The sequence below is a fragment of the Rousettus aegyptiacus genome, unplaced genomic scaffold (assembly GCF_014176215.1).
Source record: "Rousettus aegyptiacus isolate mRouAeg1 unplaced genomic scaffold, mRouAeg1.p scaffold_m13_p_13, whole genome shotgun sequence".
Classification (NCBI taxonomy): Eukaryota; Metazoa; Chordata; class Mammalia; order Chiroptera; family Pteropodidae; genus Rousettus; species Rousettus aegyptiacus.
This window is the reverse complement of record NW_023416288.1, coordinates 72,207,585-72,495,942: the sequence shown is the minus strand read 5'-3', so window position 1 is coordinate 72,495,942 and position 288,358 is coordinate 72,207,585. Positions and strand designations below refer to the sequence as shown.

At 33.1% G+C, this 288,358-nt stretch overlaps 1 protein-coding gene across 9 annotated transcripts; it reads right to left on the bottom strand.

Moving 5' to 3' along the window:
• Positions 1-75,876: 75,876 nt before the first annotated feature.
• TFEC (transcription factor EC) lies at positions 75,877-261,600 on the bottom strand. Of its 9 annotated transcripts, none has more exons than XM_036231013.1 (10): positions 261,500-261,597; positions 220,427-220,473; positions 219,252-219,498; positions 134,209-134,460; positions 119,216-119,302; positions 95,671-95,785; positions 93,541-93,597; positions 90,381-90,456; positions 78,481-78,628; positions 75,877-77,592 (listed from the first exon to the last, which is right to left on the bottom strand). In XM_036231013.1, the coding sequence occupies exons 3-10, from the start codon at positions 219,447-219,449 to the stop codon at positions 77,212-77,214; spliced, it is 1,314 nt and encodes a 437-aa protein (XP_036086906.1). In that variant the 5' UTR covers positions 219,450-219,498; positions 220,427-220,473; positions 261,500-261,597; the 3' UTR covers positions 75,877-77,211. The 9 variants fall into 9 exon arrangements, with proteins under 9 accessions (XP_036086906.1, XP_036086908.1, XP_036086907.1 ...); XM_036231015.1 differs by having other exon boundaries at positions 219,252-219,470; XM_036231014.1 differs by lacking the exon at positions 261,500-261,597 and adding an exon at positions 246,398-246,478.
• Positions 261,601-288,358: the final 26,758 nt, after the last annotated feature.

Below are 288,358 nucleotides of genomic sequence, written 5' to 3'. Positions count from 1 at the left end.
CAATTTCTTTGTAAAAAAAAATTGGTCACTACACTTTGAGCAGTATTAATATACTTGGAAATTCACTATAGAGGTCAAGTAAAAAACCTAAATCCACTTTAAAAAAAAGTATTTATTTAAATTAGTTTCAAGTATACCATATATTGGTTAGACATCTATGTATTTCATAAAATGATCCCCACCCCCAGTTGCTCCATCCCTCCCCTGGCCCTCCACCTAGCCATCATATTAATGCTAACTATATCCTCTGTGCCATGCTCCCCATCTCTGTCACCAACTATCAACTACAAATTTGTACTCCTTTAACCCTTCACCCCATTCTACCAGCCCCAAGTTCTGGTGATAATTGAGGAAACTTGGAGTTTAGACCAGCTATCCTGAAGGGACTCTTGTAGTTCAGAAATAGTGTGACTCACTACATAGTCCTATTTTTCATTTTGATTAATTAGCTAACTTGCGGTGCTGTCAAATCTTCTATAGCCTAACCTATGCTGTATTTCAATATTCTCTTTAAATATAATTTCTACCAAAATATTCAACTCATCATTTGATTACTTAGAGTTATGTACTGTCGCATAATGCCAAATCCAAGTAAGGACACTTTGGTTGCTCTTTCGGCTATGCAGCTAAAAGAGCAATCAAAATTAGCAGGTGCACAGGTATAGAGCTACAAACAAACTTAGGTAATGTTCTAACAACAAAGAGACTAATTTTTCTACTTCAACATTTTGTTTCTTTTAAGTAAATATCCTAGGAACACAATAAAATGTTTTTAAACATTTCTTAGAATTAATTTGCAAATATACACCATCGCACATGTAAATTAAGAGATGTAATGATATTTAGAAATATATTCTAATATTGTTTATGTAAAACAACACACTCAAATGGATTCTTCCAATTGAGTTGGGATGAAGAGGCACGTTTTAGGATTAGAGCTTTGCCCGATTATATGGATTTACACAGAAATCATATAACAAAAAATTAGGTATGGCAGGAACTATCTTCCTTTAACAAGACATAATCTTTGGCAAACCTAAATGTTTTCACAAGAATATTTTTTCTTACTCAGATTTTTTAAAAATAACATTTACTTTGTACTTATAATTGACAGAACTTTGTTGAATACCCACTTCTTCGACATTTACTATTTCTAAGGACAATGCTGCATTTTTCTAATTGTTTCTCAGAGTGTTCAGAGTTTAGGGAAGCAGACCTACAAAGGTTTTACTTGAGTACTGTTGCATCACTACTCTGGATTAGAGAAGACATATTTAGATGGGATGAGATCTTTACTTGTACATGACATATGCATGCTGTAAAACAGTATGCCGTGTCACACTAGTAGCCTCATACATCTCATGTGTACTTCATCTCTTGATTGCATCATTTCTGTTGTGCTCGTTTAATCTCATGCCATTTTATAAATTTAGTGTAGCTTAAGTTGACAGAGTTTATAAAGTCTACAATAACATATAGTAATGTCCTAGGCCTTCACATTCACCCACCACTCACTCACTGACCCACCCAGAGCAACTTCCAGTTCTGCAAGCTCCATTTATGGTAACTATCCTATACAGGGACACTATTTTTTTATATTTTATGCCATATTTTTACTGTGGCTTTTCTATGTTTACATATCTTTAGATATACAAGAACTTACCATTATGTGAAAATTCTCTACAATATTCATAATAGTAACATGCTGTACGGGCTTATAGTCTAGGAGCAATAGGCTATACCTATTATACGTATGACGTTTGCACAAAGACAAAATTACCTAACAATGCATTTATAAGAACATAACACCATCATAAAACAGCACATGACTGCAGTCATTTCAGAGTGTCCACCATATTTTTTGTACCTAGATAATGAGCATGCAGGGGCTGAAAGCTCTGTTGACTAGAAAGAATTTAACAGTAGTAGATCTTTTATGTACTTAAAGATATCTGTGTATACTTCTCTTCCTTAATTTAGCTCTGCTGTCCAATACAGTAGCCCATAGCCATTTGTGGCTACTAAACACTTGAAATATGCTTAGCCTGAATTGGGATGTGCTGTAAATGTTAAGTACACACCAGATTTTGAAGACTTGGTATATTATAAAAAATGTAAATTGTACCATTAACAACTTTTACATTGATCATATTTGAAAATCATAAATTTTAGATAAATTAGGTTAAATAAAATATGTTATTAGTCATTTGCTTCTTTTTGCTTTTTTTTAAATGTGGCTCTTAAATGGTTCAAATTATATTTGTGTCTCAAATTATATTTCTGTAATAAAGTGTTGATCTAGATTCAGACTTAATTGTCTTTGACAACTATTTTTCATCATTAGTATGTATATGTGCGGTTTGATGCAACCATTACCTGCCCGCTGATTAGGAATACCATATGGCTCTGTGTTCACCCAGACTAGGAGGGGTCAAATCTCCCCTGGACTGTCTTACTGAAAACCTCTGTCCCTTGCATCTTACTTCAACACAATCCCCTTCCCCAGCTCAAGTCACCATAGTAATATTTAAATTTAATAATTTAGATTTTTGGAAATTATACTATGTATCACATCTAACACCATGTGCCAGGTGTAATTCTCAACCCTTAACAACTACTAATTCATTTAATTATCATAAAAATTATATGAAGTAGGTTTTTATACAATCCTCATTTTACAGATGAGAAAACTGAGGTCCAAAAAAGATAATAACTTGTCCAAAAGTAACAGAGCTAATAAAAACTGAAAACGAAGCAGTCTGAAGTCTTAGTATAAACATATTTTTCACTCTGTCATTGTCATTGACCAGTATCTCACAGATTCTACCCTCTTCCCCCACTCCAGTAGCTGGGTTCTCTAGGCTTCAGTTATTCCTAGGTCTCACTCTTCCTTCCAGAAATGCAAAAGCTTTACTTCATCATGCACAGCAATGTAGCTAGCATTTTTGGCCCCACTTCACGGAATCCTGGCCTTCCTATACATGTCCTGATTCTCATCTTTTTACAGCCAAATGGCGAAAGGGAAAAAATTTTGAGGGGAAAATAAATCTAACCCCTTAGAAGACGGCAGCTTCTGTAGACATTTATGAATTTAAATAGCATTTTGTTTCTCTCTATTACACTAATAAAAACTTTGTATGAGAAACATTTTTATCATTATGCAAATTAGGAAACTGAGTCACAGGTCATAAATAACATTCCATGATTGCACAGCCATCAAGGAACAGAAAAGAGAATCTTGCCAGGTAGTCTTTAACTCACCTTCTAGTCCTGCTTCATATTCATATACATTGTCTGAAGTTCTTTTGGGTGCTCTGTCCTGGGGCTTCACATTAGCCAGAGTTCATACATCAACCAATTAGATGGCCACAGCTCTGCCTACCATACTTGAGATATCAGCGCACTGCTACCAGGTGCCTGAGCTACACGGCATTGTATTGTCCAATAACTTTGAGAACACCCCTCCCCCACATCTGTGTCATTGTCTTTCTCCAGGTTATAGGAAAGAAATCTATGGTCACATTTTATTGTGAGCACAAATGGTGTCTTTGGCCAAAAATCTATATATCTTAGAAAAATAAAGCTCCTTAGTCTATAATTGTTATCACTACATAGATGAAGGAAAGATGAAGGTCAAGGAGTGCTATTTTCTCTCTGCTAAATAAGGAAATAATAAATGCCCTCCAGACATAGGACGATGGAAAAATTGAGGCTATTAGAAAAGAAATTATTAGTGGGTCAAAAATAGTTAAAAGAAATGTGAATGTTCAGAACTTGACTGGAGAGCAAACTAATCAGCCAATGAAACGTTTTTGAGTTAATAATAAATGTCTCATCTCAACTTGAAACAAATCTGTCTGCTCTATTGGAAACATATAATATCAAAGGAGAGGAAAGCTGTCCCATAAAGGCATAGTAGCATTTGCACATCAATTTGATAGGTAGTGTAATTTTCTTACTAAGGACCGTGAATATCATATTGAAGCCTAGTACAGAAATACTACTCGAATTCCCCACATAAGTCATCTGAATAGGAAAAGTTTAAGCAGAAGTCAGAGAAGATATAGGAAAAAAGGCTGAGGCTGATGAATTTCACTTATGACCAAAAAACCATGACCTTGACTTATTTCCATTTAATACTAATCTATTATCTCTAAACCAGGAACAAGTGAAACTGAAATCAGTCAGAAGCCAGAGTTATTTCTGCTCTGGATTTACTCTAAGTAGTGCTATGTCATCTGAATACATTTGTATGACGTGACAAGACTCAGAGAATGTTCAGTTCTGATCTGTGCTTTTTCCACTATTTTAAGAACCAGGGAAAGATGATAGTGATTTGAACCCCCGTGTTTCCAGCATACAGCACATAAAACACGTGAAGATGATGAAAAAAACATTTTATTAATCTTTCAGTTTTATCTTGTATAATATTTTCAGAAGGTAGTGTTTTATTACCCGTATGTGAAAAAGTTTTGAGAAATGTCAAATTAAACCTTTAATTGGTTTAAAATATGTTTTTTTCCCAGGCATCCCAAAAATCCATCACTGTGCAGAGTGTGAGAAAGTTTCAATTAGTTATGTCTTTCCATTTCAGTGTGATTTACCAAATAGAGGAAACATAACAGAAACTATGATCACTTCCCTAGCCCCTGCCCCCAATGGCCTCTAGACTTAGGTTTGGTTACAGCCAAGTCATCATACAAATTTCTTTAAATATTTTCTGTTGGCCTCCAAATATTAGATAAACTTTATTCTGGTAAGACTAACATATAAATGTACTATATGAAACTAAAAAACATATTAACTTTCACATGCAATTAGATAGACTTTACAAGTTCACAAAGAGAACCATTTAGTACTCAAGTCACAAACTAGGGCTGTAGTTTATTTATTAAGTAATGTGTTTTGTTTCAAGAGCTTATAATTTAAAATTAGATTTTATATTGAAATCTGAATCTGCACCCTCTTTTAAAAAAGTTGAGGATATCATAACTTAGAACTCAGACTTCTCATGGAAATAATTTGCAGGATCCAAATATCTGAAGCCCCTTTAAATCTCCAGTTATTCACAGTCTCATCCCTCTCAGGCAGCAAATAGGCTAAACGTCTCTAATTTTTGTTACCTAACAAACTCCTATAAACATTCTGTATTATGAGCTTGACCTAAATAATCTAGATCCATGAAAATCCCCCAACAGAGAAAATCTGATAAAATACAGCCTTCATGAATATATTCTCTGCTCTTGCTCCCACAATGCCAAACATTGCTGCTTCTAGAAAACGACAGTAATGAAAATTGGTACTACTCTTAACTTTATAGTTTTCCCCCTCCACAAGGTCCAGCAATGATTTTACCTTCTCTGGAAAAGCCCTTTTCACACTTTCTAGAAAGCCTATTTCCCAGGTGATTTAATAATTAGTAAATAAGCACAGTGACTGGCTAAGGAATGTCTTTTCCTTTATGGTGCTACCGACCTTCTCTGTGCTTGCCTCAGAGGATGGAGCTATTTGATTCCATCACCTTGACACTTTCTAAATTTTCTTTCCTAAATAATTTTTATCTTGTTTAATCTGTCACCTCTTGAACTCCTGAAGTATTGGTCATCCACAAGATTTTGTCTTTGTTTCTTTTCTAATCTGATTCTACCCATTTTCCCAAGATTTTCGCAGCCATCCGCGTATATGCTAAACTGCTTCCTGTATGCTGCTGTTTCCATGTCTGTGTACTTAACTTTTTTTCATACCTTGATCATAGGATTCTCACACTCCCATTCATCCTATACTTTACTTCTGAAGTAATATTCCTCATAGCAAAATTGATCCTGTCAAAATAAAAAAATCTCTTTTAGTTTTGGGCTAATCTATACAAAGGTCTTTATATATAGGCACACAGCCCATTTTCTGCATTATTTCTTCCCTGTTTTTAATTTTTTTTTAACTTTGTGACTTTCACATGTTGTTCATTTATCCTGGTATATAATTTCTCCTCCTATAAATATGCTCATTCTTTTTAAGATCTAGATCAACATGTACCCCTTTATGAAGACTTATTCATCTTTACAATTAATGTTCAGGTTTCTGGCTTCCTCAACTTTATTTACATCACTATACTGCCCCTTTTTTCTCCCACACCTAAAATACATGGACCTACACACTAAATTTTGAGATTTGTTAAGGGTAGAAATGGTGTTTCATATGTGAATTTTAAAGCCCTAGTACAGTACCTGTTATATGGTAGGATCTAGATAATGATAACTTAGCTCAAAGAGATTTTATTTTATCTTGACTTTACTGTGTTACTCCTCTCAATACCCATAACAGCCATATGAGTTAGAAATTATTAATTAAAGTAGAAAAAAATGAAGTTCAGTGAGGTACTAGATAGAAGTAGGATATCAAACTCCAAATCTCATGTTTTAATTGATAAATAAAACACCTTATAGTTTCTTCAATAAATGTTCATTGAATTAGTGAATGATTTAATAAGCAAATGTCAGGTAAATCTTTGCCAAGTTTTACACAGTTAATTCTTAGAATAGTGAGGCTTATAATACTCTTTAAATGTTTGAGATATTTTAGCATTCATTCACTTATTATACCTAATTAAATTTATTATACCTTATTCTGCCAAATTAAATAACGTCCCAAATATTACTTTTCCAAAAAATATCTGAAGCTTACTGATTGAACAACACTTGTTTTTTCAATAACACAAAGTTTCATATGTACATGTTTTAATATATTATGAATCTAAATAAATAATCCAATTTACAAATTAATGCCAAGTAAAGCAAAAGTTTTTGATTGTTATTCTACATGTCTCTTAAGGTTATTGTTATAAGCTTAATTTAAATTTTAATTATTTTCTTATAAATCAGGGTGACTGAAAACACAAGCAATTATTAAAAACAATTAATGGGGATCGCTTTTAATGAGAGAAACTTCACTAGTGCACTATGTAGTATCACACATGTTTTTGATAATTATTTCATATTTTACTTAGCTAAAAACATTTCATTTTTAGCAGCATTATGAAAAGCTAATAACAATACTATTAATTAGTAATACATATTCATTGAAATTTAGGGACTTAAAGACCTAGCTAGCTAGCTTCATATTTATATTGTGTTTTGGGTCGTAGATTCCAGATCTAACTTCAAATCCAGATATAGTGAGAATAAGGTCGTCTTTCTTGCCTAACGTTTTTATAACAAAAAAATAATGCACAAAAAGTACTTCCATCCTTTGTTCAACATGACCAAACCAGGAGGATGAGCAGGGACTAGAACTAAGTCTTCAGACTTTTAACCCAGTAAATATGTTTTCTACCACAATTAAATCTGGCTATGTTCAAAAATGAAAGGATAGACCAAATTTTGATAAAGACAATTTACTCTATCCTAGATAAGGAATATATACTATAGTCTTGTTTTCTTTTCTAAAGTTTCTTACTAGACTTTACTATGCTACTGCCATATGTGTATCCATTGTTTAGACAAATCTTAAGCAATTTGCCATATAATTAGTCTGACTAATTATATGACTAAATTATTGGTTCACAAGAATGGCTTCTAAACTCATGTTAAAATAACTAATCAAAACTATTTGCTTATAAATAAACACATTCACTGGTTGAGAGGATACTGTATTCTTCATTCTATTGATTTGCTACAGATTCAGCTGAACGAGGCTGCAATCAATTGTTAAGGATTCTGTAATAAACTTGAGACAATTTTTTTTACATGGTATCAAATAAGCACTTTGACTTAATTTTCATCTTTTTCCTAGTAAGTCTGGAATAATGTTCCAAAGAGGACAATATGTTATAGATTTCCTTTGTTCACTTCTGGAAGTCATCATGAAGAAGGAAAGTGGTACTGTTTACCACCTGGGAACTCAGGGCTAGAGGAGACAAAGGGAAATTGGGGTAATAGCTCACCTGGAAAAGACAAAATACAGATACAAAAAAATGTGAGAGAAAAAACCAAGAGAATTTGGTGAATGTGAAGTATCATCATTATATACTTTTAATAAAGATCTCACTTATTTACACTGCTTTGCCCCAAAGCTTAGAAACAATTTCAACAACTAGAAGAGAATTTTGTTCCTATTTAAATGTTGATCTAATCTTATCCGTGTTAAGAGTGGCTATCATATGAAGAAGTTAATGCCAAAGCAAAGATATGTGTTACAGAAATGAAACTAGCTTCCAGCTTGTGTTTTACTGCTGAAAAAATGCTCAGAAATTGTTATTAGTGAGTAGTCAATTCTCTATGCTCCTCTAAGGTACTGAAGCGCCCTCATTTTATTTCAAATGCTCATTTCTCTGGAGATTATGTGACAAATGAGGTTTGGGTGGGTAAGAAGTGATTTAGCCACCTCTAAAGATTATTTTCTCTGGTGCATCCAAATTGTCTAAAATAATTTTTTTCCTAGGAAATAGATGTGGGTTTATTTTATACAGAGAAGAAAGTTCTAAAAAAAAAAAGAAAGAAAAAGGAAGCGCATGTCAAAAGATAAAATAGTGCGGCATAAGGATTCATTGCCTAGGTAACTTTTTTCTTCTCTCATTTTACTTTGCGATAAGTTCTCAATGGACAGATTCATTTAAGCTATGATTTTTATTCATATTTTTAAGCTGTTGGGCCTGATGTTGAAATCTCCCTTGTCACCAGTTAGACTTACTAGTTTTAATGATTTGGGTTTTAAATGAAGGTCATTATATAATATCCTGCATTGCATGCAGATTATAAAGTTCCTGCCAGCTTTGCCTTTTAATTAAATTATTCTTTCAAGTGGAATATAGGAGTAGAAAAGTCCATCTTCTTTTTATATTGAAGAGACTCTATAGCCAAACTTTCCTGCTTTATTACTAATGAATATTTAAAATAATATTCTTGAATAAATGTTGATTGGGCCTAAAAGAATTATTTGTTTAATAAATCTTTTCCCCCACTCCCATCTAATTCAATTACCCACATTCTGGAGATAACTACTCTAATATGTCTTTCTTGTGCTATCTATCTATCTATCTATCTATCTATCTATCATCTATCTATCATCTATCTATCATCTATCTATTATCTATCTATCTATCTATCTATCTATCTATCTATCTATCTATCTATCTATCTATCTATCTCTATCTATCTCATGATACCAGGAATAATCCATCCAGGAAGTCACATTTCAGGGATGAGGAGTTAAAAACCATTCTAAATAGATCCATCATCTTAGAAAAATTGAAGAAAAGCTAAATGGAAAATTGGAAAAGTGAATTTCTGGTGGACAAAAGCTAAGCAGGAAAGATTGGCCTTTTTTTCCTTATCTATTGCCTCTTTATATTGTGTATACATCGTGAACAGAAATGTCAGTAGGTAACATGTAAATGCTTTTAAAATCTTTCATTCCTGAAGGTTAGAGCTCTAACCTATCTAGATGGTCTCAGCTATCTGAAATAATAAACAGTTGTTGGGTGGCACCGACAAGTCAGTGGCCCAATTAGACTATCATCTTGCAATGCCCTGCAACCCTTTTAACTAACACTATCTGCTGAACTATAGGACTGACAATCTGAGTTTCAGTCTAGTAATTGGGTACCTCTGCAACCACTTGATGACTAATGATGCACGGCCCCCTGTTTATTTGCTTTCTCTGAAATCCAATCCTGTTTTCCAGCACCCCTTTCTAGGTCTGATATAGAACTAATTGTTGGCAGATGTGGCAAGTACTGTGAGCCAAGATATAGTATTTGTTTGCACTGTCTGAGTTTTCAGCCTTAACCAGTCTCAGGTCACTACAGCTGGTTTCTATCAAGGCCCTGAATACCACAGACCATCCACCTGACAAAACAAGATTTGCTCCTGTGACCTTCATTTGAAAGCCTCGAATATGGGAATTCCACCAAAGTAATAGGGAAGTTTTGTTGGAAATTCCTAATCAAATGAATCAACGGCTTAATTTAATTTTTATTTATCTGTAAATGACTGTCTTGTAATACATAGGTGAAATGTGTCCTTTTAAAATATATTCACTAAGATTTATGGTTTTAGCTCATCATGAATTTTAATTTAGGCTTAAAAATTATATTAAATTCTTATCCTCTATGTAGGTATCACACTTAAAACAAAGCTTACAAACCACTTTTTAGCCTTAGTGATAAAGAATGATTTTACAGTCAAAACTACAGTAAACATTATAAGTTGGATCCTGCACACTGATTTCGTATTAACATTCCTTTCTTTACTGGCAAGGCTTTCAGTTTTCCCTTACATGCCAGAATCAGTATGGTGAATTATTTTCATGACTTGCCTCGTTGTTTTAAATAAATAAAAGATTAGCATTTCAGCCACCCTGTTTACATTAAACTATAAATTCCATAAGCCACAGTAGTGTTTGTGTTTTCAACTTGCATATATTTTTTTTCCATGAGTGCATGAGTTCATTTGATTTGCTTCAACTATCCAAAATATTTTAAGAGCACTGCACTGTGGAGAAGTATTTATTTGAAGAAGCTGTGGATAATTTGCAAACTCTATGATAATATGGTGGTCTTTACTAATGAAACAGAAAGGCTTTTTATTCTGTAGTCCCTCTGACACTGCAGGAAATAAAATTTCAAAGAGCTCTAAGCTTTTATTAAAATGATTTTAGTTTTGGATTATATCTACTCCTTAGGTTGTAAAACAGTATGCAGTTTTCTCAAAAAAAAAAAAATTAAATAGAATTACTACATGACCCAGTAATTCCACTTCTGGATATTTATCTGAAGACATCTAAAATACTAATTTGAAAAGATACATGCACCTCTTTGTTCATTGCAGCATTATTTACAATAGCCAAGATGTGGAAGCAACCTGAGTGCCTATCAATAAATGATTGGATAAAGAAGAGGTGGTACATATATACAATGGAATATTAGTCACAAAAAAAAGGATGAAATCTTTTTTTGCATGACAACATGGATGTGCCTAGAATGTATTATGTTAAGTGAAATAAGTCAGAGAGAGAAAGACAAATACCATATGATTTCACTTACATGTGGAACCTAAAAAACAAAATAAATGAACAAACAAAACAGAAACAAACTCATAAATATGGGGAACAAACTGATGATTGCCAGATGGGAGGGAGTTTGGGAGGATTGTAAAAAAGGTGAAGAAATTAAGATGTACAAATTTCCAGTTATAAAAACAGTAAAGAGAATGTAATGCACAGCATACGGAATATAGTCAATAATGTTGTAATAACTATGTTTGGTGTCAGATAGGTACTAACCCTATCAGGGTGATCACTTTGTAAAGTACGGAAATGTCTGATCACTAGTTTCATACCTGAAACTAATATTGTATGTCAACTTTAATTTAAAAAATTAAACAAAAAATACATACATACATACGTACATACATACATACATGCATACATACAAGGTGGTCATGAAATAAGGCAACTCTTCACTTTTTCAATGAGAAAATCCAATTAAAAATTTTTGTCAATTTGAACATACAGGTACTTAAGGATGCAGGTGGGTTATTTAAATGTCTATATATAATATTTAAAATAATTATCTTACTTGCACATGTTTAAAACTCTATAGTACATAACATAATGGAGTAATTATAAATATTGCTTTATTTTACTCTATTTTCACATTTATTTTTCCTAATTCTTCACATACATCTTTGACCTCAGTCTCTTGGTCATTACTAGAGAAAGTTTTAAAGCTTTTAAACAAATTTTTTTAGAGAATATAATTTTTATATTCACCTACAATTGTTTGTAATACAGCACTTTTTTCATTCTTATGTGAATTGTCCCTGGAAAGCATGTCCCAATGACCAAGAATCCCTGAGCTTAACCTTAGGACATAACTATTATTGTTTTGATCCTAACCATAAAGTACATTATATTTTTAAGTGAATCCAGCATCTAATAAGAAATAAAAATCTGTTAAATTTGTTTCTTCTATTATAACAATCCCATCAGTTAACTCTAAGGCTATGCAAAGCTGCCACTGATCCTAAAATTAATTCATCAACATGCCAGACAAAACATTAATGTTCAAAATAAGGCAACTAGGAGAGCATCTATAATGTGAGATATTTGGTAAGCGGTCAAATGTAAATCAACTAATTTTCTCTTTTTAAAAGATAATGGGGAGATGGGAATCATGTCTTATGTTCAGGCATGCACAGTGCATTCTCCCTCTAAATCATTTAATTTACCAAGTATTATTTTAACTTCCTAACTGCTTTCGAGATGAGTTACTTCAAATTTTATTTAAGTACATATCTATTAATTACACAACACATTCTTATATTTAATATTCTAAAGTCATTGAATATATGTAATAGGAAGTCTCCCTCTTATTCCATCTGCCCCTTATCCAGTTCCCTGTCCTGAAAGCAGCTAACATTTGTGCATATATAAATCAATATGTATGCATATTATTTTCTGTTCTTTTAAATATTAATTGTCACAGTCTGTGTGTATTCATCTATATCTTATTTTTTTACTTAACATTGTATTTTGGAAATAACTCTACTTTACAGGTTGTTTCTAATATTTCGCTCTTACAAATGATACTGCAGCTAAAAATAAGGGACACCATTCTTTTACATATGTCATTTTTCAGATACGTGTATACCTGTAGCATAAATTCTTGGAGGTGGATATTCTGTGCTGGAAGGTAAAAACATTTGAAAATTTGATAAAAACTGCCATAATTCCTTTCCAATAAAGACTTTTCCCAATAAACATTCCCATCAACAATTTTAATGTCTCTTCTCTCTCTCTAGTAATTAATTTATTTAAAGATTAAATGGTAGCAGCTATATTATTAATTAAACTAAATACAGTTAAATCACAGAGGTGAAATTTGAATAAAGTAGTCAGAAGAAAAACCACTTCTCTGAATATTTAATAGTTATGAAACAGCTAGAAATTCTAAGACAGCCATGGGATAGTCAAGGGATGCACTGAGCATTGGCCAATAAGCATTTGGTCAATAGTTTACATATTGGGAGAAATAATTTTTTGAAAATATTAGTCAGAAAGTGACTGAGGTATCAGGGGCAGATAACCAGTGTTGCTCAGACTTCAAATTTTACTTAATCATTTGGTATAATTTTAGAGTTTTCACATAGGGGCCATCATGTTTTATCATTCCTTACCAAAGCAATACCTAAGTGAGTAAAAATTCCAATTGCCTAATAGAATAAAAAGGTTGGAAACATCTGAGTACTATTTACAGCAACATTTTGACTGTTATAATTCCTACTGTTAATGGTTTGAATTTCTACAAGTATTTTGAGTTTTTTTTTAATATTATAGTTTAATAGCACAGCTCATATATTATTATACAATGATAACTATAATCAAGTAATAGAAAATTACACAACTACTTACTGTTTTGTTTTCTTTTCAAGAAAAATATAATTTAAATTCTAAACAACTAATTTTCTAATAATTCTTCCTGCTGTATTATTTTAGCTCCATGTCAAACAATAACATTTATACACGTATTTTATTCATATTTTTGACTCAATGAATAAATTTAAATCAGTTGTTTGTCATCATATACAAAGTACTTATAATAGTTTACTTTTAGATATTTCTCTAGTGAAAATGGTTTATATGTATGGAGAAAATGAATGAAAGGGAGTAAGGATCCTGTTCAGATGCTAAAAAAATAATTAGTTAACTAACTGGCTTATTCGTCCTTTCTCTATTTAGTGTAATAAAGGTACTGTTTCAAAACACATAGACTTTGGAATCAGATCTTCTTATTACAAAAGTAATAAATACTCACTTCAGATATTTAAAAAACACAGACATAAACAAAGAAAGTATAAATCTCATGCAATCCCACCCAACACATGCACTGCTGAGTCTGCGATCACCATGGAATTATATCTAGTCCTCCACTGTTTACTTGGATAAGAGAGACTTTTGTCCTGCTCCTGGTCTGCTAAGTAAATGCTGCATCAAGGTCTCTGATAAGTGAAATGAAACTTCAAACTCACCAGCTTCCACTCCCATCTGCCATGGCTCTGCCTTAGCTCTCAGCAACACAGACTTGCTACCTGAAAGCTCAAACTGCATCCTATCTTTTCCAGGTGCCCTGCTCTGAAACTGGTAGTTCCTTTCCACTAGTGAGAGGTATCCAAACTTGTGTCCAGAACTTCTAAGTTGACTGAAGGCTGAATCTTTCTTTCTGGTCAAAGACTGATGGTGGATGGTCCTCCAGACCTAGTCTCTGATTCTGACTCTATTCTAATTGTCTGTTGGAGCTGTAGCTTCTTCAACCGGCCCTCTGGCCCTTACTAGTTTCTTTAAGTTCTGAGTCTGGACCCCATCTTTGAAATCCTTCACATAACCTTTTTTGTTCTGTGACTTGTTTGTTCAACTAATATTAAGACTTTCTGCCACTAACCCATCAATCTTGGGTTTGCAAGACTCTCTAATGTTAGGCAAGTTTGGGCTTGAAATTTTCTGTATTGATTTTGTCTTGTGCTTTGAACAGACCCAACTCTTTCTGTCTGTTGGATTTTCCCAATCCTTGGTCTTAAAAGTCTCAGGCAATTTCCCTTTGAAGGGGGCTTTTAAGAAACTTGGTGACCATAGCAGCTAAAACTACTAATTGACATCATGGTCTCTGCCTAGATACAGCCATGGCCCATAGACTTCTACACTGACTAGACATGGAATACAATCTATCTTAGAAATTAAACATTGCATATATGTATCTCAGTTAATGCCAGAAGCCAGTAACTCTAATTTCTGGGTTGCTGAAAAGGGTTTCTATATAGTACAAATGTCTACTTTCTGGAGCTATATCCCAAGGGACAAGTTCAGAGTTCGAGAATTTTGCCACCAAGGAAGTTACTTGTTTGCAGAGGGAATGAAATGACGTCTGGAGATAGAGACAGAATGCTCTATCATAACAAACCTCTTTGAGAACAGAATGGACAAATTCTAAAGGACAGTTGATGAACTCTTAAAGGAATTCCTCACCTATCTTGCTAAGGATGACATTAGGCAAAAAGCCTCCGTTAGCATAGCTAGCCCATTGGGAATTGACTTAGCCTTTGTTCTAAGCTCAATCCTTTACCTTTATTTCTTTATTCTTCTGAGATATCATCCTCAGTCAGATCGACATCCCTGCTCTCTTTATTCTATCCTTGATTTTCTATTTTACCTCTTTTATATAAATTCTGCTTATTAAATTTTTCTTTTGCCTAACCGTACATAGCTAAAATTGCAGTTTTGACCTCTGATTGCCTGGCTAAGTCTCAACTTAACCCACTGCTTCTTACTGTGTAGTTGTAACACCTCCAATTGATCAGGGCTAAATTCTGACTTGGACAAAACTTTCTGAACATTTAGAGTAATAGGGATGCCCTAATAGTCCTGGTTATCTGTATTTGGAGGTTATTTAACCAACTGATAGCAATAAGAATATTGGAGAGAAACTAATATTCTGTCAAAATATTAGTTGTTTTAAACCAGTATTTTGTTCAGAAGATTCTTTAGTTCAAATTGTTACAAATTAATTATTTTCTTAGCCAACCATATTAATTTAGTGCAGCAGAAGTTATAGCTGTTAGGGTATAGAATAGTTATATGAAACTACGTTCTGCAGAGAAATCAAATATTTTGAATATTTTTATAAATATGCAGAGAACGTGAGGCTCAGACTTTAAAAAACAAAATATAGAGATGTTTTTATAGCAATCAATTGAAATTAAGAATTCTCAACCCTTGTCTTTCTTCTTCTCTTTGATGAAATTCTGTTAGGTGAGAGTTCCACTATGAATAAGAAGACATTCTGGGCATTCAGGGGACTGACCTACTAGATAAATTTTCTCTTTGCTGTTTTGGTCCAGGGTACATAAAAAATTGATGTTCGCTCCTCAGGTAACATGCTTATTTTTTATCTACATGAAACTCATTGATCTCCTTCCAATTTGGTGTTAGCCTCTTCATTCCACTACCGTTCCCGAGGTAACGAATGATATTTTCATAGGCATGGCTAGTAATCAATATAGACAAGCTCTGCTCATTGATCTGAAGAAGACCTTTGATCTGGAAAATCACCAATTATGGCTATTTAAAGTAGATTCAATTGGATTAGGTAGAACAAAAAAACTGGTATTCTACAATAGTTTTAAAACCTGGAAAGACACAAAGTTAAATACAAGGTCTCTTAAAAAATAAGGGTTAATTTTCATTCTTTCAATTTTAAATGAAGATTTTCCTGCACATTCTACTTTATTTCTGAATTTTTTATGGCTGTTTAATATGATAGTCTTATAAGGGACATCTCAGTTACAAGGTAATTGACGATTTGCAGTGAGTTTCTGACACCCTTCAAATCCTAATTAATAAAAATAGATTCAGCTTAAATATTGATATGCTAAGCATTAGTCTTATTTTAACTGAAAAATGGTGGGCTCCTGGTCTGAGAAAATTAAGTCTTTAATGGTATGCGAGCTACCTGGTTGGTTGATCTATTATATTTTCAAGTGAAATTTCTAGTTACTATTATTTTCAGGCTGTAACCAAATTTGAATTAGAAATGAGAAAGTGGGTAGTTTCTTGCCTACATGAGACTATTCCACAGAGTACAATCTATCCGACTTAATGTACGATGGTCTCTACTGCTTGAAGATTGTGACTCATGAAATATACTGAAGGAAAAAAGGTAGAGAGTCCAACTGTGTTTTTCATTCTATCTCATCTATACATCCAGAGAATCCTGAATTCTGGCAGAAGATCTATAGTTCTAAAAGCTGTTTAGTTTGTGGTTTACAGCACAGGTTACAGAATAGAGAGATCTGGATATAGATCCCAACTCAACTCGACTCGGTTTGCTATCTCTGTAAACTGAAAGATTGTTTAATCTTTTTCTATAGTTTCCTTGTGCATAATAATAGTATTCACTTCATAGGTTGTGAGGCTCAAAAAGATTAATATGTAATAACAATAATACTTAATACTTATAATTCTATATTCAGGAATTACTATATAAATAATATCCTAAACACTTGAAGTTATTTAATCCTATCAACAATCCTGATTTATGTACTTTTTCAATCCCCATTTTATAGATAAGGAAATTACCATAGAGGGTTTAAAGTTTTCTGCGAAAAGTCATAAGCTAGTAAATTGTCAAATGAGTACTAAAATATAAATAGTTTAATTTCAGAACCTACCCTCCTAATCATTTCTAGACTCATGCAAAACATTTAGCATAGAAACTAACATATCGTAAGCTCTTAATAAATAATACTGAATGACAACATATGTAAATAATAAATTCCCCAAATTCCAGAAACTATATTAATTTTTAGATGTGAAGAAAAATAATTTAATACCTAACCTTAAAACAATAGCTTATTTGTGTAGGAAAGAAAAGTCCTTCAGAAAAGTCCAAAGGCTTCTCTCCTTTCAATGTTTACTGTGGGCCAATTTGTGAGGTAAGTACTTTGCCTTTGATGCTCTTGCCCAGCTCCATCAGCATCTACTTCCTCCCTCCTGGATTCTTTCTCCCCTAAATATTTACCTTCTTTCTAATCATTGTCTTTGGCTAGAGGCCAGGTAATTTTTGATATCTATTTATTTTTATCCCTAGCATTTATTCATCATTTATATTCCAGAAACCTTAACCAAACTTCTTTCTGAGAGAATATCTGTTCACCTGTCTTAGCTTCTAGGCTTCTCCAGTTGGGTTGACTGCCCTCCAGACTCTAGGGGTGATTATGTGACATGTCAGAGCAGACACATTACCAAGGTCAATGAGAAGTTCAAATATGGGCATGTGAGTTAATCACAGCCAATGAGACTGTGTTGGAATACCCAGAAATAAATCCATTTTTCTCTTTTATTGGCCTTGAAGTTGTAAGGATGTAAAATCTGGAGTTGGCACACCATATGTAATTATCCGAGAAATGCCTTTCTGTGACTAGAGTCAATGAAGAAGTAGAGTTCTATAAACTGGGTTCTGGTGACATAATTTAAGCCCCTGCCTCAAGCTGCGCTTACAGTCAGTTCTCTTATATGTGTTTTCATTATGTGATTCAGTCAGTTTTCCTTGTGCTTAAACCAGTTGGTTTAAGCTTTCTTTCACTTACATACAAGTGAGTTTTAATTAATACAGTTCATTTATGTTATAATAAAAATTATTTAATACTCAAAAGGTGACGTTATAATATTGATACATTAGTAGTGAGTTTGTATGGTTTTGGAAGGATACATTTTTGAGCCTTGTAGTTAATTGTAGAGGTAGCAATAATAATAAAATTATTGATCCCTTTCTCCATCTTCCATTTGGCCAAAATCCTATTTAAGAATTTCTTAATAAGTAGTCCTAGAAGCTCCTGCAGGCTTCTTGTTATTTTTTCCTGGGGTTCAAGTGGTGGTAAAAGAAGCACAACTTTATCCTTGGAGATTTTACGTCCTGCTCACTCCCAGGGCTGACGCTTTTAAGTGAATATCTTTCAAGTATATCAAATGTCTCTTTTGATACTGCAGGCTACCCATTATCTGGAAAACTTCATACCTTTAAAACCAGACAGTTTTCTTCCTGGCTATATTCCTTAGGCCCGTAACATGGAGAGATTAAGAAATTCTATGACTGCTTTAGGACACATATGGGCAGATGTAGAAAGATAATCATCATCATCATAATCATCATCATCATCATTATCATCCCAGTGAAGACCAAAAGCCAACTTACTAAGGACTGCAGAAGGAAGAGATGGAAAGAATCTAGGTTCTCACTGACAACACTGGGCTAATGAATTATCAATCTAAAACTGTTCAACTGTTGGATTTTTGATCTTGTGGGCCAATTTAACTATTCAACATTCAATCTCCTTTCAATGCTAGGACATCTTTATCTTTATTAAGTAGAGCCAACCTTACATTATAAAACTAAAGTTGTCAGATGTTTACTTTCCTATTTTCCCTTGTAGTTTAGGCATGGGAACACAAGCTAGACCGTGCCCTAATTTTAATAGGAGTCAATGATATGAAAGACCGTGAATTGTGAGAAAGCACTTTGAGTGAGGGTAGTGGAACCAACAATAGATAATCACTTTCAGAAGTTGCTAGTGAGTATTGCTAGCAGCAGTATCCCAAGTTCAGGTTTGGTAGTGTTTTCACCTATACTGTCCATACCTAGGGGTGATGACAGTGGTATCTTCATGGGACAAATGTTACAAGATAATTTCAGTTTGTCCTGGGGTACATAACCTTAACACTTATTTCTCTGATCATCCCAGAGATTTGGAGATCCATCCATTTACGATTTGAGTCAACTAGAGGTGATTTCTATCACCCCAACTCAGAACCTTCTGTAACACAGAGAGGTAATACATTTATTAGTGTTCTTTTAAATTGTTTTTATTATTGTTAAGCAGTTTGCTTTCTTTTGTTTTTGCAGCTAAATAAACTTTCCAAATTTATCAACTAATATCTCAATAACCAACCATGAGTCTCTAATAACTACAAAGCACATGTTATTGCAGTTACCAAGAATCAAAGATAAAATTCCTGATAAGAAAGCTTTCCAGTTTGAGTAGCAAAAATAAACAAATGATGATAGATGGATAGATGATAGGTAGATGATAGATAGATATAGATAGATAGATAGATAGATAGATAGATAGATGATTGATTGATAGATAGATGAGAGAGAGAGAGAGATGATAGACTATTAATTTCTTCATATACATGGTCACCAGCTCTATTTTCATGATGGTATCTTAGGCAGAAATCCTAACATATTTCTTGATACAATGGAAGAGTTATTTATTATCACTTTCTTTCAAAGTCTTATCTAACTAAGACTAAATGCTCCTAGTTATAACATGTCCTTAATGAGTTCTTTTATTTTATTCTAATTTTGAAACACTACACTCCCTGTCTTAACCTAGGGCTAAAATTGAGTACTGAAATCCCACTGTGGTTTCTGGTTCATCAGAAAACACATTGAGCTCCCCTCAAAGGCTTATTTCTCTATGTTTATAACAGAAGTGAGTGAATCCAGGATAAGTAATGCATTCTGGTCTCTTTTAATTATTAGAAGACAACGCCTAGATTTGACAATGACACTGCATAGCTGATGCAATACCAGAGGTCTAAGGGCAAGAACTTATGCAGACGTGAAAGACACTTGCCACACTCTCACACTTCAGTTACACTGCTCTTTGTTCTGAGCCTCACAATTCAAGCTCAAACTCTTGTTAACATACCATTTCTTGACACAGAACTGCTCTCTTCATCTTATCTTGTTCTTTTTTTTTTATATTGTAACTCACTTGCCTTGGTCATGTGGCTTAGAAGTCAAGTGATATAGTCACTTTTCAGACACCTTTCTGTCTGCTATTATATGACAAAAGATTCCACTGGATAACTCAGTTCTTTTTCTGTCCTCCACTGGATTCAGCTCATTGTTTGTGCTATAAAAATAATCTTCTAGACTATTTCCCCAAATTCAAAGCTATATTTTTATAAAATATTTTTATTAAAATATAACTAACATAAAATATTATATTAGTTTCAGGTGTATACCATAGTTATCCAACATTTGTATACCTAAAGACGTGGTCACCATGATAAGTCCAGAAACATCTGACACAGCACAATGCTATCACAATATGATTGACTATATTCTCTATATTGTATACCACATCCCCATGATTTATTTGTTTTATATCTGGAAATCTGAAACTCTTATTCCCCTTCAACTCCCCCCGTCCTTTTTTGATTTTTCAATTGTAGTTAACATTCAATATTATTTTATGTTAGTTTCAGGTATACAGAGTAGTGGTTAGACATTTATATAATTTACAAAGTGATCATTTTTGCAAATGGGAAACTCCTTTTGAAATTTGAAAGAGCCTTGTATCTGTACAAGAAATACTACTTGGGACCATCTTGCCCTATTTTTTCCCTTTGTAGATTACTACAATTTAAGAAGTTTTACTTAGAGTTGTAAATCAGGATGTTTATTAATTTACACAGAAAAACTATAATTTCTTCTCAAATACCTGTTATAATTATTAACATAATTACTATTATTATGAAACTGGGGTTCAGAATTTCCTCTTTCATTATAACTCTTCTCAAGTAAGTTATTTTATTATTTTTACCTAAGAAAAGCCCCCAGATGAATACAGTAATGTGAAATGAAGAAAAGAGCTTGCTTTTTCTTAGAGCCACATTGATTTAAAATGTGTCATTGACAATATCACCATCATTCAAACTACTATACTTTATTCAAGTGGCAGGTACTATTCACAAATGCAGAGCTCATCAGCGAGGGCTTCGCTCCCTTTCTTTCAGTTTCACAAAACTCTTCTATTCCATTAAAACAATAAATAAGAAAAATCATGAAAAACAGCCTGAAGCTGCCTATTTTGTTCTTTAACCTAAAGTACATTTATTGAGGGTTTCAAGTTGTATTTACTCAGATGTGTGACATAGGGGATTAGACTACCTTCACTTTGGAAAGCAATGCATTTTTCATTACTTTTCTGCCCATATTTCTGAATGCTTTTACTGGTACATTGCTTAGGCTGTATTGGATAATATTTGATCAAAATAGTTCTAATTTATAACTTTGGTTTCTTTTTTGATATTAAGCTTGGTTTTGGGATGAGCTACGTATTCATTCTAGGCCATTCCTTTTAAGGTAAAATAAAAGATTTTTACCTCTCTTTGTGCTGTTTATTTCTATAAATTCAATAAAAATAAAAGATAGAGAGATGAGTTCCTTGAAATAAAATAGTTATAATATTAGAAAGCTTACATTTATAAAATATTTCTTTTGATTCTGAAAAAATTATTTATAATAGTTTAAATATATAGTTTATACATATAAACAACACACATGGATAATAAAGGTATAAGAATTATGTATCAAATACTAACCTCAGAGAAGAAACAAAATAATGCATCCTCATTTAACATTTTTAGTGCAAAAGACAAAAGAGAAAGCTATTACTTTGTTATACAAAAATACTATTATCTAGTACAGGGGTTGACAAACTAAGGCCCATAGGCTTGTTACCTGTTTTTGTAAATGCAGTTTTATTGGAACACAGCCATGCCTATTTATGTATTGTCGATAGCTATATTCCCCTATAATGGCAGAATTGAGTAATTGCAAAGGAGAACATAAAGCCCACAAACCCTAAAATATTTACTATCTGGCCACTTACAGAAAAAGCTTGCTGACCTCTGATCTAGCACATATATTGGTAAACCGATATTCCCCAAAATTTATAAGTTGAATGTGGTAGCTGTCACATTTTCTTGGGGTAAGTCATAAATATATTTTATTTTCAGATAACCAGGCATGAGACTCAGGAACTAGAGCCAATGTGTAAAAGAAAGGAACATTATATCTCAAAATGCACAAGGGCTGTAGTATAAACCTCTACCACTTGAGATGTACTGTAGGAAATTTTCTATAAGGCACTAAAGGAGCTATTCATCATCCCTACAAAAGACCTAACTTCATACAGCAGAGAGCACAAAGTGTCAGCCATTACACCAAGAACCTTATTCTAATGTAAAAAAGCAACAAGACCTGTACAAGCTAATGGGAGGTCTACAGACTGCTCTTTCATGAAACCGTTGTTCCCTGAAGGAATGAGAACCAGGGGAAAGTGAGGACATTTTTCAGTTAGCCTGCTTTTTGCTTTCGTACCTTACTTTGGTTCTGTATTCTTAACATAATGTTATATTTGTTTTTTAATTCATCGAGAGTTGTACACATCATCATTAAAATAATCTTTTAGTATTTAGCTTTCCTGCAAATAATGACCTAATCCTTTAGAAAACCAGCTCCATTAACTATGATTTTACATTCGCTTTTCTATCACTGATCATTGAAATATAATCACTCATTAATTCCATTCCTTTATGTGCAGTGTTTTGGACTTCATTGTTTGGAATTGTTCAGATACATGTTTTTCCTAATAGTCACTGATCTCCATAGGCTACTTAATAGCTATTAAAGAACACAGTTGTTCTTTAAAAAAGAAATGCTCCTTAGCCATCTATGTTTCCAATGAGAGCATAAAATTTGCAAAAATATGGCATTGCTATTTTCAACATGTAACAGTCTGCCATGGTTAAAGATCTAATCTCTATGTTTCTTTGACCTCATAACCTTTTACCTCAACTTTGAGTCTGTGTTCCATTTAAAAATGTAAATATTATTAGTGCATATAGGAAAGATCATCTCTGTTTGAAAATTGCATATAAATAACTCCAGAGGACTGGAAAGAAGCCTAGGCTAAAATCATTGCATAAGGATTAGATCTGTATTACATTAACTGCAGAAAGAAGGAATTTCATATATTAACATATAGAGAACTAGTAAGGAGGTTTGAGCAAAAATTTATAAATACAGACATGAGCCAGTCAATGAAGCTCATGTTGAAAGATCTTTTCTTCACTACTGTCTCTCTGAATTTTAAGTATCATGCTAGTTATTAAGTATCAATATAGTCAAGTGATTAAAACAAAATGAAGTTTCTGCTTCTGCTCTGGAATACTGAGAAAGCTGATAACTTGAGTCCAGAGGTCTAATTTCTATCCTGTTATATGTCTCCTGAAATGACCAAAGAAATATAAAAATAGACACTAATCTGCATCAGTTAAAGGATAAGAGAAGGGTTATCATTTCCATTGTCAGAAATAGCCACAGATTTCTGCTAGATTTAGTGCAGTGGAAATGACAAGACACCGAAGGCTGGCTCAAAATTCCCCTCTGGAGAAAGCTGTTAAGACTCTCAGGAAGTAATCAGAGGATGGGGAGGATGGGCTGGCAGACCCTCACACATTTTTGATTGAAAGCATAAACACTGGAGGTGAGGAACATTTATGGGGCAGATGGGAGTTTTAAATTTGTGCTCACTTTTATTGTTTCAAGTAAAGAGTTTTTCTAATCAGTTGTTTAAGGGAAACTGCAGTATTTCCTTGTTTTTCCAACAGAAAATAATGATAATAATAATACTTAATATTTATAGAATGTTTACTATGTGCCAGGTACTTTTCTAAATACTTAACATGAATTACCACATTTAATGTCCTTATTGACGTTAGAAGTAGGTACAGTTATTAGATCAATTTTATAGGTAAGTAAAGTGAGGCACAGAAAGCTTAAGTAACTTATCTAAGTTCAAATAATAAATGAAGAAACCAAGATTTACATTTTGCAATCTGACTCGAGATGATGCCCTTAAGTATCATTCTATCTGGCTCCTTAGAAAGTCAACAGTGCCATCACCTATCTGGATGTGTTATAGCTAGGTTTGCCAGATGTAGCAAACAAAAATATGGAACATCCACAAACATTTGTATTTCAGATGAACAATGAAAAAAATTTTACTTCAATAAAATTAAAGTGTTTAGTTTAAGTTCCCATGAACTTTGGGAACTTAAACTAAACACTTAAACTAAAAATGTATTTGTTGTTTTACCTGAAATTAAAATTTTATAATAAAACATATTTTAGTTCTTTAAAAATTATAAATACATACATACATACATACATACATACATTCATCTATGCTGTTAAAAAAGAAATTCACTGGGCATTCCATATTTTATCTGTCAACCTTAGGCATGACTCCTTCCTTACAAGGAGGCAACCATGCCGGGAGGAGGCACAGTATCCCCCTCATGATGTACCTGGCCCTGGATGTTGGGCAAAAAGAACAGAGCACTTTATCCTGGTGCACCAGCTTCATCAAATGAAGAAAAAAATTGCACAAAGGACTACTTCCTCTGACAGAAAATTCTGTATTTGAGCCTGCTCTCTGCTCTCAGAAAACTCATTTTCTACACTGCTAATGTATATTTGCATTTACCAGCCCTCCAGACAAATATTTCAAAGCAGAAGTTAGGAACGACCAAGAAAGTAATGTGGGGATCCCAAAGAAGCTGTGTTTGTGGGCAGACTTCCAGCTGGATTTATCTCTCTTCTCTTAAGAATGAGTTATAAGTAAAAAACCAAGTAAACGTTCTCAAGAGATTCTGCCATATGAAAGAAAACATCCATTAGAAACTATCTTATTTATTTTGGGGGATCTAAAGAAAGTAAAAGTAAATGTTTAACAGGGTCTACTTTGAACTATCGAAAATTCAATAAAACCAAGCATTTGTTTATCTATGGGTGTGACATACTCTGGTGACACAAACTAAAAGAAAGATCCTGCCATCCCCATCCCCTCCCCCCAAAAAATCTTTGTAAAATAACTTTTAGTAAAATAAATAGAAAGTCAAGTACTGACAAGTGTTGTGGAATGAATGAATAAGTGAATGAATGAATGAATTACTCAACTAATATAGCCAAGAGAAAGGCAAAAGAGTGACTACATAGAAAGAGTAAATTGGTATTCTGTATTCATTCCAAACTCCTCTACTGTGCCTGGAAAGCTGAAAACAACATTTTCCAGACTCTTTTGCAGCTTAAATTCTGAACATGATTTAAGCTTCTGAACATGATTTAAGCAATTGAATGACATTGGGCAAGATTTAAAGGCAAAAATGTGACAGTTGCCTCAATTCTAGTGCAGGCAAGTCCATGATAGATATACTTGTTTTTTTTTAAACAACAGTATGAGTAGACAACACTTACTGTCTAGACAATATCTTTGTGTATATTGAGAGGCAGGGTGTGGTGCCATTATTTTCTTCAGGCCTTCCAACAGTTCTGTAAGCCACTTGAGACCCTATAATAAGTCCTTGTGGCTTTAACTACCTGGAGTGCTATTCCATTCGCCACACTATTCTATGAGGAATGCGGTCACTGGAACAGGAAACACTCTCAGAAAATGGGAATGTAGGATTGGTTTCCATTTGAATGCAGCAATTATCTTGTAAACCTTAGAAGGTGGACACATAGTGGCAGAGCTACTTAAATCATCACTATCATCAAGGTATGGTTGTGGGCATTCATCAATCTACACAATCCTGCTAGGATGGCTCAACCAGCAACTGGGACAGATTGATTACATTGTTTCTCTATGGGATTTACCTATATACAGTACTTGCTTATTTTGGATATGGAATTGCCTTTACTGCCTACTTTGTAAGACAACAATTTTGGACTTGCTAAATAGTTTATTTTATTTATTTTACCATGGTATTACCACACACCACAATTCCTGACTGACCATGAAACTCATTATATAGATGTAATAGGAGAAAAAGTGAGCTGACTCCCAAGGGATTTACTTTTCTTAGCATGTATGTTGAAATAATGGGCCTTTTATGAAGATAGGATAGACTGTTGAACACTGTAAGTCAATACCTGACCAAAATAGGATGTTTTCCTACAAGATATATATGCTTTCAGCTAGCAAATGATGTATAATTCTTCTTCTCTCATAGTTGGAACACACTGCTCGAGCCACTAAGGTGCGGAAGTACTAATGGCACACTGTTTTAGTACCTTTAATGACTCCCAGTATTTTTGTTTCTCATTTCTGTGACTTTGCTTCTGCTGGCTTATGGGGTCTTGGTACTCAAGAGATAAATGATTCCACCAGTAATACGTCAGAGGTTCTTTAAACTGAAAGCTGAAATTTCTACTTTGCAATATTGAGCTACTCATACCATTGGCCCGACATATAGAAAGAGGATTATTGTGTTTTCTGAAGTGATAAGCCTGATAATTAAGGGAAAATAGGGTTGCTGCTTCAATGTGGGACATGAAGAAGAATATCTACTACTCAGGCAATCCTCTAGAACACATCTGCCATGTCTAATTAAAAAAAATAATGGGGTAACACACAGCATAAGACTCAGACACCACAGATATGAAGGTTTGAATTACTACACCAGGTAAAAATCCCAGTTCATTTTACATGTTGCCCAAGGAGAAAGAGACCTGAGGAAGGATTCGGGAAGGAAGTTCCAAATAATAATTATGACTTCATGATTAATTACAGATATAAGGACTAAAATAGCTACTCATATTCTCTTCCCTGTGTGCTTATATCTATGGCATTTTTTTTTTTTTTTTTTTGCTAAACAATTTAATTCTACTCATCATTTTCTCCTATCATTGTAATATGGTATGTTGGTGTTACTTTACCTCGCAATTCTGTTCGTAAGTTAAAGAATATCAAGGTAGGGCTATAATTGAACATAAGGAGAAATGAATATCATCAACTTGTGGATGTAGTAACTAATCGGATTTTAGGCCACCTTTTTTAGAGAGAAGATGATAGCATTTTTATTTATACATTGAAAGCCGCATTATTGCTTTATTATTGAAAGATGCATATTGCTGTTCTATTACTCTCATCTGAAAAGGTAAGATTAGAAAGAGGGACTTGTACGAAGTTCAGTATCCAAACAATGGATTGAAGTAGATATGGTGACTTAGTACTCAACAACCATCTAGATTCCTCTCAAAGTGGATCCAATATTACAGGTACTAAAAAATGAACGAACAACAATAACAAAAAAAAAAAATCCACATTTTTTCCAGACCCCACTACAGCTAAGTTTCCTAATGTGAATAAATTTCCACCATTCAGATATACTCTAATGAGATTTGGAAAGTGAAAGTGAAACAAAAGATTTTTCTATTTTTACTAGCAATCATGGTCAAAGAGGCATATGATTTCTTTTCTCTGGCGCCATTAGCAGAGATCTCAGTGTGAGATCGCTATATTCATGGCTGTGAAGGAAGGCTGTATGGCATATATTCTGTTGTAGAGACTGTGTAATAGGCATAATATTTGGTTTAGATCTGGTAACAAAATGATTTTCTGATGGTGGTACCTTATTAATGGACCACAGTAGTTTCTGGATTATTATAGTGGTGGAATGGTTCTTGGGGCCTAATGTTTTATATTAGAAGATGGTTTTCTAATCAAAGAAGAAGTGTTATTGCCCATGGTGACCATGTCTCACAGTATGGCTATAGGACTCATTTCTGAAATCTCAACTCACAATTTGCTTCTTCAGATATCCTGGCAATTCTATAAGCCATGCACCCTATAATACCTCTATTTCAACTTAAGCTAGGTAAAGTGAATTTTATTTTCTATGTCAGCAGCCTGAATGTACAAAAGTCTTGACCAGGGATATCGAGATGAGAAATAAGGAGTCATAAGAACAGTCTGAAAAAAGACCTATAGAGGAAATTAGGATTACAGGGTAAAAAAGTGAAATTTAAATAGTAAATTGACATTAAAGAGAACTGAATAGGGATGTGAGAGACTAACTTGAGAAAACCTCCCGAAAACAGGAAAAAGAGCAAGACATTAAAACAACAAAACAATGTAGTAGATACACATGTCAGGACACAGTAAATAAGTGAATATTAGGTGTTACATAAAGAGACATCAGAGCTAAAAAGAGGCAGTAATTGTATAACTGCGGTAGTGGTAAACAAACAAAAAAAAGCAAACAATTGAGAAAACTATAGTACTGGGTGTATAAAACAAAAGGTCTCCAGAGGTTCAGGTAAAATTTCCTAATAACATGTTTCAATTTAAAGATATATAAACATTATGCAAACATTCAAGCTCAAACAAAAATAATCCCCCAAATAGCCCAAAAGAAATAAATGCCAGTTTTTATGAGAAGACAAAAAGTTCTTTTGTTCTTCATATAACATGCAGTAACAATGCATGAAGGAATAATGTGTACAAAACTCTGAGGAAAAATATTTAGAGCTGAGAATTATAAACCTAGCCAAACTGTGTGAATTCAATAAAAGGTTGTGATATTTAAGAACTCAGAAAGTATGGCACACACAAATCCTTCCTGATATCAATTAGTTGAAAGTCAATGGTAATCAACCAAGATGAATCGAAGTAAGTAAATGAAAAGTATGGTCGGTATAATATTAAAGGATGGGGTAGTGAGCATTAAAACCCTGGTTAAAAAATAGAAATTAAAGTTGTAAAGGCTTATCAAAAGTAAAAATAATTAAATCATATAAAATTAGAATTTAATTTTGACAAATTTTGTTTTTATGTGTGCATAGAGTGTTTGTTATAGAATTATATAATAGGTCATAGAATTTGGTTCATGTGTTCTAGAAAACATCCTTCATTAGACCACACTAAAATAAATTAAAAACTAACGACTTTGACATGAAAAGGAGGGAAAGGTCATAAATAACCAGTACAGAAAGAGAATTAAAACTTCAATTATGTAATAGTCAAAAGAAATAAAAACACTGTGAACTAAAATATATGTGGCCAATAATATGAGTAGAAGCAAATTCATCACTTTAAAAGTATTAATTATTTAGCAAGAAAAATAAAATGAACATTTGTTTTCCAGAGGTTAAATGAAGCTAAAGAAAACAGAGGAATTGAGTTAAAGAGTATAAAAGCAAAAATTAAAAGTTCACGAATAACAAAAAACAGTGGAATTAATATTCACAAGTTGGCTCTAAAAATAATACAGATACAATAAAATATGTTTATTGTTATAAAAGAAGAAGATGACACAATAGAAGAACAGAAATATTTAACCCACACATCTAGACATTGTAAAAATAAAAACCTAAGATAATACAAAGTATAATCCTATTCTAACAATTGTGGAAATTTCTAAATTAACAATTTTCAAGAAAAGAAAGTTCAAAAATCAATATAAAAATACCTAATCAATAAGTAGCTCTAAAAAGAAAAAAATTAAAACTTCTAGAAATGTTGACATAAAATTATGTGGCTGAATTTTCTGTAATTTTCAGAGGATTAACAACAACTTTCAGAACTGTATTAATTATTCTTTAAAAATGTAAGTTTTAGACAGTTTTTTATACATGTTTGGATGCAAGTTTTATGAGATACATGATTTACAAATATATTCTCTCATTCTGTGGGGTTTCTTCTTATTTTTTTGTTGATATCATTTGCGGCACAAAAGTTTTTATTTTAATGAGATACTATTTATTTTTCATTTATATTTTAGATGTCACATTTAAGAAATCTTGTCTATTAATATAGCGCATTACATGAATTGATTTCCAGATGTTAGACCAATTGTGCATTCATGATATAAATCCTATATAATCATGGGATATTATTTCTTTTTATAGATTGCTGATTCAATCTACTACTATGTTGTTTTTTTAAAAATCTATATTAATATGATGTGTCGTTCTCTAGTTTTATTTTCTTGTAATGTCCTTGTACTATTTTGGTATCAGAGTAATATGGTCTTCATAGAATGATTTGGTAAGTCTCTTCTATTTCATTTTTTAGAATAGTTGAAGAATGATTGGTATTAACTCTTTAAATAGTTGATTAAAAAAAAAAAAAAGCCCTCTGGATATGGGTTTTCTTTGTGAGAACTTTCAAAATTACCAGTTCAATCCCCATTACTTGTTTTAAGTAATTCTGATTTTCCTATTTTTTTTTTTTAGTCAGTTTTGGTAGTGTGTGTGTGTCTTTCTAGAAATACGTTCATTTTATCTAATATGACTCATTTGGAGGACCACATTTTTTTTTATTGTATTTCCTTAAAATGTGTGTGTATGTTTTTTTAAATTTCTGTAAAGATAATAATGATGACTCATGTCTCTTTCATTTCTAAATTTAATAATTCGGGTCTTCTAACATTCTTGGTCAGTCTAGGGGAAGATTTGCCATTTTGTTAATCTTTTTAAAGAACCAACTCTTGGTTTATTGTTTTTTTATTGCACATTTCATTTATTTTTGCTCTAAAGTTATTGCTTCAAGTTTAGTTTAATCTCTTTCTGTTTTGTTCTTTTTCTTAAGGTAGAAGGTAAGATATTTGATTTGGGATCTTTCCTCTTAAGTATACATTTTTATAGTTTTAAATTTCCTTCTAAGCATGACTTTATCTGCATCCCATATGTTTTGGTATGATGTGCTTTCATTTCATTTAGCTCAAAATGTTGGCTATTTTCCCTTTCGATCTCTTCTTTGACTGGCCAATGATTTAGGAGCACGTTGTTTAATTTCCACATATTTGTGAAATTTCCAATTTTCCTTGTGTAATTGATTTCTAGTTTAATTTTTTGTGTTCTGAAAACATACATTTTATTATTTTAATCTTTTAAAACTGATTAAGGCTTTTATATGGCCTAATATATGGTCTATTCTAAGTAATACTCTATATATACTTGAGAAGAATGTGTATTTTACTGTGCTTGAGTGGAATGTTTAACAGATGTCTGTTAGGTCTAGTTGGTTGATAATATTCTTCATATATTCTATATTCTTGTTCACCTTCTATTTGTTCTGTCTATAATTAAAAGTGGGGATTTGAAATATCCAATTATTACTGTTTAGTTGTCTATTTTTCCTTTTAGTCTTTGCTTCATGTATTTTGGGACATGTCAGATACATATTTGTAACTGTTACAGTTTCTTGATAAATTGAGACTTTTCTATTTTTAAATCTCCCTCTTTATCGCTAGTAATAACTTTTTTAAAGTTTATTTTGTCTGGTATTAGTGTAGCCACTTTAACTCTATTAAGGTTATTGTTTGCATGTTATCATTTTATATTGTATTTTTTAATGTAAACTGCATCCTCTGTAGATAGCATATCATTGAATCTCATTTGTGTTTTTTTTAATATAATCTGATAACCTCTGCTTTTTGATTGTATTGTTTAATCCATTTAATGTTAATGGTATTATTAATATGATTGATCTTATTTCTGGCATTTTTTAAATTTGTTTTCTTTCTGTCTCAAGTCTTTTTAGTTCCTTTGTTTATCCTTTTTAATCTTCTTTTGTGTTAATTGAATATTTTTCTGTGTAATATTTTAATTTCTTTAGCAATTTTTTAAACTATATGTTTTTAGTTATTAGTGGCTCCTCTAGGGTTTAAAACATACTCTTAGAATCTTCTTCATATTTACACTGACTTTATTCCAGTGCACTGTAGAAATATTACTTTACTATTGTTCTATTCCCTCTCTTTTTTATGTTATTACTGTTATACATTTTACATTTATGCATATTACAAACACAACAAACATTGTGATATTTATTACTTTATGTAAACTTTTGTCTATTAAAAAAAGAAAGGAACACTAGTATATACTTATAGAATTTGGCATATTAGCTTTCTGATTCTCTACATTTGTTTCTGCAGATTCGAGTTATTATTTGGTATTATTTTCTTATTCCATTACAACTTTATTCCTACAAACTTTTTTTGCACTATTATTATAAAATATATTGCATTTCTATGCTTTAGGTTTGCTAATAAAATTATATAAATATATAAGTATTGTTTTATGTAGTTTCGAATCATCGAAAGAAGAAATATGTGTATTTTTAATTACCTAAATATTAACCTTCATTGGTGCTCTTTTTGTATGTGTGAACCTAATATATTATTTTTTATTATTTTTTTTCCTCTCTTTAATTCTCCCCCCGGCCATTTCCACCCCTGACCTATGGATGTTGCCGTCTCCCCTTAAGAACTAGATCACTAAAGATGGGGGTGTCTCCTCCCACACGCTCACAGTATCCCCAGGGCCTGGCACCCCCAGGGCCGGGGCCTGGCATACCTGGGGTGTGGTCCATGACTCCACCTGGAACATGAACCCAGGACCTTCTGTGTGTAAAGCAGACATGCTAATCACTACACTGTGGAGTCACCCCCTTAATATATTATTAAATGAGAAATTATCACAATATATGAAATACACGCCAGTTTGTACTTATAAATAAGAAAATTTAGACGAAAATATGTCAATTGTTATTTCTGATTTGCACCAATTTCAAGTTTTTTCATCATCTTTATTTATACTTTAATGTATTTTCTAATTTCTGTATTATTTTAACTCCATGTTGAACAATAATATTTATACACATATTTTATTCATTTTTTGACTCAATGAATAAATTTAAATCAGTTGTTTGTCATCATATACAAAGTACTTATAACAGTTTACTTTTAGATATTTCTCTAGTAAAATGGTTTATATGTATAGAGAAAGTGAATGAAAGGGAGTAAGAATCCTGTTAAGATGCTAAAAAATAATCAGTTAGCTAACTGGCTTATTATCCTTTCTCTAGTTAGTATAATAAAAATACTCTTTCAAAACACATAGACTTTAGAATCGGATCTTCTTATTACAATAGTAATAAATGCTCACTTCAGGTACTTAAAACACATACATAAACAAAGTGTAAATCCCATGCAATCCCACCTAACTAACACATGCACTAATGAGCAGTCTGTGCATATCATGGAATTATCTCTAGTCTTTCCCTGTTTTCTTGTCTGAGAGAGACTTTTGTCCTGCTCCTGGTCTGCTAAGTAAATGCTGCATCAAGGTCTCTGATAAGTGCAATGGAACTTTAAACTCACCAGCTTCCACTCCCATCTGCCATGGCTCTGTCTTAACTCTCAGCAACACAGACTGTCTCTCAGATATAGTGTAGTGTTCACAGGACACCACAAAAATTTTATCACTTACAATCATCCCCCTCGAAGAATTTACTTTCTTCAAAAAAAATTTTGGCATGTCAAGAAGAAACCATTCTCCAAAGAACATGAAAATGAGAGAACGAGAGAACAATTTAAATTGGGATAAGGAAGCCTCTCATATAAAAAGAATCTTGAAAAATTTCCCTTCTCATTCTTGACTTTTTAGCCATAAAGAAGACTTATTTATCTTAAACAAAAATCAAACAGGTTAAATTATTGTGGCAGTTGAGCTGGCATTTCCATCAATAAATGCATAAAATGATGCCAAGAAAACTGACCACTTCATTATACCACAATTTGAGACTCACTCTCTTTTCATCCTAGGAAGATAAATTGCAACTGAATATCATGTCCTAAAAGAGGATGGACATCATCTAACCTATCTAGGTCCAATTAATTTTTTTCCAATGAATTTCTATCTGTAACTTTTTGATGTACTCCCAGGGCTTTTAAATAGGTCTTATTTGCGGACAAACTTTTTAAACTAGATGTATTTTCATTTATTTCTTAAATATATCACTGTGGTTGTATTTCAACAAAAGCAGGTTAATAATAATTAAATGCCTCGATTATATTGTTTCACTTTTTTTTGGTTTTAATATGCAACATTACTTAAATAATAAGCTAACCATGATACTTAGACCTCAAAATGAGAACACTATTAATTAGAGGCTACATATGGTATAGTAACAATGGCGGAACTATTTAAGTTGACATAAGTATATGCCCAATTACAGGCTTTAGTTTTAAGGAAAAAGACATTGGTAGATGAAAAACCAAAATCTCTCTTCAGACATCAAAGAAAATTAGGCAACTTTAAAAATACAGTAAATGGAGTGAAAGTGAAGTATTTTGCTTTTCAAAATATTAATTTAGTAATAAGTAATAACTTCATTGCTCCCTGATTATTGGCAAAGGCTAGATGTGCATGTTCTCCTTTTGAACACTGTATTAATGAAATTGAAGGTTGTGTGCTTTATACAATGCATGTTCTGCAACATTTTGAAAGCTTAGCTGGGAATCCCTGTGGTGCCGAAGGAAAAAAGGAAGCAAAGTCTTCTCCAGTTTTTAAAAATCAGAAGTATTTTCCAGAAGTCAGGTATGAAATAAACTGCTTATGAGAAAATGACTGTAATGCTGCCTCAGTTTTTAGTGATAGAGGGATCTGTTTAAAACACTCTGACATAAAAAATAAATCAGCTTTGACTTCAATTATTAAGTGCTAAAGTAACATTCTTTGATAGAAAGGGGTGGGTTTCTGGCATTTCAATGATAAATATGTATGAAAAGAGTTGTGTCACCATGGAAACCAAAACCTCACCACATTTTTTTTTTTTTTTAGACATGGCAAATAATATAGTAGAAACTAGAAATCTCTAAAAACAATGTTGAAAACTAATCATTGTTATGGCATGTTTATGTATTTTTAAGTTTTAGCATTCTTTAGTTTTTAGCATTTGTTTAAAGTTCTGAAGAATACTTTGAGGTTTTCATCAAGTCATTTTTGAAATTTCAAGTATTTTAATGAATATTTCTAAATAAGCATTAAGGCAACTATCTACATGGTTGCATTATTATTAACTAATGTGTATTTTACAAACTTTGAACAGCATCTCTCTGAAGGGATCAGATGTTTATTGCTTCAGTGTAATAGACTCTTTTATAGGCAGTTAGGCAAGTATCTTTTATTTTTCTTCAGTTTTTGTTTCCTATGAGTGAATTCTAGACTAGCAGTATATAGATAGTATCTGAATCTAGTGATGTTTTTCCTGTTACAAATTTTACAAATACTTTCTGGCATTCCTAACAGAGTGTCCACTGGCTCTTTTAGTTGGAACTGGCCCATTTCATAACCCCTCTTTCCCTAAAAGTACGAGTTCAATTACTTTTAATGACTTAATTTTAAATATATGTATATTTAAATGAAAGCTAACATAGGCAACTTAAATATACCTTCCAATGTAAGAGGCAGTATTGGCAACAGAAAGAAGCACTGGTCCAAGATATCCAAATGTCTAATCCTCATTCTATTTTTTTTAGTAGCAATTTGGCCTTGGAAAAGTTATTTCATCTCTTTGAGCTCTGATTTTCATGTTTATAAAATGGGACTCATTATATATGCACGTGACCAGAATTATGTTGAGAATCATTGTTTATCTGAAAGTCTTTTTAAAAATGTAAATTACATTTCAAATATAAGATGAAAATAAGTTTTATTGCAGCTAAAAAGACACCAAGGCTAAATATTGCATAATACTAACATATGATAAATTAAGTTTATAGCTCACAAAATATATCTAGGATCAAAATATCTTGTTCAAAAGTGAACATTCATATAGAGTATATTTTCAAATAAAATTTCATCTGCTTACTTGCTCTCTGTATTTATTTTGTCAGCCATCAGAATTATTAGTGATTATGTAGTTATCACTGAGAAGTTCAATAGACACTTTCAAAATTAAAATTACTGTGGTAAATTCCTACCACAAGAGACAGCATCAGCTTTGATATGTTTACCTGACTGATAACTACTTCAGTGAGCAATGAGAAATATTTGGTATAACAGGACACTGAATTTTTTCAACACATAAATTTTATATATATATATATAAGTGACAATGAACAACAAAAAATATTTCAATCTTGTGCAGCATCACTCTGCCAATGGGTTTCTTCTAAAGGGTTTCTACCTCTAAAATTCCATAGTCCTAGGCCGCTGCATGCACAGCAACCCAGTCAAAGCTCCCAACACAGGTGCTACATATTTAGAGCCATGGCCAGTGTTGCTTTGTAAGATTTACCTAACTGCTCCTGTAGAGATTAAAGCTTCTCTCTCTTCTCTAGGTGAGTCCTTACAGTCAGAAGTAACATGCCACGGTCTTCTGCACTCCCACAGTGCAAAGAAACACTGTCATACTTCCATACTTAAAGGCATATTAAAACACAGCACCAGGAAATGTGTTGCTTACCCTATTATAGCAATTTATCTTTCTGTATGAAGAACTTTTTCCCTATATAATAATTTCCTACAAAATAATTCTTTTATTATCCTAGTACCAAATCTGACTATTTGAAAAGTCTCAGAGTTTTAACATGTCAAGAAAGACTAAGTAGGTCTAATTCACAATCTCAGTGACCACTGATAGAAACTTGTAGAACAGATGGTGACAAGAAATATGCCCATCTCCATGTGGAATAACTAATCTTATAATATTCACTTTTCATTTACTCTTATTTATTTCAATGAGCAGTACATATTTAGTAATTTCATTTTATTTGACACATTTATATCTTTTTAAGTTCCTTACATCTTTAAATATGTCACCAAATTTCAAGATTTCTAGATATCCTCACATACTTTCTGAAAAATGAATGTTTATTTTCAAAATAAGTTTTTCTCTATGTTTACTAAGATCAGCACCTATTATAATAAGTAAAGCTGTGTATTATTAGGAATACTTGAAAACAACTGACATAGTAGCTTTCCTATTGAAAAAATATATTGAGTTATAAAAATATGTATCTATAACTCTGCATTTGTATTTTTAAATGTCCTTTTTTATTACAAACATTTAAATCCATCATTTTTAATGGCAAAAAATAAGAAACTGTTTGGGCGCATTTTTACTATAACAGACCGAAATGTTATTGTTAATATATACACAAAAGTATATATTTAGATAAAACAAAAGCAAATCAAAATTATTCTTAAATCCAGATTATTTTCTACACAATGACTAACATCTTGAAATTTCTAATTATCCGGATTTTTTTCCTTACTAATACCAGCAAATATCATATAGATATAGCAGTCTCTTAGTAATTTCCTACAAAGAGTATTGCTATCCAATATTGCTTCCCACACTTCTATAAATTAATTTCCTACTGGGCAAGGAAGAAATCTATTTCTGCTTTTTTCCTACAAGTACAAATTTTCAGGCTTTCTTTAAAAGTTACATTAAAAATCATTGGAGTTTCATATTCTTGTGGACAAAAAAAAAGAATTAATGTTTCTTATCAAGTTTTATCAATATGTTTTCAAGCTAAGTTCTAATGATGATTTTATAGTGATTTTGTAGCATTGATTTATTTAAGAAAACATATTAGCTTTTAACAAATTGAAATATCAGAAGTTAAGAAAGAGCAAACAGCCAAAGTAAATTTAAAGACATTTATATAGACCTATTTTATCATCTTTTTCAGGTGATGACAATTAAGTAGTGTGGGACTTATAAAAGAGCAAGCCTTAAAAAAAAATACTTTTAGATATCTGTAATGCTAAAAAGAAAACCTCATGCACATGTAATTAATAACCAGGAATCTATTTTACCACAAAATATCCTTGTCCTTGCCTCTTCTATCTAGTTGTGTCTACTGTGTGCGCAATTTATAACAAGAGGTGAAAGATACGAGAATACTGACTCAGTAAAATCTATCACGAGTGAAAATCTTCTAAGAAGTAAAGACACTCAAAATATACTACAATATTTTGGTACCTAAGTATATCAAATATCTTTAGATATTAATAGGAGAAAAAGTAATTCGAACTCTAATTATTAAATTATTACTTATTAGTAATTAGCCATTTCTTTCAAAGTTTCATTTTAAGAATGCCATGCTACTTATCATTATTATTAAGAAACATAGTATTATTAAATTACTTAAATAGAGATTTAGCTTTTTATACTGAATTTATTTGAAGAAAAACCCCACCCACAAATGTATGCAAAGTTAGAGCAAAGTTGGGTAATATACAAGTAAAAATAATGTGTGGTATGAATTTAGGGACATGAGGTAGGTAAAAGTTTTCTAAAATATCAATGATACATCTTTGTGCCATTTTATTTAACAATTTGATATTCATTAAAATTCTTTGAGAACATGGTAGAAAGAGTGATCTGGATAGGTGATAAGTAAAGAGGGAAAGAAAGCCTAGGAATTCTTGGGATTTGAAGTTGAAAGAGTACCGAAGTTCTTGATAATATATTTTGGTCATTTCAAGCTCTTCCTTGACTTGACCATCTCCTTTCTTCTTCAGAAACACCTATACCCTTCTGTACATTGCACGTGTTGGTTTACCTTTAATAAACATGGTTTATCTCAGCATACAAGGAACACACAACCACAGTTATACTCTATTACATGGGTAAAGCCATCAGCCAATCAGATATTTTGGTATTTTGAGTTGAGAATTAAAAAGAGAAGACCAACCAAAAAAATTTTCTGATGCCAGATCCACAGAGAATCGGGTGTGGAGGATCAGTATGAACAAGCAATTTTAATGAAAACTTTTTAAAATTGGAGTTGAGCTTTAAAACTTTGACTATTTGATAAAATCTATTAAATACAATGTTACAATTTTTAATTCAATTTTTAAATTATTTGTGTATTCGAGCCAACACATTGCTTTCCATTTTTTTTTTTCAGATATCTTTTTCTTCATTTATGAAACTTTCCAGAATATAAAAAACAACTGGTAAATAATTCTTGCTTGGCAAATTCTCGTATGCACTCACAGACTACATACTGTTCTGATTAGGCACACAAAACATGCTACTCAATACTAGACATGTTTCAACTCACAATGACAGCTGATGTATGATTCACTAAGCTGACTGCTCAAGGCATTTGTGTCGGTTCAATATTCATATTTATTTATGTCAAAGTTTTATTGTAAACAAAGCAATTGAAATGATGTATCAGATGGCTACTGACAAAGTTTTTTTAACTACTCACTTGTACTTTAAAGGAAAAAAAATCACATAAATATGTCAAAGTCCTATGAAAATAAAGTAGTTCTTTTTAAAAGTAAACTAAAGCCAGTAACATTCCATTGTATATTTCCTATGCCATTTTAGTTATCTGCCAAACCGAAAGGATTGTTAACAAGATAGTTTGAACATTTGCTTCAGAAAAATAATTTTCCCCATTAAGAAAAAGTCCCTTAAAGAAAGAAAAGCCAAATTCTTTTCTTAATTCACCCAAGCCAGAGCTAAATCCAAATGCCTGTTGCTCATCCATGCACAAACTTCTGCATGAATTAACCAGTGGACAGTCATGGCACAGGCAAGAAAACAACTACTTAATCTTAACCAGTTGTAAATCACTCCAAGGGAAACACTTGTTAAAAGCTTAATGATCAGAGGAAGAAAAAATGCAAATCACACACACACACACACACACACACACACACACACACACAACTGGCCACACAAGAAGGTTCAGGTTATTGCTTAAGCAATAAACCCAATCTTTTCAGTGGAGGAAGAACCCATTGTTGATCCATATCTTCTTGGCATTTTTAACTCTTATCAGAGATTACTACGACCTACAATTTAATACTGGGAGAGGCATACCTGAATAGTTCTACTTCCATGGTGAACAAAAAAAAGAAAAAAAAATCTATATATACATATGAATTAAGAATTATATCCTTTAAAAATCACTAAGAAGAATTTACACTGTCTTCCAAATGGTTTTCATTGACCTCATGAAACTCATCCTGGATTTAAAATGGAAGTAGTAACAAAAGTTAGGCAAATAACTTACTAAAATGTCACAAGAGAATGAAAGACAGAGATTTTTTTTTAAAAGATTAAAAGACAGAGAAATAATGAAAAGGAGGAAGGAAATGAGAACAATGAAATTTTGAGGATTCGAGATTGTTTTTCCCCATTCCAAAATATCAAAAGTAATTATTAAAATTACATAGATGTCTGAACCATCTGATTCAAATCAATTGTATCTCTTTATAATTTTCTGGTAACTAATAGAATAAACATGATTTTTACCTTATATGACTTTTTAAAGTTCAGAAATTGCTTTTAATACTTTTTTTCCCTCCATAATACATTCAACATCAGAATGTTAATAATTTATCTGAATAAAAGTGATTTGATAAACACATAGAAATTTTATCAACTATCTTGCTTATGTAGATATGAAGAATAAAGATGCAATCTCATATTCTTTCCAAGGAAAAAGCCAGCTTTGTACCTTCACTTTTCATTTCTCTTTAGAAATTTTTAGCTTCTGTATATTAATAACAATTTATTTTACTGTCGATTTCTCAAAATTGTACTTTTTTAATGATAATACCAAGCTGCTGTTTGTTTGCTCGGTTTTAAACAATTGGGCCTTTCTCTCAACTATCAGAATAATCCAGTCATTTAGGGATCCTACAGTAGTCTTTTAACCTCTTTGAACAGTCTCTTCAACTGCAAAAAAAAAAAAAAAAAAGTCTCTAAACTTCTTTCTTAACTAGAATTTCACAAATCTGTCATGTCTATGTTATTATTTCAGCCGTCTGAAGAGCCAAACAAATCCCCTGCATTTGCTTTTATTGGAGAGGACAGGACTGTCAACAACACAAAGAGATCGAAACTTTGTAGAAAATCTGTTTAACCTAGTTACTCCAGTTTAAAAATGTGCCAGTCAGTCAATCTCATATTTATTTCATTGACTTGTGTTGTTGTTGTTGTTGTTAATTGACCAGTAATTCAGTTAAAGTAGTTGAAACAGCACATGTGTAGATTTAGCTTTAATCACTAGATATACTGATAGGTCTGAGTTGGTTTTGAAAGAAAATATATATTTAACTGCTTAATAAATTACAATTGGAGGAAGAAGAATATCGGGTAAACTCTTTGTGTAACAGAATAAAATTTCAATAATATAAATACTGTATTATCCATTCTCTGCTTCCAATATAGTATAGCTTCTGATTCTCAAAACTGTTGTCTGACAGTTCTGTGTTCTCCTGCCCAGGTGATGGTACATTTTTGAGCCCTTTTTCATTCTACAGTATTACTCTGTGCTTAGCCACTGTATCCGTTCATGAAGACACAATCTACCTTCAGTTTAACACCAAAATTGATTTGCTAGGTGCTCCTTTGCTTCTTTACATTTCACATCTTTCCATTGAATTTCTTGTGTCAGGAGCACAGCACTGTCTTTCCAATTCTATTCTCGGAAATTTGAACATTCTTTGGGTTTTCTAACTATTTAAATGACTTTGTGACCAATGTCAGTGTGTTTCAGTCTATATTATTTTGTTGAATGCAATTTTGTATTACTCTCTGAGAGTATTCAGTGCTTGTTTTCATAGTGGATTCTTTCTGTTTTAACATTATTGAAACTTATTGGTCTTTTCACATAAGTTAATACCAGGAGACTTTTTTCTTTTATTTTCTGTGTGTAAAAAACAAAGTTGCTAATTAGTACTTCCCCCAGAAAACATATATTAAAAAAGAAAACTCCATGATATAGTATGGTTTTGTTTGAAGTTAAAAGTTTATTTTTTATAAAAGGAATATACAAGGAAACCACAATAACTAACCCTCACACAAGTGAGAAAATATGCTTCCCTTTCTTGCAAAAGTAGAAGAGATGAGTGTAAAATGGTTCAGGTTTGCAATTATATGATCTAAGTTGGCACTAGATTTTGGATCTCCTCAGGAGAATTTGAAGCCTGACCACTTAGTGCTCAATGATAAGACGTATTTATGGAAGCATATTGTTCTAAGTGGTCAAATTTGGAGACTTTGGGAAGTGTAGGTGAAAGTTCAAATTTCTTTACTAAAATGTAATAAAATATTCAAGATGATCCATTCAGTCAACCTAATATCTACTCATCAAGCAGCAGAACAAGTTAAGGAGGTATTATATCTTTCTCTAGCATAACATGTTAAGTGCAGTATTCCAATCTAAAAAGTAGAATTGTTCCTTTGAGTAAAATAATTAATGATCCCAACAAAAGGAAAGCTGTTACGAGAGAGACCTCTAGTGGAAGAAAATGCAAGTGCCTTGGCAAGGAATTTTATTGTTTATGCTTCATCTCAAAAAACAGAATTTGCATATGCTCTTTAAGAAAGAATCCACAAAATGACAAACTAAATTCCCCTTTAATGCTTAGTACATACATTTTGTTTAGCAAATAATACTTTTCAGAGCGGAGCTGATTAAGGGCTTAAGGGAGACAACTTCTTAGACTTTAGATTTTAGAAAACAAGTTATAGGTATCAAAAAAGAAAGACAAAAAGATTTGTAAAAGAGGGCAACTAGAATTTGGAGTCACTTCATATCTAGAAGCTATTGCCTCATTAGTTTCTTGAATCAATCCTTTAATCGTAGGTAATTTTTTTGACATATAAAAATATCAAAGCAATTTTTCATGTATGGAGGGTGAGGCAGACATTTTGGGGGATTTTCCAGTTTTTCACAAATCATAACATTCAATAATAAAACATTAAAATATTAACTCAAAATGGTTTTTTAAGAAAAACATCAAAGGTTGGTAATATGCAGAGTAAAGTGGCACCTAAGTACAAGTTATTTAAAGAAAATAGTTGCCTCTGGATTGCAGAGTATCTCATTCAACTAATGTTCCTTAGTTTTAAGATTATTCTCTGTTCTCCAAACAATTACAATTCACTGTATGATCTGTAACTAATTTTAACTACTTATTAAAATTTTCTCCTTTAAAAACATTGATGACAAATATGAAACTCAGGATATGTTTTCTGGTTAGGTATCTAGTGCTAAATCCCAGAGAAATCTGAGTCTACTCACTGTATTTACCAACTAAGTATTAACACAACTTGTAATTTAAATTATGACACATGCTTTAGTTCACAGAAACTCTGTGACCCAGAGCTACATAATTTAAGAAAGTGCTCCAGGCATAGAGAAGAAAATTAGAGAATTGATAATCCAAAAGTATAACATTAACTCAGCACTGAAATATGCTTACAATTTCTAAGAAAAGTATTATAGCTAAGGAAACCAGTTGCTTACAGTAACAATTTCTGAAATTTTCTTCTACAATAACAATTGCCACATACATCTTTAAAAAAAAAAACACAACAGAACTTTAGTTTTTGTTATTGTTCATTTGTATCATACAAATGTAGAAAAGAAGTATTTTGTGAGACTAATTTTATTTTCAGTGTTGGCCCCCAGTTTTTTCACTCATTTTTAATTCTGTCTATTGTTTTTGGTAAAACCCTCTTTAATTTCTCCTCAGGATGATGAAAGTTTAAAGCCTATTTGCAAGGCAGGTTATTCACAGTCCTTATGTTCTCATATTAATATGTATCATTTAACGATGAAAAGGATCTATCATCCATTCTTACCAAAGTCTGAACATCCCACAAGACAGGACATCATAATTTTGAGGAAGTGTGGTTCATGAATCTCTTCAAATTTGGGCTGGTGGCTGGCAGCCAGTTAAATGAGAATTCATAGAGATGTGTGTGGGTGTATGTGTGGGGGTTGCTGCTGAAGAGTGTAACACAAATTTTAGTTTTCTAGCTTTGTTTCCAGTTTAGAATGGAGCATCTTTAGAGAAAGAAAAATAGCTTCAAATTATAGAGTCTTAATGAGATTTTTTGTTTATATTTAAAAATAAGTATAATGGCTGAAGAAAAGTATCCAAAGGTAGAAAAGCATAAAGCAACATGTTTATCTGGCCTCCTTTCTCATTCTTTCTTTTTAAAAAGAAAACTCATTACATTCCTAGATTGTCATGTGTTCTATAAATAAAACTACTCATTTGATTATCACAATTTCCTTAACAATGTTGAACCCAGTCTCTACCAGCATGCATAATAACTCTTGAATGGTTTCCTTGCACTCTTTTTTATTTTAATAAGTCTCCCAATACATGTTGCACAAAAAAAAAAAAATTAATTTCCACAAGCATCTTAGGACCTGAGAAAGAGTAAAAGTAGAAACATAAGTCTTCAGATTTGGCCAGAATTCTCATTGGAAAAGGAAGTCTCTATTTGGTCTGGCTAAGGGACTAAAATGCAAAGGCTCCCCACTTACTACATTGTGCTCTAAGGGCCTCATTCTTCTCTTTTCCATATTCTCTCTCTCTCTCTCTCTCTCTCTCTCTCTCTCTCTCTCTCTCTCTCTCTCTCTCTCTCTCTCTCTCTCTCTCTCTCTCTCTCTCTCTCACACACACACACACACACACACACACACCAGGAAAGAACTCTGCAAATACAATTTTATTTTTCTTTTAGTTATGTTGCAGATCCCTGTCTTAATTGTTAATGTTTATACACTTCTATTGCCCTTCTTGCTTCTCTTTTAGGGAAAAAAACAATGAGAAAGGGATAAAGACAGGATGGAAGGGACAGAATCTCCTTTCTGCACTAAACGCATGCATTATTTATGATTTCACTTTTTTAGTTTGAAACTATATTTTTATATACTTTTCTTTTAGGCTGCAACAAATTACTTCAGGATTTATCATTTCCCACCATTCAATGTCATCCTCACTCTTATTCACATTCCAACATCATGAACCAGCAAAATTACACAAGATATGTAATCACTAAGCATTCTAGTGAAAAACAAACATCACTTGAATGATGTTCGGTTGACCAGAGCATTCTCATTTCTGCAGCAGTGCCAGTAAATAAGTCACCTTTGGAAGTCCCTAACTATTCTGTGCTTTGATTTCTCTATCTGCAATATGAAGATATCATTATTTCCCCTATCTGAATGTCGAATGTTGATGTAAAGGTAAAGTGCTTCTAAGATATACAAAGTAGCATTATGCATCTGAAAATGAAGACAGTAGCTGTGGGATACTGTTAGAATTCCTCTGCTTAATAGAATTAATGGCCATACTTGAAGCCCTCCTAGCTTAAATCTGTGTCCATTGCTTCGGAACCTTACTATAGTCACACTAATGACTGACACTGAATTGTGGGTGAGGCTGATTTGAACTTTGCATTGACTTATGCATATTTCCTTCCCCTTGCCAATAAAACAGCTGTGACCAATTATTGTTCAACCCTATCTTCCACCCAATAAATGATTACATGTTCCAGATGCAATTGCATCAGATGGCTAGGTGTCTAACCTTCAATTATTCTAGGCTTTTCATCTTCAAGGAATTTCAGAGGGAAAAAGGACTTATAAAGTTATCTGACTCATTCATACAACCAGAATTATTTAAGCACTTTACTAAGCAGAGCTTTCTCTGGTTTGTCAACAAGAACATTTCCAGTAAGAAATATGCTTGTGATATAAGTTATTATAATTGACATCTCAATCAATTCGAGATTTTTTTCACTAGAGCTAAACATTAGGCTTACTTTTCCTTTCTCATGAGAAATCACAAAGGTCAGTCAGTATGGATTTTCTAGAAAACCATTGTTCCTACATCAAATATAGGGAAATAGGAAAGGTGGTCATTCACTTATCTTCTGTAAAAGAACATCTACACAATAGATGTTACCTAAAATATCTCTTTCAACACTAAAAGCTATGATTTTATTTTTCTTTGTTCATATAGTAAAATTCATAAGAATTAAAAAATAACACATATTAGTGTGAGCTTGAATTTGTATTTGCATATTACCAGTTAGTGGCTAATATAACATTGTTGAGGTTGTGCAGTTATGATTTTAAATTGTGTTATAGTATATTGTACAGATACTCATATCTTCTACTAGATTATGAGTTACCTGAGGGCAAAAATCATATAATCTTTGTAACTCTAATATCCTTAATTTATTCATTTGTGCATTTATTCAACACTTATTGAATACCTGCTATGTAACAGGAATAGTCTTATGTGTAGAGATTTTTACAAATATGAATATAACATGATCCTTGTCCTAAAAGAACTCACAGTCTAATGAAAATAAAATAATATTGTATTACATACTTTTAGCAACTATACAGTTTGAAAAGCACATTTACTTTCATGATAGTTTTGAAACTTAACAACCATATGAGGTTAGTATAATTAGCCCCATTTTTACAGATGAGAAAGGTGAGTTTCACAAAGGTTAATTATATTGCTTCAGGTCATTCGGCTAATCAATGGCAGATCATGGACCCCAGGCTTTTCACTTCAAATCCTGTGGGAGCTTAACAAATACTAATTCAACAATATAAGAGTGGATTGTTGGATTATTAATACTGATGGATTATTGGTTGTCTTGCTTCTTCTTCTGATCAAATGAAAATATTTATAAAACCTCTTCTTAAACATCTGTCTTAAATTCATTCCATAAATAAATTACATGAAATCAAAACTGAAACTCCTGATCGACCAGATGAATTGTGAACATAGAATCTTTCAAAATAAATTAAAATATTCACATACCCTAAAAAATTTAGCACTACAAATCTGACGCAGTCCATTTCAACAGCCAAAAAAAATCTGCTTTTGTGCATAAGACATTGCATGAAATAGAAGAATACGTTAGTACTTGCCCTCATGGTTCCAGTTCAAAGAATTACTGTGCCAGAAGTTGTTTCCTCTGTTACGAGTCCAGGAAAATCTGATTCTTGTTAGTATCACTTCCTATACACAGGAAAAGTAGTAGAACGCTGCTTTAATTCAATCCAGTCTACATATAGTACTGTGCCTGCCAGGCTGTATCTGTATAAAAAGAGAGAAAAGAATATTATGGTACTCAAAAGCTTCTGTGTTGTGACCAGAGGTGTGGTGTGGCAGGGTAGTAGGGTAATGATGACATCTTGTGTGTACTAAAAAAATACTATAAAGAATCATTTAAGACAAACTGTACGATATGCATGTTAATTAGGGTGAACAGTAGATCAAACCAGATAAAAATTACATATACAATAATCAATTGAGGAATTATTTAAACAAAGTACTAGATGTTTAAAAGTCACTATGACAGATATTGATTGTAATAGATATAGAAAGTACTATAGATCTCATCTTGACTTTGAGTCTTTTTTATTCCCAAGTATACCTACTTTATAAGCAGGGTCATCTCTGGCCCATATTTAAATCATGAGGTTCCTCTTCTTTTTTCTTTTAAATTTCTCCAAACCAAGGTTTGGCATAAAATAATGTTTAAGATGATTGAAAATACTATGTCGTTGAAGTTTTTGAGTATTTCAAATTGAAGACAGAAAGCTGTAGATCACAAATCAAGTATAATTCTGCCACAATGTATCCTGTTCATTCATTCATTCATTCATTCATTCTAGAAATTTTTATTGAACATTTACCCAGGGTCATAAAAATGATAGAGTATAACTCTTTCCCTACATCCACCCAGAATCCACAATTTAATAAGTTAAGAAAAAAAATGCAACTATCTCTTTCAGTAAAACTATATCAATTAATATTGAAGATAAGAGTCAAAATTAGGATGAAGAAGGCCAAGTCATTCGATGAGTATAATGCTGAAATGATTAACAGGCCTTTAAAAAAGGAGGCACTGAATAGTTTATCCTTATCCCTGCAGTACCTGGGGGAGATGCTGATACATAGGAGAGAGATATTGAGTGAATGAATGAATAAATGAGGGAGTAAAATGAGCATTCCTGGTCAAATTCTTAGAGAATCAAAAAAAAGTCAGTTTTCTTGGCTTCAGTGAATAAATAAATATTAAACTACTGAATGAAATAAAAACTATAGGTCTGATGCTCAAAATACCTAGAAAATGCCAGTTTTCTTAGCTCATTAGCTTGACCCCATGCTGCATTGGTGTTTTCACCCAACCACCTAATCGTTTCATGAGATGGACTGAGTGAGAAATGAAAGTTGACCATGTGACAGATAAGATGTGCCCTGGTCTTCAGAAGGGCCTACCCTACCTGTAACAGTCCACCTAGGCTTAATCATGTTTTGTTTTGGAGGAACTGGTTTTAGGGCTTCTAGTAAGCTTTGAGTTGTTTTCTTGTTTGTTTCTTGTAGTTCTTTTGTTTTGTTTTTACTTAAATACTGAAAACACTTCTAGTGTTCTCCATATGACATCACTCTGACATACTATAAACATGATAGCATATTTTATGGTACTTGGGGGAAAAAAGCAAAAAAAAAAATATAGCCTTCTTCCATACTTTGATCAAATATATTTTATAGTTAACTAAACTTAGCACACATGCAGTATTCAAAAATGAACTTTCTACTTTGAGCAAATTTGATCTAATGAATCCAACTATTCACAGAAAAACAGAAATTCCTTGAAAATGTATTATTTCCTGTTTCCAAGATGTATTACGTCCTCCACAAAGAAGTCTTTACTATAATTTTAGTTCTAGGTCATTAATATTGAAAGGCTTATGAATCAACTTCAAGATCTCAGAATGCAAATAAAGGAATGAAATCTGAAGTGTTCAATTCATTTTAAGGTTTCCACCCCCACACTAACACACCTAGCAGAATCACAGCCATGGCTCAATCTCTTTTTTACTAAACCATCACCAAGAAGAGAAATAAAAATAAAATGGAAGGGATTAATTAAAGTAGAGGACAATTAAAAAACAACAAAAAAAAAGAGGAATAGAATGTAACAGAACCAAAGCATTGAAAACGGGTCTGCTGTAAACTGCTTCTGCAGAAGATCATGCTGAGTCTCCAAGCTCTTGGTATTGTCCTGACGATTACAGAGGCAGGACTTATATTTGGTTTTTGAAAGTACAACAAGAGATGTTGGTTTATCACGTAGGTCATTCAAAATTATACAAAAAAAAAAGTAATAATGTCATTTTTAAGGTATTATGCAAAAGATCAGATTATAGTGTTCTAGTTTTGCCTCAAATTTTTTCCTGATTTTTATTTTTCCTGAAAACAAGCAGTTGAAAACATCTGTTGATACAGATTGCTTAAATACATAGCCCAACTTATTCAGTTACTTTAAGTCACTTCAGCAGTAAAGATTATGTATGAAAATAGTTTCTCATTAGGTTTTAATTTGTGATTCATCTTAGGTATGTTAATAGGATAAGGCATTGGTTGATTAGTTTCTTATAAGTTAAGGATAAAAATATATAAAATTAAAAATTATTAAAGATTTAAAAAATCAAGTTCACATGCTTACATGTAAAAAAAAGGACATAACAGAAAAAAATTCTACTGCCTGGAAAAAACAAAGCATAATTGCTTTGCTATCTGTCTTCAAGCTGACCCACACAGAGGAATTCTGTTTCATTATCTTCATGAAGTAAACTGCTCTTATAATATTGAGTTTTCCTTATTTTTTGTTCCAGAATTTCCTAAGGATGTTTAAAATAATCTTGAGCTACTTCAGCAGCTATTTATTGCGCGTTTTATGCCTTTTGTTAGCTATAATCTTAGTCATTTTAGTACGTCGAGCCCTAATCTTCAAGTCTGTCAGTCCCATTTTGCATTACAAATCATTCGTAGTTTTATAACTGTCATTTCCAAGGACATCTGGAAAAGATGGATTTATGAAAGGTTACCATGCATTCTAAGAAGGCCGAGAATTAGCATGACTTTGTAAAGGTTCTCATAAATTGAGCAGCAGCCATCATTGGCAATAAGGTGTTTTTTTGCTTTTGTCAAGTATCTTTATTTAAATATTAAGGATGAGATATGACCTTTAGTCTTGGAGAGCCCTGTGACATGGCAATGGCCCAATGTATTAGCTGTCAATGGAGTGCTGTGGCCTGACTCTCTCAAGACCCCTATTTGTGGACAGTGTTATAATAACCCTTCCATTAGGCATCCCCAAGGCAAATAACCTCAGCTTTAACAGAGTCAGTTTAAAATTCCTTAGAGTAACATTAAGAGACTATCTGGTTTGTGTCAGTTTAAGATCAACTACTCCCTGCATAGGTTCAGTTTTGTAAATTTTAAGTAGCCACAGTTATTTTAGAATTATTTCACGTAAGCCTGCCGGTAAACATTAGTTACATAAAATATAGAAACAACTTCATTTAATTTCTTAACCAGCCTCTTTAGAGATAAACTAAATCCAAATGGGCTTGAGAATTTCTTTTTTTAAATGACTTTTTATCATCTGTATACATATCTTTTTTTGATAGAAATTACACATAGTTGCTGCTTAGAACAGGATTTGGAGACATAAAATCACAAATGGAAAAGACAATATTCATTAGGAAGCAGGCATACTTCCTTATACATGTACTAGGAGTAAGTAATGGTTACAGTATCAAAAGTAGTTAGTTTTTTTTCTGCCTTTCACCTTAATTTTATCTGCCTCATGTACTGTTTACCCCCAGGTGAGTAAATCTTGTTAGGTTCATGAAATATTTGCATTTGAATAAAAAATGATCCTTTCTTTTATCTCTATTTAGGATTATTGCTAAACTCAGACTCCGTGAGGAAATTTGAAGTCAAAAACCATCTTTATTCTGCAAAAAATCATGGTCAAACAACCCAAAACTATAGTTGTCATGCTAAGTCTTGTTAAAAAATATGATCCAAATTAAAGAATAAACAAATTTATTGGTGCTTGTAGATCACCTCTCAAGTGCAATTATAATTGTTTCATTTTCTTAGTTAAATATAACTTAATAAATTAGTTTTGTTTGGAATTTTCACTTTTAAAACTAATGGTAAAGTCAACAAATGTTTATAAAGAGCCTACAATTTACATATAATTTGGGATAAGTATATACATCTTTCAATGTCCTTTCAATTCTTACAGTAAAAATCCAGGCAATTTTTAAAATAAAAGACTATTTTTTAGAAAAATAAATATGTTTGGTATTTTTATCTTTAGGTACTTATTGAGGCCAAACATATTACAGTATAAATATTTTTTATTAAATTAAGTTTTGTCCCACATTAGGTTAATTGCAATAAGAAAAATAAAAGTAAAAGATATCATGTGCTAAAACCCCAGTTCTCATAAACAACACTTAGCTTTTGATTTATGGCGAAATCACAATTCTCCATTTCTTGTTCCCTCTGTCACTGACATTGCATGCAAGACCATAAGGCAATACATGCCCTACAACATAATAGAGGATGTAATTTAAAGGGTTCTATTGATGTTGTAAATCATAAGTAGTTCTGCTGAGGCAGTTTATGAATGGCAGTAAAACACTAAGACTGGATTATATCACTGGAATTGTGTACCACGTGCAGATATTATTATTTGTAATTGTGGATAAATTATTACAAAACACACATATGGAAATGTCTTTTTTTTGTATTTTCAGGCTTTTTGTACTCAAAAAGATGTGTTTGTGGATAAAATAAGACATCCAGGGTTGTGGAATATCTGTCATTCTTGAGAAAGCATTTGTGTGCTCTGATAGTAGACTATTATAGTTAGAATGTATTCTGACAAATTATATATAACCCAATTGCTAGAAGCACAAAAGATTATCTGCATATGGGCTACCAGCAAACTTGATAAGGTTAAGTAGTACACAATCAAAGAAATATAACACCACAATGACTATGATAATATCATACTCTAAAAATTAGCCGAAGAGTATAAAAGATCAATCAACCTGGTAGTGCTCTCTACAAGAAAATTATAACTATGATGGACTTATTTTTCCAATGAACTGACTGGTTCTAGTAGACATATAGCCTTTATGAACCTCTGAGAAATAATCTGTATTTGCAAGTTTCTTTTCTGGGAAGAAAAAATGACAATGGCAGTTCTTCAACTATTCTGGGCACATTTTGGTAATGAAGAAAAATTCTTTTCTTCTAGTCTATTTAGCTGTACCCTTCTGTTATTATGAGTAAATTGTCCCGATGTATGTGTTCATGTGACTAAAACAGATGGTACGGATTGATGCCGAACAGTTTTTCTATCTGTTATTTTAATTTTTTTTCTCAAAGAAACTAAAATAAGATACAGTGAGATATCAAAAGTAATTTTAGAATACTCTCGGTAGGTTTTTGGATTCTTCACATTAATTTCCACAAATAAGGTCAATCTCAAGCAATATTCTAAAAATACGTTAAAACTGGAGCATCTCCTATCTTTCTCTCCCAGGCAATGACTAGCAATGGCCATCAACCACCAAGCTTACTCCTAGTTTCCCCAAGAATCAAATAAGACATTTTAGAATTATTCATTCATTATCATTTTCGGCTTCTTGCTGACATATTTCCCATTTCACAGAAACAAATTTATTCTAATCTTATTCCTATATACACATATAGATAGATCGATATTGACACTCACACATGTATACATACCAACCAACATACAATATAAATATAAATGTGCATATATATGCAATTCATCCATATACCTTAATTCCATTCAGATGAAAGAATTTTCATTGATTACCAGAGGTATACAACATTTCAGAAGACCCAAGGAAAACTTATAAAACTGTAATATGATTAAGAGCAAGATTTCATGAATTAGACTACCTGTGTTCCAAGCCTTGCTAACTATGTGACTTTGGTCAAGTTACTTAACTTTTCCTGTCTAAATTTCCTCATTAGAAAATGGAAAAGATTAGTAATTTAAATCATATGAAGGATCCAAAACAAAGACTAATAATAGAAAAGCATCACATGTATATATGTCATTAAGATAATAAATCATTCTTTCAGGAAGACAGAGCTTATTTAGCCAATATCCCAAAATATGTAAACGAACTTTTACAAAAGTAAATTCTAAATTGTTACAATATTGTTTTTCTTAGCCTCTTTTTATAAATTTATTAATTCAACTGTACTTTGACATTGATATGCTATGCACCAAGATAAATGCTATGAAATATATGCAAAAATGTTTTAAAAATTAATTTTTCTCAATGAACTTAAATTCTATTACCCATTGAATCCTAAAATCTACATTAGTAGTTATAATCCAAGATAAAAAGTGGTAAGACCATAAAGAAGGTAGAGATGAGGTTCTATGATAATTTAGACATACTAAAAGTAATTTCCAGCTAGAGGTTCTATGGAGAGCTTTTTGAAGAGGAAGAAATTTGAATTGAACCATGAGATTAGTCAGCTTACAGAGATAAAAATGATGACCATTGTGGAGGAGCTTAATTAAGGCATGAGGGCAAGAAAGTAAAAAATTCTGAGTGTGTGAAAAAGAGAAGTATGAGATACTCTATAACTGTGAGCATGTTGAGAAATACAGAACCGTATATACAAGAATATAATAATTTTGAATTAGAGTCTTGAAGGCAAAAAAATATTAATATTGTTATATGTTTTTAGTTGTGTCATTTATCTTTTTCTATATATTTTTTCCTTCTTATTTATTTATTTTATTAAATTCATTGGGGCAACACTGATTAATAAAATTATTTAACTTGCAAGTGTACAATTCACCAAGTGTATTGTGTGTTTGCCACCCAAAGTTAAATTTCCGTCCATCACCATACATTTGGCCCCTTTACCTTTATCTACCTTACCCCTCACTCCCTTCCCTCTGGTAACTACTAAACTGTTGTCCATGTTCATGAGTCTCTGTTTATCTTGTTTGTTGCTTTCACATATGAATGAAATCATATGGCTCTTAACTTTTTCTGCCTGAGTTATTAAGCTTAGCATGATAATCTCAAGATCCATCCATGTTGTCGCAAACAGCAGTATTTCATCTTTTCTTATGGCTGAATGATATTCCATTGTATGTACGTACTACACATTCTTTAACCCATCATCTATCATAGGACACGTCAGTTGTTTCCGTGTCTTGACCACCGTGAATAATGCCACAATGAACATCAGGTTGCATATATCTTTACAGATAAATGTTTTCAAAATTTTGGGGTAGATACCCAGAAGAGGGATTGCTGAGTCCTAAGGTAATTCTATTCTTAATTTTTTGAGGACCTCTAGCCTGTTTTCCACAAGGTCTATAACAATTTACATTCCTACCAGCCGTGTACAAGGATTCCTTTTCCCCACAACTTCTCCAATACTTATTATTATTTGTCTTGTTGATGATAGCCATTCTAACGGGTGTGAGGTGGTATCGCATTGTGGTTTTGATTTGCACTTCCCTAATAGCTAGTGAAACTGAGCATTTTTCATGTGTCTGTTGGCCATTTGTATGTCTTCCAAGAGTGTCTGTTCAGGTGCCCTACCCATTTTTTAATTGTATTGTCTGTTTTTTTATTGTTGATTTGTATGAGTTCCTGTACATTTTGGCTATTAGCCCTTTATCAGAGGTGATGTTTGCAAACATCTTCTCCCATTTAGTTGGTTGCCTCTTTGTCTTGTCAATGGTTTCTTTTGCTGTACAGAAGGTTTTTAGTTCAATATAGTCCCATTCATTTATATTTGCTTTTATTTCCCTTGCCTTTGAGGTCAAATTCATAAAATCCTCTCTAGATACAAAGTCCATGAGTTTAGTACCTATGTTTTCTTCTATGCGATTTATTGTTTCAGGTCTTGTATTTAGGTCTTTGATCCATTTTGAGTTATTTTTGGTGTAGGGTGACAGATAGCAGTCTAGTTTCATTCTTTTGCATGTGGCTTTCCAGTTTTCCCAGCACCATTTATCGAAGAGGCTTTTCTTTCTCTGTTGTATGTGTTTGTCTCTTTTGTCAAAAATTATTTGCCCATATTATGCGGGAATTTATTTCTGGACTCTCAATTCTGTTCCATTGTTCTGTGTGTCTGTTTTTCTGCCAATACCATGCTGTTTTGATTATTGTCACTTTGTAGAATAATTTGAACTTGTTTTATACATATAATTTTTAAAAAATAAATGAGAGTATGCAGTATATATAATATTATGAAGATATACATATACACATGTGTATATGTATAAATCATACACATATATACTTACATATATTTTATTTTAAAATAATTAGATAAATATTTGATTGCTTAATTAACTTTATAGTTATTGTATGTTTTCCTTGCATTTTGCTATTTGTTAATAAGGTTAGAATAAACACACTTACATGTAAATCTTTGCTGTGTTTGAAATTGTTTTCTTAATATACATATAATCCTAGAAATGAAATTAATGTCAAATATGTTAAAGATTACAAAGTTTCTGATATAATGCCATACTGCTTGAGTATATATAATTTAAAAACAAGTAATAATGAGTGTTATCCTAATGCCTATTTTCATCTTTTTTAATTTGATAGGCATTAAATTATATTTTATTTATTTTTAAATTTGAAATGTCAACAAGAATAACATATTATTTAACTTTGCTGATGGTGTTCTTCCCTTTTATTTCCTGACACTGATATTAATTACTCTTACAAAAGTCATTCATTTATCTATGAGGATGTTAACACAGAATTAGAAAAAGAAACAAAAGTTTTTAATGGTGTTCTATATCTAAAGTACATATTTTTTTGGAGGTAAAAATATTTGGAAAGTTGTTATTTTTGAAGTCATTTTTCTGCTAAATCCTGGATTGGTTCTTATTGACTTAAGGAAAATCTCTTGTTATCAGTAACTTTTTTTCTGCTTCTTCATACGTTTAAAAGTATTGGATTATATTCCAAGCATTATAAAGATATAGTAGCAAAAGTCTGGATTATGTTATTTTTCTCTGGAGAGTGCAAAATTTTCTTGGATGAATTACAATTGCCAAGACTTGGTTTAAGCTTTGTTAAAGTGAGTATAGTTCAGCTTTGTTATTACTCCAAGGGAAGATCCATAATTCTTAGGAGTAAGGGCATAATCCTTACTCATAAGGAATGGACTTTCTCAGCTAAACACCTAAGACATTTTACCAAGAAATCTCTACTTTAACTGAGTCCAAACTTTAAGCTCTGTTGGCACTCTCAGCTTCAGAAACAGATTGGAAAAAAACCTATTCATCACAGAATTAGTGTAAAGAAATCAGGAAGATCTTGCCTCAATGGGGAATATTTAGCCCTAAATTGAGCACTGTTCCAGAATCTCCAAAACTGTAAAGTAAGACTCAAAAGAATAAAACTATTGCAAAATTATTCAACTACATTTCATAGCAACATCCAAAAGAATGAACTAGTAAGTGACTATTTCTCATTGAACCTAAATATGACTAAAGCCTCTGAAGAGATTCAAAGTCCAAAAATACTGCTAAGTCATGTCTGGATTCTTCATCCATAGAAACTGTGGGACCATAAATGTTGTTTTTTTATGTAATAATCACTAGCTAATACAGAAGGGAACTTCCATAACCTGAAAAAAAGTATTTATGAAACAAGGCCTCCAGCCTTGTTCAGTTTTCTCAGGATGGCTTTGGTAATTTGGGGTCTTTTGTTTTTCTATACTAATCTGATGAGATTTTTTGTTCTATATCTTTAAAAAATGCTTATGGGATTTTGATGGAGATTTTATTAAATCTGTACAATACTTTAGGTAATAAGGATACTTTAATTATGTTGATTCTTCAAATCCGAGAACACAAAGTATTTTTCCCTTTCTTTGTATCTTCCATTTCTTTTAATGGTCTTATAGTTTTCATCATATAGGTCCTTCACATGTTTTATTAAATTTATTCCTAGGTGTTGTATTCTTTTTGTTGCAATTGCAAAAGGAATTAATTTTTCTGCTTCATTATTAGAGTATAGAACAATATAGATTTTTGAAAGTTTATTTTGTGTCCAGAAACTTTACTATATTTGTGTATTGTTTCTAGTAGTGTTTTGTGCAGTCTTTAAGGTCTTCTACATAGAGAATCATGTCATCTGCAAGCAGTGACAGTTTGACTTCTTCATTTCCTATGTGGATGCCTTGTATATTTTTCTCTTGCCTGATTATACTCACTTCCAATGTTATATTGAATAATAGTGGCGATAGTGGACAGCCTTGCCTTGTTCCTGATCTTAGAGGGGAGGTGTTTTAGTTTTTTAACATTAAGTATAATGTTGACTGAAGGTTTGTCATAGATGGCCTTTATTACATTAAGGTTCTTTCCTTCTATACTTATTTTGTTAAGTGTTTTGATCATAAATGGATATACCGTACTTGTTGAAGGCATCTATTGATATGATCATATGATTCTTATTTTTTAATTTGTTTATGTGGTGTGTCACATTAATTGATTTGCATATGTTGAACCATTTCTGTGCCTCTGGGATGAAACCCATTCGATTATGGTATATAATCTTTTTAATATATGTTGCCGTATTTGGTTTGCTAGTTTCTTATTTAGGATTTTTGCACCTGTGGTCATGAGAGATATTGGCTGTAATTTTCTTTTTTGTGTATTATCATTACCATGTTTTGTTGTCAGAGTAATATTGGCCTCATAAAATGAGTTGGGAAGTATTGCTTCCTATTCAATTTTTTGGAAGAATTCGAGGAGAATAGGTATTAAATCTTCTTTGAGTGTTTAATAAAAGTCACTGATGAAGCCATCTGGTCCTGGACTTTTACTTTTTGGTAGGTTTTTGATGATCGTTTCAATTTCCATACTGCTGATCAATCTATTTAAATTTTCCAGTTTTTCTTGGTTCAGTCTAGAAAGGTTATATCTTTCTAAGTACAGGTCCAGTTCTTCTAGGTTATTAAATTTGGTGTTGTACAACTTTTCATAGTATTCTTGTATGATCCTTTGTATTTCTGTGATGACTGTCATAATTTCCCCCTCTTTCATCCTTGATTTTGTTTATTTGTGTTTTTCTCTTTTTATTTAGTGAGTTTAACCAGGGATTAGTCAATTTTATTAGCCTTCTCAAAGAACCAGCTCTTTGTTGCATCTATTTTTTCTATTGTTTTTGTTGTTGTTGTTTTCAATTTCATTTAATTGTGCTTTAATTTTGATTATTTCTTTCCTTCTGCTGACCTTAGGCTTCATTTGTTCTTCCTCTTCTAGTTTTTCAAGATGAAATGTTAGGTTATTTATTTGGGTTTATTCTTTATTTTGGAGATGGCCTGTAATGATATGAACTTTCCTCTTATGACCACTTTTCCATGTCCCAAAAGTTTTGATGTGTTACATTATCATCATCATTCATTTCTATATATTTCTTGATCTCTGTTTTTATGTCTTATCTGAGCCAGTTATTCTTCAATAGTATACTATTTAATCTCCACTTATCTGTGGTTCATAATTTCTTTCTGCAGTTGATCTCCAGCTTCAAAGCATTATTATAAGAGAATATTTTTAGTATGATTTCAATCGTCTTATATTTGTTGAGGCTACCTCTGTGTCCCAGAATGAGGTCAATCCTTGAAAATGTTCTATGTCCACTAAAGAATGTATAAGCAGCTGTTTTGGAATGAAAGGCTTTGTAAATGTCAATTATGTCTAGTTGGTCTAATATATCATTTAAGGATGTTGTTTCCTTACTGATATTATGTTTGGATGATCTGTCTATATCCGATAGTGTGGATATCTGTCTTCAATATCACTGATCCTTTTCTCTATTTGGTCAACTCTATTTCCCAGGCTTGCTATTTCATTTTTCATCTTTTTCAGTGTGCTCTTTATTTCCAGAAGTTTTATTTGGTTCTTTTTGAGGGTTTCAATCTCCTTGCTAGAGAACTCATTCTACTGATCTAGTTGTTTTTTCAGTTCCTGAAACTGTTGATATGAATTGTTTTGGATCTCACTGAGTTTTTTCAGAAGTACCATCCTGAATAATCTGTCATTTAAGTCGCATATTTCTATGTCTGTAAGCTTACTTTCTGGAGGTTTTTCTCTTTCTATCTAGATGCCTTGTCACCTTGGTTGTTCATTATATTTACTGGACTATTTCTCTGACCATGCATTAATGGAAATGTATTCTGGCTTTTTTTTCACAGAAAGATTTATTATATAAAGGTCTTTCTTAAGCCTGTTCCAAAGAAGGAGCTTTTCTTTTGGTTTCTAGTAGGTGCCATCTAAGCTTCTTGATCCCTGCTTTATATAAAGTCTTAATAATGCCTTTTTTTTTTCTTATAGATATTCAATCACGCTAACTGCTCTCAGTCTCAGTCCCTGTCAGTGTTAACAACAGTTTTGGCAATGTTCGCTCAGATTCCCCTAGAGCTCCGTGGTGCTTAGTCTTGGAGGATGATGGGGAAGGCCTTCCTGGTTGTGATATTATGGGCTGCAGCTCAGCCTCCCGTTTTGCAACCACAGCTTGTAATAATCAACTGTTGCTTATCTGTCACCCCTACTTCTCTGTCTTTCTCCTTCTCTGCTTTCTGCCCTGATCCCTGCATACTGCTGCTGTGTGGAGCTCATAGCTCTCCCAGGCAGGTCTGTTCATGGAAGTCGCCACACCTTCTCCCCTCCCCTTCCTCCTACAGGGAGCTCTGGAGGCTGTTAGAGGTAGCTTCTTTATTACTCCCAGTCCACCACCTGACATCCGGTATTCTGACCTGTGGTATCTCTTATGCGCAGATTCCATGCTAAGATGTACTGGTGTGCACGTTAGGCGTCTTTTGTTGAGTTTTAGATGTTCAGCTTATTGTTATTTCATGGGAAGAGATCTGGGGACATCTCTCACTCTGCCAGTTGCTGAGAAATTCAAAGTTCAAAGTGAAGCTGTCTCAAACATTCAAGAAAACACAGACTCCGATTGTACAAAGGAGAACAAAGAGGAAGAAGTTGATGAAACAGGTGTGGAAGTTAAGGACATAGAATTGGTCATGTCACAAATAAATGTGTCAAGTGCAAAGGCAGTCTGAGCCCTGAAGAACAAAGGTAATAATATTATAAATGATATTATGGAATTAACAATGCAACTATCTAAAAAGAAGGACTTTTTTTTTTTTTTTTGGTGTTTCAAAGAAGTAAGTGCATCTTGGTTTGAAATTTGTACTGTTCTTATCATTAATAAAGTTATGGCTTCTTGTGGCATAAAAAAAAAGGTATAAAACACAACTCAGAAAGGATGATTGAAAAATCTGACTACATCAAATTTAAAATTTGTTTCAAATCGAAGTACCATCAACAAAGCTAAAAAAAAAAAACCTACCAACAACAAAACTTATCTACAAAGTTATAACTAATAAAGTAGGCATCTAGAATATATTTAGAATCCTTCTAATCCATTAAAAATAGCTTCGGATTACAAACAACACAACAGAAAGAGAAGCAAAGAATAGAAAGAGAATGAACACTCACAAAATAAAGCAAAATGGCAAAAATGTATTTTTAAAATTTATTCTTAGTAATAGTGAAATGTAAAATAAAGCAAAATAATAATATTTTAACCTATTAATTTCATAGTGGCCACAGGGATGATCAAGTGCTTCAACTAGGGATATAAAATAATATACCTACTTCGGGGAGCATTATTCAATATTCTAGTTATTAACTTTCCAGATATATAACCTAGAGGAAAAGTTTTATATACATACTAAGACACACACACACATAGATTCTTTAGTCTTCTCTAAAAGTGAAAAGTCGAGACAAGATTGGGCACATTCAGGGTGGTATGGCAGTAGAAGTCACTGAGGGAAAAAGAAAAAGAAAAAGTACAAATAAAATCAGAAATGAAGAAAAGAAGTCATGACAGTTACCACTGAAATATAAGTATCATACAAGAATACCGTGAGAGATTACATGTCACCAGATTCAATAACTCAGAAGAAATGGACAAGTTCTTAGAAATATACAACCTTCCTAGATTGGATAACAAAGAACTGGCAAGTCAAAATATATCAATCAACAGAAAGGAAATTAAAACTATCATCATAAACCTCTTAAATGGTATAAGTCCAGGACCAGATAACTTCACTAGTGAATTCTACCAAACATTCAAAGATGATTTAATACCTGTTCTCAAACATTTACCCAAAATTCAAGAAGAGGCAATGCTACCTAACTCATTTTATAAGGTCAACATTATCCTGATAGCAAAACCTGGTAAAGATAACACAAAAAAAGAAAGCTATAGAACAATATTTATAAGAAATTCAGTAAATATAGATGCAAAAATCCTAAACAAAATACTAGCAAATCAAATACAATAATACATGAAAAAGATTATACATTATGATCAAGTGCGTTTCGTTCCAGGGATACAAGGATGGTTTAACATATGCAAAGAAATTAATGTGATACACCACTTAAACAAAATAAAGGATAAAAATCATATAATTATATCAAATAGATACAGAAAACACATTTGACTAGATACAGCACCCATTTGTAATTAAAACACTTAACAAAATGGGTATAGAAGGAAAATACCTCAACATAATAAAGTACAATATGACAAACCCTCAGCTAATATCATACTTAAAGGTGAAAAACTAAAAATCTTCCCCCTAAGATTTGGAAGAAGACAAGGCTGTTTGCTGTAATCATTCTTATTCAATATGGTCTTAGAAGTCTTAGCTAGAGCAAACAGGAAGGAGAAAGAAGTAAAAGGTATCCAAATTGGAAATGAAGAAGTCAAATTGTCACTTTTTGCAGATGACATGATTCTTTATGTAGAAAACTCTTAAGACTTCACTAAAAATTATTAGAAACAATAAAGAAATAGAGTAAAGTTTCAGGAATACAAAATAAGTGTACAAAAATTCAATTGTTGTATTGTTCCTATACACTAACAATACATTTTCAGAAAAAGAAATGAACAATTTCTTTGAAAATTCAACAAAAAGAATAAAATGTCTAGGAATAAACCTAACAAAGCATGTGAAAGGCCTATACACTGAAAACTATAAGACATTATTAAAAGAAATTGAAGAAATCACAAAGAAATGCAAAGATATTCTTTCATGGATTGAACAAATCAACATAGTTTAAGAGACTTTATTACCCAAAGCATTTCTTAGAGAAATAGAAGAAAAATCATCAGATTGATATGGAATCATAAAAGACCCCAGGTAGTCAAAGCCATCCTGAGAAAAAAGAACAAGGCTGATGGTATCACACTGGCTGACATCAAATTATACTACAAAGTGACAATAATCAAAACAGCATGGTATTGGCAGAAAAACAGACACACAGAACAATGGAACAGAATTGAGAGTCCAGAAATAAATTCCCGCATAATATGGGCAAATAATTTTTGACAAAAGAGACAAAACACATAAAACAGAGAAAGAAAAGCCTCTTCGATAAATGGTGCTGGGAAAACTGGAAAGCCACATGCAAAAGAATGAAACTAGACTGCTATCTGTCACCTTACGCCAAAAATAACTCAAAATGGATCAAAGACCTAAATACAAGACCTGAAACAATAAATCGCACAGAAGAAAACATAGGTACTAAACTCATGGACTTTGCATCTAGAGAGGATTTTATGAATTTGACCTCAAAGGCAAGGGAAATAAAAGCAAATATAAATGAATGGGACTATATTGAACTAAAAACCTTCTGTACAGCAAAAGAAACCATTGACAAGACAAAGAGGCAACCAACTAAATGGGAGAAGATGTTTACAAACATCACCTCTGATAAAGGGCTAATAGCCAAAATGTACAGGAACTCATACAAATCAGCAATAAAAAAACAGACAATACAATTAAAAAATGGGTAGGGCACCTGAACAGACACTCTTGGAAGACATACAAATGGCCAACAGACACATGAAAAATGCTCAGTTTCACTAGCTATTAGGGAAGTGCAAATCAAAACCACAATGCGATACCACCTCACACCCGTTAGAATGGCTATCATCAACAAGACAAATAATAATAAGTATTGGAGAAGTTGTGGGGAAAAGGAATCCTTGTACACGGCTGGTAGGAATGTAAATTGTTATAGACCTTGTGGAAAACAGGCTAGAGGTCCTCAAAAAATTAAGAATAGAATTACCTTAGGACTCAGCAATCCCTCTTCTGGGTATCTACCCCAAAATTTTGAAAACATTTATCTGTAAAGATATATGCAACCTGATGTTCATTGTGGCATTATTCACGGTGGTCAAGACACGGAAACAACTGACGTGTCCTATGATAGATGATGGGTTAAAGAATGTGTAGTACGTACATACAATGGAATATCATTCAGCCATAAGAAAAGATGAAATACTGCTGTTTGCGACAACATGGATGGATCTTGAGATTATCATGCTAAGCTTAATAACTCAGGCAGAAAAAGTTAAGAGCCATATGATTTCATTCATATGTGAAAGCAACAAACAAGACAAACAGAGACTCATGAACATGGACAACAGTTTAGTAGTTACCAGAGGGAAGGGAGTGAGGGGTAAGGTAGATAAAGGTAAAGGGGCCAAATGTATGGTGACGGACGGAAATTTAACTTTGGGTGGCAAACACACAGTGCAATATGCATATTACATATTGTTGAATTATACACATAAAACCTAAGTAATTTTATTAACTAATGTCACCCTAGTAAATGTAATAAAACTTTTTTAAAAAAAATACACAAATTATATAAGTGAAAAGTTGTAGTCTATCAATAGGGGATGGTTAAATCAAATTAGTTACGTCTCATAATGTAATCTTATGAAGCCACTGTAACAATGTAGAAGACTATTCTATGAAAACAAAAATATGTCTAACATAGTAAGTTTAAAATGTAAATTATAATACAGTCTTATTTTTACAAAAACTATTGCATTCATGTTATGTACAGTTACACATTACTCACATTCATATACATGTACAAGCACACATACACACATAAACAGATTGATTAAAGTAAGATAAAATATCAATAAAATTTTTTTTTTACATGGAAGGAATGAGTTTTTATATCTAAATTTTATTTTTTATATTTTGACTAATAAATCATATTTGCTAGTACCTTAGAAGTTTGTACTAATATATAATTTTATATTTCTCTTCATATATCATATTATTTATATTTTTATATATATTTAGCTATCAACCCTTTCTTTTTATAAAAAAGCCAAATATTAATTTACCTAAAAAAGAAAATAAATAAATAATTTACTAAAAAATTTAAGAAACCTGCTTACGGTGACTTGGAATAACAGCACTCAGCACAGACCCAAGGCAGAGCCACTTTTCTCACTTTTCTCTCATGGTCTTCTATGTCTGAATTACTTAGGCATTTCATGTGATGCCTGTGCTTTATTATGGGTCTGCTAGTTCCTATTCTCCACTGATGAGTTCTTTACAGATGGGAACTGAGGAAATCTTGTTTCTGTCAAACACTGAAAGAATATAAATATCGGACACCTGACAGGAAATTGTGAGATGTTTGATAAATGGACAAATGGATAAATGAAGGTGCTACATTTTCACAGTGACCCTGTCCATTTTTCATTCAGAATTACTTGAATTTCTGTTAATTTCAAGTGAGAAACTTTTTAAATGATATAAGCCATTTTCACCAATAGGAGAAAGAATCTATTCACATTAAGGGGGACTCAATAAGAAGTGTGACCAAGTTCTGCTTTGTTTGAAAAGCAAAAAAGAGCTGTCTCTCCAACACCTAAATTTCCTCATGCACAGAGCTCAAGCTGAAGAAACTCAGTACATTTGTTGTGAGTCCCTAAGACATGGAAACAGGGGGTTTCAGTATGTTAATAATTCTGCAATGTCCGCAAAGTGCTCAGATGGAGAATCCCTTGATCTCTTGCTCCTGTCTTAAACATCAACACACGGCAATCATGCTTCATGCTTTGCTGCTCTGCAGGTGATTGTGTCTTAATCACAAGGCCAAGTCTGCCAGAAGATTAGTTCCCTCAGTTCTGGTGTATCTATTAGCATGTTTTCAACTGCCAGTAACAGAAATTCCCACCCAAACTGGTTGAAACATTAAAGGACACTTTTATTTTTTAACCACAGAACTTAAAAAGATATGTGATAGGGCAGGATTTAGGTGGGATTTATTTAGCACTCAGGTCGTGTTTCTCTGGAATTCTCAAAGCTCCTCCCTCTCCACATATGTCAGCTTTGTCCTTAGACTGACTTTCTCACCAGATGATAAGATAGCTGCCAGCATTAACTGGTTCCACATGCTGCCCTGTTCACAAACATGGAGAGACAGCAAGCAAATCACTTTGAAAAACTATGAAACAAAAGGTCTGAACTTCCTGAACTTTACCATCCTTGAACCAATTATGTTGCCAAGGTAAAGCCATGAGCCAGTTGTGTGCTTAAATTACCAGAGTCAATCCTGACTGCGATCCTACACTTGAAACTCAGGATGGAATCAGTTCTACCAAACAACACAGCTACTTTGCATGGGGGAAGGGCTGGAACTGTACTGTTGAAGAAGGCCCTTAAGGATTCTGCCAACTTTCAAATGTTTTAGAGTATCCTTTTGACATATTGTAGAAAATGCCTTCTTATACTCTCGAGTCATCTCTATCTGCAAGATATTTGGCAAAGATATTCAATATAGACAAATGACTGATTCTTGTCCCATGTCTATAATAATGCCTAATAAAGTACCAGCATTACCTTTTGTGGTGAAAATGCAAATAGAGTGAGAAGCTGTGATCTTGGTTATGTGGTCTAAGGCAAGTCATTCATCACGTTTACAATGAGATTTTAGATACTTACAATGTATGAATGAGCCAGTGTATGGGAAAGCACCTTGAAAATTAGGAAATCCTGTGTACTTTAAATTCTTTCTGTAATAAGGAAGTTGTTTTATGGATGAATAAATGGATAAACAGATAGACAGGAAGAAATGCTGGAATGTGTAAGTAAAACAAACTATGATAATGATATATCATCAAGTAGCTTACCTAAAAATTAAACAAATATCTATTAGGAAACAGCAATAGAGAGAAGCGCCTCAACTATACTGCTAGTTGCCCTAGCTATTACACAGAGGGTGCTAACTAAACATATGTAAGGGATTGTGCTAAATTCATTATGCACTTTCTCATTTAATCCCCGCTAACAATATGGTGCTTATTAAATTTGTTCCCATTTTCCACATGAGGAAATTGATGCACAGAGAGGTTAAGTGAATCTTCAAGGTTATGCAGCCCTTAAACTGCAGAGCAGAGACTTGAACTTACTTGTCTGATGACAAGTACTGTGGGGTGCGCTCAGATATTACAAATACCTCAAATGTTAGATGTTTTCTTAGAATCTAATCTGAAAGTCTCTAAGACCTTTTGCATTCTCTTATCTGCTAAGTGAATATGATCTGTCTGGATAAATACCTAAAGTGAGTGGGGTTACTTCAAAAGAGTTGCTGATTAAAAAAAAAAAAAGTATTTGCTGATAATAGGATCTAGAGTGAAGAATACAATTCGAAAAGCAAAAGTCATGTCTCCTTACCGTTTATGAATAGCCAAAAAAAAAAAAAAGATAGGCTTTTTTCATTGAAGTTGTTCATCTCTTCTTCTTCATCCTGTTTTTTCTGTGCCACCTTTTCATCTTCTTTCATTTTATTCTTTCTACTTCTACTCATTTTATTCTTAACCACTTTATCTTTTTTTGTGTGTTTTGTCTTTTCTAAGGCAAAAACTTTTCATAGTTTTGAATACCAAATCTGCTATGACCAGGTTCCATCTCCTTGATGCCTTCTTTTGTGATCTACAAGAACTACCATTATACTGTACCTTCTAATAAACTGGATATTTTAGCCTTACCCTAAATTGGTTGTTTTCAAAGCCCCAGCCTATACAGATATTATGATTCTTTTCATCTTTAAGGTATAAAATCTCAAACTAATTATTTATTGCATACTCCTTCATCTACTGACAAATTCTACGGGCTAGTCACACAATAAAACTTTACAACGAAATAATTGTATTGCAAGCACTATATTAGCTGCTTCTGTAGCTGGAAAGGGGTCCTACAATCTTGGTAACAGCACTCTAGTCTGAAACCAGTTGACCTGGGATTCTAATCCTGGGTCTAGTTCTATGATGGTGACAAGTCACACAGTTTCTCCTGTCTCCTGGGTATCTTGAACCGTAAAGTCACAAATCCTTTTGACAACAGCTGGGAAAATTTCTCTCTCTTGAAGGATCCATGTGATTCAATTGAGCCCACACAGATTATCTCTCATTTTAAGATCCTTAATTTAACCACATTTGCAAAGTCTCATTTGCCATGTAAGGTACTCCCAGGCTCCAGAGATTAGGATGTAGACTCCTTGGGGGCCATTATTTTGCCTACCACAGGGCTCTTAAAGCTAATGTTTGTATTAGAGTGGAGATCTACTTATTTCTAAGAATCCTCAGAAAAAAATAATGCAAAAAGAATTCATTTCTATTTTGTCTTTCTGCCTTTTTCGGTTTTCAAACAAGAAATTTAGAACTGTCACTGGCTGAAGGCACTTGAAAGCCGAGATTGTAGAAAGAATTTTGGGTGAAAGAAGAGCATAGAAAAAGAAAGTTGGAGCAATAAACCATTAATACATAGCCCCCCACCCTTTGTGCTGAGGATAAGTTAGTTCCAAGATCCCCAGTGGACATCTGAAACCACGAATTGTACCAAATCCTAGATATACTATATTTTTTTCCTATGATAAAATTTAATTTACAAGTCAAGCACTGTAAGAGATTAATAACAATATCTAAAAAAGAACAATTATAACAATATACTGTAATAGTTATGTTAATGTGGTCTCTCTCTCTCTAAATATTGTATTGTATGCACTCTTCTTGTGATAATGTGAAATGATAAAATGCCTTATTAAGTTGAGAACCTTAAATTTTTCACTTAAAGAAAGCACTTTATGGCTTCTCTTTGGCATATCTGAATTGCCAGGATTACTACTCTTGAACTTTGAGGCCATTATAAGTAAAATAAGGATTACTTGAACACAATTACTGTGATACTGCAACAGGTGATCTGATAACTGAGATGGCTACTAAGTGATTAACTGATGGGAGTTTATACAACATGGAGATGCGGGACAAAGGGATGATTCATTTCTCGGCGAGACGGAGCTAGTTGATGTGAGATTCATCACATATTCAGAACAATGTGCCATTTAAAACTTCATTTCTGAAATTTTTTATTTAATACTTTTGGACTATAATGACATACAAATAAAACTGCAAAAAAGGAAACATTTGTAAATAAGGGGGGACTGCTGTATAAATTTATCATGCATTTTAATTTTTTTCTTTGAATAAATAACACATTTATATGTTTCAAAATTTTTTAAAAGAATAAAAAGATATTTAGTGAAAATATTCTCATATCTGCTTCCTCTTTTAAAGTTATTAGATTTCTGTATATCTGTCAATAGTTTATTTTTGCATATATAAGAAGTATATATTTCTATTTTTCCTTATCATTCAAAAGAGACCTTCATATATATATACATATACAAGTCAATTCCATATATTACTAAGTAAAACACTCTTCACGGAGAACTTTCCATATCAGAACAGAGTTCTTTTTTCCTTCATTTTTAATTTCAGGGATATAGTATTCCATTTTATAGATGTCCCATAATTCTCATATAGATGGACATTCAGTATACTTCCAACACCATTTATAAGATAGTCTCTTTTTTATCGATTTGTAATACTTTCCCTTATGTTTAATTCTAATATGTGTTTAGGTTTATTTTTGTCCTTTGAACTATGTTTATTCAGGTCCCTACATTGCAGAGTTTTAATTAGTGAGACTTTAAAATATGTTTTAATCCAATAGCCCTTGTCTTCTCTACGTGGTCTTCTTTTTCAGATGTTTCTTTTTTTATTTGTTTATCTCTTCTTACAAAGTTTAATATCAACTTACCTGATTTACAAAAACTTATTGGTTTTTGATACATTAATGTATCAATACATGGTATTGATACATTAATTTAGAGAGAATCAAAACCTTTATTATATCATCTTCCCATTCAAGAATAGAATATACCTTTTTACTTATGCAGTTTCCTTTTCACACTAGGTTTCTTAAATAATATGTGTAGAATAATAATGGAAAGAAGTCAAGTGTTATTGGGTACTGTTGCACATTCATAGTTTGGAAAAGGTCTTTGAAAGGGGAAACTGCTAGCTATAGGCATAGGGCTTACTATGTGCTTCATACTAATAAGAAAAAAAAAAAAATTGTATCCCCTGTCTGAAAAGGAAAGGTGCATAGCGTTTGAGCTATTTGAGAACAGTACCTTGATTCACAATGTCAGATTACTTCTCCTCCACCTCCCTCTCCTCTTCCTACTCTTTCTACACACACACTGAAATACATGCTTTCTTATTCTGGGCATAGGAAAGAAAGTGAGGCAAAGTTCCTCTGACCAAATGCCGGAATAACCTGGGTTTTGTGTGATGAATGAGAAGATTTTAAGACTAATTACTCCAAATAGATTTAAATTTTCTGACCCCACAAAGTTATATTCCACTTACCAAAAGCATTGATGAGTCTTCTGAATTAGTAATAGTAATCTGACTGTCTCTGCATAAAAAACCCTCCCTTCTCTTTCTCACCTTCACATCATACACCAGTCTAGCCCCCACTCTGCTTTAGGTCTCAGTTTCCCTGAGACTTGGCCAGAGGCCCTGATTTGTGCTTTCATACCACCTTTAATTCTTCCAGCATGGCACTTAGCGCATTTTATTCTGAGCACGACAGGCATTGTTCTTTGGGGAATGCTTATTAACAAAACAGTGAACAAGGTAATGGTTGAATTCTAGAGTAGAAAATTTCTTTACAAATGGTATTCCAACATTCGATACTATTTTAATTAAATAAGCCAAAAGAAGATACAAATATTTATCTCATGGCAAATGAAAGAACCGAAAAAAACTGAGAGATTCATTTCAATGAATGGTCATAGCCTTGAGTGAGCAACATTTTATTATCTGAAAAATTTGCCACTTCACACTTCCCTTACCTACAAATTAACTATCACTTAATCATTTATTAAGGAAATAGCATGTTAAGCAGGACACTGTGTTAAGTAATGTGGAATATGAAGAAAGCTAAGGTATAATTTTAGCTTCCAATGCCAATCCATCTAGTAAGGAAGGTAATCTATCCATTGTTATAAAAAAAAAAACAGCATTATGAAGATGGAATTTAAGAAGCAGTTAGCTGCTATAGCCAGAGGGAACCATGATGATAGTAACCATTGACTAGGGTGGTAAGGAAAAGCCTTAAAATAGGAAAATCTTGAAGTAGCTTTTTTAGATTAAAGAAGAAAAGGCCATAGTAAGATAGAAATTGCAAGGACTGACCTATCTTTATTGATTTGGGGACCTGTGTAGAAAAGATAATTCATCTATATCTCAAATCTACTTTTTATATTTACCAATGAATAAGTAGAAATTTATTAGAATGAATAAAGTCTCTGGTGTTCCCCTTTTAATGTCCTCAGGAATACCAAAATGGATATTATACAGCTATGTACTGCTTTCAACATAGAGTGATTGCAAAGTCTTGAAGGACTGAGAGAACTAGTCGTTCTATGTATTTATAAAAACAAGTATTTTTGAAGAGATAACCATATAACTCAAAGAATATTTTTCTACACAGATATACACAGCATCACCTTTCACCTGCGTAAGCAAATAAATATAATTTTGGCTATAGTATTGTTTGCAGCAATTTAATTTTTTCTGAACATAGTTCTTATTCTATTATTACGCTTGAGTAATTCACATGCAATGTTTCCAATCCACTTTTCCTGGCTTGTGAAACTTTTTAAGAAAATGTTAGCATTTGTAGGCACCAGATGTTTTGACATAAGGAGAAGCAATATGTAAATTTTAAGCCATGCTAGGAACAATAGCCTGCAGGCACCTTTTTCTTATTACGTGAATTATATACTTAACCACAATGTAGTCGATTCTATCAAAATCATCACCACCTAGAATGTTGTACTCTTGTCTTATGGCACCAATTAATGAAATTGATATATATTTAACTTGATGGTTATCCATTACTTAACATTATTGTATTTTACCACTTAACTATCCCATTGCTAGAACTCTGCAGATTATATTGCTAACAACAGTTTGGGGATGGGTTTTAATATTCCTTCTAATGGTCAATAAAATCAATCCTTGTGTTATATCTAAGTGGTTTATAGCTGTGTGTGGCATTTATTTTAACAAAAATATTAAAACCTGTAACAATTTTGTTCTTTTTCATGTTTTTTACTAAATTCAGAATAAGGTGTGTATGTGTGTGTGTGTGTGTGTGTTTCTAATAGAAGAAATTAAAGATAGCTTCAGATGTTCCCTAGACATAGGTTCAAATAAAGAATAACAAAATAATAATAATATGTTTTTATGTGTAGAGATCTTTCTAATATCAAGAGATTAGAAAATGTTTTTATAAGCTCTCACATGACCACACATGTCTTTATCTAAATACACCATGCATGTGAATACAATAATCAAGCGTAAAATCCATTCATTCATCTATCTTTTCAGTCTAAATAGTGTCAAAAACTCATCCTGACTTATTTTACCTGTATTAGATTGGTTATTCCTTTCCACATAGAAGTTATTATATTTATTAGTATTTTTGGCACTGATAATGCTTTAAGAAAAATACGTACAACTTTCTTTAAAAAGCAACGAACCTATATTTGAACACAGAATACCATGTTTTATAGTAAACTCAGAGCTGTCCTGTTTTATTAATTTTGAAGCCAGTATGTCAAAAAAAATGTATAAACATGGTATTAAATATTAGAAAGTCTTAACATTTAACTGAAATCCTTAATTTCGTTATCATGGGATACATCTAGTCAATACCAATTAGCAGCTTTAAAATGTTTTACATATTAAAATACATTATTCTATTTATCCTAGATTGTCTGGGGACCATCTAGTATATTAAAAGATTTTGCAGAGTTTCTTAGTGATTTCACTGCTACAATTATGCCTGTTAGCAATTTTGCAACATTTTAATAAATATTTTCTATAAATCAAAACCATAACAGCATGAAGAAGCAGATGGCAGGAGACTTTATTATAGAATGTAACAATTATTTTCATTAATAGGGAAATAGTGGATCATCGTTTTCAGTATGGACTATGTAGTGAGCAGTTGTCAACTGTAAAGTCTCATGGCTGTTAACTATCTTTTCAGATGACAGTTAACCCATATTTTGTATTTTCCAGTATAGTCTATACACAAAAGCAGAATAAAAAGTATATTAAAACATTAAATAATTCTATGCTTTACTTTAATATAAGCAAAGAAAACATTGGCACATTTTTAAAAGTATGTGTACAGAGACTCATGTATTAGAGTACACCAGTGTTCTTCATTTTCTTAGAAAATAAGACACATTATTTTGTTATTAAAAATGAAAAATAGCAATAATTATAAATTTTATAGTCTTATTTCACTAACAACATTTTCTTGATCTAACCAATGTTAGATTAAAATTACAGAAATATTACTTCAGCTATTCATATATATAAAATGCTATTAAAGTCAAAGATTTTAAACTACATTGTTATTATTAAGATTAAATAGTTAAATTAATTTTAGCCTTGTATGCCATAACCAACAGCAATGCTATTAGACCCTTGATTTTAGTTAGCTTTTAAACTTCAGTAGTCATGTATTAAAGAATAATATAATATGTAACTTCCTGATTATACATAATTCTTTCAACAAAGTAACAGTACCCCATTTCCTTTACATATTTTCTATTTCGTTTGTTATACATAACCACTAGCTTTAAATAACAAAAATAAAATTTATTTCATGGGGAAAAAATACAGAATTTTCAGAATAAAATGGTAGTGCAGTAATGGGAGAAGTAACATTGCAAACACAAAAGTCTTTATTTTTTAATTCTTGAAGTCTACTGGACAAATGTAGAAAAAAGACATTTTACTGAGGATTTAATCAATGAAAAAAAAACAAGAAAAATCATTTGCATGTATAGAAATACATATACAATAAGACAAAAGGTTCTCTTTTATGTATAAAGCAGCAGATAATAGTATTACATCATTAGAATAGTTGAATCTAGTAGAAGCTTTTTTAAATCAAAATAACTATTTATCGATAATCTCTTATATGCTCATATTTTCTATGAACCTCACAGAAAAAAAATGTAGAACAGAGAAAACTTTTAAAACTATTTTTATCATTTTTGAAGTTTCTTTGTTTACAAAGTAAAAATCATACAAATGATAAAATATTGGTATATGAATGGATAATAATTACAGAAAGGTAATATGACACTTAATATCAGCAACACTAAATGTACTTAGTATTTATTAAGTAAATATAATAAAATCTTTGTATAACTTACACTAACTCAAATCAACATCTTATACTTATTAACATGCAGGGCACTGGAGGGGCAAATGATGTAATTCCACATAGCATATATAGGCTGTGCCATTATCAATACTAAAGCAAAATTCAATCCTTCAGGTGTTTTTAAGAACCCAGATGGTTGATCTAGTGCTGATAACACAAAAATGGTTAATTGATTCCAGTTTTTATCTGCATTTTAGAAAGCATAAGGTTAGTATCTCAAAGCCTAGACACATTGTAAAAACATTATGTCATTTATTTATTTAAATATTGAAATTCCACAATGTTAAAACAGCAAATACTGTTACAACAGTATTTTCATAATACCTTGAAGTACAAGAAAATGCCAATATGACTCTATCAAGACAAAGAAAGAACATATTCTTTTTTACACTGTAAAACCTAAATTCTCCCTGACATAAAGGTAAGTGAACATAACAAATTAAGACTCGTCATATCTAATTTTTTTCAAGTAATAGCTATTTAATATTTTTACAGTCATGTAAATGGATAAAAAGGAATTTAAAAAGGAGGAGGAATGCTGTTTCTCAATGTCCTCAGCTCATCTAGCTATTTATTATTTAGCGCTTTTGTACTGACATAAAGCTAGAGTCACTGATATCACATTAATAAACTGAGGAAATATGGTCTGTTTATATATTCTTCAGTTATGAGAAAAGTTTGAGAAGAAATAATACTAGAAAAAATTATTGAAGAGATAACTAAAAACAATAGAAACATGTTCTCTTATTTTTCACAAAGTTTTTAGCTTTGTAACTATGAATTAATTTTTGAATGAACAGGCTTGGTTAATTATATATTAACAGTCTGGTGATAGTTAATGCTTTTTGTGACAAAGTTGTTGGATAAATATGCCTCCTTTACTGCTATGAGAAGCCCGATTGTTGCAAAAATATTCTAGACAATCAATTTTCCCAAGATTTACTTCTGATTCTTAATCAAATAATTTTGCTTTTGAATTTATAATATTTTTACTTCAATATTTATTTGTGTTGATTTAAAATGTTATTGTCAGATGTTTACAACATCAAATAGTCATAGAGAAACTGATCTATAAATATGTTACATAAATATATAGCAGAAGGCATATAGATATGATGGAGTGTTTAAAAGAGGACTATTTTATAAATGGATTTCCTTAGCAAATAGTCTAGTGTTTGGTACACTTTCACTTTCCTATGAAACCTCACCTAACTATTGGTGTAAAGATAATGATATTCTGATAACTAGGGCTCCCTCCTCCATCATTATATGTAACATTAACTATGCACTTCGTTCTTGATAGATACATCACTACCATGCTATCTATTAAAGTAACAGACCTGTTAACAATAATTCTTCACTTGGAACCCAAGGAGATAATCAGAAGTTTCCTAAAACCTCTTGGTGCATGCGAATTTTTGACATTATTCACAATTCTGTATTTTTCTGGTGAAAGGGTCTATAACTTTTGTGACACAACACCACTCTTCACTCAGTCTTTAAAAATCCATTACTCATTTTATAATTTCCTAATTGTTATTATAATCTGAGAGTAGCAACAGATATTAACTCCCTTTCCAGATGGCTTTTGTCCAGACTTTACCATACTGTGTCAAGTTCTTAAAATTAGCTAAGACTATAAGTAGTATTTTAACAGAATGGAAAATGATGATGAAATAATGACATCAGAGTAAGTCTTCTCAGAACAGGAAGAGAATAATAGATAATATGAGAAAAGAAATTAGCCTCTATCTAGAATGATGTTTTCCATGGACCCAAAAATATATTCCTTCTCTAACATTTGCAATGTTAAATTAAATTACTAACTCTTTAGTGAAGTGGAATTTTGTTATAAAGTTAAAAGTATATAATGTTCTGAAAATTCTTACAGAAGTGTATCTTATTGCTCTCTTTTATGTATCATATTACAGGTGAATTTATCTATCTGGCTTTAATAACTGTTCCTGTAATTTGAGAATTATTTTTTCCATGTCAAACAATGCACACTATTTTAATTCTCCAAACTCCAAGCTAATGCTGTAAGCTAAACCTGAGATAATTATTATACCATTAAAATTGAATATTTTCTCACTTTCATTAGCATTAATTTCAAGTTTTGTGATGGTATATTTTCCATGTTAGCAATACCTAAAACCCTGAAAAATGTATCACCAAGTTAATATTCATGAAAAATTACATCTTAATCATGTTAGTAATATATACAAATATCTTAATTTTTAGGCATCTCCCTTCTAACAAAAATTCTATTTTTATTATGTCATGTCATCATAAGTTTTCAGACTTTAACAACCTGTTGCCAAGATTATTTTCTAGAATTCTCCAAAAGGAATCTTCTAGGTGGCCAGGTGAATGTTCTATTTCTAATGAATGTACCATTAAGATACTTCCCCAGCTTATTCTCATTTTTATCGTCTGGTTGATATTATTCCTCTGTCTTTTCTCCCCTTCACTCATTTTATGCTTTTAAGAGAAGTTAAATCCTGCTCTTCTCATAGACTTTTGTGGTTCTTCAAACTTCATTCATTTTCATTTTCTCTGACCTCTGTATTTATATCTTATGCTGCTCCATGTAGTCTTTAATTCTACATGTTTATCTTTTGTTGTTGTTACTCACGTAGCCTTGTTAACTCCCCAAGGAATAAGACCACATCTGGCTTATCTGTTTCACATTTTCACAGAACCTACTAAAGTTATGTATATTCCTCCAAAAATACTCATTGATTAAATGACCACTCGTGGAGGGACAGCACAGAGCAACATACTTGGTAAGTCAGTTCTCAATCTTCAAACAAGTTCAAGAGAGAAAATTTGAGGAGCACATCATAAATATAAATATTCTTAATAAATGCTAGGAAAGCTAGCAAAAATCATAGGGTACTCTAAGTACTTATGAGAATAGAACTTTAACTCAAAGTTGAATGTAATAACAGTTTTTATTTTACAAATTATTTTCAGTTGGTAATCTGACTTTAAATATTTTGTCATTTTTGAGCAAAACTATATCAGCAACTAATTGATTTACATCCAATATTGGACATAGTAATAAGTTTAAATACCTGACAAATTGTCCTAGTAGCAGGATATTTATACTTCATTTGCTGAAATTGTTTACCCAACATCTCTTTTTGATGAAGAAAAGAGAATTTGGAATGTGATTTGTGATGTAGAATAGAAAATCAAAAGAAGGAAGGGGAAAAAAAGAATACATTCTACTTGCATCGTGTGCATGTGTGTGGAGGTATGTTTGTGTGAAGGGATGAAATTCTAGTCCATATTCTTGAGGAAAGTATTTAATGTATTCCTTTTTCTGAATAGAGCATGTCTCCATAAATATACAAAGATGCTTTTAGAATTTGTGTAATTAGACTAAAGAAATTAGGATCTAATTTTAGAAATCAAAGTTTTTATGTATTTTACGTATTTTATTGTGGAAAATGCTAATGTTTATTGTCGATTTACTTTTCACTTACAAGTGATAGGTAATCTGTCTTTTAATTATTTCCCCATTTAAGGTTGAACATTAGACAACATGGTTACCAGGCAGTGGAGAAATGCAATGAACCACTGAATCTGTTGATCTTGATTCTTGAAAATAATGTTTAGTAGTTGAATGAAATGGAGATGGAAGTGAATAACTAAGAAAGGATTTGTATATTTCATTAGGTTTACTCTTCCCAGTCTGTCAGTTCCAATAGTACATCATCAAGTAGAGAGCTATTTCTTACATTGTATCTCTTTCTGGGAAAAAAAATTTAAGTAGACTTGGACTTTGTAGTCAAAGAGGAAAAATCATTTTAGACCTTGATGATTCATCAAAACTATACTTTTCTTCCTGCAAATTCATTCTTCTGTGGTTTTTAAATCAATCAGTTGTTCACAAACAATACATTCCTTTCAGAAAAATAAAGCCAAAGCAACACATGAAACATATAACATAATTGTATAGCACCAGCATAAAATTGTTTTCTACTTGATGAATTGAGCATGTTTATTTTTTATAATTCATCACCATCACCTGAGCTAAAACTACTTCTCCTACTGCTCTCTTTGGAAACTGCAGGGGAAGTGGCCGATAGCAGAGGATCTGTTCCAAAAGGAGATATTGTGTCATCCAGTAGCATGTCATTCAACTTTTGTTCCTCTTTCAAAGCAGCACTAAATGATAAATCTGTGAAGTGTGACAAAGGATCAGAGAAGGCCATTGCTTGATCACAGAGCTCAGGGCTTGCTCCCTGAGACAGAGTCAGGTGTTGGCAATAGTCTACTGAATTCTGCTCAAGATGAGTCTGTTGTTTGGTGACATGAGCACCTAAATCAATTGTGCCAAGTGAAGCCAAGGTTGGTAGACCATGAGCATGAGCCTGTATTTCTAGTTCCTGAAATTTCAAAAAAAAAAAAAAAAAAAAAAAATTAAATAATGACTGAAAAAAGAATATCTCTGGATAATAAATCAGAAGTATAACCAAAATTTTAACAAGTATTCAAAATAAAAAGCAATACAAATTATAAATATTATTGTGAATAATGGAATCTGTTATATTTCTATTGCCTGAAAAATAACGCTTAGGAAGAAGATTTTAAAGATTCTCCTCCCATTGTTCTTTAAAGAAATACATGAGATTTAATGGTCCCCTAGTGACTCAGACTACAATACAGCCATCTGGAGATACTGGAAAATCTTTCATTTATTTTCCTAGATTAATTTCTCACTATAAGACGATTTCGTGGAAACAAAGTAAGTGCTTTACCTACCAATAAGTATGCTTACATAAAAAAAAAAAACTTGAGAATAATGAAAACTCATATTTTGATATTTTGTGTCACATGAACAGATGAGGAGTGACAATATAAAACAGCACTATATGCCTTGAGGCAATGAAATACATAATAATCTTACTGAAGAAATAAAAGGGGAAGGGGAGACTTTAGTGTCCAATATTATCTACAGAAACAAATGTTTTACTTTATTATTTTTCTTTAGGCTGAAATAATATTGTGTGTTTTTATAAAAAGTTCTATTTTCTGTATTTTACAATTAGTTGCTGTCATTCATTATATATTTGTAAAGTCATCTTGATCTTAAATTTCTAATGAAAACCAAATTGAAATAACCTAATTCATGAACTTTTAAAAGGCAATAAAATTATTTTTCAGAAAGAAAAATCATTGTTCATAAGAAAAAATTAAATGAGACCAGTGAATAAAACTGATAATGGGTTAGTCATGTTTAAGCTATATGGTTTGTGGCAACATTCTTATAAAACCTGAATCCGGAGTAGAAGCCGCCTGTTAGCCTGCTCTAATTTCTTCTGTCTGTGTTCTAAGTCTCGGGCTCTCTGTTGTTCTTTTTGTAGCCACTTGATGTACTCCACTGATGCTTTTAGAATGGTTCCTTTGTTCCAGCGCATATCACTATAGAACGGAGAGATAACCTTTTCACAATTGTGCATGTCAGCAGAATTCATAAGAACTTACGAAATCTTTTACATTAATATGAAATAATGATTTACATGACTATTATTCACTTTTAGATATTATTGCTTCTGAATAGAAATTTTAATAGAATAGTTAAGAAGCCCTTATATAGTAAAATTAATCCCAGAATGAAAATAAGTGTCAAAAGAAAGTAATAAAGTGACTTTTTGTGGGAGAGCTAAATGCAATATCATGATTCTACCATTACAGTTTTTATATTTTTAGTGAAAATTGCTTTTATTATTAACTCCAAGATTAAAATCTATGTGCGGTATTTCTGCATTAATGAACAAGGAAATGTACATTACTGAAGACTTAAGCCTAAATTTTTTAAGATCATTTCAAATGTACCAATCTTTTAGCCTACTTTCTAATAAGGTTGCTTTTATGCTCCTAAGGAAAAAAATAAGGTCCCTCCTGAATGGTGATCCTGAGTGATTGTGAAAGAAATCAGAGTTTGGCAACATCACTTTATGCAATAGAGCAAAACCTTCTAAAATTATTAGGCAAATTTTTCTGTATGAAAAAAATCAATACTTTTTTAAAAAGCCATATTCCTATTTTTAAATAAGCTTAATGTAAGTCATACAATTCAACATTACCAGTTAATGTTGAACCTTTTAGGCTTTAGCTTAGAAAAAATTATTAAAACTTATTTTTGAGACAAGGGAATGATAAATCTGGAATTACAGAACAGGCTACTGATTTTAATATCTGGAAACATACATCAATGAATTTAATACTATGTGAGAATTGATAATATGTGTAGAGTATGAGGCCAAACTAATCACTAAGTTAACCTGAGCTATTAGAAAACCTTAATGAATTTTCAACTTAGAGTCATGAGGTGTTTTAAATGCAACATAAAGTAAACATGTAGGGAAATTTTTTTAAAGATATTATACTGCATATATTTTTAGTTTATATGATCTTATGAACTTCATATATATTTATTAAATGACCTGAAGTAGAAAAATACACTTTTAGAAAAAATCTGGCTTGCATGTGCCTCTTTGGCAGTTCTTATTAAATGACAATTCCTTGAGCTGTAACAAATTAAAGGGAGCTCCATTTTACTACCAACAGGTGAAAAAGTTTATTAGGGCCTGAATAAGCCATCTTCTACTGAAATGCAACAAACCATTTGGTGTTTGTTTTAAGTTTGAAAATGCTTTGTCAGTTCTCTAGGGTCATAATAGATGCTGGTCTCATTCTTCTCGCAGTGATTTATCTGGTGGTAGAAAAGCTATGAAAAAAGAAGCTACTTTTGTCATTAAACCAAGAAGGTATCTGTAGTTGAAAAGTGTAGTGAACTTCTGAATTAAAACTCAAGCAGTAGCAGAAGCCATATGGTCCCAATTTTGTTTCATTTCTTCTCATGGGAAGAAAATCTTAAGGAATAGAAGAACTAAGATGAAAATGATAACCTTAGCCAACTTTGAAGTTTAAAGTAGTTTATTTAGATCTAAAATAAACCTTCAAAATGGTGGTAGAAACTGCACAGTAGATCTTTCAATTTCTTCCTGATGTCATTTGCACTAAATTTTTAAAAGTTCACACTGTTGTAAAGCCATTTTTTATATATGAGGTTTCTTCTTAAAATATTTTGTTTTCCTTACTAATTAAGGAGATGTGTGCCTCTCTCCCAAGACAATATCAAGCAGCTAAGCATTAAAAACATTCTATGTGACAGTAACAATAACACATATAAAGGCATGCCTAAGAAATAAATGTAGGTACAGGCTATTCATTTTCTTTTTTCTTTGATAATATTTTTTAACTTTATAAATACAGTTGGCATACAATATTATTTTCGTTTCAGGTGTACAACATAATGATTAGACATTTCTGTAACTTACAAAGTAATCTAGTACTCATCTGACACTGTACATAGTGATTACAATATTATTGACTATATATTTTTTGTGCTACACTTTACTTCCCCATGACTATTTTGTAACTCCCAATTTGTACTTCTTATTATCTTCTCCTTTTTCAACTTGACCCCTCAACCTTCCTCCCCTATGGCAACCATCAAAATGTTCTCCATATTTATGAGTTTGTTTCTGTTTTGTTTGTTTGTCTATTTTGTTCTTTAGATTCCACATTTAAGTGAAATCATATGACATTTGTCTTTATCTGACTTACTCCAGTCAGCACAATATCCTCTAGGTCCATCCATGTTAATGAAGATGGCAAGATTTGGTTTTGTTTTTATGGCTGAGAAATATTCGATTGTATATATGTGCCACCCCTTTATCCTTTCATCCATTGATGAACATCTAGGTTGCCTCCATATCATGACTATTGTAAATAATGCTTCAATGAACATATGGATTCACATATCCTTTCGAAGTAGTGTTTTTGGTTTCTTAAGGTAAATACCCAGAAGTGAAATTACTGGGTCCTTCTTTGTCTCTTGTTATAGCCTTCGTTTTAAAGTCTACTTTGTCTGGTATGAGTATTGGAACCCCATCTTTTTTGTTTGTTTCCATTTTCATGAAATACCTTTTTCCATCTCTACTTTCAGTCTTTGTGTTTTGATCTAAAGTGAGTCTCTTGTAGGTAGCATATGTAAGGGTCTTGTTTTCTTATCCATTCAGCTACCTAATCTTTTGACTGGAACATTTAATGCATTTACATTTAAAGTGTTGATAGATATGTAGTTGTTGCCATTTTATTATTCATATTTTTAATCTTTTAACTTTCTTCTTCTTCTTCTTTAAGAAGTTCCTCTAACATTTCTTGCAATACTGGCTTGGTGGTGATGAACTCCTTTAGCTTTTTCATCTCTAGGAAGCTCTTTATCCTTCAATTCTAAAGGATAGCTTTGCTAGATAGTGTGATATTGGTTGTCAATTCTTGCTTTTCATCACTTTGAATAGTTCATGCCAGTGCCTTCTTGCCTATAAAGTTTCTCTTCAAAAATCAGCTCACAGTCTTATGGGAGGTCTCTTGTAGATAACTAACTGCTTTTAAGATTCTTACTGCTTTTAAGACTCTGTCTTTACGTTCAGCATTTTAATTATGGTGTGTCTTGGTGTGGGCCTTTTTGGATTCTTCTTGTTTGGGACTCTCTGCATGTCCTGGGCTTGTGTGTCTATTTCCTTTGCCAGGTTAGAGAAGTTTTCTGTCATTTCTTCAAGTAGGTTCTCATTTTCTTGCTCTCTCTCTTTTCTTTCTGGTATTCCTATGATCTGAATGTTGTCCCAGAGGCTCCTTTAACTATCCTCATTTTCTTGTATTTTTTTTTCTGTTGCTGTTCTGATTTGGTGTTTTCTACTAACTTATCTTCTATGTCTCTGATTCATTCCTCTGTTTCTTCTAATCTACTGTTGATTCTCTTTAATGCAGGGGTCCCCAAATCCCAGGATATGTACTTGTACAGGTCTGTGGCCTGTTGGGAACCAGACTACACAACAGGAGGTGAGCAGTGGGCAAGCAAGTGAAGCTTCATCTGTATTCTCAGCCTCTCCCTAGTGCTAGCATCACTGCCTCAGATAATTAGGCATTAGATTGTCATGGGAGCACCAATCCCTGGTGACAAAAAGGTTGCCACCACTGCTCTAATGTATTCTTCATTTCAGTTATTATATTCTTTATTTCTGACTGGTTCTTTTTTATGTTTTCTATCTCCCTTTTTATGTTTTTTAACTCCTTATTAAAGTTTTCACTGAGTTCATCTACTCTTCCCCTAGGTTCATTGAGTATCCTTATAAACCACTGTTTTGAACTCTGCATCTGGTAGATACAAAGCTTACCTCCACTTTGTTTAGTTTTTTTTCTCTCTCTCTCTCTTTGTTCTGTTCTTTAATTTGGGTCATGTCTTTGTCTCTCCATTTCGGTTGCCTCATTGTGTTTGTTTAGTAGGGCTACTATTAGGTAGGGCTAATATGTCTCCCGGTCTGAGTAGAGTGACCAATGTAGTAGGTGTTCTATGGGGCCCAGTGACTCAGTCTCTCTGGTTACCTGAGTCAGGTGCTCCAGGTGTGTCCTTTGTATGAGATGCGTGTGCCCTCCCGTTGCAGTTGAGCTTCGGTTGCTGTTCACAAATCAATGAGAGGGATTGATCCTTGGGTTCATTGGCTGTGGGGACTGGCTTGTGACTACAGTAGAGAAGCTGATGTGCAAGGGTTGACCCCATGAAGCAGGATTTGCTTTAGCAGGGCTCTGGTGCCTTTAATATGCCTTTTGGTTGTATCACTCTGGGATATAGCCCTAGCTGGTGCTCTGGCTTAGTCCAAATCCAGCCAAAGGGTGTGCTGGCCCTGAGGTCTCCTGGGAGGGGCCCCATCAAAGGCCACATTCAGCAGCATCCTGAGCCCTGCCTGGGGCCACTTGGCATGAGCAACCAAGCAATACACAAATGGATGGCACCCATGGTGGGCTTAGAAGTTTTTCAAAAAGCCAACCCACAAATTGAGGCTGGCTACCACTTGTGAGGCTCTTGGGGGTACTCAGCAGGAGGTATGGGGGCATGCCAAGGCCAGATGCTGCTTGTTTGGGGTTTGTGAACCTTTGAAAGATTTTGAAAAAATTCACAGCATGAATATGTATGGAAAAGGCCATTTGTATGGAAAAGCCACTGGAAGTAGTTTGGGTGGGCCTGCAAGTTGGGTGGAACAGGGTCTTAGGGGATCTCCAGAGAGGAGCAAACTGTTAGCCAGGTTGATAGAGACTCAAATATGGTGGCTGCCTGCATCTGTACACCAAGAGGTGAGGAGGGCTCAAGAAAAAAATAGTGACCTTCACCAGCACTTATGCCTGGGAGAAAGCTGCCCCTGAAATCCTTGCCCTGAAGTCAGACAATTCAGTTCTTCCATGTATGTCTCTGGTGCTGTGAGCTCCTGTCCTAGGGACAGAGTCCAGAGCAAGTGAGTCCATCAATAAATAAGTCCATGTGCAGGTCCTTAAGAGGAATGCCTGGGACTCTCATAGCCCTCTGTCTCACTTATCATAATATCTACTGATTTTAAAATCTAGATTTTTCTGATGACTTTTCGTCCTGGTACTGGAATCCTGCACTTGGTGGCTCGGCATGGGGCTGAGATACTTGCTGCTCCTGGGAACCTCCAAAGCCTAGATATCTTTCTGAATTTTCAAGTGTCAGACACAGTTGCGAAAACAGCTTGTTTTGTAACTCCACCCCTCCAACTAATCTTGAAATGGCTTCTTCTGTATGTCCTTATTTGTAAGACTTCTGTTCAGCTAGAGCTCACATGATTTCCAGTGATGGTTGTTCTGTAGTTTAGTTGTAATTTTGATGTGGTATCAAGAAGAGGCAAGGACAGCATTTACCTACTCTGCCATCTTGACCATAAATAACTTTTCATTTTTCTACAAAAAAAAATTCTTTTAAGAATTTAAAACTTTTGAGGAGTTTGAATGCACTTAGAGTTAAAGCAAATAATAGAAATATACACACTAGAGTAGAAGTGTGGCCAGGCAAAACTATGGAAAATGCACAATCTGTTGTCATCTTAGGAGTGCCCATCCACTTAAAAGCATTGAAACATAAAAAAGAAAGAAAGAAGACACCATGACAGATTTATTTTTTTCTTGCATAAATCAACATTATAACTTCTAAATTAGAAAGTCTTATTAGTCTTATTTACTACCTCAACTATCATTCTTGCATAAAAGCAGGAGAAATTTCTGACCATATGGAAAAAAAAGTTCAATTTAGTAAAAAGAAAACTATAATCTGTTTTATAAATAAAGAAGTAGAAAAACAAAAGTAATTTGATAACACCAATAGAATAATTCATGGTCCGATATTTTATATTTCTAGTATGATTTTTTTTATAAATATGACTCATAAAAAGCACATATAAAGAGATTACTACCATACATCTGTAGAAGTTCTTCACTTTTTGTGTTTGCTAGTTTAGGTTTTTTTTGTTTGTTTGTTTGTTTTTACCATTGGTCAGGCGGTTATCATTATCTAGTAGTTTCGGTTTTTTTTCCCTCGACCTAGGTATCTCAACTATAGCTATTCACTACATTATTGTTATTTTTCAATTTATTTATTTTAATCAGTTTCAAGTATGTAGTACATTGGTTACACATTTATATAGTTTGTAAAACACCCCCCCAAATTGCTCCCTCCCTCCCCTGACCCTCCACCTAGCCAATGTATTAATGCTAACTACATTCCCTATGCTGTGCTCCCCATCCCTGTGACCATCTACTGGCTACTAATTTTTACTTCTTTAACCCTTCACCTCATTCTTCCAGCCCCCCCAACCTCCATCCCCTCCGTCCACTATATTCGTGAGTCTGTTTTTGATTAGTTTTTTTTTTTTAATTATTTCTTTGATTCTGTATATAAGTGAAATCATATAGTATTTATTTTTTCTGTCTGACTTAAATACCTTCTAGGTCCATCAAAGTAATATCTTCTTCCATCCCCTTCCTTTTAGTCTGTGTGTGTCTTTTACAGGCAACACGTAGGGGTCTTGTTTTCCTTTCCATTCATCCGCTCTATCTTTTGGTTAGAGCACTTAATTCTTTTTCATCTGAGGTATTTATTGAAAGGAACGTAGCTGTTAACATTCTTTATTCCTGTTTTTGATACATGTTTTTTCTTCTTAAAGAAGTCCCTCCAACATTTCCTGTAATACTGGCTTGGTGGTGATAAATTCCTTTAGCTTATTTTTGTCTTGGAAACTCTTTATCTGTCCTTCGACTCTAAATGATAGATTTGCTGGATAAATTATTCTTAGTTATTGATCCTGGTTTTTTATCATGTTGAACATTTTTTGCCAAGCCCTTCTGTCTTGCATAGTTTCTTTTGAGAAATCAGTTCTCTTATAAGTAATTAGCTGATTTTCTCTTGTTGCTTTTAATATTCTTTCTTTGTATTTAACCTTTGGTATTTTAATTACGATGTGTTTTGGTGTGGGTTTCTTTGGATACCTTGTTTTGGGGATTCTCTGAGCTTCCTGGAGTGTGATGTCTATTTGCTTCACCAGGTTAGGGAAGTTTTCCATCATTATTTCTTCAAACAGCTGTTTAATATCTTGTTTTCCTTCAGGTACACTAATTAGATGGATATTTTGACCCTTAATAGTGTCCCACATGCTCCTTAAATTATTTTTATAATCTTGACATCTTTCTTCTTGCCATTCTGATCGAGAGTATCCTTGGCTTTCCCATCCTCTAGACAGGTTATTTGATCTTTTTCTTTATGCACTTTGTTTACTCTTTTGTTTATTCCATTTAATATACTTCTCATCTCAGATAATGTGCTCTTCATTTCAGACTAGTTTCCTTTTTTAATTTCCATTTCCATTTTAATTTTTTATCTCCTGGTTAAAATTCTCACTGAATTTATCCACACTTCCCAAAGTTTATTGAGCATCTTTATAAGCAGTGTTTTAAACCCTGCATCTGTTAGATTACTTGACTCCATTTTTCTGGATCTCTGTTCCATTCTCTCATATGATTTCTGCTTCTTTGTCTTTCCATTTTGGCTACCTTTCCTTATTTGCTTCTAAGTACTAAGCAAAACTCCTAAATCTCCCAGTCTTAGTGTGGATTTGTGAAGTAGGTGTCTAGTGTCACAGTCCTGAGATGGGTCCAGCTGCAGGCCAAATTTAGCCCTAGACTCTGCTTCTCTGAGGCCACCTGTTAAGATACAGGAAGTAAACGACAGATGCTATGCTTATAGTTATCTCAAAAAGCCACAGCAGAAAATAAGGCCAGCTCCCTCCAGTGTGAGTCTAGACACTGCTCAGCAAAGAGCACCTGACTTGCTGAGGATACACCTGCATGTGGCTTGGGCGGGGCCATGAGTTGGGGGAGGTGGGTTTTCAGGGAATCCTCTGGGCAGAGCGACCTCTATTATCCAGTTTGAAGACATCTCAGCTATGGAGACAATGGATACTGCCAACACTTCTGTACCTGGGGGGGTCTCACCTTGGCCCTCACTCCAACAATATCTCCCTGTAGGTCCCTGGTACCCCCTGCACGCAGCCAAAGCAGCACTGATGCTCAGAGCGAGCAAGTCCATCACTGCAAAACTTCACTCACAGATGCAGCCCCTTTAAGAGGTGTCTGCCACTGCCACTGCCTCTGTCTCACTCAGCAGCTCAAGACTGGGCAGCCCTGCATTTTTGCCCCGTTCTACCTTCTGCCATTGCAGCATGCTTTCTTGGATCTCTCCCTAGTTTTATGGCTTGTTCATCTAGATCCTACGAGATTTTTCCTTGCTACTGTTACTTGTTTCCATCATAGCTTTGATTTGGTTGTCAGAGGGATGAACAGAGCCTCTATCATCTACACCATTTTAGTTGCCCTCCCACTGTATTATCTTTCCTTCTGACCTTATGATTCTGACATAGTAAAGAAATACAAATTTCTGAATATTTTTGATAAATATAAATGGCAACTTTATATAATTTAAAATGTCTTCAGGTATTAGTTTTGATTTTTTTCCTAAGCCAATCCCTAAGTTTGTTCTAATTATGAGCTAGAAAGGTCCTTAGAGGTCAACCACTCCAAGGTTCCTGCTATTTTCAGGTCATGTTTAGAAAAAGAAACTCAGGTCTCCTCTGTCAATTAAGTAATCTTTCTGAAAATCTTTGGCTCTCCCACTTTTTCAAGTGCATGTGCCATAAGAAATATATTTTTTTATTGTGACTCAGTAAATTCTTAGGTCATAAAATTACAACAAAGTTTTCACAAGTTTTTACTATCCTTAAGCATTATATTATATTATATTAAGCATTATAATATATTAAGCATTATATTAATATATAATATTTTTTTAAATGCTAATCTTCCTTCTTTGTTTAAAAATGCTGGATCTGTCTCATTTGATTGATTTCATGATCATTAATAGATTATGGTACAATTTGAAAAATTCCATACTAGACAATTTTACAATCTGGTATATTTTCTTAATTTTTAAAAGAGAAACTAATCTTATGTGTTTTAATGGTTGTTGTCACCTACTCAACAAATCAGTCTGAAACTTGTTAAACTCAAACTGAAATCATGTTTGATTTTTTTTAATGTGTTTTAACTTTATTATTGCTGTAACATGGTAATAACATTTCTTCAATGTAAAACTTACTTCCTTTATTTTATCCCCACACTGTTTTACAATTAATTTCATTTTCTGTAACTTTTATATTATCCATAGTAGCATCTAAAAATTAATAAATGAATTTAAAATAATTTCATAGAGTAAATGGCTACACCTTAGGCCCATACTTTACTTCTCAGGTGAAGTGAATTTTATGAAGTTACATTTTGAATTCAATCATGAGACTCACATTGGTAAACCCTACAAAGGGACACTAAAGTAACAGCTGAGGCCACAGCAAGCCAAAGGATAAGATATGTTGAAATAGAATCAGTAATTGAATGTCTTGAATGCCACAACTGGCTGTAAAGTTTATTTTCTACCTAGAGTGTATAGACAGATTCACATACAGATTCAACATCTGACTAATTAATATTTTCAATTAGACCAAAAATAACTATAATTTACCTACATATAATACAATTAAAATAAACAACAACCCCCCTTTCTGATATCCATAAAGAAGAGAAAGATACTTAAGAATGCTTAAAATGAAGTTTTCCAAATTATAATTCCTTTCAAATATATTATGTAATAAACTGACTTTTTGTTTCTAGATCAGGGGTAGACAAATTACAGCCTTCGGTCTCTTTATGTCAATAAAGTTTCATTGGACACAGTTATGCTCATTCATATACATATTTTCTATGTCTTCTTTCATGTTATAATTGTATCGTTGAATGATTGCAACAGAGACTATATGACCCACAAAGCTTGAAATATTTACTATGGGACCCTTTTCAGGAAAAGTTTGTCATCTTTTGTTTAGTGAACTAAAACTAGAAAAGAGGTTTTTATAACCAAAGCTTCTATAAAAATGGAGAGTAATAACAATCTCTCACATAAGCTTTATAATTTATATAGTGTTCTCATCCATATTATTTGATTTTTTTTTTTTTTGTAGAAGCACAGTCATACCATTGGTGTCTTACAGGCATAGTGACATCTGAAGATATTCGGTTAAGCTCCAGATTCCTATCTTACAGTCTCATCTGTTTTCTGCGTATAACTGTGCCCTGGTATTGTGAGTTAGTTTTACCAGTTATAGAAAAAGCTCCCTTAACTGATCTTTACTTAATTACTTTCAGGAAAAATTAACGTTCTCCATTCTCTTTGTGACACCCACCGACTATCGTTAGAACAAAGTAGATAATAAAGACCATTAGGCTACTTTCTTATATACCCAGATACTTCTGTTATTCTGTGGCAGCATATACTTAATGAGAGGCTGTAAATTAAAGCCCTTTTACTTACTATTATGATAATATCAACAAATTGTAAGTACATTAATTAATGAAATATGAATGAAAATAAAGCATTTATAAAAATAGTTATTGATTTTAGGAAAGTTAGATTAAAAGTTTTGGAAAACCTCAATTAAAATGTCAGTAAAGGTAGATTGCAAAAAAAAGTGCTGCAACAAATCAGGGTGTAAACATTTTTAAAAAATCCATCTATACTTAAGTTGTCTAAGTTTTTGTTTTATTTTAAAGAAATTAAAATAGACTATATATTTTAGTACAGTTAAGTAAGACAATAATTGAAACATTCAAATAAAAAGGTTTTATATCACATGTTTGGTAAATAAATATGCATTTTATATTTTAAGTGTTAAAAAAATCATACCAGGAAAACGGGTATTTTCTCTGCTAATAGAAAGAATTACATGCTTAGTGACTTTAAGAAATTTGAGCATTAGTGACAGGGCCCTAAGACTAAGCTCTGCAGACTCTCTATTTAGTACCCTTTAGGCCATGCTCTTCTCTATCGAATATACCCATGAGGATAAGTATTACATTTTCTTTTATTACAAATTATTGAATTATCTGGATAAATTAGAACATGTGGATTTAGGGAAAGGGTATTTCTGAATTTCACAAAAATATCACTTTATCAAATATCATTGTTTCTGAATAATAGATGAGGGGTCAGTTCTTAGTTTGAATGAAACATGTTTCAAGTCATTATTAATGCTACAGATCATGTTTTTATGATTTTTGAGAAACATTCAACATTCTTAATTGATAATTTAATCAATTATTTTCTGACATCCTCAAACATCTTGCTTAACTGATTTTGTATGTATATGACACCAAAATCTGGCTAAAAATTTTATTGAAGTAATCAATTATTAGTTGACATCAATCAGCATGTTTTTACAACTCCTTTTTTTTTACTTGAATATCTCCAGAATTTTGGAACCTCTGAAAATTCAACAATTCAATTTTCATGTACGCATAAATGCTACATTGAGAGAATTACTAAAACCATAAATTGAGCATATCAGTGTCATAGACAGCATTTGACATTACCACTACATTTGTCAATACTGGTGTTATACAGAAAGACTCATTATGAACTGAGAAGAAATAATTATTTCTTATAGCTCAAAAAGACAAGTGTTAGTGACAACCTTGATGCTTAATAACAAATAGCCTTGAATAGATATTTAGAAATAAGTCCAGGAGCCTTACCTTTACCATAAGCTGCTTAGTTTCCTAGTTGTTAGTTCTCCTCCCACCCATTTTTTTATGGGGGGGGGGGCGGGGAAGGCTACTGAAATCATAACATTATTATAGAAATGACTGTTGAACTCACGGGTCGTTAGACTTTGGAATAAGAGTGCCAAGCTCCTTGATTCGGTAATTAATATTATACCTTCTTCTTCTTTCAACTATTAAAAAAGAAATATTATTTATTGTTCTCATTAAAGCACAATTCAATTTGGTCAGCTGTAAACTTTCTTATTAATTTTTCAAAATCAATGAGCAAAAAAGTTTTTTTTTAGTTAAAGAGTACTCAAAATAAAAGTTCAAATATGTTTTATTCTAAAGTTGAAAATAGCAATATTAGAATTATGATTCTATTATTCATAATGCTTTAAAAACATTTTCTCCTAAAACATGTTCTTATTCTTTGAAATGCTATAATATTTATGCTATAATATTACTCATACTGAAATACGTATATATGTGTATTCTATTTGATCATTATTTGATACATATGCATTTTGTCAGTCCATAAGGATTATAGTTTTTTGAGGTCTGCACCATGCTTTACTTTTCTTATATAATCCCCTGAAGTTCTGACACAAAGTTTAACACATAGTAGGTGTGTGTGCCCAACTAGAGCGTAACTTCCTTGAGGGCAGGGACCATTTTTTCCTCATTTTTGTATACCCAAGGGGCTTGGCATATGGGTGGTGCTAAATAAATATATGGTGATTAGACTAATTATATTTTTCCAGTTAAAAATTTTTAATAATATATAGAGCGGTGGATTTCAAATTTTGCTGTGCATCAGACATACCTAGAGGGATTGTTAAAATAGATATGTATTCCACATATAGAGATTTTGATTTTAGTATGTCTGGGTTGAGGTCCAAGGATTTGCATTTCTAACAAGCTTCCAAGTGATGCTGAAGCTGTTTGTCTAGGGGCCACACCTTGAAAACTACTAGTATAGGTTCAGAGATTGCTTTCTCTGTTTGCATTTCCATTCATTCACTGCTTATGGAAATTTTGTGCATCTAATAAATGTTCAATAAATATCAGATATACAAAACAATACAGTTTCCTATATTAACCTCCTCTAAGAGCAGTCTTATAGAGAATAGAGTAGTCTTATAGTCTACTCTACTCCTGTATCAAGAGCAACAACATATATATATTTTTAAAAGATATCATTTTTAAAGCATTCCAGGGATTGAAGGAAGAAAAAGATCATGAAGAAAAAGAATATCACATGTCAAAAATTTTGGGAAATGCTTAAACAATACATGCTTGCAGATTAAGATCTACTACCAGAAACAAGGAAAGTCATGAAAGACTATTGATTGTCTTGGCAAACCTACTCTACAAATCAATTTACCATGAAGATATTTGACCTTCGGGAATAATGCATTGGAATTCCTTTAAAATTAGAATATAATTGATTCTTGACAGAGTTTATTTTTTCTCTTTACCAATCCTATTTTCTCTGTGAATGTAATATAAAAAAATGACACTACATAAAAAAACTAAAAAGAAAATAAAGGGAAAGCTGATATAAATAAATATATATTTCACAATGAGAATTTATTAATAATTCTATGTTCATATATACTCTCCTCTATATTATAAGACAGACTATTAAATATGATGAAGAACAGCTATGAAGGATATTCATAATTTTATCTCAAAATGGGTAGTGTTTTGTCCTATTATATTTCTCCAAAATCTATTATTTAAATGCACCTTGTGTAAAATATCAGAAATGCATTCTCTACTCTTCTTAGAATGTGCTTGATATATTTTTAATATCTAATTATGAGAACTTTGGTTTCTCGATGTTTTCATATCCGCGACTAGTTATTTGTAAAGGAGACAAATTTTAAGAAATTACTGTTATTTCATGCAATATGTGGTTTCACTCTTCACAAAGTTTTTTCGTTTCATTCATTTTCGTCCTTAGATTCGGGTAAGAGGGTCTTATCCTGAGCCCATACTTAAAAGGAATCACTTTTTCCGTCTCTCACCACAACCCTCCACACTGAGCAAGGCAGTCACAGGGCCAAGGGAAGCCCTTCTAAGCTACACTCTGGATAATTCACATGAGGAATACCTTCCCAAATGCCCTGAGCCCACTTCCACAGCTTGTGCAGGCCACTTCCCAGGTCCATCCTCCTTAGGGATGACCATGACACCAGTGTGCTCACCCCCAAGATGCAGACAAGGGGCATTTGTTCACAGAGATGTGTACGAAACTTAAATGTATGTCATGAGGTGCTCACACTCATGTCTGAGGCCAGTGGCAACACAGAAGGTAATATAGGGTGGGTAAAGAAGGAGGTGGCTGGCATTGTCCCACTCTGATACTTCCACTTAGAACGCCAAGGATCTAAGAAATCTAGGCAGGTGCATTATGAACAGACAAACGCAGCTTTCACAGGTACATGTAGAATCAATTTGAGCTAATTGCATGTAAGAAAATTCCTGGTTTGTTTTAGAGCGCTAAAGTTTTAATATTTAATTTGATTTATTTTTCTTTCATTCATTCATTCATTCATTCATTCATTCATTCATTTCATTATTCTCTCATTTTTTGATTTGGCTCCCAGAACAAAAAGGTTTCACATTCAATTAGCCAAGCTCACTTGAGACAGTTAAGCACTTTAGACTTGACCAAACATTATTAAGCTCAGCACTGCTGCTAAATTACTTCTCTTGCTGTTTTTCTCCATCTCATGTGACCTGTTATTGGAGTTCAATTGACCCTAGAATGGCATCAGAGACATTTTTTTGCACAGGTGGAATTCCAACATAAGCAATACTTTTTAGATAGCTTATCACTATAAAGGGAGGAGCGGATTGACACAGAAAGATAAGAACCTGAAGTTAATGTTTCTTGCTATCTAAATGATGTAGATTTTCTAAAGTCATTTTTATCTCTTTAAGCCTTTGAGTCAATGAGTCACAACAAAATTCAAATGTAACTCATTTACATTTGAATGTGAAACTCATCTCTGTCATGAGCAGCCTTCTAGAGAGAGTGATCAAGAAGAGAATTTGAGATGTTTCACTTTGTAAAAGTGTATAGATTTTCTGAGAATTCATTTCTTTAAATTTCTTAAAATAGCTCAACTAGTGAGCTATTAATTTTGGTCATCTGTCCTCAAAATATTTACGAGTGACAATGAAAACCCACACATTTTAACTTACATGTATTTCTCCTTGTATTAATTAATTTTATTTGAAAAAAAAAAGAAAAATATACTCACTGAGGTTGTGGTTGTCCTTTTTTTGTCTCTCTTTTGCCAAAGCTCGAGTATCAGTTTCTGATCAAAAGGAAGATAATTGAAACAGTACTTAGTTAAATTTTACATCCTTCTACAAACATAATTCAGGAATACTTGGTGAAAATACAATACTACTTGCTCCAAGTGATATAATAATATTTTTATGCAAATATTTAGAAATTTGGAGCTGAGTACTCATTAGTAAGAGGCAATGGCAAATCTTTCAGGCTTTGAGTAGTAAAACATGAATTTATATTCTCTCCCTCCATTTAATAGCCATGTGATCTATTACCTAAATTCTCTGTGTTATGGTGCCTCATCTATAAAATTAATATATTATAATACTTACCTTGTAATCATTGTGATGATTAAAAGAGGTACAGTGCACAGCAAATATTAAACTGCTCAATCATTATGATTATTTTCAGAATTTTGAGATTATTCAAAATTATTCTAACCTAAATTTTTGCAACCTATATTTTTCCTAAATAATTATGATTTCTACATGCTAGCAGTGGGAACTGACTATATTTCTCAGATATTCCTATCTAACGGTTTCACACTTCCAGTAAAGGACACTTTATATGCTACGTGGTTGTGAGCATGCATGATAGCTTCCAACATGGACCACAATAATTACCACTCATGGTATTCACACCCTTAATAGTTTTCTTCCACATAGAATAGAGCTGACCTATAAAACTAATAAAGTATTATGGAAATGATGAGTGTGGCTTCCAAGATTTTCAGCTTTTATTTTGGTATCTCTTGGATCACTAGTAGTCAGATCATGAGGACACATGAGTGGCCCTATGGAGAGGTCTATATGGAAAAGAATCAAGGATGATTCACTTGCCAAGAAGCAGCACTAACTTGCAAGATCTGTGAGCAAACCACCTTGGGAACATACCTTCCAGTCCGTTAAGTTTCAAACATCTGTATCCCTAGCCAACATTTTGACTACAGCCTTATGAGAGACTCTGAGCCAAAACCAATTTTATAAGCCACTCCTGAATTCCTGACCCATAGAGATTATATAAGATAAGTGTTTATTCAAGCTGTTATGTTTTGGGGTAATTTGTTAAATAGCAACAGATAATTAACACTGTGTTCCTTGAATTAATCTAGTTTTTAAAATAGGTAATATAAAAAATACATTTATTTAAATTTGTTTATTCAAAACTAATTTATTAATTTTAATCTAAATTAGTTGACTGCACAGATCATTTTGAGTTGATTAGAGTCCAAGAATGAACATATTGCATTTACTAAAAAAGTTAATATTAACTGTGCAAATATAATAAAGATCAAACTAAAAATGTGTTACAAAAATTTCAACTGAATTTTATTTTATTCCCATAGAAGAACTAACGCTGGGCTAATAAATCAAGAAATCCTTTTTTTAATCCATTTCTTCCTCTACTCAGCTGTATAATTTTGGAAAAACAACTCTGATCTCTGATTTCCTCAGTTCTATTTTGGAGGAAATTGACAGTGACCCTATAATTCCTTTGACTTGTAACAATTTTGAAATATACTACTGAAAACAGGGGTTTTTAACCACTTGAGAAAGTTAAACATTTCATTAAATTTCTAAAGCAAGCTAAGGGAATATCTAGTTCTTTGTTTTACATCGATTTCTACATACAAAGAGGGCTATTTTTTTTCTGATTTATTAATCTATTATTTTCAATCATGTTAATATATTGCATCTATTTTGTATCAAAATGAATTTATGTTAAGAACTTAGTTAAGTTGTCGTCTATATCTATCTATCATCTTTCATCCATTTATCTATCATCTATCTATCTATCTATCTATCTATCTATCTATCCATTCATCCATCCATCCATCCATCTATATAAAGAGAGCAGGCATATATGTGTATCTGCTGAGTTTCTAAAGTAATGTATTAATTCAGTGTAACTATGAGTTATATTAACTTACTGCTTGGTTGACATAAAAAAAATAAAGGATGGATTTACCCTCTTCTCCCACTTTAACTGACAATTTTGATAATATTTTAAAAATTCTATTTAGCTTAGTAATATATGTCATTCATATCTTATGTAGTTGATTTTTAAAAGAATAAAACCATAAAAGCAACATTACCTGTAATTTCTCTTTTCAGTGGCAGACTACTTGGACAGGAAGCACTTGTGAGGCCCATATTAACTGGTGAAATCCCCTGCTCACCACTATACACATCCAAAATACTTCCAGATAACTTTAGATGAAAAAGGAAGAAAAGGTCAATTAAACCTTCTGTGGGCATTGATATATTTAGTTGTATATTTGAAATTTGCCACTTTAATAATAATTTGATATATATAGCCTTTTAATTTTAAATAGCAGTGAATATGCACTGGCTTTTTAAAATGAATATGGGATGCTTATGGATGTATTGAAAAAAGTTATTTTTATTAAAACCAAAAAAAAAAAAAATTAGTTCACTCATGAAGGAAAATTCTGATGAATATTAACAACTTACAGAAGTTTGATTGAGCACATTACCTACTTAAAATGAATAAGTTTAAAAATATCTTTATGAAAAAATCAATATACATATTAGCAAAGCTGGGAAGTTTATTGCATATTGTAAATTAGATGTAATGATTGAACATTTTGGAAGTCTTCTTAATATCATCAGTCTAACAGCAACTCGCAGTCAAGACATGTTTTACACTGCTAAGTAAAAAACTTTTTTTCCTCCCTGAAACACATACTTTTTCTCATTGTACACTTAATGTTCTAGATTATTATAAATATTCTAGCTGGTAACCAAAGTAGTCTAAAACTACTTTTGCCTCTAGTAGATATAGAGTATATCTAATTATAGCAACATTACAATTCTTAAAGTTGCTGTTGGGAACAATTTTTCAGAAAGCTAGGCTATTTTATACACAATCTAAAACTATACCAATTTATTATTTAAAATGAGCTTATTGATTTGATCTCCTAATAAAATTAAACTTAAATAATACTCATAATTCAAGTTAATATTCATTATGCCAGACAGAACAAACTACATTTAAAAAGTATAATTTAAACATTTGAAATATTTTCATTCTAAATATCTTTATTTCATTTCTGGGCAGTAAACCAAGAACTAAATAAATAGTAACTTTTTTCTTTCCTTAAGGACCAGAAACAATACAAATAGTCGTACAAAGCTATAACCAGACTATTAGAGAGATGCCAATTCCTTATTCTCACTTTCTGTAAAATTTCAATTCAAACTAAGGGAATTTTTTTTTTATATACTTACAAATTCAGACTGGAAATACATGTGAAGAAAAGATATAAGAAGATCAAATTAATTTGTTACATAATAATCCATTAAACTACATGTAATAATTATTGTATATGTCTGAGGGGGGAAAAATACTTGAAAGTACAATGGAAATCAGGCCAACATATAAGTGCCTGTGCATATCAATAGAGACATTATAGAATGCATATTGTATTCTAATGTATATTTTCAATACTGTTTTTCTATTATTTACTCTTATTAGAATTTCTCATCTTTATTTTATATAAACTCATTCTTTTAAATGTATGCTTTACTTCATGGATCTTGAAAGGAAGCTACTTAAGTAGGGAATGTAGTCCTTCTCAATTTCCTCATCCGAAAAATAGGAACAAAGATGATCAAATTGGATAGATGATGAATGTTAGTATTAGAATAATACATTAGGAAGAAATTTTAAAAGCAGATATTTTCCTATTATGTGAGTCATTTAGTCATATTGGTAAAGTAAAAAGTTTCCAAGCTCTTTTTTCAAAACTGTGTTAGTTAAAAGCTGAAGCATCATCAGCCTGAATTGTACATTTACACCATGCCTTTGAGAAGCTTACTGGTCATGATGAACAAAAAGGGAAAGAAACTAGGGAAAGAGCACTATTCTTTGAAGACTTTTAATTCAGATGGCTTCCAGTGCAGAAATTTTTAAGAAGAAAGAAGCCATATTACATATATGCTGCAACAATAAAGTGATAAGTTCCTATCATTTTGCTGGGTCCCATATTACCTGATCAAATTATACCTGATGTTTTTTCCTTAGAAATGGGGCTGGAATTCTGAAAATGAATCTAATCCCGCTTAACCATAGGTATATGTCTTCTCCTGACCTTGGTTATTGTCTAATCTATGCCCTAAAGCACATGATTAATATCCTATTTAATTTTATGCTGTAGGTACTACTCTATTTCATGTAAATGGCTAATCACTTTTTGAATATCATTAGACAATTGGTTTGAATTTCAAAGTATTATATATTTCATGTAATCTAAGTGACTTTTTTCCATTAAAAGATATGAGTACAATGTTAGTGAAAATTTAAAGATTACATATACATCTAAAAGGGTTTACAAAACAAAATTATATCTACTTTTCTCAAAATATAATTCACTTAGGTAATAAGGTCTAAGTGTTACTTTTATTTTGTAGATCAGTTGGCAAATGAATAGATATTTTATAAAGAAATATTTATAGTTTCAGTTGAAAAAACATTACTTTTTGAGTAAAGCAAAACCTTTGACATGACAATAGGAAAACATGTTATTATTAACAACAAGTTACAAAATTTAAAGATATATAATAAAAAATTTATCATAAATTCTTTCAGCAATATAGAACATGCTCCTTAAGACAGAACCTTTTACTGATAAAACACACAAACCCTGATCTAAGAAGTTGCTTTGGGATGAGACATGATTAACAGTGGTTCCTGCTGTTTAAGGTTCTCCACCCTAGATTTTATTCACATATCTACTACTGAGATCATAGAGATTGAAATGGATTGGGATTTGATCTTCCCAGATATATATTGCCTTTCACAAGAGCCAATATTTCCTAGAGAAAACAAGCTCACAGGTCAAAATATCAAAACATTTCTGTAAAATAACTATATCAAAAGTGAGAAACATGCAGTGTTAAAAATAATATCAAGAGCAAAAATAAAAATAAATAAATAAAATAGTACACAAGACCAAGTTTCTTAAATTAGCCAAATCCATTTTTTAAAAAATAAAAGAGCGTTGGAAACATGGCAGAGTGAGAGACATCCCCAGATCTCTCCCCTTGAAACAACAATAAGCTGAACATCTAAAACTCAATGAAAAACACCCAAACTGCACACCAGCACATCTGAGCATCGGATCTGCTCAGAAGAGCTACCACAGGTCAGAACCCTGGGTGTCGGGCACTGGACTGGAACAAATTAAGGGACTGCCTCTCACAGCCACCAGAGCTCTCTGCAAGAGGACAGGGAGGGGAGAAGGAGCAGTGAGTTCATGCAGTGAGTTCCCTGAACAGCCCTGCCTGAGGAAGTTGTGAGCTCCCAGGAGCTGGCTGGCAACAGGGCCCAGTTGTCAGAGCAGAAAGTAGAGAAGCAGCCAGCAGAGAAGCAACAGTTGATTTTTCCTGAACCTGGTTGCAAAACCTAGGCTGAGCCATAGCCCCCAATCCCCAACCAGAGGGTCCATCCCCTTTATATCCTCCAAGACAGAACACCACGGAGCCCCAGGGGAATCTGAGCAAATGTTACCAAAACTATTGCTAACACTGACAGTTACTAAAACTGAGGGTAGCGAGTGTGATTAAATATCTATCAGAAAATTTAAAAAGGCATTTTAAAGCTTTATATAAAGCAAGGATTCAAGAGGCTTAGATCCCACCTACTGGAAACCAAAAGAAAAGCACTTTCTTCTCAGCAGGCTAAAGAGAGACCTTTATATAATGAATCTTCTTTCTGGAAAAAAAAAAAAAAAAAAAAAAAAAAAAGCAGAATACATTTCCGTTAATGCCCAGGCAAAGAAATAGTCGTTAAACACCATGAACAACCAAGGAAGAAAGAAAAAAAAATCTCCATAAAATAAGCTTGCAGACATAAAAATATGCAACTTAAATGACAGAGAATTCAGGATGGTACTTTTGAAAAAACACAATGAGTTCTGAAATGAGTCAGGAATTGAAAAAACAACTAGATGAGCAGAGCAAAAAAAATTGAAACTATCAAAAAGAATAGAGTAGCTCTCCTGGGGGGGTGGGGAGGTGGGGAAACACTGCAGGAGCTGAAAAATGAAATAGCAAGCTTGGAAAATAGAGTTGACCAAATGGAGGAAAGGATCAGTGATATTAAAGACAGAAATCTAGAAATAAATCAGAAGGAAGAAGAGAGAAACCGAAGAATGAAAAATAATGAAAGAGAAATTCGAGAACTAGCTAATACCATCAGAAGAGGAAACATAAGCATAATGGGCATTATCGAAGGTGAGAAAAAGGAGGAGGGATTAGAAAGCATTTTCAGACAAATAGTAGATGAGAATTTCCCAAATCTAAGGAATGAGCTGGAGCTTAGAATTCAAGAAGTCAGCAGAATACCCAACTATTTCAACACAAAAAGGCTTTCACCAAGACACAGTGTACTAAAAGTTTCAAAAATCAATGACACAGATGAAATTCTCAGGACAGCCAGGGAGAAAAAAAATGATAACTTATAAAGGTAAACCCATTAGATTATCCTTGGACTTCTCAAGGCAAATTTTACAAGCCAGAAAGGAAAGGAATCAAATATTTAAACTATTAAGTGAAAGAAACTACTAGCCTAGATTAATGTATCCAAGTTCTCTTTTAGATATGAAGAAGAAATTAAGACCTTTTTAGACATACAAAAATTGAGGAACTTCTCCACTACAAGGCCTGCACTACAGGAAATACTGAAAGAGTCAGCTCACCTAAAACAAAATAACAAAAAAAAAAAATACATAATTAGGAGTAAAGTGACTATCAGGTAAATAAAAGGAGAGGAGTGCCACTTTTACTAAGAACAAGGCATTATAAGCTTAAATAATGAGAAAATAATTGTTATATCAAGATAGAAATGAACGTTCATCATATATAGGGACAAATTGAAATAATAATGACAGAAAAGGGGAAAAATTAAAGTTCTAAATTCACAAACAGGAATGGAAATAAGGGACACGCAGAATAAAATGGACAACTGGATAGATAGATAGATAGATAGATAGATAGATAGATAGATAGATAGATATAGATAGATAAATAGATACATAGATAGATAGATAACTAACTATCTTTCACATGTTCATAATTGTAACCACACACCAAAGATTTAGAACCGAAGTATATAATATAAAACAAGAAGAACCAGAATCAAAACCCACAAGCCAACCAAAATAAAGAAAACAGAAACACAATGACAAGGAAGCAATGGAAACACTGAACTACCAGAAAGCAAAAGATAAAATAGCTATAGGAAGACCTCATATTACAATAATCACCCTAAATGTAAATGGACTGAACTCACCAATAAAAAGGCACAGAGTTGCAGAATGGAGCAAAAATAAAACTCTACCAAATGCTGCCTCCAGGCAACACATCTCAGCTCCAAAGACAAATATAGACTCAAAGTGAAAAGGTGGAAAATGATATTTCAAGCAAATGGCATTCAGAGAAAAGTGAGAATAGTAGTACTAATATCAGATGAAATAGACTTCAAAATAAAAAAGGTAAAGAATGATACTGTGGAAAACTTCATAATGATAAAGGGAATTACGCCCCAATTATAATACTTACTAATATCTATGTTCCCAATCAGGGAGCCCCAGAATATGTAAAGCAATTACTAACAGAACTAAAGGAAGAAACAGACCAAAACACCAGTATAATAGGGGACCTAAATACCCCACTGTCAGATATGGACAATCATCCAAATAGAAAATCGATAAGAAAATAACATCCTTAAATGATACATTAAAACAACTGGACATAATTTACATTTACAGAGCCTTCCATCCAAAACAGCTGCTTATACAGTCTTCTCTAGTGCACATGAAACATTCTCAAGAATTAACCATATACTGGAACACAGAAATAGCCTCAACAAATATAAGAGGGTTAAAATCATACCAACCATATTCTCTGATCATAATGTTTTGAAACTAGAGATCAACTGCAGAAAGAAATGAGGAAAAACCACAAATATATGCAGATTAAACAACATGTATTGAAAAATAACTGGGTCAGAAAAGAAATAAAAAGAGAGATCAAGAGATACATAGAAATGAATGATAATGATAGTACAACATATTAAAACTTTTGGGACACAGCAAAAGGGCTCATAAGAGGAAAGTTCATCTAATTACAGGCCTATCTCCAAACACAAGAACAAGTCAAAATAAGCAACCTAATGCTTCATCTTTAAACTAGAAAAGGAAGAACAAATAAAGCCTAGTCAGCACAAGGAAAGAAATAATCAAAATTAGAGCAGAAATAAATGAAATTGGAAAAAAAATGGCAGAAAAAATAACGCAACAAAGAGCTGGTTCTTTGAGAAGGTTAATAAAATTGACAAAACCCTGGCTAGACTCACTAAAGAAAAAGAGGAAGGACACAAATAAACAAAATCAGGAATGAAAGAAGGGAAATTACTATTGACATTGCAGAAATACAAAGAATCATACAAGAATACTATGAAAAACTATATAACACCAAATTTAATCACCTAGAAAAATGCAACCTTCCTAGACTGAATCAAGAACTGGAAAATATAAATAGACTGATCAGCAGCATAGAAATTGAAACAATCATCAAAAGCCTACCAAAAAGTAAAAGTCCAGGACTAGAATTCTATCAAACATCCAAAGAAGATTTAATACCTATTCTCCTCAAACTCTTCCAAAAAAATGAGGCAATACTTCCTAACTCATTTTAGGAGGCCAGTATTACTCTGATACCTAAATCTGGTAAAGATAACATATAAAAAAAAAAACTACAGACCAATATCTCTCTTGAACACAGATGCAAAAATCCTAAATAAGATACTAGCAAATAGAATACAGCAACATATTAAAAAGATTATGTACCATGATCAAGTGGGCTTCATCCCAGAGACACAGGGATGGTTTGACATATGCAAATTGATTAATTTGATACACCACATAAACAAATTAAAAAATAAGAATCATATGACCATATCAATAGATGCAGAAAAAGCTTTCAACAAAATACAGCAACCTTTTAAAATGACCAAAACACAATAAAATCAGTATAAAAGGAAAGTACCTTAACATAATAAAGGCCATATATGACAAACCCTCAGTCAACTTTATACTTAATGGTGAAAAACTAAAAACCTTCCCTCCACGATCAGAAACAAGACAAGTTTGTCCACTATTTCCACTCTTATTCAATATAATATTGGAGGTGCTAGCAAGTGCAATCAGACAAGGGAAAGATATGAAAGGCATCTAAATAGAAAATGAAGAAGTCAAACTGTCACTATTTGCAGATGACATGATTCTCTCTATAGAAAATCCTAAAGACTTCTCAAGAACACTACTAGAAACAATAAGCATGTACAGTAAAGTCTCTGGATACGAAATCAGCATTCAAAAATCTATACAGTTTCTATACTCTAATAATGAAGTGTCAGAAAAATGTGGTAAAAATAATTCCTTTTGCAACTGCAATAAAAAGAATAAAATATCTAGGAATAAATTTAAAGAAACATGTGAAGGACCTATATAATGAAAACTACAAAACCCTACTAAAAGAAATCAAAGAAGTTACAAAGTAATGAAACGATATTCCGTGTTCTTGGATTGAAAGAATCAACATAGGTAAAATGACCTTATTATTCAAAGCATTATACAGATTTAATGAAATCCCCATCAAAATCTCATCGGCCTTTTTTAAAGAAATAGAACAAAATGTCATCAGATTTGTATGGAAGCACAAAAGACACCAAATTGCCAAAGCCATCCTGAGAAAAAAGAACAAAGCTGAAAGGATTACTCCGCTTGACCTCAAATTATACTACAAAGCAACAGTAATAAAAATGGTATGGTATTGGCAGCAAAACAGACACACAGATCAGTTGAATGGAATTGAGAGTCCAGAAGTAAATCCATATTTATATGGGCAAATAATTTTTAAAAATAAAACCAAAAACATACAGTGGGGAAAGGAAAGTCTCTTCAGTAAATGGTGCTGGGAAAATTGGAAGGCCATCAGCAAAAGAATGAAACTAGACTGTTTTCTATCACTCCATACCAAAATTAACTCAAAATGGATTAAAGACCTGAATATAAGACCTGAAACAATAAAATACGTAGGAAAAAAAAACATAGAAATGAAAAATCAAGAACCTTGGACTTAAAGAAGATTTTACGAATTTGACCTCAAAAGCAAAGAAGATAAAAGCTAAAATAAATAAATGGGACTACATCAAACTAAAAAGCTTCTGCTCAGCAAAAGAAATCGTCAAGAAGATAAAGAGAGAGCCATCCAAATGGGAAAATATATTTGCAACACTTCCGATATGGGCCTAATATCCAAAATATACAAAGAACTCATATGACTCAATAACAACAAAAAAACAAAGGATCCAATCAAAAAATGGATAGAGGATCTGAATAGACCCTCCTCCCTAGAGGACACACAAATGGCCAACAAATATATGAAAAGATGCTCTACATTGCTAGCTATTAGGGAAATGCAAATCAAAACCACAAAACCGTCTCACACATGCTAGAACGGTTACCATCAACAGGATAAGTAATAACAAATCTTGGAGAAAATGTAGAAAAAAAGGAACCCTCATGCACTGCTGGTGGGACTGCAAATTGATACAGCCATAATGGAAAACAGTATGGAGGTTCCTCAAAAAACTAAGAATTGTTCTACCATAGGATCCAGCAATCCCTCTTCTGGGTATTTACCCCAAAGACTTGAAAACTTATATTTGAAAAGATATTTGCACACCGATATTCATAGCAGCATTATTCACAGTGGCCAGGACATGGAAGAAACTGAAATGTTCTATGATAGATGATTGGCTAAAGAAGCTGTGGCACATATATACAATGGAATATCACTAAGCTAGAAGAAGAGATGAAATATTGCCATTTGCGACAATATGGATGGACCTTGAGATAATCATGCTAAATGAAAGAAGCCAGACAGAAAAAGTTGAAAATCACATAATATCACTTATATGTGGGATATAAACCTAAAAGCAACAAACGAGCAGGACAAACAGAGACTCATGGACATGAACTATAGGCTAGTAGTTATTAGTAGGGTGAGGGAGGAAGGTGGAGGTAGTCGGGGTAAAAGGGATCAAATATAGGAGTATAGGAGGAGGGTTAAGTGGGTAAAGGGGATCAAATATATGGTACATGAAGGAAAGTGGACTTTGGGTGGTAAACGCACAAGAGAATATACAGATGTCAAATGATAATATACCAGAAAATCATATAATCGTATTAACCAATGTTATCCCAATAAACTTAAAAAAAAGATCTCCTAAAAAAATTTAAAATAAGATATTTATAATAACTTATAATATAAAATAAGAACAAGTAAACATAAAAATGGCCAAAGTGATCAAGCAGAAAGAGGTTTGAAAATATACTGTTTTAATAAAAGAAATCTGTAGAATAAAATAATGGCATAATGAATATACTAAGAGAAAAATAAAATAATTAGTAAATTATAAAACTAAATTGGTCTCTCAAGAAAAGAAATGGACCAAGAACTAGAACATATGAAAGAAAATCTAATCAGTATGTAAGATAGAATTATTAGAACTAAAATACAGATACTAGCTGTCTCAGAGAAAGAAAAATAAAATTTAAGGGAAGAAAATATTTTAAGAAGTAATGGAGATACATTTCTTAGAATTAACATGAAATCAAAGAATAAAGTTTTTTATTTTCTTATCCTGTTTTATCATTATTTTATTTTCATTTAAAAATCGAAAGATTTATAGAAAGCCAAAGAAAAAAGATAAGAAAAACCTATGCCTAGACACATTATATTAAATGTAAGAACAAATGATAAAAATCTAAAAGCCTAAATAGTAAAAAGAAGATTATGACTAAAATAACAATAATCTGATTAACATAAAATTTTTGAAAAGCAAAATTAGATGAAAGAAATTAATCATTATTTTTAAATGTTGAAATATAAGAAAGTAAAATACTATAATTAGCCCAAATGTCATTAACATATTAGACCATAATAAAAATATTCTTAGAGGCATAAAATACTTAAAAAATATTTACTGAAAAAGACTATCATTAAAAATAGTATTGGATTAAGTATCTAAATAGAAGATATTTTTAAAATATGCTTCAAAAATATGAAATAAAATGATCAAATATCTTGGTAAAGTGGTTGTGGCATAAAAAAGATGAAAAGGACCAAGGTCAAAGATAAAGTGAAATATATAACCATATAAATCAGTATTTAAGCCTAGATAGTATCAGTGTGATCGGGATGAAGTAGTAAGAAACCTAAAGAATGTGAAAGTGTTTTTTTTTTTTAATAGTAAAAAGCAACATATTAAAATATGGGACACAATAAATTGAGATAAGGCAAAAATGAAAATAAATCAATAATAATAATCATATAAATAAGTCAAAGTTCTCAGCCAAAAGTTTGACAGTGTGAGTAAGAAAACTGTATTTAGATATATATATATATAGTTTACAAGAGACAAACCTATCTAGTAAAAGAACACATGATGAAAACCATAGGAAAACTGATGTAGCTGTTAATATCAGAGGAAATCATTTTTAAAATTAGAAAAATTATTAAGGATAGAAAGAGTCACTATACAGTAATAAAGAGTTCAAACTTTCAAAAAGGCATGGAAATTATAAGCATGCATGCACCTAATAAAATAACCTCAAAATATGTGAAACAAAATGGTTTGAACTACAGAGAAATTAATAAATCTACCAACATAGTAGGAAATTTCGACATTTCTCATTTTTAAAAAGTCAAGCAGACAAAAAAGTTCAGCAACGTCAAACAAAATTTGAACAATAAAACAAAAAGCCTGTCCTAAGAGACATGTATATAGTGCTACATCCAAAGATTAGAGAATATACAATTTTCTTAAGTACAAATGACACATATACAAATATTTATTATGATTTTAGCCTAAAGAAACTTTTAACACATTTCTTATGTTCCTATTTCCAAATTATTTGGAAATTTTTAAATAACTCAAGGTTAAAGAAAAATGCTATATTTAAAAATAAATACCAAAATTTAAAAATAAACAATAGATGCTACTGAAAACACACATAAAGAAACCACTGGGATATGACAAAACAATACTTTACAGAAAATTTATACCTTTAAATTATATGAAAAAAAGATAAAATTTTGATATTTGATAAATTAACTATCATTCATAAGAAGCTAGAAAAATAACCCAATAAGTCCAAAGAAAGTAGAACAGATAATAAAATAAAAGCATAAATCAGTGAGAGATAAAACAAACAATATGAGAAGATCCATAAGCTGAAAGTTGTTTTGATATTTTTTAAATTTACAAGATAAACATGTTTGTGGTGAGATTGATTTTAAAGGAGAAAAAATGAATAAATAATATTTTAAGAAAAATGAGGATATAAGTAGAGTACAATTTGAGTTTTGAAAGATAAGTTTTTCCTCTGTTATTAGGAACAAGGATGACTGCTCTTACTACTCCTGTTCAACATAGAAATGGCAGGTCTAGCCAGAACAATTAGGCAAGAAAAAGAAACAGGTCATCCAAATCAGAAAAGAATAAGTAAAATGGTCTTTGTGCATAAAGGACATGATATCATATTTAGAAAAAAAATGAGGTTACACACACACACACACACACACCTATTAGAGCCAATAAATGAATTCAGTAAAGTTGCACAATACAAAACCAACACGCAAAAGTAAGTTACATATTCATACACTAACAATGAACATTCTGAAATGGAAATGAAGAAACTGATTTCATTTACAATAACAATAAAAAAATAAAATACTTAGTAATAAATTTAACCAAAGAAACAAAAGACTTACACCAAAAACTAAAAAAAAAAAGTGCTGAAATAAATCAAAAAAGACATAAATTAATAGAAAGACATCACATAATCATTAATGAGAAGACAATATCATTAAAATGATAATAGTATCCAAAGTGATCTACAAATTCAATTCAATCCCTATTAAAATCCTAACCGCATTTTTTTGCAGAAAAATGCATACTAAAATTGCTATGGAATTTCAAGTGCCCTCGAATAGCAAAAACAATCTTGGAAAAACCAAAGCTGGAGGACTCACACTTCCAGATTTCAAAACTTAACAACTAAGTGCCAGTAATCAAAACAGTGTGGCATAAAGACAGACATATAGACCAATGGAGTAGAATCAAGAGCCCAGAAATAAACTCTTCAATAGTTAGTCAAATAATTTTGACAAAGGCATCAAGACCATTTAGTGGAAAGGATAGTCTTTTTAATAAATGGTATTGAGGAAATCAGACATCTACATGCAAAAGAACAAATTTGGACCCTTATACAATATACCAAAATTAACTCAAGATGGATTAAAGAATTAAAAAAGGAAGAAAGAAAGAAAAGTATGAAATCCTCAGAAAAAAGCATAAGGGAAAATCTTTAAGATATCGAGTTTAGTGATGATTTCTTGAACATGATACCATAATCACAGGCAACAGAAAGAATAAATAAAATAGGCTTCATCAAAATTTAATACCTTGTACATCAAAAAATACTATCGAGAGATTGAAAAAAGCAACCTATAGAATGGAAAAAATTATTTGCAAATCACATATCCGAGAGATAATATCCAGACTATATTCTAAAAAAAACTCCTATAACTCAACAATAATATCTTAACTTAAAAAAAAAGACTTGAATAAACATTTTTTGAAAGAAGATATGTCAATTTCTAATAAGCACATGAAAAGATGCTCAACATTATTAGTCATTAGGGAAATATAAATCTAAACCACGGTGAGATTTCTCTTCACACTCATAAAGATGACTATTATGAAAAGAAAAGAAAATACCAAGTGTTGGTGAGGATGTGGAGAAATTGGAACCCTAGCGCATTGCTATAAGAGAAGTGAAATGATGTCAAAAACAGTATGACAGCAATTGTCGAAAACAGTATGACAGCAATTGTTGAAAACAGTATGACAGTTCTCAAAAAGTTAAACATAGAATTATCGTATGACTAGCAATTCAACCTTTGGATATGTACCAAGATTTAAAAGTGGAGACTTAAACAAATACACAAAATGTTCCTGCCAGCATTGTTCACAGTAGCCAAAAGGTGGAAATAACATAAATGTCCATCAGCCAGATGAATTGATAAATACAATATGGTATACATGGAACAAAATATTATAAGGTTTTAAAAAGAAATAAAATTCTGATACATAATACTACATGGATGAATCTTGAAATCATTATGCTAAGTGAAATAGCTCAGAGAGAAAAGAGCAAATATTGTATGACTCCACTCATAAGAGGTACCAAATTAGTCAAATTTGTACAGACAGAAAGTAGAAAAGAAGTTACTTGTGGCAAGATCAATTTTAAGGAAGGAAGAATAAATAAATAATATTTTAAGTGAAAGGAGGATATAACATAACTAGAGCAGGAGTTGAAATTTAAAAGATGTTTTCCCTCTATTATCAAGAACAAGGATGACTGCTCTTACCACTTCTATTCAACATAGAAATGGAAGGCCAAGCCAGAGTAATTAGGCAACTTAAAGAAACAAATCATCCAAATCAGAAAAGAATAAGTAAAATGATCTTTGTTCACAAAGAACATAATATTGTATTTAGAAAAAACTGATTTCACACACACCCAGGGGAAGGGAAAGATGGGTAGCTATTGTTTAATACATGCAGTTTGGCATGATGAAAAAGTTCTAGAAATAAATAATGATGATGGTTGCACAACATTGTAAAACTCCTTTGCACCACTGAATTGTATAGTTTAAAATGTGCACAATGACAAATTTTGTTATGTACATTTGTACCACAATAAAAAAGATAATAAGCGCTATTACTTATAAGAATTTGCTGATGATTGTGAATGCTTAGACAAAATGCATAAATTTCTTGGAAAATATTATTTAGTAGAACTGACTGAAGAAGGAATTAATAGCTTGAACAGTTTTGATTATTGAAAAAAATTAAACTTTGAACATATTGCTCAAAAGGAATATCTGAACATGATAGTTTTAGGGCAAAATTGTTATTTTCAAGAAAAATATCATCTCAATTTTGCATAAACATTTCCAGATAATAGAGACAAGATAAAATGTGTTTCAATTCATTGAAACTGAAACCATATAAAGACATTATAAGAAGAAAAATATAGGCCCATTTCACTCATGACTCTAAATCCTAAGCAAAATTTTATTAGCAATATAAACCCAAGAGAATCTAAACAAAATAATTGGCTATAATCAAGTTGGGTTTTTCATAAACATATTTTATGACATTAAAAGAGAAATCTATGATAATCTCAATAGATTCAGAAAAAGTAGCTGATAAAATTCAATCCCGTTTATGATAAAACTCTTAGTTTTTGAGAAGATAATTTTTCTTAACACTAGAAAAACTATAGTTCTGCGTATGTTTAAAATTAGTGCTGCCTTATAAGAAAATAAAATCTGGGTCAAAAATTATTGTAGAAATATCTAAGTAAACTATGAAAATCTTCATATATCCATATATTCTTATCAGGCCAAGTATACTGAAGGACAGTTTACATAATCTGACCTAGATTCTACATATTTCTCTGACTGTTTTGATCTCTTCCCTCTCCCTAAGTTATGTTCTATCTATTGCCAGTTATGACTTTTCTTTTTCTTTTAAATCATTTATTAGTTTAAGTTTTCTTCTCTATTCTCATATCTCAAGATTCTCAAGGTCCTAGTCTAAATTATTTTCATTCATCTAGTATCCCTTCATCCCTCTCAATTAATTCCTAGCTGCTCTTCTCAGACCAACTCATATTTAAAAAATACGGCTTCCTCTGATTTCTCCCAGCTCAAGAACTAAAATATAAAACATCTCCTTTTAACTTATATATTAAGCTCAAACTCTTTTGTCTAGGTTTCAGTGTTTTTGAACGGCCCTACATTATCTAGTTACATTATTTACTATTCTCAAGTTATGAAAGATTTCTCATCGCAACACACACATACCCTATGCCATGGCTTCCAAAAATAGATTTCAGACTCCAGTGGCAGAAAGTAGGTTATAGAAAGAGTGTTGTCACAGAGAATCTATGAATTCAAATATGGGAAATGTTTTTAAATATATAACAAACACAAGCATTATTATAACATATATATAATGTCATATACAGTTGAGTATTTATTATTTGCCAGGTATTAAGCTAAGCATATCTTATAATAATAGCTAATAACAACATCTCAAGTAAACTTTATAACAATTCTATTAGGTAAGTATCATAATTACCATTTTAAATATAAAATAATTTAAATTCTGAAAAACTAAGTAATTATCTCCAGAACATACAGTTGTATAAATAGAGGGTTTTGGATTTCTTTACTACCTATGTTATTGCAGAAGGGCCTTGTCTTAATACTTTTAATGATAAGAAGTGTTTTGAATACTCACAAAAGTTGAAATCCATTAGATCATATTTTCTCAGTTTTATTTTTTCCAAATGCTATTTTCTGTGCCTCAAATGCCCTCACCCCTTCATTAAGTATCAAAATCCAACCTACCTTCTAAGCCTCAACTTAAGATCCAAGCCATCTCCAGCATTCTCTCTCATGACAACCTGGTTTATTTTTCTTCCCTGAAATACTATAGGACTAATAAACTTGGCCATTTTTTAAGAATTTAATTTATATTTATTGTTTTACCCCTCTTCATTTATATTCACTCAGTAAGTGAGGGGCACCACAGTATATACTCTCCATGTTCCTGAAAACTGATTATATATCTAAAAACCTGAGAGTTTTCTAGAAATATATGTGTGTATATATATATGTATGTATAATATGCATGTATTAGATATGTTTATATGTATATACATATGATATATCTAGCTCCCAAAAAATCTCATTAAAAATGCATACAAGGAAAGAAAATCTTATAATACATTTAGTTACATATAATATTTCCAAATAATTTTTCAATGCAAATATTAAAAGGAAAATATAAACTCTGAACCTGTATATATACATGGGTATGTGTGATTTCTATGCCTTTATATCTATAATCACATATTTAGTGTGTTTCAAAGTAAACAAAAAAATTTTAATATTTTGGATCCTCTATTTTGCTTTTCTGTGAAGATATGCATAGTGAACCTAAAATGCATAAGATTATTAGACAAAATAACCATAGACATAGAAAGAAGATAAACTCCAGGCATAAACAGGGAGTATTGTAGAGGAGATATACCACACAATGTATGCATAAATGAAAAATGGCATTTAAAAGATTGTTCTCTGTCCGTTTGGGTATTTATTCATGTAAATGTAGTAAGCTAGATTTTTCCAACACACACGATTGATATCCCTCTAACTTAATTTTATTTGCTAAAGCAGGAATACAAGTTTTGAAGGATATACATTGAACAGAGAAGTCCTACTGAGATATTATTATTATTACTATCATTATTTTTATTCTATTATTGGTAAATAAAAATGTGTTTGGCAGGAGTAGCAGATCTCTTGTTTTTGACTGGCTTATAACTCGAATAGAAATGATAAGGGAGAAAGGCTCTTTCCTTTCCATCTGGCTGCAGCCATCAGGGGTCTTAAAAGTCTCCATTAAATGAATTCCAGAAAAGAAGTAACAGACTTATAAAACCTCTTGAGACCAAAACTCCTTTCCATTAAAAATCTTAAACCATTTATGTGTGTAGAGGTTGTTCAACTGAAGGAATAAAATGTCCACTTAACTAAAAAAAAAAAAAAAAGATATAATACAAAATGAAGAATAGTAACACACTTTTGCATCAGTACTTTATCTATGTATATGATCTATTTAGTATTAAACTAACAAAAACAGTTATTAATTTAATGTAAACACTGCAACAAATAATTAGTAAAACTCACTTTTTGATAAAACAAATAATACAACATTATTTTCACTATTTTTGTACTAAATACAAAAAAGATTTGCTGTATACAGAGCACAAAAAAATCTGTCAGTAAACAAGTTTGTCAATACAACAGATCATACATTACATATTTCAAAGCTCAGCTTCTACATACCTTATTTCATTGACTATTAGTTTATAAATTTTAAATTCAGTCTTTAATGTGGTTTTATCTCCAAACATTGAAAGAATGCCATAATGTACTTGCTCACCAGTTTTAATTTTGAAGTTTCTATAACCTTCACAATAGCAATGGTTTTCTCTTTCTCCTTCATCATTGTCTTTTCCTTAAACTTGAAAACAATACTGTGCAGAAATGTCTGCACTAAGATGAACTTTGATTCTTCCTTGGACTTTAAGACTAATCTGGTCTAGATTGTGATTGACAAAAACTTGCTTGTTGATGTTATGCAGTCCTTTCAAGTTTCAACCAAGCACAGGGAGTTGTTAATATTTACTCAGACCTCATCTCTGGAATGGTCTTCAACTATAACAGTTTACTGAGATTGCCAAATGCCACCTGCATTTACAGACACCTGATTGAAAAATACTTATATGACAAAATAAATGAGTTACTATGCACAACCATATCTCTGAAAGGAAGGAGTGAAACTAAGACCAATGAGTGGAAATTATAGGGAATATATCTAACCTCAGAGCATAAACAATCATTAAGATTGAGTATGTCAGAGGATGAGATCATCTTAATAGCCCTTCAAATCCTAAGGTTCTATAGTTCTATGAAATGGTTTCCTTCTGAAGCTTCAGGCACAGCAGAGTGGGTCAGATCATTGCACTTGGTATCATTCGGAACTGGATTCCAAACCGTCCCCTATCATTAACTAACTGTGTGAACTGGAGTGAGTTACTGAACTTCTCTAAGCCTCTTTCCTTATTTGTTAAAATGATAATAGATAATACTCTCTATCTATCTTGTAGGTTTGTTGTGGTGATTAAATGCAATTTTTTGCAGAAAGTCTTTTGCACAAACTTTGTCACACAGCACATTCCCAAGACACAGTAGCTATTATCATTGTTATCCTTGCTGCTGCTATTTTTTTCATTAAACAATTCCTAAATAATAATATTAACTATTTTTTCAATACTATGTGTGAATTGTACAAAATTTCCTTAGCACCTACCATATACTAGGCACTCTACTGGGTGCTGAAAATAAAATAATAAACAGTTTCTAGGCTTCAGAAACAACAGTGAACAAGACAGATAAAATCACTATCTTCAAATAGTTTACATTCTAGAGGTAGAAGCACACAATACATAGGTAAATAAAACAATAAGGAAGATAATTTTTGTTTCTCAAATCATAAATGTCAAAGGTAGGTAAAATGAAATACTACTGTAAGAAGTGATGGAATGGTGTCTTTTAGGTAGGGCGATTGTGCAAGGACTCTCTGACAAGGTGATACTGACTAAATATTTGAGCACAAAGAGGCTGCCATGCAAAGATCGAAGACAAAAGTATTCCAAAACAAAAAAGGGAATTTCACTAGTCCTAAGATGATAATATGTGTGTCATGTTCAAGCAGCAGGAAGAAGGCTATCAAGGCCAGAGACCAACATTTAAGGGAAGTGCTGGTTATGATAAAGTATCTGGATCAGATTTAGAGGATTTCAGAAATTTAATAGAATGCTAAGCAAAGAGAAACAGAATCTGATTTTTGCCTTGTGAAGATCATTCTGAATGTGTGTGAAGCAGTAGAGGGCAAGAAGTAGTAGTCAAGTTAGGATGGAGTCTGTTTCTAAGTTCGAGTTAGTGATGACAGTAGCCTAGAAAACTGTTTCAGTAGAGGAGCTGATAAAAAGCTGTGAGATTTGGGAAATCTTTGATACTGATTAGAGGGGCATACTGATAGATGTGGAAGTATGAGAGTAAGAGAAAGAAGAGAAAAAAATGACTTGGGGTGGTGGTTCAGGATGAATCAAAAGCAGGTGATGTTGCAGGGGCAAAAAGCTTTTTTTCAGTCATATTAAGTTTGAAATGCTGTAAGAAGCGCAAAAGATGTCAAGTAAGCAGTAGAATACATGACTCTAGCATGCAGAGGAGATACCTAGGCTGAAGATGGGTTGAGAAAACAGGGCTGCAGTCTGAGCCTTAGGACACTTTTGAAATTAAATATTTCTTAGAATAGAAAGGACCAGCAAGGTCTGGGTTGGAGGGCAGGGGTGGGGGGGGGGGGTCAGAAAATATGATGCCACAGAATCCCAGATAGTACTTCAAGAAAGAAAGAGTGGTCAACCATGGGAAATGCCACTAAGAAGCCAAGTTAAGTGAGAATTGAGAATTTACTATTGGCTTAATCGCTGGTTAGTTTTAAGACCCTTTTAGAATTGTGGGGACAACAGCTCTATTGGAGATTTTGTGTGTATGTGTGTGTGTGTGTGTGTGTGCACACACGTATGCACCTTACTGCTAAATTGTACACCTGAAACTGGATTTCATTAACCAGTGTTACAATAACAAAAACAAAAAATAATTAAAAATAAAAATAAATTAAAAAGTTGTCTCATTTAACAGGAATTTTTACCACAGGATAGCTATAATATTGTCTGGTGCTGGTAAAAGCCCCTGTGAAATTTTGGTGGTATATTTAAGATGAGTACTATGAAAAATGTGGTGATATTTTATCCATTTAGCTGTTCAGGTGAAGATGTGGAGTAAAATGAGAAATAAGTTTAACTAGTGTTGGGTTTTTTGCCAGAAGAGTAAAATGAAGGAAACTGAAAGCATGTTAAGAGTGTTTGCAAGAGAATTGTTTACAGTGTTTGACTGAAGATTCTAGACAGATTAAGGAAGAAATTTTCAAAATGTGAGTAAGAATTAATAGCTGTTGAAAACAGTGACAAAGTCAACTAATTGGAAGTCTCCACAGGCTTGAACAATTAGTAAAATAAGAATATCAGATTAGTTGCACTAAAAAAAAAAAAAAAAGACTCCAATGACCAGTTTATTTTCTGTAAAATAAAAATGTTATGAGGTGTAGATCTTATTGTTGGTTATAATAAAATTTAGGAAATTATCATATGAGGGGATGACTAAACAGGTAAGATAAAAACACTTACACTAAAGAGACTGAGAAACTAAAAAGTTAAGGTGTTGATAAAAGCATAACTAATTTTCTTGAATATTGCTTGCTTTTTGGCTCTTTTCAATCCATTTACATAGTTGTTTCAATAAGAATTAATTGACAGGTAGCTAACTCTGTTGATCAAATAAAATTGAGAAGTAACTTCTGGTTAATTACTGAGTGTAGTCACTAATCTACTCAATTCATTCTGGGTCAGAAATACCTGGGCTTAATCAATCTGTGAAAATTTGAACTACTTCATTCAACCTAGATAAATTTGAAGAACCATCACAAGTTATCCAAGCTTCAAGTCAGCAACTTCCATGTTTCCCACCAACAAAAGCTACAACATGACTCTTGGTTAAACTGATATGGTGGTCTGGGGTAAATCTGAGCTAAACAACATTCAGGTTTTCTGCTTAGACACAGCAAGGGAGCCCTAAAGTGACTAAGAGCAAGCACACTCAACTTCCCAAGACATTGCATATTTGTATGAGAACTAGAGAAAATACATGTAAAATACTTAGAAAACTACCTGTCAAATAGCAGGTGAAAATTAAGGATAATAATAATTATTAATAAGAATTCATACTTTTAAAGCTTACCATAATGGGCAGAAGTTGGTTTAGCCTTACTAGAATTCATTCATATTTATTTTGGTAAGGACTCCTGTTCTGGTTCTCACTCAGTCTAGCTAATTTGTTGTGTGGGGCTGTTCACTTAATAGCTCTTGGGTGGGCCCAAGACCCAGAGAAAGTGGATTAGGTATGTGCATATGACAGAAGTGACTCCAATAAGAATTATTCCAGAGATTTAACTGGAAGTAAGGTGAAAAAGAAGCTCTCCTCTTAGGTTGCCAAGCTTAATTGAATGTATCTGTTAGGGTGCAATTAGTTATGAAAATCAGAAAATCCTGACACAATTAGCTTATAAAATGGAAAAAAAATTAGATAATGTAAAATCTATAGGTAATGAATTCTCCAGAGATGGATAAGTAGCATTTCTTTACATTTCTCGTCACTTTTCTTCTCTCTTCATTTCTTTTCCACAATTTATTTACCTTTTGGGTAATAAATGGCTATCTAACTCACATTATCTTACAACATCAAGAGAAGTGAAACAACTTCTCCTCTTTGGGTTTTATTTAAGGACTGAAGGGAACTTCCTAGAAGATCCCAATAATCTCTCAAAATGCCAGAATTACAGCATTATCTCATTCTTTAAAAATTCTCTGGTGAAGGTAGTGGACCCACCAGAACTAGCTTGCATTAATCAGAAATTTCCTCTTCCTATGGAAAAAAAAAAACTGAGTTAGTAAGGAAGAACTGTGTATATAGCTAGAAATAGGCTATGCTAGTGTCTGCTCAACAGCTGAGAATGAAGCCAGCACAGAAGAAAACAAAGGTAAAATTATGGAGCAATGTTCACATACAATATTATTTAGGAATTTTTAGACAACATGACCTAACAAATTCCTTTTATGCTTAAGCCCCATATAATTGATGTTCTGTCATCTGGCTAATATACTTACTCAAAGCATTCCTCTGAACCTAGCAGGTCTTTACTTTTATCCTTCAAGGTTTTCTGTCTCTGTTCTACTAGCTATTTCTATACCTTTTATTTTTTCTAACTTCTTGTTTTTTCTTATGTTGTTCTCTTAACTTGCTACTTTTCTGTCTTCATATCTATCCTTAAAATCTTAATCGAACTTCACAACTATATTTAAAACATTGTCTCTGCATAAATCATTTCCAAAAAAAATCTGTTTAGCATATTTGCTTCTTCACTTGAACTCAAGGGCAACTCTCTGACCAGTACTTAAATACACACACACACACACACACACACACACACACACACACACACAGTTTACTAAGATTTAATATAAAAAACAGCCTTGGAGATATTTTTAATTATTCTCAGAATACAGAAGAAAGGAAAGAGAAGTTAAGTGATTTGTACAATGTCTAGATCAGAACCTAAGGTTTTAAAACCAAGACTCCTGCCCCCCAGGTGCACCTCACCTCACTGCCCCACTATCATGTGGTCTCTTGACATGTCAGTGTGTCTCACTCAACTTTTTGTTTCCTATGGTGCAGGTACTATACTTTGCACATAATCAGTATTGAATAAATATTTGGTTAATCGAACTACTTGGTTTTATATAGAAAGCTAAAAATTATCAGTGTAACTGATTGGTTAATAACAGACGTTTCTTTATATAAATACAGATAAGCCAGTAGTGTCTATCTTTTTAAAAATGCATTCTGTATATCAAAAGTAAATACCCATTTTGTACTGAGTAACCCAGTCTATGCAGTCACTTTAAAATGAGTAAGATAATTGACAAAGAGCATGTTTAAATATACAGTTTCAATAAAGTAAATATCACATACAAGGAAGAGAAGATTGCAGAAAATTAATATGATTTTCTCAAACATAGAGTTGAATATTGCTAAAAAAAAAAAAAACCAGCATCATTATTTTGTGAAATTAGTCAAAAAAAAAAAAAAAACTAAGAATTAAACCTCATTTGATCTTTGTCAGATAGATAATAGTATTAGTGACCCGTTACAAAGTGTAGGTCCTTCCTATACACCATAGAAAAGAAAGAGATACTTCTCCTTTTAGATAGTCTATTTGAGAATTAACTTTTTAAAAGAGTGTTTTTTCTAATTTTTTTAAAGCCTTGAATTTAAGACATTCATCGTTAACGTAGCCCAGTCCACCAATTTACTGATAAACAGTATCCACGCTATGAAATACAGTTAGAATTCAGTCTCTTTAAATGAAATGTTTAAAGTAACAATCGAATCACAATCTTTCATATTTTTTCTTGTTTTCTAAAAGGTCTAAAACCAAAAAACACAAAATAGCAATAAACCTTCAAAATGTGTGGAAAGAACTTATACACTCTTTACAGATAACATTTTTAGTGATTAATAAATGAACCATGGGAAGGCAACAGCAATAAAATATGAGTTAAGGTATCATTTATCCATTGTCTATTATTTTAGAATTAGTGCTGATTTCAACATTGACATCTGACTATGTGCCTTAGAGTGAGGCCTATTCTACCTCTCTTAAGTTCCTCTTTAACTTTTAGTTATTGACTCAGAAGTGAAGTTTTACTTTTTTGTTGTTATAATAATCTTTGTCTTTTTTCTACGAGGTGTAGAGCCTCTAAATCTTACAGCTGTCAGTCATGGTAAAATAAGCAAAATTTGGTAATGAGCTTATGAGGGTGTCTGATTATATGCTGTGCTACAAATAGGAGATCAGAAGATTAAATCACTCATAGAAAATGCTACAGAAGATTAAGTATATAATTAGATAGATATTTGTAGAGATTAGATACATAAATAGATAGATGATAATACAAGCCCTATTACCTATCTTTCTCAATAATAGTATATAATCTTTTTTTCTGCACCAATAAATATTTCCTAATATTCATCTGTTACATTGTATCTGTTTCAACAGTGCAGAAGAAAGTATCATTTACTAATCAAATAATATTTTTATACTCAGAAGCTATTATTTATTTCAATCTGATTGACCCCTTCAGGTCTGGAAGCACTTACTGTTCTTTGCATTAGCAGAGGAGATTCTGTTCCTTCCTCTTTAAAACTTGATTCCATATTGATTACATCCTCAATAACGTCCTCCATCTAGCAAAATATTTAGAATAACACACATTTAAAATAATGTATATAATGATGAAAGTTGTGCTTCATCCTGAATTTAGAGAGAAAAGTTTTAGTAATCATTAAAAGTTTCTTTAATAAAGTTTTATGTATATCAAAACCCAGGGTATTTTAGAACTTAAAATGAAGTAATCCTGATATTCCTTGACCTGTGTTGCTTTTTCCTGCATTCGCTTCCACCAACTGGCAGGTGACAACTGGGCAAATCACCCAGAGCTAGTGCTTTAGAAATCAGTATCTACATAAAGTACATCAACTCTTTTAATCTTCATAGCAACCCTGTGAAGTCTATAATATCATCATCTTCATTCTGCAGATGAGGAAACTGAGAGAAAAGAAAATTCAATAACTTATTCCAGAATATGTAGCTGGTAAATGACAGAAGCAGGACTGAAATTCTGGAAATCTGGCTTTGTGACCCTAATTTCTACTCCCTTTCTCAACTCTTTTCTAAAATAGCCTTCCTTCCCTTCTGTACATTAGCTGAAGGAGATTTACAAAGCTTGTTTTTTAAATACAATGATTGCCACCACCCCCTTCTCTTCTCTTTAGTTGTTCTAGCTTTCCTCTCTCTCATCATGTTCTCTTTAGTAAAAATTTTAAATATATTATAAGCACAAATAAAGTGAGAATGCTGAATTTATATAATTGTACTCATTTTCAGTATAACTGTACTGAATATAGGCTAAATTTTCCATGATATGCAGAAACAACCAGGAGTAAACTCTGGGAGATATATAAAAATATTTCATATTTCCATTAATACAATCTTCTAAACAAAATGTCTGAAGAACTTTAAAGAATCAAATCTCCAGAGACTTCTACTAAGATACTTCCCAAAGGTCATATGCCAGAAAGTTGTAGCACTACTCATATATTAATTTAACAAATATTTATTGAGCAATGTTTATTACAAGATCTACTGTAAGTACTGGAGCTATAGAAGCAAACAACACAAAGTCTCTGCCCTTATGGAGCTCAAACTATTGTGGAAAAAGACAATAGCTTAATAACAAACAGTGGTTTGAATAAATTAAAGTAGGAACAGGATAGATCTGGATGAGATGGAGTGTTATTTTAGAAAATGGTCAGAGAAGGACTTACTAATATTTGAACAGAGGCATGAAAAAGATGAGGAGAGTAGTCCTTGGAAAGAAAGCAAAAAATACAAATATCCTAAGGTTGTATCAAACTCATAGTGTTTGAGAAAGAGTGAGAGGGCCAATGGTAATGAAGCAGACTAGGCAAGGACAAGCAGGTTTCAGATAAAGTTGAAAGGTAGACAAGGAGCTTACATGTAGAACCATCTAGGTCAATGGTGTCCTACAAAAATTTCTACAATAATGGGAATGTACTATATTTGCACTGTCCAATATAGTAGCAAGTAACCACATATGGCTACTGAGCCTTAAAATGTGGCTAGTAAAACTGAGAAACTGAATTTTTAATTTCATTCCATTTTTAAAGATTGAATTGAGTTGGAAATAATTTAGAATTAAATATAAAGAGCCATATGGGTACCAAATTCGAGTGCAGATGTAGGCCATTATCTGGGCTTCAAATATTATTCCATTCACATTGAGAGATCTTTAAAGGATCTAGAATAATAACTATGCATGTTTTGTTTCTTTTGGTTAGTCCTGTCTCTGAAAGTTTTTGAGCATATTATTAACTGTTATTAAACTCAAATGTTAATTTCATGATTTTTTCTTCAGTTTTCACCATTAAATGGACAACAAATTTGTTTTGAACAGATATGAAGAAGACCTAAAGGAAGAAGGATGCTAAACACAACTTATGGTATTTTTTGTCTTTGAGGTACTTCTAGTAGTTCAGTAAAAATCGTTTGTAAGTAATTTGTCCCTTTTTTTCCCCTGCAGTTTACATTTTAAATGACCCAGTCTCTTGCATCTCTAATTCTTTCCTCTTGCCTATAAACATGCTTAGGTTTCTCCTATTCCAAAAGGAAACTTTTCTTTCCTACATGTGAAAGTTCATCCTCCTTGGAGGCTCTGCTTTTGCCTTTGGCACTTCTATAAATTATTCCTGTCATCCACCTACATGACTACCTTTCTCTCAAACTTATTGATGACTTCGGTTCTTCCACTATCCTAAATTGATTTAAAGATCTGAAATTCAATCCAAAATTTTGCTCCAAACTTTCAAGAATCTTCATAATCAACCATCTTGAAATCCAGTTGTTATTTTTAAAAAGACAACAAACACAACATATTTTGTCAGATGAAACATAATTAACCAACAAAAACACAATCACAAATCAGCAGAATAAGCATCCTCAAAGTCATAAATTAAGATAATAAAATACAAGGAAGGAACAAATTGTTTTGACTAAAATTAAAATGGAGATAATAAGTATAAAAAGCATAAGGTTCAAAGACAAAGAAAAACATTTATAAGATTTAACATTTTACACCACTGGGAAAACATGGTGGAGTGAGAAACGTCCTCAGATCTCTTCGCTTGAAACAACAGTAAGCTGAACATCTAAAACTCAACAAAAAATACCCAAACTGCACACCAGCACATCTGAGCCTGGAATCTGCGCATAAGAGCTACCACAGGTCAGAACCCCGAGTGTTGGGTAGTGGACTGGGAGAAATAAAGAAGCTGCCTCTCACAGCCACCAGAGCTCTTTGCAGAAGGAGGGGGAGGGGAGAAGGCGTGGTGACTTCCCTGATCAGACTGCCTGGAAGTGCCAAGACTTTTCTACACAGCTGGCAGTAGGGCTCAGTCATCAGGGCAGAAAGCAAAGAAGTAGACGAGATGGCAGTGAAACGTTAGTTGATTTTTACTGGCCCAAGTTGCAAAACCAAGGCTGAGCTTCAGCCCTCCAATCCCCCCCCCACCCTGAGGGCCCTTACCCCATACTCTCTGAGACCAATCACTGTAGAACCCCAGGAGAATCTGAGCAAAAGCTGTGGAGACTAAAGCCTCCTCTCTCAGCCTCTAGAGCTCCCTGCAGAAGAAGGGGGAGGGGAGAGGTGCAGTGACTTCCCTGATCAGCCTGCCTGGAAGTGCTGGGACTTTTCTACGCAGCCAGTAGCAGGGCTCAGTCATCAGCGCAGAAGGCAGAGAAGAGGGACAGGACCGCAGAAAAACAAGAATTGATTTCTACCAGCCTGGGCTGCAAAACTGAGGCTGAGCTGCAGCCCCCAACCCCCAAACCAGAGGGTCCATCCCCCCCATACCCTCCGAGACAATCACCGTGGAGCCCCAGGAGAACCTGAACAAATGCTGCCAAAACTGTTGCCAACACTGTCAAGGACTAAAACTGAGAGTAGCAAGTGTTATTAAAATCTACAAGAAAATAAAAGAGTTTAGGCTCTATGTAAAGCAGGGATCCAAGAAGCTTAGACACCACCTACTGGAAACCAAAAGAAAAGCACCTTCTTTACAGCGGACTAAAGAGAGACCCTTATATAATGAATCTTCTTTCTGGAAAAACAACAGAATACACTTCCATTAATGCCCAGGCAGGGAAATGGTTCATTAAACACCATGAACAACCAAGGCGAGAAGGCTTCTCAGAAAGGAAGAGAAAAATCTCCAGAAAATAAGCTTGCAGGCATAGAAATATGCAACTTAAGTGACAGAAAATTTAGGATGGTACTTCTGAAAAAAACTCAGTGAATTCTGAAATGAGTCATATCGACAATTTCAGAAATTGCAAAAACAGCTAGACAAACAGAGGAAGGAGATTGAAACCCTAAAAAAGAACCAAATAGAACTTTTGGAGATTAAAAAACGCACTGCAAGACTTAATAAATGAAATAGCAAGCCTGGGAAATAGAGTCAACCAAATGGAGAAAAGGATCAGTGATATCAAAACAGAAATCTAGAAATAAATCAGAAAGAAGAAGAGAGAAGCCAAAGAATGAAAAATAATGAAACAGAAATACAAGAACTAGCTGATACCATCAGGAGAGGAAACAAAAATAATGGGCGTTAGGGAAGGCAAGGGAAAAAAGCAGGGATTAGAAAGCATTTTCAGATGAAGTGGATGAGAATTTTCCAAATCTAAGGAGTGAGCTGGAACTTGGAATTCAAGAAGTCAACAGAACACCCAATTATCTCAACCCAAAAAGGTATTCGCCAAGATACATTGTATTAAAATTATCAAAAATCAATGACAAAGAATTCTCAGGGCAGCCAAAGAGAAGAAAACAGTAACGTATAAAGGAAAACCCATTAATTATCATTAGACTTCTTAACGCAGACCTTACAAGCCAGAAAGGAAAGGAATCAAATATTTAAACTATTAAGTGAAAGGGACTACCAGCCTAGAATAATGTATCCAACTAAGCTCTCCTTTAGATATGAAGGAGAAATTAAGACCTTTTCAGACATACAAAAATTTAGGGAATGCTCCACTATGAGGCCTGCACTACAGGAAACTCTGAAAGGGGTCAGCTCACCTAAAACAAGATAACAGCACCAAAAAAAAAAAAAATACATAATTAGGAGTAAAGTGACTATCAAGCAAATAGAAGCAGAGGAATGCAGCCCTTACTAAGCACAGGGCATTATAAGAATGGGGCATTATAAGCTTAAATAATAAGAAAAGAATTGCTATAGCAAGATAGTAATGAATGTTCAGCATACATAGAAACAAATTAAGATAACAATGACAGAAAAGGGGAAAAATCAAAGATCCAAAATCACAAATGGAAATGGAGAAAAGACACATGCAGAAGAAAATGGACAACCGTATATATACATATTCATAATGGTAACTACACACCATAGAGTCAGAACTGAAGTCTATAACATAAAACAAGAAAAATCAAAGGCAAAACACACAAAAGCCAACTGAAATAAGGAAACAGAAACACAATGACAAGGAAGCAATGGAAACACTGAGCTACCAGAAAGCAAAAGATAAAATGGCCATAAGAAGACCTCATATTTCAATAATCACCTTAAATATAAATAGACTGAACTCACCAATAAAAAGGCACAGAATGGCAGATTGGATCAAAAAACAAAACCCAACCATATGCTGCCTCCAGGAGATACATCTCAGCTCCAAAGGCAAATGTAAACTCAAAGTGGAAGAGTGGAAAATGACATTTCGAGCAAATGGCATTCAGAGAAAAGAGGGAGTAGTGGTACTAATAGTAAATGAAATAGATTCAAAATAAAAAAAGGTAAAGAAAGATACTGAGGGACACTTCATAATAATAAAGGGAATCATGCACCAAGAAGACATTACCCTTAATATCTATGCTCCCAATCAGGGAGCCCCGAAATATGTAAAGCAATAACTAATAGAACTAAAGAGAGAAACAGTCCAAAACACTATCGTAGTTCGGGACCTAAACACCCCACTGTCAGATATGGACAGATCATCCAAATAGAAAATCAAAAAGGAAGTAACATCCATAAATGACACATTAGAACAATTATACATAATTGACATTTACAGAGCCTTCTATCCCAAAACAGCTGCTTACACATTTTTCTCTAGTGCACATGGAACATTCTCAAGGATTGACCACATACCGGGACACAGAGATAGCCTCAGCAAATATAAGAAGTTTGAAATCGTACCAACCATACTCTCTGATCATAATGTTTTGAAACTAGAGATCAACTGCTAAAACAAACCAGGAATAACTACAAATACATGGAAATTAAACAAAATACTTTCTAAAGAATCTCTGGGTCAGAGAAGAAATAAAAAAAGAGATCAAGAGATACATAGAAATGAATGATAACGACAGTATAACATATCAAAACTTTTGAGACATGGCAAAAGAGATCATAAGAGAAAGTTCGTATCACTACAGGCCTACCTCCAAACACAAGAACAAGCCTAAATAAACGACCTAACACTTCATCTTTAAAAACTAGAAAAGGAAGAACAAATGAAGCATAAAGTCAGCAGAAGGCAAGAAATCAGCAAAATTAGAGCAGAAATAAATGAAATTAAAAACAAAAAAAAGATAAAAAAAAAAGAATGCTACAAAGAGCTGGTTCTTTGAGAAGGTTAATAAAATTGACAAACCCCTGCCTAGACTCCCTAAAGAAAAAAGAGAAAGGACACAAATAATAAAATCAGGGATGAAAAAGAGGACATTGCAGCTGACATCGCAGAAATACAAAGAATCATACAAGAATACTATGAAAAAGTATATAACACCAAATTTAATAACCTAGAAGAAATGAAGTAATACTTAGAAAGATACAACCTTCCAAGACTGAATCAAGAACTAGAGAATCTAAATAGACCAATCAGCAGCATAGAAATTGAAACAATCATCAAAAATCTACAAAAAGTAAAAGTCCAAGACCAGATTGTTTCACCAGTGAATTCTACCAAATATGCAAGGAAGATTTAATGCCTATTCGTCTCAAACTCTTTCAAAATATTGAAAACAAGGCAATACAGATTTGTATGGAAGCACAAAAGACTCCAAATTGCCAAAGAAATCCTGAGAAAAAGAAGGAGACTGAAGGCATCGCTCTATCAGACTTCAAATTATACTATAAATTGACTAATCAAAACGGCATGGTATTGGCAGCAAAACAGACAAACGAACCAGTGGAACAGAATCAAGAGTCCAGAAGTAAACGCATATTTATATAGGCAAATAATTTTCAACAAAAAAACCAAAATCATATAGTGGAGAAAAGAAAGCCTCTTCAATAGATGGTGCTGGGAAAATCGGAAGGCCATTTGCAAAAGAATGAAAATAGACTGTTATCTATCACCACACAACAAAATTAACTTGAAATGTATTAAAGACCTGAATATAAGACCTGAAACAATAAAATGCATAGAAGAAAACATACTAACAAAATTCAAGGACCTTGGACTTAAAGAGGATTTTATTAATTTGACCTCAAAGGCAAGGAAAGTAAAAGCAAAAATAAATGAATGGGACTACATCAAACTAAAAAGCTTCTGCTCAGGAAAACTGTCAACAAAGTAAAGAGATAACCATCTGAATGGGAAAATATACTTGCAAACAATGCCTCCTATAAGGATCTAATATTTCAAATATACAAAAAAACTCATACAACTCAATAACAACAACAACAACAACAACAACGACAACAACAAACAATCCAATCAAAAAAATGAGCAGTGGACCTGAACAGACACTTCTCCTTATAGGACATACAGATGGCCAATACATATATGAAGAGATGCTCAAGAAATGCAAATCAAAACCACAATGTGACACCATCTCACACCTGTTAGAATTGTTATAATCTATATGACAAGTAATAACAAATGTTGGAGAGGATGTGGAGAAAAAAGAAACCTCATACACTGCTGGTGGAATTGCAAATTGGTACAGCCACTATGGAAAACAGTATGTAGGTTTCAAAAAACTAATTGATCTACCATAGAATCCAGCAATCCCTCTTCTGGGTATTTACCCCAAAGGCTTGAAAACCTATATTCGAAAAGATATTTGCACACCGATGTTCATAGCAACATTATTCACAGTGGCCAGGACATGGAAGGAACCAACGTGTCCTATGATAGATATTGGATAAAGAAGCTGTGGCAAATATATATATAATGGAATATTACTCAGCCAGAAGAAGAGATGAAATACTGCCATTTGCAACAACATGGATGGACCTCGAGGTAATCATGCTAAGCGAAATAAGCCAGACTGAAAAAATTGAAAATCACATAATATCACTTATATGTGGGATATAAACCTAAAAGCAACAAATGAACAGAGCAAACAGAGATTCAGGGACATGGACAACGGACTAATTGTTACCAAAAGTGGGGGATGGTGGAGAAGGGGAGAGGTAGATAGGGTAAAGGGGGTCAAATATAGGAGGTAGGGGAAGGGTGAAGTGGGTAAAGGGGATCAATATATGGTAGCTGAAGGAAACTAGACTTTACATGGTAATCACACAATAGAATATATAGATGTCAAATTATAATGTACACCTGAAAAATACATAATTGTATTAACCAATGCTACCTACCCCAATAAACTCAAAAAAAAAGATTTAACATTTAAAGATAAAAGTCTACAAAAGACCAAAACTCAAGATTTTCAACAACACTGTATACAAGAAGACAATGGGATAATATTTGAACTAGTAAAGGTAAAGAACTTTGAACCTAAACATTTATAACCAATAAAATATCCTCTAGATATGTGTGTGTGTTGGGGGGGGATTCTTAGGCATAAAAATTTAGTTTAAAGGCGAAAGGCTTTTAAAAACATTCTTTCAAGAGGTACTCTAGTCAGATGAAAAATGTAACTATGAAATCAATACAAAATATAAGAAGAATGAGTAACTAAAAATTCCGTGGTCTAAATAACAAGAATATATGTATATATAAATTCTGTAAATATTAATACAGAAAGATAGGTGAAAATAAAGGAAGATGAGACCATACTTAGGTAAACTTTTATTTAAAGGTGTGACGTAGATATTGCTAAACAATGATATATATATATATATATATATATATACTATATACATATATATAGTCTATAGCTATATATCTTAAAAGGTTAGGAGTAAGGAGAGAGAGAGAAAGAAGAACTTACTCTCTCCAATGGTGGATAGAAAAAGATGGCAAATAAGAAAATAGAAAACGTAGTAATTTAAAAAGCATGAAAAAAACTTAAATTCTAATAGTAAACTAATTATAAGAATGTAAATGGGTTAACACACTGATCAAGAAACTATCTCTCAAACTGGATTTTAAAAAGCTATTGTATGGTTTGTCTACAAGAAACACATTTCAAAATAAAACAGTAGAGAAAGCTGAAAACAAAGTGAAATTTGTACCATGAATATGACCAAAAGAAAGCTCACAGTAACAATTGTAGTATTAGGCCATAAAACTCAAGGTAAATTTTTTTAAAAATTAACAGTGATTATGAATGCATATACACTTAAGAATACTTACAAGTCAAAATTCTATGTAAAAATAAATCAATAATTGTTGACATATTTTAGCTCACCCCTCTCAAAATCATAAATCTGAATTTAACCTTCTCTTCACCTATCCTTTAGGCCATGCCTTAGGTTTGTCATCCTTTAAATTATTCCAATTCTGAAATCTTAAATTCTATTACCTCATTTGTCAAATGCAATCGTGTGCCAATAATGGGTCTAATGAAGCTCAACAAAAGGCCCAGAGCTCCCTGAGGCCTGCTACTGACTGTTGCCCATAAGGCTCAGCCATTGAAAGAGCCTTGGGTAGATTGAAAGTCTGGTGCCCTGGGGTTTCAGGGAATCACTAGCAGGGATGAGTGGCGTTCACCAGGTTAATGCAGATTCAGATTTGGTGCCAGTGCTGAGCCTAAGGACGCTCAGCAAAAGATTCAGAGCATACTGAGACCAGCTGCCAGAAGCCTGGGGCCCATGAACCCCTGAGAGTTATCCAAGAAAGACTGCCCTATAGGCCAGGGCTGGCTGTTCATTGCTGAAAATGCCTCTGGCAGGGTGCAGTTTGAGTGGGGCAGGATCCCAAGGAGTCACCAAGGCTGAGCAAGCTGAGTTCATCAGGCTAAGTCAACTTTAGATTTGGTAGTTTGAGGGGAGAGCTCAACACAGGAAAGATTGTGTCCACCTGTAGGCTACATAGTAGGAGGATTCAACACAAGGACAATGGTGGTTGACCCTCTGGCCCTCACCCTGAAGCCACACAACTCAGTCTCTCCCTGTGTATCTCCTAGGATCCCAAGCCACCGTATCTCTGTAGGAGCCCAGGGTGAGTGCCTGAGAGTAGGACAATTCGTGTGTAAACCCTTTAAGAGAAGACCTGGGTTTCCAGCAGCCCAGATGGACAGAATATTCCCTGATGTTCACTGCCAGATGTGGTGGGCAATCCTTTTCCTGGCTCTGGTGCTCTGGACTGGGGAGTCTGGTATGGCCTGGGACCCCTTGCTCCTTGGCAGATACTCTACGTGAAGATATCCATCCCAATTCTCAATACATGGATGTGGGGCCAGCCTGTTTCACATCTCCTCCCATCCTACTAGTCTCCATATGGCTTCTTCTCTATATCCTTAGTTATAGGACATCTGTTCAGCTGCTTTTCAGCTGGTTCTCCAGGTTGATTGTCCTATGATTTAGTTGTAATTTTAATATGATCATGGGAGGAGGTAAACACAATGTTTACCCACTCTACTATCTTGACCTGTTGCTTTGATTGCTTGACTGCCAATTCAATAGGTATTTATCAGTTTTTATTTTCCTAGATTCAACTGTTACATTTGAGTGTGTAGATTATTCCTTTCTTCCTTAAATTAACTCTTTTTTTTTGGCTTCAGTGACACCGCACTGGTTATCTTTTTTACTTTTTCTTTATGGCTTCTCTCCTCTGACCACCCTTAAATATTGGTCATATCTTCAATCCCATCCTTGGTTCACCACTTGCCTCACTAGAAATATGCTCTCTAGGAGATCTCTTTCTCATTCAGGTTTTCAACTATCACTCTGATGCTGACAATTCTCAAATCTCTTCAGTCTAGATTATTCCTTCTCAAGGTAAACTTGGATATCTAACTGTCACTAGCATCTCTACATGGTGGTCTCACAGCCCTAGCATGTTTCAATAGAATGCTTCATCATCTCTCACTGGACTGTAGAAATAACTTCTCATCTCCAGGCTTCTTCCTTTGCATAGCTGACAGAGCATTATTAAAATCTAACTGATTATAGCACTCCAGCCCCCAAGAGGTCAGTATTTCTCTGATTCGTCTATTGCCTACTTCTCTGATGTCACCTTTTACCACCTTCTGCCTCTCATTATCTGCTCACCTCGTGCTCTTTGCTATCTTTACTCTTTGCTCATGCTATCTCACCTGGTTAAATGCCCCACTAGCCATTTTCTTCTGTCTTATTATTGATAAATTTTTGATAAGAACAGTACTTCTGTGCTCCTATCTATACTTACCATTGCCCTTTCTAAATAATATTATAATTATTTGCCTACTTTTTTTTTCTCTTCCCTACAATTTGGAGCTAGAAGGTGCAGAAGATAAAAAAAAAAAAACGACAGAGAATAATTAAAATGTAGCATGTGCTGTGAAATGCTATGATAAGTGCAATATTTATCTACATGATATAGGTTTTAAAATGAAAACTCAGAGAATAGGCACCAAAACCATGCAGAGAAATACCAAGGAGAGCACCTTAGAGAAGAAACCTGAAATTAATTTTGAAAAATGAGTTGTAATTATCCATACAAATGGTAGAAAATGAATAAGTAGCCAACATTAGAATCATATGACTGAAACCAATTGAGCTAAAACATAGAGTGCCATGGGATACTTAATAATAAGTTTGGGTCAAGAGGTGAGGGTTAAGTGTGAAAGGGTCCTGCATATGATGAATACAAATTTGGATTTTATCCTGGAAAGATAAAATGCTATAAAATTCTTATTTTGATTTTATATTTTATTTTCTGAGACTTTTCATCGCTAAGCTACTCATAGTTCTAACACTAAAATCCTAAATCTAAGGACAGTCTCACAGACTTATTTTGTGGTAGCTATGATTTCTGGGGTCTTCTTTGAATTATGAAATGTTCCCTGATGTCACAGGAGGACAAGCTTAAGAGAAACACCAAAGGGTAGCAAGATCTACCATTTCTTGAGCCCCCATACTGTCCTCCTTGTATTAGGAACTTTAAAAATGTAAGCATCAAAACAATTCTTCAAGGTGTAGAAATGTTAAAAGAGATTAAGAATTGAGACCACACATCTAGTAAGTGCTGACTGTAACCTCATGTTGTATGACTCTACAGACTGTACACGTTCTGCTTTGTGACATGGAAAGGACTTAGGACCAAAGAATATTAGAAAATTACAAAAATGTAGGATGTATCTTAGCTATTATAGATAAAACTATGAATAAAGGCAACATGTGAAAATATGTGCATGATAAGTCAAATTCAAAGAGAACACGCATTGATTAAAACTATAACAGATTGATTTAAATTATAATTAAAAGGACATCAATGATGAAAGAGACTTCTATATACACATTTTAAAGTATAACGGTAATAAAATGGTGCTGCAAAAATTGAAAAGCCACATGCAAAAGAACGAAACTAGACTGCTATCTGTTACCATACATCAAAAAAAAAAAAAAAAAACCCCTCAAAATGGATTAAAGACCTAAATATAAGACCTGAATATAACATGGGTACTAAGTTCATGGACCTTACATTTAGAGAGGGTTTTATGAATTTGACCTCAAAGGCAAAGGAAGTAAAAGAAAAAATAAATGAATGGGACTATATCAAATTAAAAAGCCTATTTATAGCAAAAGAGACCATCAACTATCAACAAAACAAAGAGACAACCAATTAAATGTGAGAATATATTTGCAAACAATGCCTCCAGTAAGGAGCAAATATCCAAAATATATAGAAACTCATATAACTCAATGATGACAAAAACAATTCAATTTAAAAACTGAACAGACATTTTCCCAAAGAAGACATATAGATATATGAAAAGGTGCTCAACTTCATTCACTAGCTATTAAGGAAATTCAAATCAAAACCACAGATCCCACCTCACACCTGTTAAAATGGCTCTCATCAACAAGACAAATAATAACAAATGTTGGAGAGGTTGTGGGGGAAAAGGAACCCTCATACACTGCTGGTGGGAATGTAAATTGGTATAGCCACTATAGGAAATAGTGTGGAGGTTCCTCAAAAAATTAATAGAGTACCATATGACTGAGCAATCCTCTTCTAGGTATCTACCCAAAAACTTGAAGATGTTTATTTGTAAAGATATATGCATCCTGATGTTTATTACAGCACTATTCATGATGGCCAAGACAGAGAAACAATAGAAGTGCCCTTCGATAGAAGATTGGATAAAGAAGATGTGGTACATACATAGAATGAAATATTATTTGGCCATAAGAAAAGTTGAAATACTATATCATTTGTGACAAAATGGATGGATCTTGAGATTATCATGTTAAGCTAAATAAATCAGACAGAAAATGTTGAGAAACATGGTTTTACTTATTTGTAGGATGTAAAACAGAAAGCAACAAATAAACAAGACAAACAAAACAAACTCTCATAGACAGAGACAACAGTTTAGTGGTTACCAGAGGGAAAGTAGGGAGGAGGGAGGTAGATAAGGGTAAAGTGAATCAACTATATGGTGGAAATTTGACTTTGGGTAGTGAATACGCAATACAATATACATATGATGTATTATTGAATCGCGCATTTGAAACATATAATTTTATTAACCAACGTCACCTCAATAAAGTTAATAAAAATAAATAATAAATAAATAGAAAAATTTTGTCTGTAGTCAATATGCACATCGCCTTTAGAACAGTCTTGGAGCGTCCAAGCCTTCCAAGCCGTACAACTCCATTTTGCTAATACCACCTAAAAGACCAGTAAGATCACACAAATGTCCTTTATAATATGCAGACTTATTAATTTTTTTAAAAAAGGTAAACTATGTGCCTAAGAAATAAAAATATTTACTAAGAAAAATTGAGAAGATTGATATTTGTTAATTATCTTAAGATACATAATAAGATCATTTTCTGGGTTTTGCCTAGAACTGACTGGCATATGCATATGCTTTTGGATTTGTTTTTTTCTTTAAAAATCAATCTTCCACACAAGGAAATGAACTTTGGAAGAAGGGGGTTGTAAAATAAATTGTATTGGGTGAGTTCTAATATTTACTGTACAGATGATTTCCATCCTACATATAATTTTATAATCTTCATAGAGTGAATAGACAACCTAGTTCTACATTTTTTGAAATTCTTTATATACCCACTGCTGAAAAGTTTTAGTAAATATACATGTAGAGATTTATAATTGGTTTTGGATTTCAATGAGTTGTTTTGTGGTTGTTTTATATTTCATTAAACAGTCTACCAGGTACTTAGTCTTTCCCTTTTTTCAGATTAACATAAAATTTATACGCACACAAAAAATCTTTCTTTAACATTTGGAATTCAAATGATGGGATACTGAACATTACTCTTTTGTACCTGGAGGCTACAGACTTAATAGCTAAAAAGCAGTGACCTGAAATCAATATTATCCACCAGGAATGTAGATGGGAGATTAAACCTGGGAGATCATAGGACAGTGGCTTCATCTAGCAAATCAAATGGATAAAAATAAAAAAGAAATAATGGAAAGTTCAATCATTAATTAGTTTTTCTACAGTGAGATATTAAAGTAAGTCTTGTTCCCAGTTCTAGCTGTTTCTCAGTTCTATTCATTCTTCAACATTTTTTTGAAGGTTCATTGGTAAGCAAGTCATAATAAATAACTCCATGAAGCTAAATACTCCCACTAATTCTATATTCTCATCACCTCTAAATTCCTCTTATTTAGTAAACAGTAGACAAGTATGTTTTGAAAATAGAGATGAATAATCAATAGTAAAAAATCCAGATGTAATTTCATAAAATATTAAGTGCAAGATTATTAGTCTTATTTTAATGAATGTTTCTAGAGCACATATTTACTATTATTTAAACAGCTTCTGCCTGTTTTATCTTAATTGGTATTGAAGATAATATAACTATTGATAAATATTTTAACTAAAGTTATCAGAAGACCTTTACAATTAAATCTAAATCTCAACATAATTACGTTTAGAGGTTATTTTAACTCACATTGATACATAACTTAAATGAGTATTAAAATGAATTGTTATATTTTATTATGCATAATAATATGTTTATAACTAATTATTACAAATTAATAAATTAAGATTCCCTTTTGTTAAATGAATTTGTACTGGGAATATTTAGTATAAAATGTCAACTTCAATTTCTTTCATTTTTTTTCAAAAAATGATTATATAATTTTAAGAGTAGCCATTAGACAGACATACATGCCATTCCACATTGTCATCTTCTTTCCCAAGAGTTAGCAACTTGGCGAGTGGATTTCCAGTGGGACCAGCATCATTCTGAGGAGATGGGTATGCATACTGTACCAGAAGTGCACTCCCTGGTGTTGGAGGGTAGGACCGTTTAAGAGTCTGGTTGATGATCTGGTGATCAAGGGTCATGAAGGGTTTTACTTGCTGTCTTTGGACTTTCTGTAGCTGAGTCCCTGAAGAACTTTCCAGGTGTGTGGGGACCTACAAAATAGAAGCCAAACAATTGCAATACGTAGCATTATCTGGTAAATCGAAGTTCTATTTTCAATAATTAAATTATGACAATAAACAAACTCAAATATCATTTCTCTCAAAATATATGGCCTATACTTCTATCATAATTTACATAAGATATTAATAAATAATAGTTTTAAGAGGTAATTTAAACTTTACTAAACTATTTTAAATCCTGTGTTTTTAAGAATATCCTTCAAAATTACATGCAATTGAAACAAAATTTGGAATAAATAAATAAGCAACAATAATTTTTGAAGGTCTAAAAAGAAAGGCTGAAATAACGCAAAGAAAATATAGCTGACTCACTATTATTAGTGATTTTTATTAATATATTTCTTAGGTTTTCTTATATTACAAATCTAAATGTTCTATGGGATATTATCACAGCTATCATTTATAAAACTGAAAGACAAACAAAACTCATAGACACAGACAACAGTTCAGTGGTTAACAGAGGGAAAAGGTGAGGGGAGGTAAATAAGAGTAAAGGGGGTCAAATATATGGCGATGAAAAGAGATTTAACTTTTGATGGGGAACACACAATGCTATATACAGATGTATTATCAAATTGTATGCTTGAAACATACATTATTTTATTAACAAACATTATCATATAAATTTAATTATTAATTAATTTAAAAAATTATTCAGGAAGGAGCAGAAACTAGAAACGTATATATAAAATAGTAAGTGTGATACTTTAGGGGTGGTGAAAATCTACGTAATTTTTTTCACTTTTCTCTATTTTCCAAAGTTTCTACACTGAGCTTATTTCAATTTCAACAGTTCCATATTCTCACTTTATAATAACAATACTTTGATAGAGTCGCTATGAAGTGACAGAAAAAAAAGCATTCAGAGAAAAATCTAACCAGCGTCATGTGCATGCTAAGCAACTGTCCAGCATTTTGAAACCCTTTTTTCAAACATAGACTTAAAATTCTGGGCATCTTCAGTCTAGCTATCATAGTTAACGACATACCATTATTTGTATGAGGACAATTTTAAGCATTTCAAGCTTTTCTTTTAAAAGCCTCTAAAAGTAGCATCGCCTGCGAGTCTCCTTTATATTTACTAGGCTGTGATGTGGCTCCTAATACATTTTCCTCAAGTGGCCTATGTATAAACCTATTTAATATTTCCCTCATGTTATACAACAGCAAAGATTGCTGTACAGCGCTTATTTTTTCTTTTATATCAGTTACACAAACTACTCCTTAAATCCCTTAACATGCATTAGCCCAGATAAATAGCCTTTATAAAGTATTTTGCATTTAAATTAGCTGATTGGGGTATAATATTAGAGTAGTTACTTTAGTTTAATTCTGTTATGCTGACATTTTTAGCATTATTTTAATTGTACTACCATAAAATAATTTTTCAGGCATGTAAAAAAGATTAAGATTGGTAATAAAGATTACACATATTACTAATTATATTGCTATGAGCTTTAAAGTTGTAAAAGAACATTTCATTAAAATGCCAGGGTAATTTTTTTAAGGTAGCTATTTAGGTTATCTTTCAGTTTTAAGTTAATTCTTCTTTATCTGTGTACATTTACAAAATATACATTTTAAATAACATTTTCAGATTTACAAATCTGAATGATCTTTCACACAATGTAACTTGAACACTACATTCAGAACAGTGTGTATCTACAAATGAAAAATATCTCTTATTCTTGGAAAAGTATGTTGAATTAATTTTTATAATATTTATTTTCTAATTTATTTCTCACTTTTCATCCACTGGCTCTAAAAGCCATCAGAGTACTTATTGCATTTTGTGTCACACCGGGAGCACAAGAGAAGTCGTAAATGTGATCCCAGGGCCCTAACAGTTTTCAATGTAGTTGGACAGCATCGATATCACCTATAGCAGAAAACAATGATAATAATAATATGCAACAGGTATAGGCACTATGCTAACCAATTCACACACAATATTTCATTTTGTCCTTGTTACAATCTTAGGAGGTAGGTGTTATTAATATTTCCATTGTACCATATGAATGAAGTCACTGAGTCTTAGAGAGGTTAGGTACCTGTTATCGCTCTAGTAAGAGGTGGAGCTAGAATACAGACCCTGCCTTTCTTAACACTATGCATATTGGCTCAACAATGTATAAACCAATTTAAAAATACCACAAAAAGCAGTGGTTTTAAAAACTAACTGAAAGAGAAACATGCTTATTAAACCAGGCATTGGAAGGAGATGGTCCTGCACAGGGAGCAAAGGAAAGGAAAACTCGAATGCAAAAGATCAAATAAAGGAAGACAAGAAGTTGGGAAACAATCACAAAATTAGTCATGAAAAGAAACTCACATGAATACTTTTTCTTTCTCCAAGTAAGAGTACCATTTCTCTTTTAGACCACTGTATACAGAAATATAATAAAATATAAAATGGAATCAATTCTAATTTTTTCTAAACTATTGGTTATTTATAGGGAATTCCAAAGGTTTAGAGGGCAAACGTGAAGACTGTCTTGGACCCTATCTAGATAACACCTGTAAACTAAGCATAAGAATATAAAAAGTTTTGCAGAACAGAGTAAGAATCGATGGAATGTGACTAAACTACTCCCCAGAGTAATCTCTGTCTTTTCCAATCGTGGACTGATATAAAAAAAAGAGAAACAAATAAGTATAAAATGTCAGGTAACCATATGCAGCCAATATCCACCACTAACTATGGATTTGTTTTACTGAAGATCTCAGTGTTTGGCAGGATGAAGTAAATGAAATTATAGGTTGCCATTGTTCATTTATGCATGTATGCAAGAAACATGTTTTGAGTGCCAAGTGTGTGTGCACAGACTGATACACTGGTGGTAGAAAGGAGACAACAGTAGTGTCTACCTTCAAAAGCTTGCAGTCTATTCACAGTCTAGACAGGGAAGAAAATCATGAGATCTCCAAGAGCAAGGTCCGTGTCTATCTTGCTGCCTGCTGTACTGCCATACTTTCTATACATAACCGAGAAAATGGCACATAGCACTTTTTAAAATATGCATTCATATGTATTCAATAAATGATTGAATAAATGAGCCTTTAAAGTATAGTGTATGAGTAACAATGGTGGCTACAGAAAGCTTTGGGAATTCACAGGAGCAGCAGATAAACCACAATCAAAATGTTAGTCTTCACTCAGTAGGTTGGAGCAGCTGTAGATTATGATTTGGTTCACTGAGCCATCAAAGATGTAAGACCACTCAGATGTAGAAAGATTTTGTTATGGAGAACAATAAGTAAATCACACCTCCAGAACTCTGAATTATGTCTAGACATTATCACTCTAACATGCCACTACTGGAAGCTAAATCTAATGAGAGTCAGTTTAAAACCTAGAGTTTATCTATGTGAAGAAATCTGTTTTATTTTACTTAAAACAATTTACTTACAGTCTTCCTATTTTCCAAAACATTGTAAATAAATACAAAATGTGATTTTAGTTGCAGAAAATAATCATTGGGGAACCACAATTACAAATACTACATATATACACATATATATGCACATATATATACACACATGTATATGTATATATATACGTATATATGTATCTGTGGTTTTTATTTTTCCCTCATTCTATTCCTGTTTTTAGACTAGAAAAGATGCAGGAATCCTGCCTTTTGAGAGAACTGTTGGAGAGCCACGAGAAAGCCTAATGCCATAGGAAAAAGTCAAATCTCATTCTCTGACAATGACACTTGAAACAACAGAAGACAATTTATGGTACCTGATATCTGATGTTTTTTTTTTTAATCCCAGATTTTAAATCAGTCTTGAGATACTTCAACTCTATAATTTTTTGAAAAAATTTATTTAGTTAAAACTAAGACTAACAAAATGTTTTATAGTCTTATTTGAATTTGCATTTAAAATCTCCTGGTAGGTAGAAGAGCTGAGAAGTAATGTATGCCAGCCAAGCAATGCTAACTAGGTAGACTCTCAATGTGCCCATGTGGAGTCATTTTTATTTTCATACAGTTGTTTTCAATTTATGCTCATAGATACATGAGTTCATTTCCTCAATTTACATTTCAGTGTCCTACACTGTAGTCTTTTAACCTAATTCTTATATGGATTTCAGATAGCAAGAAGAGTATATTGTATAAGAAAATTTTAGAAAGAAATGGATAGTCATACTAAAACAACTTTGAAGGACTCACCAGCTCTATGACTCTATGTATAAGGCTGTATATATTATATACACTACTTGTATCACAGCACCTTAAGTATTGCTATACATTTATATTTATGTAGGCTTGTATATATTTTAGCTTCTTTAAAAACGTTATTTTATTAAAATTTAAAAAAAGCATATGATAATGGTAAAAGCCTTCAGCTGATACTGCAGCATTCAATCCACAAACATTTAATGAGCGTTTGCTCTTTGCTAAAGCCAGTCCCAAGGGGAAAGTCATTTCTCTCCAGAAAGCAGGTCTGTGACCCATGTGTCATCATCTACCTGGAGACCACTTATCTAAACTGAGGGCATTGAACCTGGGAGGAGATGAAACACCTTCTGGGTACTACTCTTTTGAAACTCAAAACTAAAAAGTGATGGCAAGCATCTCACAAGCAATTATCTCAATAACAAGACTGTTTATCGCCATTAATTTGTCTAGCCAAACAAATAAAGCAGGCAAACATGGGCACCCACTTAATAAGTGTGTTTAGATTACCTGCAAGTACATAAACAGAAATATATTCAGCCAGAAAGAAATTTTCTAAATATATTCTGGGTGATAGTAAATAAAAACATATATACACTGTCATCAAACACACATACACACACATATGTGTGCATGTACACACACACACACATGCCAAAAAGCAAGACAGAGAATCCCATTGACTATGACAGCCCTTATTTAATTTTGTTAATTTTGTATTGAGCTCGAATTTAATAAATGAAGTAAAAGCTTGTACTTCACAAGTGAGTAATAGGTAACTATTAATTATGTTCCTAGTACCAGAGATATATAAGAGGAAATCTATTTTGGGGGACTTATGAATCTACTACCTCCTAGGTATCTACTCATAAAAACCATATGACATTTGTTAATGTTCTGTAGTAAAGATTAATAACTCATTTTTTTTCAAACATTACTTTCTTCACAGCGGTCTTCGAATATGATATATCCATAAATCTCATCTTGATCAAACCTAAAATTATATAGTCGAGTTGTCTGATTGAGATATAACTACTGAACAAAGTATGACCCAGTTCATCAAAAGTTTTACTTAGGTTTCTGAAATAACTGTCAGCATATTTTAACTGAGTATTATATAATCCAAAGCTATTTGATAGATAATAATATAAAATGTGATTGTAACATATTCCTTCAGTCTCAATCATTTGAATTTGAATAATATCAATGGCGTGTCTTTGAGGAGTGACTCACACTTAAAAGACTTTAAAGAGACATGAATATTCTTAATCAGAGCCTTCCAAATTCAATAGTGTTCTGGCAGTAAAAGTGCTTGCACTCCATGAACATTCATATTTACATGATAAAGTCTAAGCTTCTCTTACAATTAATCCAGCTCTATCTACTAAACTGATTTGTTTTGTTTATGTTAGTATCTCAGTAAAATTACCATTTTATGCCTTTTAAAACTTAGATAAGCCATCAATAACTGTGGTTAATTTAATCCAATCTACTTTTTAAGAGTATGTAAATTTGGAGTTTTTGAGCCATGAATATCACTTAAGAATCACATCAGAGACTGACCACCTCATGTTGGCTTTAAAACAATACAACAGCTATGAACACACTACAGTCAATTGACAACATCATCAATAGCCAAAATAAATTAATATAAAACATTCAGGAAATTTAAGCCACAATACTTTAAAATATATTTCACGTCGTGTTCACAGGTTTGGCATTTATTAATTCTATAAATATTTTTGAGTGCCTACCACACAACCAGGTTTTACGCTATTGTAATTAGCTCTGGAGATAAAATTGTGAACAAAATAGACATAACCCAGTCCTCAAAGAGTTCACAATCTAATAGGAGAGACAGATAATTAAACATGCCATTATAACACAATGTAATAAACCCTATGAAAATGAAATGTGTCATAAAATCAGCAGAAAGACCTAAATAAAATGTGCATGAATCGTTCAAATGAAAGTCAGTTTCTGCTACTCATTTCACTGATTCATTCATTTGCTTAACAAATATACATATGCCTATATATGCTAGCCACTTGGGTAGGTAAAGATGCTTAGCAGTTTCTATTCTCATACAGCTCATGAAGAGATGAAAGAGACAGGTTTTAATATTAAAAAATCACACAAATGAATGTAAATTTTTAAGTGCTATAAGTAATCAAAAGGAGAGATACACATGACTGAGTATGTAGAAAAAATTATCTAAACAAAAGTTAAGGGTAACTTCTTTGAGGGAGGAATGGTAGAGCTGAATCTGAAGGATGATAGGAACTAGAGAAAGAGTATAGAAAAAAAGATTCCAAGGAGATGGAGCAGAATGTGCTAAGACCCTGGTGGGAGGAAACGAGATGAGAAAAATGCACTGAAAGGAGATAATGGGACTAGAACAGAGTTATTATGGTTTGTTATAAGGCTGGCCTTTAGAACCAGTTGATGCAATCCTCTAGTTATATAAAGCTGTCTTATTTTCTTTATCACAGAAAGGGAACATAGTAGTTTCGTTGGATAAATTTTAGAGGGGCAAAAAGAGCATCCAGGAGACAAACAAGGGCTGCTTGAACTATGGTCCTATAACCAAGGTAAGGTGGTCACATGGAAACAAGCAACTGGATTCGACGGATGTTAGAAATGAATTAAGAGATGACTCCTGAGTTTCTGGCTTAAGTGACTAAATGGATAGTGACACCCTTCTCAAAGAAGCCTGGGTTGTTTCTCTTTGGTTTTGGTTTAGGTACTTCTGAGGAAAGGGTGGAAGGGCAGAATTATAAGTCTAGTTTGAAAGCATTGAGTTTGTGATGTTTAGAAGATGTCCAAGAGAGTATGTGAAGTAGGCAGCTGGATATATGAGCCTGAAATTCAAAAGTAAGGTATGGACTATAGATAAACTTTCCACAATGTCTATACTTAGGTAATAACTGACTGATAAGATGATCATTGGAGGATATACAGAATTATAAGAGGAAAGGGCCTAGACTGAACATGCCAGACTCCTAAATTTTAATTTACATATAGGGAAATCTATTCTGATGCTAAACTCTGTTTTCTCCTAAGTCCCATTGATTTGTTTTTGTAAATTTTGAAAAATGTTTATTTAAAATTTGTGTATGTTAAATTGTCAGGTAAATCCTCCTTAATTAAATAATTATTTTTTTGCCCTATTTCCAAAATTAATCACTTATCCATTTGATATAAATAATGCATTATTTTCCTAGTCCAACTACATTACGACTCTCATGTTATCACTCCTTAACCTCTTAACTGAAATTCCAAAACCACAAAGTTCTGAAAATAAGAAAAAATTGGTGCATGCCCATTTGGTGGCAAAATCAAACATAAAATGAATAAGATTATTTATAATTTTTTTATCCTGCTTATACTAGATATCTTTATGCATTGCTGCAGACATATTAATGTATTTAATTATGAATGCTGTCCTTGACTCCTCTGGGGAAGTATCGGCGAATAAATTATATATATATATATATATATATATATATATATATATATATATATATATACATACACACACACACACACATACCATATTACCTTTCAAATTCAAAAATATCGGGAATTCTGAAACACATTTAGCTCTAAATTTTTGGATAATAGATTTCGTACCTCTTTTTATCTATTGGGCGAAGAGCATGTAGAAAAGACTATGCTATATGCTTTGCATATATTATCTTATTTAACCTTATAATAGCATAAATAAAAACTGAAATGGTCCTTCACAATTAGTTTTAAGAAACACAAGTACAACATTTAATTGCTTTTTTTCAAAAAGTACAATGTATCAAAAATTAAAATTCAATTGATCATATGCTATCTCTTGATAACATATGAAGAAATAATAAAATGAGAACATCTCCTTTCCAATTCAGAAAAAAAAAATCAGTGAATGAAAGATGTATTTTTCCTAAGAATAACTTGTCCATGTGTAATGTTATATTTTGAAATTACAAGCAAATTTACATTTAGTGCTTACGGTTATATTTAAATAAGTTAATACTACAGTTTATATGCTTTTTAGAATTTTCTCATAAAATTCAATTGTTTCCTGTAATTATGGAAATATGTGAGTTAATTACTACAACTAGATTCATTAAAATGCCTTGTTTCTTTTCAGAAAAAAATGTTTATCTGGCTGCATTAATGCTTAAACATTAATATTTATTAGGAAGACTTTTATAAAGCAAAAGACATTTTGCTTCAGAAATCAACAATTGTGTTTAGATGACACTTTATATTTCACCGTTACTTTCAACTTAAAACAAAACTCTCATGTAATGCTTAAATGTATTATTTTTCATCCTTAGTATTGTGACCTTTTGAAATCATTTTCGTTATGCAGTTTTGAGTGTTCTTTCAAGGATGCAGAGAATAAAGGAAAAACAAGACTGACTTCTTTAAAAGGTCGTATTTCAAATATCTTTGAAAGTGATCAATGCATTTTTCAAAAATTTACATGTTCTAAAATATAACCAAAGCCATAAATAAGAACATCAGGGATAAAAACCCAAACCTCCCTATAATATTTGCCGTCTCTTATATCATTCTGTTACAAATACATTTTTAACTATATCTTGATGGTTAGATTTGGGATAATATTAATATGTTATTAACATAGGCAGAACTTATAAAAGAAATGAACTGGTCACTTAATATAGTTGAATTTATAACACAGAAATTTAAATAGTTCTGTATGAATAAAAGGATCATAAATGTTTATTCCTGAAAAAAATCCTAAATAATTCAAACAATTTCACTATATGTTAGACTTGAAAACTTTTAAAATCTTTCCTCTACTTTGAGTTGATATATGATCATCAATTAATGAAGTCATTTTTATCATAATAGAATGTCATCATTAGAACTGCAGTATTCTAGTCTAACCATTTTCTAAAGAATATGATTGGGGCATTTTAGATAGTTAAATATTAAAATAATCTAGCTAAAAATGAGACTGAAATTATTCATTTTGACTGACAAACTGAAGAAAATGACTATTTCATAAGTATATTTCTATCACTCAAATTTTGTAGTTATTACTAGCATTTCAGGGGGAAGGTAAAATTTATATATTCTTCGTTTTACTTAACTAGTAAATATGATTATTGTCTACTCTCTATGTCCTAAATGCAACTGTTATTACATTATTCACATTAATTAAATTATTCAAGTAATTATGCCTCCTTGTAGGAAAGGCCTTCAGTTATATAATTGTTGTAGTTTCACCATACCCTTGTCATTGAAAAACAATGTTCTTTTAGAATCAAAGAAATATACTTCCATTTTAAGTTTTTTATGGTTATAGAAAGTACATAGCCATTAAATTTTAATTCAAGGAGACCAATCACAGGACCATATGGGCTAGTTGAAAGTTCAGAATGCAAAATAACAGTAGCCACAGTCACAAGTTGAATCAAACGGTCCAGTGATTTGAGTAAGGACTTTTATACTCACTTTGTAGATAAAGAAACTGAAGCCTAAACAGGTTATCAGACTTGCTCACAATCACATAGGCAAAAAGTAAACAACTTTTCATCTTTCGATTGCAAGTGGTTTCAACTGCAAGTTATTTATCAGCTCACAAGGATAATAAACTGTAACTCCAGAGCCAACCATTAGGAAAAAATATGTCCTTTATCCCAAAATAATTATGAATCAACTGACTCTGGTAGAAAAACCTCTGGAGTTGCTTACCTACTCTTAGTAGAGTTTGATTTGATTCACTTATAATTCTGCTTTTGTTTTATTTTATTTCACTTAGTCTGTTTTGTAACCATCATACATCTGAGTTCTCCATATAGTATGGAACAATACTATAATTGAAATCTACTATCAAAAAATATTAACTCTAGATGTCTTTAAGGTGCTTTGTTCCACTTTAGTCTCTAGGTCTACGTATTAAATACATACTGTTCTCAAGAGTCCTAGCTCTCTTCCCCAGGATAAACTTTAATTTATTATTATATTCTTTACCATAATCTTAATGTTTCTTTCCTAACATTTTCACAAGAGAGAAAAGATCATGGATAAGGAGAAGAGATAGAGAAGGCAGAAAATACTGTCAGCCTTACTTGTTCTACATAAATATCATGACTATTCTATTTAATATTTTTAATTTATATTCTATTTACTATACTAATCTGAGCAGACTAATCAACTAAAGTAAAATTTTTTCATTGAAAACTAAAAGAGGAAAATAAAAATATATTATAAAATATATTGTTTTAGCCTTGTTAAGCTTTTACCAATTATTTAATTATTCTGTAGTAGGTAAAATAGTGCCTCCTTCACCAAAGATGTCCACATCTTAACCCTCAGAACCTGTGAATATATAAGCTTACACTACAAAAGGGGCTTCGTGGGTGTGATTAAATTAAGAAGTTTGAGATGGGGGAATTATCTTGAATTATCTGGATGGGCCCTTTGTAATCTCAAGAGAGGGTCCTTATAAAAGGGAGGCAAGAGGGCCAGAATCAAACAGAAAAAGGTGTCACTATGGAAGCAGATGTCACAGTGATGAATATTGAGCCAAAGAATGTGGGCAGCCTCAAGAAGCTGGAAAAGGCAAGGAAACAGATTATCCCCTGGAACGTCCCAAAAGAAACTAAATTCTGCTGACACATTGATTTTAGTCATGAAAATGATTTCACACTCTGTCCCCTTGAGCTATAAGATTGTAAATATGTGTTGTTTTAAGTCACTAAGTTTGTGGAATTTTATTACAGCAGCAATAGGAAACTAGAATATACTCCTTATTAATTTCAAGTTTTATTTTCTCATACTTATAGCATTAAGGATTTTGTTGATGGCTTTTCAGAAACACCCTGCACGGAAATACTAGTACTATGGGATTTCCCCATCATAGCTGAAGTCATTCAAGGAAAATCCTAACAGAGATCAGTTCCCTAAATTTAATGCCTTTAACTTATTGTTCCTAAAATGCTCCACTAACAGAAATTATAAAAGATAAAAAAAAGTCGTCCGTAATGAAGTGCCTGGATGGAAGGAATGAATGATAGGAAGGCAGGAGTAAGGAAAGAAGGGAGGAGAGAGGGAGAGGGAGGGGGATGGAGGAGGGGAGGGAGGGAGGAGGAGGGAGTGAGGGATGGAGGTGAGGTAGGGAGGGTCATTTGTCCTTCGTTCATTACTTCCTCCTTTTCTTTCTCTTTCTTTCAGGCGTCTTCTTCTTTCTTTCTTTTAGTTCTTCTTTCTTTCTTCTTTCTTTCTTTCTTTCTTTCTTTCTTTCTTTCTTTCTTTCTTTCTTTCTTTCTTTCTTTCTTTCTTTCCTCTTTTTCTCCTTCTCACTCTCTCTGTCAATATGATCTGAAAAAAGTATAGATGAGGACAGATTAAAATAGAAAACTAGACAGAAGCCAGCTTATAAAGAGGAATAAATATTACCCTAAGCTTTGCTCTTATAACTCTGATGTGCTACGTGAAGCTTTTCGTAGGATAGTAAAATGATCACCTAGTATTTTAGAATATCTCTAAGGCAATAATACAATGACTAAATTATTGAATGACCAGACTGAGCACAAGAAGAACACTTAAGAGTTTTGGCAATGTTCTAGGAGAGAAGAATAGGTGACCCTAGCTGGGGTAATAGTATTCGGTACTAGAAAATTAGGTCAAATATTATACATAATGCAGAGGAATTAAACAAAATATGTGTATAGGACTTCTGATTGATTTATACATGTGGTGAAGGAGAAGGAATAGATAATGCTTCAGTTTGAAATGGGGAAAGGTGGAGAAAATTGCATTTATCAAAATAAGGAATAAAAGTAGGGGTAAAAGTATTGAAGCAAAGATCATTTCAACATCAGACAATGAAATCAGAGTGTCTGTGGAACATCCAAGAGGGAAACCTAGTAAACAGCTAGATGTGTGGATTTAGAGATACTGGTTTTGTGGCCAGCTTAGAAGTCATTGAATTAAGGTTTTAGGTAAAGTCATGAATTGGAGTTTTAGAAGAATTAGAATTAAGAAGATAAAATGCCAAGTAAAGAACTCCGAAGACATCAACATGTAATGCACAGGAAAGACTAAAAGAATCCCAGAAAAGTATAAGATAAATTAGTACAGAGTAATATGACAAAGACAATGTGGGATAGAGTTTCAAGAAAAAAAAAAACTGGTTAACAAAAGTCCAATACCACAGGGAAGAGAAAAGAGAAAGAGCAGAAGAGATTGCCAGCAGACTGGAAAATAATTGGGTCACTTGTGATCCTCAGGAGAATGATCTCAGGGACTTGGTGAGAATGGAAGTCATCCTGCAGGGACTAGAGGGACATTGTGAATTGTAAATGAGGAGACCTCAGGGTTTAGCACTAGGCACTTTCTCCTCTCTCTCTACAATCTCCCAGAGGAGGATCTCATCTGTGCCCATGTTTTTGAATACCACCTATATGCTAAAGGCTACCCAATTTTCATTTCCGCTCCAGAACTGCCTATGAGGATGGACACTGGAATGCAACGACTTCGAAAGTGATTTGGAGGTGCCACAAGACTCAGCACTAGGCACTTTCTCCTCTTTACCATCTATGAGAATAATATCATATTTCCACAGTTATAAATACCATTTAAATATTAAAAAAACATAAATCTCAAATTTTTTCTCTTTGTAGAAGGACCAGCTTTATATATATATTAGCGAGAAAGACACTGATACAGAGAGAGGAGAGAGACCTCACAAATAACAAATATCTCAAAATTTACATGAACAAATATCATGATTATACCCCCACAAAACCAATTTCTCTACAGTTTTTTCCAAATCAGTTAGCGGCATCATCATTCATCCAATTTATCAACTCAGAAACAGGATAGTCTTTCTTTCACCTGTTATTTCCCTCACCAACAACATATAATCTACCCTGTCCATACTAGCTCTCAAGTGTCTCAAGCTTTCATCTTAATTTCTATTACCAGAGATCTAGTTCAAGACACAATCATCCCTTACTGTGAGTCCTCTGCTACTAATTTTCCAGCTCCTTCCATTTCTCTCTTCAGCTGTTCCTCATATAGCCTTCAGTTGCTTCTCATTTCATATAGAATAAAAACCAATTTCTTTATTATGGCCTACAAGTTAGATAGGTAGTTCCCTACGTGTCTAACTTCATCTCATATATCTCTGCTTCATATTCACTGTGGTTTAGTCACACTGGACTTTTTTCTTCAATTACTGTAATAAGCCAAGCACTATCTCTCCACCACCACAGAGCTTTTCTCCCTGCCTGGAATGCTTTCCTTGGGTTTTTTAAAGGACTGACTCTCACCTCTCAGGACCTAGTTATAATGTCTTCTGGCCACACTGGGTGCTACTATATGCCAAGAACTATTTCTACTCTTATGGAGTAGAGACTATTTCTATTCCAGTTTTAACAATGAAAACACTGAGGCAAAAAGAATACACTAAAGGCCACACAACTAATAGTGCCAAGGTTTGAACCTAGGAAATCTGGTTTCGGACTTCACACTCTTAATCTGCTTTTAAAAATTCAGGAGGGTTGACCATAAACAGAGAAATCTTCAGAGACTTTAGTTGTTATAGATGTCTCTAGGGTTAATACATGAGAGTATTTGTGTGTGTGTGTGTGTGTGTGTGTGTGTGTGTGTGTGTGTGTTTGTGTGTGTGTAAGTGGGGAGACTTCACCATGTTTACATATAGAGGGTAACATGTAATTAAGAAGAAGTAAGAGATACAAGCAAAAAATAACTGATTAAATAGGTGACTAAAAAAACAGATGAGAGGGATCTAAAGCAAAGGAAATCATTTTGGCAGAAATATTCTCTTTCTATGTAATAGGAGAAAAAAGAGAATGTACTTTGATAAAAGTATTTTTAGATTTCTAGGAAGTGAGTAGAAAATTTCTTCTTTTTAAATTAGATTTTCTCAGTGAAGTTATAGGCAAATTCATCTGCTGAGAGTGTGGGCAAAGGAGATAAGAAAAGTAGTATACAAAATCTACCAAATGGAATGGAGACAATGGGCTAGAATTATGTCAACTGGGCGGAAGGCCTGGCCAAAATTAAAGATCACTAATTTGTAAACATCCAAATTTGCATGATGTCCTGGGACTGTCTTCCTTGACAACAGCTGGAGGCTGAGCTGAGAGGCTGCACTGGTCAAGGATGGTCAGGTATAACAACAATAGGGAAAGAAGAGACTCTATGACTCTATTTGTGAGAACTGACTGGAATTACTTAGGTAATCACTGGATATGAAACAGAGCAAAGGCTAAAAGGTGAAAAAAAGTGGAATAGCCACTGGATTAGAAGATTCAATCTGACCAAAGAGAAGATATAAAGAGTGTGAAAGCAAGAGAACTGGAAGGTGGAGAGCTTTGGTCTCAGGCTAGGACATTGGTTTGTCTTCTAAAAGTTCCTGAACCTGGGAAACAAAGTGTACCATGCCTTCCTCTACTGACTTTTACATTTTTCCTTTCCATTGCTAACTAATCCTCTACCTTAGGAAACCATTCAAAATTCTCATAAATATCCATGCTTGTTAACACTGATCACTTTGCTTGATGGTGGCAAAAATTCTACCATACAAGATTTATTGGAAACACATGTTTGTCTTTAAACCATGTTTCCTTTTATTAATGGAAAATTATCTCCAAAAATTGCAGCATCAAACATGGTTTTAATCGTCTTCCTTACTACTTACAGAATACTTTACAATGACAAAGGGTCATTTTCTGAACTTTAAATATGATGTTTCCATTAGACTTAAAAAGCAGTGATGGGTGGCATAAGTAATTTGATTTCTAAACATTTTTACCATTTTAATAATTTTTACCAGTGTCACAGTTTGTGTGAGGCTTCTTTGTCATTGAAACTGAATTTTTAAATATGCAGCCACAGATTATAGGGCAAGCAGACAACTGGCATGGAATCCAAAGACAATGATGAATGGAATGAATGAGATCTAGTATAATCTGTTTTATACAGCATTTTACAATTTATAGAACACATTTTTTTATCTATTAACCTCTCTTATTATCTCTTACTTGATTCCTTATGATTACGATCCCTTATTTGACATATTTTGTTAATGAGCTAAGATGCAGAGATGTTAAGCAAGTTATTGAAGCAGCACAGAGTTAAAAATCAATTCACACCTGCTTATCTCTATTCTGGTGCTCTTTTTAAAGTGAGAACTATGTTAATAATCATACTGATAATAATGGCATACATTGCTGATAAGTAAAAAAGTTTGCTTTGTGTCAGGCAGACATTAGAGCACTACGCACCTGGTTGCATGTAACCCTCACAAACAAACCGGTGAGGTAAATGAATAGCCTTGTTCTCTATGCATTACACATAAAGAGGAGATAAAGGATGGGTTAAGGAGCTCTGAAGAAAAGCAAAAGTTCAAATCCTAACTAGTCTCACTACCGAGTCTTTGTTCTTCATCTGAAGTGATTATTAAAATGAAGCTGCTCGCTTTTCAAAGCAACAAATATTTTTAATACTGAAGAGGGAAAAATGTAGCAGGCACCAGTATGAATCACTACCAGACAAATATATTTGTACATTTTTATAGCCTAAGGAAATAATCCTAAATGTGTAAAAGATTTGAAGCATCAAGATGATCATTAAAACATTATTAGTAATGATTCCAAAATGTAGAGAACATATAAAATTTAAACATATACCCTGATGGACTCTCTATAGCATTCTTCAAACTGTGATATTTAATTTACTTTTCATTTTTACTGAGATCAAAGGGCTTTATTACTAAAAACACTTCATCATAAAATGACTAGAAAGCATAAACTTTGAAAGCAAAGCTAAAGTAAGCTACTTTTCCATCTATTAATCACATAATTAAAAAAATAGAATGATACATCAAGCGACTCTAACACAAGAGAAAATATGACTATTAAACAAACTATTTTAAGAAGTGTCATCATGTTATTCATTACTGAAACTCTGGCCCTAATTTTTTTCTAGTCTTAACACTGAATCTATTTAATAAATGTACATAAGATAGCATCTAAATCCTGAACATCTAGAAAATGCTTCCATGGGAAAAGTTAGAATTTTAGGAGTGTTGGAAAGCAGTACATGAATGTCTTTCAAACAATAATAAGATATTTCAAATTCTCGGTGTAAATGTACTGGGATATTCAACCAACATAAACCAGATCTTATTACAATGTGCTTACAGCAGACAATAACTGTTATGTTCTCCCCATAAATGTGAGCATAAACCATCCTCTGTGTCTTTATGGTGTTTTTTTGTCTTACTCAAATCCGGAAGTTTATTTCAAAGTAAATTTCCTAAAGGAACATAAGCACAGATATACAAAGGGGCTTGCTTTTGAAAAGCAGCTCAAATAATAATGTCAATCTGATTCTCTTGCCTCAGCAAAGGTTTTGTTTGGTGTTTTGTTTTGTTTTGTTTCTTTCTTTCATGAATTCTTTTTCTTAGAGTATTATTAGTGGCAAGGTCAACTTTGTCTTACCACAAGTCATTAATGACTGAATTGGTAAACTGATATCTAAGGTCATTTGCTGTCATACATCTGTCATCAGCCCTTCAGAAGAGTAAGAGAATACGATGCCTTATTAGGACTTGGACAAGTTAGAGTAGGGTTTCAATCTTATTGAACTCTGTATATACATTGGGGAAAATGTGATTGTTTTTCAGCCTATAAATATATTGCCAGCTCTAGCAAGCAGCAAGACATCTCATTCTAGAAAGTCAAATTCTGCAATGTGTCACTTTCAAACTTCTCTCACTGGTCTCAGAAAAATACTTACAGATTTCAAATAATGTTATTTAAAGTAGATTCTGGTATACAGACACCTACGTTCTCCAAAGTTAAATTTTCTAGTTAGAGTGTCTCCAGTCAATCCAACCACTTAAACCTGACAGGCAAGCCAGTCAAATAAGCAGTCACAGTGGGCCAAAAATCTGTCAAAATGGTTTGCTTAACTGGTGATTACTTCTTGACTGACTTGGGCAGTCAAATTAATCAAAACAGTCAAACCAGGTTTTCCATGTATACACACAGTCTTACTTCTTCCTATTTTAGTAGGCGTGCCCTGTTTATATATTTGACAGGACTTTTATTAAGTTAAATTGTTTAAAAGAAACAAGTTAGGAATCACTTCATAAATTATATAAATGTCTACACACTACGCTGTACACCTGAAACTAATATAAAACAATATTGAATGTCGACTGTAATTGAAAAATAATTTTTAAAACAAAAGAGAAACAAGCCAAAAAAGTTGTGAGCAACTAGTTTAACAATTAGGGCTCTCTTCATAGTTGGTCCTCAGCTTCAGCACAGAAGAAAAATATGCATTCTGGGCCTGCCTGAGAGCTTGAGAGGGGAGGCAAGGGGGAGGGGCAGATAAAAGAAAAACACCATAGGAGCCAGAAGGACCCATATACATAGCTTCTAAGGTTTCTTGGTTAGAGGACTGAGGCATGAGCTCTTTGAGATTAATTAAAACACTTAGAAAAATCACAGTATAGGGTTTGATGACATAGGTGTCACTGTTTATAATGGTTTTCTATTTTTAGGGTGAATAGCCATTTTTGTCTGAAAAAAACATAAGTTTTAATAATCCATTTAAATGATTTAAAAATGAGAATGAGGGTGATTTCATTACTCAGCTTGTACATATAGCAATTTTGAATTGCAATCTGTTGTTTCAAAAGTATTGGTAGAGCACAGTTAGGATTGCAGGTTTGGGAATTATCCTACCTGGCTTCAAACTTGAGCTTTTCACTGACAAGTTTTGTGCCTTTGGACCAAATTTTTCTCTCCCAGGATGTAAATACTCTTATCTGTATTATCTGTAAGAATATTACTCAATTCCTAGGACTATTCTTATTATTAAATGACTTAATGTGAGCATGGCCCTTTCAATAGGGTAGGATAAGAAAGACTTGCTGTAGAGAGGCATCTGACCAGAGGAAGATGGTCTGGCTCAAATTCACCATAACTGTGAGAGCATCTTACTCAAACAAAGTATTTTTTATAAAGTACCAGACTTCTTTTATACTAACATCTTATGTCTGCTTGGTCTTGCTCTAATTAAAAGTTTTATCATTTAATATTTCTATAATTTCTAATAACAATACTAATAAGTATATGGTTAAAATATCTAGGTACCTGTCTATGCAGGCATTGAGCTAGCTGCTTTCCTCTCACTTTTACATTTAATAACCATGAAACCCAATGAAGTATGTCAGATTTACATGAAGAAACTGAGTTTTAATCAAATTACATAAGTTTTCTGGGGTCAAACAGCTAGTTATGACAGAGTTTGTTTTGAAACCTAACCATCTTACTTTAAAACCTATGTTTATTCTAATTCACCATGTTTCTAAGAATTTGTAATATAATACTTGTTTAATTAATAATAACATACTTTTGATTCTTCTAGCAATGAAGGGTAGTTGATATTACAGATTTGGAACCCTAAAAAAATTGTTTATTGGGCCCCTGAATGTATTTACAAGTAAGTCAGAGAGGCCAAAATGATTGAACACTGGCCTATCATATCCAGAGCCCATGTTTTTTCCACTTTCTAAATTGCCACTTTGGGTTCCAAAAAAAAACCCAAAATAAACAAGTCTGAAATATAAAACTCACATATTCCAAAGGACCTAGAGCTATAAAGGATTTCAGAGACTGGTTAATTCAATAAGTACAAAATAGAATGTCTTGCTAATTGAAGATGGCTGGAGCATCAATAAATAGCCTACGAACAAAGCAATTGTTATAACATTAAAACCTTTTGAGTTGTTTCCTTGGTTGATTTTATTGTCATTGATAGAAGTAGTAATCTCAGACAATAATGTACAAAAAGCCTAAAGACTTCGAAGGAGCATGAATGAGGGATACCTCTGGGACGAGCCCAGGCTTTTAGCTAAAACTCAACATAGTAGGGTATAATCCAACGCGCAGGATTAACATCTCAGGAGACTTGCCCTAGGTCAGTTCATCTCTCTGTGATGCCTTATCCTCTAGATGGAAATAAAAACAGTGAACTCTCTTAAATGTGCCCTACAGTCTGATTAAAGATTGAAAAGGTCTCTAAAAATCCACAGCACTCCCAGGAAAAAATGCTAAATATCATTATCATTATTACACCAAATGCCATAATTTGGTCTCCTCAGATTTCCTTTTTATGTAGATTCCATCAAACTTTGACTTTTGACTTTTTGTCTCTCTGACCAAATCTCCAATGACAAAGCAAAGGGAAATGTTGAGGCAATTAGTGGGGAATGGAAGCAATTAATTCCCTTTTTTAGTGGAGACCTGGCCTCTGTGAACCGGTTTAACCAAAAATAATCAATGACCTTTCTCTGACCAAACTGAAGCAAATCTACTTGATATTTGTCACTGGTTATCCATCTACTGTTTCAACATTAATGAGTCTCTTCACTTTGCCCCTTTCCTTTATGAAACAGAGCCACCTATTCTGGTCCCTAGTTACTTCTGCAACTGCTATTTTTGCAAATCTAATACAGTCAAAGACCTCGTTATCCATATGTAAGTCTAGGAACCATTTTTAGTAAGGCTATGCTTTCTGATTTCCCCAAACCTTTGCCCTTGCACTGTCTCCCCTTCTCTGCTATAGAGATGGGTATTTGTTCAAAATGAATGAAATAGAATGACAAAGATAAAACTTAAATTTAAAAGTGATTGAAAAAAAATTATATAATTTACCTATCTCTAAGCACCGTGCAGACCTCGATTAAAGTTCCTGCTGCGTCACTTACTCTCTGGTCACCTTGGGAAAGTTACTTATCCTTTGTAAACCTCACTTTTCTCTTCTTAACAATAAAGTTAACAGCACTTGCCTCGAAGGTATTGTCAGGCTCAAATGAGGTGATACATGTAAAGCCTTGTTGTACCAGATGAGAGCTCAATCAATGTTAGCTATTATCAACTGGTGAAGAAAAGAGAAGAGAAAAGATTTTGTGTAATATAGCTGATATCAATACTCATTAAAACTCTTCTAAGGTGACTGCTACTCAAGCAGATTAGTTAACATTTACCGACTCCCATTTATCCCTCAGTAGAGGACTTAATATTTTAACTTATGCCTTTATTTTACAAATTCCCTCCTTTTCCTAGTGTAGTCTGGAATATCTTTGCTTGCTATTTTGTTATTGTTGTCATTTGTTTTGTCTTTAGACAAATACTTCCTAAGCAACTAATAAAAGTTAGTCATACATTTCAATGGATATGTTCAATAGGACTGAATATAAGTGAATTTAGATAGTTTAATACACTTAGTATTTTATGTTCAAATAAATAGAATTGCAAATTAATTGGCAATACATTATTAGAACATATAGAAAAGTAGAGAGTACCTATGAAGAAAAGATAAATTAAAGATTACTTCTCAAATTATGCAGAGTTGCTTCATCCTATACTTCATTTTGCTCTGAGAGCTCTGTCCTAAGGCAGAGTTCTCTAAGGCTGTTTTTGGGAGAAGATATTGAGAGGAAAAAGGCCAGATGTGTGAAATAGTAGCCTATGGTTATGTCTCATACTCTAAAAATCTTTCCAAAACGTGAGATTATGGATCCCAAAGGAAGAAAGAGAGAGGTCCTATCTTTGGGATCTGAGCTGGATTTCTAATCTTAGAGCTCCCACATCTAATATAAGTTTGATACCCCAGGACTAAATTCGGAACTACTCTTCAGGAACAGGAAACCTAAACTTTACCACTACCAGACCCCTCACCCTTCACACTCAGTCCTGGTCCCTTCCACTCACCACAAATTAAAATAGTTAGGAAACACACACACACACACACACACACGCACACGCACACGCACACGCACACACACGCATGCATGTGTGCATGAGAAAAAGAAAGAGGGAGGGAGAGAGAGAGAGAGAGAGACTTATTCATAGTCACATGGCAAGTTAGTAGCAAGCTAAAAATGCTGAATCGACTTCCTATTTCACAGTGTGTTCTATCAGCACCAAACCAAGCAACCACAAAGAAATCACTGAATCACTTGCAAACATTTGTTTGGCCCACTGGTTGGGAGCTAATCCATGTTCAGTTTAAGTGGTTATTTCAACAGTGAAAAATAGCAGTCCACCACCTTTGATTTTCTTATGAAGTAGGTTATATCATATTTTTAACAAAACACTTGTCTTTGTCTTCTATTCTTTCCAGAAGTACAACTACTTACAAAGTATTATCGAGAAACAGATGTTTGTCCTTGTTCTCCTAAAACAGAATCAAGAGCATTCTATAAACAAAATCTAGAATTGATGACTCTAGTCTTTCATCCCTCCAGTATTTGTCCCAAATGGCCAGAGATATCCTGCTAAAATGCAATCAGATCAAGCTACTTTCCCTTGCTAAAATCTTATGACCCTTAAAAGCATAGCTCTTATGATCTGCCCCTATCTTAACTCTCCAGCCCCATTCTATGTTATTCCCTACAATGATCCCACACTGTAATGAAGAACCCTGAATGTGCCATACTTTTCACAACTCTGCGAATGCTAGTTTTGGTCCAATGCCTTTCTCCTCTTTTTGCCTGCCCTGAGAATAGCTAATTATTTTTCATCTCTTTGAATACCTTGCAAAACCCCAGACTCATAGTAAATTTATATGTACTTTTATTATAACACTTTGCAGTGTGATTAATTATTGAAATGCCTCAACTGCTCATTGATAGGTAACATAGCTCACGCATCTTATTCTCAAACCTAGTATAGCACCAGGTATACTCCTCTACTTAAACACCTTCAACTTAGAAGGCAAAATCACACATTTTCTACCTTCTCCAGAGGATGGTGTCATCAGTCAGCTCACTGGGCAGACTCACTCCCTGGTTTATTTCTTCATTTAAATGGATATGCTCAATTTTTCAAACACTATATAACCCTACATGTCACAATGCGTTCAAAAGGTTAATAAGAAAAAATCATTGTTTACAATAAAATAAAAGATGTTTTAAAATTTGAGAGCAGAGAGAAAGTAAAGAAGTAAGTGCTTATGGGAAAAATCTTCAATGGTAGTTATGATTTTGATGGAAAGAGCAAATCATCCATCATGTGAAAAGTGTCTTGCACATGTGAAGGACAATAAGCTCTAGAAGAAGAAAAGCGATTGACTAAGTGGAGAAAAACATTAAAAGTTTACCAGAACTTAAAGTCGGGTGATGAGAAAATGCTGCTTACAAAACTGTTGCAGACCTCAGATGGTTCAGCACTTTCAAGTCCATTTGAATTTGTGTGGGACCAAAGGGAGCAGACTGTAAACATCTTAGCTGCCAAGGAATTCCCTACAGACACTAGCTGAGATCATTACCCATCAGGTTTTCAATATAGTAGGTATTGATTTGGGGGGAGTAGGGAAAGATGTTTGAGAGAATGACTTTTAACCAAGATGGGGAAGAGGTTATAGCAAAATATCTGATTGAACAGATAGAGAGCTCTGGTTCGAATTCTCATCTGAATGGAAATAGATCAAAGGAAGCTGAATATCTTTTAAACTTAATTGTTCATGTGCACATGAAATTCTGTATTGGAAACATGTTTACACCACAAGAAATAAAGAAAGGAACAAAGGGAGGGATGGAAGGATTCTTTGGCTCAGTGGAAGAAACTAGAAAGTGAATCACAATTTGTTCTATTACTCAGGCTGTGTTTCAGGAAAGGCAAGAGATGATTTGGAAATAGTCTTCTATGGTAATTCTTAGGAATGAATATAAGGAGGCATGGGAATCCCTATTAAAATTCAATTTCTACTTCCTAAACCCATACTTTTAAACTATCTTTTTAGTCTTATTTTTGAATTTTCACCTATTTCAAACCTGGAGATAAAAAAAAAAAAAAGCAATCTAATGGGTCTTCAAGATCATTAGGCTCAACCTTCTACTCTATTCTGAGAGCAATTACAGAATCTGGAATAAGGACTTCCTCTCTTTAACCAATCTATTCTTAAAATGGTCACCTGACAAAATTCCATAAAACCTATCTTACTATTTCACTTTTCCATAATAAAGATTCCTCCAATTTTCCTAAGGCTTAACATAAACTACCTGTAATTCTCAAAGAATTCTCATATTCTTTTTTTGTTTATGAGTAAGTGGCCGAGAATTTCTAAACTGCAATAAATGCAATTTAACGGAATCACAAAATTACCTATCCTCCTCTAAGCTTTCATAGGCAAAGTAATACCTGCCAAGTGCGGGTATATCTCCAAACACCTACATCCCAGCCTTATACCCCACCCCACAGATTCCTTAATTCACAACTCTATAAAATAAGGAACATTTCTGTATTTTAGTTTTTTTCTTATATTTTCTACTGTTAAGATTACTGTTAAGTTCTCCCTCCTTACAAGTTACGTTTTGGAGGACACATATGATTCTTCCTACCTTCCTCATACATCCTCTGCTCTATGCCTCACAGACTCTTCTTTCTAACCTTAGTAAACATAATCAGTAAAACTTGCACAAGAACTATGTATTTTTTTAAACTATATTTTGCACTATATGTTTGTTTTGTTTTGACAAATAGTATAAAATTTGCAATCTGCTATTTGTAAACATTACCTCTCTGGGTCTACTATCATTCCATTGTTTAATCTAATATTTTTTACTATAAGAATTAATTAAATTTATCTCCATGAAGAATATGGCATGTCTAGTTGATTTCAGATAATTTTATTAGTACATCGATTTATAAAGAATTGAATGATTGCATCTTCATGCATATAATATGATTATTATTTTATCTATATCTATCACCATTCCTTTTGAATCAGATTTCATTAGTTATTTGAAACCATTGTTTAACAATATTTCTCTTTTTTTGTTTCTCCTTTCTTTATTTCTTCTTTTTAACTATTCAAACTACTGTTTTCAAAATTATTTTCCATTTCCACTGTGTTAATTACCACAATTTCTGGAAATTTCATTTATGCTAGAAACCTGAATCATATTTAAATACCTCATAATTGTTTTGGCAATCTATAACTTACAACAATCATTACAATTAAGCTGACTTTTAAGAAACATTTTCTAGCTCATTTCATTTTTTGACATTAGCTTCAAGTTTCAGTTCAACAAAATTACTCATACATTGAACTATTCTACTGCTTTGGAAAGAAACTGAAAATTAAAATAACGATAATAATAATAATAATTAAGACTAAAATAGACAACATGAAATACATATATATATATATATACACACACACACACATACATGAAATATATCTTTTTTTTTTATTCTTAAAGTGGAAATCACAAATTTGGCTTCTTTAAGATAGTTTTCACCAAAAAAGTAAAAGATGTAGTATTAATTCCAAAGCTACTGAAAAGTATAAACTATGCTCAGATTCATCTAAAGCAGAAGTGAAACAAAATTGATTAATCTTGATAATGAACCCAACATTCTGTTTCACTCTGCTTTGTTGTTCATAGTTTCTGAACAGAGAAGAATCATGAGGTTATTTTAAAATCTCTTAAGGTTAAATAAAGTTTCTAGTAAATAAGTTACTAATTAGTTACCTAAAATGAATTAAAGATTACCTAAGGTTTATATTCCTCAAAATGTCTATTTCCAATGAAACATTTTAAAACAATATTAAAATAAGAGATTATAATCCATCTAAATAAATACATATAAAATATATGTGCATATGTATGTGCATATACATATACAGATATATGTATATTCTTCAAGTCTCTACTCTAATTCTAATTATTATAATTGAAAACTGTTACTATAAAAAGTTATTGCTTTGGGCTACTTAACATCTCCTATGCAAACTTTCTGAATCCAAAACGTCATTTTAAAAAAAGAAGCATAATTTTTAACTCTGGAAAAATAACATATGCTAAAGTACTAGCTGGCGTTATTTCTGCTATGAACAGTACTCATAAAGCCAATGAAAAATATATTGCTAAAATATAAACAAAAATTAACATTTACTCAAAAAATAACATATAAGTTACAATAAAGTGTTAAATCAGGTTCTAATTTAGTAAATATCTAAGAATGTTAAACTGGAAGAAGAAATTGCTTTGGTTATCATGAACTAAAACAGTGATTTCTCCATCTTGATGAAAATAAGACATTAATAGAATTTCATATATATTTTATCCAAATTACAGCAAATCCCAACTTGACTACTCTAATATCCTGATAGCCAGTAGTGATCATGCAAATGAAATCATAATTATAAGAAAGTCACACATATCAAAGTAAAATAGGTATTGATTAGACATCTTCAGAGTTTGTTTAAAGTACAGAAAATTAACCTGCCAGTTTAGTTACCTACCAGCAATGATTGGATTCTATCAGTGTTATCACCTCTACAAACAGCACCAAATTATAATCCCTCTTCCCAAAACATAAGCACCATGCCAAAAGAGACAACCAAAGTAAACGATCTGATTATGAATAACTTGGGCTGGCTGGAATCCACTTAGTTGAGGGAAGAGAAAAGAGAAGTGGCTCATTAGGGCATTTCCTGAAAGTTGGTTGGAATTTCAGTTAAGGAAGAAGAAATGACACAGCAGTTTCAAGTAAGGGAACTTCCTTTCTTTATCTGAAATATGCCACCAATTTAAGAAATAACACTCCAACAAAACTACTCCATCGCAGTTATGTGACCACAGTAAAAGCTCTCATTTATTCTATTATTGGCCCGTAATTAATTCTTCTCAGAATATACACAAGCAGTATATAGTTGTTATCAAAATGGACTAAGCTCCCACATTTACTGTAGTAGCATATTTAGTCTCACAGTTAACATTTTCTCAACAAACTGACATGCATCAATTTTCAGTTTTTAAGAAATGCGGCTTCATTTAAGATTTTGAGTTTTTACTTAAGGCCATTAAATTTCCCATATTTCATGTAATCACATTTTCCTTACATATAATTTAAAGAATAAATATAATTATGTTTTCAAAGTGACTCCCGGATAATATTTATCTTGTCCAAGAATATTTTATCTTCCTATGTAGATAGGAGATATATAATTCAACTCATAATATTTCTAATTTTGATTGTTTTCCTAACCCAGTTTGATCTGAATTTTTAAAGGACGTGAGTGCTATTTTCTCACTTACTGACATTGCAAATGAAGCGTCTAAAGAAGTCTCATTTTATATATTGAATAAAATTTTTAAAAATCTCAAGATACTACTTTGTTCCCATAATTTGTGCTGTGAAAATTTGCATTTATTCTATAGGTTATACCATTTGCTTATTTTACCTATTTTGAAAACAATATGAATAAAGCAAAGCATTCATGTCAATTACTGAAATTTCATGCAAATGTTATGTTTAAATATATCTTGCCTTTGTGTTTTAAAAAATCATGCATCTTGCCTGAGCTACACATGAGCAAAATGGACTCTCATGCTGAGGGCAGCCCTCTGACAAAACTTCCCTTGAAGACTGTTGGAAGACAAGCTTTTATTCACTGAAATGGTGATTGGGATATATTTTGGAAGATAAATTATGTATGGTTTAAAGACAAAAAAAAACAGTAATCTAATGGGGTAATATATGAAATAAACAAATACGAAGTAAGAAATAAAAAGATTATTTTTTTGCATCTGATTTTGGGAGGAAATAGGATATTGAAATGATAAACTCCATGAAAGCAGAGATTGTTTGGTTTCCAAAGTCAAACATATTTTGGGGCACTAAGGTAATCAATAATAGATAACATCTAAGTTAAATAATGTTTAAGTTAAAAAATATTAACAGACCACACAGGAAAAAATTGTGGCTTGCCAAATGGCAGCTAATGCACTTTTGGAAATGGAATGAAAAAGCAGATCTATAGTTAAGTGAAAAGCAGACAAGAAGATAGACTATTAGCCCTTCAAAAAAGAAAAACAATACATTTGTTGTTATTCAGATTACTTTTACAGAAGTCTCAAATATAAAAGGTTATTATTAAAAATCCTTTTATTTGCAATTGATTTTATATATATACTACTGGGATTTTGAGGGCCTTTATGCCCATAAGTATGCCTTTAATCTTACCAACATGAAAACCTTCCAATCTGTTAAACACTGAAGAAACCTAGCTTCTCTTAAAAAGGAATCAAATAAATCAAAGGAAAAGATGTATCTTTTCGAAGAAGTTTGGAAAAAAAGTCCAAGATCATTACTATCATAGGAAACAAGCAAATAAAATCAGATGTGAGTATATAGAACTGGAATTTATCTGTCACTCATGAATATGAATTGTACTTTTAGAGAGATTAATATCATAATGAAGTCACTTAGCAAATTATCGATATTGATTATTTGAAAGTCTGATTTCATTACTAGTTTAGAGAAGTACAAAAGTTAGAAAGTGAATGTTTCCTGTTTTTAGGTGATAGCTCCAGACTTAGGCTGAACAGTACTTTAAGATAAACCCTAAATGTCAAATCTGATCTTGAATTTCCTTATCATTTAAGAACTACAGATCATCTAACATGCAGGAGTTCATGTTACTAATACTGAAACTTATCTCGATTTTTATTATCTCACTAGCATACTGGCAATATTATGTTTGTAAACTTTAAAAATATCTTTTAAAACTGCACTTAAGTTTTATTCTATAAAAGTTATTATGTCCTTAACCAGAAGCACACCAGGCATGAGGGCTGTGGAACACATGTATAATCTGCATATCACTATACAATTGCAATAGCAGTGCTTTTCCACTTCTAAAATGTTCTTTACTTTAATGAACTTTAGAAACATCGATTTATTAATCCACCCATGTCAGCAACAGTGCATGAACTTATCATTGCTCTGTGAGAAATGGGTAAATTCAATGAAGAGAATCAAATTACTTTCCTAAGTTTTTCTGTCCCCAACAACTCACTTTTGAAGAACAAAGAGTCTCTAGAAACCTGTAAGGCATTAATATAATTTAATTCTTCTATGAGGGATTTAAGATTTCTCTAGAGCTTATGTTTAATCATGGCATACACTGGAGTATTAAATAAAGAGCCAACCCTTCTGAAAATTATGAAGTAGGCAAAATTTGTCTTTAACATGCAACCTCTATGTCCTTCTCCCTTTTGCCAGACAGGTGCCATAATGCTGTATTATCTCCCTACTTTGCCACTGTCTAAAACTATTTTTAGAAAATTCTATAATTAATTCATTACGCATCTTATTCACTAAGGTATAAATGACTGATAAGGCATAAAATATTCTCCCTCCCCAAAACATTTGCATTTGGAAGGTAATGAATCCTTAAGGTAAAGAAGATATCTTTAAAATTTGGGAGGGATTATTATATATAAAATTCCAGAAATCAAAAATATTCCATGGAGACTGCCATCTAATCTGAGCACTACTACACTCAGACTAGAAGATGTGTTATCTATAAAACATATAAAAGTACATAGCTTCTTCCTTTGTAATGTTAGAATGTTCCAAATGAGATGGCATCTCCCATGATTGACACTGTAGCTCCCTTGAGATTAGAAAAATGACAAGTCTTCTACAGCCTGCCAAAATTGTACAGTTGCTCTCTGTCAGACAGGGGAGGATAGGATATGCTGTCATAACAAATAACTCCTAAAAAACAGAGCACAAAAAAAAAAAACAAAATGTTATTTCATACTCTGCATGTCCAGGGCAGATTAGTGGGGGAGTTCTGTTCCACATAGTTACTCAAGGACCCAGGAGCTGGGAAGTTCCATCTCCATATATGCTTTCAACTCCACTGATGTAAGGAAACAGGTTACGTAGAACTATATGCAGGTTCTTAAAGTTTCTGCAGGAAGTAATGCTCATCACTTCTGTTCCTCATTCATTGGCCATAGCTATCAATGGCCATGCCTACTTCAAAGGAAATTGACCTGCAGTCCTACCATATGTTGAAAAAAGAAGTAAGATATTTGTTATTAAGACCAATGACCATAACACTCTCCCAAGAGCCGTTAGTGTTCAACATTTCCCAGAAAATCAGTCTTTTGTAAAGAATAGTTCTCCTATAATGTCATCTAAGAAACAATTTCAGTCCATCCAGTAATAAGCTATGAGTTTATTTCATTTCAAAACAAATGAAAAGAGAATGCAGCCAGAGGAATAAGAGAGGGAGCAGAGAGACAGATAGTTGAAGATGATCATTTTGATTATCATGAATTTGAGGAGACAAAAATAAAACTACAAGAAAAACTATGTAAGAGTATATGTGTCTATCAGTATTATGACTTTTGTTCTTAAGATCTATACCAAAACACCTTCCAGAATTTAACTGTGAGGGAGAAATTATCTTTCAGAAGAGCATAAAAATATTAGAGACATTTCACAAATTCAAATTTAGCTACGAGCAAAGTTTTCCTGAGAAAACTATAATAATTTTAATACTAAAATTACTTTTAAAGAAAGAAAAGCTGTAAAGGGTAATAAGATAAGAAGTACAAAATAAAGAAATAAGTAGAAATATATTTTGACTTTTTCATTTCAAGATTGTTTTCACTCCTTTTAGAGATTTAAAAATGTGCTGATACATACAAAAGAAACATCAATGTGCACATAATTTAATTCATAATTTTCGATTACTTTTAACTGCTAAAACTACATTCTGATGAAGTAAAATAAGTAGAAAAAGAAAAGAAAAGGGATAAGACTCTCTAGTTTCTCGTGTAAGGATGTAATATGCAATAATGTAACAAAATCAAGATATGACTTCAACCAGAAAAAAGTAAAATGAGCAAAGTATGAACGTTCTCTTGGGGATAACCCTTATTCTTGGTGACAAGAAACGTAGTAGTTTCTAAATTCACTTTGGTCGGTAGGTGCTTCATAGTTTGGGAATTAAACAAAAGACAATAAAAGGCTAATAAGACTTCAATAAAACTGTCAACAAATCCCAAGAAAATTATTTCATTGACAACAATAGTCCTTTTAAAAAAAAAATGATAGTATCTTAGAAAGTAGCCAACATAATTTATTCTTATTTCCTAATTTAAAAAATACACACACACTTGCACATATACATAAACTCATACTGCCATGGCTTAGGAAATTTAAAATGGAATACGTTCTTTGTAGATAGAGGTTTCCCTCAAGGAAATGTTAATACCAAATTTCCCAGGATACTTAGTTCATGTGGCTTGATTATTTACCTCCTGTTGTGACACTGAAATGAGAAGGATCTGTTAAATCTGCTAACTGAAATATTTCCCAAAATGTAAATAACTGGGTGTGTCTAGACTAGCATGTAAACATGCTAATTATACTGGGTGTAAATTATGTGAGTTGCCTTAACTTTCAATGTAACAATTGTGTTACATTTTTCATATAATAATGCTTCCTTTTCATTGTGCTATAAACTAATGAGGAAAAAAGAGGAAGACATCAAAAGAAAAAAGAAAAAAATGAAGAGATATCCAATTAAATGCTAGAGAAAGCCAACTATTATAAAATATAAGTACAACTCTATTCACATATCAGCTCTAGATACAAGTTAGGTCATATGTATTATGTGCTAGGAGCTTTGCTAGGTGCTTTCACTTGCACATCTTATAGAATGCAGTGATTTTTTTAAAAAAGTAATATATTTCAGAGATTATAAAGTTAGAAGACTAGAGAATTCAACCCCTTGAAAATTTCCTATGTTAAATAAGAAAAAAAGAGAGCTGGCAAGTAGCAGTGATCAAGTTGGTATATCTGAAAATCTATGACAAGTAATGGTATGCTCAGAAGTGATTCTTTTCTCTGTGTGTAGATCTTGCTAATCATGTAGAAAACTACACTTCATTGTCTCATTTCATTTCAAAGCAGGCAAAGCTAAGCTTTGAAAAATCCAAGGATTTCATAGGTTTTATGCTCTTGGTCATACTCTCCCTGTTTTGGATAACAGCTCTGAAACAAAGAGAATGCACACACACACACACACACACATACAAACTCATATATATGCACATGCAAATAACATGGCTGTTGGTGACTCTAATTCCTCTGGGCAGAGTCACATGATCAGCCAGTTCCTGTTACAAGGGGAGAGAGATGCATCTCTCATACAATATGCATACCTACAACTGTTCACCTTATGCTGGCAAGCTGATATAAAACTATAAACATGACATGAGAGAAACACACCAAGTATGACAAGGAGGAAACAAACAATAAAGTGGTACCTAGTAACCTTAATTTTAAAGAAAAGAAAATACATGGTAAATTATCAAGCATGATAATTAGATTATAGATGTCTGTTATCAGTTCCCAGAATACAAGTAGCAAAGTGAAAATGACATGGCACAATGAGATAAATGCAATTCCACAGGTACCACAGAAAGTTAGTAAAATGCCATTCTTTTCTAGAATAGAGCCACAGAAGCATATTTGGATGCATATATTACAGCATAAGCATTAGAAGGATTGAATTGCATATGAAGAGAAAAAAGCTCAAGGAAATATTCACACTTTAGACAACTTTGTCCAGACATTGACTAAAAGAGAAATAATATGAGATGGGTACTATCCCATATCACAAGTAAGTTTAAAGTTGTTTGGCTAATAGTATTTAATTCTGAATATTACAGGTTTTTATTGAATTTTTCCAGTGTTATTGAGGAATAATTGCCAAATATAATTATATGTATTTAAAGTGTACAACATAATGATTTGAAAGATATACGTTGTGAAATGATCACCACAATCAAGATAGTTACCACATAAATCACTTAACATAGTTAACTCTTTTTTTATGGTGAAGACTCTTAAGATCTATTCTCAGCAAATTTCAAGTATACAATATGACATTATTAACTATAGTCTAGTTGAAAGCAGAACTTCGTAGTTAAAATGGACAAACTAAAATTCATTATCAATTTCCTAATAGTTCATCCCTGCAGGAATGTTAAACCTAAATATGGACATAAGTATTTCACAATGGCTTTTTATTAATCATAATTGCCACAAAATGATTTGGAAGCAAGAACTAAGTTATATATATTATCCATGCCTAAATACAACAGAATGCAAGACACATTCAGAAGTCGGTCAGGGATGATGGAGAAAATGAATAAATCAATATCCAGGTAAATATGACCCTTCCTCCTCTAAATTTTATTAATAAATCTCATTATTTTAATGGGGAAATAGCTGTATAAACCTCAAAATTATAAACTTGAATAACACATTTGGGCTTCTTTTAAAGTGAATGATTTATATTTTTCAGAATTCTTAAATAAACCTTCCTTACATGAGGAGAGAGTTCTATAATATGTGAGAGAACTGATCACAAATATATGTACTTTTGTTGCTAAAACTTTAATCTTTTCACTCGTTAACTCAAACTGCCTTGACTTCTCATGTTTATGCAAAACAGATTTTTTGGAGAAAAAAAGAAAGGTACTGTAACATCAGAGGAAATCATCAAAGAACTAGTGGCAACATCTTAAGGCTTTTATCAAAGTAGTGAGGGAATGCATTAAAGCAACAATATCTGAAGCTTACATGTGATGGGACTACCAAATTTAATAGTGTATCTTATGAACATATGTGGATATAATGATTTTTTGTAAGAATACCTCATTCTGAAGGACTTTTTTTTCTGAGTAAGAGAACATTATTCTCTCAAGATAATTCAGAAAAAAAAATCCACCAATATTTCATTAATAATATATGTCCCACACTCTACAAACAGAAAACCAAAAGTTTTGAAAAACTATATGCAGTGTTAGTGAAGGTTGTACAAAGGGGAATAAGCTTATGAATGGAAAAGTCATTTTAAAAATCCCTCATCAAATTTGTATGAGGGAATGGCAGGCTAAAACATGAATTGTTAAAACCAAATCATAGGCTTCCAGTCAAGATGGCGGAGTAGGGAAATGATGTGCTTACCTTCTCCCAGGACTACATCAAAATTACAACTAAATTACAGAACCACCATCATTGAGAATCACCTGAAGTCTAGCTGAACAGAAGTCCTAAAACTAAGGACATAAGAAGCAGTATCAAGACTGTTAGGAAAGGCAGAGATGCGAAAGACTTGTCCCAAACCCATGTGTAGCTACTAAGAATCAGAAGGAATATCTCAACTGCAGAGGTCCCTCCATAGGAGCAAGGAGCCCTAGCTCCACACCAGGCTCCCCAGACCAGACTTCCAGTGCCTAGAACAGAAATCCTCATAACTTCTGGCTGTGAAAACCAGTGGAGGTTGTGTCTGAGCAACCCAGAGGGCTGCCAGAGTCCTAAACATTTCTCTTAAAAGATCCATGCACAGAATTATCCATGCTTAACTCACTTGTTCTGGGTTCCAATACGAAGGTGGTGGCTTGGGGATAACGAGGGACGTGTGAGTGGGAATTGAGTTGTCTGGCTTCATGATTTTGGGATGAGGGCTGCAGGGGTGGCATTCTCCCTGGCAGAGGTGCTGGCGGGAGCTATTGTTCTTTTGTTAGGCCCTCCCCCTGTTACCTTGTCTGAGTCTCTATCAATACACTATTTGCCCCACCCTGGTGATCTCTGAGACACTGCCCCACCCAACTTGAGTGCCCACCCAAGCCATTTCTATTAGCCTTTCATACAAACAGCCCGTCTTGACTCACACTTCAGATTTTCCTAAAATCTCTCAAAGGTCCACAAACCCCAAACAAGTGGCAGCTGGCCTTGGCATGCCCCATACCTCTTGCCATGCTGCCCCAAGCCTGACAGTAGCAGCAGCCAACCTTGGTCTGCAGCCTAGCCTCACTCAAGCATCTCCAAGCCCAGGACAAGTGGCAACTATTTGCAAATCACTTTGTGGTCCATACCAAGGGACCCTGGGCAAGGGACAGGTAGCAGCTGACCTCGGCCTTCAGCAGAGTCCCTCCCAAAAGGCCCCAGAACTAACATACCTAATGGCCAGCTTCAGACCACATCAGAGTACCATCTAGCCACCTCCGTAAACAACACATCCATTTAGTTCTTTTTCTGGAGAGAGATTCCCCTCAGAGTTCTTGTGTGCCTGTTGAGACCACCCTTTGGGCATGTCAATTGTGGGGCTGATTGGGTAGTGTTCTGTTTTGTTTTGAAACTGGCCTCCAGATGTGTTGGTTCTGGGGCCCTTTGGGAGTGCTCCTGTGCAGTCCAAGTTCAGCTGCTGCCTGTGCCTGTCTCAGGGCTACATAGTAGGAACTACAGAGCTATCTATAGGAACAACAGCTATGGTTGATTACTGCCTGTGCTGGATCTGGAGGCAGGCACATGGGAGAAGCCAAACTGCGAACTATGGCTGGCTGTCATCAGTATTGAGCCTGAGGATGCTCAGCAAAAGACCCAGAGTAACCAAAATCCTGAGACCTCCTGCTGTCTACCCATAAGTCTCTGCCAATGAAAGAACCTCAGGCAATACTCGAGTTGGGTGATGAGGGTCTCAGGGAATCACCAAGGGTGGGATGAGTGGTGTTCACTAGGTTAATACAGATTCAGTTTTGATGCCAGTGCTAAGTTTGTGCTACCAAAAAAGTTTCAGATCATACTAAGGCCAACTGCCACACATCTCGGGCCCATAGAAACTGTGATTTGTCCAAAGAAGACTATAGCTTGGACTGAGGCTGGTCACTCACCACCAAAAGTGTCTCAGCTGGCACATGAGCCAAGGCCTACTGATCACTGTTGAAGGAGCCTCCTGCCATGTATAGGGCAGGGCTGGTTCCCAGCTACCTAAAGTGCCTCTTCGGCTTTATGTGAATTGAATGGGGCAGGGTGCCAGGGAGTCACCAAGGTGGAGCAAGCAGAGTTCACCAGGCCAATGCAAATTCAGCTTTGGCTATGAGGAAGGCTCAACATAGGCAAGATGGCACCTGACTGTAGGCTACACAGGAGGAGGACTCAACCCAGGGATAATAGTGACTGTTTCTCCAGCTCTTGCTCTGAAGCCACACAACTCAATCTTTCTCTGTATGTCTCTGGTGCCTGCCAATTTTCTATCTTTCTGCTGAAGCCCAGGGTGAGTATCTATAGACAAGTGAGTCTGTGTGTAGAGTCTTTAAGAGGATGTCTGGGTTTTCAGCAGCCTTCTATCTCAATGAGACGGTTTGAATCCCAACTGATTTTCACAGCAAAGTTTTGTGGGGACTCCTCTTCTTGGTACTGGACCCATAGCCCCAGGTGGGTCTGGGGCTCCTCACTCCCTGGGGGACACCCTCCACTACTGAGATATCCCTCCCAATGCTCAACCACCACTTATGGGTGTGGAGCCTGCCCATTACATGTCTCTGCCCCTCTTACTAGTCTCGATGTGGCCTCTTTATATCCTTAGTTATGTGAGTTCTGTTCAGCTAGTCTTCAGATGGTTTTCGAGGTTGAGCATTCTATAATTTAGTTGTAATTTTAATGCGGCCACGGGGGTGGCAAGCACAGCGTTTTCCTACTCTGCCATCTTGCCAGAGAACATTTTGGTGGTTACCAGATTGGAGAGGAGCTGAGGGGTTCATGAAAAGGAGGAAGAAGTTAAGAAGTACAAATTGGTAGTTACAAAATAGTCATGGGGACGTAAAGTATAGCATAAGAAATATAACCAATAATATTGTAATAACTATGTATGGTGTCAATGGGTACTAGATTTATTGGGGTGATCACTTTTTAAGTTATATGAACATATAATTACGTTGTACAGCTGAAACTAATATTATACATCAACTGTAATTAAAAAATAAAAAAAATATTTTTAAAAAAAACCTTAGTCATAGCACATAAGTGTTTAAGAAAAATATGGAGCTCTCATCTAGCAAATCTTGCTAAGCAAACTATGATCAAATTTGAGGTATCTGCTTACATTTCTCAAAATATGTTTAAAATAAACCATTTCTTATTTTAAATAAAAAGTATTTAAAAATAGGTTTACCTTCAAATAATAGTTAAAATGAAAGGAAACCCACATGAAAATGCATGTGTTAGTATTTAACAGAGTGATTATTTGAGATGCTGCTAATAAGAAAGTTCATGGGAGGTCACAATATATTTTATATATATATATATATATACACATATATATATACATATATATATACAACATCATTTCTAGTGATGATATTTTCTGGGTACCTCGCAAACTAAACCTATATAAGCATCCTAAATGGAATTGTTCTTCTACAGAACTGGAGAAATGGCATATTTTGTATTGATATATATCTGATGACATTTAAGTTCATGGTATTTTATATTCATATGCATGTGCATGTATACTTATCTACACTAGTATAATCTAGAGGAGGAGGAATAGAAAAAGAAGCAGTGTTAATAACAGTATAAATAGCTGCAAATATTTATTGACTATTTACTATACACTGGACACTACAGTCAGCATTTTTCATGTATGGTTGATTTTATTCTCCCCCAAATTTTTGAGAGTATTGTTATCCTCTACTTTTCCTAGATTATAAAACTAAGGAATAGATAAATTAAATTTTTGGTACATTAGATGTTCTTTGGAGCCTTATTTAAAGGATGTGTGTTGTGAGAGGAAGGGAGGAGCCAAGTGGTTTGTGCTGAAGAACTGTGAGAATTGAGCTTCCATTTCCTGAGACGAGATAATCTGCTGGAGAAATTAGCAATGTGGACATCTTAGCTTTGAATTGGCTATTAGAATCGACTATACAAATGCAAACAAACATGAGGGGAAGAAATGCAGTGTACAAATGAGGGAAACTGGTCATAGCCAGTGACACCAAGAGTCTATCCACAGTGAAAGGAGGGAAGCTAGACAGTGTAGACAGGCTCAAGAAGTCTGGGAAACATGACTGTGAGAGTTTTCTGAAGCTCTTATTTGATGGCTCAGTGAAGTAGAATGTTAGATTGGGAGAGGCATTTCAGGTTAGTGAGAAAGGAGAGGTGTGAAACAAAGATGGAATAAATCTTGAACTTAAAATTGGATTTCTGGGCAGCAGTAAGGGCCACTTTGAAGTTCACTGTTATTAATTTAAAATGAAGCCAGAGAGCCTATTTGTTCTGAGTTTTTTCCCTCTCCTTTCTATGTGCATGTACAGAGTACAGTTAGATTTAAATAGGATTGAGGTTTTACTAGACAACAAAAGTAAAGAAAAAGACAATAAATTTGAGAGTGTGAACAAGAGAGTTTTTTTATTGCGGATGGTGATAAGGTTATTTAGGATGATAATAACAACAGAAGCTAAACTTATAGTGCATATTATGTACCAGGAAGGAGCTAAGGTTCTAAGGTTATACTTTGTGAATGGCAAGATTTAAGACCTTTAATTTGAGGTAGTTTGGCTCCATATAACAATAATTCTATACCTCCAGAAGGAACTGTAGAATCTGTTAAATAAGGAGAGAATTAAGACCATAAAGGGTATAGGTAATAAAATGGTGGAAGGATAAATGAATTCTAGGTAGAGTAAAAAAGAACAAATGCTGGAGTTGTGGGTCTTCAATGATACAAAATAGAAAATAAGAAGTGATAGTTGGAGAGTGAAATTTGTATAATTAAAGATTATGAAAGATGGGCTTGTATTTGTAATGATGAAGTCTAGAATATAATCATGTAAAAGCATGGTTAACTTAATAGATTCCAAGATCCCTGGAGGAAAAAGATCAAGAAATTAAGAGACCAAAGTATTGAAGATATTATCTATAGAGATATTGAAATCACCAAGTGAGAACCAGTTTTAAGGAGAATGAGATGAATACGGAGCTAAAATATTTAGGGAATGAAAAAAGATTGACACTGAGATGGTGACTGATGGATAGAGTTGCTTTATTAGTATGTCCTAAATATTGTTGGAAATATACATATACCAAAAATAAAAGTACATATTGTCCATCTGAAGACCAAATGTAGCTGGATATCTTGTGTTTTATCTGGCCAGTTTATTAATGAATCCAGCATCTGAATTTAGATTTGTCCTACTCACAGACTGAGTTTCTAAACTTGGTATACTGTATCTTTGTCACTATATTAATTTAAGCAAATAAAGTAATAAATAAGTCTTACCAAGTCAAGATTATACTCCTACTTTACTAAATTAGAGTAAATGCATTTTGTGATCTTACAATATTATATTCATATGAATAAACAAATGTATATGGTACTTTATAAAAGCAAAACTGTTTTAAAGCATAAACTGCAATCTAAAAATTTTACTAGCTTTTTGTGTAATAAAATATCAATGGACTAGCTCCCCAATCATCTCTGTAGTTAATTCAGTTTAGTGAATAAGTACAATTATGATGACAGGAAAATAGCTATGCATTATCACAAATAATCTTTCATCTCTGATTCCTCTCAGTAATTCCATAGTTATATTTAAAACAAATTTAGCATTATGTTTGAAGTTATGCTTTCAAAGCAACAGGCTCTATGATATAGAATCAATGCTATAGTAATGTCCATCATTTAAATATGGGGGGATTTTTTGCCTTTTGTTTTTTCCAATGCTATTTCATGCTATTTCACCTTTAATGTAAATCCTTATTAAATTAAGTAGACAAAAATCAAGAAATAAACATATGTATATCAAAAAATAGAAATCTAAATAATTTCAAATGAATTAAACATAAAAATATTTTTTAAATACTTTTTATATGGTGACTTTATAGTCAATTAGGATTTTTTCATGTTTACATATTCTGAGCTTTTCTGCAAAGCATATAATTAATATAGGAAACATACATGGATTATATAATGCAAAAATATTTGTAATAAATATTATATGTAAATGTAAAATTTTAAACTTTTAAAGAGATCTTATATTTACATAAAATTTTTATTTCACAAGTCTATGAAGAAGATATTATAGCTGTAATAATCTCTTTTTTGCAAATAAGAAAATCAAGAATGAACAGAAAGCTTAAAATGTGATAAGCTAATCAATAGTAAGTCTAATTCAAGGACCAGATATTCCTATTATTTTTTCTGTAATCTCTTTACTATAATAACTTACATCCTCAGATGCTCCTATCTGGCATATACTGTAACATATTGTTTTTGTTTTTATAGGTCTTATAATTAAAAGCTATTAAAGATCACTTTATAATTATTGCTAGCACATTATAGAAATCTCACTAAAATAGTAGTAAAAATATTGATAAGAAAGCATGAACTGAATGTTACTACAAAAGACCAAGACAGTAATAGGGACAAGTTTCACCCTTCTAACTTAAACAACTATAACACAGATGAAATATTTTCAGCTTCAAGAGAATGAACATTCAATAAAAGAGATCCAAGAAACTCGATTAACCTCAAACCCTAAATATCATGGCATATCATTACTAAATTGTTCAAAGCTAATGACAAAGAAAAAGTCTTAAAAGTATCCAGAAAAGAAAAACATGTTATGTACAGAGGAACAAAGGTAAGAATGACAGCAGATTTCTATTACTTAAGACAGTAAAATAGAATCCTTAAGGTACTGAAAGGTAAAAAATGATAAACCTAAATTTTTACACTCAACAAAAATGTCTTCTGAAAATGAACATGAAATAATTTTTAGACACATGAAATCTTACATAATTCATCACCAGCCAACCCATACTATAAGAAACATTAATAAAGGAAGAACTAAAAATAGTAATTTATAGGTAAATATATAAAATTTTTTTCTTATTAATTAAATATCTCTAAAAGATATTGACTATTTAAACAAAAATAATGATACTACAATGTGAAGTTTGTAATATATAAAAGTAAAATGAATTTTTAAAAATAGCATAAAAGTGGGGAGAGAACAAATGAAAGTCTATTATCGTAAAGTTCTAACGGTACACATAAAGATGTATAATATCAATTGAAGGTAAACTGTGATATGTCAAAGATATAAGCTATAAACTCTAAAGTAATGATTAAAATAACTAAACAGAGTTATAGTAAATAAGCCAACAAAGGAGATAAAATGGAATCATAAGCAATGTTTGTTTAATTTGACTAATCCAACTTTGGGGAGATTATATGTTCATTATCTTTATTGTGGTTTTAATATCACAGATGTATACATATATCAAAAGTTAGTAAAGAAAAAATGAGCTTTGGAAACTGAAAAGCAGCTAAATAAGTGGCAACTTATGAAATATCTGAGAAAACTGATTCTAAATGTGTGTGTGTTTGTGTTCCTGTGTGTACTTGAGATACATTTATATCTCAAAGAGCTCTTAGTCTTAAACCAAATGTCTCTAGAATTGTTGGCCCTAATTACCTCTGAAAATAAAATGAGACAAGAAATGCTTATATAGAAAAATTAGGTAAAAGTTATTTAGGAACTTGTTAGATTCCAATATCTTCTTTTACCTCAATTGAAGACTGGAGATTATTAGTTCTCCAAAGAGGACCAAACAAATATCCTATGTATTGGACACAGATAAGAGTGGATTGTTTCTCTGAAAACAGGAGGATGAAGTGAGCATATGTCCATTAGTTCTCTTCTCAAGAGTACCCAGCACTGAAAAGCAGGTTACTTCCCTCCAGGCAAGAGACTTAAATTGTCTTTCTGAGAAATCAGATAAGGACAGGAGGAAGACCCAGAAGATAAAAGTATGAAACAGTTCAATCTAATCATTCTGCAATGAAGAACCAGACACATTCCTAGAGTTTCTAGTCATCTTTTGAGCCTCTCATTTTTAAATATGAGTGCAAAACCAAGGATTAAATATGAGCAGAAAACCTTAGAAAAGCCTGCAGGAGAGAACAAAACAAACTTACTTACACACACACACACACACACAATTTTGAGGAAACAGAGATTGTAGCTTTCAAAAAAACTATTATTAATAACTTCAGAGGGATAAGAAAATATATTATAGGCAAAAAACTAGAATAGGATTTCTATTAGAAGAATATTGCATAAAACAGAAAAAGTTGGAAATTAAAATGATCATTTTATAATTATAAATAATTCTTGATAATTAAATAAATACATAAAGTTCTTGATAATTAAAAATATAAAAGCCAAAATTAAAAAAGTCAATTAAAAGGTTTGAAGATAAAGTTGAAACAACCTCCCAGAAAGAACACAAGGGTAAGGGATTAGAAATTAGGAAAGAAAGATTTTTAAAATTAGAAGATCAGTTCAGAAAGTCATTATTCAAATAAAGAGTTTGAAAAAGGTAAAGAAAACTCACTGAGACAAAAGAAAAAAATCAATAGAATAATCTATGAAAATTTTCAAGAATTTAAGGACATGAGTTTAGAGATTAAAATGGCCTACTGAAAACAATGCATGAAAATACGTCTGTTTCAACTGGGAACAGTGAGACTAAAAGATCTTGCAAGTGTCCAGAGAAGAAGGGGAATGAAAAAGAACGTGTACAAGAGATACAAGTATCAGAAATGGTTTCTTTCTTCTCAATTACCGTTACTGAAAGTAGAGCTGGTTCAAAAAAGGTCTGAAAGGAAATTATTTCCAAATGAGAAGATACTTGCGAAAATGTCAAAATTTAACTTCTTGTTTCATATACAAGATAAGAGATTAAGCTTAAAAGGAGGATCTGGTGTAGAACATAGGAGATCCAACATAGGGGAGACTGTAGGAGTCCCCAAGGTAATGGTGTAAAAGACCTGATTGAACTTTATGCTTCAGTATATAGTACAACTAATCTACACCAGAGAATATCAGACTTCTCCAAAAAAGAAGAAAATGAAATACATAGTATAATGATGCAATTGAACATCTTTAAAGAAGATGCAGACAATGTTGAGGAATCTTTGGTACTTAATTAGTTACAAATACATAATAAACAATTTAAATAGGGAGGACAGTTAATAACTCCAGAGAAAACAAAACATTGAGCAGTAAAGGAAATTAATCATGGTTTACCATATCATTCAGTTCCAAAGAGTGCTTACATGATCATAATAATGTAAATACATAATATTGATCTAACCAAAATAATAACACTATTATACATTATATAGGGAAATAGAGGGATGGGAAGAATTTTTTATGAATTATGGGGTGAGAAGAAGAAAGAATCTATTCCTGATCCCTTGAACTGGGAGGTTAATTGAAAATGCATAAAACTGACAAACCAAAATGTATAATTTTAACCACATTATTTAGAGACTTGAAAAGTACCAAACAAATCAGCTAAAGTTGTGAGTGGAGTTGATACTAGGGTAGGGAAAATGGAGAAAGAGGGTGAGGATTGTGAACTACTGGTATTCATAAAAGCTTTGTTGAAGTAATTGAGAATGTATGATTTTGATAAAAATGAAAACCAACGAAAGGATTTACATCCAGCACAAAATTTTGATTATAGCACATTAACTTACTATAACATAGATTATATAGATTGATTCTTAGAGCAAAGAATACTTCATCATTTGTGGTTGCCATCATCTTTATTACCTACTGTACGATAGTAGCTAACAAAAGTGTCATACATATGTGCAGACTTCTCTATATGGATATGTTATGGATGATGTTCCCCTTGGAACATCAGATAGTCTGCTGCAGCAGAACTGAGACATAACATATTACACTTAAGTTATGTAGTGTCATTTTAAAGAGAGAAAAGAAATTTCCAATCAGCTAAAAAAATGAATACAACCTCATTGAGGTTATTATCTTACCTAAAGAAAGAATACATCAAACCGAAGGAGCCTTAATCAGCAAGAAAAAATAAAAAATAAAATTAGAATCTTCCTGGTAAATGCTGACAATGTCTGTTCAAGCTGGCCCAATGATGAAAATGCCCTGCTTACACAACACAGACATGACTCCACTGGCTCTTCTATTTCTACAGAGAAAATGAATTCAGCCATCTTTCATTACCTGTTGCCATTAAATATTTTAGCTACTTAACCAAATCTCTTTATTCTGATTCTAGGCTCATTGTAAAGCTATAAAGATCATCTGTAGTCATCCAAGGACACAATTATGTAGCATTCTTAAGAGTTGCATTTCTCATTGCAACAAATCATTAATATAATTTACATGTTTCTTTTGATCTAGGTTAGTGTAGATTCCTCCTGAATAGATTAGTCAACATTTAATATGCTAAAAAATAAGGTGAGTTTTTTTTCAGCTTGTAATTCTGGGTTAATGGAGATGAAATAGGATATTATGTTTTAAAAACAGGAAATATGTGTATGAGATAAATCTCAATAAAAACATATCTTTTAATTTTAAAATATCAAATTACATTTGAGAATAAAAATCTTCTTTCTCTGAGTTGTAATGACCCTGGGAAAAGTTTAAAATGCTTGAGAGCTTTAACTTAACTGGAGAAGTGTTAAATTATTTTAGATCAAGCAATTTAGCCAAGTTGTAATTGTTTTGTGTGTTTGAAAAAAATACACCAGACCTGAATACATTAAGATGGATTATGTCTCCTGTGTAAATTACCTCTTCAGTAAACTGAATGGTGCCCCAGTAGTCTGAGAAGATAATGCAATTTACAATTTACCAAATTATTCCCTAAGCACAGTTTACACAGTAAGAGCATATGACCTATTAAAGTCAAAGTACAATTTACGTAAAGACCATAATTCATTTTGGCCAAGTGGTGATTTCAAGTGAAATATTGGGAGTTCAATTATCCCCTCACATAAGAATTATTTGAACTTAAAAGAAAAATTAAATGCTATCATGAGCTTTAAGATTAGAGTTTATGTAAAATGTTAAATAAATTTAAATGAACATTTAAATTCTAATTTGTCTACTAACATTTCTCAGATTCTAATTATTGTACACTGTGTCATAAAGGAGAGAGTTAAAAGGATACTTGCTTCAACCACTCTAGCCCAGAAGGACAAGGCCATAAAACACAGGGCATGAGAAAAGCTCTTTATCTTTCATAGCTTATATTAATTAGGATTCCCTGATTTTTGACAAACTTTGATTTACTCATTTCAGATGATTAGGCAAGACCTGATTTTCATAGATGTTTTCAAGTTAAGGCAGAGATCAATCACTGAATTTCCAGTGCCAATTTAAGAATGTCTGCAATGCCTATGATTTCAGAGAAAACACAATGGTACCAGTGAGATGTTGACCATTCCTAGCTCTGGATTATAGAACAGAGGTAAAACAAAAAATAAGATGACAAGAGAAATATGGAAAAACTTGTTATCAATAGGCCTAGAATTTTCTATATCCACAATTATAAACATTTAACTTGACTGATTTTCTTTTTGTATTGCTTAGATCAGATGCAGAGGGCAATTTTCTGTGTCATACAGGTTAATTAATGGCATGTTGTCCTGTTTTGATTGCTTTGAATATCGACATCTTCTCTACCCTTTTTGATCATGCATGTATTTGTTAATTTAGCAAATACATTTTAAGATCTATTATGTGCTAATTGCAGCTATTACTCTTAAATGCACTATTATATAATCTATCTTTAGTCAAAATGGATCATGTCCTTGACTAAAGTCTTCCACTTATGCTATATCCCTCCCCCACCTAATAACGTTTGGCCATTCATTAACCTGCAGTATTCAGTGCTGTCAAGATGCTCTTTGGTAAATCAAATTCTCTGAGGGAGGAGTAGAAGGGAGAAGGCCTAGTCTCATTTCTAACTTAAAGTGCAATATGTGACCTAAGACTGTTCTTCGCTGAAAATATTGACCTAGAATGTTCTCACCATTTTCTCCTCAGAAATTCTATGCTATCTCTTCAATTTATCTAAAATACTTTAAAAAGACTAAATCCACACTAATGTCCACCACTTGAGAATTTTGGGGGTTTTTTGTTTGCTTTAAAAGAAAATGGCATCTCATATGAATATATAATTGGTAGAATTTCAGGGAGCATTGTAAAATACAATGAGGATTTCAATCAAGAGAAAAACAATTTATTTTTCCTATTTTTGAGTGGGTGGAGAGATTTAGAGGTTCCTGCTGCCATTACAGTAGCCCCGCCCTGATCTTGCTGAGACAAATAAAGATTTCAACATTGCTAAGACTGAAAAATAGTTTGATTAAGTATCATATTAATTACAAACTAAAAACAAGCATTCAAAGGATCTGATTCTAAAATCCTAAAAGAGTAGGACAGTAAATTATTGTGTATAGTATGAATATATAAATAAATGGGAAAGTAAAAACATGGAAAAATACATATTTATGTCTGAGAAATCATTAAACTGAGTCTCTGACACTAAAAAGTTCTAATAATCTAAATATGTGTGTAATACATTGTAGGTATAATTCTTTGAATAATTTGACTGGAGATTTTTAAAATAATTAACACAGAGGAAGTAAAGTTGACTTGTATATAAACTGCTTACCTATGAATTTTTATGATTATTTTGAAACTATCAGAAAAGAAAGCTTTGCCTTCACAAATCTTAATAATAAATAATAAATCTAAAAGTAAAAGGCTTTTACTTTTATAAAGTTATAAAGCAACAGCAGAAAATCTAGTAAATATATTTAGCTCTTTAATTTATAAGCAAGCTATTTAACAAAGACCCACTTTCTCATTTTTTACAATAACATTTATATCTTCCATGGACATTTCCAAGAATAGAATGTACTAAACTTGAATACATTGACATAATAAAAATGACTACAAACATTGAACACAAAGAAATAATAGAAATAAGAACAGAACATTTAGAAAATATGAAAAATAGATAAATATAATTTGTTAAAATTTATGAAATTAGGGAGTTGTAAACATTTCTCCATACTTAATTGTTGGCTAACCTTCTGTGCTCTCATACATAGAAAGAGTGACTTTTTCAAGTTCAATGAAATAGAAAGCAGACAAATCTCTGGCAAAATTGATTTAAAAAAAATAGAGAAGACATAAACATAATAAAGAGGGACATAACCACAGAAATAAAAGATAATAAGAGAATATTATCAATACCTATATGGCTATGGTTTGGAAAACAAAATTTACAAATTCCTAAAACTATGTCTCATCAGAATTGACTCAATAAGAAATGAAGAGCTTGAGTAATCTTATGCACATTATTTGATACATTTTCCTTCTTCATGTTGATAATAAAAATGTGGAAGAGGAAAAGTTCAGAGACTATATTATTTGAAATGCTGCTAGATTCTCACCTCCAAGTTGATAAAACGTTAATCAACAATGTAATAGTTAGCCACCATAATGTAACTGTAATTTTATATTGACATGATTTATTCATGTAGGTTTTTAGTGAGTACCACTTTCTATATTCCCAAGAGGTCAGAATTTATGATTAATCCTATACCATTTACATGTTGATAGTTTAAAACTCTTTCCACTTTTCTTGTTCTCAATGCCCCTGCCTTAGTTGATGGGTTCATGATTTCTTGTCTGAAATTATAAAAACTTCTCAAATTGTCTTTTGCCAATCACAATTAATCTTTCTACTAATCAATTTAAAATTATTTTTAGAAATCTACCTCGAATTACTGAATATAAAGGCATCTTCAAAATTTTCAAAGAAATTCCAACTATGTTAATTTTCCATAAAACTTATGCAATTTAATATGCTTTCTTGTATTAAAATGTCAAATATATTCATTTATTACTTCTTTTTCATCGGACGGAGCAAGAGATTAAATTAATCGCTAAAGCATACAAATGTATCAATTTTATTTATGTATACAAAAATATACTAACATGTATTTATTTGAAAAAATAAAAATAAAATCATGTGTAAATCTAATATTTATGAACAAATATCGAACTAATAAATTCTCTCAGATCAACTAATACAAAATTACAGTATTAGATATTTTAGTATCTTGGCACTTAAGAATCTAATATTATACCCTCAGAAATAATTATCATTGGGTTATGAGATAAAGCTGAAGAAAACATAAATTTAAATACATCGGAAATAAAAGGAAACACATTCAATGTACATCCTTTTAGGTAGTTGGTTAGAATGATATCTTTTAACACATATCACAATAAACACCAGTGTCTGTTAGATCTAAATTGGAGTTTCAATGACAAAATTTAATTTTGGAGTAATAGATTCTCCTATGATCAAATTATGGTACATTTTAGATGTCTTTATTATGTATTTAAAATCAAATGTAATGTAACTATCCATGTTACTTTTCTCAGAGAAGCATAAACAAAATTTTTCAAGAATGTATTTGAAAAAACAATCCTCAAAGAAGAGCAAGACAGAACAAAAAAAGGCAAAAACCCCAAAGTAACTCATAAACACATACATACTCTCATTATACACAAAAAACTGACTTAAAATATTCCCCTAAGCTATGAACATGAACATGGGCTATATTCTCAATGCTGAACAATTAAAGAAAAAAATGATAAAATACATGCATACACACTTGAAGCCATTTTATTTGGTTATTGTATAAAAAGGAATATTTTTTAAATAAAATACTTTATCAACAAGTTAACATTTTTACTATATGTAGGTGATGCTAAAATAAGACACTGTCATGAAAAGAAAAATACTCCCAGCACACATGAAAAAACCTTAAAATATTACTTTTAAAGTTTAGAGATTCTCTGAAATTTAAGTTTATCCCAACAGCTATGACATAATGATATTCTATATATCAAATGAAATTAGTACAAGATGAGATGACTCTTTTATCACAGCAGGTAGACTAAAGTTAAAAAAAAAAACTTGAATATGAATCGAGATACCAGGCATTTAAAGGGCAACTCAGGTATGTAGCAATATAGAAATATTTATCTCAAACTGAGATTTTAATAGACTGTATAATCAATGATACTTGTAAGAAATTACTTATTACTTTAAGGATAAATGCTAAATGGAAAATAACCCTTCTTCCATTTTCTAAAACATGTACTTGACTAGGTATAAACAGATTTCTTGAGTCTATTTGTAATGATGCCTATATCTTTATGTAATAGCTACAGTGAAAGAAATTCTGCAGTTGCCATATAATAGACAAATCTTATTTTAAATAATTCTCTTATGAATGCCAATGACTTCCTATTCTGACCTAAATATCTGCTTATGATATTTTATTGTCTATAATAATGTACTTGGATTTTCTGAAGTTTAAATACCACATTTCAAAGCAGAAATCCATTTTCTGTTATGTATGCTATCACTTTAAGTAAAACACATAGTATTACTTAAAGTAGAAAATATATATTTCTCACAATAGAAACACATATAAGACTCTAAGAACTAAATTTATTCATTGTTCATTTCTGCTCCAAAGATTAGCCTCTATTCTGTCTCTATTGAAAATACATTTAAAAATATAGCTGCAGCTGCATACTTGTGTATTTTTATTAAATTAGTTGATTTTTACTTTATAGACAAAAATAACCAATTTAAAATTTTATACAGAAAGTGATATTCACTTTGAGATAATGAATTATGGGATATACTGATTATGCTTTTATAGTTGAGCTCAAACATCTTTCTTAAAAATGTATAATATTAAAAATAAAAGTTTGTTACAAAAATATTTAAGTAGCCTTATAATGTCACATTTATATCTATCTTTGGACTGCTAAATATTTTAATATTTTAATTCTATCTCATCAAAGCCACATGATCATCTCAAAAGATGCAGAGAAAGCATTTGAATGAATTCAAAACATTTTCATGAAAAAAAAAAAAAACACTCAACAAACTAGGAAGAAAAGAACACTTCAGTAATATAGAATTGAAATCTGGAAATATATCCTTACATTTATGATCAACTGATTTTCAACAAGGGTGCTCAGACAATAAAATGGGAAAAAATAATTTTTCAACAAATGGTACTCATACAACTAGATATCCACATGCAAAAGAATGAAGTTGAACCCCTTCCTCACACCAAACACCAAAGTTGACAACACGGATCATAGACCTAAATATAAGAGATGAAACTATAAAATTTTTGGAAGAAAACAGAGGAAGAAATCTTTGTGGCCTTGGTTAGGCAATGCTTTTAGATATGACGTTCAAAGCATAAATGATAAATATATATATATATATAAAGTGAATTTCCAAAATTAAAAAATATTTGTTCTTTAAAAGACACCATCAAGAAAGTGAAAAGACAATCCATCTAACAGGAAGAAATACTTGTAAATCATATACTTGAAAAAGGCTTTTATCTAAAATATGTAAGAATTCTTACAACTCAATAATATTATATGTAAAAAGAATCCTATTTAAAAATGGGCAAAGAATCTGAATAGACATTTCTCCAAAGAAATAGCCAATTAGCACATGAAAAGACTCTAAAAATCATTATTCATTAGGGAAATGTAAATCCAAACCACAGTGACTTTGCGCACATATTAATATGGCTATAACAAAAAGACAACGACAGCTGTTGGTGAGGATGTGAAGAAATTGGAATCTTTATACATTTCTGATGGAAATGTAGCCACTTTGGAAAAAAACTTGACGGTTCCATAAAATGTTAAATGTAGTGTGATTATATGACCCTGTAATTCAACACCTAGGTATAAATATATCCAAATGAAATGAAAACACATCCACACAAAAACTTATACATATATAGTATAGCAGCATTATTCACAATAGCCAAAAAATTGAAGCAACCCAAATGTCCATCACTCAAGTAGTGGTTGAATACAATACGTCTACACAAAGAAATACTATTTACCAATAAAAAAAATAATGTAGTTCTAATACGCTACAACATGGATGAATCTTGAAAACATTCTGTTAAATCAAAGAAGCCAGTTACGAAGACTTCTTATTTTATGATTCCATTTATACAAAATGGTCAGAATGGGCAAAAAAATAGAAAGCATAGTAGTGGTTGTTCAAAGTTGGTAAAATGAGGATAATAAGAAGTGACTGTTAGTGAGTGCGGTGTTTTGGGGGAGAGATGATGAAAACATTCTAAAGTTAGCTTGTGGTGATGCTTGCACAACTCTGTGAACATACTAAAAAAAAAAAAACATTGAATTATACATTTAAGTGAGTAAACTGTATATGTGAATTATGTCTCAACGATGCTATTTTTTTAATGTCTATCTCAATACCTCCCATACACCCTCAATGTCTGAAACACCAAAAATGTAAATCTTGAAGCTTTCCTCAATGATGCCAACTTCTTTACCTGGCAGTATTAAATCTCATGGATTCCATCTCAGCAGTCTTCTTTTAAATCACCTCTGCTCTTTCCCATGTCTGCTACCCCTGCCTTGTTGAAAAGGTCACAGTTTACTTTCTAAATAATCACAACAGCTTCTCAGAAGTTCTTGCTGCAAGCCACCAGTCTCTACTTTCCAGATAAGCTACTCATTGCCTATATCCTTGTTTTTCCAGCGAACATACTCTTAGAGATGTTCCAAAGTTCACCCAAACTTTCAGAATTAAGTCCAAATCTTTAGCCACTTTGGAACAAGGTATTTTTCAACCTGACCCCACACAATAAATTAGCCTAATGTCTCTGCAACTTTCCAACCAGTACTCAAAACTCGGGGTAGTCTTTTAAGCAATTTAGCTTGCTGCTTTTGAACATGGTATGCTCTTTACACCTCAGTAACTTAGTCTGATACATCCCCTCCATCTTTTACCTTTACTGCCTGATTGTTTATCTCTCAGGAGCCAAATTTACAAGCCACCTCTTCTTTGAAGATTTCTAGGAGATCCCTCAGGCACATTTAGTGACTCCTTTCTTCTGCTTGGGAAGAATTTTATTCCTGTCTTCATTGTAGTATTGAACACTATTGTATTGTTATTATTTGTTTATACATCTGTCTCCCCCAATAGACTGTGAGCTTATTAATGACATTTATTCATTTTTGATTTTCCAATCCACCTATTGCAATGCTTGTCATATTTAGAAAATGCTTATTTAACACATGAAATACATACAAGAATAATAAGTATGTATACATACACATTTGCTTCAGGATGAATGACGACTTCAACACTGAGGGGCAAATCCTCCAAAAGCCTCACTCCTAAATTTACTACTTTGCCCACATTTAGCACAGCATATTAGAGCTAGGAAGATTCTGTTGCTAGATTAACTTGATAAACTGAAGTCAAAAGACATTCTCTAAGAACTCTTAAAACTCTAAAATTAAGTCCAAAAAATGTTAACTCACACAAAAAATTTGGCTGTGTATATTATCGAATCATTTATTAATCCAAATGAAAAGGTGCTTTCTGTTATTAATGAAAAAAAAAAATGAGTATCTCCTTGATTTAAAATCTAAAGTACTATTATAATCAAAAACTAAAGAAAATATGCTAAGTTAAACACGATTCACCATGACACATAAAATTCAAATTTTTAGATTCATGGATTGATTATAGTGAATCCTAATGATTTTCCAATAATATGCTCATATGAATTAGTAATGATATACATTTTTGTTGGCAAATTATATTTTCAGCAGATACATTCTAGGTAATTAGTATAAAATGACATATATAGAAACATATACATGTTCCTAGTCAGCCTCATCTTCATCTATCACTTTCAATGCATTTTCATAGATTTTTAATTTAATGGGAATCACAAAACTGTCCAGCTCAGTCAATTTCATATTCAGTATTTGACTGCAATTTGTCTCTAAAGTTTGGAAGAAATTTGACTGAAATATTAAAATAAATATACAGCTTATTTACAAATATAGAATATATTTTTCAGAAACAAAATATAATAATTAAAAATACAGACGCTTTTAATAAAATTCTGGTTTAAAATATCTAGCTAAGCTTTTAGTTAGATAGAATAAGTACTATGACAATATTTGAAATTTCAAATGATAAATATTGGATGCATTAATTAGTTTTACATCTACTTTCTAAACTTAAAATTAGCTGTACTAGTATGATAATGCAAATTAATAACTACAGTGCTAACTTCCAAAGACTTTGAAGTTATTAGTAAAGAAATATTTTTCAGGTATCCAAGTGAAAAAAATAAAACGTACCCTGCCTTACATAATGACCACAGAAAATTAAATAACAATCCATAAATCTTGAAAATATTTGTATATTTTATGCAAAACAATATAAATTGTTATTAAAACATATCCATGCATAAAACATATTTAGTTTACTATATTAGAAGAATTCAGAACAATTGTCTTAGAAATTTCTTAGGATACTTTTCACTTTTTTTCCCAGTATGAACTAAAGTAAATAATCAAAGGAAATCAAAACTTCTGCAAACTATATAATTTAAAAATATAAGAAATAATCTACAGTTATATGCCTGGAGTGAAAAAATCCTTGTTGTCTTTATGTGTCATATGCCAACAATTCAGTTTCATTTGAAATAGCATAGGGAGTATAAATCTTTCATCACAGCTTCCAACATCATTCAAATGGAAATATACATACCTGCCCACACCAACCATATTCCAGCATTGTAAATTTGGAAAATATAAAGCTTTCAAGATTCCGAATATGTGTGCAAAAGCTGTTGATTCATTCAGAAGGAATCTATTTTCCCTCCTTAAAGAGAGGTTACCAACTATAACTTCTTACTTAGCCATCAACACTGCCACAATCCAAGCTTTGTTGTCATGTTGTACTCTTACAGCTAAAAACCTGTTGATAATGAACCTGAACCCATTATTTTGAGTCAATGAATTGAAAGAAATAGGGCAAAGAATGAAAGCCACAGGGCCAATTATGAACATTCTTTGATGTATTACTTGCTAGTACCCACCATATCACTTTGTGTCTTTGTCTTGATCCCCTCTGTTACTCATTAATTATTCTGGAAGGGTTAAAGTTCAGAGAGCTAATTGCATAAACCGTCTTTCTTGGTAGGGATTCTCCCTACTCTGACACTTTCCCCAACTGTGCCCAGCCACCTTGCATTATGCCAATTAACCCAATTCTTGGCATTTTTACTCGGCCTTCCAGCATCTTTTTAAGCTTTGCCTAAAATATTTTCACAGAGTTACCTACAGAATAAACCAAAATGACTTTAAGATTTGATTAAAATATATAATAATATAACCTTTCCTTAACTTCTAATGATACAATTTTTTCTGTACTAATTATGTCATAAAACAACATTCTTTCTAAAAATAAAGATATCTTAACTAATCAATTGTTGAACATTTAGCAATATTAAATTATTCATTTTGCCATCCTACATTGAGTCACAGCCCATTCTAATAAAAATAACTTTTTGAATGTTTGTCAGCAGAGATCTGAACTGAGATTTTTTTTTATTTGGCGTGTTGGTAAGGTTTCTGTAATATATGAACTAACTCCGATGTTATCAGGATATTTAAAGAAATCAATTGATGAGTTTAGATAGTTTCTGGAAATTTTCACTATTTGGCCATTATTGTAATTCTGAAATATAATTCCAAAAAATCATCATGTGATGTAGTGCTTCTTTGGATGTATAAGGCTTACTATACCTTATACTTCTTTACATTTTTCAAATCTTTAAGAATTTGTTGGTTTCATATATATTTCCATAGTATCTGGCAATTATTCAAAGGTATCTATTTTAGAACCATGCACTAATTAAGCAATTAATTTATTATTGTAGTCATGTTTTCATTGATTAGTAATTATTAAGCAGCTGCTATATATCAAGCATTTGCTGGCTGCTATGGATAAAGGGTAAATTAAGAGTCTCTGCCCTCACAGAACTTTAAACTAATGGAATTGGCAAAAGATCAACAGATTACATACTCATAAACAGAAACTAACTTGAAGAAGGAGGAGACCTAGTAACATAGAGAACCATTAACTTGAAAAATGAAAAGGAGCCAGGCATGCAAAAAGCAGAGCAGAGGGAACAGCATATGCAAAAGATCTCATTAGAATTAAACTGAGTTTGAGAAAGTGAATTAAGGCCAGTTTGCAGTATAATGAGAGGGAGAAAAACAGCTGGAGATTAAATCAGGAAGAAAGATAGCAAGCAAGTCATGCAAAGTGTTTTAGACTATGATAAGAAGTTAGTTATATTTTATTTAAGAAATAGTGCATGTGATATGATTGATTTTTGTGCTGCTGAGAAGAATACATCAAAGAGTTTTTACATTAAGAAAGAAGTGAAGCCAGGGATTAGTTTTTAAGTAGAAATGTCATAAATCTTCTAATTACTTCTTTAGTAGAGAGTGTTCTTTGTACACACCTGTAAAACTTTACTTTAATGTCTAATTTTTAGTACTAGTTTGACAACATAGATTGCATTTGTTAATCTTCATTAAGCAGGTGATAGAATCCCACACTCCACAAAGCAGTTGTGTCAAAAGAACAGGCCAATAACTTCTTGGCTTAAATTAAAGTATATTTAAAAGCCCAACGTATGTAGTGGTTGAATAAGATTTTTTTTAAGTTTGTTCACAGATTTAATTAAATGTCACAAGAATAAATCCAAGATGAAGCTAAAATAAAATTATTAGTTCTAGGAAAATTAGAACAAGCATTCATTCAAAGTTACATAGATATGTATTAAATGTATTTGGTTAGTTCATAGCATTATCAATAACGTAAATTTTCAGATTGACTTTTTGATAAAGCTAACACAAAAATAATCAACCTTGATTCCAAAGTTACTAAATGTATCCTTTTAACTTTTCTTTCATAAGATGCTCTAACTTAACATTAGGATAGCAAAAATAGTTCTATGAATTAATTGACTCTTACATAACATCTGCAAAAATACATCTTTCAGAGCCTGTGGCTTGTCTATTTCTCATTTTTAGAATGCCAATTATTCTCCTTTAAATTTAACTTCTCTCACACGTGATTTATTAAGATATTATGCTATTTTTCTTAATATAAATTAAAGGTAAATGATAACTTTAAAAAGTAGTTTCATGCTAATGATTTCCTTGGTTTATTTCAAAGTTCCATACTTGAAATAAAGAGGAGTGCTCTAGATTGATGTTAGCTCCCACTCCCCACAACCTCACCACCCTGAATCCAAAGGACTGATTGTTTCATTCCAATTTCCTTTATCTCCCTTGGTGCAGTTTGTCAAACTATGTATTGCTCTCTATTTCTGACTTTCCATGAAATGAGTCCTTGCCTACAATAATGATATCATATTTAGGACCAGAGATTTTGAGAAGGCCAACTCCAAATGACCATTCAATTGTTCTTGACCATTCAATTGTTTTTTAAGGTCTCGAATGTTTCTTTACCATTATCCTCCCACCGTTTCCTAAGTTGTAATGCTATAAGACACTTTCTTTCCCCTGAATGAATTGTTAACAAATGCAAAATGATGATATCAATACTTTAAGGAAGTTGGATCTTACCTTTAGAGATCAAATTCTAAAAGTATGGTAACTCAGCATTTGATCAGAAAGTGAAATGTTTTGCCAAATCATAATTTTAAAATTCCCTCCCCTATTTGTAAGCTACTAGCAAACTTCTTGAACTGAAATAGAATGAAAGTTATATAATTATGTAATTTCTACTCCCATATTTGCTTTTTCATATCTCACATGATTGTTCTTTCACCATACTCCCCTCCAGATCTATAGGTGAGATAGTTCTGAATCTAACAATGTTGTACAAGAAGTAAAGTGATATCCTTAGGGCAGCAACATTGATAATTGAGCTATTTTTCATTGGTAAATTCATTAACACTCTGGCTTAATCTGCCACTATTTGAACTGTTACTGAGAATTTTATGGCAAAATTGGTACATGGTCCACAATCAGAGATTAGGGAAGAGAAAATATCACAGCCAATGTTAGAAACATCCAACTAAATCTAAATGCCACCAACTCCATTCTTGGGTCCAGAATTTTATCACAATGAAACTGCTTAAAATATATTTATTCAGGATAAACTATATTTTAAAATGGTGTTAAATATTTTACTAAACCATTTTATATGTTTAATGAAATTATTTCTCTTTTAAGGGATTGTTTAGGTGGAAATGAAAAACTAAAAATTGCTGTAATATGTTTGAGCCTTCTAAAACATGTACCTTATAAAAATAGAATGACTGGGATACTAAAAAATATAGACTAATATTGGTTGTGTTATATCTATCTTACTCATCATATTTAAACTGAAAATATATATAATCAAAGACCATCATTTTATATTTCTTCACCACTTCTCCAAAGTACATAGAGTTTTGACCCATGAATAATAAAATCGCTCACAATTAGAATTTCAAATGTCATCAGATATAGCTCCTTTTCTACAAATTCTGTACTCAGCAAGTTAGAGTGCTACTTTCACTGTTCATCTTTTTTTAATATCATCCTCTTCAATTTAGTAATGGTTTCAGGGGTAGGTGAAGTGGAAGGTATCTGAGAACAAAAGTTCCTTTCCAATGAGAGAAAAAAAAAAAAATAACCTTCCAGTGTTGATGAAAAATCTTCCAGCTTGTAATTAAATGCCTCCAGTAATAGGGATCTCAAATCCATTCTGCTGTTGAATCAGTCTGATAGCTTAAGTGTTTATGTTTAATCTTAAACTGTAAATCACTACATTCTAACATGTTAACATGTGAGTTAACATGTTAATGCTGTTGGTCATTCTTCCTTCTGGAATAATGTGAAACAAGATTATTTCCTTCATGTAACAGTTTTTCAGATAATACTTGCTATCATGATTCCCTTAAATCTAATCTCTGAGATAAATATGTACTTATTTCTTCATCATTCTAGTATGACTTTGTTATCAAGCTCTTCAGGGTCTCTTTCATCCCAGGTTTTGCACCTACTGTTCTCTCTTAGAGCACTACTTCCTGGCCCCTTACTGCTCCAGGCTAACTGGTTCTCATTCACCAGACCTTAATTGAGGGATAACTTTCTTTGGGAAATTTTCTCTAATGCTCTCAAAGAATGGATTGGACAAGGATTCCAACCTCCAACCTTAGTGTTACTATAAAACTGTGCTGACCCATTATAAAATTTTTTGTGTAATTCTCTTTTTTCTCTGTCCTTCCAACTAGACTGATAATTCTCTGATGACGGGAACTGCCTTAATTATTGATACAGTTCCAAAACTGAGCACATGGTAAAAGTCATTTAATATTTGTGAAATAATTGGGAAACCAAAGAATAAAGCAGGAAACAAAACATCTGTGTTCCTCAGTTACATATAAAATGGAAACAAGATCACTATCAACCCCTTAAGGTTATTATATATATATCAATTGAGTATACACACACACACACACACACACACACACACACATAAATATATATGTGTGTGTGTGTATATATATGAAAAGTCCCTACAACATACAAAAGTTTCAATAAATCTGTTATTATTTTTTTATTTTTTGTGGTCAACTAAACCCCTCACATTTTTTCACATAAGCTAATGATAAATTATGTCAACACAATTTTATACTATAATGTTATTTTATTAAATATAAATGAAGAGCTTAACATTTATATTTATTACTTTTCATCTTAGTCAATTGTTCTAGATAACTAAAATATGTATTTAATATTTTCATCTAAGATATAAATAAGAGACACACATATATAATATATATTATGTACACATAGAAAATATATATATTTAAGGGTGTGTGTGTCTTGCCACTGATGTTAAAGTAGAAACTATCAGAAATTTTATTACCTTTTTCTCAGAGATAAAAGATATATGTAGATAAACACACACGTGCATACACACATACAGAAACAGAGAGACAACGAGAGAGAGATGTGGATAGAAGGGAGGGAGAAAATGGGACAGAGAAGGAAATTTATTAGTTAATTGTAAGGACTTTGGACACAGTCAGTCTTGGGTCTACATCTCATTTCTTGCACCTAATGATTGTACAACGTGGAAAAATTACTTACTCTCTTCTATTATTAACCTCTTTCTTATTAAATTTTTTGGAGTGAGATTAGTTAATAAAATTATATAGGTTTCAAGTGTACAATTCAATAATATGTTGAATGTATATTTCCTTGTGTATTTACCACTCAAAGTTAAATTTCCTTCCATCACCATATATCTGACCAACTTTAACTATCTCTCCCTTCCCCCTTTCTCTCTGATGACTACTAAACTCTTGTCTGTGTCTCTGAGTTTTCATTTGTTTGTCTTGTTCATTTGTTGCTTTCAGTTTTATATCCTACATATAAGTGAAATCATATGGTTCTCAACTTTTTCTGTCTCATTTATTTTGCTAAGCATAATCTCAAGATCCACCCATGTTGTTGCAAATGGTATTATTTCATCTTTTCTTACGGCTGAGTGATATTCCATTGTATATATGTACTACATCTTCTTTACCCAATCATCTATCAAAGGGAATATTGGTAGTTTCCATGTCTCAGCTACTCTGAATAATTTTGTGGTGAACATCAGGATGTGTATATCTTTACAAATAAATGTTTTCATATTTGGGGGTTAGTTATCTAGAGGTGAGGTTGCTGGGCCATATGGCAATTCTATTCTTAATTTTTTGAGGAACCTCCATACTGTTTTCCATACTGACTGTACCAATTTACATTCCCAACAGCAGTGTATGAGGGTTCTTCTCCAACACTTGTTATTATTTGTCTCATTGAGATGGCCATTTCAACAGGTGTGAGGTAATATCTCATTGTGGTTTTGATTTCCATTTCTCTAATAACTAGTGATATAAGTGTTCAGCCAACTATAAATTCATCACAGTGCCTTATCACCAGACCAATAATTCATTATGACTCTGGCATGTTTGCTTAGATTTGCAGTAAGGAAACATATAATTGAACCTATAATTATTCATAATATTTATCACAGAGAAGCATGGAACACATCTGATGAATAATGAGTATCATATCTGGGCTGAAAATATGGTACATAAAAAGTAATAAAGGAGTAACATTAGAAAAATGGAAATGGACCAGATTATCGAAGGCCTTAAATACAAGGGTAAAGAGTGTACACTTAGCTGAAAGGGTAGCTAATGAAAGCTTTTTAGTGGAAGAAAGGCACAACTGGAGCTCTACTTCAGAAATGCAATATGTCAGGATATGCGCAATGATAGGAAGAGGTTGAATCTTAAGCAAGGAGACCATTTAATTGTTTTTGCAGTGATCTGAGAAAGAGATTGGCCAAAAGTGTTTACTGAATAACCATCAGGCACAAATAACATTGTTGGGAATATAATAATGAAATATATATTAACCTTATAAGCTAAAAAGAAACATAATGAAGTGAATTGAGGAATATATATAGATAGATGTTTGTCTATATCTATACACATATTTCAAAACTCTGATATAAAGCAGCTATGGTCATTCTTAAAATAGAAATTCAAATGTTGATTTAGGAGAAATATTGATTTCTAGTGAGGGTGAAAGAGACTAAGGAAAGTTTCTCTGAAGAAGAACGATTGAACCTGGGCCTTGAGGACAGGCATAACTATGGGGGAAGGATGTACAGAAATAGAAATGTATGGAGACATTTTAAAATAAAGAGTATAAATTCTTCCCTCTGTCCTACTCAGTATCCCTGGAACTTCTCTTCCATCTAGAGGCTCAAGATGCCAAAATTTGGATCACATAAGTCCAGCACTCTGGGAAGAGATCCCTAATCCCACAGAACTACTTATCCCAAATGTATCAAAATACCACACAGACTAGCAGCTACTATCTAGGATACTGGTCTCCAAAATGAGGACTTATCACTGAGATGAAAAGAGAAACTACTAGAAATTTTACTACTGTTAATTTTTTCTCAAAGATAAAAAATGAAACCTTATTTGAAAAATAATTAGTAAAATATCATGAATTTAAATTTTTAAATGTCGTAAATATATATAATTTGCATAACTACCAATAGAGTTATGTAATGTTAAAAGATTGGACATTCTAGAGATCTGGACTGGAGATTTATGTGAGAATACACAGGTAATGTTCTTTCTTCCAATTCCTTATGCATACAAAAAATTCTCTAGGGAAATTTAATACATACATCAGAATTGTGTGAAAAATATTAAATAATATAATGGGAGAGAATGGTTTCATTTCTAAAATCTCATGGGTTAGACCACTCAGAGTTTTAATTTTTACAAAGCATTAAATGATGTAAGATCCTAAATAAAAGCAAATACCGTGTAAATGGTTAAATAAGATTCTGTTCCTGCCATTCACATAGAAGTTTAGAATTGTAATTTCCTCTGTTTGCTTTTCCCTGAGTTAGGTCATCATTAACAGAATTCTTAATAAAGGCAATTCATTAACATTTGTGATGTCCATGCCATTAGAAAATAAGCATTCTTTATTTACGAAATCTTTCCATGGGGGAATAAGGACAGAGACTCAAGACCCTACATGAACAAAGATAGTTGACTTCCCAACAGATGTTAAAATTGCCTAAGTTACACCCTAAATGGAGAAACATCCCCAACACGAACATTTTAAAATAAAATAAATGACTCTAATTGTTTAACTCAGTTTACAAAATCATTCAAGATTGAAAATGTGCCCCAATCCAAACTGCCCTTTTTATAAACATATGTCTGTTTTGTTGTAGAGAAAAAAATAAAAATTGTACATTTGCAAAAGCCATTAAAAAATATTCCTAACTACACTAAAAAAAAATTAGATACACATATTCATCCCTTTTAACCATTAAGCTAAACTGGCCCAACTGAATTTCTAAAACAAAATAGCTTCAAGGCTAGAATCTTGATGCCAACTTTAGCCCAGAGCAAAATTTTACACTGACAGTTTGCTCTGGAAAGTGGTGTTTTAATGAAAACATTGTTAGACCTTTGTCTCCAGTAATGCTACTAGATGCCCCATAAAGACATAATTTAAAATTCCACACACAGGGGCCTTTTTTACCTACTAATCGTCCTTTTAGAGATCAGAGCTCAGCTGAGTGTCTCCAATGAATTGCCCTGTGAACTCAGAGAGCACACTTTCACATTGCCCTAAGGTTCAAGTGAAAAGAATAAATGGCAGAAGTTAGATGTTATTGTACGGTTCTTACATTTTCCTTCCATTAATACTAGTTACAACTTGAACTTCACCTAAATGACAAAGCCTATAGATATCATTTATTAGCTTTAATAGGATTAAAATACTGTTTTAGAACTGAAGATTTAAATAGACAAAAATTTTGGCAAATACATCTTTCATGCATCTCATTAATTCTAAAATAAATATGTTATCAGAGGCAAAATAAACATAATCAGATATTTTAGCATTTTACTTTTCAATTAAAGTATTTTTTTTCCATTGTGGTGAAGTTTTAAAACAGAAATTTAAAAAAGATTGATATATGTGTGTATGTGTGTATAAATTAAAGTTTTACTCAATATACACTCTTTCTTAGTAATATTCTTCTAACTTAAAATCAGGGCCATGGTTAAAACATAAACCACAATAATAAACTTAATTAATTTGAGTTGGATAATTTCTACCAAGTAAGCAAGGCAGATCTCCATGATGATCCCTACTGCTCCCTTCATCCATATATTTTTTTTAATGTAGAAAATATAGATCATCTCAAGTCACTGAGTAACTAATCATGTGCCCAAAAAGTATACTTCAGAAGTATGATCATTACTAGAAAACCAGCTGCTATCCATAGACTCTACAAGAAGCAAGTTAAGTTCACAGATGGATCCAACAAATGTGTTTATAGCACTTTAAACTAGTTCAAAGAAGATTAACAATTCTTAACAAAGACAAAAGAATTTACATTGCTTTCATTGACTCACTTATTCAACAAATTAACATTTACTGAGTATCTATCTATTTAGTTAACATATCAGCAGACTGAACACTTTGATGTTTCAAAAAAAGTTGTAGACTTGGGCTTTGTCCTCAAGGAAAAATTTCCTAGTAAGAGGTAAGATGTGACATTCATGAAACCATAAGATGATACATGAACTCTGCAGTGTGATCTATAGAATACATATACTTAAAAAATGGAAAATAAAAAAAATCTCTACAGACTCAGTCCATAAAAGAAGCCATCTTTTTTGTTTTTTAAAACAACAAAAAATTCTCAAGGGCACACATGTGAGGAAGAGAAATCTCATAAAGGCAAAGGGCAACAAAATGGGCAAGAAAGTAGGAAAAATAATAAAAATGCAGATTTTGAGACTTTAAATTCTGAAGATTAAATTTATCTAACCTATAATTTAATATATAACTTATCTTGTTAGATAGTTTTAGAGTGAGTATTTTTTTCTTTTTTGTTTGTTTATTGCTTTGTCATCATGCTCTTATCAAATTAATATTCTCTTTACAACTTTATGTCCTATACTATTTTCCTCACATCTATTTATTCCTAAAACAGTCTCTCACTTTTTATAGAAAAATTCCTATTTTTTTATTATGACTTTATTAATTTCTAAAGCTCTGATAGTGAAACAAGGTCTAAATGGATATTAGAATAATATATTCAGATATATCTTAGGGGGGAATACAAGTTCTAAAAGTTTGTATAGACATAACCTCACCCCCAAAAGAATCAGTATCAGAAATTTGGTTATGTTCACTTGTCTCATCTTCCTGAAACAGTAACTTTTTAAAGATGATTGCAAAACTATTGTATATAAGGTTTTTGTTTGGTTTCAATATCTATTTTCCCCCAGCCTGTACAAATGTCTAGAATTTATTATAAAAGTGAAATGAGTTTATAAAAACAAATACCACAAGAAAAATTTAAAAGCATAAAGAACATGTATAGAAACTAATGAGACAGGCTGAAGACCCAGAAAATAATATGTGAAGTACTTTAAAATACATTAAGGAGGTAGAAGAGGACATAAATAATCTTGATTCCTAAGTGTGAGATCCTAAAAACTACAGGGAATTTGCCCCCAGCATCTGGTAACCTGAACAATTTTACGAAAATCAGAATTGGTTTGAAGTCAGATGGGCAAGACCAACTGCTGTTAATGTGATTACTTTTTTCTCATTATGCCTAGTTCTAGAATAGACATCAGGTTTTAGCATCCCATAACCACTACCATGTAATGACAAGTATATTTAAAAATTTAAAATTAAAGTATATTTTTATTTGGATATAGTAGCCTTACAGATTACCAAACTTGCAGATGGTTTTCCTCTATTTTTTCATTCAGTGGTCAATTTATTGTTCATATTATAACACCAAAACTAGTATTATAGAATAAGCTCATCACACCTAACCTTTGTGCTGTAAATCAATGTTAAATTGCTAACTTACATCAGATGTTAATTAAACTGACTATCACTGATTTTATGTAGCACATCGTGCTTTAAATATATATGCCTGAATATCCAGCAGATGAATTGCTACTTTTAGATACTAATAATAAGGATGTTGGTTATATATTCAACTTTAATTAACAAATGTAATACCCACTTGCAAAGATATTAAAATAGTGTCCAAGATTTACAGAATTTATAATACAGAGTTGGTTACTTAATATCCCTTTTAGAGTTTGACTTTTTCAAAATGCAGTCTAATATTTGGCCATAAAATCCTTGAATTTTCAAAACTGTGTTGCCTTAGCTCATCTTAAAACCTGCTTCCTCTGTGAAGTGTTTTTGTTCTACTGAAAATGAAAAACATTTCACTAATGCCATTATACCAACTTCTAAAAAACAAAAGTAAGTGTGTGACTTCTGGTATCCAGTCCTGAATGTAAGGAGCTTAGAAGTAGTCAGTCCATCCTAAAAATAAGAGAAAAGCTGAACAAACTGAAAACTCAACAATTCTTCTTAAGTCTATCAGAAAAGTGAGATCATAGGGCAAAACATTGCCCCCAAGTTGAAGAGACAGGCAGATTCAGAGAATCACAACTTCCTTGAGCAGAAATCTATAAGCAGAAAACATCTTGGGAAACCAGCAGCATGGTAGGAAAACCTAACCTTTAAATGATGAGTCGCTGAAGGCCCAGTGAGGAAAAGATATATGAAACCCTCCCACTTATGTGAGATTTACCTCCAGGAACTCTACCAGGTTCTCACAATGCATAATTAGAGAAAAATTTCCTTCTACTTCTGGAATGGGTAGGGGGGTGGGAGGTGGGGGAGGGGAAATAACCAATTTGAAATGTTCTGGAGCATTATATTATTCTTTTTTTTAAAAAAAAACTTTCCCTTAGGAGAAACTATTTTATCAGATCCTAACCTACCTGGGAAAAGGAAATATTTTAGCTTCCTATAGCCATCTTGTCCCATCTGAGACATATGGAAGTGGGGGATTGAAAAGGTGTGAAGTTCATAGTCCAAAGACATATAGGCTCACCAAAATACTGGGATATAATCACAGAACTGTAGAATGTTACCCTTTCTCCCACAACTTACCACTATTGTAATAAAGACCTATTTACAGCAGATTCTTTCACACAATAAATAAAGTCCCTTTTCAACAAGGAAGTATAAGGCATACTGAAAAGTGAAACACACACACACACACACACACACACACACACAGATATCAGGATAAGAGTCAGATATAGCAGAGACATTGGAATTATAAGACTAAGAATTAAAAACAAAACAAACAAAACTATGATTAACATGCTAAGAGTTTTAGTGAAAAGGTAAACAACATGAAAGAACAGATATATAAGCAGAGAGATGAAAATCCTAAAAAAGAATTAAAAATTTCTAGAGAGCACAAACTCTAACAGTAATGAAGAATGTGTGATAGGCTTGTTAATAGATTGGATATGACCGAGGAAAGAATCTCTGAGTTTGAGAATATGAGAATAGAAACTTCCAAAGCTTAAAAGAAGAGAAAAAGCAGAACAGACTATTCTTGAATATATAAAAAGTATAACATACATACAATGGAAATACTATAAGGTGAAGAAAGAGAGACAAAGGAACAGAAGAAATATTTGAAGCAGTAATGACTAAGAACTTCCCCAAATTACCATCAAACACCAAGAGATCCAGTAAACTTAAAGACATCAAGTAGGGTAAGTCCTTAACAGATTACACATAGGCATATCATAGTTCAACTTTAGAAAATAAAATATAAAGAAAACCTCTTTAAAGAAGACAAAGGAAAAAAAATACTTTACCTATAGAAGAACAAAAATAATATTTACATTGACATCTCCTCAGAAAGCATGCAAGCAAAAAGAGTGAAGTAAAATATTTCAATACTTGAGCAAGATAAACGCCAATCTAGAATTCTGTAATCTGCTAAATTATCCTTCAGCAGTGAAGGAGAAATAAAATCTTCCTTGGACAAACAAAAATTGAAAAATTTGTTACCAGTAGATTTCCTTGCAAGAAATGTTAAAAGTTCTTTAGAGAGAAGGAAAATGATATAGGTCAGAAACTCAGATCAAACCTATAAAGAAAGGAGGATGCCAAAGAAGAAATAAATGAAGGTAAATAAAACTTTTATTTTTCTTATTCTTAATTAATTTAACATAAAACAGCTTATTCAAAATAATAATAGTAATAATGTATTGATTATGTATGCTTATATATGTATATGAGAATGCTTGCAAATAAGTGAAATAGATGACAGAAATGATATAGAGAACAGAGGAAGATTATTTTATTATTATAAATTTCTTACACTACCATGAAGTGATATAGTGTTGTTTAAAAACAGACCTGGATTAGTTATAAATGTATATTACAAAGTCTAAGGCAAACACTAAAAGAGCTTTTTAAAAAAAAAAAAAAAAGGTATAATGATATGCTAAGAAAAAAGAAGAAATGGAATTATATAAATTGCTCAGTAAAAACCACAAAAAGCAAAAGAAGAGTAGAAGACACTAATGCAAACAAAGAATAAAGGCAACAAAGATAAAACAGTAACAAATATGGTATATATTAATTCAACTACACCAGTAATCACTTGAATATCGATGGTCCGTATGCACCATTTAAAAGGCAGAGACTGTCAGAGTGGATCAGAAAACAAGACCCAACAATATTTTGTCCACAAGAAACTCATTTTAAATATAAAGATTATAATTATATATACCTACATATTACAGAATATATAGATTAAAAGTAACTGAATGGAAAAAGATATATTATACTAACACTAATCAATAGAAAGTAGGAGTAGCTGTATTAATTTTGGACTGGGTGTATTTCAGAGCTAGGGAAGTTATCAGAAATAGAGAGAGGCATTACATAATAATAAAAGACCCAGTTCAAGAAGACATAAGGATCCTTAACCTGTATGCACCTAACTATAAAGTATATGAGGCAAAAACTGAAAGAATTTCAAGGAGAAATAGATCTATTCATTATTGTAGTTGGAGACTTCAACACTCTTCTATCAGAAGTAGACAAATCTAGCTGGCAGAAAACCGCTAAGGACATAGTTTAACTCAGCAACACCATCAATCAACTGAATATGATTAACATTGTAGTCTATTTCATCCAACCACAGCAGAATTTACATTTTTCTCAAGCTCATATGGAACATTCACCAAGATAGACCACATTCTTGGCCATAAAACACGCCTTAATAAATTTAAAAGAATAGATCATACACTGTATGCTCTCAAACTACAGTAGATATAAACTAAAAATAAAGAGAACAAAGAAAGCATAAAATCCCAAAAAAACTTGGATATTAACAAACATACACGAGTCAAAGAAAAATTCAAGATAAATTTTAAAATATTTTAAACTAAATAAAAATACAATTTTTATAGGATGCAGTGAAAGCAGTGCTTTAAGGAAAATTTATAGCATTGAATGCATATGGTAAAAAAAGAACATATCTAAAATCAATAACTTAAGGAAATTAGAAAAGAGCAAATTAAATGCAAATTAAGCAAAAGAAAAAATAAAAACTAGAGTGGAAATTAGTGAAACTGAAAACAGTTTTACTTCACTCAATAGAGAAAAATCAGCAAAACCAAAAGAATACCAATAAAATCAATAAGCTTCTAGTTAAACTAAGAAAATCAGCAAAACCAAAAGAATACCAATAAAATCAATAAGCTTCTAGTTAAACTAAGAAAGAAAGAAAACACAAATTACCAATATCAAAAATAAAAGAACATTACTATAGATTTATTAAACATAAAAATAATAAAGGAATATTAGAAACAACTTTATGTCCATAATTTGATAATCTAGATTAAATAAACCAATTCCTCGAAAGACACAATTTGCTAAAACTCACAAGAGAAGTGATAAACAATACAAGTAGGCCTATATCTATAAAGCAACTGAATTAGTAATTAATAACCTCCCAATAGAAAGCATGAGACTCTGATGAGTTTACTGGTGAATTCTACAAAATATTAAAAAAAAAAAAAATTTATCCCAATTCCCTATAATCTCTTTCAGAAGATAGAAGTAGAGGGAATATTTCCTAACCCATTTTAGGATGTCGGCATTACCCTAATACCAAAACCAGACAGACATTACAAGAAAAAAAAAAAAAAAAGAACTACTACAGACTAATACCTCTCATGAACATAAATGAAAAAAAATCAACAAAATATTAGCCAATTGAATACAACAATGTTTCAAAATAATTATACATCATGACCAAGAGAAATTTGCCCTAGGTATGCAAGGCTAATTCAACATAAAAAAATCAGTTAACATAATCCATCACTTCAACAGACTAAAAAAGAAGAATTACATAATCATATCAATAGATGCAAAAAAGCTATTAACAAAACCCAACACCCATTCATGATAAAAACTCCCAGTAAACTAGGAATAGGGGGAACTCCTCAACTTGATAAAGAACATCTAAAAAAAAAATCTATCGTTAACATCGTACTTAATGATGAGAAACCTGAAATTTTCTCAGTAAGATCAAGAATAAAACAAAGATGTCCTCTCTTACCAATGCTTTGCACAATCTTCCTGAAAATTCTGTCTAATTCAATAAGACAAGAAGAAGAAGAAGAAGAAGAAGAAGAAGAAGAAGAAGAAGAAGAAGAAGAAGAAGAAGAAGAAGAAGAAAAGAGAAAGAGAAGAGAAGAGAAGAAGATCGACAAGAGATCACGAGAAAGAGAAGAGATAAGAAGACCTAAGCCCCCTACCTCCCTCCCGAAAGCCCTCCCCCCCCTCCCCCCCACCCCCCCAAGAAGAAAGAAACAAAAATAAAGATTGGAAAAGAATAAATAAAACCGCATTTGTTCACAGATGACATTATGTAGTAACATCTCATTGTTTTAATTTGAATTCGTTAATGACATATGATTTTGAGCATCTTTTAATATGAGGAATTCAGATCTGTATATCATCTGTGGTGAGATATCTGTTCATATCTTTTGTCCAGTTTTAAAGCAGGTTATTTGTTTTCTTATTTTTGAGTTTTATAAGTTCTTTTTCCATGAGTTTTTTAAATCACATTTTATGGTTAAAGCAAAAGTTATAATGCCATCTGACATATGCTCAAAGTATGTAGAAAAACTAACAAAGAAAATCACATTTTAAAAATGGTCAGGGTAAAAAAATCTAATACAAGTCAATTTTCTACAGTTTATTCAAAGTAGTAGAATGTCAATATTAGTAGACTATTACCTATGCAGACTGTGACAGTAGATATATGTATGCTGTAATATATAAAGAAACCACTGAAAAACTATGCAATAATACATGTATTCAAAAACACTGTAAATAAATAAAATGAAACTAAAAAAATATTCAAGTAATTCATAGGAAGAAAAGGAAAAGGAAACAGAATGAGAAATAGGAAACAAATAAAAAAACAAATAGAAAATAATAAATAGAAGACTTATTCCCTAACATATCAGTAATTGTATTAATTGTAACTGTTCTAATTATATTAATTAAAAAACAAAGATTATTTAGGTGGATAAAAACATTATTAACCTATATGCTATCTATAAGGAACTTACTTTGAACATAATGCTGATTGAAAAGATAAAAAAAGATATACCATACAAATCTTAATTAAAAAAAAAAAGCAAGAGTAGCTCTATTAATATGTAAAGTAGACTTCTGAACAAAGATTAAAAAAAAGGATATTACATAATAAATAAAGGGTCAGTCTACCAAGGAAGCATAGTTATCCCACATGTGTATGAATCACCAAGCAACATAGCATCAAAATAAATGTAACAAAAACTGATAGAACTGAAAGGAAAATAGGAAAATAACATTTAATTAGGAATTTCAATACCCTCTAACTGTTAAAGGAATTAAATTTGTAATTTAAAGTCTTACAAAAAAGAAACCTCCAGGTCCAGATGGCTTTAAGGGAAGAATCTACCAAACACTAAAGAAGAATTGTCACCGACTCCATATAATCTCCTCCAGAAAACAGAAAAGAAACTAACATTTTCCAACTCATTGTGTGAGGTTAATATTATCTTGATATCAAAGTCAGATAAAAATGATACAAAAAAGAAAAAAAAGAAAACTACACATTAACATCTTTCATAAACTTAAATGCAAAAATTTTCCACAAAATATTAGCAGATTGAATGCAGCAATGTACAGAGTTCTTAAACATAACATCAAAAATTCAACTCATAAAAGAAATAATTAATAAATTGGACTTTAACAAAATTAAAGGTTTTTGCCCTGTTAAGATCTTACGAAAAGAATAATAAGATAAACTATAGAATTGTACAAAGTATTTGCAAACCACATATATGAGAAAAGACTTGTGTCTAAAATATATAAAAAGATGGGTGGGTAAAATAAGGAATAAGTTTGACTGATCTTTATGTTATTTATGCAATCCTCTTGTAGGTTTATAGAATGTAGCACAATATCTAGTAATGGCATGCACTGTGTTAAGTATTCAGGAAGGTAAGTTTCTATCAGCTGATAATCCTGGATAGCAAATGTGGTAGATTATTATAGTTAAGGCACCCCAAACAATCATACCTCTCTGTATCCACTTCATTATGTAGTCTTCTCCCACACTGACTCTGGATTTAACTATGTCAGACGGGCCGATGGGACATCATACAGGCAGTTTAAAATAATTTCCACATTAAGGCTAGCCCACTTTCTTCCTATTTTTAAAACCCTGCTACATATGAAGAAGCCAAATTATCCTCTTAGAAGCAAATAGTCTATCAGATAGCCAACATCAATAACCAGGCTTTTGAGTGAGGTTCTCTTAGGCCATCAATCCCCAAAATAATGAAAAGATAATATTGCTGGCCCAGGAAATCATAAAGAAGTAAAATAGTTGTTTTCGGTCACTAATTTTTGTAGTAGTAGTTACTGCAACCACACATAACTGATACAGCTTATTATTACCAAACGTTTAACTCTTACTTAAACAGAAACTTATGTAAAATGGTTGATTGAATTATGTAATGAGCACTTTCATTTCAATTCTAATTTAAAAAAACTTTCATAATTATACCATTTAAACTTTTTTGAATCTGAAATTGTTTGTGGTGTTCTGAGGATCACTGAAGATAGTAACAGCATTAATGGAGGTGGTTTGGAAAAATGAATTAAGTGTGAACATTATATTTTAAATTTGCCAGTAATAATTGTGGCTCCAAATTCTGCTTTTCTTCTTAACATCAAATAGCTAAAAACCACTAAATTCAGAGTTATTCAGAACCAATTAACCAAATATACCTTTATACAAAGATTTAAATCTTGAACTATTAAGGACTATGAACTATTTCTTTTATCACCTGTTTGAAATGGTTTAAAAGAGTAGAACCAATCGCCAAACATGGGGATAGGCACTCTCTTAAAAGATTGAAATGTTCATCTGTATTGTAATTTTGCCAAATAATAAGTTATTAAGAGTAATTTGTGGAACTTATTCAAGCTATTATTTAGGTCGAACAATCTAGTAAGCACATTAATTTGAAAAATATCCCATTTTTCACCATTTTAACTATAATAAACTTTAAAATATGCCAATCTTCGTGCTTTAGGGCATAATTTGGCTACCAGCTGGGGTCAGAAAGAAATTCTCCCCATAGTGTCATATTACCAATTACCATAGGTGTAAAGAGAACAAGAGAAAAGAGTCAAGGGGTTACACAGCCCTCCAAAGCATCTGGTATAAGATGCTATCTGAGTGAGAATTCAGGGTAACATGAAATATTCAATTGTTCCTATACGTCAATTCTGATATTCCTATGAGCTGCCAATATGACACTCATGCCACAAGGGAGGGATTTCCTACAGAACAGATGTCACTTACGGTATTATGTGGGCTATCTATCTCAACAAATAATTGCTTGGCACTTCTGCCCTATGGCAAGGGTCTGAAAATATGTTAGGGTGGGAACACACCGTACCAGCAGATGGGCATAGATAAAAGAAAGAGCAAGAGCATACTGAGTCTGAACGCATGTGTAAAAGCCAGATGGGGATACTGAGCAGATGTCTTTCCTTATCTTCAGTGACTAAAGCCCAAGATCAGAATTTTCTAGTTATCAGTTATTCAGAAGTTCTATTCTAAAATTTCTTTAGATAGGTGTATGTTGTATAAGCCTTCATTTTATTGAAACAAAGAAACCTTTATACAAACTGCAATTTCCATTTGAAATGAATACATTTTGCTTAAGGCCTGAAACTGATATAAAACTCCCAACAGAAGTGTCACCCTTCCCTATCCCCCTCCCCAAAAAAAGAAAAAAAAACTAGACTGGGATAAGAGGGTGGACACAAAGACTGACAATGAATGATAACGTACAATTGAGATGTGACTTGCCTGAGACAGCAAGAGAGGGAAAAAAAGTTCTTTTAAAATATCAGTAAGAGAATCAAAGAAAGCAAGATCCTTTTTCTGATAAAAGGGGAAAAGTTAATAACAGTGAAGAAAGAAGGCAATTGCAATATGTTCCAACTGTAACAGGAAAAAAAAAGATGAAGGTAGAATCAGAAAGTAACCATTTTAAATAAGCTTAACATATACGTAGTTTTCACACTTTACACAATTTAAAGATTAAAGTTTGTAAAACATTTAAACTACTTGCTCCAGTAGCAGACCTGACTGAGTATCCAAATAATGAGGTGGAGAAAGAGAAGTGTTTTTGTCTATAAGGACAAGAAAAGAAATTTTTACTTTTAAAATAGCATTGATTGCAGAAAAAACCTCGGAGTGAGTAAGGGGGACAATATGAATATAATATAAATTATTAAAAGGCATTAAGTGATACCTCAGAATTAGAAAATGCTTGAAGGAGTTATTGATAAATTTCTATCGATTATAAGTGAACATAAGCAATAAGTGCTCTGAAAATTTGCTAGACAAAATTAATTTGGCCATTCAATAATATACAATACTATGATTTGATGAAACATTTGTTCGTGTATTAGAGCAGATCCAAAGATAATTCTTAAGAAAAATTCTAAGCTTTCTTACTAGTATCCTTTTGTATTTACTTTAATCTTAAGAAATATATTTTATCATAAAACATTAATCTTACCTCAGTCCTTTGCTTTCAAAGTTTAATTATCCACCCTCGATTATTAATACGAAAAAATAGGATACGAGGTCCTTATTGAAGAAAATAACCTCAAATTTTTTCTAGCTATAGCCCAGATGAGAAAAGTATAATTTAGGGGAAATTACATACAAAGCCACCATTTACTCTTCTGAGCACTCAAAGCAAGATAGGCAGGGTAAGTAGACACATCTCCAGCACCAGACAACTTAAGGACTTTGGACTTTATCTTAAAGGGGATGAGAAGGCTCTGAAAAGCTTTAGCTGGTGTATGTTTGCTTGTTTGAGAGAAAGATACCACCGTTAGATTTACATAGCATTTGGAGACACTGGATTGGGCCACATTGAGTTCGGAGAAGCATGCAGGTAGAACCATTGGATATTTGGATGTGTAGCTAGAACAGGGCTCTAAAATGAAGACAAATGTTTGTAGGTTATCAGCATTTACATTTATTGAAGCCATGATAGTGGAGAAATTTGTCCAAGGATAATATGAAAAGTCAGAAGTAAAGAATCTCAAAAACAGAGTTGTAAGGAAAACCATTAAACAAATACTTTGTAAGCACCTGGTCTCAGACTTGCATCTATAATTCTCTTGTGTAGCTTACATTATAAGTTGTTGAGCCAAACAATTAACCAGTAAACAAATAAACAACACCCCCCCCAAATGACAGATTAGGCATTTTCAGATATTTTGAAGAGCTGTGTAAAAAATAAACAGTGATAACAAGTGCCTGGAACACGGTAGGACACTTTGAGGAAGAGAAAGTGGAGCAGGCAAAAGAAAGTAGGGAGACACATGAAAAGATGCTCAACCTCACTAATTATTAGGAAAATGCAAGTCAAAACCACAATATCACCTCACACCTGTTAGAAGGTTTATTATCAAAAATACAAGAAAAGAAGTGTTCGGATATGAAGAAAAAAGTACATTCGTATACTGTTGGTGGGAATATAAAGTGGTGTAGTTACTCTGGAAGACAATATGGAGATTCCTCAAAAAATTAAGAATAGAACTACCATATGATCCAGCTATTCCACTGCTGGACATTTATCCAAAGAACACAAAATCATTAATTCAAAAAGATACATGCACCTCTATGTTCATCACAGCATTATTTACAACAGCCAAGATATGAAAATGACCTATCAGTGGATGAATAGATAAAGAATATGTGTTATGTATTTATACCATGGAATACAACTCAGCCACAGAAAAAAATAAAAAGCTTGCCATTTGCAAAAACAGAGATGGACCTTGAGGGTATTAGGCCAAGTGAAAAAAATCAGATGGAGAAAGACAAACACTATATAATTTTACTCACATGTGAAATAAAAAAAAAAAACCACACAAACAAAATAAAAACAAACTTATGGGGGAGTATATTACTGGTAAACAGAGCAGGAGGGAATTGGGATAAGGAGTGAAGGGGGTCAATTGTAAGGGGATGGATACTAACTAGACTCTTATAGTGTTTACAGATGTCGAATTATAATGTTGTATACCTGGAACTTACATAACAAAAAAAAAAAACCACTCCCTTCATAACCTTTAAAATAAAAGAGGAAATTTAGACAGACAGGCATCTAGGGTAGACTATGTGAAGACATGGAAAGACAGCTACCTACAACCCAAGGAGAGAGGCCTCAGCAGAAACCACCCCTGTGGACACCTTAATCCCATATTTCAAGACTTCAAAACTGTGAAAATATAAATTTCTGTTGTTTAAGCAAAAAAACAAAAAGTAGAAGAGAGCAGAGCAGGGAATAGGTACCTGCTTCTGATAGGCAAAGGGAAACTATTGTAACTTGGCGCCAGCCAAGATGTAGAAAATGAAATCATACTTTTCTCTCTAATAAGGCCACTAAAAAATGAAAAGTGTTTCTGCCAAAACTGCTGCTTACACAGTGTACAATCAGACTGTACACATCGCATAAAAGCTGTAGAAAGATGGTGCCTTGAACCTAAACTCTATAAAGTTGAAAAGAAAGCAGGAGAGATAGGGGACTACTGAATCTACTGAGCTAAGACAATTAACAAAACACCAAGACATTTCCTTAAATCTCGTATTAAATTTCTTAGCTTATATAGTTATATATTAATATTAAAAAATGTAACTTGAAATGGAAATGTATACTATTCCTGTTTTTCTCAATTGTTCATATTTTAGATTTTACCCACAGGGTCAGTTACCACATATAGACAACATTATTTGTCTATTGGAAGCTACTAGAAATAATTTGCATTTGTATATCTGGACTTACATATTTAAATAATAATTTAAAATAAAAATAGCACTGTTGCCACTGAAATTATCAAAACAAAGTTATATGTTGAATACATATTATTTTAAAATTCTAATGAAACACTTTTTTTTTGGGGGGGGGGGTCAATCCCCAAGATACATTTTCAAGTAGCTATTAGAAATTTAAAGAGGTAATTACTAGTCATAACAATTCATTAAAATGTTCAGAAAAGGAGACGGACAAGGAAAAGTTGAAAATGGACAATCTTTACAATATGGAAAAGAGATTATCAAGCTAAATGTGGCCAATTTTGTATATTTCAAGTTAAGTAAAAGGAAATTAGGTTAAAATTATAGGCCAATCATTGTGAAGAAGAATATAAATATGATAACTTGTCTGGATGCTGCAATATACTGCTGAAAGGTTGTATAATTCTCTCAAGTTCATTACCTTAAATCAAGGCAGACTCTGAGAATCAGGTACTGGTTAATAAGAATCACAATGTCAGATTGTCTTATACCTGAGGACTCTGAGGGAACAGGTGATGCCCACTACTTTCCCCCGTGGCTGCAGTCAGCCATTTTCTTCCATTAGTAAGCTCTTGGGCTTTAAAACTATCTCACAAAGTATGAAATGCATAAGTCTCAAGTGTCTAATAAGTGTTATTCACACAACATGATGGGGATTAGGTATCTTCTTTGGGCTTCTTGATAATGAAGTTGAACATAACTTGGATGAACTTAGCATAAACCATAGCTACCATTTCAGTAAATCTTTTACTCATTATCAGATAGTAGTAGTTATATTTGCTTAAGTCTAAATCATGCATTCCTCATATTTATAGTAAAAAGAAAACTGTGAAAAAGAAATGCTTTCATGCTGAGTACACAAACTTTTCACAGGCAATGCATCACTATCAATATGTTTTTCATGATCAAGTTGGATTTATTCCTGGGACGCAAGGTTGGTACAATATTCACAAATCAATTAATGTGATACACCACATCAGAAAACTGAAAGATAAAAAACATGTGATCCTATCAACAGATGCAGAAAAAGTGTTCAACAAAATCCAGCATCCATTTATGATAAAAACTCTCAGCAAAGTGGGAATAGAGAAAACATACCTCAATGTAATGAAGTCTGTATATGACAAACCTATAGTTAACATCATACTCAATGGGGTAAGGCTAAAAATGTCTTCCTTAAGATCAGGAATAAGACAAGAATACCCACTTTCACCACTCCTCTTCAACATTGTATTGGAAGTCTTAGCCATAGTAATAAGACAAGAAAGAGAAAAAAAATCCTAATTTTAAGAAAGAAGTAGAACTCTCATTATTTGCCAATGACATGATTCTATATAGAGAGAACCCTAAAGATTACACAAACGCGCGCGCACACACACACACACATACACATACACACACAAACACAACTGTTAGAATTGATCAATGAATTCAGTAAAGCAGGTGACAAAATAAATATTTAGAAGTCAGTGGCATTGTAATGCACCAGTGATGAACTTTCAGAAAGGGAAATTAAGAAAAGAAGCCCATTTACAATTACATCGAAAACAATAAAATACTTGTGAATCAATTTAACTAAGGAGGTAAAAGACCTATCCTCAGAAAATTATGTCATTGAAAAAAGGAATTGAAGAAGATACAAATAAATGGAAGCATATACCATGCTCATGTGTAGAAAGAATCAAGATCATTAAATTGACCATACTATCCAAGGCAATCTGTAGATTCAATGCGATCTCATCAAAATACCAAAGGCATTTTTCAGAGAACTAGAACAAGTAATCCTAAAATTTATATATAACCATAAAAGACTCCAAATAGTCACGGCAATCTTGAGGAATAATGAAGTTGGAGGTATCACACTACCTGATATCAAACTATACTACAAAGCTACAGTAATCAAAACAGCATGGTGCTGGCATAAAACGAAATCCATTGATCAATGGAATAGAACAGAGAACCCAGGAATAAATCCACACCTATATGCTCACTTAATATATGACAAAGGATGCAAAAAAATACAATGGGGTAAAGATAGTCTTTCAATAAATGGTACTGGGAAAATTGCAAAAAAAAAAAAAAAAGGAAGAAATTAGACCACCTTCTTACACTATATACAAGAATAGACTCGAAACGGATTAAGACTTAAATGTAAGACCCAAAACCATAAAACTTCTAGAAGAAAACATAGGCAATAAATTCCCTGATATTGCTAACAGGAATTTCTTTTCAAATATATATCCTTGGGCAAGGGAAACAAAAGAAAAAATAAATGAACAGGACCACATCAAACCAAAAAGTTTTTGCGCAGCAAAGGAAACCATGAACAAAACAAAAAGATGACTAACTGAATGGGAGAAGATATTTGCTTATGATACATCTGATAAGAGGTTAATATCCAAAATATATAAAGAACTCATATAACTCAAAAATAAGAAACAAACAATGAAATTTAGAAATGGGCAGAAGACCTGAACAGATACTTCTCCAAAAAGGAAATACAGATGGCCAATAGACATATGAAAAGATGCTCAAGGTCACTAATCATTAGAGAAATGCAAATGAAAACTACAATGTGATATCACCTCGCATCTGTCAGAATGGCTATCATTAATAAATCGAAGAACAAGTGCTGGAGAGGACGTAGAAAAAAGTGAACCCTCATACATTGTCAGTGAGATTGCAAATTGGTACAGCCACTATGGAAAACAATCTGGAGGTTTCTCAAAAAAATTAAAAATGAATGTACCTTTTGTATCACCAATTGCACTTCTGAGTATTTAGCAAAACAAAACAAAACAAAACAAAACAATAATTTGTAAAGATCTATCCACCCCTGTGTTCATAGCAGCACAATTTACAATAGCCAAGATGTGGGAGCAAACTAAATGCCCAGCAACAGAAATTTGGATAAAAAAGTTTTGGTTCATATATACAAGGAATATTATTACTCGGCCATTAAAAATCTAAAATCTTACCATTTGCAATGACATGGATGGACCTGGAGGATATTATGCTGAGTGAAATAAGTCAGACAGAGAAAGATAAATACCTTACAATTTCATTTATATGCAGAATCTAAGGAACAAAAGAACAAACTAACTGAAAACAGACTCACAAATATAGAGGTCAATCTGGTGATGGCCAGAGGGGAAGGCAGTTGTGGGGACTGGGAAAATGGAATGAAGGGGTAAAGAAGTGAAAATTAGTAGTTGATAGATGGTCATGAGAATGAGGAGTATGGCGTAGGGAATGCAGTTAGCATTAATATATTGGCTAGGTAGAGAGCCATAGGAGAGAAAGAGCAATTAGAGGGATCGTTTTATAAACTATATAAATGTCTAACCCATGAAGTACACTTTAAACTAATAAAATAAAATTAAAAAAAAAAAAAAGATGGCATAGTAAGTAAATGCTGTGCTTACCTCCTCTCACAACCACATCAAAATTACAAGTAAATTACAGTACAGCCATCATTGAGAGTTACCTGAAGTCTGGCTAAAAACAGAAGTCCTACAAATGAGAACATATAGAAGAATGGACCTCTAGACTGATAGGAGGGCAGAGATGTGGAATGTGCTGGTCCCACACTCATGTGTAGCAGTTGAGAATTCAGAGGATATCTTGGCTGTGACAGTATCCCTGGACTCCTCCAGGGTCCTGGTGTCACACTGGGATTCCCAGCCCAGAATTCCAGTGCTGGGAAGAGAAATCTCTACAACTTCTGATGATGAAAACCAGCAGAGATAGTGGCTAAGTGAGACAGAAGGCTGCAGGAGTTCCAGGCGTTTCTCTTACGGGGCTCACACATACACATACTCGCTGACGTACTCATTTGCTCTGAGCTTCAGCACTAGGGCGGCAGCTAGAAAGGCTACAGGGGCCGCAGGGAAGGACTAAATTGTCTGGCTTCAGGGCAAGGATTGAAGGGGCAGTTTTCTCCCAGACAGAAGTGCTGGCAGAAAACCATTTTTTGTTGTTGTTGTTGAAAACCTACCCTCTCCTGGTGTGCAGAGGCATGTGGCCATCATATCTGAGACTCCATCAACCTGGGTAACATTGATTACTCTGCCCTAGCGATTCCCTGAGACTTTGCCCCACCCAACTTGTGGAGCCCGACCAAGTTACTTCCAGTGGTTTTTACATACAAATGATCTGTCTTGGCCCATGCTGTGAACTTTCTTAAAATCTCTCAAAGATTTACAAAACCCAAACAAGCAGCATCTGGCCTCAGTATGCCCCATACCTCTTGTTGAGCAGCCTCAAGCTTGACATTAGCAGCAGCTGGTCTCAGTTTGTGGCTTGGCTTCTCTAGGAAACTCCAAGCCCAGCACAGGTGGTAGCCATTTGAGGAGAGCTTAGTGACTCTTGCCAGGTAGCCCCAGGCAGGGCACAGACTGAGACCAAAATTGGCCTGTGACAGGTCCAAGGACAACACACCCCAAGGGCAAATTTGACAAGCACCAGAACCCAACTAAAGCGAATTGTGCTCTGCAGGGTCAGCCCCTCACCAGCTGGTCATCACAACCAATAAGCTCCAGATTCAATCCCTCCCATTGACGTGTAAACAGCAACTAAAGCTCAACTACAATAGGAGGGCACATACAACCGGTATGAAGGACACACTTGGAGCACCTCACTCAGGTGAGCAGGAAGACTCTGCTACTGGGAACTATAGGACACCTACTACATAAGGCCACGCTACTAAGTCTAGGAGACATAGCAGCCAAATACATAGAAACAAACCCAGGGAGGTGGCCAAAATGGAGAGACAAATGAAAGGGTAGAATAAAATTCCAGAAAAAAAAAATATAGACAAGCAATCTACCAGATGCAGAGTGCAAAACATTGATTATAAGGATGCTCTATGAACTTAGGGGAAGAGTAGATGAATTCAGTGAGAACTTTAACCAAGAGTTAGAAAACATAAAAATGGAAATAGAAAACATAAAAAAGAACCAGTCAGAAAGAAGACTACAATAACTGAAATGAATAATACATTAGAGGGAATCAACAGTAGATTAAATAAAGCGGAGGGTCAAATCAGAGTCTTTGATGATATGGTAGCAGAAAACACCCAATCTGAACAGCAACAGAAAAAAAAATCTATGAAAATGAGGATAGTTTAAGGTGCCTCTGGGACAATATCACATGTAACAGCATTCACATCATATGGGGTACCAGAAGGAGAAGAGAGAGAAGCAATTGAGAGCCTACTTGAAGAAATGATGACAGAAAACTTTCCTAACCTGGTAAAGGAAATAAACATAAAAGCCTAGGATGCACAGTGAATCCCAAACAAGAGAAACCCAAAAAGGCCCACACCACAATATATTGTAATTGGAATGCCAAAGGTTAAAGACAAAGAAAGAATCTTAAAAGCAGCAAAAGAAAAGCAGTTAGTTCCCTACAAAGGAATTCCCAAAGACTGTGAGCTGATTTTTCAGCAGAAACTTTGCGGGCCAGAAGGGACTGGCATGAAATATTCAACGTGTTGAAAAGCAAGGATCTACAACTAAGATTACTTTACCCAGCAAAGCTATCCTTTAGAACTGAAGGATAAAGAGCTTCCCAGACATGAAAAAACTAAAGGACTTGATCACCATCAATCCAGTATTATGAGAAATGTTAGAGGAACTTCTTAAAGAAGAAAAAGAAGAAAGATAAAAGATAAAAAATATGAATAATAAAATAGCAATAACTACATATCTATCAATAATCACTTTAAATGTAAATGTAAATGTAAATTTCTCATAGGACCCTTACATATGCTGCCCACAAGAGACTCATCTCAGATCAAAAGACACACAGACACTGCAAGTAAAGAAGTAGAAAAAGATATTTTGTAAAAATGTAAACAAAAAAAACCAAAAAGATGAGATAGCAATTCTTATACCAGATGAAATAGACTTTAAAAAAAGGCTATACCAAATGACAAAGGAAGACCCAGTTTACCTACTTCTGGGTATTTATCTGAAAAAAAAATTACTACTTTGAAAAGACACAAGAATCCATATAATCATTTCAGCATTATTTACAATAATAATGCTAGGTGAGCATCGATGGAATATTACTCAGCCACAAAAAAGAATGGAATCTTGCCACCTGCAACAACATAGATGGACCTAGAGAATATCGTGCTGAGTGAAGTAAGTAGAAGAGACTGAGAAAAATGCCGTTTGATTTCATATGCATGTGGAATCTAAGAACAAAATAAACAAACAAATAAAACAGAAACAAACTCTTAGATACAGAGACCATTTTGATGGTTCCCAGAAGGGAGGGAGATTAAGGGATAGGTAAAAAAAGGAAAGGGATTAAGAAATGCAAATTGATAATTACAAAATAGTCATGGGGATATAAAGTATAGGTCAAGGAATATAGTCAATAATATTGTAATCACTATGGATGGAGTTAGAGGGTACTAGATTTATTAGTAATCACTTTGTAAGTTATATCAATGTTTAATCACCAAGTTGTACACCTGAAATTAATATAATATGGTATGTTAACTGTAATTAAAAATTTTAAAAAATATTTTTAAAAAACTCTCAACAGTTATAGAAAGAGGGCAAAGGAGACAAACAATAGACATGAGGGTCTTCGCTCTCAGTTCTGGGACAAAATCATTAATATGTGTTCAATGGAGAGTTTGCAAATGAACAGAAACTCCAAGAGAGAGGAAGAAACATAAACAAGAGGAGCTTTTGTTCTGTTTCTCATTTAGACCTCTGATAGTGTTGTTACCTCAGCATATCAGAAATGGTGACTTGACAAATATTTCTGCAGGTTCCCAGTGAATAAGGAGTAGCACGAGTAGAGTCCAGCCTGGGCACTGTGATTGAGGCCCAAAGTCCACTGGCATTGAAAGCTAACACTGTCTCTACTGAAAAACACAGGTCATGAATCCTTTAAGCCACAGACCCAGCAGTGAAAGTCAACAGGAATTCTGGCAGCCAGGCCAAGCAAGGAGTATCAGAGGAATTCATCTCGGTCAGAGGACATATGGACACAAAAGCTTCACTTCACGCTCATGAAAGATAGTGTTTGCCAAAAAGAGAAGATTCATCCTCAAAGCAACCACTTTAAACTGAAAGGCTTTGAAACACCTTTAACTGGAAAGTCAAATTTCATCCCATTATCCTCTCCCCAATTAGCCATCTCTTCCTCTCCCAAATCTTATCAGCCCCACCCCCAACAAGATATGCCTATTGGAAAGGCAGTGAGGAATCCAAGAAAAATTTGAAATTCTTATAGAAAAAAAAAAAGAGACTGCATTTTTCTTATAATTTTTATCCTTCTCACACATTATCAACAAAATAAAATTAGACACTTTGAGAGGCTAGAATTTCCCATAGAAAGTCTCTGTATTCACATTCAAGACAGGTCTGGCTCATGACAGTGCTTAAAGAAGTTTTCTGTTTTACATACTCCAAAACAGTCAAACTTCATTCTTTAAAATAAAGTAACAAATATTTATTGAAACTTATATTGCAATTTATTATCAAGAAGTCTCTTAATATAGTATTTAAAATGTGTTTATCATAGTATAAGTCTCTAAAGCTTAGAATCTTTTATAGTAGCATGGCTCAACATTTAAAAACTCAAAAGTGTGTGCTGTCTGATGACTTCAAATAGAGCTTTGAAGTGGGCAAACCTTCGTAAAGTCAAACAAGAATCTGGTCCTCAGCTTTTTCAGCCCAGCTATTCCATTTTTATCACATCACATAATATTGATCAGGCTCTGAGATGCTAGCACGTGCTAACCAAAGATAGAGTTAACCAAATGGGCCCATTGTGTAAGGCATGTCAGTCCACATATCACTTCGACAGAGTCTAAAAGCTGTTAACCATGTGTTGATTTTCATTTATTTTAAATTTGGAAGCTAATTCTATTCCCAGTCAGAAACAGAATTTTTTTTTCACATTAGATAAATAACAAAAGTTTAAGATCTAGAAAATATATCTGCAAATGTTTGAAACAACTGGACAGACTTTCACTTAATGGACAAAATTAGACAAAGCACCTCATCCTGCAGGTATGATTTAACAGATTTAATCAGTTAGCATGTTAACTAGTAGAGAATTAGCTAAGTCAATAAAAACAAGTATCATAAAGATCTATGTCAACAGCCACAAATTGGGATGACTGCCTGAATCATACTAATCTCTTAGATGTCATATCAGTAAAGCACCACTCCCTGATTCTAATAACATACTATCCCTTCCATCTCTCTCTACAGCCATAAAAGTGAACACTTGACCAATGAAAACTGAGCATAGCACTTACCATCACCTTAATGACCAGGCCAAGTGCTAGAAATGTGGTCCCAGCAAATCCTTACCTGGAATTTTTTACACTGGAGCTGAGTAGCTCTCATTTTCCTAAGTGGCAAGTTGTGAGGATGTGAACATAGAGGGAATGAAGCCTCCACAGTTTGCTGCAAGAAGGACCCAGTCTCAGAACGAAGACAATATGCAGAAGAAAGCCCAGATAAGAGATATGTTCTCAATGATATTTAAAGTCCTGGTTCCAGTCACCACTGATATCAGCTATCCTTTTCAGTAACAGGAGCCAACAAATCCTTTTTGTGGCTTAATCAACTTCCAACTGGTTTGTTCTTACTGGAAATCATGAGTCTTCACTAATAAAGCTAGTAAGAAAGTATAAACCCCAACTAGGTAGACAACAACTGCCAGCATGTCATGGTCATAGAAAAACAACATTCTTGCTAATTGTGTGATTTTGAGCTATTTTTTTTTAATTTCTGACCCTCAATTCATTATCTGCAAAATGAAGTTTATAGCTACTCTACATAATTATTGAAAAATTAGAAATTAGCACAATGGTTTTCCCATAGCAATTGTTTAATAAGTGCTAAAAATTCGTTTTGATGAGGATGTGAGGATGACAATGATGATCCCAAAAAGACAGAGATGATAGAACTCAGAATCTTGTAATTTTTCCATTAAAAGCATGCCTGCTTAAACATATTTTAGTAAAGTTACGAGAACTAAACAACAATGTAATAAAGTCAGAAATTATTACAAATAAAATATACTCATTCCCTTAAGAAACAGATGTTTGAAAGCATAATTTACAATAAATAAGCATTTGTGATTGAAAGTTTACTAAAGGGTAACAGAATAGTCTTATTTTTTTAAGAATAAGTTTAATATAAAAGCTAAAAAATGATGATTAATATAGCTATTTCCTGAGAATAGATGTCTCCAAATGCCTCCACAGTAATAAGGCCTTCTCTGACATCACCAAACCCACATACAGTTACAATATACCGCATCTATGGTACATAGACTTTCTTTCATTGTATTTATTTCCCCTTCTACATTATAACAGCTTCAAAACAAGATATTTCTTTTTTATATTTGTACCCTATAATTTGTAGCTAAAGAATTTGGTCAAAATATAGTGTTTAAATTAAAATGAAATATAGAAGTGTACCAGGAGAAATGGACTCCAATCTTGTCTCCACACTTACTAAGTGTGCTCCCGTGAATAAGTTACTAGACTTAGGGTCATATACTCACTGTGTTGTCCTTCAGAGTTATGTATTTTAATCTGTTACTGCTTTGCAAAACTCCCATCTAAAATACACTTGGTACCTATACACACTGAGATGAACCCTCTAAAAAACGTAATCTTTGTTCAAACTTTATAACCACTTTTGGTATAAATATTATTTCTTGCATTGAACCACTCAAAAAAGCAATGCTTTAAAAGGCCCAATATCATAGAGACAGCTATGCAAATCTAGAAAATTCTATCTCAAAGATGGCCTCCTTTCTAAACACCACATCACTACTTAAGTTTGAGAAGTCTCAAGATGCTTTTAGAGAGCATATTACTCTTAATAATCTTTTTACTCATATGGCACACCGAATGGTTTAAATAGTCACATGAGATAATACAAAACTTCTTTGTAAAGTAAAAATGCTCCCAAATATCAAGTAGTACTATTATCATGATAATGATAATAGGGAAAATTATGTATTTCAGATGCTTTGTTGTTCTAATATTTACATGCTGTTAAATGAGCCACTTACTGGGAACTGGGAGAGGGCTCTGAATATTTATTCTTTTTTCTCTTCAACTTTTGAGTACAATTAAAATATATGGATATTTACTTAGAAATTATGGCTATATATGAATACAGATATATACCTTAAGAAAGGATGGTAATTGACTTGAAGAAATTTCTGGTCTTACTGGGACAAGTCTCTGAAACATTGGTGTGTATGAAAATTGCATGTGGAACTGTGCATGCTGAGCCCTGGTTTCCTGGATGAGTTGAAGTCTCCTTTCTTTTTCTCCTAATTGTTCTTTCAGTTGAAATTGGAGTCCGGTTAAAGCTTGCAACATATTTTTCTTCTTTTCTTCTCACTATTAATAGATTATAAAAAGAGGAGTGCTGCAAAAAACATGCAAGAAATTATTTTCTTTTATCTCTTGAGATTACATATTGTAAAATAAATCTAGTAAATGATAGGGGAAGCATCTGAAAGATTCATTCTTTAATGGTTCAGGTTCCCCCATAAACACAATTCTTAATGTTCAAGTTTTAAAAAAAGATGAGAAGAAACAGTTGGCATTCAGCTAACAATTGTGTTTGGAGATTTGTATCTGACTTTGTTATTGTGAGCAAAGCCAGGTACTAGTCTCTTGGGATTATGTACAAAGGCAAGGAAAAAAGTGGACATGTACAAACCTCAAAGGTGACTGCTGGGTTAATAAAACAGTCTGTTTTCTGTTCACCCACTCTTGCTCTCAGTGTGCAAGTATATTAAAATATGTCAAAAGGAAAACCATTCGCTGTGCAAAAATAATTCAACTACAAGTCAGAATCTCCAGCTGGTGGAGTGCTTCAGTACATTTAAGTGCACTAACAAGTGACCCATACATCTCCCTGGATGAAAGTTGTATCCTCATTAAAAGAGAAACAAACACAAAATAGGAACAACTGTCACATAGAAAAACAGACCACAATAGATACCGCATTTCCCCCACTCAGTTTCTGACTTGAACTATCAGACTGAAGTGCACTGCTGTCCTAGAAGTAACCTCTTAAAAAGCCATGAAAGTCAAACGAGGAAGCTGCTGGAGGAACTGAATGTGTAGCTAATAGCCACCCATATTACCATTCAATGTATCTAGAAAAACATCTTTTTCTTTCTAGTTTCTATAAACTCTTGTACCACATAAAACACTGCAATAATGTGAAGTGGCTGGATTAAACGAACATACCCTAGGAAATTTAGAATTAATGCTCTAACTTATATTTTAAAATAATCTCTCTTAGAAAAACTCTGGTGTAAGTCTTTATAGGATATTATACTAACCTTTGTTTTCTGATTTTCCTCTAGAGAACTATATCATTAATATGAATCTGCAAAAAAAAAAAAAGTTAATGTTGCTCAACTCTAATAATACTCTTTTTATTTGATTAGTATGCTGCACATTATTGTAAGTCAAAAACATACATAGATGCTCAGTGTGACAGCTCCAGTTTTATGCATAGCAGTATACATAAATGGAGCATGTGCCTTCAAAAAATAGATAATAATCTAGAATCATAAGAGAACAATATTTGAAAGAACATACCTAATTACAAAAGTGTGGTACTAGCAATCATTTCAAAACTGGGTAAGGGACTCCTGTATACATAGGCTACACCTTTGCTCAATTGTTTTCATAGCACTTACCATACACTATTGCAATTGTCTGCTTACTCTACTGTGTCCCTCACACTAGAATGTAAGTTCCTCAAAGGCAAGATTTCTTATGTGTTCTTTCTGAGATTGTTAGTGCCCCCATCTCAAACAGCCTTTGGCACACAATAGGAATTCAATAGTTATCAATTGGTTGGTTGGTTGGTTGGTTGTTATGCACTCAACAATTTGTGCCCCACTTTGAGCAGCCAACACTTTACTGGAAGACAGCAGAAGACTGTAAAGGGAAGCTGGATCTAGGAAGAGACCAATATGACAAACTACAGCCTAGGAAAATGGATATATGCATAAAAGGCAGAAATGCTCAGCTCTTAATTATGCTTTAGACTAGCATAATTATAAAACAATCATTCAAATGAAATTAAAGCCCAATATAGGAATGAAAGTAGTAAGGAATCAGCAAACCAATCTAAATAACTTGAATTATCTAAGCCCAGCACAATTATATGAGCTTGGAAACAAACAAACAGAAATCTTTGAGGAGCTAAAGTTAATGATACCCCATAAAACCAAACTAAAGCCTAAGGGTGGAAATTACATTGTGATAAAATCTGGCTCAAAAAAAAAAAAAAATCTTATACTTAGAATGATTCACCAATGAAAAAGGCTGCCTCGGAGTTTTGTTAGCTTTCAGTTTATTGGGATGTTTAAGCACAGGCTAAATGACTCTTTGTAGTATATAAAATATGGAAAGAATTTAAACAATGAGAGGGACATTAAATACATTTACACATTTATTAAGCTAATATTTACTGACCATCTTTTATATGAGGTACCCGTAAACTCCTTAAACTCTAAAAATAATAAAATCTTCTATACAATGAATGAGCAAATAAAAACATGTCACAAAAAATAGACATTAATTTCAGGCTTATTCTCATTTGAAGAGTCTACCGATTCTTCAACTCTCAGGTACTCTGGCTGGTTTGGCACTATCTGCAGTAAGCTTTATATTCATGATCATATATCACTAGGCACAGGAAGACTTTTTCTATGGTAAAGAGTCAGTTTTCAATAGGAAAAAATCACCCATTCTTATATGAGGGGCTTTTCTCAAAAGAAAAGAATTTTCCACAGTGGTTAGGTTTCTTTTCCTTTTGGCCTATGCAAAGAAATATAACAACAGTCAACATCTTTTAATCAAAAGAAAGAGAAAAGGTAAGACCCTATGCATTTAATATGGAGCATATGCCTCTTTTAGAAGAGTCTTTGCTTTGTAATTATCTCCAGAAAAGATATGCAGAAACTTCACTCACTCTTTTGGACCCACAAACAAATTAGTTATGGTATAAATATATTAAGCCTGATTTTTTCTGATAATATTAAAAGGCTATCTATTTACCTCTCACCTAATTTCCCTGGCTAAGGAGATTGCTTTTGGAGAATTACCTGAATTACACATGTAATCCAAGTCTCTAACCACTAAGCAGAATGTTCCCAGTATCTCTATCACCAATATGACTTTTCATCACACAGCACCTAATGGCATTTATTACACAGCTATTACTATGTGTCAGAATTAACCAGATAACTGGATAGTCTTCCATTCGGTTTTTGCTACTTACAATATTTTCTTTGCAGAAGATACAGAGGAGGGATAATTATAATCCTAATACAAGTTGGGCTTTAATAAACTTTCACTATGTTATGGTCACATCATGTGAACCATCATAGGCAATTCTTTCAACACCCCGTTGGGCAAGTACCACCTTATCCTTCTGTAAAGAATATGATGGAGCCAAGATTAAAATCCAATGGACATGCGGTTCTGGAGCTCCCATTAACTGACACACTGCCTTCGCAAGCCTTTAACTACCTCTCTAACAACAACAAATTAGTAGAAGAAATATTAGAAAAGAAATTTCAAGTCTGTATTTAGATACCATCTACAGAAATAAACATGAGTTAAAGATAGAGTTAGAACCTACTTCTCCTAAATACTTCTGTTCTAAATGACTATTAATTAATATTTAAGTATAAAAAGCACTCTCAGCCTCTGAGAACTAATCACATCATTGAGTTATGAAATATCATACAAGAGCCTGTATAGATAAGGACGTTTTAAAAAAAATATTGTAAATTTTTTTTTCTCTTCCCCTTCAAAATGCCCCAAGGCATGCGTATACATTATGGACACCACTAGCCTGAAAATTCTCAGTTGAGGAAAAAAGAAATCCTTGAATTATAAGAGCACTAAAAGCATCTAAAATGATAACTATTTTGCCCCTTTAACACCAAAAGATCAACTGATTTTTATTTTTCACTTGGAGTTGACCTTTATTTAACCCATGGCATGCCAAAGTTATGGCCTGAAGCAATTTTTCAGTGAACACCTTGACTTGGGACAAGAATAGACATCTCACTTACCCTGCCTCTAAATCATACTTTTATACTACTGATGATGGTCAGTTAAACAAAGAAAAAACATTTCTTGGCATTTAAAAAAGATGAGAACTTTCCATTCAATTATTTATTTCCACCATTTCAAATACGGAACAGTATAATGTTTGCAAATTCCAAAATAATCTACATTATTATTCAGTCATTATTAAGCTCTCATAAAATGTTTGTGTTCAATTATCTATTAAAAGTAACCAGCTGATTGTGTCTTCATCACAAAAAGTTAAACCAGCTTTTTTTGATCCATTGACTGCCTGCTGACATCTTTTCCTAATGAGGAAATTAATTTTAAGGCATTCTGGCACCTCTTTTACCTCCTTGGTAAGTACTGTACCTAAACACAATTGTTCAGGGCTATCCCATTATTTTCAATGTAATAAGCGAGGTATATTTAAAGGATTTAGACATGATTAGTATAGTCTCATGGTCTTTCTCTAATGGAAACAAACTCAATAGTTACATATTATGAAAGATTACAATACCAAAGAGAAAAGTCCAAAAGTACAGTAGGAGGTATCTAATTTAGAGATTAAGAATTTATAGCTGTAAAGGTTGTGAGGTACCTCTGTGAATTATCCAAGGGAGAATGCAGATTCTCTGGAGGTTTTTAATGACATAAACAGCTATATTTCTGAGCAGGTATAATGGGATCTTGGCTACAAGTAGACAGCATAATAAAATAAAATAACTACCTTTGTAGAAAAAGTAGATATAGTCTGACTCAAGGATGTCTAGAAGAAACTATCAACAACAGCTATATTTATATGTGCATAATTTAATAGTAGCATAAGCCTTCTATTATGTATCATCTTCCTATAGCTTTATTTCCTAGGCAGCATTGATCTTTAAGATTTCATGAAAAAAAGAATCAATATTACTATATATTGAACACTTTACTAAGCACTTTGTATCTGTGATCTCTTTCGACCTTTCAATAAGCCTCTTTATTAATGCTCCTTATTGTTATCAAATGGAGAAACTGAAACTCAACAATCACAAGTAATTGGCCCCATGCTACATATTTACTAAGTGGAATATCAAATCCAAATCAGTTTGACTTCAACATATTTGCTTCTAACCATCTATATCATGTAGTAAAATTGTCTTAGCAATAATTGATAAAAACGGATCCAGTCAATACAATAGATCAGGAAAGAGAAATAAGTTAAAACTAATAGAAATAATACATGAATATTATTTCTAAATGATACAAATAACTATAAAGAAAGGCTAACAGAAACAACAAACCAAAACAAAAAAAAATGTAAATAAGAGTTTAAACACAATAAATTTAACAACTTTTTAAAATTACATGTACAAATTTGTGATATACTTTAAAAACTACTTAATCATATATTTTAAGAAAATGAATTTTATGGTATGTAGATTGTATCTCAATAACAAGTTTACAAAAGATTAGAATACTTTAATATGAGGGAAAAGAGAGTGAAATAAAATCTGTTTACTGATAATATGAATGTAAATTAGAACATTTTTCTCTGAAAGGTAATTAAGCTTTGTTTGTCAAAGTCTAGTTATTATATTTCTAAAAATAAGAACAAATCAGAGATGTGCCAGTAGATTTATATACAAAGAAATTCATCATAGTCTTATTATACCACCCCCCCCCCACCTGCCACAAAGAAACCAATGGAAACTACATGAATCCAGGAGCTTCTAAATAATCCTTCACATATCCATAAAACATCTTGTTTCAGAATAGTTACATTAGAAATGCTCATAATGTATGTGAAAAGGACACAAAAGAAAGAAAGAAAGAAAGAAAGAAAGAAAGAAAGAAAGAAAGAAAGAAAGAAAGAAAGAAAGAAATTAAAGGTTAAAAAGAAATTAGAGCTGTAATAAATGATATGAGAGAAGAGGATATCTTTGAAAAAAATGTATTGGACAAGATAAAGGAAACTAATACAAAGGTTTATTTGAATGCAGAAATGATTTGTACATTCGTTGGTGGGGAATAGGCTATGTGACTGGTATAACACAGGATCAAAGGATTCTGGCTTGTTCTATGTTTGTATTATCCCTATGTGTCAGAAGGGAGATAGAATTGCTACTCTCTATCACTTTTCCTCAAATACGCCAAACCTACATCTTCCAAGGAGCTTTGGCAAAAGTTGTTTTCTCACCCAGGAAATTTTTCCCCCAGATCCTGACTTGGCTGTCTCCTGATGCACATTCCCCATTCATGTTCCTGCTGTAAAGTCACTTACTAGACAGTTAGGGCTTCTCTGAGTACCCAAAGCAGCATGGGCATCGCCTGGGAATTTGTTGAAAAGAGGGAATCTCACACTATACTCAAGACCTACTGAATTCAAATCTGTAGTTTAACAACATCCCCAGGTGCTTCTCACACACACTGAAATTTAAAAAGCACTGATTTTATAGTCTATGATAGACGTTCCAATGCCCTGCATCATTTTCTTCATAGCTCTTCTCCATATCTAGTATCTTTTCTCCCTTCTTAAATATGGTTCCATTAGGGCAAAAAATCTTATTGTCTCGTTGCCTCTAACCCCAGTTCCTTAAACTGTTCTTGAGGTTGGAACCTAATAAATGTTTCTTAAATAAAAGAGCAGAATAGGGAGAAGGCCATCTCAGTAATTTTGAATGAAGAAATACTATTTCATGTTTCCTTAAACTACCTAAGCTACTGTATTTTCAGAGCCTTACTATTCAATATAGACAGGAGTTGGTAGATTAATATCTAGCCCAAAACATCATTTATAAATAATATTATGGTTGCATAATAAATCCTATCTAATAACTTTCTAAAGAATAACCAATATTTACCATGTGTAAAAATAAAAGTAGGTTCCTAAAAAAAGTTAAACAGTATATACTCAAGAGAATTGAAACTAAGCATTCAAACAAAAACTTGGACATGAATGTTCATGGCAGTATTATTCATAATAGTCAAAAAGTGGAAGCAACCCAAATGCCTATCAATAGATAAATGATTAAGCAAAATGTGTTATGTACATATAATGGAATATTATTTAGCCACAAGGAGTGAAGTACTGATATATGTTAAAGCAAGGATAAAACTTGAAAATAATATAGTTGAAAGAAGACAAAGTCACATATTGCATGATTCCATTTATATGAAATCTCCAGCATAGGCAAATCCATAAAGAAAAAGAAGATTAGTAGTTTTCAGAGACTGGAGAAAGGAGAAAGTAGGCAATACCTGACTAATGGGTATGGAGTTTGTTTTAGGGATGATGAAAATGCTTTGAAACTAGACAGTGGTAATTTTTGCACATCATTTAGAATGTACTGGAAGTCATTGAATTGTATACTTTAAAATGGCTAAAATGTTGAGTTTTCTGTTATGTGAATTCTATCTCAAAAAATAAGTAAAAGTAAATTACTGTTTTAAAGTGTAGCAGCATTTAAATTATTGACTTTCAATCAAGAAATGTTATGTTGCAGACTCACTATTTCAGGGGTCAGGGTCCCAAATGATTAATATTATGTGATAATTATCTCTGCTAGACAGATATAAGACAGGGAAATAAGGTAAAAGAAATGAGTCTGGGATTTCCCTAAGCTGGGACTCAGATTTCTTTGATCCTCGGCTAAAAGGCCTGATTGGCCCAAAAGGTCAAATGGAAAGGAAAAAGCAATCAAGAATAAATCAGTAAAATAAAAAATTCATTAAAATTTAGCAATTGAGAGGAAAGGAAATCACCTTCCTTTCCTGTACTGAAGAAAAAATTGACAACCTAATTTTCAGAACAGGTAACAAATGTATCGCTAGATACCTAGAATTTTTCTCTACAGGAAATTGTTGGAAATAAATACAGAAGGAGCCTTCAGACTTACTGAAGTCACTGAAGTTGTAATTGTTGTTACAACTACAGGGGTTTATTAAAGATCATCAGGAAGCTTGGCATTAAAAAAGTGTTTGGATAGATAAGACCCCTGTTTGCACTTTAAGCCTTTACTGTTAATTACATGTTGCTGTGACTAAGCACTTCAAAAGTGACTTTTATGCACTGTGCTATTATTTAATTTAATAAGAACTTCTTATAAAGTTACAGGTTAACAGAAGTTCATTAGTAAGTTGAATGTTTAGAACTCAGAAAGCATTTCCCCACAGAATAATTTCAGCTGTGGTGGTTGAGCTCTATGTCAGCAGCATACAAAGGACAGGTAATCCTTACACACCTGCATCAATAGTACTAAATAGCACACACACATAAAAAGATTTCCATGGAAACATTTAGTCGACATTCTGGGACCTAGACCACCTCTTCCTTTCCACTGCATTCCTGATGCTCATTTATTCATTCATCACTGGATCACTCATTCAATAAGCCTTAGCAGTGCCTGCTATGTGCCAGGCCTTTTGATAAGTCATCTCTTCTTCCACCTGCCAGGTAACAGGCTTTCTTCAACTTGAAGTAAGTATCTTGTAACTTGGCTTATGAACTCCATTATGGTGAGGCCTCTACAGGAGCAGAAGATGCAGCTCTAGGGCAAGCAGATGTAATGAGCATTAGGGACCAGTAAAACAAGATAATGGCATGAGAACTACATGTCAGCCAAGCCAATTATGCCCACTTCCCACTTCATCTCACTGTGGTCAACACTGGCTTAGGGTAGGAAACTCCTCAGAGATGATACCGATAAAGGCCAGCAGAATAAAGATTGCCTTTTGCTGCCTCATGTTCTGCCAAGGCAGTGACCAAGATTGGAAATGCCAAAAAATATTGTTAAAGCCAAACAAGTGTGATGACTGATATCTAAATATTTATTTTTTTCCCATCTCTCTTATCTTACCCAAGAGCACAGACCACAGAAAATAAAGGAGAAAGGAAACATTTATGGATGTATATCCATAGGTATGAATGTTACATATCAGGATTTATATAAAACAAAAACATGTTTTTTTTTTTTTTTTTTTGCAACTGCTGAACTCCTGTCTTTAAAGCATCACAAGCTACCAACTAACAAAGACCACCATCTAGTGGCCCCAGCATGATAACTGCACTTGAACAAAGTACATTGAAATTCAAAATTATTGGGGTTTGTTACAAGTCTGTAAGGTAACACTGAAGCTTCTCCTTTTGTCCCTTGGATTCCAACCACCCATTTTCTTTTCATTCTGGTTTCTCCTAGTTTATAATTCTAAATTGTCTCAAAAGCATTAATTTGCAGTTACTGTTATTTTAATCTTTACAATTAGCTGTCTATTTTGTCACATTTTGAGTTCCTCTTCTTTTATTATATGCTACAAGCCCCTGTGAGACATACCTGAAGTGAGTTTCTTTAAACATCATTTTGTCATACCACCCTATTAAAAGCTTGAACTCTTAAGTGAATCCTGTTGTCATCTTTAACAAGTATCTGGTCTTACCCACATAACTCCATGCTCTACTTAGCATGCATATTGCCTGCCTATTAGGCTACTTTCCTCACTGTTGCTTCACCACACTCAAATCTCAAACACAATCGCCCTTTTTTACCCAGTTCTGAGTGCTCAACTCAAATCCCATCTTCTCCATTAGCTCTCCAATACTACTCCTACCAAGCTCACTTCTTTCTTAACTTCTTACAGTCATGGTTATTACCACCAAGTTTACTACTTAATTATTTTCTAACTGTCTTATAAGTATCATGTCTGCCAAGGAAGTTGCATGGTTTAAATATGTCTTTATCTCTCATAAATCTCAGTAAGATATTAACCAACATGAGAATACAATAAATAAATGACCGATTTAAAAAGGGATAGAGAAGAATCCTATAATTGAAGCGCTTTTAGTGGCATGGTGAGGGGGGAAAGGGAAGAGAAGAAAGAGTACAGTGGGAAAAGACTATTGGAATTACATTCTATGAATGGAAAAAAGAAATAATTCTATCTGTCTTTATCATGTAAAATAGCAGTGACAAATTAAGTAGAAAAGTATTCCCCAAAATGCCAGGATATATTTAAACATATTCCAAACTATATAACAGAATTTAATCATAAAACTTTGCAGTGATATATAGTTGCTTTGGGTGTAGACAGTGATAGAAGCTCACTTCTCAGATAAAAAGAGGGGAAATATAGGGGGGAAAGGAATTGTTATTTAGCAGGTAAGGAAATGTTAACAGGCATTCTAAGGTAGAACAAAGTTTTGCTTCTTGGGCAGCAGAAAACCTGCTCCAGGGATGTGAATTACAGACAGATTAGGCACCTGCACATTTGGAAATAACAGGACCAAGAAAAAGTTCTCTGAACTCAAGCCCAACCAACCAACTTCGAAGGTTAATGGAAATATTTTACCACCAAAATGTGAATAATAAAACAAATAAAATATTAAATAATCTACTCAAATGAAGAAGTCTGCAGAATAAGTAATGTGAACTTGAAAAATCTCATTAAGTGACACCCGAATTCTATTTCTAGCACAACTGCAAGTAGTTTTATAACTAGGGCTCCAGTAAAATAATTAGACTATTTTAAGGGAAAGCAGCTGATTCTATCTTGAGGAAAGGGAGGGGGGACATGCTTTCCTATGTCAATTTTCCCCTAATTCCTCAAACTGACATTTTCAAAGGTGTCATAGGACAGCTACTTATATGCTATACATATTGCTATTTCACCTCAAAAGAGTGATACATATGCAAGGCATTTTTCAAGATACAGTAAAGGGAAACAAAGCATGTAAATTCCAGAGCCCCTGTCCTCAAGTATCTTACTGAGGTTTGAATAGATACCATATATTCAATAGATACCAAATAATTCCATGGTAACTTTTAAGTATATCACATATTATGCAGATAGTCTATATTTTCATACTGCCACAAATATTAAAGGCCCACAATTTTCAAAATATTATGTTAGGCATTTTAGGAATACAAAGTATATTGATTACTCAAATAACCCCAAAGAGCATTATGTCTAATAAGAAATGTATAGCAGGTATGTTAAATAGGGGCAAAAGATTACTTGATGGAAAAAGAGGGATTTGTGATTCATCTTAAAGTATAGATATGGTTTAAATATGTGAGGTTGAGGAGTATTAGAGAAAGCATTCCAGACAGATTTTATCATGTGCAAAGGCAGGGAGTTAGTAAAGCTAAGATGGGTCTGAGAATAGTTCGTTCTTTTTATTGAGGTGTACAGAAAATGTGACATAAAACAATGAAAAATTATCTTGGAAATCTAGGTTGGAACTAGACTATGAAAGACATTCAATTCCAGGCTGATAAATTTGTCTTTGATCTCGCAAACAAAGAATCATTGAAATTTTTGAGCATCTGAGTCAGTTTTCTTAAGCACAATTAATCACATGGCAATGAATACAATGGTTTTGAATGCAGAGACATGGCGAATCCATTAAGAAGCTATATTCCATTAGTTTAGTGAGGTAAAATTGGTAGGTGTACAGTAGTTACCAGGACAAAATGAAAGAGACAATTCCAAGAGATCCTACACAAACAAAATTGACTGAGAAACTTTGTTGATTTGACTAAATATGAAGGGTAACCTAAAGAATAGACTCATTTAGAGAAACTAAAAACAAAAGAGGGGTAAGGTTGGGAACAATGAGGAGTCGATGACTTCATTAAGATGCATTTTCATCCTGAGGTGTCTTTCTGAAGGAAATAATTCAGCTGGGAATTGCAACATAGGACAATCGAGACCACAGCTAAAGTTCTAGATCTGGAAACCATCTAGAGTGTGTGTTAAACAACTGAGCAAACTGAAATCTCAGAGCTTGTGCAGAAAGGCAACAAGAAGAGTCAAGTTGGTACCACAGAGGCCCAGTAGTGAAAAGAGGGAGGTTTTGAGAAAGTCTGACTAAGAACTATTATAGCCCCATGTCTCTGACCTGTATTCGGTCCTCTTCCAAGATGATAGAAAGTGGGAAATTTAAACTTTAGAGAAGTAAAACCAAACAGTACCAAAAAATTGCCCAATAAGAATGACATAGGGAAGAAATTGAAAGGAAATGAGACAATGTGTGCAGGGGTAAAAGAAAAAAAAATAATAAAACTTGATGTTAATAGCCTCAGAATGATTAAAGAATACATTTTATAAAATAAAAATCAAGATACTCTAAAAATGAAAAATATCTATTTTAACTAACTTAATAAATAAGCATAAGGGACTATTCCCAAATAAAGAAGTGGTAAAATAGGAGAGGAAAAAAAAAATAGGACATACAATGTTAAGTAAACTATTGAGAGTTCTGGAAAGAAAAAAAGAAGATAAAATGATTAAAGAATTAATAAATTAATAAATAAAATATTCTAGAACTGAAGCTCAATAATTTTCAAATTGAAAGGCCTTCAAGCTCCTAGCTAAAGGAATGACAAGTCATACTAATGAGGAATTTTAGAGAAAAAGGAACATACGATCAGAACTCCAAATGGAATTTGTGTCAGTAACTTGGAAAGTTAGAATGCAATGAAGATAAGGCCTCAAAATCTGAGAGAAATGACTTTTTTTTTTTTTTTTTTACTTTTCATTACCCTTGCATACTCTTCTGATTCACTACTGAATAATGTGCTTTAGTAAATGGTGAGAGTAAACAAAAAAAGGAAGAAAGTGGAATTCAAAAAATAAATACTGGGTTTCCAGCAGAGAGGAGAACAAAATATACTTAAAGGACTACTGTGCCCTGAGTCTACACGACAACAGCAGCAGTCCAGAGTGGAGTGAGAGAACGTAGGACTCCTGAAAGAATTCTTGCAGTTGGGGGGCAAAGGAGAAGTGTTTCTGTGTAAATAAATAGTAGTTTTAGGAATTCAGGACAGTTCAGATGGAAAGTTTTATCTAATTTAAATATTGCTATCAGATTTCTTTATGTTAGATTCCTGGTTTACTATTTTTTTTATTTTAATATCAACCTTTCTAAGTGATTCTGCTTTAGATAGAGCTCTTGAAAACAGTTTATGTCTGGACTATGGTTTTTTTTATGCAGTGTAATAATCTCTGATTTTAGTTAGTGAGATTAATCTTCTCAATCAATAATGTTGAGGCAAAGAAAAAGGTAAAGAACTTTCAAGCAATTGCACTCAATTCATATACTTACTGAAGATCGATAACAAGTATTTCATGTACAAGCACAAATCTGATGACCATACTGTGAGTAGCACTGGTCTACAGTTTTAGGAGCTTTGATTTATAGGAATAAAAATGTATTTTATACAGCCAATAGTTAAATAGATATATTGACATATTTTATCATTTCTGTGCTCATTCTTGTTTCTTGTAAAACATATCTTTCCTTTGACATCAATTTTATTCTTGATATATAATTTTTAGTAATTTTATTTCTAAAAATAGATTTATTTTACTCTAACTCAAGAGTAATAGTTTAGCTGGGTATAAAATTTGGATTGTTAATTATTTTTCCTCCACTACTCCATTATTTTCTAGTCTTTATTATTGATGAGAAGTTTTCAATAATTCTAAATCTCATTTCTTTTAAGGTACTCATTGTCTTTCTACTAGCTTTAAATATTTCTGCTTCATATATGATGTTCTGCTGGGTATACATTTAACTTAGTTTCACTTCCTGAATATGGTGAATGTGACTTCAAAATAACATGCTCACAGCTCCAGTTTTATTGACTATTTTGCATTATAATTTAGAGCAGCAGTCCCTAACATTTTTGGCACCAGACACCAGTGGTCCTATGAGAACATAATACCTGATAATCTGAAGTGGATCTGAGGCGATGATGTTAGCGCTAGGAGTGGTTGCAAATATAGATGAAGCTTTGCTTACTTGGCCTCCACTCACCTTCTGCTGTGCAGCTTAGTTCCCAACACGCCATGGACTGTACCAGTCCACATACCAGGAGTGGGGGACCCCTGATTTAGAGCATGTTTAGTTTGTGCTTTAGAAAAGTTATATCCTTTGAATAACCTCTTTTCTAGTAGCTCATCTGAATATCTTTCCTTGTGGTTTCTAGCTTTGCTTTTATTTAGAAAAGCTTTATAAACCAAAGGACAATACAGATATTCATTTAGGTAGAAAAAAGTAATTTAACAAAAATGTTATTTAAAGGCAAGTGGGTAAATAACATAGGAGTAGTATGTGGGTATTACTGGGCTAGAGCAGGTAACATAGATAAGCCATAACTTGGTATGGGTATATAATGTGGAGGAAGAGTTGTTACAGAGAGATATAAGGAAATAAGCACAAATTTATATTTTCTTTCTCATATATTTCCTTTACATTGACATATTTCAATAAGCATATAGATAAAATTAAATGTAATTTGTGTATTAAAGATAATATAATTGATCCCCAAGACTCACCAATAAAGTGATAAAAGAACAAAGTTTGGAACATAACCATTTTTGTATGTTTTTTTACTTGTTGCCTTTGTGGTTCCCAATATTCTTACATTTTTACAATTTTGGCAGGTAGTTCTTAGGCAAATTGTGAAGAAGAGAAGTTTATTATCATGCTAGATGTCTTTCCTTGATGTGTTTTTTCCCATTTGGTGGTGGTTCCCTCCCACCTTCAACTCCCAGTGCTCTCCTTTCTTCACATTATAATCTTAATGATTTGATATTTGTTTTGCCTATATGATCACAGTTCTGCTAGCACACATGCAAGAACACATATACATGTATGTCCACACACACACACACACACACACACACACACATTTGCTTGGCAAACTCCTTTTTGCAAATTTGTAAGTTTGAAGCCTATCCATAAAAAATCTCCTCTGACTAACCAAGTCTAGGTTAGGTGTATTGTTTTTCTTTATGTTATTTATAATTTCATTAAGATTCCCCTTAGCACAGAGCGCTAACAGTTTGTTTTCTTATTTGTTCATTAGCTAGACTATGGATTCCAGGAAAGTTGACACTTAATCTCTCTTTTTCACTGTTGCCAATCTAGAACAGTATGAGAACTATGTAAGCAAACATAATAACAAATGGAAGAAATTCTATCAAATTCAGAGAAGGAAATGAAAATGACAATATGGTAATCAAATGAAAAATTAATACTACACATTTAAGGTTTAGTTAAAGTCCAGTAAAGAGATTGATAAGAAACAAATGTTCAGAATTATGAGTTTAACAGATGTACAAACCTCCAGATAGCCTTTCCAAAAATATCATATGTTGTTATTTACATTTCTCTCTAAGACACCAAGTGATGAAAGAGAAATTAAAAAGTGATAAACCCCCAAAGACTAGAGAGAAGAAGAGTGATTTATAGAGATTTTATCAAACTTTTAGAAGATAGAAGCAGATAAAAAGATTGTAAAAATCTTTGTTATTAAAAGTCTATGTAGTCTATATTTTAATTTATTAAAATATTTTTCAAATCTGGAAAAAATAATAGAAGACCATGCAGAAGCAATAATATATTTGAATTCTAGAATAGAATCATAAATTTCTATGTTATTCATCTAATATTTCTATGTTGAATGGGGCCTTAGAAGTTGTATATCATATTTTATACAATAAAACATTTCTGCAAAATGTTTGAAAACACCCAAGATTGGGCAACTCTCTCTCTCTCCCTCCCTCTCTAACTCCTCTCCTGTAACATCATTTTATTGATTTGTATAGATTCTAATTCAGAAAAGAAAAGATGAAAAAATTGAGATTTAAAAATAACAAAACCTTGGTCTGAATTTTGACTCTATTACTTACTAGCTTGGGTTAGTAAATCTTTCTTTCTTTAAACTTTATTGTTTTCTCATCCTAGAATGTAAGTTTCAGGAAGGCAGGGATTTTTGCAAGTTTTGTTAATTATTGCCTCCCACCACTTAAAACAGTTATGGGCAGATCTGGGCACTGAATAAATATTTGTTACATAAATCAATGAGTAAATGAGAATGGTAACTGAGTCACAGATTTGTGGTGAAGATTAAATGAAGTAAAATATGTTTCATAATGTAAGTTTCACACCAGTGACAACTTTGACTCCCTAAGGCCATATTTTCAATCAACTAATGGATAATTTTATTTATGTACCACAGGCAGATCGATTTACCATTTGTAAAACTATTAATTTAGAGCGAACCTATGTGTCTCCAGCCCTGCTATCTATTCTGTACATTATTTCATAAAGATGTCCTTTCATCTTCACTCCCTTGGCCAAGCCTTTGCCTAGATCAAAATTTCCCAAAATGTGGTATGTACACTAATTTCACTATATGACATGATTATATGATTGAACTTCCCTTTTACTTTAATAGAATTTATATTAATGTGGTGTATAAATATAAAACATACACAGCACATTAAGACATAATTCAATTTATAATATTGCTTATATATAGCTAGTTTTTTTAAAAGTTCATTTATAAATAATTATTAAATATGAAATGTGAATGGTAAACAGATATGGCCATGCTTTCACATATTGTATAAATTGGGTCAATATGTCAATAATAAGTCATCTGAACCCTCATGAAAATTATTAATAAATATCTTGGAGAGGATAGAAATCAGAACAGGGCACAGAGATCAACCAACCACTGCAGACTACCTTCTGAGATAACAAGGACTCACTAATTAAGGTTGCCTATTATTCAGTTAAAACTAATTAACAATATCATCATCCAGAGCATAGGTTTTTACTTTGGTCACAAAGATACCATGAATATATATGTCTAGGATAGATTCTTCATTTTCTAGGATAGATTCCTCATTTACCAGTCTAGTAATCTTATATGTATTGTACAAACAGATGAAATCGTGTTATTTTATATTATTTTTACCTGCAGACTAAGTACTGACTCATAGAAAGAGTTCTGAAAAATAAATAGAAAAAAAGAATCATTTTAATTTGTAATGTTTAGTGTTTATATTTAAATATATTTTTCTGAGAATATGAGAGTACTTGAAAGCAATTTTTTTCTCAAGTATTTTCTCTATCTTTTATATCACCTCCACTACCCATAAGAGTTCATTTAGCAATGACAAAATTAAGATGAGCCTCTGCTCTAGAAGTACCCACTGCAAGTGATTTAGAGTATTTAGTAACCTTGAAATGCTAACACGTATTAAATGTAAAGTGGTTGGAGAAAAGCTTTTTCTAAATGGCACCATAAATGGTGGAACCAAGGTACTTAATTACTGTTGTCATTTTTGCACTCCTAAAAACTTTCCTTAAATGTTATTGCGAATGTTTATATAATAAATATTTATATACAAATTTAACCAATATGATATGTATTAATTTTAAATCTTTTTTTTTTTTTGCCTTTTATCTCACTTCTTATTTGTCCTTTTTCCTGCACAAGGCTGACTTTAGAGTTTTGCCCAATTACTTTTAAATTCTTCTTTCAAATACTTTTCTCCTAGGTTAGGAAATGAAAAAAATCCCTTATTATAGTTCCTTAAAGAGAAATAAATTTCTTCAATGAAAGCTAGCATAAGTTTTTAAGGTACTTATAATCTTTTAAGTTTTTGTCAATTTTCAAAAGTTATATAGTGATATATATAGTGACAAATAGTGATTTAATTTTTATTTAAATTACAATGGTTTATGTTTAGATTCCTGGTAACAAAAAAAAATGCAAACGTTTCTTATATAACAAAAAAAAAATTCTTCTTTATAATTAGAAAAGTTCCTTAGCTAATAAATATTTCCTGAAAAATCCAACATAATTTTATCATTTCAATTAAAGATTTTTTATGCCACTTTTGTTGATTTCCCAATTGTACTTTCAAATAATTGAAAAAAATTTTTAGATTTTTACTTTTATTTATTTTTCATTTTCTCATGTTTTTTTTTTTTTAGGTTTAATCTATTAGCTAAAACCTCATAAATAGCAGCTTATTGGATGTCTAAAATATCTTTAAGATTTAATAACAATGTCAATAAAGTAGAATATTGTTGAATTTATAGACCAGATAAAAAAAAAGAACATGTCATAAAAGGTGATAATCCAAAACAACAACAAAGAAAGTAGATTGACACAAACTCCTAATGGGTAATCATTGACAGGAGAAACTTGCAAACCAAGCCAAAAGATAACAGACCAGATAAACCACACTAAAAGCTTAAACTAAAAATATCTATCTCACTAGGTCTTTGTGGAAAAATTCTGCATATTAAGGAAGTCAGCTTAAATGTGTCCGGTTTAGGAATAAGAATATATTTTTTAAAAGACTGTATACATTAAAAGATATAAAATCAATATAAAAAATTGAATCAAGTAAATGATCTATGTTTCAATTATTTAATCAAAACTTTTCAATTAAATAGTTGAAATCTGTAAAACCAGAATGACAGCTTTTATCCTTGAATATACATGAGGCAGGGAGTTTTTAGGCTTGACTTCTGTTCTATGCTAAAAATAAAAAAGGTAAATAAGATAATAAAAAGAAAAAGGGAATGAAAAGATACTACCTCTAAATTAATTGTACACAAATTGAATAACCTCTTCTAAGTTAATCAAAATATTATTATGTGCAGAAATAACCTGTCTTATCCATCACAACTCTAGTTCAAACTTTTCCCTTTAGGTCTCTGATATTATTTTCATGAAGTTGACAATTAATTGCATACATTAAGAGTTAATATTACTTGTTCATCTCTTATTTTGAAGAAAAAAAAATTATGAGAAAACTTTAAGGTTAATACGATTGTGAAGATTATGAAAGAAGTCTTTGTGTCTTTTATTTTTGCAATCTGCATCAAATATATGGATATAAATATTTTCTCTATCTAAATACATCTTACAAATATGGCCACATTAATAGAAAACAAAAACCATATTGTAGCTTTATGGTAGAGTGGCAAAAATGCACCAACCCATAGTTGAAGTATCAAATAATGTTATAATATTGGTCTTTAAAACCAATAAAATAAATGTCTTATTTATTAAGTGTCAGGAAAATCTCTTCAGCTTCTGCTCAAATACATTGCACATTTGAATAATATCAGTCTCTGTAGGACTGATATTGGACTATGAATATTTGACCTAGAATGTCATTAACAACTTATACATTTTAAAATCACGTTTTAAAATGCGGCAAAACTAAGATTGTAGTGAATTTCATTTCAAAGTCATACTATCCCTCCTTTTATGCTGTATGTGGTAATCCTTGATTTTTTGCACTGATGCTAAATGTTAATGAACAGAGCCACCGTGTACCATTTCACCTGGAGCAATGAAAACATTAAAATCTCTTTAGAAGCCTGAATAAAACTTTATTTTATAAATATAATCCATGTTAAAGCTCCACCATTTCACTGTACTTTTGAAATAAGGGCACATGGAAAATATGGAAGCGTTTCCTTTGAGATGGCTAACTAAAGCTACAAAATGAGCACTGTACGGCATTTCCAAGGAACATGGTTCAAAAGTTGTACGATTACTACTAAGGTTGTTTTATTCTCTACCACATTTGGAACAGGAAGTCTGTGTTGTTCTTGAAGAATTCTGAAAAGCAATGTCACAGTCTGATGACCTCTTCTCCTCATTAAAACGTTCCCAAAGACAGCGCTCTGCATGATGTTTTGTAGCTTCAGCAGCCATGAACTAATTTGTACCTCTTATTTTGATCATGCACTGGTGAAAGCACCAAACAATATTTTTCTTTAAACACAGAGAGGTCTTTCAACAGCTCAGCATGCACTTCTACCCTCTTTTTAATCTTGGAGCACCTATTTATTTGCTCTTTTCACCACTAAATCTTCTTTACTCCTTTCTGCCCCCTGCAAAGCGGCTAGTTAAAAATCTTCAGTTTTTTTTCTTCATAGGCTTAAACCATTAAAAGGGTATTACCATAAAAACAGAGATGCCCGCTTTTAGCTATAGTACAAGAGAATTTACATTTGTAATTTCAATCCAGTTAAACTAAAATAATGTTTATTTAGTTACTACCTTTTTATAACGTGCATAATCACTAAAACTAACATAAAAATTATTGTTTTAGAAAATTAGTTTTTAGGGTTTTCTGCAAATACTGATTAGTTCCTCACAGTGAATTTAAGACCTTACTTAAAGCTTATTAGTATGTATGTGATGTATTTGTTTATTTTGTATATTCCACAATTTCTTTGGTTCAATTACATCAATCTTTCCCATATGTTTCTCTATTTCACTAACAAGGTATTGAGATGTATACATTGTGTAGCAATTTGGTTTTAAGTTGTGCATTTAATTTACTCAAGAAAAATAAGCATGAGGGGAACCATAATAAAATGACATTGTTAATGGATATGATTTTAAGCAGTAATATTTTGAATTTTATTAATGAAAATGAGTCCAAATAATTCAATAATCAAAAGCATTTTTTTAAATGTATGTTAATTGGTGTTACAAAAAACCCAATTGCTAACAACCGAATAAATTATTGTAGATGTCATCAAGCCAGTGGTACAGTTGTAAATATAACATATGTCTAGGATTACAGATTGACATAAGAAGAAATTTATAATTACTTATTAATAAATGAATTCTTTCTTCACCATGAAAGATTTCTTGTTTTCAAATATATTACTTAACACACTGGATTTGTCTTTAACAGGTCAAAAATAATAATGTAAACACTTTTCATTAATGAATCATAATATGTTTTCAAACTCAATAGAATTTTGAATATTAATATTGTTATTTTAAATGCTAACTTATTGGCTTTCAGGTTCTCCAAAATCAATTGATTCTTAAGTATCATTTTATATAAATATGCGATTCATCCAATTAATGTCTCAATTTATTTGTAAAGCTAAAAATTTGTGTGAAAATAAGTGAAATACCAAATAGACATTGTTTCTAATTATATAATCGATATTTCATTTTAGTGACATTTTTATCCAAGTAAAATTAATCAAATCAATGTTATCAAAATAAATTATGTGATATTTTAAATCATGATATCTAATTAATTGATCTTTCTCTCTATTCCAGATTGCTTCCTAATGAATATTTTTCATTACATCATATATTCCAATAGCAATGGCAAATTGGAATGTGTAAGAATTTTCATTTTGTGTAATAGTTCTCCAAATTTAATCAATTTTATTGTTTAAAATAATTTCTTCCATAAATATTTATCTAATGTAATACTAAAACTTACATGTCCTGTTGTGTCTTTGTCATATCTTAAACATTATTTCTTCAAAATATAAACCTCATAGTGATTAGCGATGGTCATAAATTTTCTTGATGATCTTTTCCCTCAGGATAAAAGGCTCACTGAGTTGTTTTAATCTGTTTTAAAAATATTTTTAAGAAATCTTCTGAGATATTTAAATCTAAGTTGTATTTATATCTCTGTGCATTTATGTTTAACAGGTCCAGTTTGAGACTTTGGGAACATCTATCTACCTATACGCTTCTAAATCCTCAGGGGAAGTAAATACATACAGCACACAACTTGTTTGTTCAAGGGAAGTCTTTCAGCTTTGTATAATAAAGTCAGAAAACTTAATGTGAATATAGACCCTGTCACAAACCTTCTGGTGAGCTTAAGCAAGTTATTTCACATCGTTGACTAAACTTTCTCAGCTATAAATTGGGTTTAACAATCTTTTTCTGAAAGATTTTTAAGATGATTAGAAATGATGTGAGTAAACGATGTGGTTGCAGTTGATGCCAGCTGGTAGTTATTAGCTGTTGATAGTGTAGCTGGGTTCCACTAAGTAATAAGAAACTTACTTGCACTGCATAAACATTAGAATCTACTAGAAGGGCATCAGAATGGATGTCAATAAGCGTGAACTCTTTCACCAGTACACAAATTACCTTACCCTCCTATCGACTTATGAAATTTGAACTAAATAACTAGGACATTTCTACTAAGAATAAATTTAGATGATAGTTGTGAAAACCCCTTGAAGAGTGTTAAATAGTATAGGAAATGAAAATAATATTATACAAATAAGATTCCAGATTTCCAAACCAGCAGAAACATTCGTCTATCTCATACCATACATGTGATTCAGATAGGCTTTCCTAGAGTTATGTAACTAGTTAAATACATCTATTTGTTCTATGTAAATCTTTCTCTCCAAGGTTGATAGATGTTATTCACTACATATACGATGTATTAAATTAAAAATCTGATACTACCACAAAAAAATTGCACTGAATTTAATTTAAAAAGACAGGCCGCTATATTTATAATGAGTTCAAAATAACAAAGTTGAAATCAGATTTAAAATGTACATGACATTTTATCTTCATAGAAAGTATAATGATTTTGGTACAGAAGGGAAATATTTTCCAATTCTTTAAAAGCACAGTGTTATCTGAAAGTTAGGATCCTGTTTGGGTGCACCTTTCTATGTTCTATTCTGACTTCTGTCCACTAGATGTCCCCAGTACGTCATACAGAAGCTCTGATCTCAGATGGGGCTTTGTTAAACAGAATCTGCATCAATTGTTCCTTTTTGAAGTGAGTTCCTGAGATACCTTGTCAAATGATTTTTTATTCCTGAGTTCATTTCATCCTAAAACTAACAAGCTACTAATCTACAGAGAAATGCAACCATTTAAAGATTTTTGTCTAAGAGACAGAATATAACTTTGCCAATTTATGAAGCAATTAAAGAATATGTATATCTTCTTTTCTAAAATGTGTTTAAGAAATCAAAGACCTGAAACAAGTTCAAAATCCTTAGAGAAAAAGTTCAGAGCCTTGAAAAGGAGAACTCTTAACGCAACTTTTAATTGTATTGATTTCAAAGGGTGAATAACATTTACACAAAATATTTCAGAAAACTTTGGTAACAGCAAGAGCCTTGTTTAATTTGAACTTTAATAAATTAAAGAAAAAAAGTAAAGGCTTGAATGATCACCCAAAGCGTCCCCTCCTAACTCACACAAAAACCTCTGTAACAAAGGCTCTGAGACTGAAATACAAAATAATTGCAACATGGGGATGTTCAATTAGAACTAGGCTTGTAAAATGCTGTCTTTTTTTCCCCAAAAGCCCAGTGAGCCCATATTATAAGAGGCTTCTGCCTCTTGTTGAAAATAACACTCTCTGGGGTAGCTGTGGCAGATTGCTACACTAGAAGGCTGAGAATCTACTCTTCCAAAGCAATTCAATAAGGATTCCTACAAGGTGTCTCAAAATGGAAGCACTCAGGCAGCATGTTTCTGCCTTGCAGGGCAAGAGGTAAAAAGTTCAGCCTGTGAAGTAGAGCAGCAGTTTATGCCCCAGAGCAAGAGAGAAAAAAAGTACAAGAGCCTTCTGATGAATTATCTCTTACTCAGAGCTAACACGGGCTTCCCAGGAACAATGGGCAAGTCTAACCACAGTTGACAGCCTCCATTCACTGCCCAGCACTCCATCCTACACAGTGTGGGAACAATGGGGCATTCTTGCTGCTTCCCAACCAGTCCTGAGCCTTTCAACAAATATTCTTCATTCAAGAGCCACTTCTTGATCATGCTTTCTTTGATTAAAACTCACCTTTCATCTCCCTAATATTCTATTGTTATTGTTTATGAAGTATTCCAAGAAGGAGGATAATATAAAATGAAAGTTTAAACCAGTGAGCCTTGAATTATTTAGTTTATAATAAGGGTTAGAAAAAAGTCAACCAAATCATAAGAAACAACTAGAACACAATTTAGTGATAAACTGTGGGATTCTGGCCAGAACTAATATGGTAGTTCACAGAAGATTACACCTGTGTCCTACGGAAAAGGTGTTTGTAGGGGAGTGGGAGCTTGAACTAAATCTTAAAAGATTCAGGGAACAGGGAGAATTAAGGGAGGCAAAAGGAAAGACCAGATGAGAAATCACCAAACAAAAGGACACAGGTACAAAAAATGACCATCGCATAAGCAGAAGACAGAGAAAAGCCAGCTGGGCCAGGTATCCAGAGGCATTTGGACAGAAATAATGTTCAGTAAGCTAGATTGCAGAAGTTCAAGAGAAACAGGTCCATAGTTTTAAAAAAGCAAAGGGGAGTTATTCCTTTATACTGGGACCTGAGACAATACAAGGAATGTTCTAGAAATAGTGTTACAGCAGATCAGGCTGTCCAGGCAAGAGTGAAGGTTTACTGAGAGAGGTGAAGGAATGTCAGGAACACATTAGTTGGCTTTTAAAACAATCTGGGCTTTTGGCAATAAGGACCAAGACCAGAGGGTTCATCGCTGAATGTAGGAAAAAGAGGCAAACCTGAGAAATAAAGCTTGATGGACAGTGAGAGAAATGATAGAAAAGTGTGCCTTAGACAGAAAGATAATCCGCTCTTTATTTAGATCCTACAATTTAACATTCTTCACCAAAAAGTAAAGCCAACTTAGCCTGTATTTTCTATTTAATATTTCACAGAATAAATAACTCATTTCAATAACTATGCCTATTTAGTGACTCCATCCCGTAAAGAGATATTTTATGTCTGAAGAAGTTACTTCAGCATCTTTGAAAGAGCCTAGAATAAGTAGTAGATCCCCCCACCCCAAACACCTTGAATTTCTGCTGTGAGGACACTTTTTATATAATTTCAAGATATTACATTATTAAAACAAATAATAACAAAAGAAGGTATGTGCAATATAAATTAAGCAATGATATAGTGACAGTGTTCAACAACATATAAATGCTATTATTGCTTTAAATATCTGGTCTAAAAAGGTATGATAGTCTATAGACCCAGCCTTAGAAGCACAGTGATAAGGCAAGGAAAACTATGTTCAATTTCTCCCTTCCCATTTGTGACCTTTATCAGACTCTCTACACGCTCAAGGCCATAGCATTGTAGTCTTGCCGTCTGTCATTCAGCAGATGTTTAGAGGGTAGCCATGATATGCCAGCACTATACTAGCCACTAGAGACATAATGTTGAATATAACACAATCTATGCCCTCAAGGCACTTACAATCTAGTATCCTTTCTGAGCTGTCACCAAATTTCCCCCACCACCCAGACATCAGCCACTTATTTATAAAACAATTATTCTGTACAAAGTACCAAGCCTTATAGGAGACTTAAAACAACAACAACAACAACAACAACCCTATTACATGATCAATACCCTCTGGAAATTTATAATCAATAAATTACAGAAGTACATAGGAGTTGCTCAGGAGTTCACAGGAGGGACATATCAGTTAGACAGGAAGTCGCCAGAAAAAGAAAAAATTAAATGGCTAATTGCCATTTCCAAACTAAAATTGCTTGAGTAAATCTAAACATCTGGAACTGTGAGAAAGAGCTCGAGCAGTTCGAACTATTATATTCTCATCATTAGGTTTACATTATGAATAATAAATAACCTATCATGGGGATTTTTGCAAATTTTTAATAATTTTTAAGAGCTAAGTAAAAAATAAAGTGTTTCTGTAACAACATTCCCTTGCAACAAACTATTGAGCTCCCTAAGTTATAATAGGTATCTTTAATAATCTAAACAAATTAATTCACTAGCCTAAAAACATATTTGGTACAATTAGATTAAAGGCAAAAGGGACAGAGAGTTTATCTGTGTGTATGAGTTTAGAGTGTTTTGTTTTATTGGTTTTGCTGTTTTTCTTTCAGTCAGATCCCTCAGAAAAGTACCATTATCCAAGGACTATGGAAGCACCAGTGCAATCAAATAAAGTTGGGTTGGCTACTTGCCACAGCCAAAAAGACCATGTCCATGAGAACTGACGGAACACCTCAGTTCAAGGGCAGTACAGGAAGCTGATTATAGAAGTTTCACTTGTATTCAGTGATTTTTAGGGAAGGTACAAACAAGCAGCCTTAGCTCTACACTGGCTATTATAGAAAATATAGGTATTTCAGTAGCAAGGTATCAATGATTTTCTAGGAATTAGGACAAACAGTGAGTCTAATGCTGTAACTGGTAAACAAACAGCAGTCACTCATGTTAGGCAGGAGAGGGAGGTGTTTGGTCATTTTGACAGTATGGATATGGTCTTGTTTCTGTCTTCCTGTCAAGATCAGAGTAACCTCATGAGGTGCTGGCGCTATTTAGGAGAACACCATGCCTTAGCTGTTGTCAGGCCAGCTTCCAGTTGACAGCTGTCAGAGCTGTTCTTTCTCAAATACAATTTTCTGTGATGAAAAGATTGTCCATACAGTAAGAAAAATGTAAATCTTCAGAAAGAATTCCCCATTTTCTTCACAATGCCAAACCAAAGACTATTAGCTAGGAATTATGCTGGTCTCTAGGAAATTTTCTTTAGCAGTAAACTGGGAGAGCTGGAAACAAAAAGTAAGGAACATATTTGAAGCGATGGATTTCTAAGAATACTGATAAGGCTGGAGGTAGTAGACACATTTTAGGGAACCTCTCCTTAACTTTTTAGAACGTACTCCCACATATCATTGATCCCTACCAGCTACAATTACATGATCTAACCCCTACCTCTTCATCACAATTAAGTAGACAGAGGTAAACGCCTGACCTTAACTAGACCAATCTGATCTCCCCCAACCCCTGTCCTCCAGAAACTTAGGACTGAAATTCAGAGAAGCCAAATGAGTCCTGCATGCAGTTGAAATTGCCACAGGTTAACTCAGGGGCTCTGTACATACTCTTTTCCTTACACGACCCAAGGATCACAAGAAGCTAGGCAACGAAAAGTAATTAATTAGAACTGCAAAGAGAATCAGAGACACAGACATAAGGACGGTCCTGACAATTTTCAGTTCCTGTTTCCAGTCTCTACCTGAAGTCCAGTGGCATTCCCCTCCTCAAGTTTCCTGTATCTTTGTAACAATTTTTTATTTTCATTTAAAGCCAGCTCAGATGTATTTCTATTATTTATAGTAAAAAAATCTCTTAACTATCAATAATAAACAATTTAATGCCAGATTTAAATGTAACACAAATCACTAATTGTCACTCAGCATTTATTCTTCTCCTCTTCTTTCTTTTATAGAACCATTTATGTTTTGGTTGGGAACATGGCTGTCAAGCTAAAAGGCTAAAATTCTCACTTTCTTTTGTAGGTAGGTGTGGCCATACAACTGAGCTCGGTCTAATAGGACGTGAGCAAAAATAATGCATGTAACTTTATGATTATCTTTTTTAGGTAAGCAACTTGCCCTGAACTTCCCTATTTGCTCTCTGGCTGGAAAGTTGTGACCACTGCACCAACTGCCTTGGATCAGAAACGGAAATATTTGCAATGACAGAGCCAACACACCAACCAATGTACCTGGTTGACCTTCAGGAGAAAAGATTCTACTATTGTCCCCAGACCACCTACCTAATTGAACTATCAACATGAGAGAGAAATAAAATTTTATCTCATTTGTACCTCTGTATCATGAGCTCTTTTTTGCTACAGAAGATCAGTCTCCTCTAATGAATCCAAGGAAGTCGCCGTAACAAATCTTCAGAGAAGATGCAAAGTTAGCTGGGTGGATGACATGAGGGATAATAAGTCACATTCCAGGATGAAAAGCTGACTCTCCATGTTATGTGAGGCTGAAGTAAGTTGGTTAAATTCCCATCTATGGTCTTTGGGAATTCAAATGATATTCCCACCAAAGGTTTTAGGAGAATTTTTTGTGGAGTGTGAGAATTTTAAAATATGAAGCTTATTCTCCATGATAATCAATAAAATACAAAATGAAATAAAAACATCAGTCTAGGATTTCCCAGTTGGAAGCAGATAGAAAAAAACATTTTTAATGAACTGAAATTGCTGATGTCTAAATCAAGAAATGAATAGATGTCTTGCCAAATTGAATTTTGCACATCACCCCTTGCTGTGTATGTTATTGATGCTTTTATTAGGGAACTACAGGATCCTGACTGTTGAAAAGGGATCTCAGAGGAGTCAGAGAAGTGGAGATACCCACCCTACACATTCCTCCAACTTATCCCTGTCTCTACCCGCTCTGCAAACATATCGCAATGCCTCTAATTATGTCTAGCACAGGATTATAGGGGGAAAGAAAGTGACCCAGAGAAAACTAGAGATATAGGACTCTTAGACACTCTCTATAGACCTGGTATTTTGTAAATATTTCACAACGTACTGATACTCAAGTCTTAGGAAAAGGTATCATCTCAGCACAAAAACTTCATTCATCTGAGTATTTGGGTTCTAAATTTGGATATGCAAAATGCATGATGCAAAACATATGAGCCTTTAACAAATGGAATCATGTTAAATGAAATTGGTAGGCATTCCACTAAGATTTTGTGAGATTGTGTGATGACTCATTTTTGTGTCAATTTGGCTAGGCTATTGTGCTCAGTCCTCAAACATCAGTCTAGATGTTGCCATTAAAGTTATTTTTAGATGTGATTCATACTTAAATTAGTAGACTTTGAGTTGCCTTCATAATGTAGGTGGACCTCATCTATCACTTGAAGGTTTAAAGAGAAAAGACAAGTTTTCCTAAAAAAGAAGCAATTCTGCAATATAGACTGCAGTATAAGAATTGTGCCTGAGTTTCTCATCTGCTTGCCTGCCCTGCAGGACTCTGAATCAAGACTACAACAACTCTTAACTAAATCTCCAGCATTCTGGTACATCCTACTGATTTCAGACTTGCCAGTCCCCACAATCATGTGAGCCAATTGCTTAAAACCAACCTACTTCTCTCCTATATCTATATCTATATCTATCTATCTATATTATCTATATCTATATCTATATCTGTATCTATTTACATCTTGTTTCCTGGAGAATTCTTACTAAAATAGATTGTATTGCTAGGAAGAAATGCAATCCTGGCTTACTATAGTAAAAAATTAAAAATAAATATAAATAGAACTGTATCCTAATAATAATTACCTACCATTTATCCCTGATCTTAAGAAATTCTTGATTCTATTTTTTTCACAATAGTAAATTGCCCAAATGACTAAAGAATAATCCCTTTTCTTTCACTGGAAATTTAGCCGTCCTAAATTTCTTTTCCCTGGGCTCTCAACCTTCCAAAGTGACATTTATCTTATCTTATAATTAAATCCATGCTAAGGAGAGAGGAGGCTGATACCCATAAGCCATGCCTATCCCCTGAGGTATCACTAAGATAGTGACTCCTGCTTTTGCTGTTTGTTATGAAGTAGCTAAAACAATCATCTCTGAGCCACAACTAAATGGAGAAGGAAATAATTTGGTCTAAAGGGACTTGGAAGCACCTGTCAAATCACACCACAGAGGCCACTTCCTTTTGTGCACACATATAGATAATCATAATTGCTGCACTCATATCTATCAAATGCTCTAAGCTCAATGAATCACAGGCAATTCTTAGAAACCAGAGTATTTTTAACCAACTACCTAAACTTAGAAGCAAAAAATATGTAAAATCTTGATTTGTTAAGGGACCCAGGAGCTCTAATCAGGTCTCAAGTAGTTTCATTTTCAAAAGCACTGCCAAGAAATCAAGTTACTTTAGATAAATTCAGGACCAAGTGACAAGTTGAATCCACACTCTCCATCACGTTGTCTCAGAAATACCTATGACATCCATAAAAATGAGGTAATACTAGAGCAGGCAAAATATCTCAGGTATCTTACAAATTAAAATATCATAAATCCTATGACAACTCAAAAAGTAATACTTTAAGATTCAAGTATTAAGATCAACCACCACCACTTCCTTTACGTTTTCAAACTCAAAGTAAAACTAATAAAAACAAATTTAAAGTTGTAGACAAAGGTAAAATACTGACAGGAAATGAAAGGTTTGAATTCTGTTTCTAGCAACTATGAAAGACAGGAAAGTGAGTGAAAAACTTACCAGTATAGTATACCTAACACAGTTGAATAACATCTTTAAAGATTATTTCAATGTATGTCTGAACAAGGGGAGACAGTCAAGGAATTCCTCAACCACCAGAAACACACACACAAACAACTGCAAATTCACAGGGACAAGTAAATCCCAGAGTAGGGGTTTGTCCAGGACTGTTTGTCAATCCCTGACAAACTAAAGATCAAGACTTAATGGGCTCACAGTTGGGGCACAAGTGACAAAGTCTGGGAACTGAGTGGATCAAAGAAAACTCGCCAAAGCCAGAACCCTCAAAGAAAAGACACTATTGTCAGTGCCTGAAAGTAATTGCCCAGCCTAGAGAACCTGTAGAGAAACTCACCCACTGCAGCTTTACCTCTGAGTAGAGGTCAGAGAAATTTAATGGTCTCCCGTTCCTAACCACAAGCCTCAGTCAGTCTCAGGTGTCTAAGGCAAAAAAAATTCATGTTACCTGTATCATCTAAAATACATATTCATTTTTGGATATGTAGATTATAGTGATTCAGGGTTGATAGTAAATACAAGTTCCTGACAAAAGTGAAACAAACTCACTTTAACACATATCACAAGAAAAGTCCCACGATTAATGCTTCAAGATTGGCTCACAGTGAAAAGTAGCCAAACACTGTAACTGCCTAATAAGACTCTGAAAGATGGTTGCTCTTATAATAATCAGGAGAAGCCTACAAAATTAATTTACTTGATATACTTAAATAAAATAGAGTATTGCCAAATGGAAGAAAAGATTATGGGAACTAATCAGAGAGATTTGAAAAAGAACAAAATAAAAGCGTTAGAAATGAAGAAAAGTAATATCTAGAACTGAAGACCCAAAGTTTGGATTAAATAACAGATTAAATGAAATTTGTGAATTCTGTGGCATCTATGGATAAATTACTCAAAATGGAGCACAGAGTCAAAAGAGTTGGAAATATGAAAGTTAAGAGACAGGAAAATAGAGAGAGTCTAACATATGTGTGCTAGCTTGAGTTCCAGAAATGAAGAAGAGAAAAGATGTAGAAGAAATATTTGAGATGACAATGGTCGAAATTTTATCTGATATGATGAGAGACACAGGGCTTCGAATTTAAGAACCAATTAGAATTAGTGAAAAGAAATCCATACCTAGACATATCAAAAGGAAACTGCAGAATATCAAAGACAAAAAGAAATTTTTAACACATTTAAAGGGAAAAGACAGATTAATTAAAGGGAACAATATTTAACTGGTGGGTGACTTCTTAATGACAAAAATGGAAGCCAAAAGACTAGAAAATGATAACTTATGCTAACAAAAAGTAGTTGTCAACCTAAAATCCTATACCCCATAAAATTATTTCCCATTCAATCATTCATTCCATTCAACAACAACAACAAAAATATATTGTGCATTTACTATATGTCAGATAGTCATTAGGATCCATTAGTAAGTAAAATAGACCAAAAAAATTATGCATTCCTAGAATTTATATTTCAATGGAAACAAAGAGTTAATACATTATAAACATAATAAATAAGTAAAATATGCTGTGAAAACAATGGAGTAGCATAAGGGAAATAAGACTGAGAAGGCAGACATGTGCAAATTTAAATGGGGCTATCAGAATAGAATTTATTAAGAAGGTAAGATTTAATTAAAGACTTGAAGGATATAAGGGATCTCTGGCAGTGAAGAGTATTCCAAAGAAAGAGGACAGACAGTACAAAACCCCATGGTGAAAGAACTCCAGAAACAGGACACCTGCATGGCTGGAATCTGGTGCGTAAGAACCTTGATTTTTACTGAATGAATAGGAAATGAAGAATGAGGAGGGGGTAAAGGGTGGCATGATGGACTTTAACAGGATCATACTGTCTACTATGTGAGAATATACTGTGGGTAAGGTGAGGATGGGGTTGAGGTGGGGGTGGCAAGTAGGGAAATCAATTAGGGCAGTAGTGCCCAACTTTTTTGGCACCAGGGACTGGTGAGAATCTAATGTCTGATGATCTGAGGTGGAGCTGAGGCAGTGATGCTGGCTCTGGGGAGTGGCTGCCAGTATAGATAAAGCTTCACTTCCTTTCCCACAGCCCACCTCCTGCCGTGCAGCCCAGTTCCTAACAGGCCACAGATTGGTACAAGTCTGCATCTCAGGAGTTGGGGACCTCTGAATTAGGAGACTTTGAAGTAATCCAGATACAAGATAATTATAATTCAGACCAGAATGGGAACAGTGGAGTGGTGGGAAGTAGCTAGAGTCTGGATTTATTTTGATATAGAAGCAACAAAATTTCCTAACAGATCCGGCAAGAGGAAGTCACAATGACTGAAGTATTTTGCCTAAGCTTCAAGAATAAAGAAGGGATCCTTAATCTGCACTGTGACTGTGGCAGAGGTGGCTTCTTCAGGAAGAGGGGGAATATTGGAAATTCAGTTTGGACATGTCGAGTGTGGAGCCATTAAACAGAAAGTTAGGTAATTTATTCTGGACTTCAGAAGAAAGGTCTTTACTAGAGATGTAGTTTTGAGTCATCACCATATGCATGGTAACTAAAGGCAAAATACTGGATGAGATTACTGAGATGATCCATGATTGATTGGATCTGTAGATGCAAAACCCACAGATACAGAGGGCTGACTGTGATCAATGTTTAACTATAATACTGTGTTAGAATAACATATGACTAAAGAAAAGGTATGACTGATATATACATACACATGCAAGTTAGAATGTCATCATTTCTCAAGCTGCAATAACCAGCAGAGACTTTTAGAATTATTTTGAAATAATAGTACATTTGATGTTGTATTTGGTGATATTTCCAAACTTCAACAGAAAAACTCACTTTTTTCTCTCATTCTCTCACCCCCTGTGTTCTAAAATCCAATTAAATGAAACAAAAATTTAGACAACTTTTCTGCCTTCAGACAATAGAGAGGAACTCCAAGAGACATTAAGTGCTACCAGATTCAGCAATTCACCGTTCCCTCTTGGTATATTTTCCCTCTTGGTAATGGGGCATCCATGCTGTAATCTCCTTTAAAAGAGCTGATGTGTGACCAAATGGAAATCAGACCGAACCAAAACTTCCTCCTTCCTATCTTTATCACCAAATAAAATAATCCTAAAATTTAGAAGTTTGTATTGGTTGGCTTTTTAAATCCAAATAATTACACATCCGAACAGACCAAAACATTTTTCACACTTAATCTAATATTTCCTTTGTGTTATGCTTTATTGCTTATCATAGTTTTACTATTAGTCTTCTGTCACTTACTTAAAATTCCTTAATGTTAACCAGAATACCTTACTTCTGTTAAAGCTCCTCTTCCTTGGGAATGTAACTACGACTTGCCCTTTGTCAACTTCTCTCTGTTTTCAAGATTTTCAATGACACACATGAATTTTTTTATAATAAAAAGAATTAAATCTGTTTTTAAATTAGAAGTCAAGGAATAGATTCTATTACACTTTCTGAGACCTCTAATACAATACTGAACACAAGTAATGATTCTAGGCCTCCTTGTCTTTTAATTTATGTTGAAGTCACTAGACCTGGGATTCAATGGCCTTAAAGAAAAAAAAGCCCCCACAAATCACCTTACCACTCAACAACCAAACCACTACAGTCACATAGTAATATTTCACGTGGTCAAGGATATTTAAAAAAACTACAACAACAACCCAGGCATCTACATGCTTAGAGAATATGTTTGCATTTGTATTAGTGTCACATTTCTTCCTTTAGACTGTAGAGTTAGGGGAATACTATTTTAACGTTGTACTAACTGGAAGTGAAACTAACATTTAAAAGTTCATGAGAAGGATTTTGTGTTCTTATATTAGTACTCAGAGGTAGACTAAGGGTGATTGGAAGGCATGTGAGTGTGACTCAAACTCAAATTATATTTGTTCATACAGAAATAAGGCCCTTGTGATTTATGGCTTTGCTAAACACTAATTTGGCAATGCATTACTTTGAAATAAATATAATTAATAAAGTCAACATTTGAGGTTTTAAAATTATAATTCTAAACACTAGATATTTTCATTAATTTCTTTGGAAAATAATGCAATGAACTCTGAACAAGTTGTATGCAGCATTCCATATATTCCATAATTAGCATATGGAAATGAATAAATATGCGAGAAAGTCTGAATTTCTTTGGAAAGCTAAATTGATCAGTCTTGAATTCAAAATAAATTTCTTCTAACATTGATCTGAACACAGAATACTTTCATTTGATTTAGCTTTAAAAAAATTCTACTTTTTAATTGAATTTCTGTTCTTTCCTAATACTTTTTTTTAAATGAAAACTTGTTACAGTGGAGTTTTCTTTCATTCAGTAGGACAGATATACTTATCTATCTATATTATTATACAGATTTTCATAATTGAAGTATTTGCATTTTTAATGGATGAAGTAGTGAATGAATACCTCTCATGTGAGATAATATAAAATGGACAGACTTAATTGGTTCATAAGATAATAACAAAATTTGAATTGATTTGTTTCACTGAGTTTTAAATTTTTTGCTCACTGAGATATCTACACTAATTAAGTAAGCATCTAGAACTTCAACAAAGATTAAATTCCTGGAAGATTTTTTATTCTTTCCCAGTGTAGGCAGTAGAATAATTGAAACATAAATATAAATCTCCCTAGGGTCATTTTCTCAAAAATATCTTTAAATATTTTTAAATAATGGCCCAGAGTAATACTTAGATCTTTCCAAGTGCATCCAAATTAAACTTTGAATTTAAAAAATGGCAGTTAGTGATTTTCAGACATTGAACAGTGTTCCCTGAGAGAAGAAAACACTACAAAGTTCTGTGATTACTTTAGCTTACTACCTGAAGAGAGTTTCCAAACCACAGCACGGAGAGAGGAAATTCCAACGAAGCTCAGAATTCTCTCTGAATTTGGGGAGACCAAGGTAGTTAGAATTTGCAAGACAGAGTACCAGAGCAGACCAGGCTTAAGATGGGAAAAGGGTTTCCCTAGAGCAGTGGTCCCCAACCTTTTTGGCACTAAGGACTGGCGGTCTCATGAAAATCTAATGTGTGGTGAACTGAGGTGGAGCTGAAAAAGAGATGCTAGCCCAGGGGAGCAACTGCAAATACAGGTAAAGCTTCACTCTCTTGCCTGCCTCTCACCTCCTGCTATGTGTCTCGTTTCCTAACAGACCACAGACCCGTACCAGTCTGAGGCTCAGGGACTCGGGGCCCCTGCTTTAGAGTCTTCAACAGAGTACTGAGCAAAGTATGTATAGACGCAAACTTCCTTCTGATTGGACAAGGAACTACTGAAAAGGAGCAGGAGAAATAGTTTCCAGAGACCACACACAGTTGGAAATGGTTTACAGTTCCCAAGAGCCAGAGGCAAGAAACATTGTAATAGACAGGGCACCATCAAGAAGAGTATTCAGAAGGATACTGTCATACTAATGCCAGGGACAAATTAGTCTTAGACTAAAGATTATTCTGATCCTACCTGGCCAAGATTAAAGCTAGTTGTGAAAGGATCAAAAAGTTTCCAAGCAATTTAACAATGTCTCAGAGCAAAGCTTAAAAATATTTCTAAAAATTACTACAAGTGCTAACAGAATGTCATGGTTGTAGTTACTTTTTTGTGTTTTGCTTTCCCCCTTTGATCATTCGCTTTACCAGTAGTGATTAGCAATAATTGAGCAAAGGGGGAAAAAAAAGCCTCTGTTCCTTCACTGTTTTAGGTAACCAAATAAAATTTATAATAAAGTAATAAAAAAAAAAAAAGACACTAGATAGGATTAATAGTAGATTCGACACCACTGTTAGTGAGTTTAAAGATATAACAGTAGACACTCTTCAAAATTAAACTCACAGAAAAAGTCTAAGAAAAGTCAAGAGGCCATCAATAAGCTGTGAGACAACTTCAGATGGACTAATATGCATGTAATTGGACACAGAAGAAGAGGGTAAACAGAAAAATGTCCCTAGGTTTTGAAATCTAGTGTTTGTGGACCATCCTATGAAGCAGAGGAGAGAAGAGTGATCTTGCCCTAATATAATGGTAAAGAAAACAGTGCTCACTAAACTTTGTCTTGCAATGGACATTAGGAAGATTGTCCTTTAGTTTTAATTTAGGAGTATTGAGCTACACTGCCCATTCTTTATATGGTGCCTGTTTTCCCTTTCTTGACAAAAATCTTCTCAAGTTGATATAAGTACTCGAGCGGCCTATAAGATGTAAAAGCAAGATGGACAAAGCAGTTAAAAGTAAGGCAAAAGAAAATTTTCTAAGCTCTGAAATTCTATCACTTACTAATGCACTGCCTTTGCTTCCACTCTGTTCCCCACTTTCTTCAGATGGAGGCTTCACTGTCTTTTGGCATATAATGAAGTACCTATTCACACTGGCATTGGAAGGAGCACATAACTAACTCTCAGTGGTGATCATGACTCTTGAAAATATAATAGGAATGACAAAATTAATTCTTCTTTTTTCATTTATTCAAAGTCTCTATGGGCCAGACATTGTGAAATGTGCTCAGAATATATTAGTGAATAAGGCAGACACATTACTGACCCATGGGAATTGCAGACTGCCTAAAGAGATGGGCATTACCCTGATAATAGCATTAACTAATATGTAATTATTTAGCATATCTACATTAATTATTTGCCTCAGCTCAATTCCTTTCTTCCATAATCTGTACTGTATCACAGTGAGCCCGAGACTCCTACGAACTATATTTCCCAGAATCCCTTGCCAAATGACTTCCAATAAGGTTTGGTCAATGAGAGGCATTGATGAGATACTGGAAGGTAATAAGTCATGGGTGTTCCTCTCTCTTAAGTACTATTCTTCTCTCTTTGCCTTGTGGTGGTATCTCTGAAAGTGACACCCTTGGCCCTCGTTTCTTCACTTCAGTTGTACTAGTCCATTCAAAATTCTCCTCCTTGGCAGTTCTCACACCTTGCTAGGCACCCTAAAAAGTCACAATACACTCCCAATCTGGATTACCTCACCTTGCTTTTACATTTCCTGAGTGCAGCCCACAGATCCGACATTTTCCATGTCAATTTTAATAGGCCTCAGTTTAATAGGAAAAGAACTAGGATGTGGAATCAACTCTTTCACCACTTGTATAACTAATTCTGCCTATTAAATTCGCTCCCCTTTAAAGTTCTAGTATGATTTATGTTTTTCTGACTGATACACCTATCATTTTGATTAATGCTAAATACATGATCCAATGAACATACATAATGGGTGATTTAACCTATACTGAGGAATCAGAGGCAATTGCCTTGAAGAATTAATACTTGAACTAAGTACTGGAGTATAAAGAGAAGTTAGTCTGGTAAAAGGAAGCCACCACTGCCACACAGTCAAACATCATGTCATTTAAGATATCAAAGAAGGATTGCTCTACAAAAGGCAACTCCTTACTGTACAGTTGACATATCTTCACATTGTACTTCTCACTGTGTCATTGGACCTACCGTAAGCTTGCCAAGATCCCTCCCTCAGAGGGCAAACTCAAAGGTTTTTGTTTTGTTCTTCGCTGTAATCCTACTAAACTCAGTGATATTTTGCTTTTTACCAACTCTGATGTCTTCACAGTCCTGGGAAAACATTTCCAGGGAGAATGCCCAGGTCATGAAACTCTTTATCATTTGCTTTCATTAGCATCTCCCAATCGCATTCCCCACCTGGCCATCCTCAGGCCACATGTTTAATCAGGAACCTTAGGATGTCAAAAAGATTAGGTTATCTGACTAAATAAATGTTTTTATCTTTCTACTTTTTATAACAATACTTGAAAAGTGGCTATCTAATCAAAATTTTGCTTGTCAGTAAAATAAAATCCCTGTTCCTCTTCAACTTTTAGATCAATTCCTTTCTTCTTGATTTTTTCTTTTTGCCTCTGGCTCTGATATGGCCCAGCATGGTGCTATTAACTGAGCCTTTAATACTTTATTAATTTTGAAGTTTGTTTTTTTTTAATTTTTCATTTTTTTGAAAAACATTGCAATAAAATATCATTTGCCTCAATTTTTGAGTTTTTTAGTAAATTTTGCACCTGAAGCAAGGGCCTTCCTCTCCTTGCCCAACTCCCAACTTTATAGCTCTTGTTACTCCCTGAAGAAATTATAGCTTGTGTTGGGAGCACAGTGGGATATCTCTGTCTACACTGTTCCCAAGGATCCCAGTCATTAGGAAGACAAGAACTATAAGAGAGAGGAAGAGAATTCATTCTCTTAAAGTGCAAAGATAGGTCATTAAGCACATTTGCATAAATAAATTTGAATACCAGACACTATCATTTCTGAAACTTATTTGTTTGTGAAAAAAATATGTCATGGAAGTCAAATACATTTTAAGAAGAAAAATCTATTTTAAAAATTGCTTAATGTGTTTATCAGTCCTACTTCTAAGATTACAATCAACTCAGAATTAGTAAAGAAAATTTAAAAGATAGGAAAATAAGAGATTACAAACCAGAAAAATATTTAATTTCATGAGGGCTTCCCCACAACTACACTCATCCTCAGCCTTGTCTCTTTCAAAGAGTTTCACCACATAGAAATGGGTCACATGTATTTACACTTCTTTCTTTAGTGTGATTCTCCAGAATTTCTGCTTGATTTATGAAGGGCTTACTTTATATTTCCTGAGTGTAGCCCACAAATCTGACATGTTCCACATCAATGTTGGGAGACCTCAATCCAATAGGAAAAGAACACAAGATGTGGAATCTGGGCAAGTCCCTGACGGCTCCTTTCTGTACTCGAAAAAGACATTTAGGCCCCCATCTCCTCATCTCCAAAATGAAGGGTTTGAATAAAAAGGTCACTTATTTTACCATTTTTACATCTTAATCATCGAGTAATTCTGCCCTTCATACACATTTTAGACCACATGGAAGACTTTGCTGAAGTTGACCTTGCTGGCACTCTCTTTTCATCTCCGCTTTCGTGTGTAATAATACTAAACTTTATTTTGAAATATCTTTGACTAAAATTAATCACTTAGAAAATAATCTGAGAGCTTCCTAATATAGTAAGAATTTTGATTTCATATGTTAGGCCTCCAACATATCTCACATGATTTTTCCTACACTTTCTTATGTTATGCTCTATTTTTAAATGATGTCCTTCTTTATTTCCTAAAATTTCCTATCACAGAATTCTTTCCTTTCACATGCAGAGGACTTGCAAACACATAAAAGAACTAGCATAGTTCTGCTAACATTTGTTAACAGTTATTTTTCCTCTCCCCTCCCCCCACTTTTTTTCTCTATTCTCATCTTTTCTTTGGCTCATTTTTCCCACTTTCTCCTCTTTTTTCCTTCATTAATTTCCCTTACAACAATTGAGAAGATCCTAGATGTTATGAACAAGTAAGCAGTGCAAATAACATTACAAATTCAATTTTATTCAACAGTATACATACTGTATGTTTAATGCATGTGGAATAACACAGTAAGTAAAACGTATTCCATAACTGAAATGAATTAGTGATTACAAGTAATATGTGGTGACAAAATACGTTTGGTATTGGAAATGTGGTCCTGGGAGTGATTAGATGTTACATGCAAAATGACCAAAATATCTTTTCTCTTCTTTTAGAAAGTTTTACTCCTCAAACTGTTGCTTCCTCTTAAAAGTCTCACTTGAGCATCCTATGTTGAATTATCCATTCCTTCCTCTGTTTTCTCACTTATATTCTAATGTAATTACACACTTTAATTTCTATCACACTCAGAGGCACTCATTTGCCTTTATTGTCCTTCTCACCAAATACCAGTCTCCCTGAATACATGATTATATATTAATCAACTTTGAATACTTCATTTGGCATATATCAGGTATCTAGTTTCAAATTCTACATCCTCTATTTACTATTCATGTAAACACACACAGGTTTTCAAATTTTTTTCTAAGCCACAATCTCTTTGTTTATAAAATTAGGAAAATATTACCTCAAGATTAAAATAAAACAGCTGGGGTTGAGCTCTCCTTAAGCATTTGAGAATTGACCAAACTTTTGCTTTTAAAAGTCTCAAATTTTAAAAGATTCTAAACTGGATTCTGTGAAAAGGAAAGTCTCTGAAGATTGGTAAAGAAGCAAATTGACTAATCCCCAGCAGGTGGATTCTTGAGATTTGGTAGGATAAGAGAGCAGCAAGTTCTTCAGTGTCAGAGACCTAGCTCTCTTAGGTGGCTGGCTTCCCACAGGGACCAGAAACAGCTGGGCACTGAGAGCCATTACCTTCAAATGAACCATTATAGACTAACAAAATCTTCACCAGGTTTTCCCTGAACTGTGTAAATCCTAGCATCCAAGAAAATCACGAAGAATAAAGAAGGAGCCATAAAATAACTGATACTAGATTTGGTAAGTGGAAAACCAATTTTTTTTTTCCTCTACAAAAAAAATAAAATATGACAGTTCTTGTCTTTCCATCATTTTTCAAGTAATTCACATGATTTTACAAAAGCTAATAATCAGAAGTTTCTGGTCTGTGTGAGCTTGGGCACTATAGTACAGGGGCCTTCTGGTGTGGGGGAAGTTGAAGCAGATGGGCTTTTTCTAACTAGAAAAATGGCTTTGTGATTTCTACTCTGATCTGGGGAAGAATATTATAATCTCACCAGAAGACATTTTGGGGGAGTTGGAGGAGTTTTAATCAACAGTTCATATTTTGGAAATTAGTTTCAAAGATTTTTAAAGCATAGTCTCTAGAAGTAGCAATTTCTGCATTAGGCCACCCATAACAGATCTCAGAAAGTCCTCTTTACTCAGAAACTTAAATTATTTCAGTATTTCCTTATCCTATGCTTTTCCACATACCACTAAAATTCTCTATTTTCCACATTTATATTTATCTTTCTAATAATGAATGTGGCTCACACTCATTACCATTTTCCCATTTGTCTGATAACATCCTTCTAAGAAATAATAATAGTGCCATTCAAATTCATAGGTTTGACTACAAATACAAAAAGAAAATTTTATAAAGTCTATAAATGGGTAAAAGAATAAGCAAACCAAAAGAAAACTATTTATAAAATTCAATTCTATATCTGTCACTTAAGCTTTTCCAGCATAATGCTATGAAAAGATATTTTTGGCCTATTTCACAACATATATTTTTAAATGATTATTTCTTTACATTATTTGTCATTTTCAACAAGAAATGTCAGCTAAAACTCTGTAGTTTTAAATGAGCATTACAGACAAGAAAAGAAATATCTAAACTGAGTAAGTCAAATTATTTAGTTGTGTGAAAATTATGCAAACTTGATGAAGCATTCCCTCTTCTTGTCAGCTTCATGTAATTTAAGCAACTAAATATATCTCCAGGAAAGTTTAACAAATTCACATCCTAATTATGCTCTCTAAGTAATTTCTTTTCTTTTTTTTTTATTCTGATACAATTTTTCCAGAAAGTAAAAGGTATGCTACAGGAAGATTTAATGATATCCAAAAGAAAAAAAAATTAAGTTCCAAGCTCTAAAAATATTTTATGTGCTGTCCTTGCCGAAAATAGACAATAATGGATAAACTGTTATGTTTTTCTTTTCTTTTGTGATAGCATATAATGATAAAAATATAATACTGATGTCATATTATAACAATATAAAGTCTATTTTATAGTATTTTACAAATCCTCATTAATATTAGATGTTGAAGAGGGCTTTTTCTTAATTGTACTTATTTTTATTTCTGATACTCATATTAAAAATATAAAGTAGAAAGAAGTTACAATCAAATAATCTTTCATTTTTAATTTTAAAAGATTATAAAATATTTTATTTTACATAATTTATCATTCTTCAAACAATAATAAAAGTCAATCTTACAAATATAAATTTGAATAATCTTTATTTTATATCATTCATATCTAATTCAGGTGATTTATTCATTTAATAGCTTCTATCTTTCAATAACTCATTCTATCTATTCAAGGGCTATCAGAACTAGGATTCAATATGATAAATAAAATTAATCCTAAGTTACAAGTATATTTACTGCAGTGAATCATTATAAATACTTCACATCAAAATAAATACTTCACATTAAACTATAAAATTCAAAGCTATTTATGCTCACATTAAGAAAACGTAATTTTTAAAATTTCAGATTTATAATGCATACATTTTTATCAAAAATATACTCTAAAAATAACTTTTTTGTCTGGTACTATTTTTTTAAATAGACAATTGATAGATGATAAATGAATAGGTTTTATTTCTTACATTATATATAATAATATCTTCAACCAATTCTTTATAAACATATTTAAATAAGATAAATATTCTTGTGCAATTCTCTATAAACTTTAGCAAAATTTGAAAATATTTTTGCACAATTAAAAAAGAACGATATTATAGAAGTCTCACATATCAGTTCAATTCATCATTTCCTTTTTTCTTTTATAAAATTCGCCATTACAATCAAATGTTACCAATAATTTTTGAATTAGCATTAAAAATAGCATTTATTTCTAACTTATAGAGTAAAATGTAAATTAAAATTTAAATGTTTATAATAGTTAAACACTTAAAATTAAGTTTAAATTTATAGTTATGTACTTTTAAAGCCCTGAGTATAAGTAATTTTAAATTTTACAGTTATAATTAAATAATTTAGAGAAAAAAATTACCTTTGATAAAGCTCAGGAACATAATCTGTGAGAATCAATCTCTCCATTTGCTTTTTACGTATTGTAAGCATTATCTTTCTGTTTACTCCTACTTCTTTACTTTTTCTACTTCTAAGAGAGACCAAGCTATATAAACCATGATTTAGTTCCTCTTTTTGGCATTACATTCATTTCTCATATTTTTGACTATGTTAAAGAGAATAAGTATTTAACAGATCATGATTTGAATAATTTGCATTTACAAAGAGCAGCCCAATTTTTAAATTTTCTTTTTTCCCCTTTTATCAAATATTTGATTATTTTATTAACTATCGATATAAAAATAAAAGTTAGAGGTAATTGGATAAAAACTGAGAAGCAAGCACAAATTCCAATCTATAATAATAAGACAATATTGCCAGTGTTGAGTGATGGTTCCCAGAAAATAAATTGTTTCTCTGTCATCATTTTCTAGCTTCCATTTCCCTGTATTTTATAAACTTCTCTGGAAAATTCAACAAGTAAACCCAAGTAAGAAACACTGGGCTTACCACAGCCAAAGATTTTGTAGGACAAGTGAGTTATTGCCCCAGAAACAGAAAAGAAAAATAACATACATATATCTGTGTGTCTGTGTCTGTGTCTGTGTATTTGTCAATGGGTAGGTTTGATAATCATTACTGATGTTCACCATTTTCTGCATCTTCCATTCTCCTATACATCAGACTCACCTGAAGTTAGGAGTGTCCATGGGACTATCTCTGGCCCATGAAATCGGAGGATGTGAAACATTTACTTGCTAGTGCATAGCTCTACGACCCTTTTTTCTGGCTGCTTCTTTCTTCTTCATGGAAGCAGATGTTCAATTGGAGCTTCCATCAACCCGAGGCCCCAGCTGACTCTGATGGACAAAGCCCTCTTCTAACTTATGTTGGGGTTGCAGCATAAATAAAAAAATGATTTTATTACTACCAAGATCTGAAGGTTATGTGTTTAAGTGAGGCCATTTTTGACTTGTTCAGAGGATGAAATTATAATTACTCTGTTTTTAAAAGTAATGTATCATTAACTACTCACATCTAGAAGAATAAACCTCTGCTCACTCCTATGAACTATGTTGCTTCGGTAATAGATGTTCAGAATAGCAGCTCTCCAGTTTGACTTGTCATAGAAACATAGTTCATCATAGAATGGCTGCAGAAAGAAAATCTGAGATACATATATATACGTATATAGATAGTGTTATATAAATATAATATAAATCTATACATATCAAACTACTTAGAACCAGTTGTCTCAGTGAACTATTTCAATAATTTTCAAACTTATCTTCTTGTTTTGTATAAAGATAAAGTGGAACAGGACAAGGCTTGGAGATCTAGATAGTTTTCCAAAATAATGCAAATCAGTTAATAACAAATTAGTAACAGTAATTTCTCTGTCTATATAACAAAATTGAATATCAAATAAAACAATTTACAAGTTTTATGTGTTGCTCTTACTGAAAGATAAAAATATGCTCCCTTCTTGGATAAATCCCCAATCATCTAGTAAAGTGTCTTATACCACAATAGGTAATAAATAAATGTTTAGAAATTAAAGGCAAATTTTATTCTAACAATAATTTAAGCACTTAATTAATGTCTAACTCTGGTCGATAGATTAAATGAGAACATGTTTTTCAGAAAATGCTTTGTTAACAAAGTATTTAATTATTTTTAATTAATCATTTACCACATGCCAGGTACTGTTTTAGGTACTGGAGGAGTGGATAATTGAGCAAATTAGAGACATTCTTTACTGTGATGAATGAAGAAGAAAGTGACAAGCAAAGATTGTGTCAGGGAAGAGGGAGAGGGGAGGGTGATTTTGATCAGTGGTCAGGAAAGTCCTCCTTGTTAAGTTGGCATTTAAGCAGAGAATTCAGTGAAGGAATATAAACCATGTAGATACTTGAGGGAACAGCATTTCACAGAGTGGGCACAGAATGTGCAAGGGCTCTGAAGCAAGAATGGTCTTAGTGTGCTTGAGGAATAGCATGAAAGCCATTTAGTTTGAGGAAGCATAAACAAGACCATGAATATAAGGAATGAGTTCAAAGAATTAGGGTAGGAACCAAGTTCCTTAGAGGTTACGATGAGGGCAATGAATTTTATTCTGAATGAGATAGAAAACATTAGAAGGTTTTGAACAGAGGAGAAATGTGATTTGACTTACATTTCAAAGGATCACCCAGGCTGTTTTGTGGACAATACACTGCAGGAAAGCCAACTGTAGGAAGGCCAGTTGTGGAAGCAGAAAGATAATTTTGAAAGTTATTGAAAAAGTTTGTCTGAGACAATTTGTTCCAAGTAGTTTGCTATATATAGATTTATACTTTATTTATATAAAACTATATGTATATCTATATATGTGTACATGTATGTATGTGTGTATATGTGTACACATAGACATACACACATACAAGATTTTCTTTCTGCAGCCATTCTCAGAACTATGTGTCTATGACAAGTCGAACTGGAGAGCTAAGGAATTTTTTACATATGCAATGGTATACATATGTCAGGGATAGCCCCCTCATATAGGCAGGGAAGAAAGAAAGGTTTTGCTTTAACAGATTCCCAAAAACAATGTCTACATAGAAGAAGAGAGAAGGTGGAGAAGGAGAAAGAAGAGTTTTTATTTGCTAAAGGTTGATTATTTTTCAAAAAGTAATCTTCATTGGAAATATTGGGAATCAGGACGATCTAGATAAAGAGAAAACCATGCAGGCAATGCATACAAAAACAAAACAAAACAAAACCTGTAGACTTATTCTTATAGACATCAGAAGAATTATTTAGAAAGAACAGCCAGCGAGAGGCAATGCAGGTGTATATAGTACACAGGCACATTAGCCTGGAAGTCTAAGATGAGCCCCTAAATCAATCGATGCTTCATAAGACTTATAACTAACAAGGAGGAAAACAAATGAGACATCATGAGATTACCATGGCGTATGATTTTGCATAATACTCAATAGTTGCTAGTTTCTATTGTTGCAGGAAAATTTCCCTTTGTTACATATGACCAGTGAGATTATTACCAATGTCTGGATTTACAAATCTCGAACTCTCTACAGATTGCATTTTTCTAAATTTGAGTTAAATTTGAGCCAATCAAAAGTGACCCCTTTAGAATATATCCCAGTGTTTAAGCCAGAGAAACCAAATGGGCACCCACATTCCCAAGCAGTTCCAATGGACAGTTACAAAGTCAGTTGTTCAGATCGGTTGGGAGTCATGCCCTACGTAAACAGGAAGAGAGCAGGCATTTTCTGAGCAGTCCAAGCCACAGAGCAAAGTTCAGCACCAGAGAAGAAAGGTTAAGGCTACTGTGAGTCTACATCTTGAAGTCAAGGCAACCAGAAAGCAGCAGTTGTTTCAATAGCTGCTGAGAACTTCTGAGACTATTAGTGTTGACATGAGATCAGCCCTATGAACTACCGCTCAATAACTACCTCTAAAATTTTAAAATATCTCTGATGTTTCTTACTACCGCCACCAGGCATAAAGAATAAACACTCAGGGAGATAAAGACCCCACAACGGTGTTTATCTAGAAACTGCCTACTTTCTTCTAAGTTAGTGCTTTGCTCCTCCAATTGGTTGAATTATTAGGGTACACACTAAACTACAATATAGACCTAAAATACAGTGGCTTAAACAAAGTAGTTTATTTTGTGCTCATATAATTATACAAAGATAAGAGGTGTCAGGATTGGTGTGAGCAATTTGTCCCTCTAAACAAGAGATCCCCATCTCTGGGCCAACGTGCCTGTATCAGTTTTCTTTTCTTCTAGTGTCACACATCGCTTTCTCCTCCATCCTTTGGTCAAAACTAAGCCCATGACAGAAACTGGGAAACAACACCTAGGCAGGCAGCCATGCACTTTGCTAAAACTCAGGATTTTTTTTTAATAAAGGGAGAAGTGATCTCAATAACATCTAGGAAATTCTGCCACAGGGAACTTAACAAGTAATACAAATGTGAAACTTGAGAGGAAGAAATTTACAGGTCCCCCCCCAACACACACTTTATAGATGAAATAAACTAAAATATAATTTTATAACATCTTTTAACTTATTCAGAAAAATCTGGAAAGTCAGTGACTTTCCTTGCTATCATTCACTATAAAGATTCAATGGTCATATATGTGTTTCTCTTAATAATTTCTATCCTTTGTATTTATACTAAACATTGCTGGAAATTGTTTTATTTTTCTACATAGTACTTTAAAAATTATGAGTGATTCAAGAGTTCAAAAACTAGGAATTATAGAATACACCATGTAAAACTTGGTATACTATAATTAAACTCTCCATTTTTTCTACTAAAGAAGAAACATTTTAAATAAACATCTGCAGACCATATCCTCAAAGGAAAACCCCTTTGACTGAGAAAGATTGAGAAATATGTATGCTGTCTATTTCACCCAAAATTATCACTCCCATTAACAAATGAATACATACAATTCCCCAGCTAGAGATTATTTTTAAACTTTGATTTTTAAACCTTGATTTTTATTTAAAAGTAAATATATGAGAAAAAAAGTCACACAAAATAAATTATAAACTTTGCAATTGTAATATTAGTAATAATGCAGCATAATTGCATGATTAATATTTTACACATATTACTTCTAATTCTTACAGCACTCTAAGGAAGATGATGTGACCCCCATTTTAAATCTTAGAAAACAGAGGCTTAAAGAATTTAAGTATCTTACCCAAGATCACAATACTGGTAAGTGACAGAACCCAAAGGCCAGTCGAGGCCTTTCAGTATTTAAGACTTGCACAGGATATGTTAAAGTAGCATTTTGTGTTGGCACTGCTGTTGAATCAAAGATTAAGTTGTGCTCCTTGGAGTGTTTAAATCAAACAATAAACTTCTGAAGGGGCCAGCACTTGAAATAACCACCACCTTTATTTTAAGTTCCCTTTCACTGAGTTTCCTTTGGTTTTTACTCCATTACTAACCATTTCCTCTTCTATTTTGTTTATGTATCTAGAGAAAAAAGTGTCGTAAATGTTCACTACAGAATTAGAAATTTTTTTTAACATATTACTATCAAGCAAAGGCCTTAGTTGATAAATTATAAGAAATAGAACCCATGCTGTTAGTTTAGAAAAGACCCACACCTAACTGCATTATGGTTATTTGTGACTTTTTTCATTCAATGGATCTAAACCGAGAAAAGAAGAATGTTAGCTAGGATGTCCATTATTAGGTTATGTATGCTAATCTCTTCGGTCTATCAGTATGATTATTTCTCTTACTCTTTCTGTTTTCGATGCAATTTTTATTTCGAAGATTTGCACAATTACAGCAATCAGGGAAATTCATCAGACTTGCAGAGATAAAACAAAGCAAGCAAATAACCTCAAAACAAAACTTTCTTCAGGAAGTAGATCTATTTTCAAAAAGTAAAATCTACAGTGGAGTTTACTTTTTTAAAAAACCTATTTAGACATGGACAATTGGTATTCTTCACTTCTCTATTCTTGTTAATGCAGTTCCTTTTTATTCTACTTGGGTAATAATCAAACTAATAACAGTCTTAGTTCTTGTTAGAAAGTCCCTGGGTAGTAGTAAGGCAGATATTGGAATTAAACTGCTGACTCACTCTCATATGACTGAACTGTAAAGTCCTATAACTTAAGGGATCTAGAAGAAAAATTCTGTGTCAAATACACTACATTGTCACATGAAAGATGCAAATTTAGAACTGAATAGACTAGATGGAATTCCCATAGGCAACACAATAAGCCTGAGCTTCTAATTATAAAATCTAAGGTTCAGTTTTATCTCCTCCAGATTAGTGAGTGAACAACTTGTTACAGGTCATCTGAGGAGAAGGCCTAAGGGAAAGGTGCCAATAAAATTATACTTCCTTAAAAGGCTACGGAGTAGTATTGAGTGGGAATGTACCAACCTCAATAGCATTACTTTACATTTGCTTAAATGCAATAAGAGGGAAAAATGGGTGAAACCTAAACTCTATAAAGGTATGGTATAAATCAATTTCAGCTGTTGGCTATCTCTCATTCAATCCTCGTGAACAAGATTATCAAATAGCCGCTGATTTATGGTTGGAAAAGATTGATGTCACTGAAGTACAGGCACTAGTGAAACGCCAACAAATTCCAAACAAGTCAACCTTTTAATCAGCTTTTTGGACAAACTTATAAGACATACTGCTCTGATTTTTGCCTGCTTGCCCCACCCCCACCCCAGGTCATTCCCTGCTTTGCTTTGCTTTGCCCTGCTCTGTGCCCTGGAGCAGAGGCTGATTTACTGTGGAGCTAATAAAGTTTCATCTTCATGGCCCTTCAGGTATTGCCCCTTCCAAGCCTTGTGCTTAAGGCAATTTTAAATTCTTTTTCCTGCAGAGAGTCTCCTAACCATATAAGCTTCATCCCCATATAACCTGGATCCAACCCTGCCTAGGAGGCTGAATCCTACAACCTGTCAACTGATATGGTAGGCAGAAGAATGACCCATCCCAAAGATGTCCACATCCTAACACCTGGATCCTGTCAGTATGTTCTGACATAGCCAAAGAGGATTCAGTCTGCTATTGCTGACTTTGAAGATGGAGGAAGAAAGCTATGAGCTAAGGAATATGGATGTCACCTAGAAGCTGGAAAAGGCAAGAAAACAGATTCTCTTATAGAGCCTCCAGAAAGGAGTAAGTTTTGCTGACACCTCAGTTTTAACCCAGTGAAGCCTCTTTAGGACTTTGGACTCAAAGAACTGTAAAATAATGCATTTGAATTGTTTTAAGACACCAGCTTTGTGGTTATTTTTACAGCAGTAATAAAAAATTAATATACCTGGTTTCTGATTGGATCTAGCTAGTGAGAATCATCTGCAGGAGATCAGTGACAGAGGAGAAACTGTTTCCTTACTGCACTCTATCTGCTCTGAGCCCAGCACCCTGGCAGGAGCCGCATCTCTCTGCAGGTAGAATCTCTGCCATGGGCCCTTCCTTCACTGCTCCAGCTCAGTGGGATCCCAGGGCACAATTTCTGCTCCTTGCTCCTTCAAGCCTAATGGTAGTAAGAACTTCTCATTCTTGCTTGTTTCCTTATTCTGCCCACAATTTCATGTGGATAGAATAACCACAATGGTACCTGTAGTGGGTCAAATAGTGTTGCCCAAAATTTCATGTCCACCCAGAACACCAGGATGTGACCTTATTTGGAAATGGAATTTGTTGCAGATGTAATAAGTTAAAGATCTTGAGATAAAATCATCCTTGATATAGGGTGAGCCTTAAATCTAATGACTGATGTCCATCTAAGTAGAGAAGAGGACACAGAAAGATACAGAAAAAAAAAAAGTTTATGTGAAGATGCCTTTACAAACCAATGAATGCAAGAATTGCTGGCAAATGCTAGAAACTAGGAAAGAAGCATGAACAGTTTTTTTCCTTCAGAGCCTCTGGAAGGAACCAACTCTGCCAACACCTTGATTTTGGACTTCTGGCCTCCTTAACTGTGGGAAAATGAATTTGCTTTAAGCCACTGAATTTATAGTAATTTGTTATGGCAGCCTTGGGAAACTAATACAATGCCTTTGTTAAAGTCTCCTGAACCATCTGAGTTGTCTTCTGTTTACTACTGGGACCCTGGCTGACACAGACCTATGCTTATTATACTTGTAAATGACAGGAAGGTAGTAGGGATGATTAAAACTCTGAATTACAAAGTCAAATTTAAAAATTATCTCACGGTCTAATATAAAGTGCCATAACAGCAATAGCCATGCACTTAGGTTCACAAAATCAGTTGCCACTATTGCCCATGTAACCTTAAACAAATCATTTTGTATTCCTGACACTAAGTTTCATCATGTGTAAAATAGAGTTAATAGAATTTGCCCTTCCTATCTCATGGTGTTCTAAAAGTTAAAGGAAATAATATAATTTGGGGAAATAAACAGAATTAGGAGCCATAAGATCTAGGTCTAGACCCAACTCTGTTACCAGAAAGCTATGTGATCCTATGTAAATAAATTAACGTCTGTGATCTCTAGTTCCTTCATCTCTAAAATGAAGAGATTAGACTAGATGATCTACACGGAGATCATTTAGTGCTAACATTATGTAGCTTGGTTGATTAAGACAGAGAATACATGTGAAAACATCTTCATTAAAAAGACCAAAGGGGTGGGGAAGACCAAGGGGATTTTTGTTGGTGGATCACAAGCTCCAAAGTAACCAATTGTGTCATGTGACTGCTAAAAATGAACTAATTAATTAATTAATTTAAAAGAAAAACAATATAGAGGTAGTCTATATTGGAATTATAATATTCATCTAAAGGATGATAAGAGTTCTATTGAGCTACATTATGTGGTCAGTTATAAACATTAAATTTGCAAAGGAACATAACAGTGAAAAATATTGCCAAGGCAGGGTTATCAGAATGGTTTGGAATCTGAAAAATGTCATATTCATTGATTTAAGGAGCAAAGAATGCATATGATGAGGCAGAGAAGGTTTAAGATGATAGTAAACAGGGAATCCAAGGCCAGTGGGTCAAAGTGGAACAAAAGTCATTTTAGATGCATGATCAGGAAAAGAATAATAATAGAACTATCAAATACTGGAATGGTAATGTTGGATGCTAGGACTGTTCAAAAATAATGCTAGGTAGCAGTTCACAAGGATAATTATTATTATCTCTTCCAACTCCTTGTTTACTAACATCATTTCAACATATTGAAACTGGCCATCATGGCAGTATTTACACCACAAAAATCAATTAACACTAAAAATAAGGGCCTTTGTTTTCTCCTCAGATCTCGTGGTTAAACATTTACCATCACACCATTGGATGTTATGGAATTCCAGCATTGAGTATTTTGACCTTGCAATTTTACTCTCAATTCTATGAGTCTAAGATTATTTTTGACTTGATCTTTGGGAGGGAAAAATAAAGAGAGATAATTCTAAATGAGGTTAAAATGCCTTCAAAGTGAGGTTCAGCTTTCTAATTCTGCATACTGCTTATTCCTTTGATGATAACTCTTTACCTATCTCCTAACTTGAAGTTTGAAGGTTCTATATGAATGACATAATGAAATGAAAATAAATTTGGCTTTCAGTTAAGATGGTGGAGTAGGTAAACACTGTGCTTGCCTCCTCTTGCAACTACTGAAAGTTGCAACTAAACTTCAGAATAGCCATTGTTGAGAGTTGCCTGGAGTCTGGCTGAATGGAATTTCTACAACTGGCAACACACAGAAGAGGCCACTTTGACACTGGTGGGAGGGGCAGAGACACAGAGCAGGCTGATCACACAATACGTGAAGAGGTTGAGGATTGGGACAAATACCTCACCTGTGGAGTTCTGCATGCCAGGTTCCCCAGCCCAGAATTGCAAGCTAGAAAGACAAGCCCTCACAATTTCTGGGTGCAAGACCAGCAGAGATTGCACCTGAGTGAGGGAGAAGACTGAGGGTGTTGCAGACTTTCCTCTTAAGAGGACTGTGCACAGATTTTCTGCAGATGGACTCACTTGCTCTGAGCCCCAGCACTGGAGCATCAGCTTAAGAGACTCCGGGGATATGTAGGGAGAAACTAAGTTGTTTGGCTTCAGGGCGAGGGCTGAAGGGGCAGGTTTCTCCCAAATAGAAGTGCTGGCAGATAGCATAGTTCCTTTATTGAGCCTCCCCTGGCCCAGCTTGTGGACCCAGGTGGGTGCCATTTTTGAGTCTCCATCCATCTGGCTAACACTGGTTGCCCCCACCTTAGTGACTCCCTGAGGCCCCTCCCCTCCCAACATGCAGGCCCACCCAAGCTACTTCCAGTAGATTTTCCATACAAATGGCCTGTCTTGGCTCATGTTCTGGACTTTCCTAAAATCTTTCGAAGGTTCATAAAACCTAAACAAGCAGCATATGGCCTCAGCATGCCCTATACCTCTTGCTGAGCAGCCCCAAGGCCAGCACTAGTGGCAGCCAGCTTCAATCTACAGCTTGGCCTCTTGAGGCACTTCCAAGCCCAGCATGGGTGGCAGCCATCTATGGATTGCTTGCTGGCTCATGCCAGGTAACCCTGAATAAGGCTCAGGCTGCAGCTGAACTTGGTCTGCAGCAGGGCTCTTCCCAGGAGGCCATCTTTTGTCTGAGCCAGAACACCACCTCGAGTCACACTGGAGTATGACACACCCAAAGGGAAGACAGGGCAGTCACCAGAAGCTTGCTAAAGTGAATCCTGCAAAATAGCTCCTCTATTGGTCGTGGGCAGTCATCATAACCAATCAGCTTGAGGGTCAATTTCTCTCATCAGTGTGCAAACAGTAACCAAGGCTCAATTACAACAGGAGGGCACACAAAACCCATACATACAAGGGACATACCTGAAGTACTTGGCTAAGGTAACCTGGGAAGACTATGGCACTAGAACCAGCAGCACATCTACCCTATAAGGCCACTATACTAAAACTAGGAGTCATAGGAGCCCTACCTAATACATAGAAGCAAACACAGGAAGGAAGCAAAAATGGGGAGACAAAGAAACATGTCTCAAATGAAAGAACAGAACAAAATTCTAGAAAAAGATCTAAACAAAATGGAGACAAGCAATCTACCAGATGCAGAGTTCAAAACGCTTGTTATAAGGATGCTCAGTGAATTTAGGGGAAGAGTAGATGAACTCCATGAGAACTTTAACAAAGAGATAGAAACACAAAAGAGAACCAGTTGGAAATTAAGAACAAAATAATGAAAATGAAGAATACCTTCATTTTAACAATAGAATTAACAGTAGATTAGATGAAGCAGAAGATTCAATCAGCAATTTAGAAGACAAGTAACAGAAAACATCCAGTCAGAAGAGCAACAAGAAAAGGAATAAAAAAAAAAATGAAAATTGTAAGGGGCCTCTGGGACAATACCAAGCATACCAGCATTTGCATCATAGCAGTACCAGAAGAGAGAGAGCAAGGAATTAAAAACCTATTTCGAGAAATAGTGATGGAAAACTTCCCTAACCTGGTGAAGAAAATAGGCATACAAGTCCAAGAAGTGCCGAGAATCCCAAACTCCCATCCTTGGGAGTCACCTGGAATCTGACTTAACAGAAGTCCTTCAACTGGGGACACACAGAAGAGGCTACCTTGAGACTGGTAGGAGGAGCGGAGATATGGAGCAGGCTGGTCCCACACACCCACATGTGGTGGTTGAGAACTAGGAAAAATATTTCAGTTGTGGAGGTCCCCACGCCAGGCTCCTCAACCCAAAGAGGGCCACACGAAGACACATCATAATTAAAATGCCAAAGGTTAAAGACAAAGAGAGAACCTTAAAAGCAGCAAGAGAAAAGTGGTTAGTTACCTACAAGGGAGTTGCCATAAGACTGTCAGCATATTTCTCAATAGAAACTTTGCAGGCCAGAAGGAATTGGCTGGAAATATTCAAAAGGATGAAAAGCAAAGAACTATAAGACCTATAACCAAGATGAATACATAGCAAAGCTATCATTCAGAATCAAAAGACAAATCAAGAGCTTCTCAGATGAGAGAAAGTTAAAGAAGTTCATCATCGCCAAGCCAGTATTACAGGAAATGTTAGAGGGACTTCTTTAAGAAGAAGAAAAAAAAATAAAGATGAAAGTGTGAATAATAAAACGGCAATAACTACGTATCTATCAATAATTACTTTAACTGTAAATGAATTAAATGTTTCAATCAAAAGATAGGGTGGCTGAATGGACAAGAAAATAAGCCCCTTACATGTGCTTCCCACAAAAAAAAAAAAAAAAAATTACTTCAGAATGAAAGACACACACAGTCTAAAAGTAAAGGATGAAAAAAGATGTTTCATGAAAATGAAAACAAACAAACCAAAAAGCTGGGGTAGCAATACTTACTTATACCAGACAAAATAGACTTTAAAACAAAGGCTATAACAAGAGACAAAGAAGGACACAGTTATCTCTGATGAACCCAAAATATTACTTTGAGGGGACATATGAATCCATATGTGCATTGCAGCATTATTTACAATAGCCAAGATATGGAGGCATCCTGAGTATTTGTTAATAGATGAATGAATAAAGAAGAAGTGGTACATATACAAAGGAATATTACTTAGCCATCAAAAAGAATGAAATTTTGGAATCTGCAACAACATGGATGGACCTAGAGGGTATTGTGCTGAGTGAGTCAGAGAAAGACAAATGTTATATGTAGAACTTAGAGAAATGGATAAATAAACAAACAACAGAAAGCAGCTCATAGATACAGAGAACATTTTGATAGTTGTCAGATTAGAGAGTGACGGGAAAGGGTGAAGGGAGAGGGGATTAAGAGGTGCAAATATGTGTATACAAAGCAGTCATGGGGATTTAGAGTATAGCATGGAGAATAAAGTCAATAGTATTATAATAATTATGTATGATGTCAGATGGGTAACTGGATTTATTGGGGTGATCTCTAATCACTGTGCTATACATCTAAAACTAATATAATATTGTATGTGAACTATAATTGAAATGTAAAGATATAAAAAATAAAAAATAATAATTTTGTCAAATTATATGCAAATAAAAATTGTTTTTGTAAATATATTATCACTAAATTTTATTTACATTTTAATTCAAAGTTGTATATATTCTATGATTTTAATAGGAGCAAGAACAATTAGCTGCACATCCATACTTCTCTATCCCCTATCGATATCTGTCTGGATGTGATTCAAAGGCAAAACAATATTATGCAGGCTTTATCATGCCTTATGTAGCAGCAGTAGTGACCACTGCAAACAGATATTCTCTGTGACTTTGCATATTAGTAGGGACCTATTATATCAGGTATCTCAGAGCCTTGTTAACGTGGAGCATATCCTTTCTTAATATTGTTTATTCTATGCATTAAGAAATAAATAATTTTTTTTAATGATAGCATTTTTAAATATCTCATATTGTATTATCTCTTATATTAATCCTATTTTTCTCATTTTTTTAAAGGCTGTTACTTTAAAGACAATTCCTTCCACCACTAAGGCTAAGGCATAAGGCTCGATATCCTAGACTGATAAGAGTCTAGAACAGATCATTGTCCCTATTTGAAGCTCAAAGTTTAAATTTTTAAGTCTACAGCAGGAGAATATCATTGAAAGTCAGGCATTGTTTAGAGACTAAAGAATGATCTACAATCCAAAGTCTGTCTTTGCATATCAAGCTTCAGAGGTTCAATAATAAAATTTTCTTATAAGACACAAGCAAGAAGATTCAGGTTATCACACAATATCCTGAAGGTCATATCTGCCTATTGTTTTAAATGGATGATTGGGAAGAGAATGTTGGGGACGAGGGCGGGAGGTGGGACGGGAGGTACAGAGAGTAAGGAGAGAAATTCAGAAGAGACCAGTCCAGGGTAAGAAAGCTGCAAGTACCTGAAAAGAGCCTCAACCCAGTTTCTAGAACTGATAGAAACTCCAAATAAGTTGAAAAGGAAGCTGAGAGAAACTGTGCTGATGCTCCAGTCCACACCGTAGGGGACAGTAGAGCAGCAAGGACAGAGAATGCGGCTTGGTGTTCCTGTATCTCCCACCTTTTCTCCCAAGTGAAATGACCCAGAAGTTCCCATGTGTAGTAGAAGGTAGATGAAGTGAGCTTACCTGAGGGGTCTGGATGAATAGGGAGTGAACATATAAGACATGGCTTTGAGCCAGTTTCTCATGTAAGGGATTGAATTGTAGTCATAGCTGGACCTTAGAGATATGAATAGTCAGAAGGAGTCAAGACAGGGACATGACCAAGTTCACCAGCAACAATCTCCATACCATGTCAATGCCAAGAGAACAGAACACAAGTTTACACCTCTTAAGGACACATTCCTAATGGCAGCAGTAGACATGGAGTCCTCAGTGAAGGCCCTAGTGAACCACACGTTACATAGTTATGTGTCATCAAAAGACTAATATGGTTTAAATTTTGAGTGGGATTATGAGTGACTTTGTTTCCTCTATTTTCTAGAGTTTACATAGTACATAAATACTACTTACCCAGCAAATAGTTATTAACACTTAGAATGCACCAGGAATTTTTCACCAGTGAACAAAAGAGACAAAAATTATTCCCTTCCTGTATTTTAGATAAATATAAAATACATTTGTAATGTAAATTTAAAATGTAAAATACAATGTAAAAATAGATTATAAATAGTAAAAAGCAACTTCGAATATTTTAAGCTCAGTAGGCAAATCTCTCTCTCTCTCTCTCTCTCTCTCTCTCTCTCTCTCTCTCTCTCTCTCTCTCTCTTCCCCCTCCCCACATATACATGCTTTTCCTATTTATTTCCCTATCATTCTTTCTTATTATGGTTAATTCTTCACTTCACTCATAGATTTATCCAAATTACCTAAAGTTCATTGAGCAAAGAAGATCAATATTCATAACCCATATATTTGATCCTTAAACTTCTAGTAAATTTAACTTAAACAAAATAAAAAAAATCAATCATGATGCTTAGATGAAAATTTAGTTAAACTTATTTTTATATTCTACCATACCCACTGCATTACCACCACCATAACACATACACATGACGCATACCACTAATGTTAAAATTAATATAAATAAAAAAATTATTGCCAAACAAAGTATATTTTTAAAAAGAATTACTACAGCTTTACATGAATGTTCAATGAAGTAAAAAGGAAATTCTGTATTGCAGAATAATTAAAAATATTCCACTTATCCATTAGGTGGCAGCAAAACTCTTCCATACTGTTAAATTTTCACAGCTTTGGTGCCTTCCTACCAGGTTCAACAGGTTATATACACTACACACAAGGAAATAAACATGTTTAATTGTTACCTCTCAGAGGAAGGGGCTCCATAAACATCAAGATTCATGGCATAATGAATTTAAAATGTTACTAGTCAGAGTAAATTATCCTCCTTAAAAAAAAAATAGAATGATTTTATTTTTCAATTTAATCCAAAAATTTTGTGTTGATTACACGTGCCAATAATATTCTAGGAGTTTTCTATTTTTATTAAGTGACTACATTGGGTAGATCTTGACATGGAATCAAAAAACACCAGTCATATCAAAAACATCAGGCTGCTACCTTTATCTCCCTCATTCAAAAAAGTTACTTCTTGACTAGAAAGTCAAGTTCAAAAATCATCATAACATACATTATCAGTATCACTCTACTTGTCTAAAATTTCCTAAATAAAACAAAGATATCCACTCCCTTTATTTACAAATTCAGGTGTTCTGGAGAACCAAGTCTATTTCCAAGTTTTGGTATGGGATCTCCAATTTGTTTTGCCCCTGCCTTTATCAATATCCTGGAGTGTAGCTGAAAAGGGTCCAAATAGAAACTGAATTATACAAAGTACAAAGATGAAAGTATCTGTAGAGTAATTGTTGCCTGTGTAATGAGAAAAATCCTAAAACACAGTGTGATGGTCTCCCTCCCACAGTGACTGGACTCAATGTATAAAGTGGATAAAAACTGTTGACCAGAGAGAACCAGGCTGTCCCATTCTTTGGTGATTGAGATGGATCCTGGGCAAAAATAGCTTCTAGGCTCTTAAATGGTGTCCTTTCCAAATGTTCTTCTCTCAGTCCAATAGCAAGAGTCTTTTCTATGCCATGAATAAGAATCAGACATCCAAACTCTATCTAAAAGCCATTCCTGGAGAGTGACTTCAGAAGTACAGTAGCAAGAGAAATATCCTGGACTCTCTCCTTGAGGTTACAGCAAGTTGAACAGCATAATTAAACAAGTAATTTCCAGCTCAACACACAAACACATCTGAGAGATCCACACGTTGAAACATCTGAGGTAGGTGAATCTAAAGGAACAGGGGAACAGGGAAGGGACAAGAGCAGAGATGGGTACCACAGACCAGTGGAGCTCACTGTGGATCTCAGGAGAGAGGAGGAATTAATTTGCAGGGAGTTAGAATAAGCATTCCTGTTTGAGTGATCAGCGCAAACTGTGGCTGAACCCAGTGATGGGGAAGAAACAGAACACAGAGACGCAGGTGCAGCAGCCATGTTCTAGCAGTTGCCATTGCCAGAGGGAAAACAAAGCCACAGAGCCAAGCCACCTCCCCTCGCCCTCCCAGAGCTTGTATTAGGTCCCAGAAGAAACTGTAGAGGTGAATGTTGGGTTATAGAGCATATTATCTGCAACCCCAAGAACTGGAGAGGCAGAAGCATTACCCCTTGAGCAGCAGATGTACACTGGGGCTAATTCTAGTGACAGGGATGCAGATACAGAGGTGAGGCAGCTGAGGTCTGGCAGTCACCATTACGGAAAAGAAAACAAAGTCACAAATGCATGAGCAGGCCTCTCCCAGGTCACTGTGCCCCCATCCATCCTAGCTGATTTCAGAGGGGGCACCTGGGACACCTAGGGCAATGTAGTACTGACAGTAGCATCTGGTTGCAGGGGGCAGCGCTGGGATTTCATGGGCTCAGAACCCCATGGCTCATCACATTCCTCCATGTCAGTAATGCCCTGAGATGAGGCAAGCCAACCTGGTCACAAAGGAGACGCCCACATCACCAGGGAAAACAAGGCATTTTCCACCACCCCACAAAAATCCTGGAAGCTGAAGAAATGCAAGAGAAAATTTTTTTTTTTTTTTATAAAACTTGTGCTTCAGCACCACCAACTGGAAAACAAAAGAAATACTTCTTCTCATCAACTTGCTAAATAGAGAGGTATCACTCTTTCTCAAAAAGCAGATTTCATTCCCATAAATGCCTAGGCATAGAAAAAATCCAACAAATACCACGAATAACCAAGGTAAAAAGGTAGCTCAGAAAGAAAATGAAAAATTTCCATAAAATAAATGGAAAGACATGGAAATATGACAGAGAATGACGGAATTTAAATGACAGAGAATTCAATATTTAAGTTCTGAAAAACTCAACAGAATACAAGAAAACTCAGGCAGTTTAGTGAACTTAAAAAACAATAAATAAACAAAAGGTGTACTTTACCAAAGAAATTGAAACTTTAAAAAATAACCAAATAGAAATTCTGGAGTCGAAATGCTCAATAAACAAGATGAAGAATCAACTAGAGGGCTTAGGAAATAGAGATGAGCAGATGGAGGAAAGAATTAGTGATATTGAAGATAGAAATCTAGAAATGATGCAGATGGAAGAAGAGATGAGAGTAAAATAAAAAATGAAAAATCTCTACAAGAATTATCTGACTCCATCAGAAAGCACAACATAAAAATAATGGGTATACCAGAAGGAGAAGAGAGGAAGACTGGAACAGAGAGCATATTTAAACAGTTAACAAAAGACCATTCAAGAATACTATGAAGGACTATATGCCACCAAATTCCATAACCTAAAAATAATGGACAAGTTTTTAGTACTATTCCTTCCTAAAATAAATCACAAAAGAACCAGAAAATCGAAATAGACCAATCAATAGAAAGAAAATTAAAACAGTTGTTAAAAACCTCCCGAAACAGCTCGATAGAAATGCAAAGGATTATAAGAAAATACAATGAGCAATTATATGACAACAAATTGGACAGTCTGAAAGAAATGGTTACCTTCCTGGAAACATACAATCTCCCAAGAATGAATCAAGAAGAAACAGAAAATCTGAACCAAAAGATTACCATGAATGAAATTGAATCAGTATCAAAAAACTTCAAAAAACAAAAGTCCTAGACTAGATGGTTTCATAGGCGAATTTTACCAAACAGCCAAAGAAGAATTAACACCTATTCTCAAAATATTCCAAAATATTCAAGAGGAGAGAAGCCTTTCTAATTCTTCATACAAAGCTACATTGCCCCTATTCCAAAACCAGACAAAGGCATTACAAAAAAATAAAACTGTATCCCAATATTCCTGATGAACATTGATGTAAAAATCTCCAACAAATATTAGCAAACCGAATTCAGCTATGCATTAAAAATGTTATACACCATGATCAAGTTGGATTTATTCCTGGGATACAAGGTTGGTTACACAGGTAGGAAGAATCAACATTGTTAAAATGGCTATACTGTCCAAAGCTAATAAATTAATATGATACACAACATTAACAAATTGAAAGATAAAAATCATATGACCATATCAATAGATGCAGAAAAGTTATTTGACAAAATTTAGCATCCATTTATCATAAAAACTCTCAGCAAAATGAGAATAGAGGGCACATACCTTACCATAATAAAGGCCATATATGAGAAACCTAAAGCTAACTTTATACTCAATGGGGAAAGGATAAAAGCATTTTCCTTAAGATTAGGAACAAGACAAGGATGCCCACTTTCACCACTTCTATTCAAATAGTATTAGAAGTCCTAGCTACAGCAGTGAGACACGAAAAAGAAATAAAAAGCATCCAAATTGTAAAGAAAAAGTAAAACTCATTATTAAAAACTGTTAGAACTGATCAATGAATTTAGAAATGTAACAGGTTACAAAATAAATATTCAGAAGTCAGTCGCCTTTTTATACACTAATGACAAACTATCAAAAAGAGAAATTAAGAAAACAATTCCAATTACGATTGCATCAAAAGCAATAAAATACCTAGAAATCAAAGTAACCAAGGAGGTAAAATGCCTATTCTCAGAAAATTGTGTCATTAAAAAAAGAAATTGAAGATACAAATAAATGGAAGCATATACCATGCTCATGGGTAGGAAGAATGAACATCATTAAAATGGCCATAGTACTCAAAGCAATCTATAGATTCGATGCAATCCCTATCAAAATACCAATGGTATTTTTCAGAGAACTAGAATGAATAATCTAAAAATTTATATGAAACCATGAAAGATTCTGAAAAGCCACAGCAATCTTGAGAAAGAACAAAGTTGGAAGTATCACACTATCTGATATCGAACTATACTACATGGCTATAGTAATCAAAACAGCATGGGACTGGCATAAAAACAGACATATAGATCAATGGAATAAAAAAGAGAGCCATGACAAATAAATCCATGACTATATGGTCATTTAATTTATGACAAAGGAGGCAAGAGTATACAATGGGGTAAAGCCAGTCTCTTCAACAATTGGTGTTGGCAAAACTTGACAAATACATGCAAGGAAATGAAACAACCATTTTCTTACATCAGAAGCAAAAATAAATTCAAAATGGATTAAAGACTTAAATGTAATACCTGAAACTATAAAACTTCTGGAGAAAAACATAGACAGTAAACTCTTTAATACTGCTATAAGTAATTTTTTCCTGATGTATCTCCTCAGATAAGGGAAACAAAAGAAAAACTAAACAAATAGGGTTATATTAAACTAAAAGTTTTGTGCACAGCAAAGAAAACCATTATCAAAACAAAAAGGCAGCCGACTGAATGAGAGAAGATATTTGTCTATGATACATGTGACAAGGGGTTAATATCCAAAATTTATGAAGAACTCATATAACATAACAACAACAACAAAAAAACAAATAATCCAATTAAAAAATAGGCAGAAGACCTAAATAGGTATTTCTCCAAAGAAGACATACCAATGGCCAATAGACATAGGAAAAGATGCTCAAAGTCAGTAATCATCAGAGAAATGCAAATTAAAACCACAATGAGACATCACCTCACACCTGTCAGATTAGCTATCATCAATAAATCAAAAAACAACAAATATTGACAAGGATGTGGAGAAAAGGGAATATTTTTACATTGTTGGTGGGATTGCAAATTGGTACAGCCACTGTGGAAAACAGTTTGGAGATTCTTCACAAAATTAAAAATAGAACTACCTTTTGACTTAGGAATTACACTTCTGGGTATTTATCCAAAGAAAACCAAAACACTAGTTCATAAAGATCTATGCGCCCCTATGTTCACTGCAGCATTATTTACAATAGCCAAGATATGGAAACAACCTAAATGCCCTTTAATAGACAATTGGATAAAGTAATAGTCCATATATACAATGGTATATTACTCAGCCTTTCAGCCAACCACTGATGGGACTTCCCTCACCATAGTATAGTTTAGTTTCTATTCTAAAATATCATGTAAATGAAATCATTCAGGATTTACTATTTTGGGTCACATTTCTTTTACTTAGCATAGTGTTTTTGAGATTTATCAATGCTGTTACATATATAAGTAGTTCTTTCATTTTTATTGCTAACTAGTATTTTCATTGTATGAATAAACCACAATTTCCCCCCACTCTCTTGTTGATAGACTTTGAGTTGTTTCTACTTTTTTGGCTATTAAGAATAAAGCTACTGTGAACATCCTTGGAAAAGTCTTTTTGTAAATTGATATTGACATTTCTCTTAAGCAAATACCTGCAAGTTCCCATTAGGAAACTGGGTCATGGGGTATATGCACTCTCGTAACTTTTTAAGGAATTAACAAACTGTTTCCCAAAGTGTTACATGCTTTTATACTCTGAAGAGTAATATGTGGAGTTTCAGTTCTACATCCTCATCAACACTTGGTATTGTCAGTATTTTTGATTTTACCCATTCTAATGAATACAAAGTGGAAGCTTCCTTAGGCTTATTATACATTATGTTTAAGCCTCACCTTAGCTCTCCATATAACTTTAATAAGAACTTCTACATAGATCAGCTGGGGCATACCAGATATGGAGGGGTCTCTAGGCCTAGGACAGCTATGTCTTCCAGGCCACTCACTTCCATTTTACCCAAAGTGCCATACAAACAACAATTTCAATGTATGGAATGTGAAAGAGCCTGGGAAGCACTTTAAAACATATACTTAAGTTTGTACTTCCATCATATTGTGTCAATTTTAGTCAGAATTCCTTGTCACTTAACTAGTACTTAGCATCCCTTCATTTGCATTGCTCCTCTTCTCTCTTTAGTCTTGGGAGCAAGAGAAGAGGATGAAGGCCCTTGTGGAGCAAGTAGTTTCAGAGGACATTCAGTAGTGGACTTAGAAAACACTCCCAAAATGAGTCTAGTACACCCTGTCATTAAGCATATGACTTACCCATGGTGTAAAATATGAAATCTGGTGAAAGTTGTATAACTTTTAATCGGAATGAATCAGCCCTAAATCACTGTTCACAAGAAGTCCATAAAATAATCAATTTAGAGAAACTTCTTTCATCTCTATTTTGTAAATGATATAAAATGTACGTTTAGGGAGGATGTGCCCTTTGGTTTCCCAAGCTCGTCTACCTACCCCTCGAGACACCTCTTCATCATGAAGTATCAGCTGCCATTGCAAAATCATGGTGTCACGGAAAGGGACTGACTTCATACTCATTGTGCTGCAGAGAGGCTTCTTTGGGAGCAATTCACGTTGGGTCCTTTTCTCACCTTTGATGTTTATAAACCCACACTGGTAACTCTGGATCAACAATTGCCTGTGACAACCTGACTCAAACTTCCTGAGACATTGCTGGAGCCCATTGTTTGATGTAAAATGATTAAGACAAGTGAGGCAAAAAAGTTTCATTATCCTAAAATATCAGGTAAAAATATATGTATTGGATATTCCTATGGAATTGTCTAATGAGATACAGCTTCCTGAGATGAGAAAGTTTGCCTCAAGCTAGTCTCAAGTATTTCTTGGATTTGTTTTTTTTCTTGATAATTTATAAAAGTGAAATTTATGTAGCATAAAATTAACCACTTTTAAGTAATAATTTGGTGACATTTAGTACATTCACAATACTATGCAACCACTGTTTTTACTTAAAACATTTCCATCACTCCAAAATGAAGCCCCACAACCATTAAGCAAAGAGTCTCTAACCCCCGGGCCTTAAACTAGTACTGGTCCATTGAAACGCGCCCTGTTAGAAATGAGGCTGCACAGCAGGAGTTGAGCAGTGGGAGAGCTAGCAAAGCTTCGTCTGTATTTTCAGCCACTCCCCACTGCTAGCATCATCGCCTCAGCTCCACCTCAGATCATCAGGGATTAGATTCTCATAGGAGCACCAGTCTCTGGTGCCAAAAAGATTGGGGCCCTCTGCATTAAGCAATTTTTCCTCATTTCCCTTTCTCCTCAGTCCCTGGAAGTCTTGATTCTCTATAGCTTTATCCATTCTGGCTATTTCATGTAAATCTAATGAATGTGACTTTTTATGTCTCACTGCTTTCACTTCACACAATGTTTTCAATATTCATTCATGCTGTAGCATATTATCAGTACCTCGTTTTTTTTTTTTTTATGGCTGAAATATGTACACACACACACACATACACAAATACAGACACACACAGATTATATATCAGCCATCGTTGTTAGCCTCGTGTGACTGTGGGTTGTTTATCACCTTACAGTGTTCCTGAGCAAGGCTGGCTATTTTTCCATCCTAAGTGACTTAGAAGTTAGCCAAAACAGAGACCTTGCATTAGTGTTTCAGGTAGCCCTCAGATAGATTACAACAGGCAAACACAATAATTTGCCAATTAGATCTGCTCTGCTCCCTCCACAACCAAAGGCCTACACTGGGTAGGTAGGCGGCCATCTCCAAAAACATCACCAAGCTTAACAGGGAGTAGAGTAAAGGCCAGTAAAAATGCCACAAAGCTTTTCTGTCATTGTTAGTGATTGGCCAGAGGAGACGGGAATGAGGGTGAGATTGAGCCAAAGCGAAGTATAAAACAGGCTTTATTAGGGTCTGCGGGCGAGGTTCACTGGTTTCGAGGAAAGGGGCCAGAGAAGTCGCACGTGTCTGGGGTATAGGCACGGTTTTTAAAGGTTTTGGCCCAGAATGTCAGCGGGGTTACAGGGCGGGGACTTTTCCGTTTGGCTGATCTCAGGATGTTGGTGGGGTTACAGGGCGGGGACTTCTCTGTTTGGCTGATCCCGCCACCCGGGAAGCCTCTGCTGTAACTTTGGTCGTGAGCCGTGGGCCATCTTAGGTATCGAGCCGCCTTCCTGCTGGCATAATGGCGCCCATGAGCAACCGAACGGTTAGGTTGCCTTTTGTTTGTTTTTTTTTGTTTGTTTTTAATTCAGCATTCACCAGGTTTATGTAAACCTTTGAACGTTTTCTGAAGTTCTCACAAAGTTGATTCTGCCAACTTCTCCTTGTTTTTCGTTTTATTGTTTTTTTCCTATTTCTGTGGAGAGACAGGAACTTGGAGTTGCCTACTCTGCCATTTTGCTGACATCCCTGGATTTGTTTGTAAAAGGATGCAAGGCTTGTGAATATGTATTTAGAAGCTCCTGTTGTGGTCTGCATCACCAGGATAATTGGAGCCCAGTAAGAGGAGTAGTCATAACTTCAATGTCCTGGAGTATAATTTGTCTGCCAATATATGATAAATACTTTTGTCAAATTCGTTTTACAGAAATGACTACAATTTTATTTTAGAAGGCATTTGGTGTTTTATAAGTATTTCTTATTTTTAAAGATCATGAATAAAAAATAACTCAGTTAAAATCTATCACATCCCTAGTTATTACACTTTAGAAATAATGATTATAGGGTATGCTACTACTAAACAGAAAAATGCCACATGCTGCTATTAAACATAAAATTGCTACAATCTAAAGATAATTTGAGGTTTGGAAAACAATCCACTTTATGCAGTTAAAATTCAAGCTTTATATTTCATTTACGTGCTTATAAATATTGGTAAAGTATAAATTTCTATAAATAAAAGAATAGCTTCTCACATATTTAAAAAGTAACAAAAAGTGTATTTTGAAGGTCTTACCAAATATTTAATCTCACTTCAGTCTCAAAGGAAGCTCCTGAGAGGGAAGGATCCTGGACAATTACCCTGAGGCAGTGGGAGTGTCATCAATATCAATCTGATCTTGTACCTAAGAGAGGTTGTTGTGGAGCATTCAAATCTGAGACCCACAGAGCCAATTGAGATTAATTACAAGCCTTTACTAGTCTATTAGCCCAAAGGCACCTGACTCTCTCCACCACTGCAAGGTCAGAGAATCAGCCCTGAGCTTCCAGAGGAGGCAGCTTATAAAGGCTAAAACTACATCAAACAAGCAAGCAGGTTTACAGAAGCAGAAGTTACCATTAGCATATCTTTGCACAGGATATCTCCTAGAACTACATCCTGGTTTACATTAGAATAAGTTGGATATTAGCATATCTTTGCACAGACTATCTCCTTGAACTATACACCCTGGTTAAACATTAAACAAGCAAGCAGAAGTTGACCATTTGAAAATTTTCCTCCCTTAACAAGGTGAGCTATAAAAACAAGAGAATGTGATGGATAGAAGGCTATTTTAATTGGAACTTGAAAAAAAGATATATAAATATTTTAGGGCCAACTAGCAAGGTGTACTCCCTACCCTTCCATGGACTCTTAACTAATTAGTTCTTTTTGTAGGACAGTGTGCAAAAAGATCTAGAATTATAAGAGAAATATTAGCACAGGGTTTGTTTGTTTTCTATTAAGTCCTATTTATTTTCCACTTTTATGTTGAGGATCTTTTTGTTTCGATTACGAAAATGGAAAACACCCGACATCCAATGTCCCTTACCACTGATGTTAAGAGAGGCAGAAAAAGAGACACAGTTTTATCCATTACATTACAGAGAAACAAGCATAAATAATCTCTCACTGCAAAGAGCAAGATTCAAAGGTTCGATAAAAACATCCCTTAGTTTTATCTCCATTTATTGTTGGAACCTAGATAAATTACTCTTGGTGATTTGAAATGTCCAGGTGTTATAGAGCTATATTTAAAGAAAAGTACTAATACTAGAACTTTCTTTTTTTTTCTGGGATTAACTGAATCCCATAGGAGTACGTGTAGGTGTGGGTCAATTTTTTCTTATATCCTGTTTTGAATTCTGTATTCTTCTATCTCCATACTTGTGTGTTTCTTCTTCTAATTTGAGATTTTTTTTTTCTATTATGTCTCTGATCATTTTTCTTCCTGCCATATTGTTGTGGTGCAATCAAATTTAAGACCCATGGAGCCAATTGAGATTAATTATGAGCCTTTATTAGCTGGCCCGTGACAGACTCTCTCTACTAGAGAATCAACCCTGAGCCTCTAGAAGGAATAGCTTAAAAAGCCCCAAAACCCCCTCTAGCAAGCAAGCAGGTTTACAGAAGCAGAGGCTGGCCATTAACACATCTTTACACAGGATAACTACACCCTTAACATTAGCATATCTTTGCACTGAATATCTCTCAGAACTACACCCTGTTTAACATTAAACAATGGAAGCATAAGTTGGCTATTTGAAAATTTTTCACCCTTAACAATATCTCTTCTTTCTTTCCAGAACTTCTGTTATATACTGGGTTTGTTGGATTCATCCTTCATATCTCCTTTTTTTCTGTCTCTATTTTTACATAAATATCTATCTAAAGAATTCACTCCCATTGTTATGGGTGGACAATTTTCCAGTAAGCCAATATTAAATATTTACTTCTGATTCTGTTAACCAGGGTGTGGTAACCTGATCAAGGAGATGCTATTAACCAGGGTAATCTGATCAAGGATATGCTAACGGCCAACTGTTAACCAGGGTGTGGTGATCCACTCGGGGATGTGCTGGCGGCTATATAAACTGCCTCTTCTGGGAGAGTGGGGATGATCTCTTCTAACCCTGAGTGGTGGAGAGTCAGTCGCCAGCCAGCTAATAAAGGCTCACAATTCATCTCAATTGGCTCCGTAGGTCTTAGATTTGATCGTACCACAACACCATGTCTCTTCAATAGTTCACAATGACGATGTTTTTCTTGCATATTTCTCTAAGATCCAGGAAATTTCATGGCCAGCTCTCCTGTAGATACTCTCTGGCACTGCCCAGGGCCATGTGGGATCTTAGAGTAGTTGTCCCAGTAGGCTGACACTCTTTCTACATTGATTCTAAGAGTCCATATCTTTCATTCTCCAAAAGAATTCACATCACACAAGCCAAACACAAATGGCTGGTTCACTGACAGATCAGAACAGTCTCAGAAAGAAATTAAAATTTTCAATTCTAGCAGCTTCCTTTGAATGCCACAGAAGAAGTGTCCCAAAGACTTAAGCTTGCACAGTGCAGGAATTGCTATGGGTACCCAACTCCTACCTCTAGTCAAACTTACCTACCCTCAGCTTGTATCCAAAAGATAGTTATTACACTAAGATTATAGGAATATGAGGGATTGCATTTATTTTTTCTTTTCTAATATTTGAATAATGTACTCAATATTAATTTTACAATAAACAAAAAATCTAAAGCAGATTTTTAAATAAAACATAAAGCACATCAATGTTTACAGCTTGACAGCCATATATTCATGCAACATTTTAGTTATAAGGACAACTAATTCTGGAAATCTATTATGAAGAAATTTACCCCTCATTTTTTCTATAAACTGAAGTTGATTTATATCTTTAAAACAAAACATATGCCTTAAAGGTCAGAGTGATAAGTGGTACTCCCCCGAATTTAGGAGGAAGATCATGTCACAAATGCTCATATTTACTTACTTTTCAAATAAATATTATTCTTATTTTACAGGTGAAGAAACCAAAGATCAGAGAACTATTTATCTATTTTACTTAAGCTCTGAAACCTAATAAATGTGAAAGCTAGCAGTAAACCCGGGATTTTCATCTTAAGTCTAATGGCCTTCCCACCCTTCCAGAGCCACCATATATATATATATATTTTTTTTTTTGAGGTATAATTGACATATAACATTGTATTAGTTTCAGGCATAAAATATAATGATTCCATCTTTATGGAATGATCACCACGGAATGATCACCGTAAGGCCAGTGCTCTAGGAAAAGGCCCCAGGGGCAGGTCCCCACCCCTAGCTCCCGCCTGCTAGCCACCTGAGGCCCATGGACCAATCCGCAGGTGCCAGGACTACCCTGTGGTGGCACACCGCTGCACCAATGAAAGAGCCCCACGCTATGCTTTTT

Bases quoted from the DNA above. Each gene is read 5' to 3' on its own strand.
- TFEC (XM_016119316.2), bottom strand. From the start codon at position 219,449: ATGTTGCAAGCTTTAACCGGACTCCAATTTCAACTGAAAGAACAATTA. The intron at 134,461-219,251 runs GTATATATCTGT...TCTATTTTGTAG, and splicing joins AATTACCATCCTTTCTTAAG to GTCCCCACACACCTGGAAAG. The intron at 90,457-93,540 runs GTGAGTATATTT...CTTTTTTAATAG, and splicing joins AAAGGACAACCACAACCTCA to TTGAAAGAAGAAGAAGGTAT.